Source organism: Bufo gargarizans, chromosome 3 (genome assembly GCF_014858855.1).
Source record: "Bufo gargarizans isolate SCDJY-AF-19 chromosome 3, ASM1485885v1, whole genome shotgun sequence".
Lineage (NCBI taxonomy): Eukaryota > Metazoa > Chordata > Amphibia > Anura > Bufonidae > Bufo > Bufo gargarizans.
Genome location: NC_058082.1, coordinates 342786664 through 343066115, shown reverse-complemented (window position 1 = coordinate 343066115; position 279452 = coordinate 342786664). Strand labels below are relative to the sequence as shown.

The 279452-nt window shown below is 44.2% G+C and overlaps 3 protein-coding genes across 4 annotated transcripts; 1 reads left to right on the top strand and 2 right to left on the bottom strand.

Annotated features, from left to right (window-relative positions):
- The first annotated feature begins 106024 nt into the window (after positions 1-106024).
- LOC122931915 (neural Wiskott-Aldrich syndrome protein-like) lies at positions 106025-127862 on the top strand. 2 transcript variants are annotated; one of them, XM_044285997.1, is made up of 6 exons: positions 106025-106118; positions 108388-108448; positions 108584-108697; positions 123719-123883; positions 124015-124131; positions 126730-127862. In XM_044285997.1, exons 2-6 carry the CDS (start codon positions 108402-108404, stop codon positions 126734-126736), a joined length of 450 nt encoding a protein of 149 aa, XP_044141932.1. In that variant the 5' UTR covers positions 106025-106118; positions 108388-108401; the 3' UTR covers positions 126737-127862. The 2 variants fall into 2 exon arrangements, with proteins under 2 accessions (XP_044141932.1, XP_044141931.1); XM_044285996.1 differs by having other exon boundaries at positions 124405-127862.
- A 4731-nt stretch (positions 127863-132593) lies between these two features.
- On the bottom strand, positions 132594-142844 carry MRPS10 (mitochondrial ribosomal protein S10). Its single transcript, XM_044286649.1, has 7 exons — positions 142715-142844; positions 141220-141284; positions 135299-135374; positions 133380-133516; positions 133080-133188; positions 132818-132907; positions 132594-132737 (listed from the first exon to the last, which is right to left on the bottom strand). Exons 1-7 carry the CDS (start codon positions 142775-142777, stop codon positions 132654-132656), a joined length of 624 nt encoding a protein of 207 aa, XP_044142584.1. The 5' UTR covers positions 142778-142844; the 3' UTR covers positions 132594-132653.
- A 3254-nt stretch (positions 142845-146098) lies between these two features.
- On the bottom strand, positions 146099-279238 carry TRERF1 (transcriptional regulating factor 1). The gene is made up of 17 exons (XM_044287589.1): positions 279130-279238; positions 243414-243490; positions 195809-195958; positions 191737-193306; positions 186076-186119; positions 185649-185757; positions 182883-183107; positions 180928-181294; positions 180043-180109; positions 178452-178591; positions 176035-176138; positions 174824-174899; positions 163878-163966; positions 161701-161814; positions 159510-159680; positions 159144-159352; positions 146099-153918 (listed from the first exon to the last, which is right to left on the bottom strand). Exons 4-17 carry the CDS (start codon positions 193078-193080, stop codon positions 153597-153599), a joined length of 3381 nt encoding a protein of 1126 aa, XP_044143524.1. The 5' UTR covers positions 193081-193306; positions 195809-195958; positions 243414-243490; positions 279130-279238; the 3' UTR covers positions 146099-153596.
- Positions 279239-279452: the final 214 nt, after the last annotated feature.

The following is a 279452-nucleotide window of genomic DNA, read 5'->3' as shown; positions in this document are numbered from 1 at the left end:
TTCATATATTTTAGATTCATTACACACCAACTGAAGTAGTTCAAGCCTTTTATTGTTTTAATATTGATGATTTTGGCATACAGCTCATGAAAACCCAAAATTCCTATCTAAAAAAAATTAGCATATCATGAAAAGGTTCTCTAAACGAGCTATTAACCTAATCATCTGAATCAACTAAGTAACTCTAAACACCTGCAAAAGATTCCTGAGGCTTTTAAAAACTCCCAGCCTGGTTCATTACTCAAAACCGCAATCATGGGTAAGACTGCCGACCTGACTGCTGTCCAGAAGACCATCATTGACACCCTCAAGCAAGAGGGTAAGACACAGAAAGAAATTTCTGAACGAATAGGCTGTTCCCAGAGTGCTGTATCAAGGCACCTCAGTGGGAAGTCTGTGGGAAGGAAAAAGTGTGGCAGAAAACGCTGCACAACGAGAAGAGGTGACCGGACCCTGAGGAAGATTGTGGAGAAGGACCGATTCCAGACCTTGGGGGACCTGCGGAAGCAGTGGACTGAGTCTGGAGTAGAAACATCCAGAGCCACCGTGTACAGGCGTGTGCAGGAAATGGGCTACAGGTGCCGCATTCCCCAGGTCAAGCCACTTTTGAACCAGAAACAGCGGCAGAAGCGCCTGACCTGGGCTACAGAGAAGCAGCACTGGACTGTTGCTCAGTGGTCTAAAGTACTTTTTTCAGGATGAAAGCTAATTTTGCATGTCATTCGGAAATCAAGGTGCCAGAGTCTGGAGGAAGACTGGGGAGAGGGAAATGCCAAAATGCCTGAAGTCCAGTGTCAAGTACCCACAGTCAGTGATGGTCTGGGGTGCCATGTCAGCTGCTGGTTTTGGTCCACTGTGTTTTATCAAGGGCAGGGTCAATGCAGCTAGCTATCAGGAGATTTTGGAGCACTTCATGCTTCCATCTGCTGAAAAGCTTTATGGAGATGAAGATTTCATTTTTCAGCACGACCTGGCACCTGCTCACAGTGCCAAAACCACTGGTAAATGGTTTACTGACCATGGTATTACTGTGCTCAATTGGCCTGCCAACTCTCCTGACCTGAACCCCATAGAGAATCTGTGGGATATTGGGAAGAGAAAGTTGAGAGACACAAGACCCAACACCTCCATAACACCTCAGCAGTGCCACAGGCTGATTGCCTCCATGCCACGCCGCATTGAAGCAGTCATTTCTGCAAAAGGATTCCCGACCAAGTATTGAGTGCATAACTGAACATAATTATTTGAAGGTTGACTTTTTTTGTATTAAAAACACTTTTCTTTTATTGGTCGGATGAAATATGCAAATTTTTTGAGATAGGAAATTTGGGTTTTCATGAGCTGTATGCCAAAATCATCAATATTAAAACAATAAAAGGCTTGAACTACTTCAGTTGGTGTGTAATGAATCTAAAATATATGAAAGTCTAATGTTTATCAGTACATTACAGAAAATAATGAACTTTATCACAATATGCTAATTTTTTTAGAAGGACCTGTATATGCTAAAATTTGAGAAATGGCTAGATAGGGAAATCCTGATAAACCTCTAGCAGGTGATATGGTCCAGAGCTTTTACTAGCTTATCTTGCATAACTTATAAAGAAACTTTAAATAAAATTACTGATGCACTGGTACCACACACCGGAGGTGCTGCATGCCTGAAATAGGAATATCCCTAATGTTTGCTGGAGATGCTCAGCCAACGGGGCTTCCATATATCACATATTCTGGATGTGTCCCCTGGTAATACCCTTTTGGAGGATGGTAGCTTCTGTACTGCAGGACGTTTTAGGGATTTCAGTGAGGTTGGATCCCCTTTCATACTTGTTGAATGTCCCACCTAGGGATATGGGGGGTCGCGACTCCAGGCTGCTCTTGCAGGATATTCGTTCTTTAAAATATCATACGGCTTTGTCGCAGGGGACTGTAGACAAGTTCCTACAGACTTGGTCCTGTTGGGATCTCCACCACGAAGAGCTCCGCTCATAACGAAGGAGAGGACTCCTAGCTTCTTATTTGCTCCCCCCCCCCCTTCCCTTTTTGGTTTCCCCCTTTCTTTTAGTTTCTACCCTTATCTACATAGACTATGGATCGACTCTATCAATTTTTCCTAACGGCTGTTATTATGTAATCTTATATTTTTGCAACATTACCAAAGTCATGTTGTTTGTGGAAGATTTTGCTTCATATTTTGATACTTGGAAAATGAAAAATGTTTAATAAACATAAAGTTCAAAAAAATAATAATGAAAAAGCATCTTCCTCAGGTAAGTATTAACTGTTGCTCGAGGGGAATTGTGGCTGTTTCCCTGTCCCCAAGTACTAAAAAGTCATAGTCACGACCACATGGTGCCTTGCAACAAACTTTAGAAAAATAGGAAAGCATATGCTTATGGTCCAAAGTAACAGATAGGCAGATATTCACTTTGTACAGTTGCTGCCCCTTTAGTGCTGTTCTCTTCTTACAGCAAAAAAAAGCTTCCATCACCTTGGATTAGAGAAATATGGTAAAACTGTAATTAAATCTGTTGTCCTAGAAAATTACAAGTCTAGGACAAGACACCTTTAAATATCTAAAATAAAAGATTAGCATATTTTTGTCATATGGTTAACATACGCAAAAAATGTCTACGTTAAAGGATGCCTCAGACAAATGTCATACTGTGGCATCTGTCACCATAGAGTTCCATAGTAAAATAAAAAACGTATACGTTAATGTAAACTTTCTGTACAGGATGGAAAAACAGTGTACCACGTTTTTCCATCCTGTAAAGTCCAGCAAAAAACGTATACGTTAATGTACAAATTTTTTTTAATGATGGAACTTTATGGTGACAGAGTCCACATTATGGCATCTGTCTGAGGCGTCTGTTAAGTTATACGTTTTTTGTGTACGTTAAAAGTACAACAAAAACACAGTGTGAACCCACAGTAATTCTACTGTGTTGATCGTAGTGAAATGCAAAAAACCCTATAATGCCAATTGCACTATAATATTTTTCCTGATTTCAAATATGGCAATCTGAATAAATCTCTTTATCAGTGTCCATTAGCTAGAAGTCTAGTACCAATAACGTGGTCTGATACCCGCGACCCCAGCCGATCAACTGCTTTAGAAGACAGTGCTGTCACGGACGTTCCTGCGACAGGTTGCAGGAGATCAGTGAGACTGGCAACACATGGTTTGATCTGACATGTTTTCCCCAGGTGTTGCTATTGTGGTCATTTAACCTTCTGTATTTATTGTCGTTTCTCCCACTATGCTATGCGGTTTATAGCTTCTGTTGGACTTGTGGTTAGCTTATGTTTCGTTCTTGGCTGAGTTCCTGGTGCTACCAAAGCTTCATTGAAGATAAGTGTTTCCGTTCCATTTTGTATTTTGTTTTGATATATATGTGTGTGTTGCCTTTCCCTGTTCGTCATTAGGCCTGAGGGAGACTCCTGTTCGTCCTTCCCTTTGGAGGAACAGGTAGACTCAGTCCTGACATTAGTTTAAGGGTCCCATAGGGTGAGATAGGATTCTAGGTATCCGGTGTATGAACTTGCCTACCTTTGGGGCCTGTCCATACTGGTAGTCTGTCAGGACTGGAGTTATGGTTTTCTCTAGGAGATGTCCATCTTCCTTCCCTAGTTTCCAGGCCTTATTCCGGTATCCCCTTTTCCTCCTATGCTCGGTGTGGCGTTTTCCTCCCACACATGAGCGTGACATATAAACTGCCAAAACCGTAATTTTTCTGCACTGGCCGGACAGCTGCAGGGGCTGTCTTTAGAGGTAGCTGACCTCCGCACGACCGTCTTGCAGATCCAGAGACCACAGGCTGCTGGTCCTAGTGGTGGTGGTGGTTACCAGGCCTGTCTCAAGCCTAAAGTTGCCCTCCCGGACAGATTCTCTGGGGGAAGTGATAATTTCATTTTGTTTAGGGAGGCGTACAAATTGTATTTTAGGCTACATCCACACTCATCTAGGGATGAGAATCAGAGAGCTGGTGTGGTTATTTTGTTGCTTAAGGGGGACGCTCAGTAATGGTCTTTTTCTCTGCCGACCGGATCGCAGTCTCTCCGGTCGGTGGATGAATTTTTCAAAGCTCTGGGTCTCATCTATGATGACCCGGATCGGACCTCCCTGGCCGAGACCAAGCTACGTGGCCTTCATCAGGAAGAGCGTTCTGCTGAGATCTATTGCTCTGAGTTTAGGAGATGGGCTACGGATACTGAGTGGAACGATCCGGCTTCCATAGTCAGATTTGTCAGGGATTATCAGAGAGGCTGAAGGACGCTTTGGCCTTTCATGAGAATTCTGAGTCTCTGGAAGCCTCTATGTCTCTTGCAATGTATTGCATTGATAGACGCCTGAGAGAGTGATCTAGAGGCCCTATCTAGAGGTACTATCAGATAATGTATCGTCTTCCTCTGACACTTTGGACGAAGATACTCCTGGGTTTATGTCTGGAGATGAATCCATGCAGTTAGGGGGAGCTACTCCCGGATCCACTTTTAAGCATTCTTGTCGTAGGAAGGGAGTGTGTTTTTTCTGCAGACAGAAAGGACATTTTATCGAAGTATGTCCATGCATTCAGCCTCAAAAAGAACAAAAAAGGGACGTTTAATTCCCATCTGACTCTTGGAGGGGTGGGAGGAGAGTCAGAAAATGTGCATTTGTCTTTGCCTGGTAGTACCCGATTTATCCTGTCTGCTAAGGTGGTGCTAGAGTCCAAGACTGTGGGGATTGAGGTGTTTATCGACAGTGGGGCAGGGGTGAACCTGATAGATGCTCAGTTCGTCCGTATGCACGGGTTGTCTCCAAGTGCATTAGAGAAAAACATTTCCATTTTTGATGTTGTTTCTGCACCTTTAGCTCAGAAGTGTTTATCTCAGATGGTGCATGACATCCGATTAAGAGTGGGTGACTTTCATCAAGAATTTATCTTGTGTTTTGTGTTGGAGGGTCTCCCTGCTTCATTGGTTCTGTGTTTACCATGGTTAAGCAGGCACATTCCAACCATCGATTGGCAAGTTAGACAGATTCTGGATTGGGGTGATTATTGCGTTGACAATTATCTGAATACATATTTTTCTGCTTTCACCAATAAAACATTACCCTCTTTTATAACTGATTTTGCCAATGTATTTTCTGAAAGTGAATGCCAGGATTTACCTCTGTATCGGGAATATGATTGTTCTATCAACCTTATTCCCGGAGCTAAGTTGCCCAAATCTAGGTTGTATAACCTTTCTGGACCTGAAAGAACAGCCATGAGAGAGTATATTACCGAGAGTTTGGCTAAAGGACACATGAGACCTGCCAAATCTCTAGTGGCAGCAGGGTTTTTCTTTGTTAAAAAAAAGGACGGAACTCTTAGGCCATTTCTGGATTTCCGTGAGCTCAATCTGATTACTGTCCGTGATTTTTACCTTCTTTCTTTTATTTTATTTTTTTCAAATCTTTGTTTATTAAGGCGAGACATGAATGTACAGGGTAAAACATTCAAGTTAGCGTACAATACATACACGACATTGTCACTTCCCTGTACATCATTTACCCGATACATCTTGAAAGGCAATAATACCATAAAGGACATACAAACAAACAGAAACAAATTAAAAAACTAAAATACATAATCTGGATCACAGATAAGTGTGCAAAGCAGTATCACTGCATCTGGCAGGGTGAAGCTAGATGAGCAATGTCACTAAGACAAATAGAGGTAAGGTCGGATTGTCATTATAAAGGGGCCCATTAGTTAGAACTGTCAGACCATAGCCGATGGAGAGGACTAGGTCTAGAAGAGAGTGAGAGGAAGCAAGTAATTTTTAGGTAATTTAAGGTGCGGGAGTCAACCCATTTGAAACACACCAAGTAAACCAAGGAGCCCATTGTTTGAGATATCTATCGTGAGTGAAAGTCTCCCAGCTGGATAGCTTCTCAAATCTGCATATTTCTCTAACTCTATCTATCCACTCCCCTCTAGTCGGAGATTTTGTCGAGAGCCAGTGACAAGGATTTTAGCTGCTGCTATCAAATGTGGAACCAGCGAGAATTTGGAGAGAGGGTAATCTTTAGTTGGTAGGTTCAGGAGGACTATCTTGGAAGTTAAGGGAGTGCCTATAGAGCAGATAGACTGTATGTCCTTTGACACCGTTCCCCAGAATTCTGTGATTTCCGAGCAAGTCCACCACACGTGGTAATTTGTGCCCAAATCTCTGTGGCATCTCCAGCAACATGGGGAGGCGGTGGGGTCCATTTTGTGCAGGATAGCGGGAGCTCGGTACCATTGAGTTACTAGTTTATAAGAGTTCTCCTGAATTCGGACACATCTAGAATAGCTGTGGGAATGACGGAGAATCTCCTCCTTGTCTGAAGCCATAAGAGAGACACCCATATCCTTTTCCCATTGAGAAATAAAAGAGGGTGTGTTCTCTGAGTTAGCCTCCAGGGTTTTGTTGTATATTAATGAAAGCACTTTCTTCACAGGGGAATCTGATGTCAAAAGGACGTTGCAATGACCGGCGTCACACACAGGGAGGAAAACAGGGAAAGCCCTGCCCAAGGGAGAGGGAAAGGTGGTGACCCCTAACTCACCTTGCGTCTGGCACCTGACTGCCCTGACGTCCCTAGACGGGTTCCTCACCCGTGCGGCGATCACGTGCCTAAACCCTGGCTTTCCCTGAAATGAGCCCTGGATAGTGAACGGGCCGGTGGGATCACTAGTCCGCACCACTGCACTTAGAGGGAAACACCAGGGAGAGGACAGACAAATACAAACAAACACAAACACCCAGGTGGGCGACCACAGCAGTCCACAAAGGTCCAACAGGGATCCGGAGGGTAGCGTTCTGAAACAACCATATGAGAACGCAGCAACACAGCTCCAGTGGGTCAGAGTAGATGTCCAGGCAGGAAGCTCTATCTCTGGCAACCAGAGAAGTGTGAGAGAGGAATATAAGGAGGTTTGGGAGTGCTGGACAAGGAACAGCTGAGGAGAAGGACTACGGATCCCTGAGTGAGCCAAAAGGGTTTGCAAAGCAAACCCAGAAAGCTACCATAAGGAAAACAACCCTATCTTAAATAGAGCGTGCAGCCAACCGCTGCGACTTCCTGACCCCGGGTATAACGGAGTCGGGCGTGGTTCTCGATACCCTCGTGACAGTACCCCCCTCTCTACGAGGGGCCTCCGGACACTCAGGACCAGGTCTCTCAGGATGAGAGGCATGAAAAACCCGAACTAACCTGTCGGCGTTTACCTCAGACGCAGGAACCCACATTCTTTCCTCAGGACCGTAACCTCTCCAATGCACCAGATATTGAAGAGAGCGGCGGACCCGACGAGAATTAACAATTTTGGATATCTGAAATTCTAGATTACCATCCACGACAACAGGAGGGGGTGGCAGCGGTGATGGTTCTAGAGGTGGAACGTATTTTTTGAGTAACGACTTATGAAAAACATTATGAATTTTAAAAGTCTGAGGTAACTCCAGGCGAAAAGCCACGGGGTTGATGATGGCTACAATTTTGTAAGGGCCAATAAACCTAGGACCCAGTTTCCAAGAGGGAACCTTCAATTTAATATTCCTAGTAGACAACCACACATAGTCATTCACTCCTAGGTCCGGACCTGGCGACCGTCTCTTATCAGCCATGCATTTGTATTTACCTCCCATATTTTTCAAGTTAGCTTGCACCTTCTGCCATACCGATGAAAGAGATGACGAAAAACGTTCCTCTTCGGGAACCCCAGAAGACCCCCCCTCTTTGAAAGTACAGAATTGGGGATGAAAACCATATGCACCAAGAAATGGTGACTTGCCAGTGGATTCCTGACGGCGATTATTTATGGCAAACTCAGCTAACGGTAAATATGATGACCACAACTCTTGGTTTTCAGATACAAAACATCTTAGATATGTCTCAAGGTTTTGGTTGGTACGCTCAGTCTGTCCATTCGACTGAGGATGGAAAGCTGAGGAAAAGGACAAGTGTACCCCCAAACGGGAACAAAAAGCTTTCCAAAATTTAGAAATAAACTGGGTACCCCGATCCGAAACAACATCGGAGGGGACCCCGTGAAGCTTCACGATTTCACTGACGAATACCTGAGCAAGAGTCTTAGCATTAGGTAGTGCGGGTAACGCAATGAAGTGTGCCATTTTGCTAAACCTGTCCACTACTACCAAAATAACTGTTTTACCCGCAGACAAAGGTAAGTCAGTGATAAAATCCATTGACAGATGTGTCCACGGTCTATTGGGAATGACGAGTGGTAATAGAGACCCTGCAGGACGTGTATGTGAAACTTTTGCGCGCGCACAGGTAGAACAAGAAGACACAAAATCGAATACATCCTGACGCAACCTTGGCCACCAAAAACGACGAGACAATAGCTCCAAGGTTGCTTTACTACCCGGGTGCCCAGCAAGTGCCGAATTATGATGTTCCTTTAATAATTCGAAACGTAGGTTCAACGGTACAAACAATTTCTCTGAGGGGCAAGAGACCGGGGCGTCCCCCTGGGCCTCTAGCACCTTCCCCTCCAAAACCGAGTGTACCGCAGAGACAACCACTCCTCTTTGTAGAATGGGCACCGGATCACTCACAGTACCCCCTCCAGGGAAACAACGAGATAATGCGTCTGCCTTGGTGTTCTTTGCCCCAGGACGATAGGTAATCACAAAGTTAAACCTGGTAAAAAATAGCGACCACCTAGCCTGTCTAGGGGTGAGACGCTTAGCTGATTCGAGGTACAGGAGATTTTTGTGGTCCGTAATCACAGTGACGGGGTGGACTGCCCCCTCTAAGAAGTGACGCCACTCCTCAAACGCAAGTTTAATAGCTAATAGTTCCCTATTGCCAATATCGTAGTTCTTTTCTGCTGTAGATAGTTTTTTAGAAAAGAAAGCACAAGGATGCCATTTGCCAGGAGACGGACCCTGAGACAGCACAGCCCCCACTCCCACCTCTGACGCATCGACTTCAACAATAAAAGGCTGAGAGACATCAGGGTGGACTAGTACAGGTGCTGAGGTAAACCTCTCTTTTAGAGAGGAAAAAGCAACTTTAGCGGCGTCAGACCATATAGAAAAATCAGTCCCCTTCCTAGTCATATCAGTAAGCGGTTTTACAATAAGTGAATAATCTTTAATGAATTTCCTATAGAAATTCGCGAAGCCCAAGAACCGTTGTAGTGCTTTGAGGTTCTCAGGAAGATCCCAATCTAAAATTGCCTGGACCTTCCTAGGATCCATACGGAAACCTGACGCAGATAAAAAATAACCCAGGAATTGTATCTCCTGAACGGCGAAGACACATTTTTCAATCTTAGCATATAATTCATTCGTCCGTAGGACCTGCAGTACTTGTCTGACATGCACCTCATGTGTTTTCAGATCAGACGAATAAATTAAAATATCATCTAGGTATATTACCACAAACCTGCCAATTAGATGACTAAAAATGTCATTAACAAAATGTTGGAAGACGGCAGGAGCATTGGTCAGACCGAAAGGCATAACTAGATTTTCATAATGCCCCTCAGGGGTGTTAAACGCTGTCTTCCACTCATCCCCCTCCTTAATACGAATCAGATTGTAGGCCCCCCTAAGATCAAGTTTGGAGAACCACCTAGCACCCGCAATCTGATTAAACAGGTCAGGAATGAGAGGAAGAGGGTATGGGTCTCGGATGGTTATCCGATTTAATTCGCGAAAATCTAAGCAAGGACGCAGGCCCCCATCTTTCTTTTTAACGAAGAAAAACCCTGCAGCCACGGGTGAAGAAGAGGGTCTGATGTGTCCCTTAGCCAAGCTCTCGGAGATATAATCTTTCATGGCTTGTCTCTCTGGACCCGAAAGATTATATAACCTGGTCTTGGGTAATTTTGCGCCGGGAATAAGGTTAACCGGGCAATCATAAGGACGATGAGGTGGTAACTTCTGACAACCTTTTTCAGAAAAAACATCCTCAAAATCCGAAATAAATGTAGGTAGGGTAGTTATGGAGGCGACTAAGCAATTGCTATTTAAGCAATTTTCTCTGCACTGCTCACTCCACTCCAATATCTCCCTGGCCTGCCAATCCACCACTGGATTGTGCGCTACCAACCAGGGAAGGCCCAGCACCACCGGAGTGGGAAGCCCCTCCAGAACATAACCTGAAAGCATCTCGTTATGTTGGTCCCCTACCCGAAGGTGTAAATTATGAACGATGTGGGTGAGGTTTCTCTGAGACAGGGGAGCAGAATCAATAGCGAATATGGGAATGGGTCTCTGTAACGTACAGAGAGACAAACCCAAAGAGCGGGCAAAATTGGCATCTATCAAATTTACCCCTGCTCCACTGTCTAGAAAGAAAGAAATAGTCTCCGTCTTATCACCAAAAATAATAACCGCTGGCAACACAAATTGCGATGTACGTATGGAGGAGACGTATACCCCCCGGCTGACATCCTCCACACAGCCTGGGGTTAGTAGTTTTTCCGACGGTCTTTTGTTTCTGAGGAAAGAAGGACAGACATTAATGAAATGACCCCTCTCCCCACAAAAAAAACAAACCCCACGCCTACGGCGAGCCTCAGGAGGACGGACCTGATGAGTAGTTCCTCCTAGCTGCATAGGCTCGTTTAAGTCCGTACAGACTAACTGCTGCTTGGGAGGGGTTACCAATTTCTCCGGTTCTTTCAACCTGTCCCTAAGGCGTCTCTCTATACGGATAGAGAGGGACATAACCGCATCAAAGGAAAAGGGGGTCTCATATAATGCAAGCGCATCCTTAACCCTTTCGGATAACCCAGAGCAGAACTGACTCCTGAGAGCCGGGTCGTTCCATTGGGTATCCGTAGCCCACCTACGGAATTCAGAGCAATACTCCTCTACCGGCCGCTCTCCTTGTAAGAGTCTCCGTAATCTTGATTCAGCCAGTGCTACTCGGTCAGGGTCGTCATATATGAGACCCAAGGCCCCGAAAAACTCATCCACTGACCGAAGAGCCTGGGAATCAGTAGGTAAAGAGAAAGCCCAGGACTGCGGGTCCCCCTGCAGCAGGGAAATAACAACCCCCACCCGCTGATCTTCATTACCAGAGGAGTAAGGGCGCAGTTTAAAGTATAATTTACAGGCCTCACGGAACGTCAAAAACTTGTCCCTTCCCCCAGAAAATCTGTCAGGGAGAGGGACCTTGGGTTCCGCAACAACCTGGTTACCAGTAGCAACTGCTGGGCTTGCGGTCAGTTGTAATTGCTGCTGTTGCTGGAGGACCGACGCCTTCAATTCTACCACCTCCAAAGACAGGCCACGAAATTGTTTGGACAGAGCAGCAATTTGATCCATACTGGATTCTAAGTAGGTAAAAAAAAAAATAATTTAATTTTTTTTAATTTTTTTTTACCTACACAAAATAAGGGCCAGAGATAATGTAATGACCGGCGTCACACACAGGGAGGAAAACAGGGAAAGCCCTGCCCAAGGGAGAGGGAAAGGTGGTGACCCCTAACTCACCTTGCGTCTGGCACCTGACTGCCCTGACGTCCCTAGACAGGTTCCTCACCCGTGCGGCGATCACGTGCCTAAACCCTGGCTTTCCCTGAAATGAGCCCTGGATAGTGAACGGGCCGGTGGGATCACTAGTCCGCACCACTGCACTTAGAGGGAAACACCAGGGAGAGGACAGACAAATACAAACAAACACAAACACCCAGGTGGGCGACCACAGCAGTCCACAAAGGTCCAACAGGGATCCGGAGGGTAACGTTCTGAAACAACCATATGAGAACGCAGCAACACAGCTCCAGTGGGTCAGAGTAGATGTCCAGGCAGGAAGCTCTATCTCTGGCAACCAGAGAAGTGTGAGAGAGGAATATAAGGAGGTTTGGGAGTGCTGGACAAGGAACAGCTGAGGAGAAGGACTACGGATCCCTGAGTGAGCCAAAAGGGTTTGCAAAGCAAACCCAGAAAGCTACCATAAGGAAAACAGCCCTATCTTAAATAGAGCGTGCAGCCAACCGCTGCGACTTCCTGACCCCGGGTATAACGGAGTCAGGCGTGGTTCTCGATACCCTCGTGACAGACGTCATACCAGGAGGGGAGGTAACTATGGCATGTCATATCCAAATATCGCTTGCAGAAAAAACTAAAGTGGGCATAATGTAATGTGGACCAGTTGTCCAACTTGAATGACGCCAGAAGATAATCCTCCTGTGGTACACATTTGTCTTTCAGTATGTCACCAGTAGTGTAGTTTCCTAGTCGCGACCACATGTATGTATCAGAGTAACCATTCAGCAGGTAATATGGGAGGAGTTTAATCGGCATAAAAGGTGATGGGTGTGACTGGAGATCAAACAGGCACAACAGCCTCTGCGATGCAGAAAGGACACATTGGTAGAAGGGTGAAGAGTTTGAGTAGACCCAACGATGACATTGTGTGAGTGAGGTGGTGGCCGTCTTGACCTTCCATAAGTTAGCTACTTCAGTAGGGGTGAGAACCTGTCGTGCTATTTGACATCCTAACTTGTGATTATTGGTGTTTAATATTTCTGAGTGTAGCCGAAGGAAGGAGGATAAATAGTATTATTCAAAATCAGGCAAACCGATTCCACCTTTGTGCTTCTGGCGTATCAGCATATTATGGGATATTCGAGGTCTGGTTTGTTTCCAGATAAAGGAAGAGAGAATTTTGCGCAGAGCTGTGAAGAAGTGCTCGGGTACATACACCGGGAGCGTCTGTATAGTATAGAGGATTTTAGGGAGAATATAGGTCTTTAATATGTGAACCCTACCCATCCAGGACATGAAGGGGATACGCAGATCATCTAATTGTTTTTTAACCTCTTTCAGGATAGGGGTATAAATGAGATCACAAAGTTGCGAAGGCTTAGAGGTGATATTTATTCCCAGGTATCTAATATGTGTAGAAGCTATTGAAACGGGTAGCTAGCGGCTAAGTTTGAGACGGTACTTTGGGGGAGATTAATGGCGAGAGCATTACATTTGGCAAAGTTTATTTTAAAATTGGACAAGTCCCCGAATGTCTCCAGCAAGTCAAGTAGAACTGGGAAAGCTTCAGCAGGTTTCGACAGTAGCAGGAGCATGTCGTCTGCAAATGCCGCTACTTTATGTGGCACCAGGCCAACTTGTAGTCCTGCCACTGTCTCTTCTTGCCGTATTGCCTGGATCAATGTCTCCAGGCATAGAAAGAAAAGTGAGGGGGAGAGAGGGCAGACTTGCCAAGTCCCATTAGTTATAGGGAATGAGGGGGATAGTATCCCATTTACACGTACTCTTGCATGGGGGGAGGAGTACAGGGAGAGCACCGCAGAAATGAAGGTCTGGGGAAAACCGAACCTTTTCAGGGCGGCCTGCATAAAACCCCAATCCACTCTGTCAAATGCTTTTTCAGCATCCGTACTGAGCAGAGCGAGAGGGGTTCCATATTTCAGAGCATAATCGATTGCCTGCAAAACACGGAATGTACTGTCCCTGCACTCTCTACCCCCCACAAAGCCTGTTTGCTCAGGAGACACCAATCCAGGCAACAGTGGGGCCACCCTATGAGCTAGGATTTTTGCCCATAACTTCAAATCTGCATTGAGCAGCGAAATCGGTCTATAGCTTGCCGGAGAGTCAGGGTTCTTATCAGGTTTCGGTATGACTACTATATAAGCTTCTAAATTTTGTTTCGCAGGTAGGGCTCCTGAAAGCAATGAGTTAAAATATTTAACTAGATAGGGGCCTATGGTGGGGAAGAATTTCTTATAGTAATTAACAGGTAACCCATCAGGGCCCGGACTTTTGCCCTTGGGAACAGTGGATACAATTTTGCTAACTTCCAAAGTAATTGGAGCGACTAGAGAGGTGTTGGCTTCCTCAGGTATAACCGGTAAATTGAGGCCATCCAGAAAGGTTTTTATTGATTGGGATCCGGAAGTAAGTTCCTCCTCTCGATCTCCTGGTCTAATGTTATAGAGGGATTTGTAGAATCTGGCAAAGATACCTGCTATGCCCGAGGAAGAGGTATGTTTTTTGCCTTCTTCATCAAACATTTGACTGATGAAGGAGCGTTGGATCTGTTTTTTTACTAGAATAGACATAAGCTTATTGCCCTTATCGTCATGGGCATATTGTCTGTGCCTGAGGCGTAGGTAGGCTTGAGCTGCTTTCACGCTCAGAACAGATTTTAACTCGATCCTCAGGTCAGTCAACTTGTTGAAAATTTCAGAGGTCAAAGAACTTTTGTGGGTTGCTTCTAATTCCGAAATTTTAGTAAGCAGTGAGGTGACTTGCTCCTGTCGCTTCTTTTTAAGATATGAGCTTAGTGAAATTATTTCACCTCTAATCACCGATTTATGAGCCTCCCAAACTGAAGTTGGGGAGACATCGGGAGTCTCGTTCATCCGAAAATAATCAGACAATTTCTCGCTTAAAGTTGTGACTTGTGAAGCGGAATCTAAAATCGTGGGGTTCATCCGCCAGGTCCACTCAAACCCCTCTAATTCTGGAATAGTGACTACACACACTATAGGAGCATGGTCAGAAACCGTGATCCCAAGTATGTCCGACCTACATACATTGATAAGTGATCTGTCAGGGATAAATATATAGTCCAATCTATGATAGGACTTGTGAGGGACCGAATAGAAAGTGTAATCTTTAGTATCTCCATGAGTAGATCTCCACACATCACACATCCCCATATCAAGCAATTGCTTATTTAATTTCCTCAGCAACGAAGATGGAACAACTGATCTTCCCGTCGAGGAATCTAGTGCCGGGTTCAGGGTGAGATTAATATCACCTCCCATTAGTAAAAGACCTGATGCAAACTGCGAAATGACTGTGAGCATTTTGCACAGCCACTTTGCCGTACCACTATTTGGTGCATACAAATTGCAGATTGTAATCTCTCTAGAGCCCAATTTACCTCTCAATAAAATATATCTCCCCTCCGGATCCAATATACTAGAGGCCATAACAAAAGGTAGGTTTTTATGTACACCTATACTAACTCCTCTAGAGGCTTTATCAAAACAGGCGTGATACCAAGTGGAATAGCCTGATTTGTTCATACTGGGGATGCGCCCTTTTTTGAAATGGGTCTCCTGAAGTAGCAGGATGTCTGCTGACTCCCTCCTCAGCAACTGCATAATTCGGCTCCTTTTGACAGGGTGGTTGCAACCCTTAACATTAAGGGAGGCTATTGTTAAGTTCACTGGGGCCATAGTAGTTTCTCAGGAGGTAGTCCACCTGCTAGTGACCTGCTCACCTCAAAGATGATCCAGAATAGTGTTAACACACAAGTAAACAGTGTAAACATACTGTGATAAACAATAAAAGGAACAAACCGCAGATGCACAAGGCTCCAATGGAGCTGGGGCAGATAAACAAAAGAGAGAGAAATCAAGCCTGATCCGCCCAAACTCTCCACATAGAAGCCTGCTTATGTTAGTTATAAGGAGAGTTCTCCTCTATGGTGTGCGTGAGAAGCACTTAGATAAGGCGCTGAGAACAGATCAACCTTAGTTTAGATGTTAAAGGCTAAATAACCCACCTTGTCATGTTAGATATTAGCCTTATCGCGGCTGAACAAGATAGCTAGTCAGGCAGAGTTAAATTACAGCAAGTATAAGAAGCGATCTAGGATGAACATTATCACCAATGCAACCATCTATGAAGAAACGTGTACGATGGGCAAGGAGTATTAAGGCTAACAGTACCCTCACCAATTAGCTAACACATATATACATAGAAAGTGAGAGTCCAAGCAGGTAAAAACAGACCCCTGGAACTCATTGAACTTATAAGAAGATGGATGCTGTTCACCTCCGTCCACCTCTCAGTCGTTGGAGTCAGGTTGGAAAGAGCGCTGTGGTTTGTGGGACCTTTGCCTCCTGACCGTGGACCAACCGGTCGGAATCTTGATAGCAGGTGAGTCAGGTGCTAGAGAGACCAGGAGCCACGAAGGGAGCTTAATCGGAGTTAGGCCCAGGGGTTCCCATAATTGATCCAGATCGCTTGGGGTACGGACGGTATATCCTTGCGGTGATCAGGAGGCCGAATGGAAACACCCAGCGGTAGTTGATCCCAGCTTCTCTTAGTGCCGCTGTTAAGGGCTTCATCAGCTTTCTCTTTTGTAGCGTGGCGGGCGAGATATCCTGAAACACTTGGACTTCTGCATTTCCAATAAAGATATCGGGTAGGTCCCGCGCTTTCTTCAGTAAAACCTCTGTATCTCTATAACTAAGTAGTCCACAAATGATATCTCTCGGGTTCTCCGAGGGTAAGGGTTTGGACCTGAGGGATTGGTGTACGCGCTTCACTATTATGAAAGTGGCCCGGTCAGCTCCTACCAAGAAGGTAAAGAGTTCTTTCATAGTACTGACCAAGTTTTCTTTATCGGGGGCCTCTGGATAACCTCTTATCCGTAAGTTCTTCCTACGGCTGCTATTTTCTTGGTCTTCTATCATTGCGATGGAGTCGTTAAGAGCCGTCTGACATAAGGTCAAGGATTGTCTGACCGCAACGTTGAAGGCTTGTTGATCCTCACAGTGTTGCTCCAGGGTTTCAACCCTGTCGCCAATATGGCGGATGTCAGCTTTTATGTGAGAGAGATCCGCAGCCAACGGGGCTAAGGCCCTGCACAGGGCTCTGTCTAGGTAAGCTGCAGTTAGCGGAGATTCAACATTCGCCCCTGAAGAGACAATATTATAATCGTCTTCTACCTCTGAGCCATCTAATCGGCCTCCGGCCTCCACGTCTCGTGGCTTCGCGCCTGCGCCATCTTAGGTTGCACTGTATCAGTGCGAGGTCTTGGTTTATTCAGGAATTTTTCCATAGATTTGTCCTGTTTAGCGTTTTACTCACACTGGACATCGCCGCTGCCAGATCTTTTGGCTGTATCTTCACCATAGCAGGTAGAACGTGCAAAAAACAGGCTTATTGAGAGCTTGGTGACGGGAGCTCTACACAGATGCAACCGCCATGAAGCGAGGTCAGGCTCCGCCCCTTACCTTCTTTCTTTGATTCCTGATTAGTTTAACCAGATTGTTGATGCCAAGGTGTTCTCCAAGTTGGACTTAAGGGGGAGCATATAATCTGGTCAGGATCAAGGAAGGGGATGAATGGAAGATGGCTTTTAATAACCCAGAGGGTCACTTTGAGAACCTGGTTATGCCTTTTGGGTTGACCAATGCTCCTGCGGTTTTCCAGCATTTTGTGAACTAAATTTTTCATCACCTGGTGGGGAGGTTTGTTGTCGTGTATTTGGATGACATACTAATTTATTTTCCAGACGTGGAGACTCATCAGGATCACGTTAGACAGGTGTTACAGGTCCTAAGAGATAATAAATTGTACGCACAATTAGAGAAGTGTGTTTTTGCTGTACACGAGGTGCAATTCTTGGGCTACCTGCTGTCATCTTCAGGTTTTAAAATGGATCCAGAGAAAGTCTGTGCTATTATGGACTGGGATCAACCCAAAAATCTGAAGGCTTTTATGCGGTTTTTGGGGTTCACCAACTATTACTGAAAATGTATTCAAAACAATTTGACACTGGTGAAACCCTTAACTGACATGACTAAGAAGGGGACTGTCACGATCAGTGTGGAGGAAAACTCCACACTAAACACAGGGAAGGGGAACAGTAACTGAGCCTGGAAACTAGGGAAGAAACAGGTCACCTCCTAGACAACCCTAATCCAGGCCCTAACTATCAATATAAATAGACCTTGAAGGTAGGAATATTCATATGCAGTATACCTAGGCCTTTATATCCCTATAAGACCCTGGAAAAGGTTAGGACCAGAGACAACCCATTCCTCCCCAGATGGACGAATGGAAGTCACTGTCTCAGGCCCAGATACAAACAGGGAATATAACAAACACGACACATCTGTAGAGACCGACGAGCAGGAACACCAGAGACAAATTTACACAAGCTCAGCCAAACCCAAATGAAGCTATCTACCGCATAGTCAGAAGGGTGGGGTCAGACTATAAAGGATAGAAGTGATGACCACTGAGCAACAGCTGAGAAAATGGAAGTGTTCATTAACCCTATCAACACTGAATCAAGAGAAATCAAGGAGGCTGATTCCTCCACGCTCAGCCAATCTCCTTGATTTCCTGACATCAGTCACCTGAGGGACCGTGACAGTACCCCCCCCTTCTACAGGTGACCTCCTGGCACCCAGGACCGACCTTATCAGGATGGGCTCTGTGAAAGGCCTTCACCAGACGATTCACATTAACATCGGATGCTGGAACCAACATCCTCTCCTCTGGTCCGTAACCTTTGCAGTGAACAAAATACTGGAGGGATCTACGGAGAACTCAGGAGTCCACAATCCTGCTGATTTGAAATTCCAAATTACCGTCCACCATGACAGGAGCGGAAGGCAAGGAGGACAGCTCAACAGGTTCGACACATTTCTTCAACAACGACTTATGAAATACGTTATGAATTTTCAAAGCCTGAGGAAGTTCAAGACGGAAGGCTAAAGGGTTAACAATGGCAGTGATCTTATATTGACCAACAAATCTTGGGCCCAACTTCCAAGAAGGTACCTTAAGCTTAATGTTTCTTGTGGACAGCCACACAGAATCACCCACTCTCAGGTCCATTCATACGTCTCCTGTCAGCCACACGCTTATACCTGTTGCCCATCTTTTTCAGGTTATTTTGAATTTTCTACCAAATCGAAGACAAAGAAGAGGAAAATCTTTCCTCCTCAGGAATACCGGAAGTTTGAGAACCAGAAAATGTGCCAAACTGCGGATGGAATCCATATGCCCCAAAAAATGGCGACATATCAGTGGACTCCTGTCTACGGTTATTAATGGCAAACTCAGCTAACGACAAGAATGAAGACCACTCCTCCTGGTTCTCCGAAACAAAACATCTCAAGTAAGTCTCCAGATTCTGATTCGTGCGCTCCGTCTGTCCATTCGACTGAGGATGAAAAGCCGAAGAAAAGGACAATTGTACCCCCAGTCGAGTACAAAACGCTTTCCAGAATCTGGAAACAAACTGAGTCCCCCGATCAGACACCACATCAGAAGGAATGCCATGTAGTTTCATGATGTTATTGACAAACACCTGTGCAATAGTCTTGCATTAGGTAGAGCCGGCAATGCTATAAAATGCGCCATTTTGCTAAACCGATCAACTACCACCAGGATCATGTTTTTTCCCGAAGAATTCAGTAAATCCGTGATAAAGTCCATGGACAAATGCGTCCAAGGTCTGGACAGGATGGTTAATGAAAGAAGAGATCCAGAAGTCCGAGTATGTGTCACCTTAGCAGAGCACAGGTACAACAGGCTGACACATAGTCCTCAACACATTTACGCTGCCCCAGCCACCAAAATTTGCGTCAGATGAGATCGACAGTTGATCTACTCCCAGGGTGTCCAGCCAAGACAGTACAGTGATGTTCCTCAAGTACCTTATGACGTAAGTCTGAAGGAACAAACAATTTCCCTGGAGGACAAGAGTCTGGTGCATCGTCTTGGGCCTCCCGCACCTTAGCCTCAAGATCAGGATATAGGGCAGATATGACTACCCCTTAAGACAAACTAGGACTAGGATCTTTAGAATCACCCCCCTCAGGAAAGCTGCACAACTAAGCATCCGCCTTGATGTTCTTAACCCCAGGGCGGTAGGTGACAGTGAAGTTAAATCTGGTGAAAAACAGCGACCATCTGGCCTGCCTTGGATTCAGTCATTTAGCCAATTCAAGGTAAGCCAGATTGTTTTGATCAGTAATTGCCGTAATAGGATGAATTGCTCCTTCCAACTAATGGCACCATTCTTCAAAAGCCAACTTAATGGTCAGCAATTCCCTATTACCCGCGTCATAATTTCTTTCAGTAGTCGAGAGTTTTTTTAGAGAAAAAAGCACACGGGCGCCATTTACTAGGTGAAGGACCTTGCGACAAAACTGCTCCCACCCCTACCTCGGATGCGTCAACCTCTACAATGAATGGCTGAGACACGTCTGGTTGCACCAGAATAGGGACTGAAGCAAAACATTCCTTCATAGCAGAAAAGGCATGTAATGCTGCCTCCGACCAAACAGAGAAATCGACCCCCTTCCTAGTCATGTCTGTTAAAGGTTTAACCACAGTTGAATAGTTCAAGATGAATTTACGGTAGTAGTTGGTGAATCCCAAAAACCGCATAAGCGCTTTCAGATTTTCGGGTCGATCGCATTGAGAATCTGTCTCGCCTGCCAGTCGATGGTAGGGTTATGTTTGCTTAACCATGGTAAGCCCAAAACCATCTGAGCAGGCAGACCCTCCAACACATAACACGAGACAGATTCCTGATGGAAATCACCCACTCTTAAATGGATGTCATTTACCATCTGCGACAGGCATTTTGGGGTAAGAGGTGCAGAATCAATTGCAAAGACAGAAATGCTTTTCTCTAGTGCACTAGTAATCAACCCATGAATAAGAACAAACTGTCCATCAATCAGGTTAACCCCAGCCCCACTGTTGATAAATACCTCGATTTCCACAGTTTTGGACTCTATCGCCACCTCGGCAGACAGGAGAAATCGGGTACTACAAGTAAATGACAAAAGTAAGTTTTCTTGCTCCTCACCCACATCACCAATAGTAATTTGGGGATTAAGCTTTATTCTTCTTTACACCTTGACGCTGAATGTACAGACAAATATTCAAGAAATGTCCCTTCTTTCCACAACAAAAACAGAGTCCCTTCATATGAACAGAGCTTTTACTAGCAGTCCCAGGAGTAGCTCCCCCCAACTGCATAGGCTCCTCACAAGGCGTAACTACAGGTGTCTCTTTACCATAAGTGTCAAAGGAAGCCGCCACCTTATTTGACAGTATGTCTTAAGGGGGAGGACCCTTAGATATCCCCCTCAGCATCTATCTGTCACGGACGGTGTACAGAAAACAAGACAAAGCAACATGCATATATGACTCACTGGATCCAAAGCTAAGGAGCCAAAAGGGAGACCCCTGCACAAGACCTGAGACTTTCCCTGGCTGCTCAGCCTATGCAAATATCCCAGAGGTGGATGGTTGCATATCCACGTACCTCGACTGTATAACCCCTGAACACCCTACAATAGTGAGGGGACACGACCACCGGCTCCCTACACCAGACACGGAGGGATTCAGGGTCACCTGGGATCCAGCAAACAGAAAATAACAGATAAAGTTCAGCACTTAACTTTGTAGCAGACTGCAAAACAGGACCAGCATGCACACACACTCCAGGAAGTAGTATAAGCCGCCCAGTAATGCATTATGGGGCGGAATTTAAAGGGATGCAATCAGTCCACCTACATGACAGCTGAGAGAGGCTAACGAGATGAGGAACTGAACCTCACAATAAAGAAAACTCAAGGAGGAGGTTCTGAAAGGCTTCTGTCAGAGCTTCTCAGCTGTCTGGTTGTGACAGTACCCCTCCCTCTACGAGTGGACTCCGGACACTCAGAGCCCACCTTCTCAGGATGGGACCTATGGAAAGCCCTGATGAGACGAGAGGCCTTAATGTCCGTCACTGGGACCCACATCCTCTCCTCAGGACCATAACCCTCCCAATGAACAAGGTACTGGAGAGAACCGCGGACAAGCCGAGAATCCACAATCCTAGAGACCTGAAATTCAAGATTCCCATCAACCATAATCGGAGGAGGAGGCAAAGGCGAGGGTACAATGGGTTGAACATAAGGTTTCAATAAGGACTTATGAAAAACATTATGGATCTTCCAAGTCTGAGGAAGATCAAGACGGTAGGCAACAGGATTGATGACAGACAGGATTTTGTAAGGCCCAATAAACCTAGGACCCAACTTCCAGGAGGGAACCTTCAATTTGATATTCTTGGTAGACAACCACACCAGATCACCAACATTCAGGTCCGGACCAAGCACACGTCTCTTATCTGCCACACGCTTATATCTCTCACTCATGCTCTTTAGATTATCCTGAATCTTTTGCCAAATAGATGACAAAGACGAGGAGAATCTGTCCTCATCAGGTAAACCAGAAGACCCCTCTCCCGAGAAAGTCCCAAACTGCGGATGAAACCCATATGCACCAAAAAATGGTGACTTATCAGAGGACTCCTGACGACGGTTATTTAAAGCAAACTCAGCAAGGGACAAAAAAGAACACCAATCCTCCTGATTCTCCGCCACAAAACAGCGCAGATATGTCTCCAGATTCTGATTGACGCGCTCCGTCTGGCCATTCGACTGCGGGTGGAAAGCAGAAGAGAATGACAACCGAACCCCCAAGCGAGAACAGAAGGCCTTCCAGAATCTGGAAACAAACTGCGTGCCCCTATCAGAGACTATGTCTGAAGGAATACCGTGCAATTTGACAATGTGATCAATAAATGCCTGCGCCAGCGTCTTAGCATTGGGCAAACCAGGAAAAGGGATGAAATGCACCATTTTGCTAAAACGGTCCACCACCACCAGAATCACAGTCTTCCCCGAGGAACGAGGCAGGTCCGTTATGAAGTCCATGGACAGATGTGTCCAAGGACGGGAAGGAATGGGTAAGGGAAGGAGAGGACCTGACGGCCGTGAATGAGGGACTTTGGCACGAGCGCAAGTCTCGCAGGCTGCCACAAAACCCTCAACCGACTTACGAAGCGCAGGCCACCAGAATCTCCGAGCGATGAGATCCAGTGTGGCTCTTGCCCCCGGGTGCCCAGCAAGGACCGTATCGTGGTGTTCCTTAAAAATCTTGTGTCTTAAAGCGAGAGGCACAAACAACCTCCCAGGAGGACAAAGATCAGGAGCCTCTGACTGGGCTGCCTGCACCTCTGCCTCCAATTCAGAAAAAAGAGCAGAGACCACCACACCTTCGGCCAAAATGGGACGCGGGTCTTCAAAATTCCCGCCTCCCGGAAAACAACGTGACAGGGCATCTGCCTTCACATTCTTCACCCCAGGGCGGAACGTGACAACAAAATTAAATCTTGAAAAGAACAAAGACCATCTGGCCTGTCTCGGGTTCAGACGCTTGGCTGACTCCAAGTAGGCCAGATTTTTATGGTCAGTAAATACGGTAATAGGGTGTCTGGCTCCCTCTAGCCAATGGCGCCATTCCTCAAAAGCCAACTTGATGGCCAACAATTCCCTATCTCCCACATCGTAATTTCTCTCTGCGGAGGAGAGTTTTTTCGAGAAAAAGGCACACGGTCGCCATTTGGCAGGAGAGGAACCCTGAGACAAGACCGCACCCACACCCACCTCAGAAGCATCAACCTCAACTATGAAGGGTAAAGAAATATCAGGTTGCACCAAGATGGGAGCGGAAGCAAAACTCTCCTTGATATTAGAAAAAGCCTTACGCGCCTCTACCGACCAAGAAGAAAAATCTACCCCCTTTCTGGTCATATCAGTGAGTGGTTTAACAATAGAGGAATAATTCAAAATAAACTTCCTGTAATAATTGGCAAAGCCCAAAAAACGCATCAGCGCCTTCTGATTCTCAGGAAGCTCCCACTCAAGCACAGCGCGGACCTTCTCGGGGTCCATGCGAAAACCAGAAGCGGAGAGAAGAAACCCCAGAAATTGAATTTCTGGAACCGCAAACACACATTTTTCCAGTTTCGCATATAATTTATTCTCCCGCAGAATGAGCAAGACCTGACGTAAATGTTCCTTATGAGTTTTGAAATCAGGAGAAAAAATCTAAATGTCATCCAAATACACTAATACAAATTTTCCCATCAAATGATAAAAAATGCTGTTCACGAAATGCTGAAAAACGGCTGGGGCATTCATCAAACCAAAAGGCATAACCAAATTTTCAAAATGGCCCTCAGGGGTATTGAAGGCCGTCTTCCATTCGTCTCCTTCTCTGACCCTGACCAGGTTGTATGCCCCTCTTAGATCTAATTTGGAAAAGACTTTAGCCCCAACAACCTGGTTAAACAGGTCCGGGATCAGAGGAAGCGGATAAGGGTCACGAATAGTGATACTGTTCAGCTCCCTGAAATCCAGACAAGGTCTTAAAGAACCATCTTTTTTCTTAACAAAGAAAAAACCAGCGGCAACAGGTGACTTCGAGGGTCGTATGTGTCCTTTTCTCAGACTCTCAGAGATATAAGCACGCATAGCGATCCTTTCAGGTTGGGAAAGATTGTATAAACGAGATTTAGGCAGCTTGGCGCCTGGGATGAGATTAATAGGGCAATCGTACTCCCGGTGCGGGGGCAAATCCTGAACTCCACTCTCAGAGAAGACATCCGAAAATTCAGAGAGAAAAGATGGTACAGTCTTAGTAGCAACCTCAGAAACAGATGTCGTGAGGCAATTCTCTCTGCAAAAGTCACTCCAACCATTTATTTGCCTCGCTTGCCAATCAATGGTGGGATTATGTTTAGTGAGCCAGGGTAGCCCCAACACTAGAGGAGTAGGCAAACCGCTAAGGACGAAACATGACACATCCTCAACATGAGCATCACTCACAATTAAACGGATATTGTGAACTATGCCCTTTAATGATTTCTGAGAAAGTGGAGCGGAATCAATAGCAAAAACAGGAATATCCTTTCCCAAAGTGCACACCTGGAAACCATGAGTTATTGCAAATTGATTATCAATGAGATTGACCGCTGCTCCACTATCCACAAAAATCTCACAAAAAATGCTCTTGCTCTCTAGCGCCACCCTAGCAGGCAGGACAAAACGGGAACTACAAGCAAACGGAAAACCTTCAATTTCCGCCTCAACCCTGCCAATAGTAACAGACGGAACATTTTTAAAAGATTTTTTCCTCTTTGTTTCTTTATTACTCCCAGAGAACTGCCTGAATCTCCTAGAGGGGCAGACATTTGCCAAATGATTTATACCTCCACAACAAAAACAAACCCTCCCATGCGGGCTGAATCTTCTATTGTCAGAAGCAATCAACCCCAGCTGCATGGGCTCCTGCTCAGAAGGGGCTGACAGCGACTGAGACCCCTGCGCACAGAATGGGACCGCTGCAGTGTCCTGGGACTGAGTATGACAGGAAGGAGAGATCTCTCCTCTCTCTCTAAGATGCTTGTCAATACGAACGGCCTGAGACATAGCAGAGTCTAAGGAAATAGGCCTTTCATGAAAGGAAAATGCATCTTTCAATCCCTCTGAAAGACCATGGCAAAATTGACTTCGGAGTGCAGCATCATTCCAACCAGTATCAGCTGCCCATCTCCGAAATTCTGAGCAATATATCTCTGCGGATTGTTTACCCTGGCATAATAGACGTAGTCTAGACTCAGCCAGAGCAACACGATCCGGATCATCATATATCTGACCCAGGGCTAAAAAGAATTCATCCACTGAACGGAGAGGCCGTGCCCCCTCCGGCAGCGAAAAGGCCCAGGACTGAGCGTTACCCCTGAGCAGCGATATAATGATCCCCACCCTCCGTTCCTCATCACCAGAGGAATGGGGAAGAAGGCGAAAATGGAGTTTGCAAGCCTCTCTAAAACGCACAAAATTCTCACTACCCCCGGAGAACGTATCCGGGAGCGAGATCTTAGGCTCAGAACAAACTCCATGAACGCCAGCTGAACCGGTCACTTGAAGCTGAGAAAAAGTCCTGCGGAGATCAGCTACCTCCAATGAAAGACCCTGAAGGCGTTCAGCCAAAAGTGAAACCGGATCCATGCTTGAGACGGTTTTGGCGGCTTATAATGTCACGGACGGTGTACAGAAAACAAGACAAAGCAACATGCATATATGACTCACTGGATCCAAAGCTAAGGAACCAAAAGGGAGACCCCTGCACAAGACCTGAGACTTTCCCTGGCTGCTCAGCCTATGCAAAGATCCCAGAGGTGGATGGTTGCATATCCACGTACCTCGACTGTATAACCCCTGAACACCCTACAATAGTGAGGGGACACGACCACCGGCTCCCTACACCAGACACGGAGAGAGTCAGGGTCACCTGGGATCCAGCAAACAGAAAATAACAGATAAAGTTCAGCACTTAACTTTGTAGCAGACTGCAAAACAGGACCAGCATGCACACACACTCCAGGAAGTAGTATAAGCCGCCCAGTAATGCATTATGGGGCGGAATTTAAAGGGATGCAATCAGTCCACCTACATGACAGCTGAGAGAGGCTAACGAGATGAGGAACTGAACCTCACAATAAAGAAAACTCAAGGAGGAGGTTCTGAAAGGCTTCTGTCAGAGCTTCTCAGCTGTCTGGTTGTGACACTATCCAGACAACGCGTCCTGCAGCCTCTCAGATAGACCCTGACAGAACTGGCTACGGAGAGCAGGATCATTCCACTCCGTATCCGTAGCCCATCTCTTAAATTCAGAACAATAGATTTCCACGGAGCGTTCTCCCTGCGTTAAACCGCGTAACTTGGTCTCAGCCTGAGAGATCCGATCCGGGTCATCATAAATAAGACCCAAGGCTCTAAAACATTAATCTACCGACTGGAGGGACGGTGATCCGGTCGGCAGAGAAAAAGCCCAAGATTATGCATTATCCTTAATGGGAACCTGTCATGTGGATATTTGATTATAATCTAACTAATTATATACAATCATTAACTACTAAAAAGTACCTTAGATGTATTCACTTACTGGTGTGACAGATGGTTACCTCATAATATACACACAAAGATGCTGCATGCCACATGCAAATGAGCTGATTTGAGTCCGGCGTGATGTCATTGAGTCCGGCGTATATTTAATTCAGAGCTATAGCCAATCCCCTGCCCACCTGCTGCTGATTCTTATGGAAACAAACTGTCATTCAGCAGCATGTGGGCGGGGAGAGTCAGGAGCTCATGAATATTCATGACTCATCATTATCAGCTGGAGCTTTTCAATACAAGATGTTGGCAGATTGACTGGGTCAATTAAAGAAAGTGACCCAGCATTTTGCTAAGCGAATCAGTCACTTATTTATGTTGCCCTTAGGCCTCTTTCACACTTGCGTTGTCCGGATCCGGCGTGTACTCCACTTGCCGGAATTACATGCCGGATCCGGAAAAACGCAAGTGTACTGAAAGCATTTGAAGAAATGCTTTCAGTGTTACTATTGCAGCCAGGACGCTATTAAAGTCCTGGTTGCCATAGTAGGAGCGGGGGAGCGGTATACTTACAGTCCGGCGGCTCCCGGGGCGCTCCAGAGTGACGTCAGAGCGCCCCATGCGCATGGATGACGTGCCATGCGATCACGTCATCCATGCGCCTGGGGCGCCCTGACATCACTCTGGAGCGCCCCGGGAGCCGCACGGACGATAAGTATGCTGCTCCCCCGCTCCCCGCTACACTTTACCATGGCTGCCTGGACTTTAGCGTCCTGGCAGCCATGGTAACCACTCTAAAAAAGCTAAACGTCGGATCCGGCAATGCGCCAAAACGACGTTTAGCTTAAGGCCGGATCCGGATCAATGCCTTTCAATGGGCATTTATTCCGGATCCGGCCTTGCGGCAAGTCTTCAGGATTTTTGGCCGGAGCAAAAAGCGCAGCATGCTGCGGTATTTTCTCCGGCCAAAAAAACGTTCCGTTCCGGAACTGAAGACATCCTGATGCATCCTGAACGGATTTCACTCCATTCAGAATGCATTAGGATAAAACTGATCAGGATTCTTCCGGCATAGAGCCCCGACGACGGAACTCTATGCCGGAAGACAAGAACGCAGGTGTGAAAGAGCCCTTAGTTAGGACACCATAAAACTGGTGACAGGTTCCCTTTAAGCAAAGAAATTATCATACCCACATGTTGACACTCATCCCCAGAAGAGTATGAACGCAGCTTAACCACTCCAGGACCGCCGTACGCAGGATTGCGTCCTGCCGGCGGCCCTGCTCTTCTGGGTGGACGCATATACGCGTCCTCCCGCGAGAGCCGAGATTTCCTGTGAACGCGCGCACACAGGCGCGCGCGCTCACAGGAACGGAAGGTAAGCGAGTGGATCTCCAGCATGCCAGCGGCGATCGCTCGCTGGCAGGCTGGAGATCCGAATTTTTTAACCCCTAACAGGTATATTAGACGCTGTTTTGATAACAGCGTCTAATATACCTCCTACCTGGTCCTCTGGTGGTCCCTTTTGTTAGGATCGACCACCAGAGGACACAGGTAGGTCAGTAAAGTCGCACCAAACACTACACTACCCTACACCCCCCCCCGTCACTTATTAACCCTTTATGAACCCCTGATCACCCATGATCACCCCATATAAACTCCCTGATCACCCCCCTGTCATTGATCACCCCCCTGTCAGGCTCCGTTCAGACGTCCGTATGATTTTTACGGATCCACGGATACATGGATCGGATCCGCAAAACAAATGCGGACGTCTGAATGGAGCCTTACAGGGGGGTGATCAATGACAGGCGGGTGATCACCCATATAGATTCCCTGATCACCTTCTGTCATTGATCACCCCTTGTCATTGATCACCCCCTGTAAGGCTCCATTCAGACATCCGTATGATTTTTACGGATCCATGGATACATGGATCGGATCCGCAAAACACATGCAGACGTCTGAATGGAGCCTTACAGGGGGGTGATCAATGACAGGCGGGTGATCACCCATATACACTCCCCTGATCACCCCCCTGTCATTGATCACCCCCCTGTAGGGCTCCATTCAGACGTCCGCATGTGTTTTGGTATCCATGGATCCGTAAAAATCATGCGGACGTCTGAATGGAGCCTTACAGGGGGGTGATCAATGACAGAGGGGTGATCACCCATATACACTCCCTGATCACCCCCTGTCATTGATCACCCCCCTGTAAGGCTCCATTCAGACATCCGCATGTGTTTTGCGGATCCGATCCATGTATCCATGGATCCGTAAAAATCATGCGGACGTCTGAATGGAGCCTTACAGGGGGTGATCAATGACAGAGGGGTGATCACCCATATACACTCCCTGATCACCCCCTGTCATTGATCACCCCCCTGTAAGGCTCCATTCAGACATCTGCATGTGTTTTGCGGATCCGATCCATGTATCCATGGATCCGTAAAAATCATGCGGACGTCTGAATGGAGCCTTACAGGGGGTGATCAATGACAGAGGGGTGATCACCCATATACACTCCCTGATCACCCCCTGTCATTGATCACCCCCCTGTAAGGCTCCATTCAGACATCTGCATGTGTTTTGCGGATCCGATCCATGTATCCATGGATCCGTAAAAATCATGCGGACGTCTGAATGGAGCCTTACAGGGGGTGATCAATGACAGAGGGGTGATCACCCATATACACTCCCTGATCACCCCCTGTCATTGATCACCCCCCTGTAAGGCTCCATTCAGACATCCGCATGTGTTTTGCGGATCCGATCCATGTATCCATGGATCCGTAAAAATCATGCGGACGTCTGAATGGAGCCTTACAGGGGGTGATCAATGACAGAGGGGTGATCACCCATATACACTCCCTGATCACCCCCTGTCATTGATCACCCCCCTGTAAGGCTCCATTCAGACATCTGCATGTGTTTTGCGGATCCGATCCATGTATCCATGGATCCGTAAAAATCATGCGGACGTCTGAATGGAGCCTTACAGGGGGTGATCAATGACAGAGGGGTGATCACCCATATACACTCCCTGATCACCCCCTGTCATTGATCACCCCCCTGTAAGGCTCCATTCAGACATCCGCATGTGTTTTGCGGATCCGATCCATGTATCCATGGATCCGTAAAAATCATGCGGACGTCTGAATGGAGCCTTACAGGGGGTGATCAATGACAGAGGGGTGATCACCCATATACACTCCCTGATCACCCCCTGTCATTGATCACCCCCCTGTAAGGCTCCATTCAGACGTCCGCATGTGTTTTGCGGATCCGATCCATGGATCCGTAAAAATCATACGGACGTCTGAATGGAGCCTTACCAGGGGGGTGATCAATGACAGGAGGGTGATCAGGGAGTCTATATGGGTGATCACCCCCCTGTCATTGATCACCCCCCTGTCATTGATCACCCCCCCCCCCCCCTGTAAGGCTCCATTCAGACATTTTTTTGGCCCAAGTTAGCGGAAATTTTTTGTTTGTTTTTGTTTTTGTTTTTTCTTACAAAGTCTCATATTCCACTAACTTGTGTCAAAAAATAAAATCTCACATGAACTCACCATACCCCTCACGGAATCCAAATGCGTAAACATTTTTAGACATTTATATTCCAGACTTCTTCTCACGCTTTAGGGCCCCTAAAAAGCCAGGGCAGTATAAATACCCCACATGTGACCCCATTTCGGAAAGAAGACACCCCAAGGTATTCCGTGAGGGGCATATTGAGTCCATGAAAGATTGAAATTTTTGTCCTAAGTTAGCGGAAAGGGAGACTTTGTGAGAAAAAAACAAAAAAAATCAATTTCCGCTAACTTATGCAAAAAAAATAAAAATTTCTATGAACTCGCCAGGCCCCTCATTGAATACCTTGGGGTGTCTTCTTTCCAAAGTGGGGTCACATGTGGGGTATTTATACTGCCCTGGCTTTTTAGGGGCCCGAAAGTGTGAGAAGAAGTCTGGGATCCAAATGTCTAAAAATGCCCTCCTAAAAGGAATTTGGGCACCTTTGCGCATCTAGGCTGCAAAAAAGTGTCACACATCTGGTATCGCCGTACTCAGGAGAAGCTGGGGAATGTGTTTTGGGGTGTCATTTTACATATACCCATGCTGGGTGAGAAAAATATCTTGGTCAAATGCCAACTTTGTATAAAAAAATGGGAAAAGTTATCTTTTGCCAAGATATTTCTCTCACCCAGCATGGTTATATGTGAAATGACACCCCAAAACACATTCCCCAACTTCTCCTGAGTACGGCGATACCAGATGTGTGACACTTTTTTGCAGCCAAGGTGGGCAAAGGGGCACATATTCCAAAGTGCACCTTTCGGATTTCGCAGGCCATTTTTTACACATTTTGATTGCAAAGTACTTCTCACACATTTGGGCCCCTAAATTGCCAGGGCAGTATAACTACGCCACAAGTGACCCCATTTTGGAAAGAAGACACCCCAAGGTATTCCGTGAGGGGCACGGCGAGTTCCTAGAATTTTTTATTTTTTGTCACAAGTTAGCGGAAAATGATGATTTTTCTTTTTTTTTCTTTTTTCCTTACAAAGTCTCATATTCCACTAACTTGCGACAAAAAATAAAAAATTCTAGGAACTCGCCATGCCCCTTACGGAATACCTTGGGGTGTCTTCTTTCCAAAATGGGGTCACTTGTGGCGTAGTTATACTGCCCTGGCAATTTAGGGGCCCAAATGTGTGAGAAGTACTTTGCAATCAAAATGTGTAAAAAATGGCCTGCGAAATCCGAAAGGTGCACTTTGGAATATGTGCCCCTTTGCCCACCTTGGCTGCAAAAAAGTGTGACACATCTGGTATCGCCGTACTCAGGAGAAGTTGGGGAATGTGTTTTGGGGTGTCATTTTACATATACCCATGCTGGGTGAGAAAAATATCTTGGTCAAATGCCAACTTTGTATAAAAAAATTGGAAAAGTTGTCTTTTGCCAAGATATTTCTCTCACCCAGCATGGGTATATGTAAAATGACACCCCAAAACACATTCCCCAACTTCTCCTGAGTACGGCGATACCAGATGTGTCACACTTTTTTGCATGCCAAGGTGGGCAAAGGGGCACATATTCCAAAGTGCACCTTTCGGATTTCACCGGTCATTTTTTACACATTTTGATTGCAAAGTTCTTCTCACACATTTGGGCCCCTAAATTGCCAGGGCAGTATAACTACCCCACAAGTGACCCCATTTTGGAAAGAAGACACCCCAAGGTATTCCGTGAGGGGCATGGCGAGTTCCTAGAATTTTTTATTTTTTGTCGCAAGTTAGTGGAATATGAGACTTTGTAAGAAAAAAATAAAAATAAAAATCATCATCATTTTCCGCTAACTTGTGACAAAAAATAAAAAGTTCTATGAACTCACTATGCCCATCAGCGAATACCTTAGGGTGTCTACTTTCCGAAATGGGGTCATTTGTGGGGTTTTTCTACTGTCTGGGCATTGTAGAACCTCAGGAATCATGACAGGTGCTCAGAAAGTCAGAGCTGCTTCAAAAAGCGGAAATTCACATTTTTGTACCATAGTTTGTAAACGCTATAACTTTTACCCAAACCATTTTTTTTTTTTGCCCAAACATTTTTTTTTTATCAAAGACATGTAGAACTATAAATTTAGCGAAAAATTTATATATGGATGTCGTTTTTTTTTGCAAAATTTTACAGCTGAAAGTGAAAAATGTCATTTTTTTGCAAAAAAATCGTTACATTTCGATTAATAACAAAAAAAGTAAAAATGTCAGCAGCAATAAAATACCACCCAATGAAAGCTCTATTAGTGAGAAGAAAAGGAGGTAAAATTCATTTGGGTGGTAAGTTGCATGACCGAGCGATAAACGGTGAAAGTAGTGTAGTGCAGAAGTGTAAAAAGTGCTCTGGTCATGAAGGGGGTTTCAGCTAGCGGGGCTGAAGTGGTTAAAGTACAACTTACACGATTCCCTGAACCGAATAAAACTGTGACTACTCCCAGAAAATCTGTTCGGGAGGGCAACCTTAGGTTCAGGGCAGGCCTGGTACCCACCATCGGAACCAGCCGCCTGTGGTCTCTGAATTTTTTTAGGTCAGCTACCTCCAAAGACAGTCCCTGCAGCTGTTCGACCAGTACAGACATAGGATCCATAGCTACAAAATGGCGTTAGATAATGTCACGATTACTGTAGGTTGGGGGGAAAATCCACACTGAACACAGGAGGGAAGGGGAACACCTAGACAACCCTAATCCGGGCCCTAACTATCTATCAATATGAATAGACCTTAAAGGTAGGAATATTTATATGCAGGATACCTAGGCCTTTATATCCCTATAAGGCCCTGGAAAAGGTTAGGACCAGAGACAACCCATTCCTCCCCAGATGGACGAATGGAAGTCTCTGTCTCAGGCCCAGATACAAACAACAAGGAATATAACAAATGTGACACTTAACTTTTGTAGAGACCGGCAAGCAGGAACACCAGAGACAAACTCACACCAGCTCAGCCAAACCCAAATGAAGCTGGAAGGATTCACCAAATGGAAAAGGATTTATGAAGACTAGAGGGATGGTCAAAAATCTGGCAACTAAAATTTAATGTTGATAAGTGCAAGATAATGCACCTGGGGCGTAAAAACCCAAGAGCAGAATATAAAATCAGTGATACAGTCCTAACCTCAGTATCTGAGGAAAGGGATTTAGGGGTCATTATTTCAGAAGACTTAAAGGTAGGCAGACAATGTCATAGAGCAGCAGGAAATGCTAGCAGAATGCTTGGGTGTATAGGGAGAGGAATTACCAGTAGAAAGAGGGTGGTGCTCATGACACTCTACAGAGCACTAGTGAGACCTCATTTGGAGTATTGTGCTCAGTACTGGACACCATATATCCAGAAGGATATTGATACTTTGGAGAGAGTTCAGAGAAGAACTACTAAACTAGTACATGGATTGCAGGATAAAACTTACCAGGAAGGATTAAAGGACCTTAACATGTATAGCTTGGAAGAAAGACGAGACCAGTGGCGCACCTACAGCGGGTCTGGACCCCCCCTAGAACAACCAGGCAAAATATATTTTTTTTTAATCCTTCAGTACTGCACCGCCGATCACCACAGGCGGCGCGGCCCTGGATGTAATTGCGGCTGCGGCGGTGGGCGGGGAGGCAGTAGGAGATGAGCGCTTCCATTGTGGAAGCGCTCATCTCCATATCTGTGCTGCGGCAGGGGAGGGAGAGGTGTGTCCCTCCCCTGTTCTTCTGATAGGCCGCAGGCACTAATGCCTGCAGCCTATCAGAGGCCGGCTCTGGCGGCGCGATGATGTCATCATCGCGCGGCCTGAGCCGGGCAGCACACAGCAGGGACACGGGCCGGAAGAGGCTGCATCGCATCGCTGCTGGTAAGTATCGGTGTATTTTTTTATTTATTTTTTGAGGGGGGGAGCTGGCACTATGGGGGCACTAAAGGGGAGAACTGCACTATGGGGGCACTAAAGGGGAGAACTGCACTATAGGGGCACTAAAAAAGGGGAGACCTGCACTATGGGGGCACTAAAAAAGGGGAGAACTGCACTATGGGGGCACTAAAGGGGAGAACTGCACTATGGGGCAGTAAAGGGGAGAACGGCACTATGGGGGCAGTAAAGGGGAGAACGGCACTATGGGGGGCAGTAAAGGGGAGAACGGCACTATGGGGGGCAGTAAAGAGGAGAACGGCACTATGGGGGGCAGTAAAGAGGAGAACGGCACTATGGGGGGCAGTAAAGGGGAGAACGGCACTATGGGGGGCAGTAAAGGGGAGAACGGCACTATGGGGGCACTAAAGGGGAGAACGGCACTATGGGGGGCAGTAAAGGGGAGAACGGCACTATGGGGGGCAGTAAAGGGGAGAACGGCACTATGGGGGGCAGTAAAGGGGAGAACGGCACTATGGGGGGCAGTAAAGGGGAGAACGGCACTATGGGGGGCAGTAAAGCGGAGAACGGCACTATGGGGGGCAGTAAAGGGGAGAACGGCACTATGGGGGGCACTAAAGGGGAGAACGGCACTATGGGGGCACTAAAGGGGAGAACGGCACTATGGGAGCATTATTTGGGGGGCACCATGGGGAAGAGGAGCACTATGGGGGCTCTAAAGGGGCTTTTTTTTTTACACATTATGGGGGGCACTATAGGGGAGAATGGTACTATGGGGCATCTGGTGGCACTATAGGGGCATTATTTGGGGGCACTAAGGGGAAGTGGGGGCTCTAAAGGGGCCTTTATTCTTATTGGCACATTATGGGGGCATTATTGCATCTGGTGGCACTAAGGGGGCATTTTTTTACTGGCACATTATGGTAGGCACTATGGGGGAAAGGAGCACTATTGGGGCATATGGTGGCACTTAGAAGGGGCATTTTTTACTGGCATATTATGGGCGACACTATGGGGAAGGGGAGAGGAGCACTATGAGGGCATTTACTGGTGCATTATATAGGGGTATTTTATACTGGCATACATTATGGGGACATTAGCTCAACAGCGGGTACTAAGCGGGGGTACAATAATTTTTGGGGGACATTATCTTTATACTATTAGTGTCTGGGCGCAGTTATTTTTTTAGAGCACTGTGTGCCAATAATTGCTGAAGGGGGCACTATCTGTGTGGTAGCAGTATTTCCAGGGGGACTGTTTCTGCAGTATAGTATTGGGGGCACAGCGGGCACAGTATTGGGGCACTATCTGTGTGGTAGTATTTCCAGGGGGACTGTTTCTGCAGTATAGTATTGGGGGCACAGCGGGCACAGTATTGGGGCACTATCTGTGTGGTAGTATTTCCAGGGGGACTGTTTCTGCAGTATAGTATTGGGGGCACAGCGGGCACAGTATTGGGGCACTATCTGTGTGGTAGTAGTATTTCCAGGGGGACGGTTTCTGCAGTATAGTATTGGGGGCACAGCGGGCACAGTATTGGGGGTGGCAGGAAAGGATGTTCAGAAGATGTGAAGATGATGGAAATGTGGGAAACTAATGTCTGTTTGTTAATCTCTGCAGAGATGGGAGATGGCTGAAAAATCCTCATGGCGGTCTGGTCTGAATGGAGAAGATGAGGAAAGAGAACATCTACAACAAAAGGTGACATCACTGGATGTAAGAGGTATGGGGCGCTATGTAGGAGAGGAGATGCTCCGGCTCCTCCCCTGCCATTTGCAGAAGGAGGATTCAGAGCTGGGTGAGGACAGCCAAAGGGGGCAGCAGGCAGATGGTGGGGGGAACCACAGGCCTTGAGCAGGATCTGGGGAGGGAGGAGAGCGGAGACGCTTCCTGGCTGTAGCCGGCTGTTTGTTGTATAATGTGAAGCAGGCAGTGCAGCCAGGACAGGCCCCCCCTCTCTCCGTATGATGTGTAGAGACAGGCCGCAACTATAGAATGTCAGCTGTACAGTGTTTGTTGGGAGTGGCCTATTATATGTAGGAGCTTTTAGAATCGCCAAGTAAAAGAATCAGCTCAACACGCTACACCCCCGTCCCTGCAGTTTTAAATATAAAGGGGGCTTTGAAAAATTGAATTAGCACAGCGCACTACACATGCCACATTTTTTTGCCTTTCGGACCTCCCCTAAACAAAATTCCTGGGTGGTCCCCAGGACGAGACAGAGGGGATATGTCAGAAACTTTTAAATACATAACTGGAATCAACAAGGTAAAAGAGGAGAGAATATTTAAAAGAAGAAAAACTGCTACAAGAGGATATCATTTAAAATTAGAGGGGCAAAGGTTTAAAAGTAATATCAGGAAGTATTACTTTACTGAGAGAGTAGTGGATGCATGGAATAGCCTTCCTGCAGTAGTGGTAGCTGCAAATACAGTGGAGGAGTTGAACCACTTCAGCCCCGCTAGCTGAAACCCCCTTCATGACCAGGCCACTTTTTACACTTCGGCACTACACTACTTTCATAGTTTATCGCTCGGTCATGCAACTTACCACCCAAATGAATTTTACCTCCTTTTCTTCTCACTAATAGAGCTTTCATTTGGTGGTATTTTATTGCTGCTGACATTTTTACTTTTTTTGTTATTAATCAAAATGTAACGATTTTTTTGCAAAAAAATGAAATTTTTCACTTTCAGCTGTAAAACTTTGCAAAAAAAAACGACATCCATATATAAATTTTTCGCCAAATTTATTGTTCTACATGTCTTTGATAAAAAAAAAATGTTTGGGCAAAAAAAAAATGGTTTGGGTAAAAGTTATAGCGTTTACAAACTATGGTACAAAAATGTGAATTTCCGCTTTTTGAAACAGCTCTGATTTTCTGAGCACCTGTCATGTTTCCTGAGGTTCTACAATGCCCAAACAGTAGAAAAACCCCACAAATTACCCCATTTCGGAAAGTAGACACCCTAAGGTATTCGCTGATGGGCATAGTGAGTTCATAGAACTTTTTATTTTTTGTCACAAGTTAGCGGAAAATGATGATGATTTTTTATTTTTTATTTTTTTCTTACAAAGTCTCATATTCCACTAACTTGCGACAAAAAATAAAAATTCTAGGAACTCGCCATGCCCCTCACGGAATACCTTGGGGTGTCTTCTTTCCAAAATGGGGTCACTTGTGGGGTAGTTATACTGCCCTGGCAATTTAGGGGCCCATATGTGTGAGAAGTACTTTGCAATCAAAATCTGTAAAAAAATGGCCTGCAAAATCCGAAAGGTGCACTTTGGAATATGTGCCCCTTTGCCCACCTTGGCAGCAAAAAAGTGTCACACATCTGGTATCGCCGTACTCAGGAGAAGTTGGGGAATGTGTTTTGGGGCGTAATTTTACATATACCCATGCTGGGTGAGAGAAATATCTTGGCAAAAGACAACTTTTCCCATTTTTTTATACAAAGTTGGCATTTGACCAAGATATTTATCTCACCCAGCATGGGTATATGTAAAATGACACCCCAAAACACATTCCCCAACTTCTGCTGAGTACGGCGATACCAGATGTGTCACACTTTTTTGCAGCCTAGATGCGCAAAGGTGCCCAAATTCCTTTTAGGAGGGCATTTTTTGACATTTGGATCCCAGACTTCTTCTCACACTTTAGGGCCCCTAAAAAGCCAGGGCAGTATAAATACCCCACATGTGACCCCACTTTGGAAAGAAGACACCCCAAGGTATCCAATGAGGGGCCTGGCAAGTTCATCGAAAAAAAAGTCTCACTTTCCGCTAACTTAGGACAAAAATTTCAATCTTTCATGGACTCAATATGCCCCTCAGCAAATACCTTGGGGTGTCTTCTTTCCAAAATGGGGTCAGTTGTGGGGTGTTTGTACTGCCCTGGCATTTGAGGGTCTCCGCAATCATTACATGTATGGCCAGCATTAGGAGTTTCTGCTATTCTCCTTATATTGAGCATACAGGTAATGAGATTTTTTTTTCCGTTCAGCCTCTGGGCTGAAAGAAAAAAATGAAAGGCACAGATTTCTTCATTCGCATTGATCAATGTGGATGAAAAAATCTCTGCCAAAAAAAAAAAATGGAGGGGAAAGGCGTCTGCCAGGACATAGGAGCTCCGCCCTACATCCATACCCACTTAGCTCGTATGCCCTGGCAAACCAGATTTCTCCATTCGCATCAATCGATGTGGATGAATAAATCATTGCCGGGATTTTTTTTTTTTTTTATATATATACAAAGTGTTTGCTAAAGCATAGGAACGCCGCCTCCTCCTCAGCTCGTATGCCTCGGCAAACATATCTGTTACTGCAGAGGAGAAAATCCCGTCTTGCAGCGCCGCATACACCGACTTGCGTGTAATCTGACAGCAGCGCAATGCTTCTGTCAGAATGCACATCGGTGCTGCAGCTGGTCGATCAGTTGGTCCACCTGGAAGGTAAAAAGACAAAAAAAAAAAAAAGAAAAAACCAGGCCGCAACGCAATAATTTTATTAACTTTGCAACAGAACATGTAACTTTAACTTTTTGAACTCAACATTAACGTGTTTGCTTACTGGTGTGTTTTTTTTTGTTTTTTTTTACCTTTATAGAACAAACCTCTCCTTCCCCATGGGTCAATGTGCAAAGCGCAAATCGCCCAAAGATGTGGCGAAGTGCGTTATGCACTTTGTCCCATGTGAAAGGAGACGTTTGCAGCAGCAGTGAGTGAATGGGCCCTAATAGCCCTGTGTGCCTATCCTGGTGAGATGATCCCTATGCTAATAGTGTACCTGTGAGTGGTACTTCCGGAAACACTCTCCAAAGCATAGGGCAGGGTGGTCAGGACAGTCAGGACAGAAATAGCGGGTGTCACGCCTTATTCCACTCCTGCTACAGACACAACATCTTTTTCGGGGTGACGGTTGGGTTGATGTTCCAGGAACGACATTGGGGAAATGTCGCTCGTGTAGACGGCTAACTACACTGGTGGATGGGGCCATGGAACCTCCTGGGTACAGGAGGTTCTCGATGATCTCTTCCTGAAATTTGAGGAAGGATCCAGTTCTCCCAGCCTTACTGTAGAGAACAAAACTATTGTACAGAGCCAATTGAATTAAATATACAGACACCTTCTTATACCAGCGTCTGGTTCTGCGGGAAACTAAATACGGAGACAACATCTGGTCATTGAAGTCCACCCCTCCCATGTGGAGGTTATAGTCGTGGACTGAGAGGGGCTTTTCAATGACACGGGTTGCTCGCTTAATTTGTATTGTCGTGTCTGCGTGAATGGAGGAGAGCATGTAAACGTCACGCTTGTCTCTCCATTTCACCGCGAGCAGTTCTTCGTTACACAGTGCGGCCCTCTGCCCCCTTGCAAGACGGGTGCTAACGAGCCGTTGGGGGAAGCCCGCGCGACTAGTTCGCGCGGTACCACAGGCGCCAATCCGTTCTAGAAACAAATGCCTAAAGAGGGCCACACTTGTGTAAAAATTGTCCACATAAAGATGGTACCCCTTGCCGAATAAGGGTGACACCAAGTCCCGAACTGTCTTCCCACTGCTCCCCAGGTAGTCAGGGCAACCGACCGGTTCCAGGGTCTGATCTTTTCCCTCATAGACACGAAATTTGTGGGTATAGCCTGTGGCCCTTTCACAGAGCTTATACAATTTGACCCCATACAGGGCGCGCTTGCTTGGGATGTATTGTTTGAAGCCAAGGCGCCCGGTAAAATGTATAAGGGACTCGTCTATGCAGATGTTTTGCTCTGGTGTATAAATATCTGCAAATTTCAGGTTGAAATGGTCTATGAGGGGCCAAATTTTGTGGAGCCGGTCAAAAGCAGGGTGGCCCCTGGGACGGGAGGCGGTGTTGTCACTAAAGTGCAGGAAACGCAGGATGACCTCAAATCGTGTCCTAGACATAGCAGCAGAGAACATGGGCATGTGATGAATCGGGTTCGTGGACCAATATGACCGCAATTCATGCTTTTTTGTCAGGCCCATGTTGAGGAGGAGGCCCAGAAAAGTTTTAATTTCGGAAACTTGGACTGGTTTCCACCGGAAAGGCTGGGCATAATAGCTTCCCGGGTTAGCGGTTATAAATTGTGTGGCATACCTGTTTGTTTCGGCCACAACTATGTCTAAAAGCTCCGCAGTCAAGAACAGCTCAAAAAATCCCAGGGCCGAACCGATCTGAGCTGTCTCAACCCGAACTCCAGACTGGGCGGTGAAAGGGAAAACTACAGGTGCGGCTGAAGTTGGGGACTGCCAATCAGGGTTTGCCAGCACCTCAGGGATTCTAGGGGCTCTACGGGCACGTCTTTGCGGTGGCTGCGACGGGGTCACTACTGCACGTGTCACCGTACCAGCTTCAACTGCCCTTCTGGTGCTCGCTACTTCACCAGGTTGTACGGCAGTGCTGGTACTAGGTCCAGGAAGGGCTGGGCTGCTGGTGTATGCCTCACCACGTAATCCGACAGCACCAGCCCCACTCTGCTGCTCTTGAAGCGGATCCTGCGCAACCTGCGGTCTAGCGACACGGGGCCGGGTACGCCTGGTGGTATCAGGGACCTCAGCCTCCTCGTCCGAACTTTGGGTCAGAGAGCCACTGCTTTCTACAGGTTCGTATTCTGACCCGCTGGATTCATCAGATGAGGGTTCCCACTCCTCATCCGACTGGGTCAGAAGCCTGTAGGCCTCTTCAGAGGAATACCCCCTGTTAGACATGTGGGCAACTAAATTTAGGGGTATTCCCTGAGACTACCCAAGAAAAAAAAGCAAGCCTGTCTTACAAAGGGGAGGCTAGCGAAGTACCGGAGGCCGCTGCGGTTGATAAAAAATATCAAAACTGATTTTTTTATCGCCGCAGTGCGTGTAAATTGAATGTGCAGCGATCAAAAAAAAATTTTTTTTTTGTCACTGCGGTGGGGCGGGTGTGGGCGAACGCACGTGTGGGCGAGCGATCAGGCCTGATCGGGCAAACACTGCGTTTTGGGTGGAGGGAGAACTAAACTGACACTAGTACAATTATAGATCTGACCGTGATCAGTTTTGATCACTTCCAGATACTATAAAAGTACAAATGCTGATTAGCGATACGCTAATCAGCGAATAACGGACTGCGGTGCGGTGGGCTGGGCGCTAACCGATCCCTAAACTACCTAACCAAGGGGCCTAAACTATACTGAAACCTAACGGTCAATACCAGTGAAAAAAAAAAAGTGACAGTTTGCACTGATCACTTTTTTCTTTTCACTTGTGATTGACAGGGGCGATCAAAGGGGTGATCAAAGGGTTAATTGGGGTTCAGGGGGGTGATCTGGGGCTAAGTGTGTAGTGTTGGTGTACTCACTGTGAAGCCTGCTCCTCTGCTGGATCCAACCGACGAAAAGAACCAGCAGAGGAGCAGGCAGCCATATAACAGATCATATTTACAAATATGATCTGTTATTCGGCTCTCTGATTGGATTTTTTAAAAATCAGCAACCTGCCAGCCAATGATCACGGCTGGCAGGTTGCTGACGAAATAGTCCTGAACGAAATGCCGGCGCGAACTGCGTATATGCGTGACTCTGCGCAGCGCTGCCACCTCCGGACCGCACATCTGCGTTAGGCGGTCCGGAGGTGGTTAAGCATGCATGGGATAGGCATAAGGCCATCCTTCATATAAGATAGGGCCAGGGGCTATTCATAGTATTTAGTATATTGGGCAGACTAGATGGGCCAAATGGTTCTTATCTGCCGACACATTCTATGTTTCTATGTAAGCTATCTACCATAGTCAGAAGGGTGGGGTCAGACTATAAAGGGTAGAAGTGATGACCACTGAGCAACAGCTGAGAAAAGGGAAGTGGTCATTAACCATATCAACAGTGAATCAAGAGAAATCAAGGAGGTTGTTAGATTCCCCTACTAGTGGCGTCGCTAGAGGGGGGGCAATCGCTGCCATTCCCCCAGGTGAATACTAATGAGCGCTTCCATTATGGAAGCGCTCATTAGTACCGAAGGACCAGGAAGTGGTGAACGCTCTTTAGTCACCACTTCCTGGTCCTCGGCTGTCGGCTGTGCAGGGCTGCGCACAGCGTGAGGGCGCTCTGTGACCTCACGCTGTGTGCGCCAGTTTAAAGCACAGTCGACTGAGGAGGGAGAAAATTGCAGGCGGCATCCGTCCAGGAGCAGGAGAGGTAAGTGTTTATTTTATTTTATAAAAAATGTGGCTGCTGGGGGCATAATGGGGGCTAATTGGGAAGGCATATGGGGGCTAATTGGGGAGGCATATGGGGCTAATTGGGGAGACATATGGGGGCTAATTGGGGGCTAATTGGAGGCATATGGGGCTAATTGGAGGCATATGGGGCTAATAGGAGGCATATGTGGGCTAATTGGAGGCATATGTGGGCTAATTGGAGGCATATGGGGGCTAATGATGCATAATGGGGGCTAATTAGAGACACAATGGGGGCTAATTAGACTATTAGAGGAATATGGGGGCTAATGAGGCATATGGGGGCTAATGAGGCATATGGGCGCTAATAAGAGGTATAATGGGGGCTAATTAGGCATATGGGAGCTAATTAGGCATATGGGGGCTAATAAGAGGCAAAAAAATGGGGCTAATGAGGCATAATGGCTTATAATGGGGGCTAATGAGGCATAAAGGGGGCTAATGAGGCATAATGGGGGCTAATAAGAGGAATAATGGGGGCTAATGAGGCATAAGGGCTGATATGGGGGCTGATATGAGAGGCATAATGAGGGCTAATGAGAGGCATAATGTGTCATCCACAGATGCCCCCATAACAGTGTGTCTTCCACAGATCCACCATAACAGTGCGCCTGCGCACTGACGAGAGACAGAAAGAAGGGGAAAGAATCCGCGGAAGCAAGCAGAGGACGGCACAGCAGACGACTGAATAGCTTTTTTTGTAAGTAAATTGTTTTATTATAAATGTATCCCTGCATACCGCAATTCTCTATTTTGTAATCTTATTTATATATACTTATTTAGTTTTTGCCCCCCCCCCCATTTTTGACTGTGGTATCTTTGTGCCACCCCTATATATTGTTCCTAGAGTCGCCACTGTCCCCCACGCTCAGCCAATCTCCTTGATTTTTTTACATCAGTCACCTGTGGGACCGTGACAGGGACAGATGTCTCATTGTAGTCTGATTCGGCGTTGCGAGCCTTTTCTGCAGTTAAGGAGTGCTTTGCTTCTGCCCCTATATTGGTGCAGCCGGATGGATCACAACCTTTCATTGTAAAGGTTGACGCGTCCGAAGTGGGGGTAGGAGCAGTTTTATCGCAGGGCCCGTCACATGGTAAATGGCGCCCATGTGCATTTTTCTCTAAAAAAAAACCCTCTCTGTGGCAGAGAGAAATTACAATGTGGGTAACAGAGAGTTGCTGGCCATTAAGTTGGCTTTCGAGGAGTGGCGTCATTGGTTGGAAGGGCCGATTCATCCGATCATTGTGTTCACAGATCACAAAAATATGGCTTACCTGGAGTCGGCTAAATGACTGAACCCGAGGCAGGCCAGATGGTCTTTGTTTTTCAGCAGATTCAATTTCATTGTCACTTATCGTCCTGGGGTTAGGAACGTCAAGGCATATGCCTTGTCACATTTTTCCTGGAAGTGGTGATTTTGAAAATCCGAGTCCGATACTGTCAGAAGGGGTGGTGATATCCGCTCTATACCCTGACCTAGAGGTGAAGGTGTTAGAGGCTCAGGGAGACTTGCCCCTCTGGGAAATTGATTGTTCCATCAGAATTGTGTTATAAGGTGTTTGAGGAACATCACTGTACAGTTATTTCGTGACACCCTGGGAGTAGATCCACTGCCGACCTCATCTCTCGTAGATTTTGGTGCCGGGGTTGTGTGTGTTGAAGACTATGTGTCGGCCTTTAGTATCTGTGCACACGCTAAGGTGACACGTACTCGACCTTCTGGATCTCTACTTCCGTTGCTCATCCCATCCAGACCATGGACTCACTTGTCTATGGATTTTATTACTGATCTGCCTAATTAGTCTGGAAAGACAGTTATTCTGGAGGTAGTTGATAGTTTTAGTAAAATGGTGCACTTAACCCCTTAGGGACCCATGACGTACCGAAACGGCATGGATCCCGAGTCCTTAAGGACCCATGACGTACCAGTACGTCATGGGTTGTTCCGATCACCGCTGCCTGGCGGGCGGTGATCGGAATGAGGTGCCTGCTCAAAACATTATGTAAGCCTCGCAAAGTGACCAGACCTGAACTGGTCCCTAAAAATTGGGTTTTTGAAAATTTTTGAAAAATTTCAAGATTTGCTTCTAAACTTCTAAGCCTTGTAACATCCCCAAAAAATAAAATATCACACCCAAAATGATCCAAACATGAAGTAGACTTATGGGGAATGTAAAGTAATAACTATTTTTGGAGGTATTGCTATGTATTATAGAAGTAGAGAAATTGAAACTTGGAAATTTGCAATTTTTTACACATTTTTGGTAAATTTGGTATTTATTTATAAAAATAAAATGAATTTTTTTTACTTCATTTTCTCAGTGTCATGAAGTACAATATGTGCCGAAAAAACTATCTCAGAATGGCCTGGATAAGTCGAAACGTTTTAAAGTTATCAGCACTTAAAGTGACACTGGTCAGATTTGCAAAAAATGGCAAAGTCCAGAAGGTGAAATAGGGCCGAGTCCTTAAGGGGTTAATAGCATTGCCTGGCCCACCTAATGCTAAAACACTTGCGCAAGTGTTTGTTGACAAAATTGTGAAACTTCATGGCATTCCCTCTGACGTGGTCTCGGATCGTGGGACTCAGTTTGTGTCCAGATTCTGGAAGGCGTTCTGTGGGGGTACAACTGTCTTTTTCTTCTGCTTTTCATCCTCAGACGAATGAACAGACGGAGCACTTACTTAAGATGTTTTGTTTCTGAGAACTAGGAGGAATGGGCCTCGTTTTTGTCTTTGGCAGAGTTTGCCATAAACAATCGTAGACAGAAGTCCACTGGTAAGTTACCATTTTTTGGGGCATATGGGTTTCACCCACAATTTGACACATTCTTTGGTTTGCATACTTCCGGTATCCCTGAGGAGGAAAATTCTAAATAACTTGAAGAATATGGGCAACAAGTATAAACGTGTGGCTGACAGGAAACGTGTAGGTGATTTTGTGTGGCTGTCCACAAAAAATATTAAGTTGAAGGTTCCTTCTTGGAAGTTGGGTCCAAGGTTTATTGGTCCATATAAGATCACTGCCAGTTTTAATCCTGTAGTTTTTCGTCTTGAACTTCCTCAGGCTCTCAAAATTCATATTATGTTTCACAAATCTTTGTTGAAGAGATATGTTGAACCTTTGGAGTCATCCCCTTGCCACCCGCTCCTGTCATGGTGGATGGTAGTTTGGAATTCCAGATCGCCAAGATAATTGACTCTCGAGTTCTGCGTAGATCTCTTCAGTATCTTTTTCACTGCAAGGGTTATGGACCAGAGGAGAGGATGTGGGTACTGGCATCTGACGTGAATGTCGTTTGGTGAAAACCTTTCAAAGGTCTCATCCAGATAGGGTTGGATATGGGTGCCCATAGGTTACCCGTAGAAGGGGGGGGTACTGTCACGGATGTTCCCGCAACAGGTGACGATCTGTGAGACTGGCAACACGTGGTTTGATCTGACAGGTTTTCCTTTTGGATTAAATGACTTCTGTGTTTCTGGTGCTTGCCATACCTTCTATCCCCAGGTGTTGCTATTGTGCTCATTTAACCTTCTCTATTAATTGTTGTTTCTCCCACTATGCTAGGTTAGCTTGTGTTTGGTTCTTGGCTAAGTTTCTGCTGCTACCAAAGCCTCATTGACAATAAGTGTTTCCGTTACATTTTGTTTTGATATATATGTGTGTGTTGCCTTTCCCTGTTTGTCATTAAGCTTGAGGGAGACTCCTGTTCGTCCTTCCCTTTGGAGGAACAGGTAGACTCAGTTCTGACATTAGTTCCACGGTCCTATAGGGTGATATAGGATTCTAGGTATACGGTGTATAAACTTGCCTACCTTTGGGGCCTGTTCATACTGGTAGTCTGTCAGGACTGTAGTTACGGTTTTCTCTAGGAGGTGTCCATCTTCCTTTCCTAGTTTCCAGGCTTTTTTCCGGTATCCCCTCTCCCTTCTATGCTCGGTGTGGTGTTTTCCTCCCACACACGAGCGTGACAGGCGCTCCATGAGCGCCAACGCCTTCTCGCAGCTTACCAAATATGGTGCTGAACATTGTATAGTGGCTCTTTAGGAACCCTCTTGAACTTATTCAGTGAATAAACCATCACAACTACAGATTAGCAAATCAGTTCTACATGAATAAAAAAAGTTATGATTTTTACAAACTTTACATGAATTGCTCAAAATAGCATCTGCTATTTTACATATAAGACTACGGGGAAGATGAGAAAGCGAAGATGGAGGGTCACATGACCCCAGCACGTTGGGTTTTCCCATAATTCCTAGCGGTCAGCCTCAGCCAATCATGAGGGACTATAGCTGGGATGTCAGTGGACCTGTTATAGGCAGTGTATTAAGACCCCAGGCAAGATCTGTCATGTTTTTCACTGTACATTGGAGGGATAGCATCTGTGTTAGATAGAGGAAAAATAGCTTAAACTACAGAATACAGCTAGTTCAAATGGGTTATGCCATAATTAATGCAAAAAAATTGAAAAACAGGCATCGTATAGTACATGACAATCTCTAACAAAGCCTGAACCAGCTATGTACCTCACATGGAGCCAGAGATCTCCTGATTCATTGCTCTGTTAAATTTATATCAAGCCAGCAGCTTAAGGTGAATATCCTTTCTGCTGTAGCTCAGGCGGCATGTCCTTTCAGCTCTCTCCCTATCAAAGCCCAGGAGGCAGTTGAAGGATGAAACTGAGCATGTGTGTCACCACCAGATCTTTGAGAAGTTCTGATAGACGCTCTTCAGTACCTCCTGCATGATCTTCTTTTGTTTTGCTTTCATTTTGACATCTCTCCTCCCTCTCCCAGCTGTCATCTATTAGCAGTGATTGCCTCCCTATATATCTCCTCCCATACTGCCTCACCTTGCGGTTTATACAACTTCCTGGAGTGTGCTGATGCTAGAAGCTGTTACTGCTGCATCCATAAGATAAGTCTGTTTCTTCATTTCTGTTTTCCTGTGGGCTTGATCCTAAGTGACCCTGACTCCCTCAGTATTAAGTGTAGGGAGTCGGTGGTCGTGTCCCCTCACTATTATAGGGTGTTCAGGTGTCATACAGTCGAGGAACGAGGGTATGCAATTTTCTACCATTGAGATTTTTGCATAGGCTGAGCAGTAAGGGGGAGAGCTAGGGCTGTTACAGGGCTTACCCTTTTGTTCCTTAGTTTTGGATCAAGTCAGTCGGATCTTCATTTGTGTCTTCTAGTTTTCTGTAACACCATCCGTGACATTATAAACCGCCAAAACCGTCTTAAGCATGAATCCGGTTTCAACCTTGATTGACTGCATGCAGGGTCTTTCACTGGAGGTAGCAGATCTCTGGAAAACTGTCTCTCAGTTCGAGGTGACCGTTTCTGCTTGCATTCATGGAATTTGTTCTGAGCCTAAAATCTTGCTTCGGAATATGTTCGCCGGGGGTAGTGAGAATTTTGTTTGTTTTAGAGAGGCTTGCAAACTCCATTTTCGCCTACTTCCCCATTCCTCTGGTGATGAGGAGCAGAGGGTGGGGATCATCATCTCGCTACTCAGGGATAACGATCAGTCCTGGGCCTTTTCGCTGCCGGTGGGGGTACGGCCCCTCCGTTCAGTGGATGAATTTTTTTTAGCCCTGGGTCAGATATATGATGATCCGGATCGTATTTCTCTGGCGGAATCTAAACTGCGTCTTTTATGCCAGGGTAAACAGTCCGCAGAGATATACTGTTCAGAATTTCGGAGATGGGCAGCTGATACTGATTGGAATGATGCTGCACTCCGAAGTCAATTTTGCCATGGTCTTTCAGAGGGATTGAAAGATGCATTTGCCTTTCATGAGAGACCTACCTCCTTGGATTCTGCCATGTCTCGGGCTGTTCGTATTGACAGGCGTCTTAGAGAGAGAGGAGAGATCTCTCCTTCCTGTCATACTCAGTCCAAGGACAATGGGGTGGTCTCATTCAGTGCGCAGGTGCCTCAGTCTCTCTCAATCCTCTCTGAGCAGGAGCCCATGCAGCTGGGTTTGCTTGCCTCTGACAATAGAGGATTCAGCTCTCAGAGGAGGGTTTGTTTTTGTTGTGGAGGTATAAATCATTTGGCAAATGTTTGTCCCTCTAGGAGATTCAGGCAGTTTTTTGAGAGTAATAAAGAAACAAAGAAAAAAGTCCTCTAAAAACCTTCCATCTATTACTATTGGCAAGGTTGATGCAGAAATTGAAGGTTTTCCGTTTGCTTGTAGTTCCCGTTTTGTCCTACCTGCCAGGGTGGCGCTAGAGAGCAAGAACATTCTTTGTGAGATTTTTGTAGATAGTGGAGCAGCTGTCAATCTCATTGATAATCAATTTGCTATAACACATGGTTTCCAGGTATGCACTTTGGGAAAGGATATACCTGTTTTTGCTATTGATTCCGCTCCACTTTCTCAGAAATCGTTAAAGGGCATAGTTCACAATATCCGTTTGATTGTGAGCGATACTCATGTTGAGGATGTGTCATGTTTTATCCTAAGCGGGTTGCCTACTCCTCTAGTGTTGGGGCTACCTTGGCGCACTAAACATAACCCCACCATTGATTGGCAAGCGAGGCAAATAAATGGTTGGAGTGACTTTTGCAGAGAGAATTGCCTCTCGACATCTGTTTCAGAGGTTTCTACTAAGACTATACCATCTTTTCTCTCAGAATTTTCGGATGTGTTTTCTGAGAGTGGTGTTCAGGAGCTGCCCCCCCCCTCACAGGGAGTACGATTGCCCTATTAATCTCATCCCAGGCACCCAGCTGCCTAAATCTTGTTTATACAATCTCTCCCAACCTGAAAGGGTCGCTATGCGTGCTTATATCTCTGAGAGCCTGAGAAAGGGACACATACGACCCTCGAAGTCACCTGTTGCCGCTGGTTTTTCTTTGTTAAGAAAAGAGATGGTTCTTTAAGACCATGTCTGGATTTCAGGGAGCTGAACAGTATCACAATTCGTGACCCTTATCCGCTTCCTCTGATCCCGGACCTGTTTAACCAGATTGTTGGGGCTAAAGTTTTTTCCAAGTTGGATTTAAGAGGGGCATACAACCTGGTCAGGGTCAGAGAAGGAGACGAATGGAAGACGGCATTCAATACCCCTGAGGGCCATTTTGAGAATTTGGTTATGCCTTTTGGTTTGACAAATGCTCCAGCCGTCTTTCAGCATTTTGTGAACAGCATTTAATGGGGAAATTTGTACTAATGTATCTAGATGACATTTAGATTTTTTCTCCTGATTTCAAAACTCATAAGGAGCACCTGCGTCAGGTCTTGCTCATTCTGCGGGAGAATAAATTGTACGCTAAACTGGAAAAATGTGTGTTTGCGGTTCCTCTGTTGTTAAACCACTCACTGATATGACTAGAAAGGGGGTAGATTTTTCCTCCTGGTCGGTTGAGGCGCGTAGGGCCTTTTCTAGTATCAAGGAGAGTTTTGCTTCCGCTCCCATCTTGGTACAACCTGATATTTCTCTGCCTTTCATAGTTGAGGTGGACGCTTCTGAGGTGGGTGTGGGTGCGGTCTTGTCTTAGGGTCCCTCTCCTGCCAAATGGCGACCGTGTGCCTTTTTCTCGAAGAAACTCTCCTCCGCAGAGAGTACGATGTGGGTGATAGGGAGTTGTTGGCCATTAAGTTAGCTTTTGAGGAATGGCACCATTGGCTAGAGGGAGCCAGACACCCTATTACCGTGTTTACCGACCATAAGAATCTGGCCAACTTGGAGTCAGCCAAGCGTCTGAACCCGAGACAGGCCAGATGGTCTTTGTTCTTTTCAAGGTTTAATTTTGTTGTCACGTTCCGCCCTGGGGTTAAGAATGTGAAGGCGGATGCCCTGTCACACTGTTTTCTGGGAGGGGGGAACTTTGAAGACCCGGGTCCCATTTTGGCTGAAGGGGTGGTTGTGTCGGCTATTCATCCTGAATTGGAGGCAGAGGTTCAGGCAGCCCAGGCAGAGGCTCTTGATATTTGTCCTCCTGGGAGGTTGTTTGTGCCTCTCGCTTTACGACACAAGGTTTTTAAGGAGCACCACGATACTGTCCTTGCTGGGCACCCGGGGGGTAGAGCCACAGTGGATCTCATTGCTCGGAGATTCTGGTGGCCAGCTCTTCGTAAGTCGGTTGAGGGTTGTGTGGCAGCCTGCGAGACCTGCGCTCATGCCAAAGTCCCTCATTCACGGCCATCGGGTCCTCTCCTTCCGTTACCCATTCCTTCCCGTCCTTGGACACATCTGTCCATGGATTTCATTACGGACCTGCCTCGTTCCTCGGGGAAGACCGTGATTCTGGTGGTGGTGGACCGTTTTAGCAAAATGGCGCATTTTGTTCCTTTTCCTGGCTTGCCCAATGCTAAAATGCTGGTGCAGGCATTTATTGATCACATTGTCAAACTGCATGGTATCCCTTCAGACATAGTCTGTTTGAAAACTGTAGAATATTTTTAGTGGGACAACCCCTATAAGGTCAGAGAGGATATTTCACAGTGAAGAGAATAGTCTATACTACTTAAAGGGGTTTTCCAGAAATAATTCAAAAAGTTGCATAGCTGCCTTTGACGTATAAAAGGGAGGGGCCTCACTCAGGGTCAGATTGGCGATAGATCCTACAGAGAAAGTTCCCGGTTGGCCGATGCCTTGTGGTGCTGCCCAAGCCCTCCTCATGGCCAGCAGCCGGGTACATAACGATTTAATTCTCTCCTATGCACCTGGCCAATGGCCGCAGCTGCCCTCCTGGATTCAGCTGTATAGCTGTTCTCAGAACGGTGATACAGTTGAATATTGTGGTGCAGGTGGCAGTATTTTGTGCTGAACTACGGTATTTAGTTCTCCTGGGGTAGTATATTGTTCTGCGCTATAGTATTGCTGGCCCTGTCTACTTCTGTTGTCCCTGCTTACATATGTTGGCCCTGATTAGTTGTGTTGCCCCACTGTCACGGAAGTAGTAGGGGAGAACACCAAAAGACAACAAGAAGGAAGAGAAAAGACACTAGGCCTCACCGCTAGGGAAGGAAAAGGGTCACCACCAATAAAACCCTGCTCCTGGCCCTAACTCCTATCCGTATGGGCACCTCTCGATGGTAGAGATGCCCATACACAGGAACCTAGAAAACCCTGGTGCCCCTCGGATGCCCTAATGGTAATGACAGGGCAGAGGTAACCCGCTCCTTCCCTGGTGAAGGAACCAGTGTCTCGCTGAGGCCTAATAAACAACAAATGTGGGGGGAATACAAAACACAACAAGCGGAACAGGCTGATGGATGATGGATATACAGGACTTCAACTAGAACCACACTCCAGCTCTTCCAAAAACCAAATGAAGCTATCCAGAGCAAGGAGTGATGGGTAAAATCAGACTAAATAGGGGAAGGTAAAGGTCACATGATCCACACCTGAACAGGAGGTGTGGACATACCAGCAACACACAGACAAAGTGAAACCAAAAGAGGCTGTCAGATCACTAACGTGCAGATAATCTTTCAGACCTTTACAAACCTGTCACCGGTGTGACACCTGCCTTCTGTCAATTTGACCCTACAACATGGGGCCACTTTTTTTTTTTTTTCAGGGCCACTTTAGTTTCCTAGTCCATCCCTGGCCTCACTACACACTACGCTGCGCTACATTAGATGATGACGATATGATACTGCCTGTGATATACCATCATGGCTGAACAGCCAGGAAACTCACTAATATCTGTTATGACTATTGGGTGGGACCCACTGGTCAAACCCGAGAGGGTGGATTCTCTGTGGCAGCCACTAACCCCTAGGGTGTTATTCAGCACTGTCACTGGAGACAGGGCAGAATGCAGCAAGAGAGAAACAGAACCAATACCTACAGGATTAGCTAATATAGTTGACAGCTGACTCACAGAGTCAGACAACAGGAAATGCTCCAATAGCTCAAGTTGCAGTAAGAACCGCAGTTAGTCCAATAGCAGACATGATAATGAGAAGAAAGCAGGCACCCTTATGGGAGGCCAGCATGGGATGGAGCACGGAGGACGCTTCTGGCAGGCATGTGCCTGCCACATCTGGTTGAGACAGCAGCGGGGAGAGAGGCAAAAGATGCTGGGGACATGACAGGTGAAACAGCGGGAGGTATGGCAGGAGGCCGGGGCTTAACAGGGCCTAACAGTACCCCTTTCCTTAAGCCTTCCGCTCCTCTTATTGGACCTGAGGGCAAATTTTGTGAGATCCAGAGCAGCATCAATGTCTTCAGGTTTCCAGGACCTCTCTTCAGGACTGTATCCTTTCCAGTCAACTAAATAGAATCTTTTACCTCTGACAATTTGTTTTGTCCAGAATGTCCTTGATCTCATATCCACCATCCGTGGTGACTGGAGGAGGTTTCTCAGAGGCACCTTTACAGAATGTTAAATGAAGGCTTGAGTAATAAAACATGGAAGGAGTTAGGAATGCAAAGAGATGCTGGCAGTTTGAGTTGCACATAGGGTTAATCTTCTCTGTGACAGGAAATAGACCCAGGAAGCGAGAAGCCAACTTATAAGATGGAAGTCTTAAATTAATGTTCTTAGAGAAGAGCCATACCTTGTCTCCAGGTCAGAATTGAGGAGGAGTGCTGCATCTCTTATCCGCGTTTCTCTTCATCTGACCCATGGCTTTTTGAAGAGAGTTCCTGGTATCCAACCAGATCTTGGAGAATTCTTCGATAGAAGCATCTGCGGCTGGTACCCCAGAGGAAGTGGACAATGGAAGAGGAATATTAGGGTGGCGACCATAGACAACAAAAAAAGGGAGATTTACCTGTAGCATCACAGACGTGATTATTGTGTGAAAATTCAGCCTAGGGTAGGAGGTCGACCCAGTCATCTAGATGAGCATTAGTGTAGTGCCGCAAGAATCCAGTAAGGATTTGATTGACTCGCTCTACTTGTACATTAGATTGAGGATAATAGGCTGAATTAAAATCTAATGTGACATCCAGTAGTTTGCATAATGTTTTCCAAAAACAAGAAGTGAACTCTACACCCCTATCATAAATTATGTGGAGAGGAAATCCATGTAATCTGAAGATATGGAGCAGGAACAGCTCAAACAGGTACAAAATGCCCCATTTTAGAAAAACGGTCAACTACCGCCTAGATGATCGTGCAACTTTTAGAGGGTGGAAGATCAGTGATAAAGTCCATTCCTATCTGTCGCCAAGGGACTTCAGGTAGAGGCAGAGCAAGAAGAAGACCGGCTGGTTTCAACTTAAAATACTTATTTTGGGTCCATAGGGTACAAGAGGAGACAAAGTCTTGAATATATTTGCTCATGGAGGACCACAAGTAAGGACAAGCAATTAATTTCTGAGTTCCCCGAACTCAGGATGACCAGCAATCTTAGACTATTTTCACACTCGCATTTTGGGCGGATCCGCCATGGATCTGCAAAAACGGATCCGTTACATTAATACAGCCGCATGCATCCATCATGAACGGATCAGTTTGTATTATCTGTAACATAGCCAAGACGGATCTATCATGAGTTCCATTAAAAGTCAATGGGAGACGGAAACTGATCCGTCCCCCTTGACTTACATTGTGTGCCAGAACGGATCCGTTTGGCTCAGTTTCATCAAGCGGACAGCAAAATACTGCAAACTGATGCATTCTGAGTGGATCCTTTTCCATTCAGAATGCAATAGAGCAAAACTGATCAGGTTTGGACAACTTGTGAGAGCCCATGACGGATCTCACAAACGGAAAGCCAAAATGCGAGTGTGAAAGTAGAGGCATGCCCCCATTGAAGGACCTTAATACGTTGGGCTTCAGGAAGAAAAATCTTACCCATGGGTACTTCCGATAGTTTGACAGGTGCCACCTAAATGCATCTGGAAGGATCAATTATGTTGATCGTCCTCAACATCAGAAACATCAAAGGACCTGGAAAGAGCATCAGCTTTAACCACTTCAACCCCGCTAGCTAAAACCCCCTTTATGACCAGGCCACTTTTTACACTTCTGCACTACACTACTTTCACCGTTTATCGCTCGGTCATGCAACTTACCACCCAAATGAATTTTACCTCCTTTTCTTCTCACTAATAGAGCTTTCATTTGGTGGTATTTTATTGCTGCTGACATTTTTACTTTTTTTGTTATTAATCAAAATGTAACGATTTTTTTTAAAAAAAATGACATTTTTCACTTTCAGCTGTAAAATTTTGCAAAAAAAACGACATCCATATATAAATTTTTCGCCAAATTTATTGTTCTACATGTCTTTGATAAAAAAAAAATGTTTGGGCAAAAAAAAAAAATGGTTTGGGTAAAAGTTATAGCGTTTACACACTATGGTACAAAAATGTAAATTTCCGCTTTTTGAAACAGCTCTGACTTTCTGAGCACCTGTCATGATTCCTGAGGTTCTACACTGCCCAAACAGTAGAAAAACCCCACAAATGACCCCATTTCGGAAAGTAGACACCCTAAGGTATTCGCTGATGGGCATAGTGAGTTCATAGAACTTTTTATTTTTTGTCACAAGTTAGCGGAAAATGATGATTTTTTATTTTATTTTTTTTCCTTACAAAGTCTCATATTCCACTAACTTGCGACAAAAAATAAAAAATTCTAGGAACTCGCCATGCCCCTCACGGAATACCTTGGGGTGTCTTCTTTCCAAAATGGGGTCACTTGTGGCGTAGTTATACTGCCCTGGCAATTTAGGGGCCCATATGTGTGAGAAGTAGTTTGCAATCAAAGTCTGTAAAAAATGACCGGTGAAATCCGAAAGGAGCACTTTGGAATGTGGGTCCCTTTGCCCGCCTAGGCTGCAAAAAAGTGTCACACATCTGGTATCACCGTACTCAGGAGAAGTTGGGGAATGTGTTTTGGGGTGTCATTTTACATATAACCATGCTGGGTGAGAGAAATATCTTGGCAAAAGACAACTTTTCCCATTTTTTTATGCAAAGTTGGCATTTGACCAAGATATTTTTGTCACCCAGCATGGGTATATGTAAAATGACACCCCAAAACACATTCCCCAACTTCTCCTGAGTACGGCGATACCAGATGTGTGACACTTTTTTGCATCCAAGGTGGGCAAAGGGGCACATATTCCAAAGTGCACCTTTCGGATTTTGCAGGCCATTTTTTACACATTTTGATTGCAAAGTACTTCTCACACATTTGGGCCCCTAAATTGCCAGGGCAGTATAACTACGCCACAAGTGACCCCATTTTGGAAAGAAGACACCCCAAGGTATTCCGTGAGGGGCATGGCGAGTTCCTAGAATTTTTAATTTTTTGTCACAAGTTAGCGGAAAATGATGATTTTTATATATTATTTTTTTTCCTTACAATGTCTCATATTCCACTAACTTGCGACAAAAAAAAAAAAATTCGAGGAACTCGGCATGCCCCTCACGGAATACCTTGGGGTGTCTTCTTTCCAAAATGGGGTCACTTGTGGGGTAGTTATACTGCCCTGGCAATTTAGGGGCCCATATGTGTGAGAAGTAGTTTGCAATCGAAATCTGTAAAAAATGACCGCTGAAATCCGAAAGGTGCACTTTGGAATGTGGGTCCCTTTGCCCACCTAGGCTGCAAAAAAGTGTCACACATCTGGTATTGCCGTACTCAGGAGAAGTTGGGCAATGTGTTTTGGGGTGTCATTTTACATATAACCATGCTGGGTGAGAGAAATATCTTGGCAAAAGACAACTTTTCCATTTTTTTATACAAAGTTAGCATTTGACCAAGATATTTATCTCACCCAGCATGGGTATATGTAAAATGACACCCCAAAACACATTCCCCAGCTTCTCCTGAGTACGGCGATACCAGATGTGTGACACTTTTGCGCATCTAGGCTGCAAAAGTGCCCAAATTGCTTTTAGGAGGGCATTTTTAGACATTTGGATCCCAGACTTCTTCTCACGCTTTAGGGCCCCTAAAAAGCCAGGGCAGTATAAATACCCCACATGTGACCCTACTTTGGAAAGAAGACACCCCAAGGTATTCAATGAGGGGAATGGCGAGTTCATAGAAATGTATTTTTTTGGCATAAGTTAGCGGAAATTGATTTTTTTTTGTTTTTTCTCACAAAGTCTCACTTTCTGCTAACTTAGGACAAAAAATTTAATCTTTCATGGACTCAATATGCCCCTCAGCGAATACCTTGGGGTGTCTTCTTTCCAAAATGGGGTCAGTTGTGGGGTGTTTGTACTGCCCTGGCATTTGAGGGTCCTTATATTGAGCATACAGGTAATGAGATTTTTTTTTCCGCTCAGCCTCTGGGCTAAAAGAAAAAATTGAACGGCACAGATTTCTTCATTCGCATCGATCAATGTGGATGAAAAAATCTCTGCCAAAAAAAAAAAAAAGGAGGGGAAAGGCGTCTGCCAGGACATAGGAGCTCCGCCCTACATCCATACCCACTTAGCTCGTATGCCCTGGCAAACCAGATTTCTCCATTCACATCAATCGATGTGGATGAATAAATCATTGCCGAGATTTTTTTTATATTTTTTTATATACAAAGTGTTTGCCAAAGCATAGGAACGCCGCCTCCTCCTCAGCTCGTATGCCTCGGCAAACGTATCTGTTACTGCAGAGGAGAAATCTCGTCTTGCAGCGCCGCATACACCGACTTGCGTGTAATCTGACAGAAGCGCAATGCTTCTGTCAGAATGCACATCAGTGCTGCAGCTAGTAGATCAGTTGGTCCACCTGGAAGGTAAAAAAAAAAAAAGAAAAAACCAGGCCACAACGCAATAATTTTATTAACTTTGGAACAGAATACATAAACTTTAACTTTTTGAACTAAACATTAACCTTTTTGCTTACTGGTGTTTTTTTTTTTTTTTTTTTACCTTTATAGAACAAACCTCTCCTTCCCCATGGGTCAATGTGCAAAGCGCAAATCGCCCAAAGATGTGGCGAAGTGCGTTATGCACTTTGTCCCAGGTGAAAGGAGACGTTTGCAGCAGCTGTGTTAGTGAATGGGCCCTAATAGCCCTGTGTGCCTGTCCTGGTGAGATGTGATCCCTATGCTAATAGTGTACCTGTGAGTGGTACTTCCGGAAACACTCTCCAAAGCATAGGGCAGGGTGGTCAGGACAGTCAGGACAGAAATAGCGGGTGTCACGCCTTATTCCACTCCTGCTACAGACACGACATTTTTTTCGGGGTGGCGGTCGGTTTTAGGTACCAGGAACGACACTGGGGAAATGTCGCTCGTGTAGACGGCTAACTACACTGGTGGATGGGGCCACGGAACCTCCTGGGTACAGGAGGTTCGCGATGATCTCTTCCTGAAATTTGAGGAAGGATCCAGTTCTCCCAGCCTTACTGTAGAGAACAAAACTATTATACAGAGCCAATTGAATTAAATATACAGACACCTTCTTATACCAGCGTCTGGTTCTGCGGGACACTAAATACGGAGCCAACATCTGGTCATTGAAGTCCATCCCTCCCATGAGCAAATTATAGTCGTGGACTGAGAGGGGCTTTTCAATGACACGGGTTGCTCGCTCAATTTGGATTGTCGTGTCTGCGTGAATGGAGGAGAGCATGTAAACGTCACGCTTGTCTCTCCATTTCACCGCGAGCAGTTCTTCGTTACACAGTGCGGCCCTCTGCCCCCTTGCAAGACGGGTGGTAACGAGCCGTTGAGGGAAGCCCGCGCGACTAGTTCGCGCGGTGCCACAGGCGCCAATCCGTTCTAGAAACAAATGCCTAAAGAGGGCCACACTTGTGTAAAAATTGTCCACATAAAGATGGTACCCCTTGCCGAATAAGGGTGACACCAAGTCCCAGACTGTCTTCCCACTGCTCCCCAGGTAGTCAGGGCAACCGACCGGCTCCAGGGTCTGATCTTTTCCCTCATAGATCCGAAATTTGTGGGTATAGCCTGTGGCCCTTTCACAGAGCTTATACAATTTGACCCCATACCGGGCGTGCTTGCTTGGGATGTATTGTTTGAAGCCAAGGCGCCCGGTAAAATGTATCAGGGACTCGCCTACGCAGATGTTTTGCTCAGGGGTATACAAATCTGCAAATTTCAGGTTGAAATGGTCTATGAGGGGCCGAATTTTGTGGAGCCGGTCAAAAGCAGGGTGGCCTCTGGGACGGGAGGTGCTGTTATCACTAAAGTGCAGGAAACGCAGGATGACCTCAAATCGTGTCCTGGACATAGCAGCAGAGAACATGGGCATGTGATGAATTGGGTTCGTGGACCAATATGACCGCAATTCATGCTTTTTAGTTAGACCCATGTTGAGGAGGAGGCCCAGAAAAGTTTTAATTTCGGAAACTTGGACTGGTTTCCACCGGAAAGACTGGGCATAAGAGCTTCCCGGGTTGGCGGATATAAATTGTGTGGCATACCGATTTGTTTGGCCACGACTAAGTCCAAGAGCTCCGCAGTCAAGAACAGCTCAAAAAATCCCAGGGCCGAACCGATCTGAGCTGTCTCAACCCGAACTCCAGACTGGGCAGTGAAAGGGAAAACTACAGGTGCGGCTGAAGTTGGGGACTGCTAATCAGGGTTTGCCAGCACCTCAGGGATTCTAGGGGCTCTACGGGCACGTCTTTGCGGTGGCTGCGACGGGGTCACTACTGCTCGTGCCACCGTACCAGCTTCAACTGCCCTTCTGGTGCTCGCCACTTCACCAGGTTGTACGGCAGTGCTGGTACTAGGTCCAGGAAGAGCTGGGCTGCTGGTGTATGCCTCACCACGTAATCCGACAGCACCAGCCCCACTCTGCTGCTCTTGAAGCGGATCCTGCGCAACCTGCGGTCTAGCGACACGGGGCCGGGTACGCCTGGTGCTATCAGGGACCTCAGCCTCCTCGTCCAAACTTTGGGTCAGAGAGCCACTGCTTTCTACAGGTTCGTATTCTGACCCGCTAGATTCATCAGATGAGGGTTCCCATTCCTCATCCGACTGGGTCAGAAGCCTGTAGGCCTCTTCAGAAGAATACCCCCTGTTTGACATTTGGGCAACTAAATTTAGGGGTATTCCCTGAGACTACCCAAGAAAAAAAAGCAAGCCTGTCTTACAAAGGGGAGGCTAGCGAAGTACCGGAGGCCGCTGCGGTTGATAAAAAATATCAAAACTGATTTTTTTTATCGCCGCAGTGCGTGTAAAGTGAATGTGCAGTGATCAAAAAAAAAAAAAAATTTTGTCACTGCGGTGGGGCGGGCGTGGGTGAACGCACATGTGGGCGACCGATTAGGCCTGATCGGGCAAACACTGCGTTTTGGGTGGAGGGCGAACTAAAGTGACACTAATACAATTATAGATCTGACCGTGATCAGTTTTGATCACTTCCAGATACTATAAAAGTACAAATGCTGATTAGCGATACGCTAATCAGCGAATAAGGGACTGCGGTGCGGTGGGCTGGGCGCTAACCGATCGCTAAACTACCTAACCAAGGGACCTAAACTATACCTAAAACCTAACGGTCAATACCAGTGAAAAAAAAAAAGTGACAGTTTGCACTGATCACTTTTTTTTCTTTTCACTAGTGATTGACAGGGGCAAGAAGGGGTGATCAAAGGGTTAATTGGGGTGCTGGGAGGTGATTTGGGGGCTAAGTGTGGTGTTGGTGGGTACTCACAGTGATGTGTGCTCCTCTGCTGGAACCAACCGACCAAAAGAAGGAGCAGAGGAGCACAGCAGCCATATAACCACATCATATTTACTAATATGATGTGGTATCTGGCTGCTGATTCATTTTTTTTTAAATCATCAACCTGCCAGCCAATGATCGTGGCTGGCAGGTTGATGACGAACTTGTCCCTTGAATTTTTCCGGCCCGCGATGCGCATGCGCGGGCCGGCTATACCCGAAATCTCGCGTCTCGCGAGAGGACGCACCGGCGCGTCCACCCAGAGCAGCACGACCGCCGCGAAGACGCAATCCTGCGTACGGCGGTCGTGAGCAGGTTAATGTTCTTATCTGCAGAACAGAAATGAAGCTGAAAGTTAAAGCGTGCAAAGAAAGGTGGCCATCAAGCTTGTCTGGGATTGAGCCTCTGAGCAGTCAAATTTTCATGGTCAGTGAAGACAATTACAGGATGAAGAGCTCCTTCTAATTAATAAAGCCATTCTTCAAAGGCCATTTTTATGGCTAGTAGTTCTCTGTCTACGATTGAATAGTTCCTTTTGGCAGCCACATGGTAATAACGTGCCAAAATAATTTTTTTGAGAAAGCACCACACCAGCACCACTTGTCACTCCTGTGTGGGAGGGAGACACCACACCGGATGAAGAAGGAGAGGGAACAAGACCTGAAAGCTAGGGAAGAAAGAAGGACACATCCTAGTCAAATCCCTAGTCATAGTCCTGACTGGCTATCAGTATGAACAGACCCCAAAGGTAGGTGAGTTCATATGCAGGAGTACCTAAAGTCCTAACTCACCCTATAAGACCCTGGCGATAGTGATAGGACTGAGACTACCTGTTCCTCCAGAAAGGAAGGACGAACAGGAGTCTCCCTCAGGCCTACAACAAAGGGCAGGTAAAAAACAATACACAGGTAAACCAAAACAAAATGCAAAAGGGAAAGGAAACACTTAACTTTCCAGTAGTTATGGCAGCAACAGGAGTCGAGAACCAAACAACTGCAGACCACAGATACCACTGAAGCTATAAACTGCACAGCATTGCGAGAGAAGCAACTATAAAAAAGGAAAGTTAAATGACCACAATAGCAACACCTGGAGGTTAAAGGTGTGGCCAGTATCAGAAACAACACAGACGCCTATTGATCCACAAGGAAACCTGTCAGATCAAAGAACGTGTTGCCTGTCTCACAGATCTTCTGTCACCAACTGTCGCGGGGACGTCCGTATGTCTCAGTACGTCCGTGACACCGGGGGAGGATGCGTCCACCTCCAAGAAAAATTGTCTATTGACATCAGGACAATGAAGAATGGCTGCAGAGGCAAAAGATTTCTTCAGGGTCAGAAAGGCATTTTTAGCCTCAGGAGTCAGGAGGTTTTTTAGCATTGGCACCTTCTTTGGTGAGGGCAGAGAGACGAGCGATCAGAGAGAAAAAATTAAGCATAAACTGTCAGTAATAATTAAACATAACCTATATAGTAACCCAGCAAAGCCACACAGAATTGCATAATACCTACATTGATATAGTGTATAGCCAAATTATAAATTACAGACAACCATCTCATTGGTAAAAAAGATCTCTTTATTAGATACAGATATATAACAAACATGTAAAAAGCATATACACAGGAGTCCCCACCATTTCAGTGGGACTAAAGAAGTGAAAGAGGGACAACTGGAATGAGACTAAATGTATAAAGTATATAAGGTGAGCACAAGAAAGATATCTTCCTGCTGATGACACACATATTACCTAATAAAGTGCTTAAGAGAGGAGAGACACAGGTAATTGGATCTCTACTACAGGCTGCACATGTATAAATATGAAAGTGCATCAATCATTATGAAGTCACACACAGGTATAATATAATGTTGAACCTGTGGCAGTAAAATCAGGAGGCGACCATATAGGGGAGAACCAAAAAACCTAAAACAGGCTTATCAATATATACACAGAGTGTAATCATGTCTCTCATATGAGTAATAAAGTACTTAACCCCTTCCCGACTGCAATCCGTTTATATACATGATATTTGCACATGCCCCGTGCAGCTACCATGTGTATAAACGTCAAACCAGCTCTTTAATCCAAGCGCTGCAAAGCATACAGCATACAGTCTAGTAATGCCGGCAAGGGACCAATCAGAGTGGCCCCTTGCCGACAATCGATCCGATTGGTTAGTCTGTGCAGACTAACCAATCGGATCGCGGCAGTGAAAAAATGCCGGTTTCAGGCTCTGATCTGCGCTCTGCAGATCAGAGCCTGAAATCAGGTAGTGTCCTCGTAATACCCCCCCCCCCCCCGATCTGTGCCCCCGATCTCTGCCCCTCCAAGCCCCCTTTGTGTACGCCTGCAGCACATCTGCTCCTGCGCTCATCTCCTAGAGGCAGCTGCCCTAATGGGGTCCGCCCCCTCCCCACCCCATGCATTCTCACCCGCCCCTCCTGCCCCAGCCTCCCTCAATGTTGGCGGCCATACCCCCCCTCCCCCTTTCCAGCGCTGCCCCCGATCCCCCTGCTGTGTGTGATGGCAGCGGCTCCATGGGGTTAATAGAGTTGCGGCATCCATGGGGTTGCGGCATCCATGGGGTTAATAGAGGGAGGGAGCTCCCTCTCTCAACCATCGGGGCTGCAGCGCTGTGATTGCAGCACCCGATGGTTGCCATGGCAACCGGACGCTTTGCAAAAGCGTCCGCTGTTACCACCTACAGGGCATTACAGGGCATCTAATAGTATTATACTTTGCAATGCAAGAGCATTACAAAGTATTGTACAGCCATCAGCCCCACTGGATCTTCATGATCCAAGAGGGACTTGATAAAAAAAGAAAGTGAAAATAATAAAAATGAAAAAAATAAAATATGTAAATTAAAAAAAGAAATTGCCTTTTCCTATAAAAAAATGAAAAAATAAAAATAAAACACATATTACGTGTCACCGCGTCCGTAACGACCGTCTCTATAAATATATCACATGATAGACCCCGTCCGATAAACACATTAAAAAAAAAAAAACTGTGCCAAAAAACTATTTTGGTCACCTTACATCACAAAAAGTGCAACAGCAAGCAATCAAAAAGGCTTATGACCCCCAAAATAGTACCAATCAAACCGTCACCTCATTCCGCAAAAAATGATACCCTATTTAAGAAAAACGCCCAAAAAATAAAAAAGCTATGGCTCTCAGACTATAGAGACACTAAAACATAATATTTTGGGTTTCAGAAATGCTATTATTGTGTAAAACTTAAATAAATAAGAAAAAGTATACATATTAGGTATTGCCACGTCCGTAACGATCTGCTCTATAAAAGTATCACATGACCTAACTCCTCAGATGAATGCTGTAAAAATAAATAAATGAAAACTGTTCCAAGACAGCCAATGTTTGGGTCACCTTGCCCCTATAAAGTGTAATAATGAATGATCAAAAAATCCTATGTACCCAAAAATGGTACCAATAAAAACCTCAACACTTTCTGCAAAAAACAAGCCCCTGCACAAGACGATCGGCAGAAAAATAAAATACATATGGCGTTCAGAAAACCAATCCAGCAAAATCTGCCTTCCAAAAACCGTATGGCATTCCTTTCCTTCTGCGCCCTGCCGTGTGCTCGTACAGCAGTTTACGACCACATGTGGGGTGTTTCTGTAAACCGCGGAATCAGGGTAATAAATATTGAGTTTTGTTTGGCTGTTAACCCTCAATGTGTTAAAGAATTATTTTTTTTATAAAATGGAAAATCTGCCAAAAAAGTGAAATTTTGAAATTTCATCTTCATTTTCCTTTAATTCTTGTGGAATGCCTAAAGGGTTAACAAAGTTTTTATAATCAGTTTTGAGTAACTTGAGGGGTGTAGTTTCTACAATGGGGTCATTTATGGGGGTATCCACTATGTAGGCCCCTTAAAAAGTTTAAGAATTGCTTCTAAACTTCTAAGCCTTCTAACGTCCTAAAAAAATAAAATGACATTTCCAAAATGATCCCAACATAAAGTAGACATATGGGGAATGTTAAGTAATAAATATTTTATTAGGTATGACTTTCTGTTTTAGAAGCAGAGAAATTGAAATTTGGAAAACTGTGAATTTTTCTAAATTTTGGGTAAATTTGGGATTTTTTTATAAATAAAGGTGAAATATAGTGACTCAAATATATGACTATCGTGAAGTACAATGTGTCACGAGAAAACAATCTCAGAATGGCTTGGATAAGTAAAAGTGTTCCAAAGTTATTACCACATAAAGTGACGCATGTCAGATTTGTAAATTTTGACCTGGACACTAGGGCATCAATGACCCTTGGTCATGAAAGGGTTAAGCAAGAGAAAGTGAAGGTAAACGGATCTCCACTGCAGGCTGTTCATATATGAATATAAAAAAATCGTAACACATTACAAAGTCACTCACAACTATAGAAGAGTATATTTAGACTTTTAATAGTAAAAACATAAGATAGCCATATAGGGGAGAGCCAGAGAATCCTCAAACAAGCTCACCAATGCATGAACAGAGTATAATCACATGTCCCATACCAGTGTCCCTAACTTGCCAAATGGCTTTGTCAATGCAAGGATGAGGTCCCACCGCCACACAATTAAAGAGAAGAAGCTACACTTTCCTATGTCTAAGCATTTCTGTAGCCCAGGACACAATGAAGAACACATGAAAGTTCTCATATTAAAAGGTAACTTCAAATCCCAAACAGCTAGAAGATTTTGGGATTGACACTGCTTGACACTTTGAATACTGGACTGAATTTGTCCCTGGGATTTATCACACACTACAAGATCTAAAGAGTCTTCTATAGACATAGTCGGGGCACCAGATCTCTGAGATAACATCAATTTAGAGACCATAAAACTTTCACACCCTTTATCTGTAAGATAATTAAGGACTCATTCTCAAGATCTTTGATATGTTGTTCTGTTATTTTTCAAATGTCCATTCATTCCCCCATGTCTCTGTTCTTATTGTATATATATTGCTGTTTCTTCATATATTCTTGTAGTACGCCTGATGAAGGGACTGGTGATGTCTCGAAAGCTCGCTATGAAACATCATTACTTCTATTTTTGTTAGACATTAAAAGGTATCAAACCTGCAATACTCTTATTTTGTTTCTCTTAATGAGAGCACTAAACTAGTTTTCTATTGCTTAACACGGTACCAGACTTTTTCCTTTTTCTTTTGGTTGCTTGTACTACTGATTTATGCAAAGTTGTGTGAAAAGTTAATGACCATTTAAGAACAAGGCCATAACTTAACGTTACTTTTCTAGTGACACAACCTTATGAGGGCTTATTTGTTTCTGGGACAATTATATTTTTTAATGGCACCATTTAATTTACCATATTTTGTATTGAAAAATTGAGAAAAAAAATATTTTATAGCATGAAATAAAAAAAGAAAAAATGAAAATTTTCTTTGCATTGCCATACAACAATGGGAAGGTAGAGGGGATAAACTGTCTGTAGGGAATCATGTAACATTAGTTTTACTAAGCTATGTTATATACTTAGGGAGGCAGAAGTTAGGACAGGGAGATTAGATCTGATCTTCAATTGAAACAGAATGATAGCCCTGGTGTAAAAATATCCTTTTCAGATATTATAAATGCTCATCCCTGTCCCCAAACATATTAAAGAGTCCATCATCTATAGTAAAGCCATCAGATATAATCGAATCTGGTCCAGCCCATCAGACAGGGATGAGCATTTACAATATCTGAAAAGGACATTTTTACACCAGGGCTATCATTCTGCTTCAATTGAAGATCAGATCACAAGAGCCACCAAGATCCCCAGAAGTCAACTTCTCCAACACAATAAAAAGAAACCGAACCAGCGCATACCTCTGGTTGTGACCTACAACCCTCAACTAGAGGTACTGAGAAAAACTGCCAAAAAATTACATCATGTCCTACGTAAGGATGAACGACTAAAAACAATCTTCTCAGATCCCCCCTTACTAGCTTACCGACAACCTCCAAATCTAAGAAATATTCTGATCAGATCAAGTTCAAGGTCATGCACCACAGAAAAAGGAACCCATCCCTGTAATATAAAGAGATGCAAAATCTGTTCCCATATAATGACAACAGATAAGATCCAGATGCGCCGGCCTGATGCGCATGCGCACTTCGCTCAACGAAGCCGCTGCCAGGAGTCCGCGGCGCATCAGGCTGAGCCTAGTGCGCATGCGCCGGATCTGGCAGAGGGACGGGTGGATTGAGGAGGCGGCACTGAGGTGAGGAAGGCGGCGCTGGGCACCAGACGGAGAGGGGTGCAGGCGGGCATCCTGGATTAACATAAAACCCCTTGGGCACCTTAGGTAGGTGAGTGACAGCTTATATAAACCTGTTTTTTTGGGCTGATAGAGCCACAAGCAGGTTTAATTAGGGCAGTTTAGGATTCATGTTATTAGCACCGACATGGCCATATGTTTAGCTTATAGGGCACAAATCTGATGACAGAATCCCTTTAAGATCCCTGGGACGTTCACATGCTCTACATCTAATGTTATTTATATGTATATCTTATTCTCTGCACTAAATGTCCTGTTGGAGGCCTCTACGTTGGAGAAACAGGACAGAAACCCAATGCAAGGATGAGGTCCCACCGCCACACAATTAAGGAGAAGAAGCTACACTTTCCTATGGCTAAGCATTTCTGTAGCCCAGGAAACAATCAAGAACATATGAAAGTTCTCATATTAAAAGGTAACTTCAAATCCCAAAGAGCTAGAAGAATTTAGGAATACAAATTTATAACACTGCTTGACACTTTCAATACTGGACTGAATGTGTCCCTGGGATTTATGACACACTACAAGATCTAATGAGTCTTCTATAGACATAGTCGGGGCACCAGGTCTCTGAGATAATATCAATTTAGAGACTATAAAACTTTCACACCCCTTATCTGTAAGGTAATTAAGGACTCATTCTCAAGATCTTTGATATGTTGTTCTGTTATTTTTCAAATGTCCATTCATTCCCCCATGTCTCTTTTCTTATTGTATATATATTGCTGTTTCTAAATATATTCTTGTAGTATGCCTTATGAAGGGACTGGTGATGTCTGGAAAGCTCATTATCTAACATCATTACTTCTATTTTTGCTAGCTATTAAAAGGTATCAAACCTGCAATACTCTTATTTTGTTTCTTTTAATGAGAGCACTAAACTAAGCAACTAAAAGTAACTGTTTGGGCAGCTTACCCCCTTTGCTAATTGCTTTTCTCTTTGAAATATGCTTTAAATTCATGCAGGACTATCAGCTCCACAGAATGATCATATTACATACAGTACAGACCAAAAGTTTGGACACACCTTCTCATTCAAAGAGTTTTCTTTATTTTCATGACTATGAAAATTGTAGATTCACACTGAAGGCATCAAAACTATGAATTAACACATGTGGAATTATATACATAACAAAAAAGTGTGAAACAACTGAAAATATGTCATATTCTAGGTTTTTCAAAGTAGCCACCTTTTGCTTTGATTGCTGCTTTGCACACTCTTGGCATTCTCTTGATGAGCTTCAAGAGGTAGTCACCTGAAATGGTTTTCACTTCACAGTTGTGCCCTGTCAGGTTTAATAAGTGGGATTTCTTGCCTTATAAATGGGGTTGGGACCATCAGTTGCATTGTGGAGAAGTCAGGTGGATACACAGCTGATAGTCCTACTGAATAGACTGTTAGAATTTGTATTATGGCAAGAGAAAAGCAGCTAAGTAAAGAAAAACGAGTGGCCATCATTACTTTAAGAAATTAAGGTCAGTCAGTCCGAAAAATTGGAAAAAACTTTGAAAGTGTCCCCAAGTACAGTCACAAAAACCATCAAGCGCTACAAAGAAACTGGCTCACATGCGGACCGCCCCAGGAAAGGAAGACCAAGAGTCACCTCTGCTGTGGGGATAAGTTCATCCGAGTCACCAGCCTCAGAAATCGCAGGTTAACAGCAGCTCAGATTGGAGACCAGGTCAATGCCACACAGAGTTCTAGCAGCAGACACATCTCTAGAACAACTGTTAAGAGGAGACTGTGTGAATCAGGCCTTCATGGTAGAATATCTGCTAGGAAACCACTGCTAAGGACAGGCAACAAGCAGAAGAGACTTGTTTGGGCTAAAGAACACAAGGAATGGACATTAGACCAGTGGAAATCTGTGCTTTGGTCTGATGAGTCCAAATTTGAGATCTTTGGTTCCAACCACCGTGTCTTTGTGCGACGCAGAAAAGGTGAACGGATGGACTCTACATGCCTGGTTCCCACAGTGAAGCATGGAGGAGGAGGTGTGATGGTGTGGGGGTGCTTTGCTGGTGACACTGTTGGGGATTTATTCAAAATTGAAGGCATACTGAACCAGCATGGCTACCACAGCATCTTGCAGCTGCATGCTATTTTATCCGATTTACGTTTAGTTGGACCATCATTTATTTTTCAACAGGACAATGACCCCAAACACACCTCCAGGCTGTGTAAGGGCTATTGGTGCTTCGCCAGATGACCTGGCCTCCACAGTCACCGGACCTGAACCCAATCGAGATGGTTTGGGGTGAGCTGGACCGCAGAGTGAAGGCAAAAGGGCCAACAAGTGCTAAGCATCTCTGGGAACTCCTTCAAGACTGTTGGAAGACCATTTCAGGTGACTACCTCTTGAAGCTCATGAAGAGAATGCCAACAGTGTGCAAAGCAGTAATCAAAGCAAAAGGTGGCTACTTTGAAGAACCTAGAATATTACATATTTTCAGTTGTTTCACACTTTTTTGTTATGTATATAATTCCACATGTGTTAATTCATAGTTTTGATGCCTTCAGTGTGAATCTACAATTTTCATAGTCAAGAAAATAAAGAAAACTCTTTGAATGAGAAGGGGTGTCCAAACTTTTGGTCTGTACTGTATGTCAGTACAAGTCTATGGAGAGGAGATGAGTGAGCAAGAAATCAGAGACAGGCACAGCAAAAGAGACTGTTAAAGCTAAATTGGAAGTTTATATCTCAGCTCAAGCGCTTTATTCACAGCCATACAGGTCAGTACTTCTCTGTAATGTCCTCTATAATCCTGGACCTGCCTCTGAAGGAGTGTGATAAAATTAAGAAGCAAAATGCTGTAATTAGCAGCTAGCCTCCACCCACCAGATCTGGAGAAACTACAAACTTTACTAGACATTCAGCATGCACAGGGGAAAACTGCTAAAAATTCTAGATTTTTTTTGTAAAGGTTAGTTACTCTTTAAGGGTTTAAGAGAGAAAAACTCTCTACTCCATATATGACATTCAGAATAAATATCTGTCTCAGTGTTTAATCTCTAGAAATTTAGGGGATCATGTATCAAACTGGTGGAAAGTAAAACTGGCTTAGTTGCCCATAGTAACCAATCAGATTTCACCTTTCATTTGGTCAACTAAGACAGTTTTACTTTACACCAGTTTGATAAATGACCCCCGTAGTATGTACTTTTTAGAAAGGCTTCCTGGCACTTGGCCTTGTACAATAAATCGACCATCACAACATCTTGTGGAAGAAAGTTCCATAGTCATGGTAAACCCTTCTTTCCTCTAGATGTAGAGGATGTCACAGTTACATGCCTAGGTGTAAAAAGATCACTAAAAGGACCTCTTTATTGTCTAGATATATACTTTTACATTGTAATTAGGTCGCCCTTAAGCCGTATTTTCCACACTAAACAAACTCAAGTTTCAGAACCTGTCTTGGTAATGCAGTCCACCAATTCCTTGGTCACTCTCATCTGCATGCGCTCTAGTTCGGCATTTGACACTGTACCACATAAAAGGTTAGTATATAAAATGAGAATGCTCGGACTGGGAGAAAACGTCTGTATGTGGGTAAGCAACTGGCTCAATGATAGAAAACAGAGGGTGGTTATTAACGGTACATACTCAGACTGGGTCACTGTCACTAGTGGGGTACCTCAGGGGTCAGTATTGGGCCCTATTCTCTTCAATATATTTATTAATGATCTTGTAGAAGGCTTGCACAATAAAATATAAATTTTTGCAGAGGACACTAAACGGTGTAAAGTAACACAGAAAAGGACAGTATACTGCTACAGATGGATCTGGATAGATTAGAGGCTTGGGCAGGGAAGTGGCAGTTGAGGTTTAACACTGACAAATGTAAGGTTATGCACATGGGAAGGAATAATGCAAGTCACCCGTACATACTAAATGGTAAAACACTAGGGTAACACTGACATGGAAAAGGACCTAGGAATTTTAATAAACAGCAAACTAAGCAGTAAAAACCAGTGTCAGGCAGCTGCTGCCAAGGCCAATAATATAATGGGTTGCATCAAAAGGGGCATAGATGCCCGTGATGAGAACATAGTCCTACCACTTTACAAATCACTAGTCAGACCACACATGGAGTACTGTGTACAGTTCTGGGCTCCTGTGAACAAGGCAGACATAGCAGAGCTGGAGAGGGTTCAGATGAGGGCCACTAAAGTACGGTAATAACTGGAATGGGGGGACTACAGTACTCTGAAAGATTATCAACATTAGAGTTATTCACTTTAAAAAAAAAAGACTGAGGGGAGATCTAATTACTATGTATAAATATATCAGGGGTCAGTACAGAGATCTCTCCCATCATCTATTCATCCCCAGGGCTGTGACGAGGGGACATCCTCTGCGTCTGGAGGAAAGAAGGTTTGTACACAACATAGAAAAGGATTCTTTACGGTAAGAGCAGTGAGAATATGGAACTCTCTGCCTGAGGAGGTGGTGATGGTGAGTACAATAAAGGAATTCAAGAGGGGCCTGGATGTATTTCTGGAGTGTAATAATATTACAGGCTATAGCTACTAGAGAGGGGTTGTTGATCCAGGGAGTTATTCTGATTGCCTGATTGAAGTCGGGAAGGAATTTTTTCCCCCTTAAGTGGGGAAAATTGACTTCTACCTCACATTTTTTTTTTTGCCTTCCTCTGGATCAACTTGCAGGATAACAGGCCGAACTGGATGGACAAATGTCTTTTTTCTGCCTTAAATACTATGTTACTATGTCCTTATACGAAGGAGACAAAATTATACAACGCATTCCATGTGTAGTCTGAAAAGTGATTTATACAGAGGCAAAACTATGTTCTTGTGATGAGCATCTGCGCCTCTTTTGATGCATCCCAATATTTTCCTTGGCAGCAGCTGCCTGGCACTGGTCACTAAAGTTTATTATCCACAAATATCCCCCAGTCTTTTTCAAAGGCAGCTTTTCCAGTGTTTCACTGTAAATTACATAATTGTACATTATAGTTCCTCGGCCCAAACCTGACCTTACCATTTATCCACATTGACCTTCATTTGTAATTTCTCTACCCAGATCTCCAACTTCCTCAAATGAATCTGCAATCCTCTGTTTTGATTAGTTTGCAGAATTTAGTATCATCTGCAAATTAGAACGACACCCAATTGTTTGCAAGACTGCAGAACTTAATTCACCTATAGAAGTCACTTTTCCAAGTCCTAGCCAATGGCTATGGTACTCAGAATCCCCTAGGACTTGTATAGGTCAGAAATATATAACAACCGGATCATGGCAAGAAAAAAAATATACAAAGCACATTTAAAATTGACGGACATCAAATACAGAATAATAAAATAATGGATAGATAACAGAAAACTGGGTGAGGATGGCAACAGATGAGGGAGATGGGAATCGGCAACAGAACAGATGGCAGACTGCAACGGCATACAGGTGAAGACCAATGGCTGTAGGTAAGAGGAATAAAAACTAGCAGAAACTGACCCTCAACTGCTAAGTTCAAAGAAAGAAAATCAAATCCCAAGAAAGCTGAACCCATAACAAACACAACTACGATACAGAGAACAATAAGACTGTGGAACTACATATCCCAGGATGCACTAAAGAAAAGCCAGTGAACTAAGATTCAAGACCCTCTAACAACTGCACATAGCATTTGCTATACCCGACAAAGAGGCACAGAACCTAAAAGTATTTAAAGGCAATCACCAGACTAAGCAAATTTATATCAGATTCAGGTATTAGTGAGCAATAAACAGGAGATTCCTGTTGCCTGTAACACAGATATTAAAATTCTAATCAGTATGTTCTCTACAAGGTCATTAATAAATATATTACCTAGAAGAGGACCCAATACTGACCTTTCTGGTACCCTAATGATAACTGTGACCCAGTTTGAGGCTGTACCATTAATAACTACATCCGGAATATAACCAGAAAAGGCTGTCCTCATGGCAAATTTGTTAGTGACTACAAGAGGAATAGTAAAGAATTTACTGTATGCCATTCTGGGTCTTGTATACCCTCTTAGTGCCCCACACAGTAGTTATTCCTCTTTAGTGCCCCAAACAGTAGTCATGCCTCCTTAGTGTTCCCTTCACAGTAGAATGTCCTCTTAGTGCTCCCTTCACAGTAGTCATGCCCCCTCAGTGCCCCCACAGAGTAGTCATGCCCCTTTTGTGCCCCCATACAGTAGTTTCCCCCCTTACAGTAGTGCTGCCCCTTGAGCATTAATACAATAAAAAAAAGTAATTCTCAAATAGCCCTGTTCCCCCGATGAACGAAGCACATCCCGCTCTCCCCAGCAGGTGCATTGCAGTGATGTCATGATACCTGCTGGACTGAATAGTGGAGAGCACAGGCCAGGGAATGACCCTCAGCCAGTCTGAGCTTCTGCTCAGTCCAGCGGGCGCGATGATGTCACCTCATTGCACCTGCTGGGGAGAGCTTGGCTGGGGAATGGGGCCTAGGCCCTCATGGATGACACACACAGCACTTCTGTGTCTGTCTGTCATTATAACCAGGGCCTCTTCTGCCAGTACACATATGGTAATCATTACTGTTTGTGAAGATACAGCTGTAGTTCTGTCACTGTATCCTTTCACTGAACCAATTGTTTACCCAATTACACATTCTCCCCTAGCACCAGTATTCTCATTTTATGTACCAAATTTATATACACCTGTACTCTATCAAACACATTTAAAAAGTCTAAATACACAACATCCACAGCATTACCCTCATTCAGTCTTGAACTCACCTCCTCATTGAGGTTGATCAGATTAATCTGACAGGTTATTTTAAAGGGGTTCTGCAGTTTGTTTAAACTGATGATCTATCCGCCGGAACCCACATCCTCTCCTCGGGGCCGTATCCCCTCCAGTGTACCAGGTACTGAAGGGAACCCCGAAGAACTCTAGAATCGAGAATCCTGGAGATCTCAAACTCGAAATTCCCATCGACCAGAACAGGAGGAGGGGGCAATGGCGATGGTTCCACTGGTCTCACATATTTTTTCAATAAAGATCTATGGAACACATCATGGATCCTCCAAGTCTGCGGAAGATCCAGTCGAAACGCTACTGGATTGATCAGCGCAGATATTTTGAACGGGCCAATAAATCTTGGACCCAGTTTCCAAGATGGCACTCTCAATTTAATGTTTTTAGTGGACAACCACACCAGATCACCCACACACAGGTCCGGACCAGTCACACGTCTCCTGTCAGCCATTCGCTTATATCTCTCACCCATCGTCTCCAAATTCACTTGTATCCTCCGCCAGATAGAGGATAAGGTAGAAGAAAACCTTTCCTCCTCTGGCATCCCAGAGGAACTAGTCCCAGAAAAGGTACCAAACTGAGGATGAAAACCCTATGCACCAAAAAATGGTGACTTACCCGTCTTACCTTCCTGTCTACGGTTATTCAAAGCAAACTCCGCTAAGGGCAGGAATGAGGACCAGTCCTCCTGATTCTCCACCACAAAGCACCTCAAGTAGGTCTCCAGGTTCTGATTAGTACGCTCAGTCTGTCCATTCGACTGCGGATGGAAAGCCGAAGAGAACGAAAGTTGAATGCAAAGCAGAGAGCAGAATCGCCCTCCAGAACCTGGAGACAAACTGCGTGCCCCTATCAGAAACCACATCCGAAGGAATACCATGCAATCTCACGATATTGTCAACAAAAATTTGCGCAAGAGTCTTGGCATTAGGCAGACTAGTTAACGATATAAAATGAGTCATCTTGCTAAAACGATCAACTACCACCAAAATTACTGTTTTCCCCAAGGAACTCGCCAGATCCGTAATAAAGTCCATGGACAAGTGCGTCCAAGGACGAGACGGAATAGATAAAGGAAGGAGTGAACCAGCCGGTCGAGTATGAGCAACCTTAGATCGTGCACAGGTCTCACATGCTGCCACGTAATCCTCAATGCTCCTACATAACCCTGGCCACCAGAACCTCCGAGACACAAGGTCACAGGTGGACTTACCACCAGGATGTCCGGCAAGGACAGTATCGTGATGTTCCTTGAAAACCTTGTATCGCAGTTCTTCGGGAACAAACAACCTCCCTGGGGGACAGGAACCAGGAGCCCCCTCCTGGGCTCCCAACACATCCATATCCAATTCGGGATACAGAGCAGAAACCACAACCCCATCAGCCAAAATCGGAGCAGGATCCTCTGAAGTCACCTCCCCCAGGAAAACTGTGAGACAACGCATCTGCCTTGATGTTTTTGACCGCCGGACGAAAAGTAACAACAAAATTGAACCTGGTAAAAAACAGTGACCATCTGGCCTGTCTAGGGTTCAAACGCTTGGCAGATTGCAGGTAAGCCAAATTCTTATGATCCGTATAAACAGTAACGGGGTGAGAAGCCCCCTCCAACCAGTGACGCCATTCCTCAAAGGCCAACTTTATAGCCAGCAACTCTCTATCTCCCACATCATAGTTCCTCTCGGCGACTGAGAGCTTCTTGGAAAAGAAAGCACACGGGACCCATTTGCCAGGAGAAGAACCCTGCGACAGCACCGCTCCCACCCCCACTTCTGATGCATCCACCTCCACCATGAATGGTTGAGACACATCGGGCTGCACCAGAATGGGAGCAGACGCAAAACACTCCTTAATAGTCGAAAAGGCCTGCAATGCCTCCTCTGACCAAACAGAGACATCAGTGCCCTTCTTTGTCATATCAGTCAGAGGTTTAACAATGGTGGAATAGTTTAGAATACATTTTCTATAATAGTTAGTAAACCCCAAAAACCGCATCAAAGCTTTCTGATTCTCTGGTCGGTCCCATTCCAGAACCATTTTTCCAATTTGGCATATAACTTATTCTCCTGAAGGTACGTCAAAACCTGTCTCTTCAGATCAGGAGAGTAAATTAAAATGTCATCTAAGTAAACTACCATGAACCTCCCCACCAAGTGATGAAAAATGTTATTGACGAATCGCTGAAATACCGCTGGTGCGTTCGTCAACCCAAAAGGCATAACCAGATTCTCAAAATGACCCTCTTGCGTATTGAAGGCCGTCTTCCACTCATCCCCTTCCTTGATTCTGATCAGATTGTAGGCCCCTCTCAAATCCAACTTGGAGAACACCCTGGCACCAACAATCTGATCAAAAAGGTCGGAGATCAAAGGAAGGGGATACGGATCCCGGACCGTAATACGGTTCAATTCCCGAAAATCCAAGCACGGTCTCAGTGATCCATCCTTTTTCTTGACAAAGAAAAAACCTACTGCCACCGGAGACTTAGATGGCCTAATATGACCTTTTGCCAAACTCTCGGCGATATACTTTCGCATGACCTCTCTTTCAGGTTGGGAAAGATTGTAAAGGCGAGATTTTGGCAACTTAGCTCCTGGGATGAGATTAACTGGACAATCATAGTCACGATGAGGGGGCAATTCCTGGGTCCCACCCTCCGAAAAGACATCCGCAAAGTCTGAGAGATATTGAGGTAGAACCGCAGTGGACACCCCAGAGATAGATGTGCCAAGACAATTCTCCGAACAAAATTCTCCCCAACCAATAATTTGTCTTGCTTGCCAATCAATAATTGGATTATGTTTTGTCAACCACGGTAAACCTAGGACTATAGGAGCAGGCAAATCCCTCATGACAAAACAAGATATAAACTCTACATGTGGATCACCCACCCTCAACTGAATACCATGTGCAATATGAGTGAGACTCCTTTGAGAAAGAGGTGAAGAATCTATTGCAAACACCGGAATCTCCCTTTCTAAAGTGCACGTACTTAGACCCGGATTTTGAAGAAAGAGAAAGTCAATAAGGTTTAACCCAGCACCACAGTCAATGAATACCTCCACAGAAAATCTTCTTGAGTCTAGCGCCACCATAGCTGGAAGGTGAATTACAGGGAGCTTGCATACCTGCTTGTTCCACTACTCCATTCACGCTACCAAGAGTCAAGACGTTTTTTTTTTTCTTTCATATCATCATGCGGTTTAACAAAAGGACAAGCAAAAACAAAATGATCACTTTTTCCACAGTAGTAACATAGTTTATGTAATCTCCTAAAGTTTTTCCTATCAGAACGAAAAGATATCTGACCCAACTGCATGGATTCCTCCCCTACCCCAGAGTTATAAGTAATATCACCCTGGGCAGCAGGTGAGACGAGACCACACGCAGAAGGGATCCCTTGCGCGGAGGGATCCTTACACCTCTCTCTGATACGTCTATCCAACCGTATAGCCAAAGACATGGCATTCTCTACAGTATCCGGGTACTCATGAAAAGCCAGGGCATCTTTCAACCTCTCAGATAACCCCTGACAAAACTGACTACGTAACGCAGGGTCGTTCCAACCTGACTCAGTAGCCCATCTCCTAAACTCCACACAGTAAACCTCTGCAGTATGTTCACCCTGTAATAAGTTACACAATTTGGATTCTGCCATCGAGACCCGATCTGGGTCATCGTAAATCAATCCCAGGGCTTTGAAAAATTCCTCCACCGACCGGAGGGCCAGAGAACCGGGCGGCAGAGAAAAAGCCCAGGATTGCGCGTCCCCTTTAAGCAGAGACATGATGATACCAACCCTCTGACTTTCATCACCTGACGAAAATAGGACACAGTTGAAAATACAGGTTGCATGACTCTTTAAAGCAAATAAAATCATCCGCACCCCCTGTAAATTTCTCAGGAAGAGCGACTTTAGGCTCCCCACCAATTTGACCTGCACCTGATGCCAGAACACTCTGACACTGTGTGACCGAACTACGCAGATCCGCAACCTCTAGGGATAATCCCTGCATGCGGTCAACCAGTGCATCAATTGATGCCATCACAAAACCGCTGAGTAATGGCAGTCACAGTATGGCGGATTATAATGTCACGGCGGACAGGAACTCAGATACACAAACAACCAAATACACAAGTGTCTAGGCTAGATGCTGGGGACAGGTCACCTCCTAGCACATCCCTGACTTCTCTCCCTATGCTGCTAAGCCCACTTTCAGACCTTGATGGTAGGTAAGAAGTGTCCTCATGCCTGGACTGCAAACACCCTAGAATCCCCGAGATGGTGAAAGGGGAGAAGGGGCAGAAGACACACAAATAGCCTAGACCGCAAACAACACAAACAGAGATGAAACTTATCTGAGCTGGAACAGACAATCCTTCCTTCCTGAATCCGTGACCAGAATGAATACTATAACCCGCACGGCCCTCTGGGATAGAAGGCAATTTAAGCCAATGACCCCACCCAGAGCACCTGAAGAAAGGCGGATCCAGCATGATTCCAAAACAAACAAAAAGGTTAGACACGTGCTGCCAATCTGACAGACCTCCGCACACCGTCCGAGCAGGACATGACAGTTCCGGAAATAGGCGAGCAAGTGCAGTCGGCTCTTTTGGGAACTCCTAAAGACGTTAATGGAGAGCATACCACATATGCATGATGCACTCTCCTTTGTTTTGGGAGCTCTGTTCTAGAGATAGGTGCAGGTACCAGAGGTGGATATGCCACCAAAGTTCGAGATGGGCCAACCCTTAAAATAGCACCCTCTCAGGAGTGCCGTCGCCATCAGGTGCCTGGTGTTTTACACAGCAGAACCTGCCATTAGTGTCTGTTATCAAAGACCCCATGCCATGGTCAATTACGACCGTGGCATTTGAGGGGTCATTTACCGGACGCAACATGCTCCCAATGAGCGAACACCCCTGCAACAAGATCATGATTGCTGTTCATTTGCTATGAAGTCACATTTACAGTGGTGCTTAAATGTTTTTGAACTCTTAGGAATTTTCTAGATTTCTGAATAAATTTGACCTAAAATAATCCACACTCTGGCTGTAGAATTTAATTGAATCAACTTTTAGAAAATAAAAATACACAATTTTTCGACATAATCTCCCTTCTTTTTCAATACACTTTTGTACAGATTTCGTATTTCCTCATTAAAAAAATCTTATAGACTGAGCTGGGAGCTGTCTTCATCAGCTGTACATTTTCATCCTTGTAGGGCCACATAATCCACTTTCACTTGTCTATCCAACAGAATCGGTTCAAGTGCCCATTCAATTTTGTCATCGGTCGTGGATGGGTGTCTGGTTTCTTCATGGTTGACACTTGTGCAACCTTCCTTGATCCTATCTATCCATTCATACACACTTTCTCGCTACAAAACACTATACTGTGCACAAAGTCTTTTATAAAAATTGGCACCAGACATACCTTTAGACCACAAAAGACACGCTGTTCTTCTTTTGTGCAAATCACAACTGGTGCAGCCATTGTTTCTCACACTGCAGTCCCAAATGGACTGACGTAACATATTTAAACCTGCACAGCAGTGACTAGGAAGACTATGTAAAAAAATTATGTATTTTTTTTTTCTGAAAGTTGATTGAAATGGACGGCTATTTGGCTTGGGTGTTTTCCCTTGTCATGCCACTAGGCTTGTTAAAAAGTCAGATTCCCTTACGTCCTACCAGCAGCACAGATGGGGTTAACTGCCCCTGTGGACTGGTAGGACCGGCGGAATTTTAATGAGCCCAAGAACCAATAAACGATCTTCAGCTCCCTGAAAGGGAGGAGATCACCCCCCAGCCCACCGTGTTTTTTTCTGTCCTCTGGACAGGTGGACTGGCGTGTCGCTCCCCCTCAGGGAGCTGAAGAGTGCTTAGGGGCTCTTTTTTTCCTTAAGCTAAAGCATCGCTTTTTTCCTGCTCTCAGTGCCTTTATTTTAGGCCTGATTGCGGCGATTTTTGTCGCTGGGGTACCGTCGGGGAAGGGAGTGTCCCCTCCCCTCTTCTTTCATCTCAGTATGCGGTGTCCCGTCTCTCCAACCACATGTGTGCGGCGCTATGGGCGCCGCCATCTTCCGGAAGTGACGCGCACTAGGTGCGCTACGTCACTTCCGGTTTTCCGGAGTGATGCGGTGAGGTTGTAAAACTCACCATTTCTATTAACTGTCTCCTTATAAAAGACATCCTGGGATCCAGGATTAATCTAGGGAGACATTTAGAACAAGCTGAGCCATTATAGGCTCTGTTATTTTTCTGGGCTAATTACGATCAAGGAACCGCCCAGGGGGCGGGGCTTCCTCCTTTAAAGCACCCAAGAGCCTATCAGTCAGTGCTCTGGTTGCGTCGCTTTCACAAGTTAGCTCCAGAGTTCCCTGTGCCTTGAGATATTCTTATATTGCTTGGCTTGGGGTTTGTTGTTCCTCTTTTCACAGCTCTAAATTTCTTCTAGTGCTGGTGGGCCCCCTTAAGGTCTTGTTTCTCCACCTCCAGGTATTGTAGGTGTTATGACCAGTTTTTTTCTTTCCAATTACAGACTATGGCTTCCCCTAAGGATCCGGATCAGCGGAAGGCTGGGGCCAAGAGGAAGCATTTGGCGTGTTACGACTGTAACACACCCTTAGACGACGGCTGTCCTTACTCCAGATGTGAGAATTGTCGCACGGCATCCACGGAACCCACGATGCAGGAAATGTTCCAGTGGACAAAGACATACGTGGATGATTCCATTAAGGGAGTGGTACGGCTGCTTAATGAGAGGCTACCAGGTCCCTCTCAGACTCCCATGGAGGTGGTCGCACCGGTCGATAGACCTACCCCCTGTTCTGTGGGGTCTTCTTCCGAGGAAGAAGAATTTACTTCTTGCTTTTTCCCTCCAGAAAAGACGCAGAAGTTACTCAAGTCCATCAGGTCGGGGGACCAGGATGTTGACATGGGGGAGTCTTCCGATCCCGCCGGACGGACACAGCGTGTCTTTAGAGCGGATGAGACCCTCCTCTCTGTGATGCGCACAGAGTGGAGAAAGCCTGAGAAAGGTCCAGTACTCACCAGAAAATTCAAACTCATGTACCCGATGGCTAAACCCTTGGTGGAATCATGGGGTTCCGTTCCCAAGGTGGACATGGCTATAGCCAAGTTGTCCCGGCGCACTCTAGTTCCTGCAGACAATGGGTCTAGTCTGCAGGACCCTCTAGACCGGAGGGCAGAGTGCACCCTTAGAAGGAGTTATGCGGCGGCTGCTGCCTCCGCATCAACTTCAATAGCGGCCACGGAGGTAGCCGCCTATTTACGCTCCAGGCTCAACCAAATCCAGACGGACGTGGATCAGAGCGTATCAAGAGATGACATCCTGGCAGCCTTCAAGTCAGCCAATCTGGCTATGGACTTTCTGGTCGATTCCACCCAGATGCAGTTGAAGCTGGCCGCCAAAACTATGGCCCTAGTTTCAGCTGCCCGCAGGCCACTTTGGCTGAAACCATGGATCGCTGACAACGCGTCCAAGTTCAACCTTTGTGGGCTCCCCTTCGAACTGGATAGGCTGTTCGGGTCCGAATTGGACAAGATAATGGAGGGGCTCTCCGATAAAAAGGGGAAGAGCCTCCCCCAGCAGCCCTTTCGGGGACGCCCCAGACAGGAGAAGAAACGCGAAGGTCATCCAGGGCAGCAGTCTAGGCGCAGAGATTGGGGGGGCCGTCTCGTAAATATTCGAGACGCTCCCGTAAACCCACCAGGGAGGCAAAACCCTCCTGACTATGGGCCTCCTCGAGGCTCTTGGATAAGCCCTGCTGCCCCTGCAGTGTCTCCTCTAGATTTTCCCGTACCCCTCCCCCAGATTCCCGTGGGGGGCCGTCTTACCCATTTCAAAGATTCTTGGAGCCGGTTGATTGCAGACCCCTGGGTCCAGGACATAGTTTCCGTTGGGTATCGGGTAGATCTCTTCTCTCTCCCCCCAGAGAGATTCATCGCCACAAGAAACTTCGGGTCTGCCAAACAAGTGGTCCTAGAGTTTTACATTCAGGACTATGTCTCCAAGGGAGCCCTAGAGGAGGTGCCGGCAGGGGAGAGGGGCCTAGGGATTTATTCACCAGTGTTCCTGGTTCCCAAAAAGACGGGAGATCTCCGGATGATCATCGATTTGAGATTTCTCAATCGATTTATAAGAAAAACAAGGTTTCGCATGGAAACCATAAGGTCAGTCAGCCATATCCTCAACTCTGGGGACGTCATGGCTACTCTGGACCTCAAGGATGCGTACCTTCACATCCCGATCCATTCCGCGTCCCAGAAACTCCTCAGGATCGCGGTCCAGATTTCAGGGGTTCGCAGGCACTTTCAGTTCACCGCGCTTCCCTTCGGAATCTCTTCTGCCCCCCTTATCTTCACCAAGGTGGTGGTGTCGGTGGTGGCAGCTTTGAGAATGCAAGGACTGACTATTATTCCTTATCTGGACGATTGGCTTTTCATAGCCTCTTCAGTTCCGATCCTTACCCACCATCTTCAGATCGCAATCTCCTTTCTCCTCCGCCTAGGTTGGATTGTCAACTGGCAGAAGTCGAATGTGAGCCCATCGACTTCAATCCATTATTTAGGATTCGTGGTCGACTCTGTGGTGATGTCCCTCCGGTTGACTCCAGAAAGGAGAGCACGGATCCAGGACTTGGCAAAAGTCCTTTATGTCCCTCGTCGAGTCTCTATCCGGACTCTCATGAAGATGCTGGGGCTCATGTCAGCAGCTGCGGACGCAGTCCCTTGGGCGCTATGGCACCTCCGTCCTATTCAGTCGGAGGTTTTACACCTATGGAATGGCAGCCCTGCGGGGCTAGATTCCCTGTGCTCCCTGTCCGGTCAAACCCGGAATTCCCTCAGATGGTAGTTTCGGCTGCCAGCAGGGAAGTCTATGACCCAACCAGCTTGGGTCATATTGACTACAGACGCGTCCCTTGTAGGCTGGGGCGCTCACCTGGACGGATCCCCAGTACAAGGATCCTGGTCCCCCCTGGAGCGGCGTCTTTCTTCCAATCTTCGCGAGATGCAAGCTATCCGGCTAGCCCTCCTTCACTTCGCCCCTCAGATTCGGGGCAAAGCGGTGAAAGTCCAGTCAGACAATATGACTGCGGTTCTCTATATAAACAAACAGGGAGGCACAAGGTCATTGCCCCTTCTATCAGAGATCGGGGTGATCCTTCGGTGGGCAGAGTTGAACCTTTCCCATTTATCTGCCGTTCATATTCGAGGCTCCCTCAATATGATAGCGGACCGCTTAAGTCGAGGTTTACCGACCATGGAGTGGTCTCTGCATCCGGAGATCTTCAGGCAGCTAGTTCACAGTTGGGGTATGCCAGAGGTGGATCTCATGGCAACCAGGTTCAACGCCAAGGTGCTGAGGTTCTGTTCCCTGTACAGGGAAGACAACCCCCTGGCGATAGATGCTCTGTCGATACCGTGGAGGTTCAGGCTGGCTTACATCTTCCCTCCGTTTTCCATGATACCGAGGGTATTGATGAAAATCCGTCAGGATCAGGCCTCGGTAATAGCCATCATACCGTTCTGGCCCAGGAGATCCTGGTTTACCCAGCTCATTCAGATGAGTCGGGGACAATATTGGAGACTCCCCCAGGAGCAGACCCTGGTGTCGTGGGACACTCACCTCTGCCCAGATCTGCACAGGTTCAACCTGACAGCCTGGAGGTTGATCAGTCCCTTCCCAACATAGAAGGGCTTTCCGAGTCGGTCCTGAGAACTTTGTCGCATTCCCGAGCAGAGTCTACAAAGAAGGCCTACTCCAGGATCATGAGAATCTTCGTGGCATGGTGTGATTCCAAACAGGTGGCGTCCGCAGATCCGCCCCTTCCTGCGATACTACAATTCCTTCAAGATGGATTAGACAGAGGCCTATCTCCAGCTACCTTGAAGGTACAGATTTGTGCCATCTCGGCCTGTCTCAACAGGCCACATTCTCGGGACCCACTCATCAAACGCTTCCTGAAGGGAGCTGAGAGACTAAAGCCTACTATACTGAAACCTATTCCCCAGTGGGATCTTTCAGTAGTGCTCAGGGGGCTAGCATCTCCCCCCTTCGAGCCTTTGGAGGAGGTAGATTTCAAATTTTTAACTTTAAAGATGGTCTTTCTTCTGGCTATAGCTTCAGCCAAAAGAATCTCTGAATTGCAGGCTTTCTCTGCAATTCATCCATACATCATCTTCCTACAGGATAGAGTGCTCCTGAAGTTTTTACCATACTTCAGACCTAAGGTGCCTACCTTTCAAAACATCAACCAGGTAATCTCTTTACCAGTTTTGTTTACAACCTCCTCCTCGGATACTCCAGCTAGAGACCCGCTGGATATTTCAAGATGCCTCCAGATCTATGTGGATAGATCCAGAGAGTTCAGGATAGATGAGAATCTCCTTATCCTGTTTGCCGGTAAGTCTAAAGGCCGTAAAGCGTCTAAAGCCACCATTAGTCGCTGGATCAAGGAGGCCATTAGGGAAGCCTTTGTCTCCCAATCCTTAGATCCTCCCGAGTTTGTGAGAGCCCATTCTACTAGGGCGGTCCCCACCTCGGTTGCGGAAAGAAGCCTTCTCCCCTTAGAGTTGATCTGCAAGGCGGCCTCCTGGAGCTCTGAGTCAACCTTCATCTCCCATTATAGGATAGATGCTAGGATGGCAGAGTTTTCGGCTTTTGGGCAGACTGTTCTTAGTTCTGCCAGGCATGAGGACCCTCCCTAGGGGATTCTTCTTGCTATCTCCCCATCTGTGCTGCTGGTAGGACGTAAGGGAATCGTTAATTTCTAACAATAATTTGTTTTCCCTTAGTCCTAACAGCAGCACACAAATATCCCACCCTAGATACATTATGCTTGTTAAAAACACGGTGGGCTGGGGGGTGATCTCCTCCCTTTCAGGGAGCTGAAGATCGTTTATTGGTTCTTGGGCTCATTAAAATTCCGCCGGTCCTACCAGTCCACAGGGGCAGTTAACCCCATCTGTGCTGCTGTTAGGACTAAGGGAAAACAAATTATCATTAGAAATTAACGATTATGAGTCATAGGGAGCCACTTCCACAAGGTGGCACTAATGACGGCTTGACAATGAATGGGGACAAACCGGAAGCGTTTTTTTTCCAGTATTGAGAACCTATGACGGATCTCAATACCGGAAAATGTTAACGCTAGTGGGAAAGTAGCCTTAGAGATGGATATTCTTACATTGCAAAAAGAATTTGCCTAAGGCAACATATATATTTATGTGTGCTGAACAAAGAATCCTCAAGGTGAGGACGCTTGCCAAAGATAAGTAAGCAGATCACATTTCAGCTGGAAGAGAAGGAGGGCATTGTTATAAATCCATAGTATTATATAACAGTAAAGAGGTTGTCTCATCTCAGACTTTGATAGTACTGTATATCGCTAGGATATGTAATCAAAGTCGAATAGGTCAGGGATTTATCTCTGGAACCTGCACCTATTTCCAGAACAGGCTCCCTGAAGCGAATGACAGCGCACCACGCAACCACAGCCATCCTCCATTCACTGATATGAGAGTTGCGAAAATAGTCCTATAGAGTTGAATGGACCTGTGGCCACACTATAAATTTATATGACATTTCCGAAAATTACAGAGAGTGCTTCACTTTGGGGGCCCTGTTCTAGAGATAGGAGGGGGGCCCAGAGGTGGGACTTGCACCTTCTTTGACTTTGATGGCATATCCTAGGACCCCTAATAAAACAGGATTCTTAAAGGGTTTCTGTCACCTGAAAAATTGGTATAAAGCTGGCTGACATTAGCGATGTGAAGGATGCTCGGCGGCTGCTGGCTTCCTCACTGCGCCTGCGCTGAATACTGAACGGCGCGAGATTTACAATGCAGACATGGCCGGAGGGAGGAGAGCAGCGCTGCCCTGGCCCTGTCAATCAAGAGAAGAAGGGCGTGAAAATAGGTTGGCAAACGGAGCCTATAGGAGCCCGTGCAATGCCCCCCCTGCTCCTAGAGGCTAATTAGCATATTATAAAAGTTTTTTTTCTCAATAAAGGCTTTAGGCAGTGAGATGACACTAATATAGTTATGTTCAGCTGACATTAGCACATCTCTAATGTCAGCCAGCTTAATACCCATTTTTATTTTTTTTAACAAATCTCTTTTTATTTAAGAAATCATGAAAATCAGACAAGATGCGAGTGACAATCTGATGGCATCACATTAACATCAGGCAAATATCAAGTTGCATTAACAAGATCAGATAAGGAGGGGTGATGGAAGGAGGAGAGGCAAGGGGGAGGGGTTGGAAGGTAAAGGAAGGGAAGGATAAGAAATAGGGGGGGGGGGGAACAATGTACAGAATACATATAATTTCAATAACATATGTTATCAAAGTTTACGTACAAAGATAAACAACTCAGCTTATATTATTATTATTACATAATAATGTAGTAAGGTTATGGAAAACTTTTGGCACACTCCAAGTAGGTGGGTGTTTAATGTCCTAGGAATGTTACTCACTCACTCATGGATACAATCTATCAGTGACAAATGACCAGCTACAAACTAGATGACGAGCTACAAGGTATACCCTCAGCATGCAATAAATATTAGACATCATAATCTATCAAACTTGATGAGCATGAATTCAATATCATATCTCCACCTTAAGTGGAATAAATAATGAGTCTAATGTAGAAATCTCCTACAAGGTCATTGAGTCGCGGAACACTTTCCAAGGACTCCACAGGCTTCGGAACTTCAAGTGTGTTCTGGTTGCCCAGCTAGCAAGTTCCTCCATCAGAAAAACTTGGTCAATCTTTTCGAACCAATTGCTTAATACCCATTTTTCAGGTGACAGAAACCCTTTAAAGTCCTGCATACACAGAGGGTGGGCCCTCAGAATAATTTCCTTTGGTGGGCCCAAGGGACCTCAGTCCGATGTTGGAAGGACCTAAATCAATAGAGCCGTCTCAAATAGTGGTTTAGACAGGAGTGCACCCGTCAAAAGCCCATAAAAATAGGTACACTGTGTAAAAAAAGGGCTTTTCAGGGGTTGTGATGTCATGGCAGGTTCTGTTGCCTCCAATGCAGCAATGCAGAGCAAGTGTTCCCTTGCGTGCAAGTGGATGAGGTTTTTTTTTTATTGTTTGCACTACCAGGGGTTGGAAGGGTGGCCGGAGGTTTGGCACTATAATTACTATGGGCACAACGGGGGTTAATTAGATATATTGAGGGCACTAGAGGGTCATTACTTATACTGGAGGTACAAAGTGGGCCATTACTTATACTGGAGGACACTAAGGGGGCCATTCTTTATACTGGGTGCATTATCAGGGCATTGGATGTCCAGGGGCCACTATGGGGGCATCATGTATACTCAGGGGACTGCAGGGGAGAGGATTTAAAAAAATAAATAAAAAAAAGCCTATGAAATTCATCTATTTTTAACAGCTGTTAATGGCCATTAGAAATGGATAAACGGCCAGAAAATGGATGCACACACTGATGCAAAATGGCCATAAAAAACTGAGTTTATCCACTTTTAATAGATGTTTTTTTCACTGTTGTGTGAATGTACCCTAACAGACAATAGAATTTTTTTAATACTAAAAGCCATGCTCCTAATTCTGCCCAATAATTATCTATACATGCCCAATCCTGCCAAGTGCCCTTTGTGCATTCATACAGTAAATAAGGTATCCCCCTTACTGCTGCCACACAGTAGAATATCCCTTTGGTGCCACCAGACAGTAGTGATGCTCACTTGGTGCCCCCTGAGTGCCGATTTTGGATGTGCTTTTTTTTCCACAAAATAAAAAACGAAAACCAAAAACAACATAGAATGGAAAGTATTCAGGTCACAAGGGTAAAAAATAAAATAAAATAAAAACTCACCTGTCCCTTCAGTTTCAGTTCCACTTGTGATTTCCGTTCTCCTCCGCTTCCAGCCCCCATGGGTCCAGAAATGTGATGTGCTGTCTACACGCACATAACCGCGGCCGACCTGCCTCAGTGGTGACATGTGCAGGCATAGGACGTGACTGCTGCCACCGCTGAGGCCATTGATTGGCCGATAGCAGTGATGTGCATTTAGACAGCACGTCACACTCTGTTCATTTCCGTTATGATCCGGCATTTCCGTTATTCCTGTAATGGAGCCAAACAATGGAATTCATAAGCACAAAGCCGCTTAACAGTAGAAATAATACAATAAATAAGAGACATAGACCGAGGGCACAATATTCACCGATACAAAACAAGATGCAATAGACATAACAAGCCGTACACACAAGCAGATGTCACTAGTCCTTTCACGGAGTAGTCCTTCTGTCCACTGTCCTCTTGATGGATGTCATCTTTTATTAATTGTTCTATTGTATAACAGACCATCTGCCAAGTGCCTGACAAGAAAGGTTGGATAGATGGTAAATTATTCCACAGATCTGGACATCAGATATTTAGGCTCATCGCACGTCGTATATTTTATGAATACGTTACCATGTCATGAATGAAGTCATCCTTTTATTCAGAAACTAACTTTTTACAAACAGTAAAAAGAGAAAACTGTTATTTTCAGGTGGAGCACATGGATAAAACATCTACCTCCTCCGGGCAAAACTTCTACACTAGGCTTGATCAACCTTTTATGGTCCAAGGGCCTATGACACTTCTGACATTTTGAAAGTGTACAATGACGGTCACTTATCAGACTCATGGAATCCCATTCTCCCGCTATTTACAATCCAGAAAGTACCCAGCAGCGATGTGCTGCTTGGGGATACGTGACTGCTGATGCCAGTCATTGAACCAAAAAAAGAAAAGCCTCACTATAAAACTATAAGGTAGGGCAGACGGAAAACAACCGTATAAACCTAAAAATGTTGTTATACAAACAACCAGAGAATGCCCAATGTATTAAAAATTATATATTTTATTACATCATTAATAGATCATGATTATACAAATATGAAAGATGACACAAAAAAAGTTTTGAAAAAAATCAGCAATGGACCCGGATACCGTAGTCCCCCGACTAGTGTCTCTGTAGCCCGCCAAAAAGATGGAACACATGTCAGTCGTATATATACTATGTAGTGAAGTGTTTCACAGAGAAGTGGTATATGGTATTAACCACTAAAATAATATCTGATCATCACTCCACTACATAGCCACTAGACGAGTATCTATATGTTGGATCCTCAATAATACACAAATAGCAGCAACAATAAGTGGATGTCTATCTAAAGTGCTTCAGTAAACAGGTCCCCATACATCAAGCCATCTGATATAGGCTAAAACTGAAGCTCGCCTGTGGATATCTGATGGAAGATTATGACATACCGTGTGACATGATGGAGGGCAGGAACAGCAGGCACAAGGACAGGCTGAAAACACCCCGACGCGCGTTTCGCCTCAGCTTCGTCAGGAGGTTAATGAAGTGTGGCCATAAACCCCTCTATATACCCCCCATGTAGCCTCGAGACATAAACTCATTAAATATAGCAGCTGATGCTTATCTATCGAGCGCTCCTGCTTAATGATGCACTCCGAGTGCATTGCGGAGACGCCGCATTCATCAGGAGGAGGGGTGGAACGCAAGCCATGCGTTCCAGCCCGCCTCCCAAGGAAACGTAGCGGCGTCACCAGCGTGACCCGGCGCACAGCGCATCATAGCACAGCGCTGCATCAGTCTGTTGAATGTAAGTTAGATCCAACTACACTACGTGCAGAATTATTAGGCAAATGAGTATTTTGACCACATCATCCTCTTTATGCATGTTGTCTTACTCCAAGCTGTATAGGCTCGAAAGCCTACTACCAATTAAGCATATTAGGTGATGTGCATCTCTGTAATGAGAAGGGGTGTGGTCTAATGACATCAACACCCTATATCAGGTGTGCATAATTATTAGGCAACTTCCTTTCCTTTGGCAAAATGGGTCAAAAGAAGGACTTGACAGGCTCAGAAAAGTCAAAAATAGTGAGATATCTTGCAGAGGGATGCAGCACTCTTAAAATTGCAAAGCTTCTGAAGCGTGATCATCGAACAATCAAGCGTTTCATTCAAAATAGTCAACAGGGTCGCAAGAAGCGTGTGGAAAAACCTAAGGCGCAAAATAAGTGCCCTATGAACTGAGAAAAGTCAAGCGTGCAGCTGCCAAGATGCCACTTGCCACCAGTTTGGCCATATTTCAGAGCTGCAACATCACTGGAGTGCCCAAAAGCACAAGGTGTGCAATACTCAGAGACATGGCCAAGGTAAGAAAGGCTGAAAGACGACCACCACTGAACAAGACACACAAGCTGAAACGACAAGACTGGGCCAAGAAATATCTCAAGACTGATTTTTCTAAGGTTTTATGGACTGATGAAATGAGAGTGAGTCTTGATGGGCCAGATGGCTGGATTGGTAAAGGGCAGAGAGCTCCAGTCCGACTCAGACGACAGCAAGGTGGAGGTGGAGTACTGGTTTGGGCTGGTATCATCAAAGATGAGCTTGTGGGGCCTTTTTGGGTTGAGGATGGAGTCAAGCTCAACTCCCAGTCCTACTGCCAGTTTCTGGAAGACACCTTCTTCAAGCAGTGGTACAGGAAGAAGTCTGCAAGGTAAGAAAAACATGATTTTCATGCAGGACAATGCTCCATCACACGCGTCCAAGTACTCCACAACGTGGCTGGCAAGAAAGGGTATAAAAGAAGAAAATCTAATGACATGGCCTCCTTGTTCACCTGATCTGAACCCCATTGAGAACCTGTGGTCCATCATCAAATGTGAGATTTACAAGGAGGGAAAACAGTACACCTCTCTGAACAGTGTCTGGGAGGCTGTGGTTGCTGCTGCACGCAATGTTGATGGTGAACAGATCAAAACACTGACAGAATCCATGGATGGCAGGCTTTTGAGTGTCCTTGCAAAGAAAGGTGGCTATATTGGTCACTGATTTGTTTTTGTTTTGTTATTGAATGTCAGAAATGTATATTTGTGAATGTTGAGATGTTATATTGGTTTCACTGGTAAAAATAAATAATTGAAATGGGTATATATTTGTTTTTTGTTAAGTTGCCTAATAATTATGTACAGTAATAGTCACCTGCACACACAGATATCCCCCTAAAATAGCTAAAACTAAAAACAAACTAAAAACTACTTCCAAAAATATTCAGCTTTGATATTAATGAGTTTTTTGGGTTCATTGAGAACATGGTTGTTGTTCAATAATAAAATTAATCCTCAAAAATACAACTTGCCTAATAATTCTGCACTCCCTGTATAGCAGTGTCAAAACCTCATTATCGGACCATATGATTAACATTAAAATGAAGTCTACATGGGGTTATTGGCAATATGGGGCATCAATGGAGAGCTGACTATATCTGACCGCATACAAATATAAAGAAGGAAGGGGAATAAAAACCCATCATAATAATAGAAGGATTGGATGTATATACAAGCCCATGCACATAAGATTCAAAAGAATAAATAAATGGTTAATCATAACTACGGCACAAAGTATGTCATAATCTATCCAAAATCACCAATATTCAGGCACTCTAATCACAATATATATCTTAATTATATTTCACATAGTGCTCTAATCACAAAGTGCATTATCAAAAAAAATATGTTATCGAAAAAGTACCATACATGATTATATGATCATAAATTACAGAAGAGATTTTTTACCATATCATACATGATTATATAGACATAAATGACAAAAAAGATTTTTCACAGTAGTACATGTGCAGCATAAAGACTATATGTATAGCTAAAATTCTGCATAATTAAAGTGTACAGTTCAATATTCTACATGATTGCAGAAATAATGATTATACCGTGAACATCTCATAACAATATACTCCCAATGCATATTAAAGATACCGAATTACATCTGAGAATATAAGTGCACATGTGAAGAATAATAGATACCCTACAGGATTCCAAAATGCATGGATATCGTGAAGGGTATATATTTTATACCAAAAACCTAGAACAAACTTGGGTCAATTTTTGGAGATTCAGCGGTGGCTGGGGCTGAGTCCAGTAATATAAAGGATTTGAAACTCAAGATAAAAGATCTCTTGAAAAAACGTATTAAGGTCTGGTGGAACAAGGCCTCACTTGAGCAGTACCTCCAGAAGGAAATTATCCCGTAAGATTGCAGTTATTTCCTGCATTTGAGGTGGATGATCCGTCATTTGTTGGAAAGTGGGAGGACACCCTAACCAGGTGCTCTCGCACTTTAATTGAGCTCCTGATTGGGGCAGATAGAAAATCATTAGAAATAGTAGAGAAAGAAATTGATAATATACGGGAACAGATTCAGCGGGCCGTACCCTACTAAAGGATAGGATTGTGGAACATCTAAAATCCCATGGATTGCAAGATGAAAAACAGCATGGGTTTACTTCAGGGAGATCATGTCAAACAAATCTTATAGATTTTTTTGACTGGGTGACTAAAATAATAGACGGTGGAGGTGCAGTAGACATCGCATATCTAGATTTTAGTAAGGCTTTTGACACTGTCCCACATAGAAGACTTATCAATAAACTGCAGTCATTGAGCATGGACTCCCATATTGTTGAGTGGATTAGGCAGTGGCTGAGTGACAGACAACAGAGGGTTGTAGTCAATGGAGAACATTCAAAACAAGGTCATGTTACCAGTGGGATTCCACAGGGATCTGTACTGGGACCAATTTTGTTTAATATCTTCATAAGTGATATTGCAAAAGGCCTCGATGGTAAGGTTTGTCTTTTTGCTGATGACACAAAGATATGTAACAGGGTTGATGTTCCTGGAGGGAAACGCCAAATGGAAAAGGATTTAGGAAAACTAGAAGAATGGTCAGAACTCTGGCAACTGAAATTTAATGAGGATAAGTGCAAGATAATGCACCTGGGGCGTAAAAACCCAAGGGCAGAATATAGAATATTTGACACAGTCCTGACCTCAGTATCTGAGGAAAGGGATTTAGGAGTAATTATTTCAGAAGACTTAAAGGTGGGAAGACAATGTAATAAAGCAGCACGAAATGCCAGCAGAATGCTTGGATGTATAGGGAGAGGTATAAGCAGTAGAAAGAGTGAAGTGCTTATGCCGCTGTACAGAACACTGGTGAGACCTCACTTGGAGTATTGTGCGCAGTACTGGAGGCCATATCTCCAGAAGGATATAGATACTCTAGAGAGAGTTCAGAGAAGAGCTACTAAACTAGTACATGGATTGCAGGATAAAAGTTACCAGGAAAGGTTAAAAGACCTTATTATGTATAGCTTGGAAGAAAGAAGAGACAGAGGGGATATGATAGAAACTTTTAAATACATAAAGGGAATCAACTCGGTAAAGGAGGAGAGCATATTTAAAAGAAGAAAAACTACCACAAGAGGACACAGTTTTAAATTAGAGGGGCAAAGGTTTAAAAGTAATATATGGAAGTATTACTTTACTGAGAGGGTAGTGGATGCATGGAATAGCCTTCCTGCAGAAGTGGTAGCTGCAAATACAGTGAAGGAGTTTAAGCATGCATGGGATAGGCATAAGGCTATCCTTCATATAAGATAGAGCCAGGGACTATTCATAGGATTCATATATATTGGGCAGACTAGATGGGCCAAATGGTTCTTATCTGCCGACACATTCTATGTTTCTATGTACCAGTTGAGGCCTGTGAGTCATTTGATAGTGAATTGGAGGAGGACCTTGTGAAATGGGAGAAAGAAATTCAAGGTCTTAAGGTGAAAAAATTTCAGAGAGATTTGGTAGATTTCCAGAATAACAAGGTGTATCGTTGGCACATGACAAGAAGTCGTACACGGAATACATCCCTCTCTTTATCTACATCTTCCACTAATAGCCAAGGATGGGGAGAGCATTTTTTAGAGGAGCGCCGGGCATCCGGCGAGGGTGGCGGCGAGGAAAATTGGACCTCCCGCCTAAGAACCCTATCCACAAAGCGAAAGACAAGACAGAATTACTCCCTGGGGAAACGAGCAAAGAAATATTAAAGGTAACACATTTATCAGATATTGTTCTCACACAATCTCAATTATGTGTCTTGCGGAGGGGTCTGACTTTTTCACCGACTGGAAAATTAGATTTTTTCCTGTCGGTGAAGGACTTGGAACTCTTCGCAAGAAAATTGTGTTTTAAAAAATATTTTAGTAGAGGTGGAGATCATTCTGATCTCTCCCCTCTAGAGGCACAAACTCTGAATGATCTCCAATCACTACTAGACAAACAAGAATCAGATGTGTCTAGGTTTCCCACACACTTGCACCGCCGGTCACAACATTGGCCCCCCACGACATCTTGTCCAGCAGTTGATATATTTGTAAAATTAGTCAAACAAGATCTGGAAAAATTATGTGACGTTAGATAACATAATAATCTAAGCAAGGAGTTACGGTTTGCTTTGAAAGAACTGAAGAATATGAAAAATATTATTATAAAACCTGCGGACAAGGGGCGAAATGTTGTGATCTGGCCGGTGCGAATGTATGAAAAGGAGGCGTTCCGGCAATTGGGAGATGTGTCCTGCTATCAGAAACTCAACTCCAATCCCATGATACAATATATATAAAAGCAAGTTGGATGGGATCCTTAGGTATGCATATGAGCATGGTATTATCTGTATGAAAATGTGGGAGGGCTTGATAACGGAGTTTCCGGTACTTCCCAAATTTTATTTAATTCCTAAAGTACATAAGGATCCGAAAACACCACCAGGGAGACCCATAGTATCTGGGATTGGGAGTCTGTGCGAAACTGTCTGTCGCTTTGTGTATTTCTACCTACAAAAATGTGTAGAGACCTTGCCTTCTTTCGTACGTGACACCACCGATGTCCTTAAGAGACTTGGTGGGATACATCTGGACAGTGATATGGTTCTGGTCACGTGCAACATCGAGTCCCTGTATACATCTATCTGTCACGACCACGGACTACGGGCGGCGCAATTCTTTTTGAACACAACTAATTTGGATAGCGATCTGATTGATCTAATCATGACACTACTAGAATTCGCATTGAAACACAATGCGTTTACTTTTAAGGATCGCTATTTCCTACAGCTCCGGGGAACAGCGATGGGGGCGACTTGTGCGCCCTCATACGCTAATTTGTTCCTGGGGCTGTGGGAAAGAGAGATTGTCATGAATTTGGAGGGTCGTGACGCCGTGGTCTCGTGGTCGAGATATATAGATGATGTGCTGTTTAACTGGCAAGGCTCGACGTCGCACCTGGAAGGGTTCTTACGTGACCTGAACTCCAATGACCAGAACATCAAACTTACATGGATCTATAGTGGGGAACGTGTTGATTTCCTGGATCTTGCGATCACTGTGGAGAGTAATGGCCTCTTAGGATTTGACATACATAGGAAGCCTACGGCGACCAATTCATTACTGTTCCCCTCTTCCTCGCATCATCCACAGGTCTCCCGCGCCATACCCATCAGCCAATTCTGTAGGGCTAGGCGGATATGTTCCAGTGAAGTTAGTTTTGAGCGGGAAGCAGAAGACCTATCCAGGAGATTCCGGGAGAGGGGTTACAGTAAAAAAGTGATCAAAAAGGGCTACATTAGGGCCAAGAATTCATCTAGGGAGAGCCTTTTAAATCATTCCCCCCCCCCGCAAGAAAGAAAAAGAGCATAGGTTCCCCAGGTTTATTACCAATTTTAATGCCCAATGGAGACAATTGCAGGACATTCTCCAAAGGCATTAGCAGGTCCTTCGTACGAGCCACTATGTAGCCCCGAATAAAGGTGGAATGTTTGGGGACAAAGGCCCACAGTGGGGATTCTTTCCCTGTGGGGACTGCACCGCATGTAAATACGTGACAAGATCAGAGAAATTCACCAATACAAACAGGGAGAAGAAGTACAAAATTGTGCACCATATCTCCTGTAAAATAGAGGCAGTGGTTTACTATGCTGAATGCCCTTGTGGCCTGATTTACATTGGAATGACCACAAGGGCACTTAAGACGAGAGTTTTGGAGCACATCCGTAATATCAAGGCGGCGGCCCAGATCACCGAGTGCGACAAACTCAGGAAATTAAAACCAGTGGCAAAACATTTTAGGGAGGCTCATAACTGCAATCCTAGAGGCATCTCATTTAAAGGGATAGATCGTGTACGACTGGGAATCAGGGGGGGGGGGGCAACATAAAACGTTGTCTCCTCCAAAAGGAAACAAAGTGGATGGTTCTGCTCAATACTGTGACTCCTCATGGACTGAATGAGGCCTTGAGTTTCAAATCCTTTATTTAGTTTAGTATATTTACTGAATTTCTCAGTGATTTTAACAGTTTTTTTTATTTATCTAGTTTTTGTGCGTCCATATCTAATGGTGACTGGAGAGCTGTGAGGAGAAGGATGACCTTTTCACATGTTGCGAATATGGTGATGGAAACTAAACAGAATGGGAATATGAAGACAGACCATCATCCATACATCGGAATGGATGTCTATATATAGGACCTGCACTGAATATACTTAAGATCACTTGTGTATTGCTGGCTTAGTGATATGGCCTAGCATGTGTGTTGAGGTGATGATATTTAGGTCCGACTGTATTAGTCATTTCTCTGGATTACTATTCGTGCCACTTTATTGTGGGGTATTATATATGGTTATTGTTTTTTGTCACTTTCAAGCACTTAGCACTTTAGATATGGTGGTGGTATACCTGACTGCGCTGGGTCAATTTGTCGTTGCCCATGCGCACTCGGGTATATCACCACCAATTATGGATTATGGCAATTCGAGTGAGATATTATTATGAATAATTGCCCATATTTGTTATAGGTTTTTGGTATAAAATATATACCCTTCACAATATCCATGCATTTTGGAATCCTGTGGGGTATCTATTATTCTTCACATGTGCACTAATATTCTCAGATGTAATTAGGTATCTTTAATATGCATTGGGAGTATATTGTTATGAGATGTTCACGGTATAATCATTATTTCTGCAATCATGTAGAATATTGAACTGTACACTTTAATTATGCAGAATTTTAGCTATACATATAGTCTTTATGCTGCACATGTACTACTGTAAAAAATATTTTTAGTAATTTATGTCTATATAATCATGTATGATATGGTAAAAAATCTCTTGTGTAATCTATGATCATATAATCATGTATGGTACTTTTTCGATAACATATTTTTTTTGATAATGCACTTTGTGATTAGAGCACTATGTGAAATCTAATTAAGATATATATTGTGATTAGAGTGCCTGAATATTGGTGATTTTGGATAGATTATGACATACTTTGTGCCGTAGTTATGATTAACCATTTATTTATTCTTTTGAATCTTATGTGCATGGGCTTGTATATACATCCAATCCTTCTATTATTATGATGGGTTTTTATTCCCCTTCCTTCTTTATATTTGTATGCGGTCAGATATAGTCAGCTCTCCATTGATGCCCCATATTGCCAATAACCCCATGTAGACTTCATTTTAATGTTAATCATATGGTCCGATAATGAGGTTTTGAAACTGCTATAGTCGGATCTAACTTACATTCAACAGACTGATGCAGGGCTGTGCTATGATGCGCTGTGCGCCGGGTCACGTGGTGACGCCGCTACGTTTCCTTGGGAGGCGGGCTAGAACGCATGGCTTGTGTTCCACCCCTCCACCTGATGAATGCGGCGTCTCCGCGATGCACTCGATAGATAAGCATCAGCTGCTATATTTAATGAGTTTATGTCTCGAGGCTACATGGGGGTATATAGAGGGGTTTATGGCCACACTTCATTAACCTCCTGACGAAGCTGAGGCGAAACGCGCCTATCCTTGTGCCTGCTGTTCCTGCCCTCCATCATGTCACACGGTATGTCATAATCTTCCATCAGATATCCACAGACGAGCTTCAGTTTTAGCCTATATCAGATGGCTTGATGTATGGGGACCTGTTTACTGAAGCACTTTAGATAGACATCCACTTATTGTTGCTGCTATTTGTGTATTATTGAGGATCCAACATATAGATACTCGTCTAGTGGCTATTTAGTGGAGTGATGATCAGATATTATTTTAGTGGTTAATACCATATACCACTTCTCTGTGAAACTACATAGTATGTATACGACTGACATGTGTTCCATCTTTTTGGCGGGCTACAGAGACACTGGCCGGGGGACTACGGTATCCGGGTCTGTTGCTGATTTTTTCAAAACTTTTTTTGTGTCATCTTTCATATTTGTATAATCATGATCTATTAATGATGTAATAAAATATATATTTTTGAATACATTGGGCATTCTCTGGTTGTTTGATGCCAGTCATTGCCCATTCGAAAGTTGACATGCGGGGAACGGGAAGTGCGTTGAAGACTGCCCAGGAGCTGGAGTGGAGCAGGTGAGTATAGATCTCTTTAAAATTACCTCTGGGTGGGTGTGAGGGGTTATTAAAAAAAAAAGTCCTGGACAATCTCTTTAAAGTTTACATACATTTTGAAAAACTTTTGAGATGTCATAGCAACAAAGGTTTTGTCATTTTGGAATCACCTAATAATCCAGATTTTATGGAGATGCTGACATCATTTGAAGTCTTTTGGAGTATATCAAAGATTTTTATCAGTGGAGGTCTGAGGGCCTAGACCCCACTGATCACTTGAACGAGGAGACAGAAGATGTTCACATAGAGCTCACAGACTGATAGCATATGTTAGCACTTCTTTATCCTCGTTCTAGTGATCGGTGGGGGTCTCTGCACTCAGACCTCCACCGATCAAAAGTTTTGATATACTTCCAAAAGGCTTCAAATGACATCAGCATCTCCATAAAATCTGGTTTATTAGGTTATTCCAAAATGACAAAACCTTTTGATATGTTACTATGACATCCCCACGCTAGTATTTATCTCTGTACTACAGTAACTGGGAAGCTGAGCCTCTGGCTGGGGAGCACTGGTGTAGAGTACCGAGAAACTTCCTGATGTTAGTCCACAGGGGAACAGAGATGACACATCTACATTAAAAGGGATATCATTCATTTAAAAAAAATAACAAAAAAATAAATCATATTCATCTGACCTATCCCCTGCTGCTTCTGTTGCAATGCTTACCAGGTCTCCCACCACTTTCTGCTCCTGATCCCTATGGATGTGGATTTCCAATGCGGATTCCACTCTTTGTGATGTACAGGGCACAAGGCTTAGCATTGCCAATAAGTCTTCATACCACTGAGCATTTCCAGTAAGTCTCCGTACAGAACTGGTCTCTTTAAGGATAGCCAGTCAAGGGAAGACTGGCTATAGACCATACAGGGAGTTTTCCAAGTGGGCCCTTGGGCCCCCCTTACTGCCGCTGGCCAAGGACATGGAACTAAGGTAACTATAGGGGTCCTTATTAGAGGAAGTCCAGGAAGCATGCTGAAGGTAGGGCTGGCTTGGTGTTGTCACTCACATCTCACCTCCTGAGCCACCCCTCGCTCCATATCCACATTAGAGAGAATTGGAGGAGGACAGAACATGGAGGTTATTAATGGCCACCACAGAGGGAAAGCTACTGGGAAGGTATTTGATTCTTTGGGATGGTATTCTGTGCTGCACTATGGTTTTACAGACCCTGCCGACATGTATTGGCCCCATCTTACTTGTGTTGCCCCACCTTTTGTCAATTTGGACCCACCTACAACGATGGGGCCACTTTTGAGTTGTTGTTTTTTCCAGTCTGCCCCTGGAGCCAGTACCCTACCTAAGCTACTGTACAGGGTAAAATTCAAGGCAAAGCCACAGAAAAATCTACCACTTCTGTGCGACCATGCTGCTTTAAGCCATACCTCCCAACCGTCCCAGATCCGGAGGGACAGTCCCAGATTTCAGTGGCTGTTCCGCAGTCCCCGTACGGGTGTATGTCCCGTTCACCGGTAGTTGTCCCTGGTTCCATAGGATGCAGAGACAGTTGCCTGTAATGATGAAGCAGAGAGAGGTCCATTGGCTCCCTGCTCCATCATATCTCCCCCCTGCCAGCGCTCCACACTGCAGGTCTGGGCAGGGGGCGGGCCAGCCGGGAGCTGCATCTATCATCCTGCTGCTGCTGGGGAACGAGGTAAGTATGTGGATTATTTAATAGTAGCCATGATTTTCATCTGATTCACCTTTGTCAGTGTACATGCAAAATAAGTTCTCACTTAAACCCTCTGCTTGTCAGATAGCGGATTGCTTAAAAGCCAGCAGATGGCAGAGAACCTCTAGCAGTCCACCAGTGTTTACAACGTTACACGCTTCCATAAGGACAGGGTTCATAAGGAATTGTGAATCGCCCGTGCATTACATACATGAACCATATACATATTTGTGTCTCTGTAGCCACGACGAACAGGCATGTGGTCTTAGTGTGGTGGTGGGAGGCCAGGGAAGGGAGATATACATATCTCCCCACAGAAACTAAATAACGGTACCATGCTTGGACTCTACTTGTAGCTGGAACCCAGGTGGGTCTGTTGGTTCCAGAACCATCTCCTTGTGACCTTCTGGTCTGAAGCTATGAACTCTAAAGGGTTTTGTGGGTCATTGAGCTGCCAGGATCAGCAGGGAGGGGGGGGACCCTTCCCAGAGGTGGGAAGAGGAGGTGCCAGCTACAGTTTAAAAGGCTTGTGCCAGCAAGAGGGCAGGTCTTTCTCTTAAGGAGGGTCACATCGTGCCATGTGTTTAGAGGGACCTGCAACCAGCTGACATCACTGCCCTCCATGTGACTACAGCAAAGGACTAATCATAACCCAGAGGAACATTCATCTACCCGGTAACTGACTTGTACTCTGTGTAATCCTGTTTGTACCCTATTACCTGTTTTTCTAACCTCAGACCACAAACCTCTTAATTGTATGTATACTAATGCCAGAAGCCTGACTAATAAAACTGGGGAACTGGAATTAGTGATGTGTGAGGAGGACTATGACATAGTGGGAATAACTGAGACATGGCTGGATGATAGCTATGACAGGGCGGTTAATGTACAGGGTTACAGTCTGTTTAGAAAGGATCGTCAAAGCCGGAGAGGGGGACGGGTCTGCCTTTATGTAAAGTCCTGTCTAAAGCCCACAGTCCGAGAAGATATAAGTGAGGGACATGAACATGTGGAGTCACTGTGGGTAGAAATACATGGAGGCCAAAATAATAATAAATTACTTATAGGAGTTTATTATAAACCACCTAATATACCAGAGTCCACAGAAAATCTACTACTAAACAAGATAGACGAGGCAGCAAATCATAATGAGGTGGTTATTATGGGGGACTTCAACTACCCAGATATAGACTGGGAAACTAAAAGCTGTACATCTCATAAAGGAAACAGGTTCTTGGCAATAACCAAAGACAATTACCTTTCCCAACTGGTTCAGGACCCGACTAGAGGGACGGCCATACTGGACTTAGTATTAACCAATAGGCCTGACAGAACAACAGATGTGCAGGTTGGGGGACACCTGGGAAATAGTGACCATAAAGTAACAACCTTCCAATTATCCTTCAAACAAGCATTTCTACAGGGAGAAACAAAAATAGCAAACTTCAAAAAAGCTAAATTTAGCCAACTAAGAGAGGCCATAGGCCTAACTAACTGGGACAAAGTCCTCAAAAATAAAGATACCGCCACAAAATGGGATATTTTTAATAGCATCCTAAAATCTAATTGTGAGAGGTACATACCTTATAGGAATAAAGGGTTAAGGAAAAAGAAGAAACCAATGTGAATAAATAGAACTGTAAAGAAAGCAATAAATGACAAAAATAAAGCATTTAAATCACTAAAACAGGAGGGTAGCGAGGAAGCACTGAAAAACTATAAGGAAAAAAATTGAATATTTAAAAAACAAATAAAAGCCGCCAAACTAGAGACCGAGAGATTAATTGCCAAGGAGAGCAAAACTAACCCTAAAATGTTCTTCAATTATATAAATGGTAAAAAGTATAAATCTGAAGGTGTCGGCCCTTTAAAGAGTAATGAGGGGGGAGTTGCAGAGAGCGACAAGGAGAAAGCAAAGCTGTTAAATCTTTTTTTCTCCAATGTATTCACTGAGGAAAATAAACTGTCAGATGACATGCCGAATGTAAAAGTAAATTCCCCATTAAAAGTGTCCTGTCTGACCCAGGAAGAAGGACAATAGCAACTTAAAAATATTAAAATAGACAAATCGCCACGGCCAGATGGCATACACCCCCGTATCCTAAGAGAATTAAGTAATGTCATAGCCAGACCCTTATTTCTGATATTTACAGACTCTATACTGACAGGGAGTGTCCCACAGGATTGGCGCATGGCAAATGTGGTGCCAATATTTAAAAAGGGTCCAAAAACAGACCCCGGAAATTATAGGCCGGTAAGTTTACCATCTGTCATGGGTAAACTGTTTGAAGGCTTTCTGAGAGATGCTATCTTGGAGGACCTCAATGAAAATAAGAAAATAACATCATATCAGCATGGCTTCGTGAGGGATCGGTCATGTCAAACTAATTTAATCAGTTTCTATGAGGAGGTAAGTTCTAGACTTGACAGCGGCGAATCAATGGATGTCATATTATCATTTGAAACTGTACTGCATAAAAGGTTAGTATATAAAATGAGAATGCTCGGACTGGGAGAAAACGTCTGTATGAGGGTAAGTAACTGGCTCAGTGATAGAAAACAGAGGGTGGTTATTAACGGTACACACTCAGATTGGGTCACTGTCACTAGTGGGGTACCTCAGGGGTCAGTATTGGGCCCTATTCTCTTCAATATATTTATTAATGATCTTGCAGAAGGCTTGCACAGTAAAATATCAATTTTTGCAGATGACACTAAACTGTGTAAAGTCATTAACACTGAAGAAGACAATATATTGCTACAGATGGATCTGAATAGATTGCGCCCCTCCAGCTGCCCTTCAAAACTACAACTCCCAACATGCCCGAACAGCCTACAGGTATCAGACTATAGCAGGGCATTGTGGGAGTTGTAGTTTTACAACAGCTGGAGGGCCGTAGTTTGAGGATGCCTGGATTAGAGTCTTGGGCAGAGAAGTGGCAGATGAAGTTTAACACTGACAAATGTAAGGTTATGCACATGGGAAGGAATAATGCAAGTCACCCGTACACACTAAATGGTAAAACACTTGGTAACACTGACATGGAAAAGGACCTAGGAATTCTAATAAACAGCAAACTAAGCTGCAAAAACCAGTGTCAGGCAGCTGCTGCCAAGGCCAATAAGATAATGGGGTGCATCAAAAGGGGCATAGATGCCGTGATGAGAACATAGTCCTACAACTTTACAAATCACTAGTCAGACCACACATGGAGTACTGTGTACAGTTCTGGGCTCCTGTGAACAAGGCAGACATAGCAGAGCTGGAGAGGGTTCAGAGGAGGGCAACTAAAGTAATAACTGGAATGGGGCAACTACAGTACCCTGAAACATTATCAACATTAGGGTTACCGTATTTATCGCCCTATAAGACAAAAGGTTTTTGGGGAGGAAAATAAGAAAAAAATATTTTTTAACCAAAAGGTGTGCTGTGTGTTTGGTGGGTTTGGAACTAATGGTGATATGTGGATGGCACTATTACTGGGGATCTGTGGATGACTGACACTGTTATGGGAGGATCTGTGGATGACGGACACTGTTATGGGGGGGATCTGTGGATGACGGACACTGTTATGGGGGGATCTGTGAATGACGGACACTGTTATGGGGGAACTGTGGATGACGGACACTGTTATGGGGGGGATCTGTGGCTTGCACTGTTACAGGGGATCTGTGGCTTGCACTGTTACAGGGGGGGATCTGTGGCTGGCACTGTTACAGGGGGGGATCTGTGGCTGGCACTGTTACAGGGGGGATCTGTGGCTGGCCCTGTTACAGGGCGGGATCTGTGGATGGCACTGTTACAGGGGGGGATCTGTGGCTGGCACTGTTACAGGGGGGGATCTGTGGCTGGCACTGTTACAGGGGGGGATCTGTGGCTGGCACTGTTACAGGGGGGGATCTGTGGCTGGCACTGTTACAGGGGGGGATCTGTGGCTGGCACTGTTACAGGGGGGATCTGTGGCTGGCCCTGTTACAGGGGGGGATCTGTGGATGGCACTGTTACAGGGGGGGATCTGTGGATGGCACTGTTACAGGGGGGGATCTGTGGATGGCACTGTTACAGGGGGGATCTGTGGCTGGCACTGTTACAGGGGGGGATCTGTGGATGGCACTGTTACAGGGGGGGATCTGTGGATGGCACTGTTACAGGTGGGATCTGTGGATGGCACTGTTACAGGGGGGGGGGGGATCTGTGGATGGCACTGTTACAGGGGGGGATCTGTGGATGGCACTGTTATATATGTGCCATCCACAGACCCCCCAGCCCATAACAGTGCCATCCACAGACCCCCCAGCCCATAACAGTGCCATCCACAGACCCCCCAGCCCATAACTGTGCCATCCACAGATCCCCCCCCGCCGTTGCTCTAGTATACAAATATAAGATGTCATATTCAATTAATAGTTATTAAACATGCCCCCCTCACTCCTATTACTACCTTACATCCTAATCGCTTCTGTAGAATTCAGGCAGGCAGGCCGGTGGTCGGCGCGTCTCTCACTGACGTCACTTGCCTGCGCCGCCTGCTTCATTCATAAAGTAGGCGGCGCAGGCACGTGACAAGAGTTACGCTGCCGCCCGCCCGGCCTGCCTGAATTCTACAGAAGCGATTAGGATGTAAGGTAGTAATAGGAGTGAGGGGGGCATGTTTAATAACTATTAATTGAATATGACATCTTATATTAGTATACCGGAGCGGCGGGGCTATACTACACTGACTGCACCGCCCCGCCGCTATTGCCAGCCCCCAGATCCTCCTCCCAGTCCCTCCCTGAGTCCCCGCTCGCTCCTACATCGCAGCTTGCAATGTAAAACTGCAAGCATTCCCCCTATAAGACGCAGGGGCATTTCTCCCCATTTTGGGGGAAGAAAAAGTGCGTCTTATGGGGTGAAAAATACGGTATTCACTGTAGAAAAAAGACGACTGAGGGGAGATCTAATTACTATGTATAAATATATCAGGGGTCAGTACAGAGATCTCTCCCATCATCTATTTATCCCCAGGACGGTGACTGTGACGAGGGGACATCCTCTGCGTCTGGAGGAAAGAAGGTTTGTACACAAACATAGAAGAGGATTCTTTACGGTAAGAGCAGTGAGACTATGGAACTCTCTGCCTGAGGAGGTGGTGATGGTGAGCACAATAAAGGAGCACAAGAGGGGCCTGGATGTATTTCTGGAGTGTAATAATATTACAGGCTATAGCTACTAGAGAGGGGTCGTTGATCCAGGGACTTATTGCCTGATTGGAGTCAGGAAGGAATTTTTCCCTCCTTAGGCTCCATTCACACGTCCGCAACGTGTTTTGCGTATGCACGGAGCCGCGGATCCGCAAAACACGGAAAGCGGCAATGTGCGTTCCGCATTTTGCGGACCGCACATTGCTGGCACTAATAGAATATGCCTGTTCTTGTCCGCAATTGTGGACAAGAATAGGACATGTTCTATTTTTTTGCGGAACCGAAGTGCGGACCCAGAAGTGCGGATCCGCAATTCCGTGTCCGGGCAGCACATCGTGCTGTCCCATAGGAATGAATGGGTCCGCAATTCCGTGACGTGTGATTGCCGACGTGTGAATGGAGCCTTAAGTGGGGAAAATTGGCTTCTACCTTACAGTTTTTTTTTTGCCTTCCTCTGGATCAACTTGCAGGATAACAGGCCGAACTGGATGGACAAATGTCTTTTTTCGGCCTTATGTACTATGTTACTATGTAGCGAGCCCTTAAGGCGATTAAATATATAATTTAATCTTGTGCTGTTCTGGTATCTCGATCACGAATCCCCGCGTCCATGTTTCGGCCTAACAATACGCTACCGCGGGTTGGTTTCTCACCCTATATAATCCCGTTAGCGGACCGGGCTTATATCAAACGAGAAGCTGATGGCAGATTTCCCGGGCTGAGGAAGCGCTGTTTCACTGGGGCAGTGACCAGGCTCCCTCAGCTTGTTGCCTCACTGTGCCCGTGTGGACAGGAGTTGTCGGTGTAAACTGTGCTAAGCTGACCTTACCCGCTCCTCTGGGCGGGCGTAACATCACGTCTTGGTAACCAGTGACTATACCGTTTCTTGTGAGCTCGACGTAGTTGCCGTCAAGCGGGCACGAGGTGTGGTATCCCTCACACTGGGCATAATCTGTAAAGGAGCACAATTTGGGCATAACTACTGTGTGGTGGCATAAAGAGGGAATAATTACTGTGTGGGGGCATTCAGGGGACTGGGTGGGATTAGGTGTTTAGTTTTGTTTTGAGCGGAGTTAGAGGTATGGCCTAGTGCTTAAGGCTACTTTCACACTAGCGGCACGGACCTCCGGCAGGCTGTTCCGTCGGGTGAACAGCCTGCCGGATCCGTCCTGCCGCCAGTGACCGTGTGCCTCCGGACTGCTGCTCCGTCCCCATTGACTATAATGGCGGCGGGAGCGGTGTTCCGGCAAGGCACGGTGAGAGGCTGCCGGAATAAATGTTGGACATGTCGTAGTTTTATTCCGGCAGCCTCTCGCTGTGCCTCCGCCCCCATTATAGTCAATGGGGACGGTGCAGCACTCCGGAGGCACACGGTCACTAGCGGCAGGATGGATCCGGCAGGCTGTTCACCTGACGGAACAGCCGGCCGGAGGTCCGTGCCGCTAGTGTGAAAGTAGCCTTAGGCTTCTGCGTGGCCATGCAACAACTCCTGTGACATCATCTTCCTAATGAACATAAATTACAATGGGAAGTTATTCCTCACACGATTTTTTGGGGGAATGTATAATAATTAAGTAAAAAAAAAAAAAACATACAGTAGATATGAATATTATTAAGGTGAACACTAAATATTAATCGTTAACAGATATATGATTAGATGTCATGAATGATTTTCAATTAATATCTACACTTTGATCAAATTGTCATGATGAGGGAGAGAACCCGCGAACGCTGCTGAGGGGGAAAAAAAAACACTTTCCCTTTAAGAAAACGTACGAAACAACGCAAACATGGCGCCCTACAGGCTTCACGCTCCTCCCCTTTGCTGAACAGATGTTTCCCGACCTCCCGCTGGGCCCGGAGCAGGTCAGCCAATGAGCGACTCGGAATCTTTCCTCTTCTCAACCAATCAGCGAAGAGCAGGTCCACAGTCGTCACTGGGCGGTCTCCCTGACAAGAATTCTGCGCCATTTTGGCTTCGTTCTTTGCGAGGAGGTTGAACGGCCGGGGGGCTTATTCTCTGAGCTGTAGCCGGTAAGTGTCACTCCGGTTTTCGTTATTTTCAGGCATATTCCCGGATGTAAACGGCAGGACCCGTTATGGAAGACCCGCGGCTCTGGCAGCGGTTGTAGGCGGCCGTGTACTGCAAATGAATGGAGCTCTGAGGGGTGGAAGCATCTTTGTTAGGCACATCCTATGTGTTGCTGTCAGGGTGCATGTCTCCTCCTACTGGGCCTTCTACACCATGCAATACCTCATGTGTACATGACAGCAGTGGGAATGTGCTCTACTGATGGGACTACAAGTCCCAGCAGTCAGTGCAGAAGTCGTGGTGATTTTCTGCAATATCTTATGTTGTGTGATGGTGGGAGCCCCTGCAATGTACCCAGGTGCACTATAGCTGTACGATATGGCGGCATCGTGTTAGGTGGAGCGGGCGCCCCTTCTGGATCCTCCCCGGCCTCCTCCATAATGAGACTGCATTCAAACTACAGTGAAAAAAAATGGATACAAAAATACGATATGTTTTTTAAAAACCAGAACTTGAGCATGCGATGATTACACTGCCTGTCCCATAGACTGTGGGCAATTCACTACGTTCCTATGTGTGGTAGCCTCGGATTCTTCAGAGCAGGGATCAGCAACCTCCGGCACTCCAGCTGTTGTCAAACTACGACTCCCAGCATGCTCCATTAACTTCTCTGGGAGTCCTGAGAACAGCCAAGGAGCTGTGCATGCTGGGAGTTGTAGTTTCACCACAGCTGGAGTGCCGAAGGTTGCTGATCCCTGCTTTAGAGGGACTGAGGCTACCACAGCGAGTGAAGGGCTTCCCCGATCTCAGTGCTGGGAGGGAAGCCGTTTGGGCACCAGTAGCAGCTCAGTGCTCCGCGGGAAAAGCCATCGTGGGGTCACCGTTGACCAAGGCATCTGTGAGGATAAATGTGATCTTCAAAAAACCCGACTTCTGTCATACATGCAGGGAAGGGGTTAAATGAGCCCCACTCCTCTCCTTTTGCATTTGATTGACGGCTCCCCGCAGGCAGGCGGTACGTTTTTAAGTTTCTATGTCTCTGTTCATGACAGATTGATTTGACGTAGGAACTGGCAAAAAAATATAGCATAAAAATACAGCCCCTCTGCCAACTTCTTTGCTGTAGGAGCGGGTTACAGGGGTCCCCCGGAAGGGAAAGTAGTTCCACCATAAGTGACCTGCCCAGGAAACATGCAGATAGATCTCCCGGGCCGACCGCAGCTCCCCTCAACTGAACTGAGCGTTTATGATACGGTCAGCTCATATCTGAACTTAAAGGGGTCCTCTCAATTCAGGAAATAGATTGTATTATGAAGAGAGAGTCAATACAAGGCACTTACGAATGTATTGTGATTGTCCGTATTGCCTCCTTTGCTGGCTGGATTCATTTTTCCATCACATTATAAGCAGCTTGTTTCCGTGGTTACGACCACCCTGCAATTCATCAGTGGTGGTCATACTTGCACACTATAGGAAAATCCAGCCAGCAAAGGAGGCAATATGGACAATCACAATGCATTAGTAAGTACCTTGTATTAACTTCCTCTACATGATAAAGGCCATCTGCTGAAGTGACACAAGCCCTTTAAAGTTCTTCTGTTATTTCTCCCAGAAATATATGAACTGGACATTACCATGATCCTTGTGAATAGGGTGTATCCCTGTGATACTGCGCTGTCATGGCTGATATTGTTAGACTTTGCAGATACACCTCCTATTGACCAGGGGAATGGATTTATGTGCAGATTCCTGTTGCTTTAAAGGGGTTGTGTGAGATGATAAAATCAAGACATTGTGAGAAGAGGACAAAAGCACCAGTAGTCATGTGAGATTCCCCCTACTGCTACGACCATGACCTACCCCTCTGCCCACATGATAGCAGGAAAGAAGCACAAGACTGCAGAGGCCAGTGATTGGCTACAGAGGTTGCTTGGGTAGACGCACATGTCATCAGCGCAGCCAAGTAAACCTAGACTGATGGGGAGCATCAGTGCAGATGCTTTGGAGGTCCCCCACCGGTCTTTGTTTACAAGCTCCCAGAGGAGAGGTGAAGTGCCATACTGGCATGTGACTTCTATGCCCAGTCAGTGGCCTCTGCGGTCACCTGCCAGATTGCTGGCAGCTTATAAACAGGAGCCGCCGTACTGGCAGGGGATTGATAAGGAGAGTATTTTTTTCCCCATTTATTTTATAACATTTGCGGTTTGGTTTGATATGTGTCCGGAGAGGACCATTGTATATTTTAACCTACCAATATGTTTTGTATTTTAGAAACTGACCCGAAGATGCCAATGGACCGGTTCGAGCTCGGCTACGAGCCCAGGAAATTTAGGTACAGTCTCTGCTGAAGAATGTGATTAAAGGGGTTATCCAATCCCTATAATGACCCCACCAATGCCCGGGCCCCTCCTCCATAGTTTAACTTGGTTTGCCCCAGTTTTTACGTATTTTTATATATTTTTCACAGGGGCCGAGGAAATCGGGGCAGGGGGAACTTCATTGGTAGAGGCATGAAGGTTCAAGCGTCATTTGGAAGAGACAAGTTTGTGAATAAACCAATGAATGGCATTGTACCAATGAGGTAATATTATTTACCAGCCTCTCAGTAAGTGTTGATTCTGCACCTTAGAGCAGCATGCAGGCTTCGTTCACACGGGCAAAAGCTTCCGCTGATTCAGTGGACAACGGTGTTTTCCACTGTGTAATCCACATCAAAACAATATAAACATCTTCCCATTGTCGTCACTTGAAAAAGAAAAACCTTTACTATAGCTGATTTGAAACACTTGAGAAGTGACATGTTACTACTTTGAAGCAGATTTGATGGCAGTTTTCCATTGAAGTCAATAGGAAAGGGGTAAAATAGGAGAAAGAGAATAGGAGACGTATTTGGCGTAGTTTCCTACACCAAATAAGATTTTGTTACCGAGTGAACATAGCCTTAACCCCTTCCCGACCTATGACGTGTATACTCGTCATGGAGCACTGCTACTTAGTGCTCCATGACGAGTATAAACGTCATGGCATTAAACTGTCACCATGTCTGCAGACATGGTGACAGCGCTGAGTGCCGGCTGTTACACACAGCCAGGCACCCAGGGTCAATGCGATCGCTTCAAACCGCAGGTCAATTCAGACCTGCGGTTTGCAGCGCTTTATGTAGTTTCTGACCGCGGGGGATCAGAAACTTTAAAATTTCCAAAATAAAGTTTTTTTACCCCCCCCGAATGATATTATGGCGGTGGGAGATGCAGGGGGGGTGCTGCGGGAGGCGGGCGGTGCGGCAGGCGGGATCGCGATCCCCCGCTCGCCTCCCCTTCAATAATCGTTGGTGGTTAGTGGTTATACCAGGGTGTCAGCACATTGCTGACACTCTGGTATAAACGGCTGACATCGTTGATGCGGTGTCAGCCGTTTAACCCTTTCCGTACGGACCGCTGTATGGAAAAGGTTAACAGCGCAGGGAGCTCCCTCCCTCTCCGATCGGGGGGCTGCTGTGCCTTTGCAGCCCCCCGATGGGAGAGGGAGACAGCCCCCCCGACACCCCAGTCCTCACCCTTCCCCGTCTGCGCAGTTGTGACAGACGGGGAAGGTTCTCATGGCAACAGGATTCCTTCTCAGGCGTCCTGCTGTCCATGGTGCTGAACAGATCTGTGCTGAAGGCATAGATCTGTTCAGACAAACTGTAAGTAAAATACAGTACTGTATAGTATATTGTACTGTACTGTATTATACAGACATCAGACCCACTGGATCTTCAAGAACCAAGTGGGTCTGGGTCAAAAAAATGTAAAAAGTGAAAAAAGTAAAAGATAAAAAAAAAAACATTTATCACTGAATAAAAATGTAAAAATTAAAATACACTACACATATTAGGTATCGCCGCGTCCGTAACGACCTGATCTATAAAACAATCATGTTACTTTCCCCGCACGGTGAACGCCATAAAAATAAAAAAATAAAAGCTATGAGGAAATAGAAATTTTGCCCACCTTACTTCCCAAAAAAGATAATAAAAGTGATCAAAAAAGTCGCATGTACGCCAAAATAGTGCCAATCAAACCGTCACCTCATCCCGCAAAAAATGAGCCCCTACATGAGACAATCGCCTAAAAACTGAAAAAACTATGGCTTTCAGACTATGGAGACACCCAAAAAATTTTTTTTTCTTTGTTTCAAAAATGATATTATTGTATAAAACCTAGATAAATTAAAAAAAGGTAGACATATTAGGTATTGCCACGTCCGTAAGAACCTGCTCTATAAAAATACCACATGACCTAACCCCTCAGGTGAACACTGTAAAAAAAAAAAAAAAAAACTGTGTCAAAAAAGCAATTTTTTTTGTTACCTTACATCACAAAAAGTGTAATAGCAAGCGATCAAAAAGTCATATGCACCCCAAAATAGTACCAATCTAACCGTCATCTCATCCCGCAAAAATGATACCCAACCTGAGACAATCGCCTAAAAACTGAAAAAACTATGGCTCTCAGATTATGGAGACACTAAAACATGATTATTTTTTTTGTTTCAAAAATGATAATATTGTGTAAAACCTAGATAAATTAAAAAAAGGTAGACATATTAGGTATTGCCACGTCCGTAGGAACCTGCTCTATAACAATAGCACATGAACGTTGCAAATAATAAAAAATAAAAACAGTGCCAAAACAGCTATTTTTTGGGAAATTTTCCATTTTAATCCATTTTTTCCCGTAACAAAGCAAGGGTTAACAGCCAAATAAAACTCAATATTTATTGGCCTGATTCTGTAGTTTATATAAATGCCCCATATTTGGTCGTAAACTGCTGTATGGCCACACAGCAGGGTACAGAAGGAAAGGAGCGCCATATGGTTTTTGGAAGGCAGTTTTTGCTGGACTGATGCACCCCTAGAGTAGAAACTCCAAAAAGTGACCCCATTTTGGAAACTACACCCCTCAAGGTATTCAAAACAGATTTTACAAACTTTAACCCTTTAACCCCTTAGTGACCAAGCCTGTTTGGGCCTTAATGACCAAGCCAAATTTTGGAAATCTGACATGTGTCATTTTAGCTTAGAATAACTTTGTAACGGTTTTGCACATCAAAGTAATTCTGACATTGTTTTCTCGTCACATATTGTACTTTACTTAGGTGGTAAAATTCTACCGATAAAATATGCGTATCCTTATTAAAAAAGTGAAATTTTATGAAAATTTGTAAAAAACTGCACATTTTCCTATTTTCAACTGCAATATTTCATATACATACATAAATACTATTCAATATTTTTTTATCAGAAATTTATTTCCACATCTTTACTTTATTTTGGCTGCACTCACAAAAATTTTTACTTTTTATTTTTTTTATTTAGGAGACTTTACATTTTAACATAAATGTAAAAATTTTTTAAGTACATATTTTTTCCTGAAACAAGCCAAGTTTGCAGAGGTTTATAAGTGTCAGAATAATAGAAACCCCCCAAAAGTGAACCCATTTTAAAAACTAGGCCCCTTAACGTATTTATCTATGGGTGTAATGAGTTTTTTGACCCACTAGTTTTTTGTAGAAATTAATGCTAAGAAGGTGAAAAAAAATGTAATTTTCATTTTTTACACAAAAGTGTCAATTTAAAGACAGATTTTTTTCTACAGAGCACATGAAAATGAAGATGTACACTCCAAAATGTATCACCCCATTTCTCCTGTCTTCAGAAATACCCCCATTGTGGCCCTAATCTTATGTCTTGACAAACGGCAGGGCCCAAACATAAAGGAACACCCAGTTGTTTTCAGAACACAAAATTTGCTTGAAAATGGTTTAGGCCCCATTGCACACTTGTAATGGCGTTGAGCTGCCAAAACAATAGAAAACCCCCACAATGGACCCCATTTTGAAAACTAGACCCCCTAAGGTATTCATCTAGGGGTGTAGTGAGCATTTAGACCCCCTAGTTTTTTGTTGAAATTAATGCTAAGAAGGTGAAAAAAAATAAAAATAGCTCCACGAACCATCCCAAAGGGATCCCTCCCTCCCTGGAAAGCCCACAAACTAAACAGAAAATGACAATAAATTGAATTCCTGACCCCCCCCCCCCCCCCCCCTGTTCTTTTTGGTATTAAATAAAATTAATAATTTGCAACCGTATGGTACGTTTCAAAGCAGGGGTAATTACAGAGCCCTGGTTGTGATGGGCAGCTGGGGCAGTAAATCCGGGTGTCCCTCCTCCTTCCATGTTTGCTACACACCCGGCATCTTTTCTGTGGATACGTTTTGCTGGTAGTGGCAGGGACGGGGTGAGGGAAATGGCGTTCTAAAAGCCTTCGAACGTCCTCCGATTCGAAGGCTTGCCTAGGTGCGGGGGACTCAAACAGGAGACTCTCAATCACCTTCTCCTGGTACTCGAGGAAGTTAAGGTTTCCCTGGGACTTTTTGAATAAAATAAAACTATTATAGGTAGCAATCTGGATGAGGTAGATTGCTACCTTTTTATACCAGGCCCTGTTTTTTCGCTTCACCAGGTAGGGGTGAAGCGCTTGGTCCGAGAGGTCTACACCTCCCATAAATTTATTGTAGTCTGTCACACAGACCGGTTTGTGCTTGTCCGCCGTAGCCCCCCTCTCCCTAACTGTCACTGTGGTGTCTGCATGCAAGGTGGTCAGCATGTAGACATCCTTCCTGTCCTTCCACTTCACGGCAAGCAGCTGGTCACTTGCGAGGGCGAAGGATGTTCCTTTCTCCAAACGTTTGGAGACCAGCGGTTGTGGGTATCCAACTCTATTTTTGCGGACTGTCCCACAAGCCCCTGTGTTTGCAGCATGGAGGGATTTATAAAGGGGTATACTAGTGTAAAAATTATCGGTGTACACGTGGTACCCTTTGTGCAGGAATGGTGCCAATAAATCCCACACAATTTTTCCCGATGTGCCAATATTTTCGGGGCAGCCTGGGGGGTTAAGTTGGGAGTCTCTGCCCTCATAAATAGACAGGCCACAGGTGTAGCCGGTTGTGCTCTCGCACACCTTATACAACTTTACCCCATATCTGGCACGCTTGGAAGGAATATATTGACGGAAGGAAAGGCGGCCTTTAAAACTAAAAAGGGACTCGTCAACTGATAATTTTTTCTCAGGGGTATATAATTTCAAAAATAAATCTGTAAGGAGGGAAATAAGGGGTCTCAATTTATTTAGGCGGTCGAAGGCTGGGTCAGTTCTGGGGGGGACTTGGGAATTGTCTGAAAAATGCATGAACCGCATTATGACTTCATAGCGGTTACGGGACATAACTGCTGCAAACACAGGGGTTGAGTGGACAGTACTCGCAGCCCAATAGGATCGGACAGAGGGTTTTTTTTACAATGCCCATGTCCAGGGTAAGCCCCAAAAATTTTTTATTTCAGGGACACTTGTGGGGGTCCACCGTCTTACATAAATAGACGTGGGCTTTTGTACAGCAAACTGTGTGGCGTACAAATTAGTTTGCTGCACAATTAACTCCAGGACTTTATCATCTACAAATAAATGAAAAAAATCATAAGGGGTAAAATTGCCGACATCCACATTAATTTGGGGAGTGGGTAAAAATTGGGGTACTTGGGGGGAAAATGAAGTGGCAGGAACCCACGTAGCAGAAGGGACGGGACCGCTGGGTGGAGAATGAGGGGAGGTGGTGACTTCTACCACCATAGGGCTATGGGGTCTGGGGATGGAATCAGAGTCCCCGCTATCTGAAAATATTTCCGCCTCTGAAGCGGTGCCAGATTCAGAGTGGTCAGAGCAGAGAAATTCGTATGCCTGCTCCGCACTTAATCTCCGAGCCATTTTTTTTTTTTCTGTACAGCTCAGAAAAATTCAAATAACTGACCGTCCCTAAAAATGACTGACACCCACCGACTGACGGAGTGACACCCACCGACTGACGGAGTGACACCCACCGACTGACGGAGTGACACCCACCGACTGACGGAGTGACACCCACCGACTGACGGAGTGACACCCACCGACTGACGGAGTGACACCCACCGACTGACGGAGTGACACCCACCGACTGACGGAGTGACACCCACCGACTGACGGAGTGACACCCACCGACTGACGGAGTGACACCCACCGACTGACGGAGTGACACCCACGACTGACGGAGTGACACCCACCGACTGACGGAGTGACACCCACCGACTGACGGAGTGACACCCACCGACTCACTGACTGACACCCACTGACCGCCAGTAACAGACGAACAGGGTCCCTAATAAAGATAAATGACTGTAACTAATAGACGTCTAATGACGGACGCCTAATCACGGACATCCACTGACCGCCAGTTACTGACGGACAGTTTATAATTTGATTTTTTTTCTTTTTTTTTTCACAGTATGTAATCACAGAGCCAGGACAGAAGTCTGATCTCTCTCTCCTCACAGAACAACTGCGCTGAGGGGAGAGAGAAGCACAGCCCCTGTCCTGGCCATGTTTTGTAAATATAATGGATGTGATCTCCATGATAGGTTTATCATGGAGACCACATGATCAGGGACCATTATTATTGGTCCCTGATGGTTACTGTGCTGAAGGCAGATCTTCAGCACAGTAACCAGTGCGCATGTCTGTGCCATTTTTTTTTTTTTTATTAGATGGGGGGGGGGGGGGGGGGCCCTAATAACTTTATTAAAATATATCTAAGGACCCTATTGCCCCGATCGGGGTGCTGGGGGACCCGATCGGGGTGCTGGGGACCCGATCGGGGCATAACTTGAACTTGAGAGAGACCTTACAGTAAGCGGCGGCGGCCGGCTTTCAGTCTGCGCATGCGCCGGCCGCCGCCGCCATCTTCCTTGAGGGTAAGGGGGGTGGGGGGGGTGAGGATCGGGACCCAGCTTAGGGATAGAAGTGCTGGGGGACCCGATCCTAGCACCGGAGACTTTCTCCCTCCTCTCTCACATGAGAGGAGGGAGAAAGTTTTAGTTCAGGCTTCATTTTCGGTGATCGCCGTGATAAAGTGTATCACGGCGATCACGTGATCAGAGACCGCTTGTCACGGTCTCTGATCACTGCCCCGAGCCCTCAGCTACCTCCGGTAGCTGCGGGCACGGAGCTACTACGCTTGATTTTAGCGTTAACTCGGGCTGAAGTGCCGCCGTAAAAAGGCGGCGCTCCAGCCCAAGGCCCCTTAGTGACCGCCGTAAAAACACGTATGGGTGGTCACTAAGGGGTTAAGTGTTCCACAAGAGTTAGTGGCAAATGGAGATGAAATTTCAGAATTTCTATTTTTTGTTACTTTGCCTCACAAAAAGTGTAATATAGAGCAACCAAAAATCATATATACCCTAAAATAGTACCAACAAAACTGCCACCTTATCCCATAGTTTCCAAAATGGGGTCACTCTTTTGGAGTTTCTAACCTAGGGGTGCATCAGGGGGGCTTCAAATGGGACATAGTGCCCAAAAAAACTGTCTAGCAAAATCTGCCTTCCAAAAACCGTATGGCATCCCTTTCCTTCTGCGCCCTGCCGTGTGCCCGTACAGCAGTTTGCGACCACATATGGGGTGTTTCTGTAAACTACAGAATCAGGGCCATAAATAATGAGTTTTGTTTGGCTGTTAACCTTTGCTTTGTAACTGGAAAAAAAAATAGTAAAATGGAAAATTTGCCCAAAAATTTAAATTCTGAAATTTCATCTCTATTTGCCAATAACTCTTGTGGAACACCTAAAGGGTTAACAAAGTTTGAATACCTTGAGGTTTTGAATACCTTGAGGGGTGTAGTTTCTTAGATGGGGTCACTTTTATGGAGTTTCTACTCTAGGGGTGCATCAGGGGGGCTTCAAATGGGACATGGTGTCAAAAAAACAGTCCAGCAAAACCTGCCTTCCAAAAACCATACTGCGCACCTTTCACTCTACGCCCTGCTGTGTGTCCGTACAGTAGTTTACGGCCACATATGGGGTGTTTCTGTAAACGGCAGAGTCAGGGCAATAAAGATACAGTCTTGTTTGGCTGTTAACCCTTGCTTTGTTAGTGGAAAAAATGGGTTAACCACCTCCGGACCGCCTAACGCACATGTGCGTTCCGGAGGTGGCAGGCTGGCGCACAGTCACGCATATATGCGTCATCTCGCGATACGCGAGATTTCCTGTGAACGCGCGCACACAGGCGCGCGCGCTCACAGGAACGGAAGGTAAGCGAGTGGATCTCCAGCATGCCAGCGGCGATCCGAATTTTTTAACCCCTAACAGGTATATTAGACGCTGTTTTCATAACAGCGTCTAATATACCTCCTACCTGGTCCTCTGGTGGTCCCTTTTGTTAGGATCGACCACCAGAGGACTCAGGTAGGTCAGTACAGTCGCACCAAACACCACACTACACTACACCCCCCCCCCCCCCCCGTCACTTATTAACCCCTTATAAACCCCTGATCACCCATGATCACCCCATATAAACTCCCTGATCACCCCCCTGTCATTGATCACCCCCCTCCGTTCAGACGTCCGTATGATTTTTACGGATCCACGGATACATGGATCGGATCCGCAAAACGCATACGGACGTCTAAATGGAGCCTTACAGGGGGGTGATCAATGACAGGCGGGTGATCACCCATATACACTCCCTGATCACCCCCTGTCATTGATCACCCCCCTGTCATTGATCACCCCCCTGTAAGGCTCCATTCAGACGTCCGCATGATTTTTATGGATACATGGATCGGATCCGCAAAACACATGCGGACGTCTGAATGGAGCCTTACAGGGGGTGATCAATGACAGGCGGGTGATCACCCATATACACTCCCTGATCACCCCCCTGTAAGGCTCCATTCAGACGTCCGCATGTCTTTTGTGGATCCGATCCATGTATCCATGGATCTGTAAAAAATCATGCGGATGTCTGAATGGAGCCTTACAGGGGGGGTGATCAGTGACAGGGGGGTGATCACCCTGATCACCCCCTGTCATTGATCACCCCCCTGTAAGGCTCCATTCAGACGTCCGCATGTCTTTTGTGGATCCGATCCATGGATCCGTAAAAAATCATGCGGATGTCTGAATGGAGCCTTACAGGGGGGGTGATCAGTGACAGGGGGGTGATCACCCTGATCACCCCCTGTCATTGATAACCCCCCTGTAAGGCTCCATTCAGACGTCCGCATGTCTTTTGTGGATCCGATCCATGTATCCATGGATCCGTAAAAAATCATGCGGATGTCTGAATGGAGCCTTACAGGGGGGGTGATCAGTGACAGGGGGGTGATCACCCCCTGTCATTGATAACCCCCCTGTAAGGCTCCATTCAGACGTCCGCATGTCTTTTGTGGATCCGATCCATGTATCCATGGATCCGTAAAAAATCATGCGGATGTCTGAATGGAGCCTTACAGGGGGGGTGATCAGTGACAGGGGGGTGATCACCCTGATCACCCCCTGTCATTGATCACCCCCCTGTAAGGCTCCATTCAGACGTCCGCATGATTTTTATGGATACATGGATCGGATCCGCAAAACACATGCGGACGTCTGAATGGAGCCTTACAGGGGGTGATCAATGACAGGCGGGTGATCACCCATATACACTCCCTGATCACCCCCCTGTAAGGCTCCATTCAGACGTCCGCATGTCTTTTGTGGATCCGATCCATGTATCCATGGATCTGTAAAAAATCATGCGGATGTCTGAATGGAGCCTTACAGGGGGGGTGATCAGTGACAGGGGGGTGATCACCCTGATCACCCCCTGTCATTGATAACCCCCCTGTAAGGCTCCATTCAGACGTCCGCATGTCTTTTGTGGATCCGATCCATGTATCCATGGATCCGTAAAAAATCATGCGGATGTCTGAATGGAGCCTTACAGGGGGGGTGATCAGTGACAGGGGGGTGATCACCCTGATCACCCCCTGTCATTGATAACCCCCCTGTAAGGCTCCATTCAGACGTCCGCATGTCTTTTGTGGATCCGATCCATGTATCCATGGATCCGTAAAAAATCATGCGGATGTCTGAATGGAGCCTTACAGGGGGGGTGATCAGTGACAGGGGGGTGATCACCCTGATCACCCCCTGTCATTGATAACCCCCCTGTAAGGCTCCATTCAGACGTCCGCATGTGTTTTGCGGATCCGATCCATGGATCCGTAAAAATTATACGGACGTCTGAATGGAGCCTTACCAGGGGCGTGATCAATGACAGGGGGGTGATCCGGGAGTCTATATGGGTGATCACCCCCCCTGTCATTGATCACCCCCCCCTGTAAGGCTCCATTCAGACATTTTTTTTGGCACAAGTTAGCGGAAATTTTTTGTTTGTTTTTGTTTTTGTTTTTTCTTAGTAAGTCTCATATTCTACTAACTTGTGTCAAAAAATAAAATCTCACATGAACTCACCATACCCCTCACGGAATCCAAATGCGTAAACATTTTTAGACATTTATATTCCAGACTTCTTCTCACGCTTTAGGGCCCCTAAAAAGCCAGGGCAGTATAAATACCCCACATGTGACCCCATTTCGGAAAGAAGACACCCCAAGGTATTCCGTGAGGGGCATATTGAGTCCATGAAAGATTGAAATTTTTGTCCTAAGTTAGCGGAAAGTGAGACTTTGTGAGAAAAAAACCAAAAAAATCAATTTCCGCTAACTTATGCAAAAAATAAAAAATTTCTAGGAACTCGCCAGGCCCCTCATTGAATACCTTGGGGTGTCTTCTTTCCAAAGTGGGGTCACATGTGGGGTATTTATACTGCCCTGGCTTTTTAGGGGCCCGAAAGTGTGAGAAGAAGTCTGGGATCCAAATGTCTAAAAATGCCCTCCTAAAAGGAATTTGGGCACCTTTGCGCATCTAGGCTGCAAAAAAGTGTCACACATCTGGTATCGCCGTACTCAGGAGAAGTTGGGGAATGTGTTTTGGGGTGTCATTTTACATATACCCATGCTGGGTGAGAAAAATATCTTGGTCAAATGCCAACTTTGTATAAAAAAATAGAAAAAGTTGTCTTTTGCCAAGATATTTCTCTCACCCAGCATGGGTATATGTAAAATGACACCCCAAAACACATTCCCCAACTTCTCCTGAGTACGGCGATACCAGATGTGTCACACTTTTTTGCTGCCAAGGTGGGCAAAGGGGCGCATATTCCAAAGTGCACCTTTCGGATTTCACCGGCCATTTTTTACAGATTTTGATTGCAAGGTACTTCTTACACATTTGGGCCCCTAAATTGCCAGGGCAGTATAACTACCCCACAAGTGACCCCATTTTGGAAAGAAGACACCCCAAGGTATTCCGTGAGGGGCACGGCGAGTTCCTAGAATTTTTTATTTTTTGTCACAAGTTAGCGGAAAATGATGATTTTTCTTTTTTTTTCTTTTTTCCTTACAAAGTCTCATATTCCACTAACTTGCGACAAAAAAAAAAAAATTCTAGGAACGCGCCATGCCCCTCACAGAATACCTTGGGGTGTCTTCTTTCCAAAATGGGGTCACTTGTGGCGTAGTTATACTGCCCTGGCAATTTAGGGGCCCAAATGTGTGAGAAGAACTTTGCAATCAAAATGTGTAAAAAATGGCCTGCAAAATCTGAAAGGTGCACTTTGGAATATGCGCCCCTTTGCCCACCTTGGCAGCAAAAAAGTGTGACACATCTGGTATCGCCGTACTCAGGAGAAGTTGGGGAATGTGTTTTAGGGTGTCATTTTACATATACCCATGCTGGATGAGAGAAATATCTTGGCAAAAGACAACTTTTCCCATTTTTTTATACAAAGTTGGCATTTGACCAAGATATTTTTCTCACCCAGCATGGGTATATGTAAAATGACACCCCAAAGCACATTCCCCAACTTCTCCTGAGTACGGCGATACCAGATGTGTGACACTTTTTTGCTGCCAAGGTGGGCAAAGGGGCACATATTCCAAAGTGCACCTTTTGGATTTCACCGGTCATTTTTTACACATTTTGATTGCAAAGTTCTTCTCACACATTTGGGCCCCTAAATTGCCAGGGCAGTATAACTACGCCACAAGTGACCCCATTTTGGAAAGAAGACACCCCAAGGTATTCCGTGAGGGGCATGGCGAGTTCCTAGAATTTTTTATTTTTTGTTGCAAGTTAGTGGAATATGAGACTTTGTAAGAAAAAAAGAAAAAATCATCATCATTTTCCGCTAACTTGTGACAAAAAATAAAAAGTTCTATGAACTCACTATGCCCATCAGCGAATACCTTAGGGTGTCTACTTTCCGAAATGGGGTCATTTGTGGGGGTTTTCTACTGTTTGGGCATTGTAGAACCTCAGGAATCATGACAGGTGCTCAGAAAGTCAGAGCTGTTTCAAAAAGCGGAAATTCACATTTTTGTACCATAGTTTGTAAATGCTATAACTTTTAACCAAACCATTTTTTTTTTGCCCAAACATTTTTTTTTTTATCAGACATGTAGAACAATAAATTTGGCGAAAAATTTATATATGGATTTCGTTTTTTTTGCAAAATTTTACAGCTAAAAGTGAAAAATTTCATTTTTTTGCAAAAAAATCGTTACATTTTGATTAATAACAAAAAAAGGAAAAATGTCAGCAGCAATAAAATACCACCAAATGAAAGCTCCATTAGTGAGAAGAAAAGGAGGTAAAATTCATTTGGGTGGTAAGTTGCATGACCGAGCAATAAACGGTGAAAGGAGTGTAGTGCCGAAGTGTAAAAAAAGCTCTGGTCATGAAGGGGGTTTCACCTAGCGGGGCTGAAGTGGTTAAAATGGAAAATTAGGCAAAAAAATGAAATTCTCAAATTTCATCCCAATTTGCCAATAACTCTTGTGCAACACCTAAAGGGTTAACTGAGTTTGTAAAATCAGTTTTGAATACCTTGAGGGGTGTAGTTTATAGAATGGGGTCATTTTTGGGTGGTTTCAATTATGTAAGCCTCACAAAGTGACTTCAGACCTGAACTGGTCCTTAAAAAATGGGTTTTGGAAATTTTCAGAAAATTTTTGGGGGTATTACTATGTATTACAGGAGTAGAGAAACTGAAACTTTTAAATTTGCTAATTTTTCCAAATTTTGGGTAAATTAGGTATTTTTTGGTGCAAAAAAAATATTTTTTTTGACTTCATTTTACCAGTGTCATGAAGTACAATATGGGACGAAAAAACAATCTCAGAACGGCCTGGATAAGTAAAAGCGTTTTAAAGTTATTCACACATAAACTGACACTGGTCAGATTTGCAAAAAATAGCCTGGTCCTTAAGGTGAAAAATGGCTTGGTCCTGAAAGGGTTAAAGGGGTTGCCCGAGCACTGCCATCTACTCATTGTTTACCTGCTCTCCGTCACAACCGCAGCAATGAGCAGGTGTAATTACATCTCGGCCATCCCATTCACTTCTATGGATGGCCCTGTAATACTCACTTGAACAGGCAGGAGCCGTCCCATAGAAGTGAATAGGATGGCTGCGAAGTACTTATACCTGCTCATCCCTTCGATTGCAACAGTAAGCAGATAAACACGCACGAGCGCTGCTTTCTCTTCAAACAGGTGATCGGGGGTGGTGGTAGTCGGACCCCCGTCGATCTGATATTAATGACCATTCCTGAGGATAGGTCATTAATATAAGTGAAGGCTACATTCACAAAACAGTAAAAAAACGTCTGTTTAAAAAAATTACTGTTTATCTATTTTTAACTAAGTTTTTTTCACTGATGCCTTTCTGAGAAACAGATGTTAACGGTCCCATAATTGTGTGGGGGCTGTCGGTCAGTGGAAACGGAAAGATAGAACATAACATCCGTTATTCACTAGCCGTAAAAAAATAAAATAAAAATGCATTGTGAATGACCATTGTTCTTAAAACTGACGTGTGACCAAAAAAAAGTCGTAAAGTCGAAAAGAGTCGTAACTTTTTTATTTTTCTGTTCACATGGCTGTATGAGGGCTTGTTTTTTGTGGGACAAGTTGTACATTCTGATGACGCTGAACCTGGACATACCCACAATTTCACCCAGGCAGCCCCCCGTTATGAGCATTGGAGCATTTCATGCTCCGATGCTCTCCTTTGTCCTGCGCAATTCAGGCATGGAGTTCCGGTGACATACCGGGCTTTCCAAAACTGCCAGGGCAGCGCTAAAGACTGCCCATCAGCGCCGGTGAACACTGCTGGGTGGAAGCCTCTACCCAGCAGTGTGTTATAAGCAAAAAAAAAAAAAACATTGCCCTGTGTGATACATTGCAGGGCAAGGGAGAGGGCATCAGAGCATTGAATACTCCAATGCTAACATCATGGGGCCTGCCGGGGTGAAAATGTGGGTATGTCTGGGTTAAACTCTGAACCCGGACAACCTCTTTAATATTGCATACAATGTAGAGGGAAACTTGAAAAAAATTCCAATTATGGTGGAATTGGGGGGGGGGGGGGGCAACTAAATCCACCATTGTTTTGGGGCATTTCGGTTCTGTTTATACAGTGTTCCCCAATGTGGTAAAAGTCACCTTTTAACTCTACTCGGCTATCTCTGGTGCTTTCATAAAAATGAATGGAGCAGCGGCCCGTGGCGGAGCTCCACAGGGTATGGGGCCCCCGTTTTCGTGACCAGTGCAGGTCCCAGCTGTAGGAACCCCACCCATCTAATAGTTATTAACTTTTCCTAAATGGAATACCCCTCAATTTTCGTAGGACGATTTGTATTTTGTATTGATAACATTTTCAAGTGTGTGAATTTTTGATCACTTTTTATGAGATGAGATGAAGAGACCGAAAAAAAGTGAATCAGCCTTTTTTCCATTACAGCATTCAGGGTACGGGGTAAATGTGTGTGTGTGTATATATTTTATTAATCAAACAATATTTTCCATACAAATACATATCCAAATCATTATTACTTTATTAGTTTTTAACCCAACCTCATAATACCCTCCCTACCCTCTGCGGTGCGTGGGATAAATGTATATTTGAATAATTGTAGCATTTTGGGATGTGACAATGCAAATTATTTTTTATTTTTATAGACTACAATGATTTAAGGCTAGTTTCATATCTGGCAGGCTCTTCCAGCAGGGAACAGCCTGCCGGATCTCTCTGCATTCCAGCATTGCCGACAGCTTTGCCATCCGGCCCCATTAACTATAAAACTAGCCTAATATTGCATCCTATGGAAGACTCGGTGCACTCCTATCAAGCCCTAGGCCCGATAGGAACTTCACTGTAGCAGGCTTTGGAGCCTTCATAAGGCCCAAGGCTGCCATAGCAAGAGAAAGGCACCCTTGATCTCAGCACTGGGAACAAAAGACCACTCAGGTGCCGTGGTTGCAATTGACCACAGCATCTGATGGGTTAAGTGTCCTGCTCAGCTCCTGTGCGGGTGCCAATCTTTAAAGCCCCAACTTGCGCTGAACATGTACAGCGCAAGTCCTTAAGAGGTTAATTGTGGAGTCTATGCGTAAATCCTGAGAATCAGTTGGCCGGCAGTGCATGTGAACAGGATATTTTAGGTCTTCTCTCATACCAGAAAAAATCCATACTGGATAATAAACATGCCACAGATTGTAAATCCACAACATGGACTCTTGGAGAATGCTAAATGTGTCTTTATGTGTGCACGCCTTATACTCTGTGTTCATGTGTTTTCTAGACGTGGTATTGGGAGAATGCATCCGTACATGGACCCTCGAGGACGTGGAGGTATGAGAGGACGACCTCCAGGATTTATGCCACCACCACCACTTCCTCCAAGGGAAATGGGAGAACCCTTTCCACCACCACTCCCTCCACCACCACCTCCCCTCGCTCCTCTAAGGTTTTTTTCTTTGCATAATTCAATGTATTAACCTTATCTTTATGGCTAATAATGGGCAGTAATGAAGTTTATAATGTGTGTGTTTTTAGTTTTTTATTATTATTACTATTATTTTTTTTTTTTACGTGAAGGCGTGGACACCCACCACCACCTGGACTGATGGGGTTTAGAGGCATGCCACCTCCTCCCCGTGGTAGAGGTATGTTGCCGCCACCACCACCAAGAGGAAACTTTTCTCAACTAAGAGGGTAAGACCACTTAATATTTGTTCCCATATTAAAGTTTTATTACCATATTATATAAATTAAGAAGCTACTAAGGATATATTGGCCTTTATTGTAGAGGCGTAGCTTTAGATTAAAAACCGTCTAGGTGCCATGTTACTCCTGCATGCAGTACTTTATATAGTTATGTATATATAAATAGTATACACATTTTTTTTAATCATTAGCTTTATTTTTTTTTATATTTAAACCAGTTTCCCATATAGCAAACACTTGTGATTTTATCCTTCCACACAGCTTTCCCAATGGACGCGGTGCTGCAGCACATCCTCCGCCACCTGGCCGGGGCCAGAGATGGCCCGGACCGCCAGGTGGCAGACGCTTTTAAAGAGACACACTGTTTACAATCCATAGCAGTTTTTATGTGGCCGGAGAGTGAAATTTTTTTGGTCCTTTTATTGCCAAATGAGTTGTTTTTTTTTTTTGTCTTTTTTTTTTTTAGTTTGAGTTTGAGTTTTGAAAGGAATGTTTTCCAGCAGCCCTCATGCATTTAGCGGCATATAAAAAAAAAAAAAAAAAAATGCCAGACCGCATCACATAAGACAAATGATCTTTCTCTTTGGACATTTTATCAAACACGTATTCCGTAATAAAACGCGTGGACATTTGGCTGTTGCACAGCGGGAAAGAACTTACAAGATGGGTCAAGCGTTAACCTTAATTATAATTCTAAGTATCGGACTTGTGTGCAACGTCCTCAGTGTTTTACCTGTGTATTATAAGCACTCTATACCAATCTAGCAGAATCTGCTGTCGTACATATTTGTAACGCTAAGTGTTAAAGTTTTGGGGAGGGGAGAAAATTGTGAACACTAAGAAGCAGAAATGTTGTGTAGTAGAATACAAAAGCCGACCTCCTAGTAACCTATAGGAACGCTTGACCTGCTGTGAAGGCTGCGTACTTGGCATAATTGTAATCTGTACCATTTTCAAGTGGCTACGTAATGCACCTGTTTATTTCTCTGCATTACTTGCAACATTTGAAGAAGCAAAAATTTGTAAAAACAATCCATTTAACATTAAGATTTGTATGCTTTTGTAAAACTTTAACAAGACTGTATTCTGCATCTAAAGGTGTTTTATAATGTGAGCAAAATCTATCATTTAACAAGTATTACTGTTCATAAATGTAATTCACTTTAGCATTACTGTAAAAATGGAGCTACAACGGCATATTGTACGCACTGAATTGGGGAGCCCCCCCCCCCCTTCCCTCTACTATTCTGCTGAGGGCTGAATTGAAACAAAAAGGGGGTGATTCATCCTGAGGCACTGTAATATTCCCAAGCCAACGTGCAAAACATTGAGCACCTTAGTTTATAAATATCCTTGAATCGGTTTCTTGCTCACACACAAGGAAACTGTTGTATTATTATTTTTTTTTTTAATATTTTAACAGAATTGTTGCATTTCTTTAGTTCTGAAGTTAAGCTATGGTTTACATTGTAACACTAAGCTAAATGTATACTCCTGCCTCGACAGTATTTATTCTAAATGTTTAATACATTTTCTTTTTCGTGTCTCAATTTTTTTTTTCCCCCATCGAAATACAAATGTACAATATTAGCAAGGCTTAGTTTTTTGCTGATGGAAGGTGTGTCTATAAAGCGTGTTGCAAATTTGTCTCCTACACCGCTAAAAGGAAAAAAAAAAAAGATTTGACCGCATACCTATCCATATATACAAGCACCTCCTTGGCTGTGCAAGCATATATGAAGATGTGGTATGTCTCACTTATTCTAGACATATAGCCAGAATGATATGACACAAGGGATTACTTAAACCTCGCAGTTTACCCCAGACTTTGCAGAAGCAGCTGATGTCAAGAGAATGTAGTTATATTCATGGAGAAAACATCAAACAAATGTCCATCTATTCAATACAATTGCAGTAAAACAGAGCTCCAGTGAATGGAAGGCGGTGCAGCAGCGCTGCTCAGATAGATCTACACCTTCAGCTTGCCTCGGGTCTGCGCTGCAGCATGCAGAGTACGGATCCTTTATTCTTTCTATGGATCCGTACCTGGCATGCTGTAAATGTAGAGCAGTGCAGCTCACTCTGATAAGTGCGGCTGCACCTTACGTGCTTTGCGTGAAGGTTCATATACCTTTTAATCCGTACAAAAAAACGTTGGAACTAAAACTGACCTGGTGTGAAAAAGTAGACTTTCATTTTAGGATTGCTGTCAAATAGGCTGCATGTGAAGAGTGATTCAGCTTATGAAGGGGATGCCAGGCTGCAGTGATGATGTGTAGAACAGAGAAGTTTGTACAATGACAAGACAAGGGGGAAGATTCAGCAAAAATATTGCAAAGTAAAGCTGTTGCCCATAGGAGCCAGTCAGATTCCATCTTGGGGCTTTTGGAAATTGAAAGCATCAACTGGATCCTGATGGACAACTGCTCTGCTTTTCTTTTTTTTTTTTTTTTATAAATCCCCCTATATGCTTGAGAATGGGTTTTCCATTATATTATAGTCACACCGGTGTGCAAATATATAAGACCATATCTAAATAATGTTACTGAACTGAAAGAATGATGCTATTGTTGTCGTCCTTTGAAGCACATAGAAGATGGCACGCAGACCATTGAAGATCGAGCCTTTTTTAAGGTGAGAGTGATTCTGATTTGTTTTCTTCTGTGTCCTCGTCCTCTGGTGTTTCTTTAGCAGGTAAGGTTTCAAGTGCAAAGCCATGCTGCCATCTGGAAATCACGCTGCCTCTCTAAGCTGCTGCCTTGTGTGCTCATAGCTTAGGGAAAACCTTCACTTCTTAAAATAGGAATAACCTTTATGTTAAAGTCCCTTTTAAAATTCTGTGCAGTCAGATTGACCGGGTCACAGTAAAATTTCTCTATAGCTCAACATCTTGAGGTGCTGGACGAATAGAGGCACAAACTAGACTGTTTAAAGGGGTCAGCCACAAAAAGATATTTGAGTTATCCTTAGGATAGGTTATCAGTAGGGATGAGTGAAAGATTGGGTACCACCTGTAACCGAAACAGAGTTCGGTAAAAGTTTTTTTGCAGTAGAAATTAATTTCTGAAGTTATTACCCGAAGTCTCGCAAGACTTTGCGAAGTAATAACTTTGGCTCATCGGAGCCAATACATTCTAATGCTGTACGGAGTGAGCTCCGTACAGTATTCAAACAAAGTTTTGTGTGAATCGACTTCGGATGTTTCATCCAAAGTCTTTTCGCTCATCCCTAGTTATCAGAATTATATCTGCGGGACCTCCGCCAATCAGCTGTTAAAGAGTCCTTGAGCGCTGCAGCCCCTTCCTAGGCCAGTGACATTACTGTGCATTGGTCACATGGCCTATTTGCAGCTCAAACCTATTCAAGTCAATGGGGCTGAGCTGCAGTACCAAGCACTGCCTCTATAAGGTGTACGGCGCTGCCCTCAAAATGGTGCAGGGAGCCTGCATTGCTGACCGGAGCTTCAGCATGTTTCCTCTCCCACCAGGACAGTTGTGCAAGCCTCTATATGGACACTATAGGTGGTCAATGTTATTGCAGTTTACACTAACTTACTACTGGACAAAGATGTTGGGGTTCACATACATGGCTATAGCCAGCAATGGTTAAACAAGTACAATACTCTAAGAAAATGGACATTAAGAACTTCAGACAGTAATTTCTATAAGGCTACATGCACACGACTGTATGTGTTTTGCGGTCCGCAAAAAAAAAATGACATCCATATGCAATCTGCTTTTTTTTTTTTTTGCGGATCTATTGTAACCATGCCTAAAACTGACAAGAATAGGACATGTTCTATTTATTTATTTTTGCGGGGCTATGGAACGGACATACTGATGCGGACATTGAAATGAATGGGTCCACGCCCTTTCCACAAAAAAAAACGGACACGGAAACAATTTGTGTGCATGTAGCCTAAAGCGAATGTATGGCTTAAATTTTCACCATTTTAACTAACAGTATTGCACCACAGAAGATTGAAAACACATTCCAAACATACCCCTGCGTACTTTTGGGGTCATTTATCAAACTGGCGTAAAGTAGAACTGGCTTAGTTGCCTATAGCAACCAATCTGATTCCACCTTTCATTTTCCAAAGGGGCTGTCAATAATGAAAGGTGGAATCAGATTGGTTGCTATGGGCAACTAAGCCAGTTCTACTTTACGCCAGTTTGATAAATGACCCCATTTGTGTCTTTATTCCATGTCCTGAAAAAGTTAATTTAGGCCCCTTTCACACAAGCGAGTTTTCCGCACGGGTGCAATGCGTGACGTAAACGCATAGCACCCGCACTGAATCCTGACCCATTCATTTCAATGGGTCTGTGTACATGAGCGTTGTTTTTCACGCATCAGTTCTGCGTTGTGTGAAAATCGCAGCATGTTCTATATTCTGCGTTTTTCACCCCATAGAAGTGAATGGGGCTGCGTGAAAAACGCATTGCATCCGCAAGCAAGTGCGATGCGTTTTTCAATGATGGTTGCTAAAGCGCATTGCACCCGCACGGAAAAAAATGAACGCAATTGCAGACAAAACTGACTGAACTTGTTTGCAAAATGGTGCGAGTTTCACTGAACACATCCGGACCTAATCCGTCACGCTCGTGTGAAAGAGGCCTTATGCTGCTGAAAAATAGCTCCCAAGTCCCCATCAGCAAACCAAACTTAAGATGGGCTGCTTTAGCTGCTCATATCTTGGGATTGGTAGCAGTAGAGATGTTCTTGCTTGAAAGGTGGCATTCCAAGCTTTAAAAAAAATAAAATAAATTGGAATCGTGGCATTACATCCACTACACTGGGAGATATAGCTGTTAAAAATTGAGTTGGCAAAGAAAGCAGTGACACATGCTTTTACTTTCCGCTGCATTCACTGCCATCCTAATTTCTAACAGTGATATCTTCCGATGTAATCAATATAATGCTGTGATTCTGGTATTTGTAACTATTATGCTTCAGTACTTAGGGACATTTCCATATCTTGTTTTAGATTTATGAATGTAAAGTAAATGGAGAATGCTTGAAAACTACTCCAGCTCATCACTAACTCCTAGGAGACCCTTAAAGGGGTTCTCCAGGAATTAAGAAAATACATAAAATAATATTTATTATAAATAAATTCATTCCCAAATACCTTTCATTAGTTATAAATGCTCGTTTTCACTGGGGAGCAATGATTAGGATGGAGAGGACAGGCTATGGTAATGGAAGCCACATCCCCACCTCTTCTCTGTACCTCATGGGATCCACTCCTACAGAGATTCAGCTGAAGATCATCAGAGAGGAGGATGAGGCAGCTCTTTAGCTCAGTGATGTGAAGTAACTTGTCCTCCTGTGTGATTTTAACAGGTTTTGTATGTACTAATAGGACGGCGGACATTTTATTTCTCCTAATCATTGCTCCCTAGACAAAATAAGCCATTATAACTAATGAAAGGTATTTGGGAATATATTTATAATTAAAGTAATATTTAGGTATTTTCATTTTCTTCGTTTCCAGAGAGCCCCTTTAAACATTTTCTATCTTCCGCAAGATTCATTTTATTACATACCTTCATTTATCAATGTCACTGCGGTAGTACCTCTTAGGTTAGAGCAGGGTCTCCCTGTGGCCGTTTGTGGGGAAAAAAATTCTGTGTCTTGTATTTTATCTACTGAAATTTCTGTTCTTTTTAGGTTTAGGACTAAATTGGGTGGTGTGATTAGTGCTTGGCAGCTATCTCTGTGTGTATACATTCAGGGACCTCTAAGTATAGACAGGGCAGAGGTTTATGTGGATAACATACAGAATCGTATATCATTCTGCTTAGCTCTCCCTGTTCTATAACATGTTTAGTGCATGTACTATTAGGATTGTGAGAGACTGAATATAATTTAAAGGGCATCTGGGGTGGGTTTAAAATAAAATCAAGCACTTCAGCGCTCACCTCAGACTGTCCTGTTCCAGCACTGCCTCTCCTGTGATGATATGCTCCATCTAATCTATCTCTACACACACAACTGCTGCCAGCCGATCTGGGCACATGTTGTTCGAGCAGACATTGCTGCCAAGCATCTATAAGGCATGTCATCCCTCCCTCTCCACTCTAAATTTTAGTCTCAGACAATCCCTTTTTGTGTGTTTTTAATAGGGAGAGGAGAAAAGCCCACTTCTCAGAACAAAGTATTGGACGTGTTAGAATTCAACCCTTATTTCCTTTGACATGTGGGGGAAGGTCAGGGCACCTGCACACACAGTAGATGGTCCTTTGATACAGTCACAATGGCGAGGTATGGCTGACTTTCTCATATTATGGCCATCTGTAGGGTAGGCACAAGCTCCCCTTTTCAGGATCAGCAGTAATGATTTTGTATGGACATGCAGCCCACAAATACTTCAGGTACCAATCGACAAATACGGTATGTTTATTTCAGCTCTACTTATGAGAGGATTGCAGAGGTAGGCAGCAGCCTTTTATCACTAAAATAGCCCAATGACATCGCTTGGTCTGGAGCTAATTGAAGGAAAAGTTCTTAGAATAGGTCCCGTTTGTTTCTGAAATTTCAGTTTATAAATTGTTTTGTCTTTCAACAAGAAGAATTTTTCAATATAAAGTAAACCTTTTGTTTTGGGCAGATCTCAAACTATTATAAGACAATACACACTGCATATCTTATTAAAGGGGTTCTCCAGGAATTTAGAAAATACTTAAATATTACTTCATTGTAAATATATTCCCATATACCTTTCATTAATTTATAATGGGTCATTTTGTTTAGGGAGCAATCATTAAGAAAAACAAAATGGCCACCGTCCTATTAATACACACAAAACCTGTCCTAATCACACAGCAGGACGAGTTATTTCCGAGCACTGAGGTAAAGAGCTGCCTCATCCTCCTCTCCTACTTGTCAGGGGCTATGATTAGAGAATTTCATGTTATGAAATTCGTTCGGTGGTAAAAGCATAATTGCGTTATGGATTTCGTTACCACTGACCATAACGCAATTCTATGATGGAATGCCTTTAGAGGCATTCCGTCATAATAGAAGTCTATGGGCTGCAAAACTGAGTCCTCTCCTGCATAACAGAATGAAATTATGCAGGGCAGACAGACAGCTTTTTAGCCAGACTAATTTCTACGTTTTTCTTTACAGACCAATTTATATGTAGGTTCTCCCCCCCACATAATAAAGCATTGGGTAGGGGGAAAATATATTTTTTTTATCTTCCTTTTTTTCCCCCAATCCCATTAGGGACTTGCAGTTATGACACCATGATCCCTGAAATACACTGCAATTTCGGTACTGTAGTGTAGATCAGGCTGCCTATTAGATCCAGCCTAAATGGCAGACGCAGAGATCATTGTTAGGACCACAGCTGCCATGACAACCCTGAAAAAATAAGACTGGTAAGGCTACTTTCACACTAGCGTTCGGCTGTCCGCTCGTGAGCTCCGTTTGAAGGGGCTCACGAGCGGACCCGAACGCTTCCGTCCAGCCCTGATGCAGTCTGAATGGATGCGGATCCGCTCAGACTGCATCAGTCTGGCGCCGTTCAGCCTCCGCTCCGCTCGCCTCCGCACGGACAGGCGGACAGCTGAACGCTGCTTGCAGCGTTCGGGTGTCCGCCTGGCCGTGCGGATCCGTCCAGACTTACAATGTAAGTCAATAGGGACGGATCCGTTTGAAGATGCCACAATATGGCTCAATCTTCAAGCGGATCCGTCCCCCATTGACTTTACATTGAAAGTCTGAACGGATCCGCTCAGGCTGCTTTCACACTTAGAAAATTTTCTAAGTTATTAATGCAGACGGATCCGTACTGAACGGAGCCTCCGTCTGCATTAATATGATCGGATCCGTTCAGAACGGATCCGATCGAACGCTAGTGTGAAAGTAGCCTAAGCAGTACCTGATGTATTACAGTACTTGACCTGTGCATCATTTATGAAAAGGGGAACAGAGAGATTATAAAAGTCCATTTAAGTTGGAAGCACCTTGATCTAAGTGTTCAATTCTCGTCCAGTTAAATCTCTTCCCCTTTTCGCAACTAATGTATTCAGAGCATTAGTGACAGCAGATTATACTGTTTTCACAGACTCATTGGCGCTGCTTCCCCGGAACATGAGAAGCCTCACTGCAAGTTTATGTGCAGCCTTGTTCCTGCAATGCAGAGGTATCTATCCATGGTACTGACCATTTCATATGATTAAGACGTATATGTGCAATGTAAGCGACACCAAGTGATGTATGGAAAGGTATTTGAGATTTGCAGATGTCCCTATTCTGCGCTGGAGGGTATACGACGCATTTACTTGAGCTTTTCTAGGTTTACCATGTGAGTCTATTGTAAAATGCAGTTATTAATAAGATGACATTAAGCTAGGATTGGCCCAAATTAAGCAACAGTTACATGCCGTCTACTGTAGAGATTAGCGCTGTATGCAAAGAGGACGCAGCAAGCCATATGATACACAACATATTTTATTACAACAGGTTTACTATAGGCTCAGAAGGGCAATGACAATTCAAGCACGCTCCGTCTGCTCCACGCTCTCCAGTTTGTCCCATATTGGCTGTTTTAGATGTTCTGGTAACTTCTCAAGTGTAGTCTGAAAGCAGAATAAAATGTTCTGGTTAATTTTCCCCCCCAGAAGTGTCTACACGGATAACACTAGGTTCCGTTTCATACCTTTATGATCTCTAAGGCCACACCTTCAGGGAGATTGCGCTGGATGTATTCTAAGTAAACGTTAGCAGTGCTTCCGGTCAGGTGTTTTAACTGTAGAGAAAGTTTAGGAAACGAATGTCCAGGTATTATACATAAGACGATGAATGGCAAGATTCCTTTAAGAGATTAGGACTTCAGTTATAAACGAACAGCAGCTCCTGGAACGATGTTATATAACCACAGTCCCAGCTCCTCAAGTCTAGAGTCTATTATACAGTCTTACCTCAAAGCATCTGTAATGTGTCCTCATCTCATACTGCACCCTGTGCTTCTTAAAAATGTGTATTGATTTTAAGAGGGTGAAACGTTCAATCTTCCTCTTTGGCTCATGCCTAAAAAGGAGAAACACAGTGTAAAGGCAAAGATGAGTACGTGTAGTCATTTGGCCGGCATGTAATACTACATTTCCCCATTAGAGGCCACTGCAGGGAAAAAATGTGGTCGGCTGCAGCTTCCACTGGCAAAATCGGCTAATATGTATAAAGTGATCTATCCCAGCATGAAGTGACCCCCAAATACTTACACTTCCAGAGACAGGCCAAGCTCCTTAGCTGCCAGGACTGTGAAGTATTCGTAACTATCCAGCACAGATTTGTCATGGCCCTTTGCTAACACTTCTATCTTCTTGTACAGGACGTCTGGCTCATCAGTAGTACATATCTGTATTAATGAAAATAAATAAATTGAAAACCACTTTTGTTGTGTCCTCGTGATTATTTTTCTCTTCACCGCACAGTATAACTAACTATCCCCCTCCTCCATGAATGGAAATGAAAACCATTCTGTTCCAATTAAGTGTTTATGAAGTCTGTTTATTTTACGCACTTATATAGCGATACTATATTCCCCAGCGCTTTGGGCTCACAATTAGAGTTGAGCGAACCTGCCTTTTGGCAGGTTCGGCTTTTAAGTGAATTACGTTATGGATTCCGTTATCACGGAATCCATAACGTAATTCAATTCCTGCATGCCGCATAATACAACTCTCGGAGCTGGCCATATACTTATATTATGCGGCAATTACATGATGGATTCTGTAATCCACTTAAAACCCGAACTCGCAACTCTACTTACAATCTAAGTTCCCTATCAGTATGTCTTTTGAGTGTGGGAGGAAACTGGAGTACCTGGAGGAAACCCAGGCAAGCACGGAGAGAACATACAAACTCCATGCAGAACAGGAAAGAACATACTCCAAGGTCGGGGGGGATTCAAAAAAGAGAAGTCATACCTGTACTTAATCATCTTTTTTATGAGACACTCCTGATTTTGGTTTAAAAAACTGCATTAAAAAAAAAACTTGAAGCCTCAGGGTTCGGCTATATTTTGAGCATGGTTGCGTGATTTACATGTGTGACCATGCCCATGCATTGCCAGATGTAAACAGTCTGAGGGCTGGAACAGACATACTGGAGCCAGCACTGAGGACTGGGGAACAGGTAAGTATGAATCTTCTATTTACGGAGGCAAGCTGCGGGCAGATAAAGTCTTTATTCCCACAGAACCCGAATGGGATTCAACTGCAATACTAGGCACAGCCATTATGCAGTTTACAGTGCTGTCCCTGGTATAGTATCAAGAGACCCCAGTGCTCCTCTGAGGCTTATTGACAGGGGAGCAACACCCCTGCCAATGAGATACTGATTACCTATCCGAATATTTCATTTCTGGCAAAACGCCTTTAATTCCAGAAAATGTCTTTCCCAACACCTTTTAAATAGATAGAGATATAGATATATATATATATATAGATATATAGATATAGATATATATAGATATATATATATATATATATATATATCACACACACAAGGGTGAATCAAAAATTATTCACACTCTGGCGGTAGAATTTATTTAAATCAACATTCACAAAAGACAAATACATAATCTTTCGACAGTCTCCCCAGTCACTGCGGTGCAGGTTTAAACATCTTACGTCAGTTCTTATGTGACTGCGGTGCAAAAAACAATGGCTGCCCCACTTGTGATTTGCGTGCAGCGATTGTTTTTTGTGGTCTGAGGTTGTGTCTGGTGCAGACGTTGACCGAAGACTTTGTGTACAATATGGAGAAAGTGTTTATGAATGAATAGAGAAGTTCAAGTGTCAGCCATGGCATCCTTCCACGACTGCTGAAAACAATGAACGTGCGCGTGAACCGAGTCTGTTGGATAGATGAGTGACAGTGGATTACGTGGCCCTACAAGGATGAAGACGTGAAGACAGCGGTGCATTCATGGCTTGCAGCTCAGCATTTTTTTAATGAGGCAAAAAGAAAGCTTGTTAACAGATGCACAAAGTGTACTGAAAAGCAGAGATTATGTTGAAAAATTAAGTATTTGTCTTTTCTGAAAGTTCATTAAAATAAATTCTACAGTTAGAGTGCGGATAATTTTTGACTTGCACTCGTATAGCAATTCCTAAATTATCATTGTGAAACTTACCAGCTTCTGCACTCTGGACTGTATGTCATTTGGAGGAGTCCCTGGCATCGCAGTAGATGCAGCATGGCTGCTAGTTCTAAAATAACAGAAACCAGTCAAGGACACTTCAGTCAGACAGTGGCATTCATGTTTAAGGTTATACTTTTATCTGCAATCAAGTGTTTCTGTTGTCGGCCATTGCAGGTTGAGAAGAGGCTAGTAATTATTACTTGTTAAGTATTCTTCTAAGTGACTGAGAAAATCCAGAAAAATCCCTGCCTCAGAATCACTACCTTATCTCCTATATCTTCAGTTCTGACCCTCCAGAAACACATACATGTGTGAGACTGATAGGAGTGGATATTTATGCCTATGTATGGGGTACATGAGGATAAGCAGCTCTTCAAAGCGGTGTATACTGGGGCCACTAATAAAATACAAATCCTGCTATGTACTCATGAACTGCCCTGTCATCTGTATGAAGGAATACTCCCTCTGGTTATATGTAGGTTCACACTGCAGAAACCGCCGCACTGGGTTTTCATGCGGCCTGCTGTGAGCAAGCTGCGGCTTTACCAGGGGTCCGCACCAACAATTGGCCTTTACATTCATGGCACGGTCTTATACACTGCAAGGCAGAAACTTTCAGCTTCATGCACTGCGGTGTGGCCTCCCATTGAAAACAATGGGAGGCGGTTTTAGTGTAGATTTGGCCTGGTTTTCAGCACCGAATCTGTGCTGAAACCCACAACCAAAATCGAAATATACCCTATACTTTTGTGTATACACCTGATGATGCAATGTCGTCGGCTCCCATGTTCCCCTGCACTCATATAGTCGGAACATCAGCAGCACTAGCATAATGCTCCCTTTTGGCTCGAACCCGTCATCCCCAGCCTGTACCGCCCACTGCTACAGAGAACTCCCCATCAACGTCCTTATGCTTGCACGGCGCATGCGCCCAGTGCAAGTTTGGATTGGTCTATTCTTCCACCAATCAGCAGCTCTTCAGTGCGGGCCTGTAGGGAAAGAATAGCTGAATAGTGCGCAGATAGATGGAGCTGGGTGTTGTAGGCAGGAGGTGCCGTGGACGGTGATCTAGCCGGGGAAGGAGGCGATTTTACAATGCTGGCAAAAAAAAGCTGATTATGCTAGGGCGCTAGAGGATATCAGAGGAACCGGAAACAAGTGTTGGTTGCAATCAGACATGGAAAGCGCTCACATATACAGTTACTGTGCTAAAATCATGAAAAAACGGTATGCTATAACATCTATACCGGATATGTAGTTGAATTTTATTTAATTTTTTTCTTGGATAACCCCTTTAAGTGGAACAATACAATTAGTTGTGAAGAAAGACCTAGTAATGGCTCCTAACCTATGGGTGAGACTCCTGTCCAAATGGTAGCCATACACTAGATATTCTGGGTGTGCAAAAAGCCAGTTATATCTGTAAAGAATAAATCAAGGCAACTGGACGTACTGTAGATTTCTTGAAAACGTATTCACTCGTTCTTCCAACGAGCTTTCTCAATTCTGAGTGATTGTACAAAAATTCTGGGAATAAATATGTAACTGAATCCACATCTGGTAATTATACCCAGCATGGCGTCAAAGGTGTTGATTCCATTATTCTGAAAGGAGCGCTCTGTATGCGCGATTGTACCGGCGTTTGCAATCGCGCATACAGAGACAAGCGAACGCCCATTGTCGCGCGTTCCCGAAAGTCTATGTACGGGAGCGCGCGACAAGACGCCCCAAAGAAGGTCATGTACGCGCTGTAAAACGCTCAACGAGGAGAAACCAATGCTTCCCTATGGGAATGGTTCTCACCTGGGCGTTTTACAGCGCGTACGATCGCGCTGTAAAACGCTCAGGTGTGAACCCAGCCTAAATGAACGGGTACGACAGACCCATTTCACAGTTGAAGCCTTGAAACAAACTATCAGTCACCTGGAAGAGGACCTGATTTTGCAGCTACCCGCTGAAATGTGGAGGAAAGTAGCAGATTTCACAGTACATGCACAGCTAGCTCAGCACACTAAGAGCAAGGAGAGGCAGAAGAACAAGTTCTGCATTTTGTTATCCCGAACTGCAAACAGCCATACCAGTGAGGAACTGACATGGAGGCGAAAGGAGGAAACAAGGACAGTGCAAAACAAAGAGAAATGGGTGCAGAATCTTTCAGACCGGGTTCTCACCCAGCCTGAGATGGATGTCCTTGCGAAAGGGTTGAATTTCGCAATCACACCAAGATCCATACCAATAGTTGATATTATTTCAGCCACTGAAGCCTCAATCCACAGCAACAAAGTACCCCAGGGTGAGGCTGAACAACTTCGCCTTAAAGTGTCTGCAGCTCTGGCCAGTGCCAAACCACCTCCTTCAAACTTGACTAGAGAAGAAAAGAAGGCGGTTACATCCCTGAAGAAAGACACAAACATCACCATCCTGCCTGCGGATAAAGGAAGATGCACAGTTGTACTTAATACGTCTGACTACGATGCCAAGGTGACCACACTCCTGGATGATAACAACACATATGAGGCCCTAAGACGAGACCCAACCAGTGGCTACAAGAAGAAGGTTATAGAACTACTACAACAACTAGAAAAGGACAAAATCATTGATCGGGCCATGTATCATCGCCTCTACCCTGGGGAAGCCCCTCCATGTATTTATGGACTTCCTAAGATACATAAGGACGGGACCCCTCTCAGGCCAATTGTCAGCAGCATCAACTCTGTGACCTAGAATGTGGCCAAATACTTAGCCAGAATCCTAGCGCCCTTGGTTGGAAACACACAACATCACATACAGAACTCTCAAGATTTCACCACCAAAATCCAGAACTTGGTATTGGGCACAGAAGAAACAATGGTCTCCTATGATGTTACATCCCTCTTCACCTGCATACCCACTACAGAGGCAATTGAAACAGTCAGGAAACAGTTGCTATTAGACAACACCTTAGGATGCAGAACAGAACTTAGCCCAGACCAAGTGTGTGCCTTACTGGACCTTTGTCTGAGTACCACCTATTTCAAGTATAAGGACAAGTTCTACAAGCAAAAACATGGCTGTGCTATGGGATCGCCAGTCTCGCCTATTGTAGCGAACCTGTATATGGAGGAAGTAGAAAGGAAAGCCCTGACCACTTTCAAGGGAATTACACCGAGTCATTGGTTCAGATATGTGGATGACACTTGGGTTAAAATTCATAAACAAGAGTTACAGGCTTTCACCGACCACATCAACTCAGTGGATCATAACATCAATTTCACAAGGGAAGATATGCAGAACAACAAACTAGCGTTTCTGGACTGTCTTATAACAGTGGAAGAGGGAAGGAAGCTGGGAATAGAGGTCTATCGAAAACCAACACACACAGACCAGTACCTGCTATTTGATTCCCACCATCCTCTAGAGCAGTGTTTCCCAACCAGTGTGCCTCCAGCTGTTGCAAAACTACAACTCCCAGCATGCCCAGACAGCCTTTGGCTGTGCGGGCATGGTGGGAGTTGTAGTTTTGCAACAGCTGGAGGCACACTGGTTGGGAAACACTGCTCTAGACCACAAACTGGGAGTCATCCAGACTCTACACCACCGGGCAGAGAAAATCCCCACCAGCACAGAGGCCAAGGCGAAGGAACTCAAACACCTCAGAGGGGCACTTAAAACTTGTGGGTATCCAGTTTGGGCCTTTGTCAAAACAGAAGGAAGGAGAAGAAAGACCACCAAGACTACCAGTGAGGGCGAGAAGCATGACAGACGCAAGAATATGGTTATTCCATATGTAGCTGGGGTGTCTGAGAAACTCAAAAGGATTTTTAATAAACATCACATTTCTGTTTGCTTTAAACCCAGCAACACACTGAGGCAACAACTGGTTCACCCCAAAGACCCAACGCCTAAACACAAGATGGACAACATTGTGTACGCAGTCCATTGCAATGAGGAATGCTCAGAACTGTATATCGGTGAAACAAAACAACAACTACATCAGTGTATGGCCCAGCATAGAAGAGCCAAAACCTCTGGTCAAGATTCAGCCGTGTACTTACATCTAAAAGGAACAGGTCACACCTTTGAAGACAGTCAAGTACGTGTTTTGGATAAGGAGGCCGATTGGTACAAACGAGGCGTGAAGGAGGCCATCTACGTAAAAATGGAGAAGCCAAGCTTGAATAGAGGTGGGGGGGTTAGACATCTATTGTCTGCCACATACAATGCTGTCTTGACACCTTTTTCTGGGAAGTCTTTATCACCTACTGACTCCAATTAGGATAATGGAATCAACACCTTTGACCCAATGCTGGGTATAATTACCAGATGTGGATTCAGTTACATATTTATTCCCAGAATTTTTGTACAATCACTCAGAATTGAGAAAGCTCGTTGGAAGAACGAGTGAAACGTTTTCAAGAAATCTACAGTACGTCCAGTTGCCTTGATTTATTCTTTACAGATATACCATGACCTGGATAAATGAGAACCTTCACAGACAAAAAGCCAGTTAGATCATTTTCTGGTCATCAGTGCATTTTGTGACACAAAAAAAAACAAAAAAAAAACAATGATAGATCACAAGCTAAGGGTGGATGCACACGGTGCAAAATTTGTGTGCAGAAACTCTAAAATCTGCACCAAAACTGCACAAATCCACACTATTGTTTTTTTTTAGCAGTTTTTATGCGGGTTTTCCACAGATCTCACCCTTCCTTTGAAAAGAGTGAAATCCGAACAAGAAAAATGCAACAACTGATATGCAGTAGATTTCACAATCCACAGCAGGTCTACAGGTGAAACTCGAAAAATTAGAATATCGTCCAAAGTTCATTTATTTCAGTAATGCAACTTAAAAGGTGAAACTAACATATGAGACTCAGTACATGCAAAGCGAGATATTTCAAGCCTTTGTTATAATTTGGAGGATTATGGCTTACAGCTTATGAAAACCCCCAAATCACCATCTCAGACCCCTTTGCTCAGGGGGTATGGATTAATTAGCTGACTAGAGTGCGACACTTTGAGCCTAGAATATTGAACCTTTTCAGAAAATTCTAATTTTAAGCTGCATTAATGCAATTCCTTTTAATTTGCATTACTGAAATAAATGGACTTTTGCAAGATATTCTAATTTTTCGATAATAAAAAAACAAAGCAAAGTGTACGTGAGATTTGTCTAGTCTCATACACTTTGCTGGTGCTGTATTACACTGCAGTTTTTTGGTGTGGAAAATGGAACACATGATCCGCATCCTGAGGGGGCATTCACACTACCATATCCGTTTGCCCACGTGTTTGACACATTTTTCCCTTCTGCAGGTACCGCACTATGTAATGAATGGACAAAAAGAGGGCATGTTCTAGCTTTTTTGTGGGGCCGTGGAATGGACATATGGATGCATACCGTCTGCATCTTTTGAGGTCCGATTAAAATGAATGGGTCCTTATCCGATTTTTGGATCAGTCGTATGAATGGACCGTAATGCCTCATTCACACGTCAGTGATTTCCATCTGATTGACAGCCAAAACCAGGATTGGAGCCTCCACAGACCTTAAGTATAAGGGAAAGATCTGCTCCTGTTCTGTGTTTAGAGCCGCACCTGGTTTTGGCTCAAAATCACTGACGTGTGAATGAGGCCTAAGGAAGATATCTGTGTTGTTAAAGTTAATCTATGGTGATGGATATTTTTGGTCGGTGACAGGTTCTGTCGTTCATGCCAAAGGACAAATCTGCGTCCCATCAATAGAAGCTGAGACCAGGCCACAGATCACGTCAGAGATCAATCACCAATTTGTCATGTAAACGTATGGCACTGCCGTCCAAAACAAACTTTGTACAGACCAATTGAGAAGAAAACGTCCACCTGAAATCCCATGTGTGACCCAGCTCAATGTTCACCCTTGTGCCCAGGGGCCTCACTACTGTGCTTACCTTACATGTCTGTAGCCCTGGGTAGCAGCACAGGCACAAGAGGGAAGCTGCCTTGTTTTGAGCACCTAGGACAGAAGAAGAAATAAAATATGGTCAGTGTTCTTTGGTTGTTGACCTTGCACTCCAGCATAAATGGTTCAGCCAAAGAAAGTGAACCACCAACCCAGCCTCTCCGAACATTATATTCTGGAGTAACAGACAAGATTAGCGATCTCTATACAGAAGACCAGACCATATCCTCCTGACCCGGGGGGGAGCGGGGGCTCTCTCGGAGTTGGGGGGGGGGGGCGGGGGCCTCTCTCGGAGTTGGGGAGGGGGAGCGGGGGCCTCTCTCGGAGTTGGGGAGGGGGAGCGGGGGCCTCTCTCGGAGTTGGGGAGGGGGAGCGGGGGCCTCTCTCGGAGTTGGGGAGGGGGAGCGGGGGCCTCTCTCGGAGTTGGGGAGGGGGAGCGGGGGCTCTCTCGGAGTTGGGGGGGGGGAGCGGGGGCTCTCTCGGAGTTGGGGGGGGGGGAGCGGGGGCTCTCTCGGAGTTGGGGGGGGGGGGAGCGGGGGCTCTCTCGGAGTTGGGGGGGGAGCGGGGGCTCTCTCGGAGTTGGGGGGGGGGGAGCGAGGGCTCTCTCGGAGTTGGGGGGGGGAGCGAGGGCTCTCTCGGAGTTGGGGGGGGGAGCGAGGGCTCTCTCGGAGTTGGGGGGGGGAGCGAGGGCTCTCTCGGAGTTGGGGGGGGGAGCGAGGGCTCTCTCGGAGTTGGGGGGGGGAGCGAGGGCTCTCTCGGATTTGGGGGGGGGAGCGAGGGCTCTCTCGGAGTTGGGGGGGGGAGCGGGGGCTCTCTCGGAGTTGGGGGGGGGAGCGGGGGCTCTCTCGGAGTTGGGGGGGGGGGAGCGGGGGCTCTCTCAGAGTTGGGGGGGGGAGCGGGGGCTCTCTCAGAGTTGGGGGGGGGAGCGGGGGCTCTCTCGGAGTTGGGGGGGGGGGGAGCGGGGGCTCTCTCGGAGTTGGGGGGGGGCGGGGGCTCTCTCGGAGTTGGGGGGGGGGGGGAGAGGGGGCTCTCTCGGAGTTGGGGGGAGTAGGACTCACAGGTGTTCTCCATGATGGGGGTGGGAAACAGAGTTGATACCACAGACACTGTTCAGCACTGAGCAGACACTGCAGAGCTACTGTACCCTTCATGCAGGTGCATTAGACAACCTGTACCGGTAACATGACCGTTTCCAGAAACAGCACCACTCTGAATGCCACGAAGCTGCAATACCAGACAGCAACCTAAGCAATTCACAATGGCTGTCCATTACTGACACTGAGCGTCCCATCTGCGGCAGGTCACTATTATCTGAACACAGCAGCTGGTCCTAGCGGTAAAGTGTAAAAAAAAGCGATACACTATCGGGGTCCTGACACGCCACTCTATCGCAGTTGCAAAGGGCACGCTGCTACTTGTGGTACTACAATGATCCCTGGCTGCAGCGAGCCCCTCGGCTAGCCCGCTGTAACATCCATGATTACCTGACAGCGCGACGCAGCCCACACACTGCGGGAGAGAAGGGCAAATCCTCTACAGGCGCTCATATTTTTCTGACAGGCAGCGATGCCGTCACTTCCGGCGCATCTTTATGACGTTTTGACATGCGGTATTAAGGGCGGAAAAAGGAAGTGTAGCGTCAGATTCACAGAGAGGCTTACCGGGCGGAAATTGTGAGCGGCCATTTTTTATTTGGGCACCGTGACTTTTCCCTGGCACCGCTTATTTTGTTAAACTTTTAATGTGTTTGTATCGGTGTCACTAATATCTAAATTATTTTTTTTACTAATTTATCAGTGATTTTACTTGTAAATTGTGTTCGGTAATTAATTCAAGGCATTTCCAGGCAGGGGCTATTCATACATACTGCAGTTAGGCGTTAATACAAAAAAATAATAAAAAATAATGGTGTAAATAAAAACTGGAAGATTTTTTTTTTTTGGTTCTTCTTTCTGTGCAGTCTGACATCTATAATTTCGTGTTTCATGCAGGTAAAGTTTGAAATGTTGTTTCTTGCACAAAAAAATTCTCATTTTCGTAGTGGATGGCATTTTGGGGTACATACATATAATTTTGTGTTTACATTTTATTATGGGGGAAATTCAGCAATCACCATGAGTAATATTATATATACCGCTATGTATGTGCTATGTAATATTTTATGCAGGTAATTCTTTAAAGTTTCCTTTTTTGCAATATGGTTGTACATTTTATTTTTTGTAACTTTTTTGGGGAGTTTTAAATGATATTTCGCAGTGTAGCTGTCAATCATAACCACTATTCTGTTCCATTAACAGCTCATGCAACGACCTCAAACTGCAGATCCACAAAATACAGATGCAGTCTGTGTGCCGTCCACATTTTTTTTTTTGTGTGGACCCATTGACTTCAGTGGGTCTGTGGTCCATATTTTGCAGACTTATTGTGGAAAGCACACAGATGATCCATGTGCTTTCGAAATCCGTATGTCCGTTCCGTGAAGGGATAGAACATGTCCTATACTTGGCCACAAAATGCAGACCCCGGACTCATTGAAGTCAGTGGGTCTGCAAAAAAAAAATACCAGATCCAACATGGACGGTATCCGCATTTTATAGATCTCCATTTTGCCAACCACAATTGCAGGTCTCTCTCTCTCTCTATAATCTATGTGTGGAAGCCCTACAATAGGTGGTGGAGAGGAGCTGGGACTGGAGCAGCAGATGAGGATTGGTGAGGTGAGCATTATTGGTTTATACATTTTATCCATTCTGACCCTGTTTTTTAAAATTATTTCCCCGATATACCACTTTAAGGCTCAATTCACACGTCCGCAATTTGCATATTCTATAGTGGCGGCAATGTGCAGTCCGCAAAATGTGGAACACACATTGCCGCTGTCAGTGTTTTGCGGCTCCGTGGATCCGCAAAACACATTGCGGACGTGTGAATGGAGCCTGAGTACTTACCTGCTCGCAGTACCTTCTGTAGCTCACAATCAGGTGAATGCAAATTATTTGTGACTTTCGGGAGCTGCCAATTGCAGATCAAACGTCAGATTTGGATATTTTTTTAAAAGGTGTCATTTTGAAGTCTTTGTATCCCCTCCTCCCTAAAGTTTTCTCTTAAAAGGGTTGGTCCAAAATAATAAAAAAATTTAGAAGTAGCCCTAAAATGGTTTAAAGGGTTTCTACCACCAGATTTTCACCTGTTTAAGCTGATCTGCTAGTGTCTGCTGTACCTAACCATGGTCATGTATTACCTTTTGTCTGGAGCGGTTAAGCTTAAAAACATAGTTTTATTGATATGCAAATGAGCCTCTAGGTGCTATGGGGGCGTCTTTTCAGCACCTAGAGGCTCAGTTTATTCACCATTTCTGCCGCCCAGCGCGTCCCTCCAGCCCACCCCTCTCCTCTAGATTGACAGCCTACTTCTCTACATCTCGGCTGAATTCTTGCGCCTGCGCCGTGTGCTTCTGTATTAGGCGCAGGCACTGTCGGACCGCTCCCTGTGCTGTAATCGGCGCAGGCAAGATGCCGGCGCAGGGAGCGGTCCGACAGTCACTGCGCTTAATACATAAGCACATGGCGCAGGCGCGAGAATTCGGCCGAGATGGAGAGAAGTAGGCTGTCAATCTAGAGGAGAGGGGCAAGCTGGAGGGACGCACTGGGTGGCAGAAATAGTGAGTAGACGGAGCCTCTAGGTGCTGAAAAGACGCCCCCATAGCACCTAGAGGCTCATTTGCATATCAATAAAACTATGTTTTCAAACTTAACCGCTCCAGACAAAGGTAATACATGAACATGGTTAGGTACAGCAGACACTAGCAGATCGCTAGAGTCAGACAGCTAAATAGGTGAAAATCTGGTTTCGCCATCGCCGCTAAGGACAGCGATTGGCTGCAGAGGTTCGTGCTGTATACAAGCAGGTCACCGTAAACAGCAGCAGGAGAATCTGACCAGAACCACAGAGAACGGTGATGGAGAAAGGGTGCGAACAATTTATTATTATTTTTTTAGACCATTTTAGGGCTTGTCCAAGATTTTGAATGATCTTGCACAACCCCTTTAGGGCTGGGTTCATATTGGCGCTATCAATGTCCATCATTCTGCTCTGTTATAGTAGCAGAACAACAAAAATAACCTACATGGAAAAAATCCAGCACAAAACTGAACCGAACAGTGCAGAACCAACGTAACTGACTATAATGGTGTCTCTTCCCTTTCCGTTTTGGGATCTCGCTCTTTTAGTGGGGGAAAAAAAAAATTGGTCCTGCATGGAGGATTTTTATTGGGCCGCTGATTTTGACAGTCCCTGTGTTGAGCAAATCGAAGTGGACTTTGATCCGAATTTTTGGATAAATTTGATTCATCGTAAAGCAGAATTTCCTTGTGCCTTGTGGTAACCAATCGATTTAACCTGAAATAGTGTAAAAAAAAACCCCCATAATTCATCAATTTCTTTTCTTGCTTGAAGATCTCGCACAAAATCTCGTAAGATGTCACCACGGGCCGTGCGAGATTTCGCACCAGATTTTCAAATCAAGATGGTGGTGGCCGTCCCGTCACAAGCAAATGGATGAGGTAAGTATGATTTTTTTTTATTTTACACTGTCTTATCTCAATCATAGCTGATCGTGGCATCTGAGGGGTACAATGACAGTGAACGGCGCAATCGCTGATGCCAGTCATTGAACCCACTACTTACAAACAAATGTGCTTCGTGAGAAAGTAATTCATCACAAAGCGATTTTTTTATTTTATTTTTTTAATTCGTCAAAGCAGCCGAATAGAATTTTTTAATACTTCGCTCATCACTAGAAGTCCCCTAATGGAGCCGCCAACCCAGATAAAATGATACATGTGTAACAATTACACAACGAAACCAAATACCACCTGAATAAAACTCAATTTTATTGTGAAAATAGGTACAAACCCAACAACAAATACTGCCCCCTTGTGGCGAAGAACGGTAATAAGGCAACAGTTTGTACAAAGTCGCACAGTGGATATGGGCAGAATTTCATCTTTAAATGTACAGTAAAAAAAAAAACTATAACTGTTTTCTATTAGTAATTCACAAATCATCAGCAGCAGCGATAGAAAGGCACAGGGATATGAGAAGGGGAAGCACTGTCAGCCCATGAGAGAACTGTACATATGGCTATCATCTCTGCTTTATACAATTTACAGTCAAAAGCCTAAAAAATATTTACATCTTCTTACTGAAAAATCTAACAGTTAAATATTCTCATAAAACATGTTATAAAACACATAGTAACATCCTATAATTCAGTATATATATTTACATAGCTGTTTTTCCCTCCCCCAGAAACAGCTCCACACCTGTCCACGCCCTGTGTCTGGTAGTGCAGGTCGGCTCCATTGATGCGAATAGGCTTGAGCTGCAATACCACATACAACCCGTAGAAGGTGTGGCGCTGTTTCTTGAAGAAAGCAGCCATGCTTTTCTAAACATTTTCTGTACAACCCCTTTAATGGCTGCAAAGATTGAACGTTACACAGGGGGGACAATACAGTATGACTGGTGGGCCCGAGGCAAGTCGCTAACACTAACCGCAATCTTAAAATTCTTATTGGTGAAGAGTCTGCAGTGTTAATAAACAGATTGTACAGGATTAAAAAAAATCATGGCTGCTTACTTCTAGACATAGCACCACACCGGTCCACAGGTTGTGTCAGGTACTGCAGCTCAGCTCAACTGAAGTCGATGGCGCCAAGCTACAATAGCACACACAGTCCGTAGACAGGTGCAGCGGTATTTTCGAAAGAACCCAGCCATGATTTTCTAATCCTGGACATAAATCCTTTTGGCTGGTTTTGCCCATGGGAGACTTTTATTAAGGCCTCATGCAAACAAACATATTTTCCATTACGCCCCAAGACAGCACCTGTGAGAGACCCTCCCGCTTCCGGACAGGAACTTCCCAGATCTTTAAAAGGGTCCTCTGTACTCCACTGCTCAGTTTCTTCCTGTTTCCTGTCCGTAGGACAGGGGGATGGTTCTTTCCCAGGTCTATTAGGGGGCTGCAGGACCTCTAGGGTAATTACCTTAGGCCTAGGAGAGGTACCTGACGACGCAAGTCTCCACTAGGAGCTGCTGTAAAACCCGGTCGTTCCCTCTTCATTATGCCATGGGGGGGGGGATCCCTGGTGGCCACCTCGTACCCTTCGGTCTGCGAAGTTCGGTGAAGAGGGGGGAGGAGTCGTCCTCTACTCGTAGTTAACGGCAGGCCTGTCCTAGGCGCACAGGAAGTAACACGTGCGTTTCACCTGAAAAGGAAGGGCCAAGAAATTTGAAGAGGGGACGCCAGCCAGCATGGAAGGAAGCAGCAGCAGGCTTTGACCAGACAGCAAGATCTTCCTTCCATACCCCTTGAACGCACGCTAAATGCAGGAAGGAGGGGAGATGCAACAGCGCACTAAAAGACAGGAGCTACACTCCGAATCCAGCATGATACTTCTGGGGGTAAGAGGGGTTATGCCTGCTATCATCTTTTTAGGAGATTATTTTTTCCTTTTGGTAACTGATTATGGGCTATGTGTTAATGCAGGTTAAGAAGGCCCCCAAAAAAGCTACGCAGAAGATTAAAGCCAGAGAATGTGGAATTTGCAAAAGAAAATTGAGCCCATCTTACCCCAAAGCTTGTTGTCAACCCTGTCTGGAAAAATTGGTAACGGAATAATCCCCATCCTTACTCCAGAATATTCAGGATTTAGTCAAAATGGAGGTTCGTTCCTCTGTGAACAATTTAAAAAGTCACTTCCAGGCTCGGGTCAGCATTGGATGACATACTGGACAAGGCGTCGGATAGAAAAAAGGGATTTCCAGTACCAGCTTTTCCCAAACAAAGCAAGCCATTTTGGGGTGGAGAGAAACAAAAGGGGCTTTGGGGACCAAAAGAAAGCTAGTGATTGGAGAAGTAGCAAATCAAAGGGTTTGTTGTTCAAATCCAAACTTCAAACCCCAAATGTGTCTCAGCAATGAAGCCAGGCCTCAGGTGGGCGGTCGTCTTTCTTTATTTTCTCAAGCCTGGCAAAATATCACAAGTGCCTGGATAAAAATTATAAAGGAAGGTTACCATCTAGATTTCAAAAAGCTTCCACCAAAAAGATTAAAAATCGCTGCTAATTAAAACTCACCAAAGCAAGCAGCATTGATAGAAGTAAAAAAATCTACTGACCAAGTGGGTACTAATACTGGTTCCCATGGAAGAAATAGGGAAAGGATTTTAGTCGACTCTCTTCCTTGTCCCCAAACCCAACGGGACTTATCAGATGATAAAAAATCTAAAGGAGCTCAATCAGTATTTAACATGCCAAAAATTTTGAATAGAATCAATATCAACAGTTCTTCACCTATTCCCCAACTGCGTGATGGCCTCTATAGACATAAAAGACACCTACTACCATGTACCCATACATCCTTCATCTCAAAAATTTCTCAGGGTTGCAGTACGGATGGGGAATAGATAGCTCATCTACAATTCAGAGCGCTCCCCTTTGGATCATCACAAGCGCCAAGAGTGTTTACGAAACTAATGGCAGAGGGGTTGGCACAAGTAAGGAGATCGGACATTATCATAATTGCTTATCTAGACGACCTCCTTATGGTAGGTCAGTCCCCAAATGTTCTGGCAAGCCAAATTAAGATAGTGTTGAGGATTCTGACAAAACTAAGTCGGCTCATAATTTGGGACAAGTCATGTCTAACACCAGTTTACTGCTGCATTTTTCTACGAATTCAACTAGATTAATTAGCCCAAAAATCCTTTCTTCTAGTAGAAAAGAGACTGGCATTACAACAGAGGATGAGGGAATTCAGCAAAACCAGAATATCTACGCTGAGAGAGGGTATGTCCATTTTAGGTCTAATGACGGCATGTATACTGGCGGTGAAATGGGCCCAGTTCAGGTCCAGAATACTGCAGTCATACATCCTTTCGCATTGGGACAAGGGAATGTTAACACTAGACTGCAAATGTGTAATCCCCAGGTCAGTAAAGGATTCCCTTTTGTGGTGGATGAAGGAGCTGAACTTGATTCAAGGAGTAGAATGGGTGAAAGAAGATCTATTGATAATTACAACAGCGCGACAGTGGTGGCCTATATCAACAGACAAGGGGGGACAAGATCTCCTCAGCTACTGAATCTAGTGTCCTTAATTTTCCAACTAATGGAGGGGAAGGTTCCATCTCTCTCAGCAGTACACCTGAAAGGCTCAGAGAACTGTGAATCAGACTTTCTGAGCAGACAAGTTCAGTCAAGGAAACTGGTGTCTAAACCAAGATATCTCTTATCAGATAGAAGCTCTGTGGGGGTCCCCAACAATAGACCTTTTTGAATCCAGAGAAAACGGGAAATGCCTAAAAAAAATTCTCTCAGTTTGTCAGATCAGTCCCTGGGGAGAGATGCCCTGTCTCAACATTGGGGCAGAGATCTGGTTTATGCTTTTCCCCCTCTCTGCCTATTACCCAGGGTAATTCAGAAGAAGATCAGGAGGGAGGAAGCAACGGTGATATTAATAGCTCCATTCTGGCCAAAAAGAGTATGGTTTGCCTGGTTAAGGAGGCTCTCTCTTTCGGATCCCTGGATGGAGGACTTGCTGTATCAGGGCCCTCTATATCATCCAGAAGTAAAGAAGTTACACTTAACGGCCTGGATTTTGAGAGGGAGTTCTTTAAGGCCAGGAGTCTGTCAGAACAAATGGTAGAAACTCTACTAGCTAGTAGAAAGGAGGTTACCTCTAACATTTATTTGAGGGTTTGGAAGACCTTTGTTCAATTTGCTGGGTCAGGCCTAGATCTGGTTTTGCCACCAAATATTCCATTCATTTTAGATTTTCTACAGGAGGATCTTAACAAAAATTTAAACCTAGCAAAGTCCAGATTTCTGCCCTCAGTGCGCTATTTGACTTCAGGTTGGCTACCCATCCCTGGATCAAGAGGTTTATTAAAGAGTCATCCAGGTTATTCCCTTTTGTTAAGTTTTGTTAAGGTCAAGACAGCTCCCCGGGATTTTAATATAGTACTTTCTAGGTTAACAAAAAGTCCATTTGAGCCCATATATTCTATTTCCTTGAGAATGTTGTCTTACAAGTCTGCATTTCTGATGGCTGTTACATCTGCTAGACGAGTGGGGGAGCTTTCCGCCTCTCGACCTTATACCTTGGTACTGGAAGATAGGATAGTGTTTAAACCAGAACCTGCTTTTCTGCCAAAGGTTGTCTCGGATTTTCATAGATCCCAGGAAATTGTTCTCCCCTCTTTTTGTCAAAATCCCAAAAGTGAAGACGAGGAGACATTTCATACACTTGATGTGAGGAGATGTGTCTGTAGATACCTCTCAACTTTTTGTTCAGTTCTAGGGTCCAAACAGAGGGTTAAAAGTTACAAGTCGCACTTTAGCCAGATGGATTATGAAGACAATAGGCTTAGCTTATTCTCTGGCAGGTCTCCAGGTTCCTACGGGATTCTCAGCCCATTCTACAAGAGCAGTGGCATCATCTTGGGTAGAGAAGGGGTGTGCCACCATTGACCAAATTTGTAGAGCTATGACCTGGAACTCTCAGACCACGTTTTACAAACATTACAGATTGGTCTTATTGTCTGCTCAGGAACAGTCCTTTGGGAGAAAGTCCCACCCTAAAATTATCTAGTCTAATCTCTCACAGGTGCTGTCATGGGGCGTAATGAAAATACATTGATTACTCTTACTGGTAATCTGTTTTCCATGAGCCCATGACAGCACCTACATTATTCCCCTCTCCCCCAAAAATAAAATAAAAATTACACATTTAGTTTCATAGAAGTTATCTTAAAGAGGAGGTATGCTGAATGGCATATATTTAAGATATTTATGTATGAGGTGTTAAGTTTCACAGGTGTTTTGAAGGTCCTAGGAATCTTGTCACAAACTGAGCAGTGGAGTACAGAGGACCCTTTTAAAGATCTGGGAAGTTCCTGTTTCCTGTCCGGAAGAGTGAGGATCTCTCACAGGTGTTGTCATAGGCTCATGGAAAACGGATTACCGGTAAGAGTAATCAATGTATTTTTGTCCACGTCCGATCTGCGTTTTTTGCAGATCGGATGCGGACCCATTCAATGGGGCCGCAAAAGATGCGGATCGCACACAGTGTGCTGTCCACCTCTGTATGTCCGTTCTGTCCGCGTTACAGACAAGGATAGAATTGTTCTATTATAGGTCGTATAAGTAGAAAAAGTGGAGCGCACGTGGACGGTATCTGTGTTTTGCAGATCCACAATTTGAGGACCGCAAAACAGGCTACGGTCCTGTGCATGAGCCCTAAGACGGGTGTTTTGTAAGCCAGTCTTAACTTGTGTCACAGATGCCCCACAATTATGAAGAGGCGCATGCTCCCTAATAACTGGGGGAATATTGGGCCATCTGTGCACCAAAACTGAAATCTACAGCAGCAAGGGGAGTTTTTTTATTTATTTTTTATTATTGTAAATTTTATACAGGTCGTTTTTCAGAGGTTTTTCCCTTAGGTGTCTGCGTGTATAAAATTAACAATAAAAAAGCCATAAAAAATATGGTAACACCAGGTGAAGCAGAGATCTGATTGGCTACGGTGGCGGTTGCCCCATTTTCTCTCTGCGCTACTTAAGGCCTAGTATATTCATTTTCTTTCATCCTGGTGTACGCTCGAGGCCCCATGTGAGGAAGGTTGCACTTTAGAAAAACTTTTTAAGAGATCAGTCTGATAATAAAAAAATAAAACATTTTAAAACACATTAATTAAAATAGAATCCTGTTTCAAACACTCATTTAGTACATCACGACATCCACCCTAAACAAAACAAAGAATGAGGACACCATCTTGTTTCTAAGGATGGTTAAACAAAATGGCGCAAAAGTCAGGGATCTGGGAGGAGCCCTAAAGCGAGACTTAGAATGACTGACGTACCGTAATGGGGGAGAAGCTGCCGATAGTATCCAATCGGATCACAGGTTGAGAACTGCAATCTGGGGGGTTACCACAGGCAACATCACCACCATTCCTGGGCACAGCTCTTCTGGTATATCATCGAAGATGTCCTTATCTGAATAACGGGGTCCAGGAGCTAACTGCTTGGGTTCATATTGCTGGTAGCCCCCATTAGTAGGGGGAGACAAACAAGGGGCTCCAACCCAATGGATAGCCGTTGTGTCCTTCATTTAAAATGGACATCCCTATGATCCTCCAGTACTACAGTTCCCATCATCACATTGGGTTTGGTGGATGGAGAGTATTCGGTATAGTAGTCGTGTATAGCTTCTAGAAGAATATTCCTTATATGTAAACATGTCGTTCCCTTTGGTTCCTGCCTGTAATATTTTTCATCGTTCATTGACGTTATAGCCCCATGACACTTCCCTCCTGTGCTCTGGGTTTTTCCAGACTTGTCATAGGGACGCTGTAAGAATCCAGATTGTCATTTACACCAATCTCCACATCTTCAATGGCAGCTTTGTGTGGATAATTACTGGAATGGTGTGGATTTGGATCCACGCAATGTCCCTTTGATAAAGAAAAACCAGCAGAGAAGACTTCTCATGAGAACACTTGATTTTCCATATTTTTATCCCAAAATAACCATGGAGATCACAGGCTCGTGTATTTACCAGAATGAATGAACCTTGTTGGGGTCTGAATAGGTAACTGCTACACTGCACAACGGTCTGACCACAAAATGGTGGCCACCATGGTCACGGTTTTGCCTGAGCAATGAATGTAAACAGCCTTAGAGGGGTATTCCTATCTCAGGCATTGATATATCTCTCGGATATGCAATCAATGTCAGACAGGTGCAGGTCCTACCTCTGTGACCCACTTCTAGCTCCAGAACGGGGCCCCACTACGTGAAGGTGAGCACTCCCATAGCACGCTCTCCATTTACTGCTATTGGAATTCCAAAACAACTGGCTATTTGCAGCACTCCCATAGCTGTGAATAGAGAGGTGGCTGTGATTGTGCGGTGCGCTCTCCTTTCACTGCAATGGGACTTCTGGAAATAGCCGAGCAAGCTCACTCCGGTATTTTCAGAATTCCCATAGTAGTGAATGGAGAGCAAGCTATGAATGGGCTCTCCTTCACTTTGGGGTCCCATTCCTAGAGGGGAGAACCGCTTCTATCTGACACTGGTGGCATATTCTAGCGATGCGTCATTAATGTCTGAGATGCGCCAAGCCCTTTAATAACGGCAAAAAAATTCGAATTCAGTAAAGCTTCACATCGTACTTTGTGTCATAGCGAGTTGGTGGCTACAGGGCATATAATGCTCAGCCAACAAAATGAACCCCCAACTATAACTCAATGTATCTATTCCGTGCAGGAAATGGATGCAGGGATCCACGTTGGTGGCTACAAGTCCCCATCCTGCAGTAGATCCACATCCTCATCATCCAAGATCAGATCGGGGTGCATGACCTCTGTCTCTTTTAGGACGTCTTCTAAATCCTGGGCCACATCGTCATCAAACTCTTCTTTTAAGCTTTTAATCAGGCTGAAGGGATCAAACGGCATGATATTGTCCGTGGGCAAAGTAGTCCTTACTATAGTCCTTGCAATGGTGTCGGCCATTTCCGCTGCCACCGCCGCCTTCTGTGCCTTCTGCCTTTGCTGCTCCTCCTGCTGCCTGTGAGTCTTCATGTGCGCGTTACGACTCTTGATCTTGTAGAAGACCCTAGGACCACAGATGGTAGGTATAGTTATACACAGGTTGTATTGCCTGTGCCTGTCAGTATGCATCTACACCAGAGGAGTAACTTGATGCCTCTGGGCCCTACAGCAAAAGGGCCCCCAAATATTACATATCATTTATAATACTGGTCTCCTTATACATGCCTCCTTAGATTGATTGCAACCGATGTATCCAGGGCCGGACTGCGACTAAGATGCTTTTCGGTTTGGTCCCGGCTGTACTCCTTATAGTTACAGTTGCAAGAAAAAGTATGTGAACCCTTTGGAATGATATGGATTCCTGCACAAATTGGTCATAAAATGTGATCGGATTTTCATCTAAGTCACAATAATAGACAATCACAGTCGGCTTAAACTAATAACACACAAATAATTAAATGTTACCATGTTTTTATTGAGCACACCATGTAAACATTCACAGTGCAGGTGGAAAAAGTATGTGAACCCCTAGACTAATGACATCTCCAAGAGCTAATTGGAGTGAGGTGTCAGCCAACTGGAGTCCAATCAATGAGATGAGATTGGAGGTGTTGGTTACAGCTGCCCTGCCCTATAAAAAAAACACACCAGTTCTGGGTTTGCTTTTCACAAGAAGCATTGCCTGATGTGAATGATGCCTCGCACAAAAGAACTCTCCGAAGACCTACGATTAAAGGGCTTCTGTCACCCCCCCAAAAGTAATTTTTCATTTTTGGGCTAATTAAAATCCTTATAGTGCGATTATTCAATATATAGTGGTCTTACATGTTTCTGTGGTTTAGTTTCTTTAAAAACTGCACTTTTATAATATGTTAATTACCTGGCTACCAGCAAGTAGGGCAGGTTACTTGCTGGTAGCCGCCGCATCCTCCTTTAAAAAAAACGCCCCCTCCTCCTGTTGATTGACAGGGCCAGCGAGCGCTCTCCTCCTAAGGCTGGCCCTGTCTGCGCTCCAAATCTCGCGCCTGCGCCGTACCGGTCTTCAGTCGGCGCAGGCGCACTGAGAGGAAGACCTCGCTCGGCCGCTCCTTCCTCAGTGCGCCTGCGCCGATGACGTCACATCTACACCCGGCGCAGGCGCACTGAGGAAGGAGCGGCCGAGCAAGCATCCTCCTCTCAGTGCGCCTGCGCCGACTGAAGACCGGTACGGCGCAGGCGCGAGATTTGGAACGCAGACAGGGCCAGCCGAAGGAGCAGAGCGCTCACTGGCCCTGTCAATCAACAGGAGCAGGGGGCGTTTTTTTTTTAAAGGAGGATGCGGCGGCTACCAGCAAGCAACCGCCCTACTTGCTGGTAGCCAGGTAATTAACATATTATAAAAGTGACGTTTTTAAAGAAACTAAACCACAGAAAAATGTAAGAGCACTATATATTTAAAATCCTTATAGTGCGATTATTCATTAGCCCAAAAATGAAAAATTACTTTTGGGGGGTGACAGAAGCCCTTTAAGAATTGTTGACTTGCATAAAGCTGGAAAGGGTTATAAAAGTATCTCCAAAAGTCTTGCTGTTCATCAGTCCACGGTAAGACAAATTGTCTATAAATGGGAGGATACCACAGAGGAAGCCACTGCTGTCCAAAAAAAACATTGCTGCACGTTTACAGTTTGCACAAGAGCACCTGGATGTTCCACAGCAGTACTGGCAAATATTCTGTGGACAGATGAAACCAAAGTTGAGTTGTTTGGAAGAAACACACAACACTATGTGTGGAGAAAAAGAGGCACAGCACACCAACATAAAAACCTCATCCCAACTGTGAAGTATGGTGGTGGGGGCATCATGGTTTGGGGCTGCTTTGCTGCGTCAGGGCCTGGACGGATTGCTATCATCAAAGGAAAAATGAATTCCCAAGTTTATGAAGACATTTTGCAGAAGAACTTAAGGCCATCTGTCCACCAGCTGAAGCTCAACAGAAGATGGGTGTTGCAACAGGACAACGACCCAAAGCATAGAAGTAAGTCAACAACCGAATGGCTTAAACAGAAGAAAATACGCCTTCTGGAGTGGCCCAGTCAGAGTCCTGACCTCAACCCGATTGAGATGCTGTGGCATGACCTCAAGAAAGCGATTCACACCAGACATCCCAAGAATATTGCTGAACTGAAAAAGTTCTGTAAAGAGGAATGGTCAAGAATTACTCCTGACCGTTGTGCACGTCTGATCTGCAACTACAGGTAACGTTTGGTTGAAGTTATTGCTGCCAAAGGAGGTTCAACCAGTTATTAAATCCAAGGGTTCACATACTTTTTCCACCTGCACTGTGAATGTTTACATGGTGTGTTCAATAAGAACATGGTAACATGTAATTCTTTGTGTGTCATTAGTTTAAGCAGACTGTGATTGTCTATTGTTGTGACTTAGATGAAGATCAGATCACATTTTATGACCAATTTGTGCAGAAATCCATATCATTCCAAAGGGTTCACATACTTTTCCTTGCAACTGTATGTCCCTGGATATCTTATAATTAATTATTTGCCTAAAACTATAACATACAATCATCTGAGTACCTGAGTAACAAGGGAGGGCTTGCAACTGAGGAATGTTTCTTTAATCAGAACGTACAAGGAATAATTTCTCTGTCTGGGACCATTTATGTTACAGCCATGCACTGTATGGAGTATCTGATACGATGCACTTTCCTGTGACTTGGGGGGCACAATTGGGAAGATGTGGGTAGTAAATTAAAAATAAAACAAGTGAGCAGGCAGCAACAGCGAGCACTGGTGTTTCGGGTTTTGGAATACCAGGCCTAAACAGTGACACCTACAGGCCACATTAGAGAACAGCTCATGTTATTCTCTGTAAAGGCTCTTTCACACGAGCGAATGCCATTCGGGTAATATGCTGCGTGAAAGAGTGCCAAGCCCTGTTCCGGATAAAATTGTCACTGTGATTAGGTAAAAAGTAAAAAGGTCAGAGAGAGGCAAAGAGCATTATCAATTATGTGTCAGTGTCTCTGCTGTCCATAACGGGGCTTGGCACTCTTTCAAGCAGCGGATTCCACGCACGGGTTCCGCTCGTGTGAAAGAGCCCTAAGGGTTCAGCTACACCGCGGCAAGTGTTGCGTGACAAAAAGGGTACAGCGAGACGGCAACACTTGTTGCGCAACTTCTCGTCGCAGAACAGTCAAACAACTTTTTTCGTAATGATAGTCAATGGCGTTGCAATGTGACATGCTGCAACAGTCGCAAAAAAAATCCAACTTGGATGGATTTTTACAACTCGCGTCATAGCAAGCATGTCACATTGCGACAACATTGACCATCATTACAAATGTCACGCGACTTTTCAGCGTCTCCGTGTAGCCGGACCCCAAGACTGGATTCACCTGCTGTGTTTTTTTCTCAGCGTTTTTAGTTGTCAAAAATACTACAGATGTTATTTTAAAGTCTATAGCGAACTAATGAAAAGCCTGCGTGCACAGCATTTTAGTAGAAATTTTTTCAGTATGCTCTGGGAATAGACTTTTTTCTCCTGTTCCCCCCCAACAAGCGCCTATATAGGACCTAGAAAAATGCACGTAAAAAATGCCACCAAGAAAACTTAACTCAAGGAGGCCTAACATAGCTAACATCTGAATTCACAGTATGATTGGTAAGTTCTTGTATTTTTGGGTGGCTTTTTTTAATTTATAAATTTTTATCATGCATTTTTCTAGTCCTATGGAAAATTCATGAAAAAAGGCCAGACCAAGAGCATGCTGCATTTTGACATTTTTTTTTTAAAAACTACTCCCCCCCCCCCCAAAAAAAGGGTATACAAAAAGTGAAACAAAAAAAACAGCACAAAAATGCAGTTTGTAGTGTGTTTAACATTTTCCTATTGACTTAGGCGTCTTACAGACGAGCGTATAAATACCGGGAAACACTCCCCTTGTGCGAGCGGTATATTCCTGCCTGAACGCTGCTCCTGTGAAGTCAACTCCCAGCATTATAATGATTTATGATGTGATGAATTCCAGTCTCACCACCGGTCTACTGAACTGTTAGGCCCCTTTCACACGGGCGAGATATCCGCACGGGTGCAATGCGTGAAAATCGCAGCATGCTCTATTTTGTGCGTCTTTCACGCAACACAGGCCCCATAGAAGTGAATGGGGCGGCGTGAAAATCGCAAGCATCCGCAAGCAAGTGCGGATGCGGTGCGATTTTTACGCACGGTTGCTAGGAGACTATCGGGATGGGGGCCCGAACATTATTATTTTCCCTTATAACATGGTTATAAGGGAAAATAATAGCATTCTTAATACAGAATGCATAGTACAATAGCGCTGGAGGGGTTAAAAAAAAATTAAAAATTTAACTCGCCTCAATCCACTTGTTCGCGCAGCCCGGCTTGTCTTCTGTCTTCATCTTTGCTGTGCAGTAGGAATAGGACCTTTTGATGACATCACTGCGCTCATCACATGGTCCGTCACATGATCCATCACCACAGTGATAATTCATGTGATGGACCATGTGATGAGCGCAGTGATGTCATCAAAAGGTCCTATTCCTACTGCACAGCAAAGATGAAGACAGAAGAGAAGCTGGGCTGCGCAAACAAGTGGATTAGGTGGATTTTTTTAACCCCTCCAGCTCTATTGTATTATGCATTCTATATTAAGAATGCTATTATTTTCCCTTATAACCATGTTATAAAGGAAAATAATACAATCTACACAACACCAAACCCAAACCTGAACTTCTTTGAAGAAGTTCGGGTAGCAAACATGCCGATTTTTTTCACGTGCATGCAAAAACGCATTAAAATGTTTTGCACTTGCGCGGAAAAATCGTGCATTTTCCTGCGACGCAGCTGCATGTTATCCGGCCCAAAAACATGATGCCCGTGTAAAAGAGGCCTTATAACGTAATGCGGTGACTATAGTTTGGTAGATCGGAGAAGAGATTGAAATTCACATCATCATAAATTATAATGCTGCACGTTCACTTCAAAAGGAGCAGTGTTCAGAGTGGGAAATACCATTCACAAGTGGAGAAAGCTTCCTGGAATGAATACGCTCGCCTGAAACTACTTTTACAGCGAATATCGGGCCGCAGCAATAAAAATAAAAAAAAATAAAAAAAAAGAAGAAAGGGAACCTCCTAGAAATAAAAAAAAAAAAGCGTCCAAAAGGCGACCACCTAGAAATCAACATCATGGATACAGCCTTGACGCTGGCGCATAGCGGCAGCAATTTACTCTGGCGCCCTGACATGGCAAGAATGAGCTGCTACTTACTTGCCGCAGAGTTTACATGGGAATACGGATGTAGCGTCGGTCTCCCCGCTAGTGGTGCTGTGCGCCGGGGAGCTCTTCACAGAACAGTATTCACTCTGAGTCCCTGATTTGGATCTTCCAGTACTTGTAGCTGTAAACACCTTGGCGGTGGTAGCTGTTCCTCCGTGAATACGGGCATGGCCGTTCAGAGCCTGCCTGGAGCAGAATATCTGTAAACCAAAAGGACAGGATATAATATGACAGGGAGAAAACTGCGCTCAGTGTAACATAGTATCACGAGAATCTGTCGGAAATAAAGAAACCCTCTTTTCAGGATGGTAGCACGTCCCTGCGCTGTATGCCTGCCACTAATGACTGTGCACTTACAGCTCCGCAGTTTCCCATTTCACACACAAAGTTGGCGGCTGGAGGGCCAGTGTGTGCAGGTACAGAATGGTCGTTCACTGCTGGATGTAGTAGTTCCGGAGTTTTCTGCACTGGTTGATAGGCTGCATGGTTCTTCTTGGGTTCATCTCCATCCTCCTCATCCACACTGGTCTAAGCAAAGGAAATGATATTTGTCAGTGCAATACATGTGATAAATCGAGGCCTAATCACTAGTCTTGTGTGCAGAGGGCGTTACATAACGGGATTATCCAGGAATACCATCCTGGCCGCTCTGACACTAGGCATGGTGAGGCACCACTGCATCCTGGGAGGTACAGTTACCAAAGCAAATGTCAGATACCTAGCGAGCGTAGCATGCAAGGGTCCTATTCTAATTAATACTAACTGGTCAGACGATTGCCCTGGCCGGCAGTGGTAGATCGGGAGAAAGACTATGCCTGGATAATACCCTTTAGGGCTGGTTCACAGAAGTGGTGTGTGGATTTCTGCACCAAAATCCACACGGAAACCAACCCCCGTTGTTTTCAATGGGAATCTGCTCTGCCAACCATACGACCGCAGGGATCATTTCTGAGCAGATTTCCAAAGAAAGGACATGGACCTTTATGGGGTGGTTTCTGCAGAGAGGTTGTTCACTTGCAGATTAGCGCCACTGAATGAGGAGGATCCACAAATTGTGGCAGAAATCCATGGGTCGCTCATGGATTCTGTGGTAGATTTTTCTGATGGAAAAATCCAGTGCGACTATAACCTCGATGGGACAGAAGAGAAAAACCCACCAGTGTTTGATGGCGGAGTTTATGTTGTAGTGTACTGTTGGGCTTCATGTTACATATTTGGAAATAGCCCTGTTCACATTTTGGGGGATGTTTATCCCTGCAAGATGCATGGATAGTTTGTGCCAAATAGATCAAAATTACATAGGTGGCTTTAATTGTCACTATTGCCTCCCAAAAACATTTTGATTGATAGGGGTCCAGGTACTGAGACCACTAGTGATCGCTGGAATGAAGGGGCAGAAGTGCGTAACTAAGGAGCTTAGATGGACCTGATCAGCCTTGGGCTACATTCACACAACAGTGAAAAATCGCTGTCATGCGGTCATTCTTAGAACCAATTGAGGTAAATGGAGCTATTCACATGACGGTTTTTTTTTAAGTGCACCTGTCTATTCGCCGTAAAAAATGGGTACTACCTTTTAGGAGTTAAAATAAAAATAATTTTCATTTTAAAAGAACTGCCTCTGCCCGTGCAAGTGGATAAGGTTTATTTTTTTAACCCCTAAAAGGCATTTTTTCACTAGTGTACCCATTTCTAAGGGCCATTAGACGGGTGCACTCCTGTCTAATGGCCGTAATTAAGTAATAAAAAAAATCCTGCACATTATTAATGCTGGGGGCCACTCAGGGGGGACCTTATTACTGCCGTTAAAAACGGATGCAAAACGGACAAAAAATGGATGCAAAATTTTTTTTTTTTTACTGTAGTGTGAATGTAGCTTTAGGCTAGGTCTACACGACGGCATTTTGTCGCGCAACAATTTTTATAACGATAGTCTATGGTGTCGAATGCTGTGACTGCGATGCGACAGTTGCGAAAAAATCCATCTCAAATGGATTTTTTTGCGACTGTCACATCGCAGTATGCGACACCATAGACTATCATTATTAATATTGTTGCGTGACAAATGTTGCAGTGTAGTTGTGTAGACCTAGCCTTAGGGTATGTTCAGATGTAACGGACGTGATGCAGCCAGAACCACAGGGCACAAAACACATGCATTTTTACTGCTGACTGATGTGGTCTCATCACTTTAATGAGTTTTACCTGTGTTTGCTGCTTAACCTGCGGCACTTGGAGGTAAAATCTGAGGTTTCAGATCACCCAAACAGAAAAAACGGCACTACAGGGGCTACAAACAAAGCGGGTGCACAGAGCCTGTACCTCATGGAGGCCATGTGGACTGGACTATATAGAGATGAATGGTTATGAGCTTCTGTACAGGCGTTAGGCCCCTTCATTCCAGCAGGCAGTGGGGTCTTAGAACCTGAATGCATTTTCATTTGCTGGTACAACCACAACTCCCATCCAGATATCCCACCATATTCATGTGACCCCCTCCTCAATATGAAATATCACACCCCGGGCCGTCCTAGGACAATACCCTCACCGTATCATCCTCATGCAGTTCAATGAGACGTGACCTCTGCCTGCGGCCCATGTGCAGGATCTTCTTCCAGGTGTAATAATATTCGACGCACTGCGACACCGTCTTTGTCTTTATCTAGAAAACAACGGCAACGCGGCTTCATTAAGATCTTGTTTTATCTGTCCATGCATGGAGGTCACACAGGCTCACCAGTACGTGCTATAATTATAAATGTCTGCTACTAAATCACAGAAATGTAATAAAATGTGTATCTCCAGAAGGCCAGTTTCACAGATACAGCAGGGTGGTCCTGTCGGGAACAGCCTGGTGGATCCTTCACTGCCATATTGCCACCTGGCCCCATTAACTATAATGGGGTCCAGCGGAGATCTAGCCAAAACCCAGCAAATATGCAGAGAATCGGCTGGGCAAAATGGTTTGTGTCTGGCCGATTCCCAGTATACCATGTCGGAACAGCCTGCCGGCAGTGTGAAACGGGGCTGACGGGTGTGCAAATGCTCATACAAAACCAGTCGCATAAGAATAATTGGGATAGCCAGGACCGCATGGTAGTAAAAACCCCAAGCATATCCACCGGCCCCTCCTAAGGAAGTTGCCATAGATGTTGGCAATATACGTGGGGTTCGTTGTCATTGATACTTATTTCGGGTAGAGTTATGGTGGCCCTATTCACTTTATGACCATGCTGCTAATTATATTTAGTGTTAGGAGTCATTTCCTGATATCATTTTCTGTGCGGCCAGAAGTAGCAGCATAATGCCGTCATCCGAGGATCGTGTGTACTCCCTTTCCTTAAAGGGCATCTGTCAGCAAGTTTGTACCTACAACCATGGCTGACCTGTTACATGTGCGATTGGCCGCCGAAGGCATCTGTGTTGGTCCCATGTTCATTTGTGCCCGCAGTGCTGAGAAAGATGATGTTTTACTATATGCAAATGAGCCTCTAGGAGCAATGGGGGCGTTACCATTACTCCTAGAGGCTCCGCCCTCTCTACAACTGCCGCACCGTCTGCACTTTGACAGGGTCAGAGATTGAAACCATTATCACACTTCACCCTGTCAGCTGCAGGCGCGGCAGCTGGAGAGAAAGCAGAGCCTCTAGGTGTAATGGTAACGCCCCCATTGCTCCTAGAGCCTCATTTGCATATATGAAAACATCATCTTTCTCAGCAATGCGGGCACATATGAACATGGGACCAACGACAGATGCCTTCAGCTGCCAAGCTGCACATGTAACAGCTCAGCCAGGTGTCATAGGTACAAATCTGCTGACAGATGCCCTTTAAACAGTGCTCCTTGTAGATGCCACAAGTCCCGTCTTGTGAGGTCAGCCATGGAGCAGTCTGCTATAGACAAGCTATAACGTTTCCATCAGTTGCTGCTGTCTGTCCTACGTGACATCAGAACATTTGTTCTTGGCTTGTGTCGGGAGGAAATGAGACTGATGGCCATCTCTGCCCCGGGGGTGAACCCAACACTTATCACAGCACTTTCTCCTTGTGACGGTCGGGCGAGGAGCTGTCGTCTCTCCATACATGCTTTGGTATCTAATGTCCTATCATCGTCGTGCACTCTGCACATACCGCCAACCGTCTGTTTCTATTCTACAGTATACCGCAACCATTTTATGTTTTAAATTATGATTTAAGAATAATAATAATTTCTGACATGAAATGTTCATGAAACTGTATATAAGTGATTCTCCCCCCCCTTCCCCAAACTCTGGATTATCAGTATTTCTGGCCGATCACATATCATATGCTGCATTAAAGGGGTTGTCATAAAAAAATCTACAGGAATGGTCTTAAAATAATAAAAGAACGTATATTCACCTACCCTCTTATCCCCCTGGACCGGCTTTGTTTGTTTGGCTGCAGCAATGTCGCGCCCATATACCTCTCCATACCACTGCAGCCAATCACTGTGCCGTATACCGCTGAGGCCAGTGATGGCTGCAGCAGTGTTTGGGATGTCATTGCTGCAGCCAATAAGATGACGTCATGGATGCAGCATCGGGGAGGATTGGAGGCAGGTGCAGTTGGCGAGTACGTGTCCTTTTATTATTTTATGACTATTCCTGCCTGTCAGAGGTTGTATTTATTTTTTATCTCAGACAACCCCTTTAATGGATTTTTACCATATTCTCTACTGTCCATATGACAACAGGAGGAATTTACCATCTTCTGGACATGGAATAAATCCTTATTGCAGGTGTTTATTGCTTTGTTAAAACTCTTCTTCTCGTTGGTGGTCCAGTAATCGGATCCTGGAAAAAGGAATATAAATAGAGTTTCAGTTGGAGGCTGGAAAAACGGTAGCGACATCCCTCTACCACCCGATGACTTTGGGGGGAAGGGGGATTGGTTGGTGTCAGATTGGAAAACATGCACATGTTTTTTTTGGACTTGACAGGTGAAACATATAAATAATGTGTTTTAAGCAGTCTAAAGACACCTTAACGTCCTTGCCTGCAAGCATGCTGGGAGTTGTAGTTAGCAGCAGCCTGAGAGCCACAGATCAGAGGCTACTCCTGCATCCTCTCTCTGCTTTGGTAATGGAGATATCTGGCAGCTACACACCCCTCCTCCCTCCATAGACGGAATGTGTTCTTCTGAGCCAACCATATATATTAGGGTCCATTCACGCGACCGTAAGCCGTCCGTGCCCGTACTGCAAACCGCGGTTCAGCAATATACAGGCACCAGCCCTGTGCACTCCGTATCCTGGATGCGGACCCATTCCCTTAAATGGGTCCGCAATATACGGAGCAGTGTGGAGTGGAGGCACTACGCAGCGCTTCCAGTGGGATTTCAGTCGACGGCAAAAGAAATGGTTCTATTTTTTAGCAGTGCGGAATGAATCGTGTGGATCACAAACCCATTCAAGTGAATGGTTCCGCATCCACAAACGGGGGCCACAATGCCGGTGCCCATGCATAGTCACAGGGCGCACATGTTCGTGTGCATGAGCTGGATAACTTTTGTTAGTTATTTTATGTCTATGGCCGGCTGACATAGGTGGTAGGCACTATTTTTTTCTATCCAACAGCCCTAAAGTTGAAAACATGCATGGCTACATCTTGCATCCAGAGCATTTTTGGTTATATACACAGTATATACAGTCAAGTCCCCCCATTATTCTGACCCCCTCCTACTCTCAACATCAGCAGTGTGTAGCAGTGAGTATATAAGGTGTTCTGAGCTGGCTTGGTGGGTATATGAGGTGTTCTGAGCTGGCTCGGTGGGTATATAAGGTGTGCTAAGATGGCTCGGTGGGTATATAAGGTGAGCTGAGCTGGCTCGGTGGGTATATAAGGTGAGCTGAGCTGGCTCGGTGGGTATATAAGGTGTGCTATAGGTTGTCTGCACACATATCCTACTGTCATGGGTAATAGGGGATATTTATCAGAGTTGCAAAAAGGGTTGATAATTGGCTTTCGGGCCAAGGGCGGACGTATTTCGGACACTGAGCAGTGTGAACAGGTCACATGCTTCTGGAGTGAAAGTGTACGGGGAGTGGACAAATTGCACCATTGTAAATAAGTGACATGAAAACTTCGGAGCACCACGTGCCACTGATGTGAGAGGTGAACGTCGGCTACGAAGGTGCATGAGGGTGGACTGATGCTACAGTGGAGCAGCTCACCGCCAGAATGAACCAGGGGGCACCAGACATGTGTCTAAGACAACCATTCAGAGAACCCAACTGCATATGGGGCTCCGGAGCAGACGGACGGACACTGCACCTCTGCTAACGAAGCTGCATCAGCGGAAAAGGCTTCAATTTACATGTCTGTGTCCGAACTGGACCTCCACTGATTGGTAAAGGGTTGTCTTCTCCGATGAGTGACATTTTCTACTTCATCAGGACGTTGGCATGTCAGGTGAGAAACATCAGAGAACAGACACCCTGCAGCCATTGCTGGAAGAACACAAGCTGGTGACGGATGGGATTTTCCAGCAAGACAATGAGACATGTCACACGGCTAGAAATGTCCGGCATTGGTCGGAAGAGCATGACCAAGACTTCAGATACTACCCTGGCCCCTAATTCCCCAGACTTGAACAGAATTAAGCATCTGTGGGACCACCTCGAATGGTCGTGTTTGCTCTATTGATCCCCCTCCAGCAGCTGTGGGATGCAGTCAGCATGGCTCCAGATACCTGGGACAACCTACCAGGACCTTACGGAGTCACTCCCAGCCCGTCTAGCCGCTGTCCGTGCTACACACAGCGGTTACTCTGGATATTAGCTGGTGGTCAGAATAATGGGACTCGACCATGTAGTACATAAACTCTAGTACTTCATATGACATCTGCAGAACTTTCACCAGTCTCTAGGCACTGGAAACCATAAACAAGTTGCTGATGATGGATCTATTATTTTTATTGTATGTGTCTGTTTAGTACTTTCAGCATATAATGTTTCCATATTGTGAACGGGCTGTGGGTCTGATAGCCAGCACTTCACCACATTAATAACGCCTGTTATTAACAGTAACATGACCAATGTAATAAATACTGTACATTCAATATTCATAGTCATCAAATACTGCGTTAATGACCTTGACTTGGATGTAATGTACAACCTATGGTTAAAAAATAAAAATAAAAAAATCCATAATATAATTTGTCGGTAGCAGTGGCCTGCTTGTTGGTGGTTTCCATATTTGTAGATACCAAAGAGTAAAAAAAAACATGAGTGAAAGCCCATTTTTGCAGAGTCTGGAATGGCGTTGTTTCCTTCTGTGTTCTTCCATCCAATATAGTGTATGATAAAGCACTAATGACTATCTCCATCGAGATAGTCTTCTGTTACCTCCTTTGTGCGAATGGATCTACTGTCGCACAGATAATGAGAGGTCTTATTGTGGAGGGTCGTATCACGCAGGATCAGTAAGACCTGGTCACAGGGTGATAAGTAAGTAATACGTAGATTGTGCTCCTCGGTGTCAGTGTGCGGTCAGGGTGAGGCTCTGCACATAGTCCGAGCTGGTTTCGCTCTAGCATTGTTCTTCATGTCATTTTGACATATATTTTGTAAAAAAAAAAAATTTATGGATACTAACTCATTTTTATGGAGGAGAGCAAACCGATGCCAAAATCCAGGATGCACTTTCAGTCCAAATCCAAAAAATGCAATGTGTGGCTTTGTTGTGGTTTGTAATAACTAAACCTGCTTCAAAAGCTGATGTGAACGGATAGAATTGTCTGTAGTATAGAAAAACATAGCTGCGGTTTTGTGTCCAGTCATAGAAACTGAAAAAACTAACAACAAAAAAAAACGGATCTGGTACTGAAAACAATAAAAGTCAATGGGTGGCAGATCAGTTTTTTTAGGCTCCTAAAAAAAAAAAAAAAAAAAAAATCTGCCACTCATTGACTTTCAGTGTATTTAGTGATTGATCCGTTTTTTCCGTTTTGATTTCACACAACCGCATCCTAACGGAAAGGGTGAATCCTGATGTGCAAGATCAAAACTGATCCGTTTAATTCCGGTATTGAGATCTGCTGCCGGATCTCAAAACCGGATTTAAAAAAGCAAGTGTTAAAGTAGCCTTACTTACTCCCCCGTAGCCTGCATCTCCTCCGGTCCTGCGCACTGGATGATGTTCGTCCATATTCTGGTGTCCAGCTTGTTTTCGTCATGTGCGCTGCTTCAGCATCACTGCTGAAACCAGTCATTGGCTGCACCAGCGCAGGCGAAAATGTCTCTCGGAAAAAAAAAACAAGCTGGAGACCAGAAGATGGATGAGCGGGAGCCAGCGCGCCGGACTGGAACGACAGAGAGCAGATAAGTGTGAATCTTTAAAAAGGTGATGCAGGCTACAGGGCGCAAGTAAGAAAAATCTGAAAATTGCCTATTGATTAAATCAGGATTTTATTTTACACATTTTTTGTTGTAATTTTAGTTTTACATTTTCCACATCACTATATTTAGAACAAAATATCTAAAATCATGCAGTTATAGCACTGGCCACTAGTCCTAAAAATAAGTTGAGACTTCCGGTTCTTTACAGGTAACTTTTTAGTAGCCATTGCATTATCAGTACAGGCAGAATTACAATGACAGATATCACCTCTGTATAGATAACACAGGATCCACTGTGATACCTCCCTCCTGACCTCTGCACAGGTCACAGAGCACGCTTAGAAAACTCCACCATAGAAGTCAATGAGGTCCGTCCTCTCTATTGTGTCAACGCCCCATGTGGCTGCGCTACAAAGAACAGGATAGGAAGTCTTGACGTGTTTTAAGCCTAGTGGCCAGTGTGAGAATTGCATGATTTTAGGATTATTTTTTAAATACAGATAATGACATAAAATGTAAAAAAAATAAGTCACCAAAAATTCTAAATAAAATGTTTAACATAAAAACTTGATTCAAACAATAGGTCATTTTCATGTTCCTCTTAAAAGGTACACTACCATGAAGGTACTTCCATCCATACTTGTCTACTCTGTGATGAGAATGTTTACCAGCATCTTTTTGGCTGTTCAGTTCTGACGACTTAGTGAAAATAAATTTAGGTGTTGGGCGTCTCAGGCTCTGCTTGAGTTAAACATTTTAATATGATTTATGTACCATAATTATTATATATTTTTTTTAAATAAAATGTTACACTTGGATGCAAAATTGCATGAAGGAGCTGATTAGTGTAAAATATTGTGTGACATTGACACAAGGTGGCAGGTTTCAGAAAATACAGTATGATTATGTAATAAAACTTTTAACCTTTATTTCAGGTACTATTTCTATACTGTAGGTCATTAACCACCTCAGCCCCCCTAGCTTAAACCCCCTTAATGACCAGACCACTTTTTACAATTCTGCACTACACTACTTTCACGGTTTATTGCTCGGTCATACAACTTACCACCCAAATGAATTTTACCTCCTTTTCTTCTCACTAATAGAGCTTTCATTTGGTGGTATTTAATTGCTGCTGACATTTTTACTTTTTTTGATATTAATCAAAATTGACCGAAATTTTTGCAAAAAAACTCATTTTTCATTTTCTGTTGTAAAAATTTTCAATTAAAACTACATTTCTATATACATTTTTCTCTAAATTTATTGTTCTACAGGTCTTTGATAAAAAAAAAATGCAATAAGTGTATATTTATTGGTTTGGGTAAAAGTTATAGCGTTTACAAACTATGGTGCAAAAATGTGAATTTACGCACTTTGACTTTCTGACACCTGTCATGTTTCCTGAGGTTCTACAATGCCCAGACAGTAGAAACACACCACAAATGATCCCATTTCGGAAAGTAGACACCCTAAGGTATTCGCTGATGGGCATAGTGAGTTCATGGAAGTTTTTATTTTTTGTCACAAGTTAGCAGAAAATGATTATTATTATTATTATTTTTTTTTCTTACAAAGTCTCATATTCCACTAACTTGTGACAATTTTTTTTATTTTTTTTACATGTACTCACCATACCCCTCATGGAATACCTTGGGGTGTTTTCTTTCCAAAATGGGGTCACTTGTGGGGTATTTATACTGCCCGGGCATTTTAGGGGCCCTAAAGCGTGAGAAGTAGTTTGGAATCCAAATGCGTAAAAATGCCCTGTGAAATCCTGAAAGTACTCATTGGAATCGCTGTACTCAGGAGAAGTAGGGCAATGTATTTTGGGGTGTATTTTTACATATACCCATGCTGGGTGAGAGAAATATCTCTGTAAATTGACAACTTTGTATACATTTTTTTTTTTTTTAAGTTGTCATTTACAGAGATATTTCTCACACACAGTATGGGTATATGTAGAAATACACCCCAAAACACATTGCCCTACTTCTCCTGAGTACGGCGATACCACATGTGTGACACCTTTTTGCAGCCTAGGTGCGCAAAGGGGCCCAAATTCCAATGAGTACCTTTTAGGAGGGCATTTTTAGGCATTTGGATTCCAGACTTCTCACACTTTAGGGCCCCTAAAATGCCTGGGCAGTATAAATACCCCACATGTGACCCCATTTTGGAAAGAAGACACCCCAAGGTATTCCGTGAGGGGCATGGCGAGTTCCTAGAATATATTTTTTTTGGCACAAGTTAGCGGAAAATGATTTTGTAAGAGAAAAAAAGCCAAAAACAAACATTTTCCGCTAACTTGTGCCAAAAAAAAAATAATATTCTAGGAACTTGCCATGCCCCTCACGGAATACCTTGGGGTGTCTTCTTTCCAAAATGGGGTCAATTATGGGGTATTTATACTGCCCTGGCATTTTAGGGGCCCTAAAGCGTGAGAAGAAGTCTGGAATATAAATGACTAAAAATGTTTACGCATTTGAATTCCGTGAGGGGTATGGTGAGTTCATGTGAGATTTTATTTTTTGTCACAAGTTTGTGGAATATGAGACTTTGTAAGAAAAAAAACCCAAAAAATAATTTCGGCAAACTTGTGCCAAAAAAATAATTTCCGCTAACTTGTGCCGCCAAAAAATAAAAATAAATATATCTTCTATGAACTCGCCATGCCCCTCAAAAGTGATCTTTATAGCGTCGCAGCGATTTTACGGTGTTTTTGCAGTGATCAGAAAAAATAAAATTCTGTCACTGCGGTGGGGCGGACTGACCCAAGTGTGCGCACAAGATCAGGCCTGATCGGGCGAACATTGAGTTTTTTGTAGAGCCTATAGAACATGTCCTATTCTTGTCCGCAATTGCGGAAAAGAAAAGGTATTTTCTATATAGTTCTGGCAATGTGCGGATCCGCAAAATGCGGAAAGCACATTGCCAGTGTCCGTGTTTTGCAGATCCGCGGTGTCTGTGTTTTGCGGTGAACCGCAAAACACATACGGACGTCTGAATGGAGCCTTACAGGGGGGTGATCAGGGGTTAATAAGTGACAGGGGGGGGGGGGTGTAGTGTAGTGTGGTGCTACTTATTACAGAGCTACCTGTGTCCTCTGGTGGTCGATCCACGCAAAAGGGACCACCAGAGGACCAGGTAGCAGGTATATCAGACGCTGTTAACAAAACAGCGTCTGATATACCTTTCAGGGGTTAAAAAAATTGCGTCTACAGCCTGCCAGCGAATGATTGGTTTACCTTCGGTTCCTGTGAACACGCGCTCCTGTGTGCGCGCGTTCACAGGAAATCTCGCCTCTCGCGAGAGGACGCATCGGCGCGTCCAGGAGGAACAACAGGGCCTCTGCCAGGACGCAATCCTGCGTGCGGCGGTCCTGAGAAGGTTAAAGGTCATAGTCAGCAGATCTTGTACCTATGACACCTGGCTGAGCTGTTACATGTGCAGCTTGGCAGCTGAAGGCATCTGTGTTGGTCCCATGTTCATATGTGCCCGCAGTGCTGAGAAAAATGAAGTTTCATCATATGCAAATGAGCCTCTAGGAGCAACGGGGGCATTTCTATTACACCTTAGGGGCTCTGCTCTCTCTGCACTTTGATTGACAGGACCAGGCAGCGTAAACATCATCACACCTTCCTGGCCCTGTCAATCAAGGTGGAGAGGGCACGGCAGTTGCAGAGAGAGCAGAGCCTCTATGTGTAACGGTAACGCCCCCGTTGCTCCTAGAGGCTCATTTGCATATATTAAAGCTTCATTTTTCTCAGCAATGCGGGCACATATGAACATGGGACCAACACAGATGCTTCAGCTGCCAAGCTGCACATGTAACAGGTCAGCCAGTGTCATAGGTACAAATCTGCTGCCAGATGGACTTTAATTGTTAAAAATGTGTCCATAAATTCCTGCAGCTAAATGAACGATCCATACAAAACTGAAAGAGTTATGTTTAGTGCAGGGGCTGGAGGGGGTGGAGCATGACTCATGGATTCTCTTTTTAATCTTTTATGCTCCACCCCCTCAAAAATAACACAGTGTACCATTGATGCTTGGAGAATTCCACACAGTGTGTCCTGGAAACACTGCTGTTAAGTGCAATACATAATGTATATATATAAAATGCAAACACTATGCCTGAGCAGCAGCACAACACTAATATAAATGGATCTTACTGTACAGGGAGACTTGGTGAGATCATTATATGGCAGCTATGACTTGCACATAGAAGGCTTGATTGTGGCTTTCTATCACTATTATATCAGACAGCCAGTGCCATTCTGACTGACCTCAAACGTATGACTAAACAATCACATTTCAACCACGCAGCTGCCACCGAACACCACAAGTAACCTTCAAAGTCAGCATTTCCAGAGGAATATCACGTAAGAACCACAGAAAAGCAGAAGGCAAGTAAATGGGTTTTTAGATAGTCCTGGCAAACTAGTGACGCACCCCCATTCCTGAATCTTCCACACTTGGGTTTCATAAATTTGTGTGGTTTCGGGAAACTGTATGCAAAGCACCCAGGAAATGCCTACAATGCCAACTCTGGGGTAAATACTGTATGTAAAAACACCCACCGATCTTTACAAATGCTTGCGTTCAAGGACTGTTGGCAACTATGAAATCAATCTCACATACTTAAAGGGGCTCTCCGGGAATTAAGAAAATGAAGATACTTAAATACTACTTTATTATAAATGTATTCCCAAATACCTTTCATTAGTTATAATGGCTCGTTTTGGCTGAGGAGCAATCATTAGGAGATATAAAATGGCTGCCATCCTATTAGTGCACACAAAACCTGTCCTGATCACACAGCAGGACAAGTTACTTCACAACACTGAGCTAAAGAGCTGCCTCATCCTCCTCTCTGCTCTACTTGTCAAGGATTATGGTTCTGAATACAGATGATAAGAACTTCAGCTGAATCTCTGTAGGAATGGAGTTAACGAGGAGACATGAAGTACAGAGAGGACGGACAGGACAGACTGTGGTAATGGAGACTGCATACAAGAGCTGCAACTCATCAGCCACATCTTCACCTCCTCATGAACTCCATTCCTACAGAGATTCAGCTGAAGATCTTATTATCTATATTCAGGATCATAATCCCTGACAAGCAGAGCAGAGAGGATGAGGCAGCTCTTTAGCTCAGTGTTGTGAAGTAACTTGTCCTCCTGTGTGATTAAGACGGGTTTTGTGTGTACTAATAGGACAAGACGAACTAATGAATGGAATGTGGGAATATATTTATATTTAAGTAATATTTGAGTATTTTCAGTAATTTTATTATCCCAATTCCCGAAGAACCCCTTTAAAGGGGTCGTCTTGTGAAACATATTCTACATTAGATCTGAATACTTTTCTAATTGCATTCAATTCAAATTTTAGTATAGCCACTGAGTTATGTATTTATAACATGTATTTGCATAGCGCCATCTGCTGCTAATTTCTCTGTCCCCCTCAGTAGCATAGCTAAGGTGGTCGCACATGCTCAATCCCATCCTTCAAATGCCACCTGCTTTATCTTATGTTAGAAGCTGTGACAAGGAGACAGCTACAGAAGAAAGGACAAGCCCCCTGAGCTGTGATGGGTAGAGAGCTGCAGCGGAAAGGACATGGCCCCTGAGAAAGGACACAACCCTGAGCTGAGATAGAGAGAGATGCTGCGGAAATGACATTCCCTCTGAGAAAAGATACACCTCTTGAGCTGTGATAGGGAAAAATCTTCAGAAGAAAGGAAACCCCCCTGAGCTGCAGCAGAAAGCCCTCACCCCCATGAGACAGAACACAATCCTTGAGAAAGGACATACCCCCTGAGCTCCCAATCAGAAGAGAATCGAGCAAAGCAATTGGAGCAATAAATGTGGAGATATCTGGATCCATGTAAGGTACAGGGCTGGTTCTAGCTTTGTTAGAAAGAGAGTCTCATCTACTATATGATTTCTGATATTCACATTTTCCATCAATCACAGGATAACCCCTCTGATAGAGTTGGGTTGGCCCACTAGAACAGCAGAGGCTGCTCCGCTGGGTCCAGGCTCCTGCACAATAATGGTCTCTAAAGGTCCTGCAGAAGACAACCCTATTTGGAGGGGAGTCACAAATAACCTATTATCTATTGAAGAGATGTCCTGTGTATACAAGGATACAACAGCAAACATTACATGAATCTAATAAATAGTGGGCATGCACATCTTCTGTACAGATGGCAGTTGGGCCCTAAGAGTCATCTAGGAACCCTGGGGTGACACTGCACATGGGTATTAAATTCTCCCATTTATTTCTTGTATTTATGATCTCTAATCAGGGTAAAATGTCAGAAACCTGAAACTTACCGATATCTGATCGGCACAACTAATGTATTCAATGTATACATTAGATGCCCTATTTTTCTGCTTCTCCTCATCAACATTCCCCATTAAAGGGAACCGGTCATCAACTTTATGCTGATCTCACTGAGGGCAGCATAAAGTAGTGACAGAAATGCTGATGTCAGCGGTGTGTCACTCAGGAGCTAAAAGTAAGTGGTTGCCGAGAACCGGCATCATAATCATTGCAGCCCAGGCCTGGAAAAGAGTCACATCTAGCTGAGAAGAGTCCTGGTTATACATAATCTCCTGCTCTCTCGCCCATCTGCTGATGATTGGCAGTTCTCTCCTAGAGACAAAGGGAGAAAAATAGGTAGAAGACAGTCAGTCATCAGCAGGTGGCAGGAGAGCAGGAATCCATGAATGACCATGACTCTTCTCAGGTGGCCGTGACTCTTTTCCAGGCCCAGTCTGCAATGATTGTGATGTTGGTTCTCGGCAACCGCTTACTTTTAACTTATAAATGACAGACCGCTGAAATCCACTCACCTGTCTCTACTTTATTCTGCCGTTAGTATGGGCAGCATAGAGTTGATGACAGGTTCCCTTTAACAAGAGGCATAGTACTGACCAGTTATCAATGTATTCATATTTTTCTAGGAGGAATAACAAAGGAACTAGCCAAGATAGGGTTCTAAGGAAAGATGCTTCAGAGTTGCTAGAGTATTTGGTCTGCATCCAGGTAACATCTTTTCAAATGCCCTTTTACACTTTACTCATCTCCTGTATCTCAGATGAGGCAAAAAGCTTCATACAAAATATAAGAAGTCACAGGAATAACACCCCTTATAATCTAATCCCAAATAATTTCCAAAATTATTATATATATATATATATATATATATATATATATATATATATATATATAGCCTCTAGCTATGAGAATCAGTTTGTGGCCGGACGTGTCAGCCACACAGCCTATTGGACAGTGTTACCTGCATAGTGGTAACTTGCCAGTGGATGGGTTTTCAGCCTTGGTGCATTTCTTAAAAGCAGCATCTCCAATGCAGTCTGTAATTTAGAATAAAATAACAGCAATTATACAAAACTATACCAAATCTCTATATAAACAAAAGGGGTTATTTCAGATTAGAACAAAATCTGAGCTGAAATACCAGGCACTGCCCCTGGACAAGAGTGGCGCTGTTTCTGGATAAAAACATAACTTTTTTTCATTTATAATTTATACAACCCCTTCAAGGGCATTTTTCATATGTACAACTCTGCTGACTTTTCCTTTCTATGTGCATCCTGAGCAGTAATGCACACTACAGCTTAAAGAGAACGCATCACTAATTAAAACCGGAGAGAGATTTTTTTCCTGATCTAGTTATATTTTCTAATTGTACATTTTTTTTTTTTCCATTTAATTTTCCTGTAAAGCATTCCAAGATATGCTTTACAGCAGCCACATGGACCATAGACACAATAGTCGGGAGATGTTCAATGATATTATGGGAAAGCGTAGTGGGCATGCTCTGTGACCTGTGCAGAGATCACTGTACAGGGAGGGGGAGTATATAAGCTGTGATATCACTTATTGTGAAAGGTGGATCCTGTATTAGCTATATATTGGCACTGATTATGTGTGATGATAATGAGATGACTGCCGAGATGTGATCTCAACAGAACAGCTCAGTGATCAGAGTGAAAACTCTAAGATTTGAGGATTAATTGTTAATATAAATAGTGACAGAAATTTTTAAAAATCATCTGATTATAAGGGCAGCCATCCTGCCTGTGTTGTTGTTAAAAGCTTTCCGAGATATGCTTTACCGCAGCCACATGGACCATAGACGCAATAGTCGGGAGATGTTCAATGACTAATATGGGAAAGAGTAGTGGGCATGCTCTGTGACCAGTGAGGAGATCAGTGTGCAGGGAAGGGGAGTAGATAAGCTGTGATCTCACCTATCCTATGTTATCTATATATTGGCATTGATGATGTGTGATGACAATGAGATGACTGCTGAGATGTGATCTCTACAGTAGTGTTAGACTTTTATGAGGCTCAGTGATCAGAGTGAAAATTTTAAGATTTCAGGATTACTGAAATAGTGACATAGAAAAAAAATAAAATAAATCTGCAATCTCCAATATGTCTGCCCCCTAAAAGGAAAAGAATAAATCATAAAAATATTCTCACCATTATGTTTCCATTGGCTTCAAAGAGAGAATGCAGAGCGTATTCCATGTTGGTTCCTCCTCCTGGTAGTACGCTGGAACACGACATGCTCAGGAACACCTCCACTGTGGTCAAAACAGAAAGAGCATTACTATAAGGGGGGAGTCATTGGACCGAACCTGAACATCTCATTACCAAGGCTTCTTTTACAGGGGTGGAGTCTCAGTCCCTAACTAGTGCCCATACAGTTCACTGTCGCTCATTTATCTCCTTTGACAAAGGAAATGGGGGCGACCCTTCTCGGCCGGTGATTGGCTGAGCGGACAGTCCAAGCCATTTCCGGTGTAATGAGCCCTGGATGTGTAAGTCTAGAGCAGCAGGGATCGCAGCAGCTTGGGAATAGCATCACAGGAGGATCGGTGAGGTGAGTAATGATTATTTATTTCTGACTCATTCTGCTCCATTTAAAAAATATATATAATTATTCCCATGGAAAACTCTATTCATGTCCTCATAAAAGACGCCAATAGCCAGTAGACTAGCGTTTGCTAGTCGGACATGTTGACATGGGGCAACGGTTGGAAAAGAACACTCCCACTGACCAGGGATGAGGACAAAGAGGGATATGAGGCCTACAGGGTGACTGGTCATGGGAGTGGTGGAAGATAGACGCTGGCCTGAATATGTCCAGTATGAGCAAAGGCCCCGCTGCTGGGACTCCCAGCAATCAGCTGTAATCTCTCAGGGGAACTTGCCAGCAAGTGTCTCATTTCCCTGCAGCATCACCACTGGACAAATTATGTATTACACAGTTCCCACTGAAATCAATGGGCTGTTTATATAATGCTGAGTCCTCCAGGATGAGACACTCTTTGTAGCTGGTCTGAAATATGGGTCTTGAATGAGGAACCGTGTCTATTAACTCTTTATTACCTAACAAAGGATATGCAAATGTGTGTTTTTTTTAAGCAGTCAAGGCTCCTACATAAATAAAGCTTAATCATTAGAATAGCATATACTTTATTTTCTGCGTTTCATTTGTTTGCCATTTTCGTTTGCTGTCAATGAATATTTAGAAGCAGAAACACTGCCCTCATTGCTGACATAGTCAGATGACTTGTTACAGTGTACCAGTCTAGGCAGCCCACTGGGATATAAATGCAGCAGTGCAACTTTCTCTTTCTACTCCAGATATCACCGAAACTAACACCATTGTAACATGCTGCAGTGTGAGAAAGTCTGGAGTAGGGCGGGTCTTCAGTAATGTAGTGAATGTTTCAATTCGCTGTTGGCAAGCAGAGATCTTAAAATTGGTGAGGAAACACAAAGTATATTAGAAAACTATGTAACCCTTTCCATACACGGTGACTTAAGGGCAGGGTGCTGAATCACCTTAAAAAGACCAGTCCTGTACGGAGACTTATTGGCAATGCTCCATGGGAAATTAGGTATCCCCAAAGAAAGAGAGCCATCTCACCAGCGCCACCTATTGGAGTGTATTTCCTATAAGTCAAGATCTGACTTTCTATCAAGCACTGGAATATGACAAAAGTCTTGTTGGAAGATCTTGACTCAGAGAATACACTTCCAATAGGAGGCACTGGCAAGACGGTTCTCTTTCTTGGGAAATACCTCTTTGCTCAAACACCGTGACCAAGTTTTATTGACTGCACCACCTTGTAATACTCAGTCACCACGTACACAATTATGGCAGAGAATGCATGTGTTTTCAATGGAGAGAGAGGGAAGTAAGCAGTTGCCGGACACCTCCATTGGCAGCTTAAATGGGTTGTCCAGTTTCGGAGGTGAACCCGGACATATCCCGATTTTCACCCCGCCAGCCCCCCTGACTTGAGCATCGGAGCAGTTAATATTCCAATGCTCTCCTTTGCCCTGCGCTAAATCACGGAGGGCAAAGACATTTTCTGGAGTTCCTGTGACGTACCGGCTCTCCATAGGACTGCCAGGCGGAGGCTTCCGCCGAGCAGTGAAGCCCGGTGACATTACCGGCACTGATGGGCGGGCTTCAGCGCTGCGCTAGCTAAAGCCCGCCCATCAGAGCCAGCGACAGTCACTGAACACACTGCCGGTCGGAAGCCTCCGCCCGGCAGTGTGTTATTGTAAATAAAATAGCCCTTGCCCTGCGAGATCCAGCGCAGGGCAATGGAGAGCATCGGAGAATTTCCCTAACATCAGGGGGGACTGCCTGGGTGAAATTATGGGAATGTCCGTGATCAGCTCTGAACCCGGACAACCCCTTTAACTCTCTGAGAACAGAAGGAGCAGACATGTTGAAAACCAGCATTCTTCTTTTCCCCTGACATCTACACATTTGGCCAATGCTAGGCGTATTCGTCTGATAATAATCTAATGTGTATGGTCAGCTTACTGCAGGGGCTGCCCCGAGAACGGCGCACACGTCAGCACTCCCAGCCTACCTCTGTGTTGCGATTCTTCACTCTCTAGGTCCGGCCACGGTTTCCACACCAAGGTCGCTTTGTGCGTATCTTTCTCAAGCAATGAGCGGTGCTGAAGATCTGGGATCTTGGCCTGGAATCTTGATCCAATATTGATTTTCCTTTAAATACAATAACGTTTTTCTGAGTCGTTAAGAAACCGATCATCAGACCCGAGCAGCCATCCCATTAATGTTCATATACTTGGGATGGGGGATTTATCATTGCCGTGAGGGAAAAGTCGCAAATTTTGGAACACACTATTGTTGGAGAAGTAGGCGAGATCAGCGGACCATGTGATGAATGCAGTGACGTCACCAAAAGGTCCTTTTCCTCCCAGGTTCTCAAAGAAGAAGAAAGAAGGACAAGCCGGGCTGCGCGAACAAGTGGATGAGGCGAGTTTAATATTTAATTTTTATTTTTTTAACCCCTCCATCCCTAATTTACTTAGCATTCTGTATTAAGAATGCTATTATTTTTTCTTATAACCATGTTATAAGAGAAAATAATAAAGATCGGGTCCCCTTCCCGATAGTCTCCTAGCAACCATGCGTGAAAATCGCACCGCATCCGCACCGCAGCCCAATTCACTTCTATGGGGCCTGCATTGCGTAAAAAACGCACAATATAGAGCATGCTGCGATTTTCACCAATAATGTGTGAAAATCACTGCTCATGTGCACAACCCCATTGGAGTGAATGGGTCCGGATTTAGTGCGGGTGCAATGCGTTCACCTCACGCACTGCACCCGCACGGAATTCTCGCCCGTGTGAAAGGGGCCTTAGGCTTTGTTCACACATCATTGTTTTATGGACGTGTGCTGTCTGTGTTCTCCATGGACAGTACACACACCCATTCATTCACACATCCTTGCTCTACTGCGGTCCGTGGGTCCATGGTTTATCACAGAAGCATGCTCTATTTTGTCAGCGTTTACAGTTCATGCCCACTACAGTCAGTCTATGGGTATGTGCAAAACACATACCCAAAACGGCCGCAATCCGTGTTTTGTCCGTTTCACAATAGGAGAATATTTTTTTTTTTTTTCAGCTGTGCAGTGTCAGTGGAACATGGAAGACACACAGAGAGAAAAAATGGACACATGGCCCAAACACAGATCCTTCAGAGAAATCTTCACAGATAAATCACTAACCATCTTATCACGGATTTCATTATGGACACGGTTGTGTGAATAAGGCCCTAGCTATATGAGAACTTGAATTTTGCAGGACAAGTTGTAGTTTTTTGTTTTTTTAGGAACTATTTTGGGGTACAGAAAGATTTAAAAAAATTGAATTTTATTATTTTATGCGATTTATTTTGATAGCGTTCACTGTGTGGTATAAATAACTTGATTCTGTAGGTCACTCTGATTATGATTTTTCAAAACTTGTATATTGTTTTATATTTTTTCTCTACTATACTGCTGGCTGGAGTTTGTGAGGCATATTTATCTTCATTTTGTTGACATCAGGCTCTCTCTGGGTTGTAGTCAGTGCTGAAGATACCCAGAACATGCTGTGAACTAACTGAGGACATAAAAATGTATAAAATATATCTACTATTTCTTACGGTTCAACATCAACAGTTTGTTCTCCAGGTCCCGGCGTTACTGTAGCAGTGGTCCCATCAATGCAGTCTGAGGAACAAATATTACATAAAGTTGTCACTTATTACTGAGATCCAGTATGTTGTCGACCCTGTCCTACAACATGGAAGTCAATAGATCCACTTAGCCATGGTTTTGCATGGAAACATAATTGACTGCAGGTCAATTTCACCAATAGATTTTTCCTATATTTTAAAAAATCGTATCCATTTTGCTGGTACTGTAATACGATGCGGAAAATCAGCAGTGTATCTGCCATGTGTGAACATACCCTATAAGGGTAAGGTCATACATGCAGTGAATATGTAGGAAAATCCATGTGTTTTACACAAAGATTTAGCTGCGGATTGTGCCATGGATTTAACCCTTGCCACATTGAAGGTAGTGAAAGTGTGTGTGTGTGGGAAATCAAGGACGGAATGAGAATGCTGCCGATTTGGAAACCCACAGCATTGCTTGAATACCTGTATAAAAGTCTAAAGCACAATCCTCAAATCTGCAAAGTCTAAATTTACCCTTAGAGGGACTTTTTGTTAGAAGTGTTCCTCTATGGTAGGTTAATATGGCACCTCCAGCAATCGTGGGAGAACCTGGATGTGTTCATTTTTCCTACAGTGCCACCACAGGTGAAATGAGGCATTACTCAATTCTCATTAAAACCAATGTGTGTCTGCATAATAATTTGGCGTTCTGCGTCCTTCACAGCAATACACTGTTCTTTGCTTGATGAATTCTAAATGGAGGATTCTCTCATATTACTCTAAATCCCATAATAGTGTCATTGAATATATGTCTTCTAAACCAGACAACCCCTTTAAGTACATTCTTAATTGAAGTGTAATACTTACTATATCGGCAGAGCAGCACTCTTGGAGTGGGAGTCAACGGGGTGAGCGGAAGATGAGCATTGTGTGCTGATGTGATGACGCTACTGAAAAGTCCGGATCCTTGGCGCACAGGGCTAAGCATAGGCGGTGGAGTGTAGGTGGGTGGCTCCTGAGTTCTCAGAAGCAAGGCATCCGCAATGAGGTGAGGGGAGCGGAGCTGGCTTTGGTACAATGTTGCCCCAGAATGAGATAGATTTGCACCGAGGAAAGGAGGAGGGATGAACAGAGGTTCAGGTCTGTGGCGATATTTCCGCCTTTCTTGCTGAGGTTTGGTTCCCTGTGCTTTGACCAATTTCGTACTGGGTTCTTGAAGTTTTCTGATCATTTCCTAAATGTAAATGTATAAGAATCACAGGCTTATACTCTGGAACCGTGCATAGCGCATTTTCCATCACAGTAGTCTGAAGAGTGCCATGTGGTTTTCCTGTGATAACCAAGAAGACTAGACAATGACATGGTTTACTTGGTTTATGTACAGAGATAAATAGGCAGAAGCTGCTGGTGGCTCCGATGGGTCCGACTAAGGCCTCATGCACACGACAGTGCAGTTTTTTGCGGTCCACAAAACACGGAAGGCGCCCGTGTCGCCTTCTGCAATTTGCGGAACAGAACGGGCGCCGGCAATATAAATGCCTATTCTTGTCCGCAAAGCGGGGACCCGCACCTGTATCGAGAATGGAGCCCCGCAAGTGAAGGAAGGCGCACTGCGCATGCGCAGCCGCCCTCTATTCATTTTGTATGGGGCCGGCGAAAATAGCCGAGCACTGGCTCGGTTATTTCCGTCGGCCCCATAGAAATGAATGGGAGTGGGGGCCGTGCATGTGCGGTACGTTCCCATTCACTTCTATAGGGAGCCGGCTTGGTGGTGGCCGGACCGGAGTGCTCCAGCCACCACTTTGCGGGGCTCCGTTCTCTATATAGGTGCGGGTCCCAGCGATGGCACCCACACCTAAAACACAATGGGGGCATATCCTAGCGATATGCCCCCATTGTCAATGATAAGACAACCCCTTTAACAGCACTAAAGATGGATTCAGCTTGAGATGTGGCGCTTCAGATGGTTTACTTACTTTACAAACAGGGCATACAAACATAACTCTAATAAAGCCTCAGAGCACCCATTCAGCTAGGAAGCCGCCCATCACTCCCTCCAATGTAAAGGTTTCACCAGGAAACTGTTCTGACTTCTATGGCTATGTTACTTTTACTACTTATATACTCTTCCTCTTACTACACTCTCAATCTTTAAAGTTTTTTAGGAGTTTTTGTATCTACTGTTATTTCCACGTCAAAGGGCCTGAAGTACAACATGTCCAGGGGTGGACTGGTCGTTGACCCTACAAGGAAATGTCCTGGTGGGCCGATGCCTAGCGGCCCACCCAAACTCTACTCATGGCTGCCAGCAGGATACATAATGATCTCATGCTCTCAGTCGTTATTAATGCTAGGATTATCAGGCACTTATGCACTTGGCCAGCAGCCATAGATACCCATCTGTATTCAGGATGGTAGTACAGTTAAATACTGCAGCGTGGGTGGCAGTATTTTTTCGCTGCACTGTGGTATTTGTTCTGTTGGGGCGGTATTTTGTGCTGCACTACGGTATTGCTGGTCCCATCTACTTGTGTTGGCTCACCGTCTGTCAATTTGGACCCGCGTACAGCATTGGGCATCAGAACATCCGTAATAATTTGGACAAATCGCACAGACACAAGGACAAATATCATGAACACACATGGATTAGTTGCTGCTGGAGGCCAAATAGAATTGATTTTATAACTTTCTGCAGAATTTCCAGCAGAAGAATCCAAATTGTATCTTTGTTTCTAGATATTTAGATGATGATTTTAGACCAACCATCAGCAACGTGAGATAAATACGACAAGACATGGAAGCAAAGAAAGACGAGCACTCACAGAAGACGTGCGGGAGCTGTCCGCCTTTGGGGAGGATGTTGGGGAGCAAGTCATCCTGGTTAAGATGGGCATTTCGTCATCGGACATACTGTTCGCTGGCTGATCAGCTCTGCAGCTGAGCTGAGCATTGGCATCAGGTGGCGTAAGCTTTACAGGTACAGACACAGGCATGACGATGGGCGTGAGGTTTTCCGCCTCGCTAGTCTGTGACTTCTGGCCTTCGTCCTGCACAGATAAGTACACACGTTCAACCTCAAACAGCCACAACGCTGACAAGGCACATGCAGAAAACGCTAGCAAGTCTTCAGAGTATGAAAAAAACCCCCAGAAGAATTATAATGTACAGGATGAGGAACCAAAGAACGTGGAGATGGTGTTGGGCTTCTTTCACCCCACAGGAGTCAATAGAACCCCCCTAGTTCTACTGAACAAATATATAGCAAGACCGAGCCCTACAGCACTGTAGGTTTGGTTCAGTAGAACCACGCAGGCCTGGGTGCTACATCCAGGCTATGCACAGTTAAACATGGGTCATGTACATACATCTTGTTACACATCTCTCCAGGGTCTCATGTAGTTCTATTCGTCTGTATGGTTTTTATCTGGGTTTTGAGCTCTACTGCTATTCCGTTGTTCTGAGATGCTCATCAACATTGCTATGTCTACTCCATCAGACCTCTCACTCCCTACCTGGAGATAAAGGGGGTCATTCACAAGGACCATTGTTTTACCCCGGTCTGATTCCTCCCTGTGCTGACAAAAAATGCCCATCATTTATAAACGAAGCTTTCGCTTTGTCATAAATTAGGCTACTTTCACATTCAGTTTTTGCTGGATCCGGCAGGGTTCAGCAAAAACGCTTCCGTTACTGATAATACAACCATCTGCATCCGTTATGAACGGATCCGGTTGTATGATCTTTAACGTAGCCAAGACGGATCCGTCATGAACTCCATTTAAAGTCAGTGGAGGACGGATCCGTTTTCTATTGTGTCCCCATTGACTTGCATTGTGGTCATGACGGATCCGTTTTGCTCCGCATCCCAGGACGGAAAAGAAACGGGAACATTCTGCGGTTTGCTCTCCGGTATGAGAACGGAACGGAATACATTTTGCAGCATTGCATTCTGTTCAGTTCAGTTTTGTCCCCATTGACAATAAATGACGGATCTCAATATTAAAAAATATTAACGCTAGTGTGAAAGTAACCTTAGGTGCACCTTCAGCAGACTGTGCTCCTGATGTAAAAACTACTTCACCCTCTGACTGGAGTAGTTTTTCGCCAACATTTAGGCCTGTTTCCGAATGTAAATATTATTAAGTTTTTGGAGATTGATCTTGGTTTCCATCATGTCCCACCACTCCCAAGAATTCGTATTGCATAGGGAATGCAAGCAGTTACTAAAACAGACAAGAGAGGTCCTCTACTATCACTTGTGCAACAGTAACGCCATCCTTCTGCAGAAAGGTGCAGAACACATCTGAATGAGGAGAGTTCATGCCAAACTGCCTTTGTATCTGCTATTTTTATGTCCCAGATGAGTGGAGACAAGAGACTGATCACATTTCTATTGACTGGTTAGGCAGGGTACTGGCTCTTCTTAAAGAGACCCACTGTGTATGGAGACTTAGTGGCAATGCTTCATGGGAAAATAATATGCAAATAGATAGCTCCCAGGGATAGAGAACCATCCCACTAGAGCCACCTTTGGAAGTGGCAAACTATGAGTCAAAGTCTGTTTTTTTAACAAGCCTTGGAACATGACAAGGGAAAATAGCTAAGTCAAATATCCATCCGCTATCAGCTGTTTTAGGGGTGCTTGCCCCTCATCGGTACGGAGCAAGATTCTGGCTACCATGCCTTGGATGCAACTTAGGTAGGGTAATGATTCTATGGTTCTTCATAACGAGACCAGCAGTGTATGGAGAATTAGTGGCAGTGATCCATGTTATGGAGACTTATTGGCTGGTCTCTTCAAGGACAGCAAGTACCCTGCCTAAGCTGTCTCCAAGGCGTCGCACCCAGCCAGACAGAATCCTGCTCCGTACTGATGAGAGGCAAGCACCCCAAAAGAGCTGTTTGCAGATGGACAATTGGCTTGGATATTTTCTCTTGTCACGTCCGAAGGCTTGTTAAAAATTCAGAGTCTGACTCATAGGGAGACACTTCCACAAGGTGGCGCTGACGAGATGGCTCTCTTTCCCTGGGAGATACCTTTGTGCATACTATTCACCGGTTAAAAAGGTTTTGCAAAAAAAATAAAGTTTCTATGCTGAAAGGAAATGGTATTAAATAAGGAGCGTCGGGGGTCCTGGCACTGATCTGGGTCATCGCCATGCACGCTCTACAACACCTATTTATTTCATTGGCAAATGATCATGCATGCACAACCCTTGTCTACCCTAAAACTAACAGGCGTCACCCCCCACCTATGAGCGTTATATATTTATCGCTGCAGAGATCGATCGTCGGCTTCAAATATTCTATGAAGAACAGGATAGAAACTTGAATCTTTTTCTTCATTGCAACATTTAGAGCACGGACTGGCTATACAGGAATAGCAAGATACCTTACTGGATGCTTCTGAGCAGAGCTATGTATTTGCAAACAGTAAGCAAAGCACAGGACAAGCAAGCACCAAAAGTAACTCGTCTCATCTCACCTAATGCCAGGGGGTGCAGTTACAAAGTAATACGAGTGAGCTGTCCGATCCACCAGCACTACAGGCGGTAGAAGTAAAGACCACATAGACAACATAGCTGTACCTGTTTGGGGACTGTTCGCACCCCACCATGTGACCTCAAGTGTCCGTTCAGGGCTGGAAGGCTCTTGAATTCCTTGAAGCATACTGAGCACTGTGAGCCGGCTTTTCGACTCGTCCAGGAATAACTTGCTGGTTTATGTTCCAAAGTGATAAGAACAAAAATGTTTAATGTTTACATGGCTGCTTGCATTTTACAACGTATGCAAAAACGGCACTTGAAATCTGGTTATTCCTAACTACAATACTGCTGTTCCTACATGCACTATTATAGATGAGCCTTGTCATACAGTAGCATCTGAGCCCTGGTGTTTCTGAGGGGGCCCAAAGCGCCTTATCCACACAAGACACCAATATTATAGCATTTATGTTGTTTGCTATGTGCGGTCATAGAGCAACCACACATTGAGTGCTCGTGCGTCTGAATTTACCTGTTGTCTGGAGAGACAGTCCCGACTTTCCCATCCGACACATGCTACAAGAAAGTAAAAAACATTCTTACATGTTTATGGCATAATAGTGCAAAATGCAACAATGTATTAAAGGGGTTATCCCATGATTAATGTAAAAATAAAAATCGGACATCATATAGTACATGACAACCTCTTTCTAACAAAGCCAGAACCAGCCCTGTACCTCACATGGATCCAGAGATCTCCCCATTCATTGCTCTGCTAGATTTATATTAAAGCTGGCAACTTAGGGGGCATGTCCTATATACGGCAGCTGAAGGATGGAACTGAGCATGTACTTCCATCTCAGTGAGCAGGACAGAGAAATTAGAAAAAAAGCAAACAGCAGGTGGCGCTGTACAGATAGATTTCAGTGAATAACTCAGTGGCTATAATAATTTTTTAATTACATGCAATTACAAAAGTATTCCGATCTAGGTGCTGGTTTTAAAATGTAGGAATATTTTTTTCATGGGACAACCCCTTTAAAAGTAATAAATCCTCATTTTGCAATTCACATGTGACTGTTTCTACCGGACAAGCCCACCGCCGTCAGTGAGAACTGTGCTATACTTTAATTAGGTACCTGATCCTCCATGCCCGCCAGACCCCAATGACTATTATGGGAAACGGAGAGTCAAAAATTTCTGCACGCAAAGTTTTTGATCCGGCTGAATGCCAGCATTTTTGCTGGGGAGCGAATGGATCCCCGTCGGTTCCCATTATAGTCAATGTGATCTGGTGGGCACACAGCACTATCCGGCTATGCCGGATCCAGAGAATTCCAGCAGGTTGTTCTCTGGCGGGACAGCCTGCCAGATTGCTGTGCCAGATCTATGAAAGTAGCCTAAGACTTGGAATAAATTTAGAACTATTACACATCGAGGGTTACACCCTTATGGCGAAATCCGAAGCTTCCAAAATTGTTCCGTGTGTAGATTAATGGTGTGGTTTAAATCCTTTGCCCAAATTAAAGATGAATTTGGTCTACAGCAAACCTCATTTTACCAGTTCTTACAATTATGACACACCTTGAGTAGAGATGGCCCTGCTACATTTACTTCTAAGGCCTCATGTACAGGAACGTATATGCTCTCTGTGTCCGTTCTGTTTTTTTTGTTTTTTTTAAAGAACCAGCCAGCTGTTCCGTTCCTCAAAAAAAAAAACAGATTGCAAGCGGACGTCATCCGTATTTTCTGCGGATCTGTGCGTTTCTGCAGACCGCAAAGTACATGGTCGTGTGCATGAGACCTTATGCTGTGATGTAACAGGTTTTGGAAGATGGCACCGAGGGGTTTCTCTCTCTTGTGTAGACACTAATGCTGGGTTTACACAGCTAGGTGTTCAGCCGAATATCGGGAGCGAACGTTGCTATGAACCCTCGTTCCCGATAATCTGCCTGTCAAAAGGGGCAACCGAAATGCTCGGTCATCGGGTGAAACAATCATTAATACAGACACCTAAATTATCATTTCTGGGCAGCTGATTGTGTTGGCTAAAAAGCGATCTGCTGCCCAGAAACAATGCAGCTGTATGAGGAGGAGCGATTGAAGGAACCATCGCTCGTCCTCATACAGTGGAGGTGATTGCTGCATGTAAATGCAGCACTTCACCTCCACTGAACCAGCAGCCAATTGTCGGCAAGGAACATTTCTTTCCCAATAATTGGCTGCGGATCGGAGCGTGTAAATGCAGCAGCACTCTCTGATTCACTCCAGCCTTCCTTATGCATCAAATTGGGATTCAGAGAGATCCCTCCTGCCCTTGATGTGAATTTGCTCCAGCTAAATCTTCTACATATAGTTTGGGAATGTATGTGATTGGGGGACTTATTGGATAGACGTTTTGGGAGTTGTTCAAAATGTATTTGGCATATCTATCCCATTGGATCCTACGATATGTATAGTAGGTATTTTGAGGGATTTAGTGACATGACTACCTTGGGTATTCAGAGGATCTTATCCTAGGTACAGAAGCTAATCGCCCGCTATTGGATTTAACCTAACCTTTCCACCAACTGCGAATTCATTAATCGAATGAACACTTTCATTCAATTCGAAAGGAGAATCTATTTGAAAAGGAAGTGAATTTATAAATTTGAGGCCCTATGGAATAGATGCCCCGGGTTTACCTAAGTTTTACTGGTTATGAGATGTAGACCACCATAAAAGTATTGTTTTCTTTATTCCCCTATGCAGGATGCTATTTCTATGAAGATGTTACACAGTGGAGTCCTATTTTTATGACCAGCAGCTAATATCCAGAGTACTGTGCAGCATAGACAGCAGCTAGAGGGGCTGGGAGTGACTAAATAAGGTCCTGGTAGGTTGTCGAAGGTCTGGAGCCATGTTGACTGCAGTGCATCCACAGTTGCTGAAGGGGGTGTGGGATCCATAGAGTGAAAATGACGATCGAGGTGGTCCCACAGATACTCAATTGGGTATAAGTCTGGGGAATTAGGGGCCAGGGCGGTACTTGGAAGTCTTGGTCATGCTCTTCCAACCAATGTTGGACATTTCTAGTCGTGTGACGTGTATTGTCTTGCTGAATGATCCGATCCGCCCCAGGGAAGAAAATCAGCATTTATGGGTATATGTGATCTGCAAGAACAGATTCATACCCAAATCGGTGAAGTGTGCCTTCCACATGGATGAGTGGCCCAGAGAATGCCAAGAAAGCATCCCCAAACCATAACGCTGCCAGAACCAGCTTGTGTTCTCCAGCAATGGCTGCAGGGTGTTTGTTCTCCGATGTTTCTCGTCTGACACATCCATCCATTTGAACAAGCAGAGAATGTGACTCATTGGGGAAGACAACCCTTTGCCAATCAGCGGAGGTCCAATTGCGATACTGCTGTGTAAATTGTAGCTTTTCTGCCAATGCAACTTGTTTAGCAGAGGTGCAGTGACCGTCCATTGGCTTTGGAGCCCTATAGGCGATAGGGTTCACTGAACCGTTCTGTTAGACACACGTCTGGTAGCATCGTGGTTTATTTTGAAGGTGAGCCACCCTCACACACCTTCATAGCTGATGTTGACCTCTCGACATCAATGGCACGAGGTGCTTCCACAGTTTCCACGTTGCTTATTCACAATGGAGCCATTTTTCCACTCACCATACACTTTCACCACAGCAGCACGAGAACAGTTCACAAACTACTAAGTTGTAGAAATACCGCCACCCTTGCCCCAAAAGCCAACAATCATCCCTTTTTGCAACTCTGATAAGTCGCTCTTTTTACCCATGACTGCAATGGGGGATGTGTGTGCAGACAGCCTATCACACACCTTACATACCCACCAAGTCGTCATGCTGCTGACGTCGGAAGTAGAAAGTAGTCATAAAAATGTGACTCAACTGTGTATATTCAGTTTGTCAATGTATCGGTTATAGAAATAAATGATATTTATTACTTATATGTATATACTGCCTGGTTATGTCATTATGTCTTATTATGCTGGAAGTGTATTATTTATACCTTGATTACATTGGATTGCGTATACATGCTTTGGTCTTCAGACCACGTATCCGACTGATTTCTGAAGACATTAAACAAAACTGTCTCTCCGTGTGGAGAGAGCTTCCATGATTTCTCCATATATATCTGATTAAAAAAAATACTTTACTTCTCCTGTGGAGGCACTGCAGGAAAGAGGAAGACTTGTTGCCAGGTTTCCCTGCAGATTACAGCTCAGGCAAATGGAGACTGGTGGGAGAACGTTTCAAGACTGGTGTTTCTTACGCCAGTCTCGATAGCAAACTCTGCTGATGGACGATGCGTTAGAATTATTAAGAGGTAATAATTTGTCGAGAGTCATGATGCTAGCTAGGGAGCTGGTGTAGATTTCTGGTTTGAGGTGCACCAGTTTTCTGGCACACATTTTGTTAAATTAGTTGGACTGCGGATATCCCACAAACCCGCTGCCTCCTCCGGTAAAAGTGTAGAGAGGAAGTTGCAACTTTTGATCCAAAAAATTGTGCCTTTCGTACACCAGAAAACTGGCATACACAGAGATGATACATTCCCTCCTATATGTTCAGCTTACCTTTACGAGAATGTCCTAAAAAAAGGGACTGTCCAAAGCAGACAGCCCCTATAATTAGAGGATATCATAATATAAATTGTGTAGCTTAATGCATTCCTCATGTAACAACAGTTCTGGAGCATCTATTCTTATGGCTCTATGTTGTGCCAGTCCTTTATTATTTCTACTAGAAGTTATGAATAAAATCGCTAGCAGTCTGCAGTAAGGGTACAAAGGGGCGGTAACCAGCTGGGGGGTGTACTGCTGCCATTTTTAGACTGTGCAGGTACACCCCCCCAACTGGTTACCTCCCCTTTGTACCCTTACTGCAGACTGCTAGCAATTCATACATAACTTCTAGTAGAAATAATAAAGGAATGATACAACATAGAGCAATAAGAAGAGATGCTCCATAATTGCTACTACATGGGGAATGCATGAAGTTATTAAAACTGGCATGTCAGAAGTAGTGAAAGGTCATCTTTAAAGGGGTTCTGCAGTTTGTTTTAACTAATGATCTATCCTCTGGATAGATCATCAGCATCTAATCGGCGGGGGTCAGACACCCCCTGATCAGCTGTTTGAGAAAGCAGTGGCGCCGCGGCCTTCTCACTGTTTCCCTCAGGCCCAGGGCAGTCACGACTAGTATCAACTGGTCTGGGCGGGGCTAAGCTCCATTTAAGCGGAGCGCCGCTTCCTTCTCAAACAGCTGATTGGCGGGGGTCCCGGGTGTCGGACCTCCGCCGATCAGATGCTGATGATCTATCTAGAGGATAGATCATCAGTTAAAACAAACTGCAAAACCCCTTTAAAGAGAGTCTGTCACCACATTTTAGCATGTTAGACCGTTAAAATAGGGTTATGTGATCCACCCAGAACATAAAAACGGTACCTTTGTTGTAGAAAACGGACTTTTCTTTTTGCCGAAAATGAACTTATAAGATTATGTTCTGAGCCCTCTCAAGTGCCCAGGGCGGTCTCTCAATCCTCGGAGCCCCAGGCAGGCACCTCCTAAACGGCTCATAACCCCGCCCTCCGTGCGCCTCTGCCCGCCCGTTTACAACCCCCCCTGTCCTTTTCCACTGCGGCTGTGCGGTCCAAATCGTAGCGGGCGCATGCGCAATGCGATGCCCGCTCCTGGCAGGGCATCGCAATACCTACTGCGCATGCGCCCGCTACGATTTGGACCGCACAGCAGCAGTGGAAAAGGACAGGGGAGGGGAGTAAACGGGCGGGCAGAGGCGCACGGAGGGCGGGGTTATGAGCCGTTTAGGAGGTGCTGCCTTGGGCTCCGAGGATTGAGAGACCGCCCTGGGCACTTGAGAGGGCTCAGAACATAATCTTATAAGTTCATTTTCGGCAAAAAGAAAAGTCCGTTTTCTACAACAAAGGTACCGTTTTTATGTTCTGGGTGGATCACATAACCCTATTTTAAAGGTCTAACATGCTAAAGTGTGGTGACAGACTCCCTTTAAGTAATATATAAATGAACAACATTCACATCATCTAATGCTGAAGTATAGGGGGAAATAATGGCTGGTTTGCAATCAAAACGATAACTAGGAAGACAGTAATCTAGTAATGAGATTGTACTGTTAAGAGATCGGTACCCTACCTGGGGCCATCCCGGGCTTGGAGAATGACGTGCTCCTTGATTACTTAGCAAGTAGGAGTTATCCTGCGTTAAAGCATGTCGTTGAGGGGCACCATCCGCTATTATTCCCATACTGTCCTGGCTGTAGTCATTTAGGTTGTCTGTATTTGATAGCCCCACAGATCTCCTCATAAGAACCGGAGGTTGAACTTCATTTTTATATGGCTTTTGAGCACTGTTATCCTGATGAAGGGTCAGTTGCGGGGCTACACGATGTTTATACGAATTTCTGACTGGTTGTGCGTTCTGAAACATGTACTGCGGCACTGCACCTAGCTGAATCAGATGCATGTCGTGGGACTGATTTTGGGCATACTGCTCGGCTTTGGAATTGCTGTACGGTGGTTGCTGATGTTGAAGCTGCACATGATGGTGATGGGATTGCAGTACGTTGTGATGCATTTCTTGCCCTGCTGACTGCACTTGGTAGTACTCAGACAGCTGACCAGAGAACGGACCCTGCTGCTGTATTCCCTGGTGTAAGAGTCGATGCTGTTCTGGCTGTTGATGCTGCACATAATACCGGGTCTGTTGCAAGCCCTGTCCGTGTTGTGCTAGAACCTGATTTGACTGCCCCTGCTGCCCATACTGCTGCATTGAAGGCTCGGGCGGCATCTGAGTGGCATGCGGGAAGTAATCATAGTAAAATGACTGTGATTGCTGCACGGGCTGTAGAGGAGGCTTCTGCTGTTGGTTGGATAGGCTTGGATGCATCTGCTGAGAGACCTGAGGATACCTATCCATAGTGGTAGCTTGCTGCTCGCCCATTGGTTTGACTGACAGCAGCTGCCTGAGAGCACTGTCACAGTCCGCCAGCGACTGTTCAGGTAAACCCTGAGCCATGGCATGGATTCTTAAGTTCTGCCTAGCAAACACCTGCGTGAAAGAATCCAACTTATGTAATGCTCTGCTGGTCATTTTCGGATGATTATCCAGTTCGGGATAGTAAGACATCTGGTAGGCGCCAGATGTGGGATCGTTTTGTACCTGTGAATTCCATTGTAAGCTTTGGTCATAGCAATTAATATTATTGCCTCCCTGAGTGTGGTTACCTACATTCGACCAATGTAAAGTTCTAGATGCATCGACCTGTCCGGTATTTTTAGCTCCAGGATTTAATGTGATCTCTCTGGAATCTTGGGACAAGTGAGGAGAGGATGAAGAGGACTCGGAGGCGTTCAAGTCCAGAGAGTCGTAACTGTGGTTGAGCAGCTGGCTGTTTGCCTGATGCTGCATTTGTTGATAGTACAAACTATCGCTACTGTTGGAGACGAGCTGTGTCTTGTACATCTGCTGGTCTTCCATAGTGACTGGCGTAACCAGATCTGGTTGGAGCAGTGCCCATGTAGGATAATGTCCCTGAGAGATGAGAAGAAATAAAGTGTGCAGTTAAGCATTGAGCGTGCCCATTTATTTGGAAGAAGCTTTTCTTCTAGTTATAACGGCTTAAGCTCTCCGAAGGAAAAGGCTTAGATTCTTCAGAAGGAGACCATAGGGGACAAGGCAACAATTCTGTAGAAGAGCCATCCATCTGCAAAAAAACAAGAACATTTGTTCATTATTTTACTATAAATCAGCAGATACATCCTTGGTACAAGGTGGCAATCATTTCTAAAAACTGAAGTATTAATACTTACAGCAAGGTCACCAACCTCTGAGACAGAGCTTTTACTTTGAATGGCTAAAGATTTGTCCAGTTACCAAGGTCAAACCAGGGTTCCTTGAGGAAATTACTCTCGGGGCCTAACCCCCAAAGCATATTATGTTTTGATTCAAAGAAACAGACCCTAATGACAATTTATTGTCTCCAAAAGTATTTTTTTTTCTGGACCTTAGGGGCCCACTATGGGGCCCACAAGAGGATCCTGTGGTACTCTGGTGGGCCAGTCTAACGCTGCCAGTTACCCTAGCCAAAATTCTGAGTTGATAGAAGGGGTTCCACTATTCGCGTGTGGAGAGCGGTTACAAAGCCCCTCTCACTCTGGAGGACATATCCGGTATTACTTTACACAGACAACCCCCCGATGTAAATGGGCACTGTTTAATACCTACCTTCCCCTGTTGTGCTGACACTGCAGAGTAATTAAAAGACTTACGGCAAGGTTACCCCACAGATTACAGCTGGTCGCTGGGGGCCTCTGCAGGGGGACACTTTGGGATGTATTGGTTGTCAAAGTAGGAATTGTATAAGCAGAGAACTAATTAAAAGTTACCCAGCAGATTTAAGGTTTAAGCTAGTTTTTGTATTGGTCTAGTGCATCTAATACAAGCAACTCTGCAAATAGTCCTAATGAAGTATTTCCTATCAATTGTGCCTTTAGATTCTGTTATGTGTCTCCATGGTAACAGACTACAATCAAGGACTGTGTAGTCTGATCCTGCAGTCATACTCTGCAGTCCCCTTCTTCACATGGTATGTTGGCAAGAAGTAGGTGACACATGGATGACGATATTGCAAAAGATACATTTGTAGCTGAATAAATGGACTACACAGTGTTTTCTAATGTTTTCAATCACTGTGAACTTGCATAGCACCGTGGTACTTAAGTGGTACCTGTCACCAGTGACCTCACAATCACGCTGTTTGCATAGACACATAGCTGTAGTTCATAATGATTAAAACCTCATTTTTCTTTTGTTGATCCGAGACTCTGTTCCCAAGTTAAATACTTTTTCTAAACATGCAAATTAGGCCTTTGGTGCAATGAGGGCATCACCATTGCTCTTGTCGCACCCAAACTCCACTCTTTTCTGTAGACAGCTCCAACCAGTGGCAAAGCAGCCAGGAAGGGACTGACCACAGAAAGCAGTGGAGCTTGCGTGCCACATAATACACTCTCATTGCACCAAAGGCCTAATCTGCATATTAAGAAAAAGTATTATAACTTGGGAACAGAGTTTCAGATCAACAATAGAGAAACAGCATTTTAATCCGGTAAACCACAGCTATGTGTCTATGCAATCAGTTTGATAGGGAGTTCGCTGGTGACAGATTCCCTTTAAGTCCAAGGTCATCCCCATGTTTTGGCAGGTTCATACTGAATACAGCAGAGCTTGCTAAGTGGGTGGATGTCCATGTGACTGCAGGATCAGACTACACAGTAGTTGTCTGTAGTCTGTTACTATGGAACTATATAACTAGTTCTGTATAGAAACTTAGACAAAAACATATTTTTAATATTTGCTTAATTTTAAGGTGTACAGGAGCATTAAAATCTGTGAGAATTATCTTTAGTATTTCAAGGATGTCCACAAACATTAAATATGTCACTTGCATCTCAACAATTTTCATGTAATCTGCCGACAGTATAGGCTTAGCATACCTTCACTCAGGTGAAAATGAAAAGTCAAACAAGCAGACTATTCTGCTTCGCTATCTCTCTGTAGCACACCCACAGAAGCAGCACCATGATGGACATTATACAGCAGTGTTGAGCGGTGTAGCTGTGAATCCTGCACTGGAGTGCAGGCAAAAGTGCACTTACTAGAAGCAGAAGCAGTGTCTGTGTCTGTCTCTCTCCTCTCATCTCTATAGACTCCTATGGGAAGCTGCAACCCTTTCACTCAGGGAAGCTGATAATCTGTCTCTTATCTGCCTCACTGAGAATGGATTTTAACCAATAATTGACAGGAGGGGGGACTGGTGGTAGAGGAGCTTGAGAACTGGAGAAAAGGGCATTTCAGGAGGCCCCTATCTGTTAGGGCGTCTACCTTGATCTATATGAAGTATTTGTGAGGAAATGGCTTAAGGGGCAGTTTCAAGATGTGAGAAAGGCAAAAGTGGGATGTTGCACTAAGCAATTGTACAATACAAACGGTACCTGGATGATGTAAAACTGATGAATGAGTTTTGCAACCGGTAAAAAACTTGCTCTTAAACCAAAGTCTATATACCAACTTGTTAAGTCAAAAGTAATATCGGCATCAAATATCATACATACATGCAGTCATTCCAGTTTTTAGCTTTATATCAGGAAGTATTTCATTAAACACACAAACCTCGCACATGATGTGAGTGTAACACGCAGCGTACCTTCTCTCTGTCGGTAACCGTCCACTTCCTGTCGTCACACAGAATGTAATGAGATGAACTGTTCAAGCGCTTTTCTAAACAGAAGTTACAGTCTGGATCATATTTCAGATCTTCCTCCCTTTCACACAAATGGTATGTAATGCATAAGATCTAAAAGGTGACAAAATAGAACAAATCGTTAATTAGGGAACAGAAAAAAAGAAAATTTGCAATTGATTTCAGTAAAAAATAAAAATAATAATTCTGTTCTACATGATTTTTCTGTACAAGAGCTCACGGCAAATACCTTTTTTACTTCTTATTGGAATTTTCTACCTATTATGCCCAAGGTGGATTAAATATTTTAAATTCTTCGAGATCTTACAGGGGAAATCAGGTTATATAAAGTTACCCCCTATCCACAGCAGTCCTACCAGTGGGACCCCCACCGATCACCAAAAAATGGGGCCTACCCTGTGTGGCCCCCCCCCTGAAATGAACAGAGTGGCTGGTCGGACATGTGTGTTGCTGCTTCATTCATTTTTATGAGAGTTCCCAGCGGTAGGACCCCCATGTAACTAATAGTTATCACCTGGGATACCTTTACATAACCATAATACCCCTTTAACATTAAAAACAGAATTCGAAGGTCAGTAAATATATTTTTTCTTTTGGTTTAAAAATGGGTAATGACCCTTTGCTGCCAACCTCAAGTAGTTCCAATGCCGGATCTCTGCTGTGTATCCAGTCTAGCAACTGTACATCCTGCTCCCAGATCCAGCGATGACCTTGTCTCTCTGGTGCAGTCCTCTGGACCTAGCTATGGCTCTTCTACGCTACTCGATCTTCTGCCTAGCAGATTGTGGCCCGTGCATATTCTGCCCATTGTTCCCTGTGATCTTGAATTCAACCTCATCCTGAACCTCAGCTTAGTTCTTAGATTTCACTCCTGCCTGACCCTCTAGACTGTTCAGGTGCCACCTAGAGTTGAACTCCTGGCTCTCCCCATCGTCTCTGCTCCTCACTATGATCCTCTCTTGTCCTCAGGCTTGATGCATCCTGTGACGCTCTCCTGTTGACAACTCTTTGCCCCATTCTTGACTACTCTACTTTTCCCATCTGTGCTATCGCACTAATTCTCCTCATCGATAACTTTTTGGAGGAGACTCAACTAGGGGTGGGCGATATAAACGATGTAATCGTCATAAATTCAGGCAAAAATATAGATTTTAGCTATATCGCGATAGATGACCACTGAGCGGTAGTGAATTGAAGAAGCTTCTCACTCACCGCTCCGTGGCCTCCCGACTGCACCGCTCTGTACTGGCCAGGGCCTAGCGTGCACACATCATTAGCGTGCTGGCTAACGCTGTGTGTAAAGTCAGGTCCCTCCCAGTGCATGCTGGGAAGAAGACGCGGTCCGTCTTCTGCGGACTCCACCAGCCAGCCGCACACACTGCAGGAAAGGTAAGTATATTAGCAGAGGCTCGAATTTACTGGGGGTGGGGTGGGAGAGTGGATGGCTATGGCATGGGGCTGATGGCACTGGCTGGGGGACATGGTGATGGTGGCAATGGCATGGGGCTGATGGTGCTGGCTGTGGGACATGGATGAGATGGCAATGGCATAGGGCTGATTGGCCTGGATGGGGGACATGGATGAGATGGCAATGGCATGGGGCTGATTGGCCTGGATGGGGGACATGGATGATGATGATGGCTATGGCATGGGGCTGATGGTGCTGGCTGTGGGACATGGATGATATGGCAATGGCATGGGGCTGATTGGCCTGGATGGGGGACATGGATGATGATGATGATGACTATAGCATGGGGCTGAAGGCGCTGGCTGGCGGACACTTCATCTTTACATTGTTTGGAAAAAGATCTGTTACACAGTACACATCTTAAAAATGTATTGAACAGTTTTGTAATTTGTAAACATACAGAAGAAAATAATATATTGCGGTATATCGTTATATCGCACATGATTCAAATTATTTTGCGATATAGATTTTAGGCCATATTGCCCAGCCCTAGACTCAAACAATCAATGGCCAGAGACGTGACCGACCTCACCATACTATATGGGGGCGAATTACTATGTGGGGGCAGAGTGCGGGAAAATTACTATATGGTGTAAGTGTGGGGGACATTGCTATTGGGGAGACACTGTAGGAGAGATTCTATAACAGGGACATATTATGGGACATTATTTTTGGGGACACTATTCAGGCATTATTACCTGGAGCACAATATAGGGTGTTATTATTACTGGGGGCACTCTAGGGGACATTATAACTGCTGTGGACACTAAAGGGACATTAGGGGTAATTTATCAAACTGGTGTAAAGTAGAACTGGCTTAGTTGCCCATAGCAACCAATCATATTACACCTTTCATTTTTGACAGCTTGTATAAAAGGTGGAATCTGATTGGTCACTACGGGCAACTAAGCCAGTTCTACTTAACACCAGTTTGATAAATGATCCCAATTATGTCTACTGGGGTCACTATTTTTTCAGCCGTATAGTACCTGGGACATTGGGCAGCACAGTGTTGGGAGTGGCAGCAGGATGGGGAGGTTGATGGGAAAATTGAGAAATCGAACGTGTAAAAAAAAAAAACTCTGTAGAGACGTTATGCGGCTGAAAGAATTAGTTTTGGCGGTCTGGGTCAAACGGAGGAGAAGAAGAAAGAGAAAATTTGACCGCAGAGGTCACCGGATGCAAGAGGTATGTGGTGCTGTATTCTGCTATACGTAGTGCTCGCTCACTACTGTGACCTGCGTCTCATCATCTCCTCCAAATCTTTTTTTATTACAATAATATGTATTTTAGATTTGGCGACTAAAAATTTAATTTGGCTCCTACATTTTTCAGTTTAGAAGCCAATGGCTCCTGGGTATTATTTTTAGTGTGGAGCACGGTCTAAGGTGAAACAATACCAGAGAAGCAGGAGGAGCACGCTGCAGCAGCTTCTCTTCTTCAGCGTGTGTGGGATCATATGCTGTGAGAGGGGAGGTAGAGCAGCATGGCAGAGACATCTTCTTCTTCATTTTTTAATTGATTTTTAAAATGTCAATGGAGTAAGCTGTCAATGGAGTAAGTATGATTTATTTTTATTTTTTATGTGCGTGTGAGATGACGGGTACTCGGAGACTGATCCATACTGTAATCTTGGTCCCCTCAGCAATATTAAAGATATTTTACAATTTTAAAAGGAGTCCGTCATCTCTCTACAGCACTATTAACAACAGTAATACATGAGTAGTCCTGGGATGGCTAATTAATATCTTGATCCCCCTTCCCCATTGTAATACATTAAGAAGACTCATGAACTCTGACCCTTTGCTGTTGGCCCCGCCCATTTCCTCATCTGCTACTGTAGCTTTCAAAACAATTCTAATGTAACATCTACTAGTGCGATTACATCAGTAGTCATGGTAACGATGGCGCCATAAGACCTACCACTTTTCCGCTAGTGATTACATTTAATGTGTTATGGGCTAAAAGCATTTTAAAAGTCAGTTTTTGCTAAAAAATAAAAAAAATTAACCATTTGGCTTCTGCAGCCTGTATGTATTACAATATATAGCAAGCTGCATTTACAGTTAATTCTGTTGGAGGATCTCATTCTGCAGCTCCTCTCTCTGTGCTCCTGAACGTTCATAAAGCTGACATGCCTTTTGATTTAAAGGGGTTGTCCAGGATTAGAGAATTAAAACATGAAAAGCTTTCTTCCAAGAACAGCATCACCCCTGTCCATGGGTTGTGTCTGGTATTGCAGCTCAATGGGGCAGTGCTACAATTTCAAACACAACCTATGGACAGGGGTAGTGCAGTTTTTGGAAAAAAGCAGCCATGTTTTTCTATGCCTGGACCTGTAACCAATCCCGACATGTCTGTTTCTGTAACTACTTGCACTTCCCATGTAATAATTCTGAAGCATCTATTCTTATAGCTCTAGGTTGTGCCATTCCTTTATTATTCCTTCTAGCAGTTATAAATGAATTACTGGCAGTGTACAATGAAGGTACAGATGGGGAGGGGGGGGTCCCTTTACAGTCTGAAACTATCCAATCAGTGCAGGGACACAACCTTGACTGGTAACACCCAACTGGACCTTCATGGCAAACTGCTAGCAATTCGATTATAACTCCTAGCAGGAATAATAAAGAAATGGCACACTATCGAATCATAAGAATAGATGCTCCAGAATTGGCAATACATGGGAAATACAAGGAATTACTAAAACAAACATGGTCAGGAGCGGTGACAGGTCGTCGTCCTCTTTAAAGGGGTTATCCAAAAGCCACCCACAATGCCCGAGCCCCACATACAGAGAATACTCACCTGGTTCCCGACAGTGACCTGCCCCCTTTCCTCACATGCGGCACGAGGGGAGCAGGTTGGGACGCGGCCTGCTATTGGCTGCACCCCCCGTCGATGGATGTTGTGATCTGCATGCCAGGGAGATGCAGAGACGGCTGTGGAAGTATCTGGGAGGACACAGGCGTCGGGACCAGGTAACTATTTTCTGTATGAGGGGCCCGGGCATTGTGGGTGGGTTTTCCAGGTTTGGATAACCCCTTTAAATGTATTTCATTTGGTTATAAAGAAGTAATTTACATTTTCAATTAGGAGGGCATAGAGAGGGGCAGCCGTGTGAGCCGTCAGAGCTCTGAATGGTATCCAGCGGCTGGTACTGTAGTGTAAAACAGAAAGGCTGCAGAAGGCAGACTGTCCAACATTTGACTTAGAAAAAAATTCTGATCCAAAGCTGTCCATGGCCTTTAAGGTTATATTAAGATATAAAACCTTGAGTAACCCCATGCAAATTATTTCTTCAGATTGTTAACCCAGGAAGCTCTTAACCGCAGAATGTGTCAATCATACCGACCATTATAAAGAACAGAAGGAAGCAAAATAGAGGATACTATGAACAGACATGGGGACAGATTTACTAAACCTGTATAGTCTTCAGCCAGTGTATACCAGACAGATGTATGACAGCGGCTGATGCTGGGTGATAAATCTGCTGCACCTTTACACTGTCTCGCCTAACTTTACACCACCCATCGTGTCAGAAGGCTTCCTTTACGCCAAGCACTGCTACAGTACATCCTAAACCATCAAATTTTCCCCTTGGCTACTTCCCTTTCCTCCTAAATTATAGAAGTCGGACACAGTGGGTGAGCCCAGGTGTGACTTTTTTTTTTTAATTACAATTTATTTTGAATTAAAATTTCTTCCGCTTAGGCTAGTTTCACACTAGCTCTAAATGAACTGGTAGAGGAAAAAAATAAAAAAAATTAACTGGTAGAGGAACAGCCTGCCAGAGTTAATTGCATCTGGCATAGCCAGAAGGGGTCGGGGCTCCGCCAGGCACCATTGACTTATGATGGGACTTGGCCTGTTTCTGGCATTAGGGTCGAGATTCCTCCAGACAAATAAAGGGGGGTCATTTTTGATGGGAAGTATGCCACTTTGTGATGTATTTTTGTTGCAGATTTGTTCGCAAAGAGGGTTTGCGGTCCAATCTGCAACTTTTCCCCACTCACTCCACTTTTCTGAGGTAGCGGGAAAAGGGGACGTGGGCGGGGAAGAGGGCCTGCCATCCTATTTTCTACGCCAGTTTATTGTGTGGAAAATTGTGTTAAACTACTTCAGCAAGGGATCTGGCGTAGTTTAACCCATTTTGAGAGGCCTGTGTATAAATAGCCGGTCTTAAAAAATGACCCCAAAGGTTGTTTTCTGTCTGAATACAGGCACTAATGCCAGAAACAGGCCGCATCCCCATCGGGTCCCATAATAGTCAAAGAATTCCCGTGGGGAAAGGTAGTATCCGACAATGCCAGATACAATAAACTCCAGAAGGCTGTTCCTCTACCGGATCATATTAATTCATCTGAGATCTGGGTCATTGAACTGTGCATGGGAGTGATAGACGCACACATAATCAGAAACTGGGTAGGGCAGGGGAGACCATTTTTAAGTTTTGCTATGAGGCCTTACAAGATCTGTCTGATGAGTCAAAAAAGATCTAAATGTGGTGCAAAGCATGTATGCCATTATTACTGTATCGATGGGGCACTCTGTTTGGCACTATATTTCTGGGGCTACCTACAGTTATAGGGTGCCTAAGCTAAAACTGGAGGAAAAGCAGAATGAGGCTACTCTAAAACTGTACTCTAAAACTTAACCTTTAAAAAATATACATAAAGTGTCAAAATAACAAAAGTTATGTTGAATCATCCCAAAAAAAGAATCTGAGAAATTTCATGCAAAGCAAATAGCAAAACACAAAGAGGGGTCACATATCGAGGGGAGACATATCGAATTAACCATCATATTAGTTTGTGGAGATTACTGCACAAAAAAAATTATAATAATGCAACACTATGCTGTACTTATCAAACAAACGGTACGAGTAACGAGTAGACCACTTTCACAGAGTCAGGGATTTGGTCAGTGATTTCTATCAGCGATTGCGAGCCAAAACCAGGAATAGAGGCTACACGTATAATGGAAATATTTTTCACCTGTTCTGTGTTTCTGACTCGCGCTTGGTTTTTGGCTCACAATCAATGATGGAAATCAAACACTGACCAAACACTGTGTGAAAACAACCTTACTGTGGACTCGCCACCCCTAGTCAGAAGCTCAGTTGAAGCATGGAGAGCCGCCTCCTCTTCAAACAGCTGATCGTCTGGGGTGCCGGGTGTCGAACACCCACAGATCAGATATTGATGATCTATCTTAAGGATAGGTCATCAATATAATACCACCTGCACAACCCCTATAACCAGCTTCATCAGTGGGCAACAAAGCTAGGACTAAATCCATCAGTAAATGTGCATGGTCAAGTGTAAAATGACTAGTGGCGTGCACCAATTGGATCTGACTAACGGGGGAATTTGCAGGGGCATCAAAATAAGCACTTTGTGTAAAGAGAGTGGACACATGCTGGAAAATCAAGGAGCCAAAGACATCTGAGTGGCAAACTCTACAGAGACGAAACAAGGTTAGTAGAAGTCTTCATGTTGGTTTGGGTCAGATGGAGAGGAGAAGGTAAAGGGAATGACTCCAATTACAGAAGACGTCATATCTACGTCAAAATCTTTCCTACTAGTTTATCTAAAAATTGTCAACCGTCTAGCTTTAGGACAATCCCATATTGTAACCCTAGTGTGAATGTGGTCATTTATAAAACTAGAAAGTCTTCTAGTTAAACAGAAATCTAGGAGTGCAATATGTAAATTTTATGGCCTCAAAAAAGATCTCAATGTTAATTCTAGATTTCCTGTTGAGGTATAGTTCAGTGTTTCCTGTCACACGTAACTCAAATTTATTCAAGCAATATAATGAAGATATCAGTGCCCGAAATATACATTGATATATACGCACACAAATAGAAATGAAGTACATCACACCAGGGAAGATTTACCAATGTGACAACTGAAGATAGACCATATTCAAGATAGACTGGCCACTGTGACACATTACTGCCCTGGCCTTGGGTTACAATGTAGTGAACAAGATTTTATGAAAACTCATTCACAAAGTGAGGCTAAAAACCATTTAATGTTTGGACTATTTTTTTTTTTATTACCTATTTAGGGTGTTTTTTGCCATCTTTTGCCTCTAAAGAAATCAATAAGCAGCATCACAGTATTTAAATCATCACTATCACCACCCATCAAATATCCACTAAGACCCAACTGCCCACCCCACACAGATGAAGTCTATTAGTGGACTGTTGCCTGAAGCTGAAGCACATTACCTTCTTCTCGAGACTGTCTCAGGCAGAGGTCGCACTACATTTTTTTCAGAAGAGTAAAAATACTTCTCTTAATTTTAAGGAGTATTTTTAGCCGAGGAGGAGTACAAATTTTGCGGTAATTTATATATATATATATATATATATATATATATATATAATACATAACGTTATGAGGCTGACATTTCTGCAGGGAACCATTGCTAGTCTCCCATGCAGAAATAAATGTAGACAATTTTACATTTATCCAACATCATACACTGCGCCCACCTGCCGCTGCCATACACGGCGCCCACCTGCCGCTGCCATACACGGCGCCCACCTGCCGCTGCCATACACGGCGCCCACCTGCCGCTGCCATACACGGCGCCCACCTGAGGCTGCCATACACGGCGCCCACCTGAGGCTGCCATACACGGCGCCCACCTGAGGCTGCCATACACGGCGCCCACCTGAGGCTGCCATACACGGCGCCCACCTGAGGCTGCCATACACGGCGCCCACCTGAGGCTGCCATACACGGCGCCCACCTGAGGCTGCCATACACGGCGCCCACCTGAGGCTGCCATACACGGCGCCCACCTGAGGCTGCCATACACGGCGCCCACCTGAGGCTGCCATACACGGCGCCCACCTGAGGCTGCCATACACGGCGCCCACCTGAGGCTGCCATACACGGCGCCCACCTGAGGCTGCCATACACGGCGCCCACCTGAGGCTGCCATACACGGCGCCCACCTGAGGCTGCTATACACATTACATACATTGCTCTACCACATGCACACTACACATATAGTTTACTATATACACATTGCACACACACAGATCTACTACATGTCCATTACACAGATAGAACTACACACAAAAAACTGTACAATAGACTGGATACAGTGACATAGCCCTGCTTTATACACACCTTCCATACATAAAGTACCTCTGCATTCTCCACCAGCACAGTCCTACAGGGAGCCTGTGTTCTCCTAACTCCTCCCACACACTTGGCTGATCACATGACTGTGACATCACCACAGGTCCTGTAACCACAATGTAGTGCTTAGTCCAGACTCTGGAGCTGCTCCTGGTGAGAGAGATGTCCGTGAGGGGTGGGGCTTCTCAGGAGATGGGTGGGGCTTCATGCATGCCGGACCTGGCGGCTTCTGATACAATGCTCCTGACTAGAAAAGACCATGCGTAAAAATACGCATGAGTCTTTTTCCATGGAGTAAAATGGCCTTAACAGGTGTCTGACGCTTGTTCAGGCGTTATTGCGACCTCTGGTCTCAGGTAAAAAGTTAATTTATGCCCCATACCAAACCAGGACAACCATCAGGCTTAGGCTACTTTCACACTAGCGTTCGATCGGATCCGTTCTGAACGGATCCGATCATAATAATGCAGACGGAGGCTCCGTTCAGTACGGATCCGTCTGCATTATTTTAGCATATAACAGCTAAGTGTGAAAATAGCCTCGTACGGATCCGTCCAGACTTTCAATGTAAAGTCAATGGGGGACGGATCCGCCTGAAGATTGAGCCATATTGTGGCATCTTCAAACGGATCCGTCCCCATTGACTTACATTGTAAGTCTGGACGGATCCGCACGCCTCCGCACGGCCAGGCGGACACCCGAACGCTGCAAGCAGCGTTCAGCTGTCCGCCTGTCCGTGCGGAGGCGAGCGGAGCGGAGGCTGAACGCCGCCAGACTGATGCAGTCTGAGCGGATCCGCTCCATTCAGACTGCATCAGGGCTGGACGGCTGCGTTCGGGTCCGCTCGTGAGCCCCTTCAAACGGAGCTCACGAGCGGACCGACGAACGCTAGTGTGAAAGTAGCCTAAGACAGTAAAGTAGAAGGGCCAAGTAAGGGCTCTGATGTGTTTACCTGCCATCATTGAACTAGATCTGTGATGGCTAACCCCCGGCACTCCAGCTGTGCTAAAACTACGACTCCCAAGACATACACTTGCTTGGCTGTTCTCAGAACTCCACAGAAATGAGTGGAGCATGCTGGGAGTAGTGGTTTCACCACAGCTGGAGTCTTGGAGGTTAGCCATCACTGAACTAGATGATAAAATTATTCCACCCTTCATCCACCACCAGGAGGAGCTCCTTACACACAGATCCATGCAGTTGTTATTACATGACATGAGCTCCCCCTAGTGGTGGGTGCAGGCAGTCCGAAATGTTATCATTTACAAAGGCATTTGCATTCACGCTATTTTGCTTGGTGCAACAGTTTTCTGCCATTTATTTGTTCTGTAATGCCATGCTATATTTAATAAAGACTGTGCCCTGTTGGGTAACAGCACAGCAGGGCACCCCTAACATTTTATTGTATGGGGCCTAGAAATTTCTGATGATGGTCCTATATCAAATTTCAGCTTTTGTTTTAAAAAACTGCACTGGAGAGAAGAAACTGCAACATGGGCAACATGTCCACTTTTTGTCTGAGAAGGTTTTACTACATGACGCCAGTACAGCACTTTGCAAAAAAACTATTAAGTGGAATGAAGGTAAAAACGTCTGTGGGGTCTCATTCACTGATAACAGAGTCCTCACCCACAACCTCAATAGACTCTTTAGCAAAAGAGTGTATTGGCTGTGTTGAAGGGGTCAAAGGGGTATCCCACGAATAAAAATAAAAAAATTTATAAAAAAATATCTGGAATAACGCACACCATTATTTTAACTATATCAAAGCAAGATATCCAGTGTCATTTTCATCCATTTTAGATATTTTATTCACTCCTCACCCCTCACGCAGCTCTGGTCTCTTCACTTTCTGTAGGTGGGCAGCAGCTGGTGACATGAGACAGTCAAAGCAGCTGCATCTCACAGGAGTGCATTGTATCCAGTTCTTGTTAGTCCCTCACATATAGCCCCAGAGATACATATGGTATGTAACGTCCCCACAATTTCTTTTTTCCCTGTCTGGAGAGAGATATAGCTATATATTTCTATGAATGGCTGAAAGGTATCAGGGCCACTCTACTATGAGATCACTATGCCAGTACTGAGAACAGGGAAGCTACTGAGCATTTGTCCACTTTTGAATGCAGGAGAAGGTGGACCAGAAGGAGAAACAGCAGAGGGTGCATCCAGAGAGCAAAATGTAATCTATGTTATAAAAAAATATATATATTATTGCCGATATATTGTGCTAATACTTTAATTGAAATGCCCTTTTCGTTACATAGTAATACTTTTCATGGGGTAACTGATTTAAAGGGGTTTTCAGAGATGCAGCACTACTACGAGCACCGGTGCCTTCTCCAACAGCTGATCAACGCAGGTCCCGGGGGTCGGACCCCCCACCGATCAGATATTAATGACCTGTCCAGTTCAAAAATCTCGGAAAACCCCTTTAAGATACACGATTATTTTATGCGGTTGCCAAAATGTCTCCTTTTAAAGTGCTATTTATTTCAGCTAGATTATCAGGGAAATGATCTCCCTCTGTATGAATTGGCTCAGCCCGAGCTCTAGGCTGGCAGCACAAAAGTCACCACACCTCTGTAATTCCACACAACAAACACTTTATAGGATCTGAAACGAGTACACAGTCCTCCTGCTGACAGTGTCAGTTAGGGTAAACCCGTCATCCAGTGCCCATAGAACATTGCATTCTCGTGTCTCCTCTGTGCACCTGTCTTATATAAATGATGAGACTGTTAGAAGACATTTTTGTAGACATGTTGTAGTCCAGGCATGCTCAACCTGTGGCCCTTCAGCTGTTGCAAAACTAAAACTCCCAGCATGCTTGAACAGCCTACAGCCATCAGCCTACAGCAGGGCATTGTGGGAGTTGTAGTTTTACAACAGCTGGAGGGCCGCAAGTTGAGCATGCCTGTTGTAGTCAATCAGTCTCTCCACAATGGCTTACCAACATCCATGGCTGATGAGAAGTCTTCCCCTTCTTAGGCACTCTATGCAAAATGATGCCCAACCCAATTGTCTGTCCACCCCAGCCTCTTGGAACTGAAACAGATTGTATGGCCACCCTAAGCCTGTATTCACACATGCACTATTTGGTTCAGTTTTTGATGCAGGTTTTTAGCCACAGTCAGAAGTGGGTCCAAAAGGAGTCACAGAAATGTATATTTTATTTTTTGTATCTACTGTGCCAATAACTACATGTGTGGAAAAAAAAAAAACTCTTACTAATTCTAGAGTACCTTTTAGCAGGCTCAACCCTATTTAATCAGGCATACTGTCTGGTAGGGCAGAATTTATTGAACTGGTCAATCCTGTCTATTTCTGTATGCCACAAAACATTCACTTCCACTTCCTCTTTTAATTTCCTGCGCCTCTCCCTCCGACTTACAAATGTTATTTTTCCTGCAGATAAATGTATGCGATCCTGAAATCTGTTCTAGAGAAGACACACGGTGGAAAATGTATAAGTCCCCCTGAAGTAAGAAAAGTTGTACGTTTTCGCGCAAGCCCCCTTTTCATGTAGAAATTTGGGGGGGGGGGGGGTTCCGGCACAAGGACCTCCAGAAGATGCATCAAAATTGTATTATTATTATTATTTTTTTATAAAAGGTGCCAGACTTAAGGGAGTTATCCCATGATTGATCATATAGTACATGACAACGTCTAAGAAAGCTAGAACCAGCCGTGTACCTCACATGGATCCAGAGATCTCCACATTCATTGCTCCAATTGCTATGCTTAGCGAGGAGTCTACTTTCTAAGGGGATGTGTCCTTTCTGCTGCAGTTGAAGGATGGAGCTGAGCATGTGCTTCCATCTCAGTGAGCAGGACAGAGAAATCGGAAAAAGAGCAAACAGCAGGTGGCGCTATACAAATATATCTTATTTAATAACTCATTGCTTATGCTAAATGTTTAATTAAATGCAATTACAAAAGTATTCAGATTTTAGTGCTGGTTTGAAAAATGTATACTATTTTCTATATTACATTCCTATGAAGCCAAAATAAACATAATACTGTCTTTAGATGTTGAGCAATAGGTTGTTCAGTAGTAATTATCAAGCCACACCCCTTCTACTTCCTTACCTAACCCCTATCATAAGGCAAGATTCAACTGAAGACCATAAGAATCCATAGCAAAACTTAGAAAAAAAATGTAGCATTTAAAACTGGATATACCGGCATTTATTAATAACGGAGCATTTATAGAGAGAAGATGGCAAAACTTGTGCCCAATTTATAAAAACATCACTATTTTTAAATCACTGGGCTCAGCGTTCTTGTGATTGGCTGCAGCGGTTACATAGGTATAGGAGCACATCATCGCTGCAGCCAACAGCCTGGGAATAAATGGGTAAGGAATGCTTCTTCTTCCCCCTTAGGTATTGTTAAATCTCCAACTCAGACAACCCATTTGAATTTGAATTTCCACCTTCAAAGGGTGTCAGTAGTTAAAGGGTTTGTCCAGGTTCAGAGCTGAACCCGGATATATCCCCATTTTCATTCAGACAGCCCCACTGACACGAGCACTGGAGTATTTCATGCTCCGATGGTCGCCTTTGCCCTGTGCTGAATAGCGCAGTGCAAAGGCATTTTATGGAGATCTGGTGACGTACCGGGCTCTCCATAGAGTAAGCAGTGAGCCTGGTGACATCACTGGCAATGATGGGTGTAAAATGGCTAGGGCAGCGCTAAAGCCCGCCCATCAGTGCTGTTGATGTCACCGGCAAGAGGCGTCCGCTAAGCAGTGTGAAAACATAAAAAGCCCTTGCCCAGCACAATACAGCGCAGGGCAAGAGAGAGAAACGGAGCACTAAATACTAAACTGCTGACAGCACTAGGTAATGGCTGGGGAGAACAGGACAACATATATATACACCTATTGTGGGGCTTTTATTATCAGCAGAAGTGTGAATAGGAAGTTTTATTCCACCAGATTTTACTCTTGCAAGTACCCGGTAGACAGAGCTTCACTGTGAGGTCCTCTCTGCTTCACAGCCACCAGCATCTTCTTTGAGTAACAACTGTAGCATTCAACCAGAAGACCACTACATCTGTCACAGAGTGGGGGGAAGCTGTACAGCAGCTCAATATGGAGAGCACTATATAGTGAAGCTCCACCTACTGGACATTTACAAGAGCAGAATCTGGCAGAATAAAATGTCATATTCACACTACTCCTGAGGATAAAAGCTCCACAAAAGGTATGTTTTCCCTGCTCTCCCTATCCGCTACCAATACTACATTTGTCTGGCCAAACAAGGCTTGCTGGAAACCAGACTCACAGGTCAGACAATCACAATAATCGCTGGGAGTTTCAGAAATAACATTCAGCATGATAAACTTCACCGGGTTGGGTTTGGTACAGAGCGGAGCCAAACATTCATTTGTACCAATTAATTGTTTAATCAATGGGGCTCCTGGTTCTAATGATATGATCCCTACGACACCGGATAACTTACCAATGTTCAGCTTTGTCACAAGGTAAGCCTTAGGCTAAATGCGAACGATCAGGATTGCGCACCAATTTTCTGTGTGGATTTGCGTGCTGAAAATCCGCACAGTAGGTCATGTACATTATATTCTATGACCATTTTAAATTCTTATGCACACGATGCAGATTTTTTCCTACCATGCAGATTTAAAATCTGCTGCATGTCAATTTATTTTAATTTTTCCTCCCCGTATTTTATCTATTCACTTCAATGGGGACAGTAAAATCTGCATGTGGAAAATCTGCACCAAATCCGCATGTAATTCCGCACCAATTGATGCAGATTGACCGCATGGATTTCCCTGCGAATCTGCAGATTTCAGTGCGGATTGTCCACACATAAATCCTGAACGTGTGCATTTACCCTTAGGGCGCATTCACACGATCGTAGTGTTTTGTGTTCCGCAAAACACCGATACCGGCCTGTGTGCGTTCCGCAATTTGCAGACCGCACATGGCCGGCACTATGATAGAAAATGCCTATTCTTGCGGACAAGAATAGTACATGCTCTATCTTTTATGCGGGGCAGCAGAACGTAACTACAGATGCGGACAGCATCTTTTGCGGCCCCATTGAAATGAATGGGTCCGCAATTGCGGAACGGATATGAAACCATTCGTACAGTCGTGTGAATGAGCCCTTATGATGAAGGTTGATCCCTGATTGGTTGCGATAGGACAACGAGGCTTCTTTCGCTGGGAAGGTTTTGATCCATGGGGCGCATTGGATGAGAGACTGTAATAATGCAAATGTAGACATAAGGGTTGGGTTTAATGAATCATAATGGGATTAATTTATTCTGAAATGGCCTATTTTCCCAGAGGTAAAGCGTGTCCTAGATAAACGCGTTCTCTAGATGGAAATCAGATCCGTGTACTTACATGTTTACCTCTACGCCATAATTAAATTCTATACACTTTGCTTTTGTTTTGAACTACATTAGTCCTGGAAAGTGACAAAATACTAACTTTTTAGACGTTTTACTGTCTTTATTGATCGAAAACCCATGAAGTCCCATATATGAAGCTGCTTTATCCAATACAAAGCACGAAGATGGAATAGTTGGCAAATACTTTCCCTTTTCTTGGGATCCAGAATTTTTTTTTCAGCCTAAGGGCTCATGCATACGACCGTATGTATATGGTAATATGGACAATCACTATACATTAGTAAGTACCTTGTATTAACTTTCTCAACATGATAAATGCCATTTGCGAAAGTTCCCTCGTCGTCAGCACTCAAAGTAGGAAAATAAAATAGTGATTTGGACTCCATACCTAGAGTACTACTCGTGTATTACTGTAGATGATCGGGGCTTCCCTTTAAACAAGCAGAAGAAGAAGAAGAAGCGGCAGAGTGCGATTAATAAAATAGGTCAGTAAGATAGGGAAACATGGACTGAAAAAAGGAAGTGAGGAAAACAAATAGAAAGGGGCTATACCATAAATCTCTAAGTAGAATACATTACATAGAGTCCATACTGTGCTTGGTGCAGATCCACAAGATGTCTCGTGATGAGACAATCCCTCCAATCTGACAGCCACGGCAGCAATCGGCTGATCACTGATTGTCCCTTGGGATGATGGCACCTGCTGCTCATTTCCCCTGCAGTCATTCAGATAAATGGTCGTTCATAAAACACATGACCAGCTTTCTGTCAAAGGGGGGGTCCGAACAAAAGACCCTCTATTTTGTTCATGAGGGGCTGTGCTCAGTCATCCTTAAAGGATCTCAAAACGCTTCCATTTTGTCCCCATTCATTGCCAATGGGGACAAAACTAAACTGAACTGAACAAAACGGAATACACCAGGATGCATTCCGTTCCATTTGGTTGCGTCCCCATCGCGGATATAATAATGCTGCAAGCAGCGTTTTTCTGTCCGCGATGTGGTGCGGATAAGACGGATCTGCCCTGACACACAATGCAAGTCAATAGGGACGGATCAGTTTTCTCTGACACAATAGAAAACGGAACCGTCTCCCATTGACTTTCAAAGGAGTTCATGACGGATCAGTCTTGGCTATGTTAAAGATAATACAACCGATTCTGTTCATAACGGATGCAGATGGCTGTATTATCAGAACAGAAGCATTTTTGCTGAACCCTGCCGGATCCTGACAAAACGCTGGTGTGAAAGTAGCCTTACTAATGTATTGCGATTCTCCATATTGCTTCCTTTGCTGGCTTGATTCATTTTTCCATCACATTATAAGCAGCTTGTTGCCATGGTTACAACCACCCTGCAATCCATCAGCAGTGGCCATGCTTCTCTGGTGTCTGAGACCGTGGGAGGGCACCTAGGCTGGCGCTTTTTCTGTAGTGTGCAAGCACGGCCACCACTGATGAATTGCAGGGTGGTCATAACAAGGGTTGTTTTGGGTATCTAATTTTTGATACCCAATCGATACTTTTGTCTGGTATCGACCTCGATACCGGGAGTTGCCTTTTTTCGATACTAGGCTTCACTATTGCGCAAACTAGTATCAGAGAACATGGAGCGCGCTGCTCTCAGCGCGCTCCATGTTCTCCTCAGCAGCACAGGGGAGAAGAAAGCACTCTCTCCCTCCCCACTGTGCCACTGCCACCAATGAGGAAAGGCACTGCGCCACCAATGAGATGAGGCACTGCGCCACCAATGAAAGTAAACGTTTAATACAAATCCAGGAGGCAGGTGCTGGCGGGGAGCTGCGATCAGCAGCAGTTAACCCCTCAGGTGCCGCACCAGCTTCCTGTATTAAATATTAATCATTGGTGGCGCAGTGCGCCCTCCTCCCCAGTATTAAAATCATTGGTGGCAGTGGCCACAGGGTCCCCTCCCCTCCTCCTCATTGGTGGTGCAGTGGCAGTTGTGATCGGAGCCCCAGCAGTGTAATCCTGGGGCTCCGATCGGTTACCATGGCAGCCAGGACACTACTGAAGCCCTGGCTGCCATGGTAATCTCCCTGCTGCTGTGTGCACAAAGCACAGAGCAGCAGGGAGAGTGTGAAGTCCTATTCACCCTAATAGAGCTCTATTAGGGTGAATAGCCCCTAAGGGGGAAATGGTTATTAAATAAAAAGTAAAAAAAAATAAAATAAAATAAAAACACACCAAAATATTAAGTATAAATCACCCCCTTTCCCAATTTTACATAAAAATATATAAACAATAAATAAACATATCACATATTGCCACATCCAAAAAGTCCAATCTATTAAAATATTTAAAAAAAATGTCCTATGCAGTGAACGCCATAACAGAAAAAAAAATAAAAAATGCACAATTCACCATTTTTTTTTTAGTCCCCTTGTCCCCTCAAACAACAGGATCGGACTGTTCTATTGCGGGCCGGACTTTTTATAAAATACGGAATGCACGCGGCTTTTTTTGGCGTTTTTTTTTTCTCTCGCGTGGTATCGAATATCGCAATACTTTTTTAAGGTATCGAAACCGAATCTAAATTTTGGTATCGAAACAACCCTAGTCATAACCATGGAAACAAACAGTGTATAATGTGATGAAAAATGAATCCAGCCAGCAAAGGAAGCAATATGGATAACAATACATTAGTAAGTGCCTTGTAGGTGTGCCTTCTATCCCAGTGCTAAAGCTAGCCTTTTAACTGAGGCTAGCTTTAGCACTGGGATAGAAGGCACACCTGCTAAAACGTTGCAACCCTGCAATCATAAAAATTCCTTCTAGAAATGAATTAACTTGCCTCATGGATGATGCTTCCCTAATCACATCATTTTGTAGGTTTTTTTAATTAATCCTTTTGAGAGTATTGTTATTATTGCTGCAATTTTTAGTTATCCTTTATGCACACAAACTATCATCAGGCCGCTAATAATCAGGGAACAAAAGGAAATCACTACCTCCCCTCAGGGTCCAATCCCTTGTTGTAAAGCACAATGCTCCTTAGAGACACTTACTGATGATAAATAAACCAGAGAATATAGAATTCCATAAATCTTATACAAACCCAGATGAGACTACAATACAAAAAAAAGGAGTAACCTATAGGTTTTTATGTTAACACCAATGTACACAAAGCTAGCAAGTTATCTCTGCTTTCGAGAGATTATAGAACTGGCGAGCTGCCAGCTGTATAGTCAGGCCTCTTCAAGAAATATCACCTACGTTTTGGTGCCTGGTCATCCTCTGACACGTGTTCAAAATAATTTAAAGGTACAGGACACAATTTAATGACTGCTACTGTAGTCATATGCATTTATAAAATCAGATTTATGGTGACCTTTATTCTGTCAATACATTCTAGAAACTAGTCTGTAAAGGTTATCATACTTCCAGGTCATGGGTGAAATTTCAGGATGAACCTAAACTGCACTCTAACCTTTAGAGGTGAACTTAATGTGACCTTCTCTAAACTTCTGTATGCACATGTCCAACTGTTCAGTGCTTCACTACTTTTTGCACAACTTGCTGTTCTTAAACAAGGAGCTCAACGGCAAAATTCACAACAGGTGTGTGATCCATGGATCGCCGAAAAAATTTCCTGGTTTAATTAGAATTGGTATTTAAACAGTCCTCCTCATCATGCTGTTCACATTTTGGACATCATGAGACCAAGATGACACCTAACAATTGATCAACTGTACCTCGCCATTGCGAAGCTTCAAGCAGGATGTTCTCAGACGGAAGTGGCTGCTGAGCTTAGAGTGTCACAGAGTGTCATCAGCAGGTTGTATCAGAGATACAGTGAGACTGGAAATGTCACAGAAAGGCATAGAAGTGGACGACCTTTGGCCATCAGCTGAGTCGCCGTGTAGAGGCTCATAACCCTGTACCCCAGAACCTCAATGACCTGAGGGCCGCCCTTCAAGAAGAGTGGGATGCCATGCCTCAGAAGACAATAAGCCGACTTGTGAACAGCAGGAGAGGTCGTTATTGAGACACTGACACTTTTGTGGGGGTATACCCAGCACTGGTGTCAGCTTTTGTTTCAATAAATTGTTTGAGATTATGAAATCCCCGATTCTGCTTCTACTTAAATGCCCTATTTTCATGATATAATATCATTGTACGTTTTCCATAAATGTCACCTGACAGTCAAATATCCCTAACCCTACTATATTTAAAGTCTGGGCGCCAGCGTCATAAACCCTTGATCATGGGTGCATCAATAAAAGATAAAAAAATCCACGCAACTCCTGTAGATATGGTGAAACAACAAGTGTCCTTTATTCACACATGACACAGCGACGTTTCAGTCCTGTCACGGCGACGTTTCAGTCCTGTCACGGAACCCTTCTCAAGCCAGGTTTTTTTTTCCATTGGTAATCAGTTATGCTATTCCATATAGAGGTTGCCAATAAAAAACATATTTATTGGTTATCCTGGGAGCCTACTGGTTGTGTATGTCCCTGAATGCCTACACAATGGCACATGATGAAGACTTCTGTTGAAAATATACGTCAGGACATTCCTCCACCGTATACCTCAGTGTGAATATAACAAGACTGACCTCTCAATTGGGTTTCAACAGAAATCAATATAACAGCACTGTGGCTCAGTGGTTAGCACTGGTGTCTTGCAGCGCTGGGGTCAAATCCGACCAAGAACAACATCTGCAAGGAGTTTGTATGTTCTCCCCGTGTTTCCTCCAAAGACATACTGATAGGGAACTTAGTGAGCCCCACTGGGGACAGAGCGATGATAATGTCTGTAAAGCGCTGCAGAATATAACAGTGCTATAAAAGTGCATAAAATAAATAAATCCTGAGGTATAAATGATTATTTTCTTCACGTGCATCTACCCACACTCTAGTTTCTGCACTGATACCAAGTACAAAATGGTGGCCTCCTGTGCAAGTGAAATATGAACAGGTTTCAATTTTGCATTCAAATTCATTTAGAAACTTGACAAAATGAGGTGGCAACGGCATGTCAGGTCCAAGTAAAAAAATAAATAAATAGCACCATAAAAAGGAGAATACGGTTTAGTCTATGTTTACTGCATGGTGTTAAATCCCGCCCAAAAAATTTTTTTAATAAAATAATTAAAACTTATTATAGATGATTTTCCCTACTTTAGGAAAATACTAATTCCCAGCCCCAAAAAGGCAAATGACATTTAAAAAAAATCTGGTTTTATTAGAATCATATGTATTTTTGCATTTATTTTTATTTTTTTTATACGAGTAGCCATATAAAAAAAAATCCTGATATATTTTACTTCTTACACTAGCCACTGGAGCAATAGGCTGACAATTCCTGGTTTCTGCAGCTCACTTGTCAGCTTTGTTGTATAGACTGGAAACGGGTAAACAGAGTCACCTCATTATCATTACAGGGTGTCGGATTTAGGCTACATGCACACGAACTGTTGTTTGTTTCCATGTCCGTTCAGTTTTTTTTTTTTGCGAATAGGATGCGGAGTTTGCGGACCCATTCATTTCAATGGGTCCGCAAAAAATGCTAATTCTGTCCGCATCAGTATGTCCATTCCGTAGCCCCGCAAAAAAAGTAAAAATAGAACATGTCCTATTCTTGTCCATTTTTGGCACCGTTACAATGGATCCGAAAAAAAAAAAAAAATCCGCAATTTGTGGACCGCAATACACATACGGTCGTATGTATGTAGCCTTAGTGTGAAACTAGCCTTATTGCCAATTTGCTCCTGAACGAGACAACGCTACATCTCCAGACTTTTATGGTCGCATCTATCTATGGCTGTTGCCAGAACTTAAAGTGCATCTGCCACCGGCGACCTCCCTATCCAACTGTGCATAGACACATCACTGTGCTTTACCCAGATTAAAACACTGTTTTTCTTTTGTTGATCTGAGGCTCAGTTCCCGAGTTATGATACTTTTTCTTAATATGCAAATGAGGCCTTTGGTGCAATGAGGGCATCACCATCGCTCTTATTGTACCCAAGCTCCTCTCCTTTCTGTGGCCAGCCCCTCTTTCACTGCTCATCCACTGTCTGGCCCTGTCAATCAAAGCAGCGAGAGAGAGGCCTGCCACAGAAATGAGGGGAACTTGAGTGCAATGTTGACGCCTATATTGCACCATAAGCCTAATTTTAATATTAAGAAAAAGTATCAGAACTCTGGAACGGAGCCTCGGATCAACAAAAGAAAAAGAGCATTTAAAATAGGATGAACTACAGCTGTGTGTCTGTGCAAAGGCCTGGATAGGGAGGTTGCTGGTGAGAGATTCCCTTTAAAAGGGGTATATCAACCAGAAACATTCAACACCTATCCACTGGATTGGTAATAAAAGCTAGCATGGCAGAGGTCCACCACAGGGACACAGCTAGGAGAAGTTTTAATGGAGTGGTAGTCAAGCCTGTGCCCTGCCACTCCATTCAAAGTCTATGCTCTGACAGAAACAACTAACGGCTGAAAACGCCTTTAAATGGATATCGAAAGGATAAGGAAAACATGTCTGATTTCTTCCATAAACGGAACCACATTTGCCCAAGAGTTGTGTCTGGTGCTGCAGCTCAGCTACATAGGGAAAAGGGTTGAGATGTAATACCGCACACAACTTGTGAACAGGTACGTCTGTTTTTGAATGAAAGCAACCATGCGTTTCTAACCTTTGGCAACTGCTTTAAAGGGGTTGTCGCATAAAAAATATTCTACAGTTTTCAAACCAGTATCTGGATCTGAATACTTTTGTATTTGCATGTAATGAAAAATTTAGCATAGCCACTGAGTTATTCAATAAAATGTATTTGTATAGCGCCACCTGCTGTTTGTTTTGTTCAAATTTTTTTGTCATGCTGACTGAGATGGTCGCACATGCTCAGTTTCATCCTTCAACTGCCTCCTGAGGGAGAGCATGTGGACACGCCCCCTGAGCTGTGATAGGGAGAGCTAAGACACGCCCCGTTTGCTGCAGCAGAAAAGACCCTCCCCTTCAGCTGCCAGCTTGATATAAATCCTGTAGAGCAATTTATGGGGAGATCTCTGGACCCATGTGAGGTACAGGGCTGGTTCTAGCTTTGGTAGAATGAGATTGTCATGTACTATATGATGTCTGGTTTCCTATGTTTACATTAGCATTGGGAGAACCCCTTTATGGTCCTGGATGCAATTGCAGGAAGACATGGCTGACACAGAGATGAAGCTTGAATTACATCTGGTTACACGAAGACTTCTTTAGACTATAATAGTAAATTTGCACAGTCTCCCCCACCCCCTTTCTTTTTGCACATGCCTAAAGATATTCCTATGGATTTTGCTGTAGCAGCCGTTGCCCTGTGCTACATACGGCTAGTGTATAGGCCCAGTGTGAATACAGTCACAGATGCTGCCCCATACGTATGCACTGGCAGGACCATGATGGAGATTTTCCAGGACTGCAGCATGAGATGGTGGCTGTTCCACCAGACAGTAAATACTAATGGCATTCTGCGCCGTGAACCGGGATAATCAAGTTCACGCTCAAAGGCAACATGCCGACCAGCTTTTCCAGTTTAGCTCACGCTTATGAAATCCTCACTCTGGTTAGAAAATACACATAATATCTGATATAGAAAAACCTTCCGTCCTAAGAGAACATTGCCCTCCATTCTTCAGAGAAGCCCCCCACCAGTGAGGCCAACAATGCATCCTAAAATGTTCACTATAGTGGAATTGGAATGGTTGCTATGGACTAAGCCAGTTTTTCCTTTACACCAGATTTGATATATCCCACGCCCCCCCCAACCTAGGAGAGAGTGTTGTGAGCATGCTCTGTGACATTTGCAGAGGTCACACTGTGGTGAAGGACAAGCTGAGCTGCCCCCCAAATCCTGACCTAGGTCTCTCACCCAGAAACAGCAGTCTGCAGATGAGATGCGGGCTTATTTATTATCTAAGTTATGTCTCAAGGCATAGTTAAAGTGTTGAACATTGTCTTATAGGATAGCTGCCTTACATCTGGTGGCATCAGAGGCAGAGCTTGGTAAGAGCTCATTTGCATAAATTTCTTCCCTATACATCTCCTCACGCCGATTAAGGCGCTCTCCATAAGGAGAGACAGTGCCCCCCAAATCCTGACCTAGGCCTCTCACCCAGTTAAGCCACTGCTCTCAGCTCTGTACTGATGAGGGGGCAATCACCCTGAAACAGCTGTCTGCAGATGAGATGCTGGCTTATCTATTATCCAAGGTCTATTTAAACGGCTTGAACACTGACTTATAGGACAGCTGCCTTACATCTGGTGGCATTCGAGACAGAGTTTGTTAAGAGCTCATTTGGATCCCTTCTTCCCAGAATTCGAGAAGATCATGTATGGCCTATAAGTCCCCTTACACCAATTAAGGGACTCTACATAGGGAGATACAGTATTCCCCAAATCACAATCTTTATATAATCATCCAAACTCTCCAATGCCCATCTATCCTGAATTCAGCAACCAGGCTCATCGCTCTATCATGGAAGGATCTACTGGGTGCCAGTCACTGGGCGCCCACTCGCTTTAGAACGCAATTTACAGACAATTTACAGATATTAATCTCACCCACAAAGCTCTGCACAATGCAGCACGCCCTAAATCTCCTCTCTCACCTCTATCTACCGCACCAATGTCAAACATCATTCTGCACCAGATCCAGGGTGCAGTACAAAGATTGTCATCCCGTCTTTCCCTGTCCCCACTGGGGCTCCCAAATCTGAAATTCAAACTAACCTATCAGTATGTTTTCTGGAGCAGGACAGAAAACTCAGGCAAACAAGGGGAGAAGATATGAACTCCATGCAGATGTTGATTCTGGTCGGAGTCAAATCCTGGCGCATTATGTGCACTACCTTACGTGACATAAAAGATGGCTGGACCATTGCACCAAACAAGCTATCAATTTTACCTACTGCATCATCCTCATCTGAATTGCTAATTCTTCTCATTCTAAATTTTCTTTAAGGGGTTGTCCTATGAAAACTATTGAACATTTTTGCAAACCAGTGCCTGGATCTGAATACTTTTGTAATTGCATGTAATTAAACATTTAGTATACCCACAGAGTTATATAGTGTAGTCCTGTGGTATCTACCTTCAGCTTAATAAGTGACTAGCTGAAGGACCCGGCTTCGCTCGGGTATATTTACTCTATTTCATTTAATGTTTGTGTGTGTCGTTAAAAGATATCAACACTATCCATTATAACAGTGACCTCTAAAGCACCCCGCCCCCTTAACAGTAGTGACCTCCACAGCCCCCCACCCCTTAACATTGACGCCCCCCACAGTGCCCCATACCTCCACAGCAGCCCACCCCCTTAACTTTGACCTTTGCAGCAGCCTTCCCCTTTAACAGTGAGTTTCACAGCGTACCACCCCTTGACAGTGACCTCCACAGGGACCCTGCCCCCTTAACAGTGGCCTTTACAGCAATCTGCCCCATAACACTGACCTCCATAGCGGACCACCCCTTTAACTATGACCTCCATAGCAGCCTGCCCCTAGGGTGGCCAGAGGTCCAGTTTTAGGCCGGACAGTCCGACTTTCAGACTTCCTGTCCTCCGTCTGGCACAGGGCCTGGATGGACACAAGGATGTCCTTTTGAACAGCTCACTCTCAGACAGCAGCACAGTGCTGTCTGAGTGTGAGCTGCAGGAAGAAATTCACCGTCCATCCCACCCCTGCAGCTGACAGAAGTTGATTTTTAACTTCATTTTTTCAACCCCTGTCGGCTGAGGAGTGGGCGTGGCCTAACTGGTTTGGGGGGGGAGTGTCCTTTTGAACAGCTCACTCTATGACATCAGCACTGTGCTGTCTGAGTGTGAGCTGCAGGGAGGAAGTCACCCTCCCTCCCACCTCTGCAGCTGACAGAAGTTGATTTTTACCTTCATGTTTTCAATCCCTGTCGGCTGGGAGTGGGAGAGGGCGTGGCCTAACCGGATCAGAGGCGTGGCTTAGCGGGACCTGGGGGCAGGGTTTTAAGTCCGTCTTTTGAGGGTGGCCTGAATGGCCACCCTACCTGCCCCCTGAACGGTGACCTCCACAGCACTCTGCTCCCTTAACAGTGTCATCCAAAGCGCCATGCCCCTTTAAAGCTGATCTGCCGTAGTGAAGAAAAATGGCTGGGTTGTTAGGGAAACCTGGTGTAAAACTGTGTACGCGGAGACTGGAGGACCTGCAAGCTGCTATTGGCTGATAAGTGACATGTGACCGTGCATATGGCAGTTGGGATATGAAGAGAAAGACCTGCCGGCTTCTATTAGCTAATGTAGGTCATGTGATGTGCCATATTTGCATTTTTGGGGACTATCTCAAGAACGGTACGTGCTAGAGAGCGGAGACCCGGTCTAAAACCTTCCCGGACACCTGATGTGCCCGTGTGCCAAATTTCGTGATTGTAAATGGAACGGTGCGGATTCCTTTAGCGGACATACACTCAGCTTTATATATTAGATGTGTCTGTGATCTGCTCATTGATGGTTATCATCTTTCTGCAGACACTGCCCTAGTGTACGCAGCACAAACTGAAAAGTAATCTACACAGTACCGATTAAAGGCTAAGCGGTCAGTGTAAAACCTGCAATATAAAAGAAAAAAAATTACAAGGTCAATTTAAAAAACATTACCAAATATCTCCAACCTACAGGTGAAACTCGAAAAATTATAATATCGTGCAAAAGTCCATTTATTTCAGTAATGCAAATTTAGGCTACTTTCACACTTGCGTTCAGAGCGGATCCGTCTGCATTATATTGTAAAAAATTTCTAAGTGTGAAAGTAGCCTCAGACGGATCCGTCCAGACTTTACATTGAAAGTCAATGGGGGACGGATCAGTTTGAAAATTGAGCCATAGTGTGTCATATTCAAACGGATCCGTCCCCATTGACTTACATTGTAAGTCTGGACGGATCCGCTTGCCTCCGCACGGCCAGGCGGACACCCGAACGCTGCAAGCATGCGTTCAGGTGTCCGCCTGCTGAGCGGAGCGGAGGCTGAACGGTGCCAGACTGATGCATTCTGAGCGGATCCGCGTCCACTCAGAATGCATTAGGGCCCGCTTGTGAGCCCCTTCAAACGGAGCTCACAAGCGGACACCCGAACGCTAGTGTGAAAGTAGCCTAAAAGGAATTGCATTAAAGGGGTTCTACAGTTTGTTTTAACTGATGATCTATCCTCTGGATAGATCATAAGCATCTAATCTGCGGGGGTCCGACACCCGGGACCCCCACCGATCAGCTGTTTGAAAAGGCAGCGGCGCTCCAGCAGCGCCGCGGCCTTCTCACTGCTTACCGCTGGCCCAGTGACATCACGTCTAGTATCAACTGGCCTGGGCGCGGCTAAGCTCTGTTCACTTGAATGGAGCTTAGCCGCGCCCAGGCCAGTTGATACTAGTCGTGACGTCACTGGGCCAAGCTGTAAGCAGTGAGAAAGCCGCGGCGCTGCTGGAGCGCCGCTGCCTTCTTAAACAGCTGATTGGCGGGGGTCCCGGATGTCGGACCCCCGCCGATCAGATGCTGATGATCTATCCAGAGGATAGATCATTAGTTAAAACAAACTGTAGAACCCCTTTAATGCAGCTTAAAATTAAAATATGTCTGAAAAGGTTCAATATTCTAGTCTCAAAGTGTCACACTCTAGTCATCTAATTAAGTCTACTTTCACACTTGCGTTTTGGCTTTCCGTTTGTGAGATCCGTTCAGGGCTCTCACAAGCGGTCCAAAACGGATCAGTTTGGTCCCAATGCATTCTGAATAGAAAAGGATCCGCTCAGAATGCATCAGTTTGCCTCCGTTCCATCTCCATTCCGCTCTGGAGATGGACACCAAAACGGTTTGGTTTTGGTTTGGTGTCCGTCTGTGGTTTGGTGTCCGTCTGACGAAACTGAGCCAAACGGATCAGTTCTGACACACAATGAATTTCAATGGTGTTCAAGACAGATCCGTCTTGGCTATGTTAAAGATAATACAAACGTCTGCATCCGTTCAGAACGGATCCGTCTGTGCAGATCCATGACGGATCCGCTCCAAACGGGAGTGTGAAAGTAGCGTAATCCATAGCCCCTGAGCAAAGGGTACCTAAAAATTGTGACTTTGGGGTTTTTATAAGCTGTAAGCCATAATCATCCAAATTATAACAAATAAAGGCTTGGAATATCTCGCTTTGCAGGTAATGAGTCTCATATATTAGTTTCACCTTTTAAGTTGCATTACTGAAATAAATGAACTTTGCACGATATTCAAATTTTTTGAGTTTCACCTGTGTATAATTATAATATATAATAAATATATATATATCTATTATTATAAAAAAATATTATAATTAAACCTTTAATTAAATAATAGGTAACCTTCTTACAATAGATTCCCATTAGAAGGGCTTGCTAAACAATTTATGGTGTTATCTGAAGTCTGAAAGATCTCCCCCCCAATGCCCGGGCCACTTGAATGGCAACTACTGAGGCTCGTTCCCATCATGGCCTGCTATTGGCTGCTCTCCTCCGTTTTAAACCGCGTGATGGAGAGGATCCTGAGCGACGCGGGTGCTGGGGAGCAGGTAAGTATAATATATATGGGGGCCTGGGCATTGGGGAAGATCTTTTAGAGCTTATTCCAGGCAGAATAATTTCTATAGGTGGGGGTACAACCACTGGGACCTACACGGATCATGAGAACCGGGACTCCATGTGCTCAGTTTGAATGGAGCAATGGTTGCGCATGCACATGACAGCTGCATTCAAAGTCTATGCTGGAAAAAACTGAGCGCTGAACTCTGTTGAGGTGAGTAGAGCGACAGTGTGCAGATTTATTCATGCAGGGACCCCAATTTCCGTTATTGGTGAGGGTCACAGTGGTCAGAACCATAGCAATCCAGCAGTAGAACCCAATTCAGTGGACAGGAGGCATCTTGTTCTAACCAGAATATCACTTAGAATTTTTGTAAAAATAAAATAAACGAAAGACTTCCCAGAAATCCCCTTGAAGGAGTCTGTCTGGTAACACAGCCACTATCTGTTTCAATTTAGAAGTGGAAAAAGAAAAAGAAAAATATCAACAAAAAGTAGTGGAGGCGAAATTACCGTAAAAAAGTGCTGAATGAGCAAATCTTCTGAGTAAGGTTCTCAGATTAACTCACTAACGAGGAGTTTCACAACTAGCACTAAACTTTCATTATGAAAAACGCTGTAACTTGGAATATTTCTCTCTTCAGGTTACACAACATCTGCCAGTGATACCTTCAATTACTGTAATACTGAGTGGTGGTGATGTGAAGAGACCTCCTCACCTTTAGCCACAGTTACTGGTGGCCCAGGCCAGGTAAACACCACCTTTGCATGCGGGGGCATCCCATAAAAAAATCTGAAGCATGGAATGTGTGTGCAAAGTTGCCAATCAAACAGCGGTGTTTAATGGTTTGGCGTTTGTTCACACACAAGAAAGTCCATAAACAATAAAAGTCACCTCTTTATCTGGGTGTTAATTCACACACTGTTAGCAGTTCAGCCTCATCAAGTCCATAGGCGGCCTGTCCGCCTTTAGAGGGGCCCGAGTCCTCCAAATCCCAGCACAGCCCTTAGTTCACAGCACACAGACTCCTGAGCTCCACTGTCAGAGGGAAGTAAATCCACCCACCTGGCAGTGCTGGCTGGTTTTTATGCCTGGCAAAACCCGGCCTGGAACATGGGGAGTAGTCACCCACCCAGCACTTTGACTACTCCCAGTAAGACCCGTCCCGGAGCAGCTATGACAGCCATGCTAACTCTCAAAGTGTCAATTAGCAATAGCTGCTGCTGACACATAAAATACCGGCTGTTATTTTACCGAGGCCAGGAACCTCGTTGACACATACCTTCCATTCATGATGATTCCAGGTTCCTTCTTACAATACATATTAGATAAATGTTGGCCAAAACCAAGGATTTAAAGGCTATGGACACCTTTGAAGGCAATTTTTAATTACAGTATTACACTCATTTTGGACTTTTTAGTTTTTCTTCTACAGCTTTCACTTTCAGTGCATTTGCAGACTAGCGGGCTCTCAGATTTAGGCCTTATGCACACAAACGTATGCCAGCCGGGCCCGTGCTGCAGACAGCAAATTGCAGTCCGCATTGAATGTGCACCGACCATAGGGCCACCATATACGGAGGCAGGACCCATTGACTTGAATGGAGTTCGCGATCTGCATCTGACGGTACGCACTGCAAAAAAGTTGTGCATGCTCTACTTTTTTACGGTGTGGAGGCATGGACAGAAACCCCATGGAAGCACCTCCGTTCCACACCAACCTTCAGGATTACGGACCCATTTACGGCCATGTGCATGAGGGAACTGTTCTGATGGCTTAATCTACAGCCCTTATCTTTGAATTCCTGACAGAACATAAGCACGAGCAGCTCCCTGATGGCTTCAGTGTAAGGCCTCATGCACAAGGCCGTTGCTAGGCCGTATTGCGGCCCGCAAACATCTGGTCCGGAATACACCGGCACCGGCCGTGTGTACCCCGCATCAAAGATGCAGGCCCGCAATCTGGAAGGTTAGTGCAGAGTGCTTCCGTGTGGTTTCTGTCAGGGCCTCCGCACCGCAAAAAAGAAGTGCATGCATTACTTTTTTGCGGTGCGGACCGTCGGATAGGGTTCGCTGACCCAATTCAAGTTCCGGCACACGTTTGTTTTCATGAGGCCTAAAGTTGAGAGGCCACTAGTCTGCAAAAGCACTGAAAGTGAAAGCTGTAGAAGAAAAACTAAAAGATTTGGAGTCCAAAATGAGTGGAATACTGTAATTAATAATTGCCCTCAAAGGTGTCCATAGCCTTTAAATCCTTGGTTTTGGCCAACATTTATCTAATATGTATGGTGACCTTAAAGGGTTTCTGTCAGCAGGAAAATTGTTATTAACCTGGCTGACATTAGTGATGTACTAATGTCACCTGAACATAACTATATTACTGCAATCTCACTGCGTGCCGCCGTTATTGAGAAAAAAATAACTTTTATAATATGCAAATTAGCCATTAGGAGCAGGGGGGGCGTTGCTCCTACTCCTAGAGGTTCCTTCTGTTCTCCCAACTCTGGCCGCGCCCTGCTACACTTGATTGACAGGGCCAGGCAGTGCTTGTCTCCTCTTCCCGGCCCTGTCTGCCGTGGAAATCTCACGCCTGCGCCGTCCCGTTTAGTATGCACCGAATACTGAACGGGACGGCGCAGGCGTGAGATTTCCACGGCAGACAGGGCCGGGAAGAGGAGACAAGCACTGCCTGGCCCTGTCAATCAAGTGTAGCAGGGCGCGGCCAGAGTTGGGAGAACAGAAGGAACCTCTAGGAGTAGGAGCAACGCCCCCCCCTGCTCCTAATGGCTAATTTGCATATTATAAAAGTTATTTTTTTCTCAATAACGGCGGCACGCAGTGAGATTGCAGTAATATAGTTATGTTCAGGTGACATTAGTACATCACTAATGTCAGCCAGGTTAATAACAATTTTCCTGCTGACAGAAACCCTTTAAAATCTGGATCTACACAGCGGTTTTGCTCTCGTATCCACCTGAATATCTCATCTGACAATGTTTCCTGCTGTGTTGTGCTAATACTAGTCTCAATCAAGTCAATAACGATCAAATAAAAAAAATGATGCCCAAAGTAAGCACGGTGCAATAATAATAATAATCCTAATACATGCACCTAAAAGGTGTCTACAGGCTTTAAGTAGGATCAGCTAGTTATCTGATGAGCAAATCTTGGTATATGTCGGCGACAATAAGAATGGGCCATGTTGGATTTTAACATGCCTGATCTTTCGCTCCTGTAGGAGATAAGCTGTCAGTGGTATCGCTCTCTCCCCAGTGAAAAGCAGGCTCAGATGAGCATGTTAATGGGCGATTCGGGAAGACTAGCTCTTGGCTTCAATCCACAGCCATTTACGGAGTATGAGTAACCTAACTCTATGACTTCCACATACAGTATGGTAAGCCTGAAATGTGTTTCTATCATTTTTATGAAATTATACAAACAGGGTTTCCTCAGAATATGAACTTTTTTTTATTCCTATAAACGAGGAACACTTTTTTCTTATCAATTCCAGAGAACTAATGTATAAGTTCTTATCTATGCATGGCATTTTTGTATGAGATTACACTATGAGATACATTTAAGTAGGGGTTACCTCAAAGGCAAAAACATTTTTTTAGCTGCCCATAAGTAATATTACACAGAAATGCATACTATTTCTCTGTATAATTTGCTATCCTGCTACATTTTCACCAGTAAAGATAAGAATTCCGCACAAATGTACACTTATCGTAAACATGCATAATACAAGGCATAGACTAGAAGGAAAGAACTTTAATTACACTTTGTGGACCCTTCATCTGCTCCTCAGAGGTCAAGATGCCCCAATCTCATGCAGTTGATATATCCTAAAGACAAACCATTAATAGGAGGTCCTGAGAGTCCCAAGTAATAGGCCGGCTGCAAGCCCCCGTGCACAGAGCACCACCGATATCTTCCTGCACTTTCAAGAGATAATTAGGCTGGGTCTACAAGGAAATCTTGGCTGTGACACCCATAGTGCGACCAAGGGGTTGCTGCATAGCAGTTCAGCCTTTGAACCAAATGGGGTCAAATCGTGACATGCAACTTGCTGCTACCATGACCCCAGAAATGTAAAAAAAAATCCAGCAGTCTTGAATTATTTTTTTTATTCTGGAGTTGGAGTAGCTTGCGAGTAGAGCTGCGACACCATTCAGTTCAATGACTGCGTTGCCACACAACAGTCCTTCGTCGGACATCGCTACATAGCTCCAGCCTTAAAGTCAAATATTACGGAGGCATTCCTTGCTTTTTTAGCCCCATACAGGCCTGAGAGGCAGCATTTGAGACTACAGAACTGGATATCTTTAGAATCTGATTTCTGTTGAAGACCTTTCTGACTTGACTTGGTTTCTGGGACTTTCTGGGAGGCAGAGAGGCTACTGCACCAAAATTCCATGGGAAAACCGGCAGTGTGAACGGGCCCTAAGTCGACCATGTCTGTGAGTGCAACGATAAAGAATACAATGTAATTAAAACTACCTGACGCTTGCATGTGCAGTACGGGGCTGCTGAGGTCAGTGACTGGTTGCACCTGTCACGTGGGTGTATGGTGACATCATCGCTGCAGCAAAGTAAACAAAGTCTGGCAGGGACCTCAGGGATGGACAGAGCCGTAGAGGTGGGGGATTTAACAGGATATGTTAAGATGCAGATGTTTTCGGCAGTCCAGTGCCAAATCTGCATATTACGTGCATTTTGTTATGTTGCTCCTTGTGCTAAAATAAAATAAAAATTCAAATTCCCCCCCCCCCCCCCCAAATCATACTGTCAATACCCCATAATGAAAAAGTTAAAACAGAATTATGTATTATTAGCAAATATTTTTTATAATACATTTCGTGTGGACAGTATTCAGACCTTTATTGCTCTGGGCCTTCCATTTTTCTTGATCATCTTTGAGATGTCTCTACACCTTGATTAGAGTTCAGATGTGGTGTTGATTGGACACGATTTGGAAACACAGCCCTGTCTATATAATGTCTCACAGCTGACAATGCATATCAGAGCAAAAACCAAGCCATGAAGAGAAAAGAACTGCCTGTAGAGATCAGAGACAGGATTGGGTGGAAGAATAGAAGTTCCCAAGAGTAAACCTGATCCAGAGTGCTCTCGACCTCAGACAGCCAAAGGCTCACCTTCGAACAAGACATTGACTAAGCACAGTCAAGACAACATAAGAGTGTCTGTCTTAGGGACAACTCTGTGAAAGTCCTTGAATGGCCCAGCCAGAGCCCTGACTTGAACCCAATCGAACATCTCTGGAGAGACCTGAAAATGGCTGTCCACCAATGGACCCCATCCAACCTGACAGAGCTTGAGAGGATCTGCAGAGAAGAATGGCAGAAAATCCCCAAATTCAGGTGTGCAAACCTTCATCATCCCCAAGACTGGAAGCTGTAATCACTGCCAAAGGGGCTTCAACTCAAAGTCCTGAGTAAAGGCTCTGAATACTTATGTCAATGAAAGATTTTAGTTTTTTCTTTTCTATAAATTAGCAAAGATTTTTTAACATTCTGTTTTAACTTTTTCATTATAGGGGACTGAGTGCAGATTGAAGGGGGTGAAAACCTTATTTAAAAAAATAAAAAATTTGCACAAGGCTGCAACATAACAAAATGTGAAAAGGTCTAAAAATGAAGTGCACTCTAATAAAACATAATCCTGTCTCTGAGCTCTACAGGAAGTTCTTTCCTACTCACGGCTTGGTTTTTTGTCCGATATGTATTGTCAGCTGTGAGACCTTATATAGTAAGGGCTGTGTCTTCCCAAATCATGTCCAACAGAGAAATGGGAGGCCCCCAAAACTAAATGAGGATGGTTGCACCCAAGACGGATGACTCTAAGGCTGTTAGAAATTGACAGCTGGAGACTAGGACCCAGTTTTAACCCCTTAACAGTCACATTAAAATAGTAAAAACCCTCCAGAAAAATGTAGCTTTTTAAAATGTACATTTTTAAATGTGTGTCTGCAGTAAATCTGGTTGGCACAAAACTCAGGGGACACGATTGCATTTTTAACCCCTTAGTGACAAAAATTTTTGCCTTAAGGACCAATAATATTTCCGCCCTTTGTGTTCCAGCAGTCATAACGTTTAAATTTTTTCTTCTAAATTCTTTTTATATTTTGCAGGATTAGTTGTAGGTTCTTTAGATACCCTTTTTGGTTTTTGTTAGGTAAGGAAAATATAAAAAACAGCCATTTCAACATTATTTTGTGGAATGTATTTATGGTGTTCACTGTGTGGTAAAAAAAATAACATAATTTTATTATGTGGGTCACTACACTGATGATAATGTCACATTTCTACAAAATTTTACTATTTTTCCTTTCCTCCTGCAGCCGCTCCCTCATTCTCCTCCAGACTGAACAGGAGGAAGGGCAGCTGCTTTAACTGCCTATATCTCTGGTTTGGTAGAAGCTAGAGATATTGTTTGAAGGCGGGCATTCCAAGCTTTCAAACAATACCAGAATGACAGCAATATCTTCATTACATGGGAAGATATCGGGATGCAGTGAATACAGTGAAAGTGAAAGTAAAAGGTTTTACCTGACTCGATTTCTAACAGTGATATCTCCTCTTTAATGTCTGGAAAGCTTGGAATGCCAGCTTTAAAACCATGCTTCTAGCTGCTACCATTCAATAGATATCAGCAGCTAAAGCAGCCCCCCTTCCCTTCCACTACTGCCTGAGCTCAGCTCCAGCAGAACAGTTAAGTACTTTTCCCACAGCCGGAGCTGAGCTCGGGCAGAACAGGTAGGTGTTTAAAGGTAATCCAGACATCCAAAAATCCTAATAGATCTCAGCAGGGCAGCAGGTGTCACCACTGCTAGATCTGGTCCAGCACACAGGTGGGTAGGTGTGAAATTCACATCTCTTGGGTTTTGCTGTTGTCTACAGCAGATATTTATGTCGTGTCATGTGCTCACTAAGCCATTTCCCTTGTCATTTGTGACTTTTTGCATTATTAGCTTACTTCCTGCTCACAAAGGATAAGAAACCCTGACACGGAAAGTTATTTTCTAATTTGCTTTTCTTAATGAAAATGAAAAGACTTCTACAGAGGACACAATCTACAAATACTGATATGTGGGGAAAGGTCTGAATTTGGCAAATAAATTGGTATCCTGATCTTTTTCAGTGAGACGTGTCAGCTGATAAGATAACTGGAGGGGTGGCTGTACCGGCTGTGAGGCGCAGTACAATTTCCTGACTGCAGGGGGTGAGCAATTTGTCACATTAGGCTAGGGCTACAGGGCAGCATGTGCTGTGCGACAGCTCGGCTACGAAGTTACGTGCAACCTGTGACCAAAAATCCAACAGGGTTGGATTTTTTGCGACTGACATGTCTCGGTCGTGAAATCATTAGATGCAATACCAGGCGGCCACATTCATGTTGTGCAACACATTTGCTATGTAGAACTGGCCTTTAAAGGGTTTCTACCACTTGCTTCTGACACATTTGGTTTTCAGACACTAGCGATCCGCTAGTGTCTGATGTACCATACAAGCTAATTATTATATTAATCCGTTCGGCCGTTTGGTTAAAAAAAGGACTTTTATATTTATGCAAATGAGCCTCTAGGTCAGTGATGGCGAACCTATGGCACGGGTGCCAGAGGCAGCACTCAGAGCCCTCTCTGTGGGCACCCGCACCTTGGAAAAAGTCGATGGCGTACCAATATGCGTTAGACTTTTCCTGACATTCATCAGCACAGGGCGCACTATGAACAGCACAGGCAGCACACTGAATGTAGGCTATTAAGCTATTATTGCTAAATGATAAAGTACACAGAAGATATACTATATTGGTATTCAGGTTAAATTGCTGTGTTGGCACTTTGCGATAAATAAGTGGGTATTTGGTTGCAGTTTGGGCACTCGGTCTCTAAAAGGTTCCCCATCACTGCTCTAGGTGCTATGCGGGCGTTTTTCCAGCACCTAGAGGCTCCGTCTACCTTGCTAAACTGCCGCCCAGCTCCTCGCTCCAGCACGCCCATCTTCAACTCAAATCGATCCTCCCCCTGCTTCTGCCTTCCGAAATCTCGCGCCTGCGCCGTTCCTCGCGGCATTCGGAGGCATTCGGCGCAGGCGCAGTCAATGTCTGACCGCTCCGTGCTCAGACATTTCCACTGCGCCTGCGCCGATGACGTCATCGGCGCAGGCGCAGTGGAAATGTCTGAGCACGGAGCGGTCAGACATTGACTGCGCCTGCGCCGAATGCCGCGACGAACGGCGCAGGCGCGAGATTTCGGAAGGCAGAAGCAGGGGGAGGATCGATTTGAGTTGAAGATGGGCGTGCTGGAGCGAGGAGCTGGGCGGCAGTTTAGCAAGGTAGACGGAGCCTCTAGGTGCTGGAAAAACGCCCGCATAGCACCTAGAGGCTCATTTGCATAAATATAAAAGTCCTTTTTTTAACCAAACGGCCGAACGGATTAATATAATAATTAGCTTGTATGGTACATCAGACACTAGCGGATCGCTAGTGTCTGAAAACCAAATGTGTCAGAAGCAAGTGGTAGAAACCCTTTAAAGGGAGTCTGTGACCTACGGTAAGCCTACCCCTAGCTCCGGATAAGTAATTTGTATGTCAATATGCAACCTGCTAACCAGAGGACTCCTGCGCATGCACACATAATAGAGAGGAGTCCAGGAGAAGTCCTCTCTATGTGGTGGAGGAATGAGGATGAGTATCGACATACAAATTACTGATCTAGACTCAGTCTGCATATCAAAAATAGACCCCCTGGTTCTGGAAGCCTTACCATTTTCAACAGACGGGATCTGATACCATCAAAAAGAACTGCAGTATGCACCTTTACCGGGTTTGCAGATTTTCTCTGTAGGGAAAGGTAATGGGCATGCTTTCTGATTTCAAACATATTGTACCTGATCAGAGCAGTTGCCTCTGTGCAGCTAATGCCAATTTAAAGGGGTTATCCAGTATCTACAACAGCTCCCCCCCCCCATGTGCTGGGTCCCTCTGTGGGAATATACTTACCTGGCTCCCTGTGGCGCTCCTGGTCCTGCACCGCTGCTTTTCCCTTTAAACGGATGAAAACATTCGAGGGGGGGAGACCAATGAATCTTTTAATGCATGTGTCTTTACAGAGGAAGAGGTTCTAAGTCAGCTGTCTGACAATCTTCTGGAGTCGTCCCAGAAGATTGGAAATTAGCAATTGTTGTGCCCATTCACAAGAAAGGTAGAAGGGAGGAATCAGGCAACTATAGGCCAGTAAGCCTGACATCAATAGTGGGGAAATTAATGGAAACTATCTTTAAGGAGAGGATTGTGGAACATCTAAAATCCCATGGATTGAAAGATGAAAAACAGCATGGGTTTACTTAAGGGAGATCACGTCAAACTAATCTTATTGATTTTTTTTTATTGGGTGATGTGGTGAAACCAACCTCGCCACTGGGTTTTGGAGGGGCCTGGCTACCAGCCTCTTGCCTCAGGAATATGGCCCATACTAACTTTAAAGGAGAAGACAGACCGGCCGCACAGCTTAAATCTGTCTTTGTAATTGTATGTTATGTGAGGGTACCCAGATAGCTAATTTTATTGTATTAGTGTAGTCTGAGTGCCATTCACCTAATAATATGCACTCAGACTTGAGCTATCTGGGGATATGTTAAATGTCTGTGTTTACTGTAAGGGTTGTGACATTGTGTGTTTAAATGGTGATTTCTGTCCTGTTGTCCCCACTTGTGTATTGGCGATTTCCCTTTGTCCTGAGAGATAATTGAATTACTCCTCGGGTGTCTCCAGGGCAGAGAGGAGGAAACCATGATGCATTGTGGGGATGTATTGTGTCGGTGTATCCTGAATTGCTGCATATCTGTCCTGTGTCACAGTCTTCCATCTGGTCTAGGGGAGTGTCCACCAGATGGGGACCTGCATAAATACGGGCGGGTACCCCTCAATAAAGAGTGCCTGTTTTATCCTTCATCATGTTGAGGCTGGGGTTTGGATAACTGATCAACACTGGGGGATTGCTATACGCTGAAGATTTGCTATACTCCCCTGGCATAACTACTAGCTCTTGTAAGAGCTGTTCCTGCTCTCTGGCTGTAGGAGAGGTTCACCCACTGGAGCCTTGTCGTAGGTCCAGGGTGGGTAGGAGACGGTGAGGCCTCAACCAAGCTTCGGCGGTTCGTGGGGTCTGCAGCGCTTTCGGTGTTAAAGTTGAGTGCTTGGAGTCCTCGGGAAGCACTAGGAGCATCATTCGACGGAGGTACCCGGTCGGGGTGCTAGGAGATCCGTTACAGGTGACTAAAATAATAGATGGCGGAGGTGCAGTAGACATCGCTTATCTGGACTTTAGTAAGGCTTTTGATACTGTCCCACATAGAAGGCTCATCAATAAATTGCAGTCTTTGTGCTTGGACTCCCATACTGTTGAATGGATTAGGCAGTGGCTGAGGGACAGACAACAGAGTGTTGTAGTCAATTGAGTATATTCAGACCATGGTCTTGTTACCAGTGGGGTACCTCAGGGATCTGTTCTGGGACCCATATTGCTTAATATCTTTATCAGAGAAATCGATGGTAAGGTGTGTCTTTTTGCTGATGACACAAAGATTTGTAACAGGGGTGATGTTCCTGGAGGGATACACCAAATGGAAAAGGACTTAGGAAAACTAGAGGAATGGTCAAAAATCTGGCAACTAAAATTTAATGTTGATAAGTGCAAGATAATGCACCTGGGACGTAAAAACCCAAGAGCAGAATATAAAATCAGTGATACAGTCCTAACCTCAGTATCTGAGGAAAGGGATTTAGGGATCATTATTTCAGAAGACTTAAAGGTAGGCAGACAATGTCACAGAGCAGCAGGAAATGCTAGCAGAATGCTTGGGTGTATAGGGAGAGGCATTAACAGTAGAAAGAGTGAGACCTCATTTGGAGTATTGTGCTCAGTACTGGAGACTTTGGAGAGAGTTCAGAGAAGAGCTACTAAACTGGTACATGGATTGCAGGATAAAACTTACCAGCAAAGGTTAAAGGACCTGAACACGTATAGCTTGGAAGAAAGACGAGACAGAGGGGATATGATAGAAAAGGGAATCAACAAGGTAAAAGAGAGAATATTTAAAAGAAGAAAAACTGCTACAAGAGGACATAGTTTTAAATTAGAGGGGCAAAGGTTTAAAAGTAATATCAGGAAGTATTACTTTACTGAGAGAGTAGTGGATGCATGGAATAGCCTTCCTGCAGAAGTGGTAGCTGCAAATACAGTGGAGGAGTTTAAGCATGCATGGGATAGGCATAAGGCCATCCTTCATATAAGATAGGGCCAGAGGCTATTCATAGTATTCAGTATATTGGGCAGACTAGATGGGCCAAATGGTTCTTATCTGCCGACACATTCTATGTTTTCATCCGTGTACAGGGAGAAGAAGCAGCAGCGGCGGTGCGGGGACCAGGAGCGGCGCAAGAAGCGGGGAGCTGGGTAAGTATATTCCCACGGAGAGGCCCAGCACATCGGGGGACTGTTGTAGATACTGAATAACCTCTTTAAAAAAAATCATACACTTCCCCTGTTATTCCTCCTAGAAATGTAGGAATAAATTGACAACAGGGACAGAGGCAAACACACGATTTTGAAATGTAAAGGGCCTGTTCTAAAGAAAAACTTTTGAAAATTTAGAAATGTTTTTATGAATTCCGTTGAGGATTCCCTATGATTGCCGGCAACAAGGTTGACTAAGGTTATTAGGTCTAAAGTACATACAGATCAAAATGGCGTGTTGCCAAATAAATCTACATCTGATAATACTGGGAGGTTTTTTTTCCCCCTTTTATGAACATGCAGACCAGCCCATCCAACCCACAGAAAAAAAAATAAACAAAAAAAAATTTTTGTTTTAAAGTGTAACTGTCATAAATTTTTTTCTTTTTTTTGTAATGTGTAGGGGAAGTGACAAGGATAGTTTTTCTAATATACTTTATTAAGTGAATTTATACATTTGTATGAAAAAAAATGCTCCTGAAGTGTCCCTTTCTCTCAAAATGAGAGTTGCTAAGGAATATCCATTTTTCACATTGCAACGCAGCACAGCACTGATAAGTGTAGACGCTGGGCTCCCTGCTGAACTTACCGTTCCCTCATATAGAACTGACAATACGCGTAGACCGTGGAAGCGCTTATTAGTACCAAAGGACCAGGAAGTGGTGAATGCAGCCTGATCTGAGGCTGATCTGTGGCATGGGTGGGTGGGTGGGGGGGGGGGGGGGGGGTCGGTCTCATCCGATGCATGGGTAGGTCTCATCCGAGGCATGGGTAGGTCTCATCCGAGGCATGGGTAGGTCTCATCCGAGGCATGGGTAGGTCTCATCCGAGGCATGGGTAGGTCTCATCCGAGGCATGGGTAGGTCTTATCCGAGGCATGGGGGGGGGGGGGGGGTCGGTCTCATCTGAGGCATGGGGGGGGGGGGGGGTCTCATCTGAGGCATGGGGGGGGCTCATCTGACGCATGGGGGGGGGGCTCATCTGACGCATGGGGGGGGCTCATCTGACGCATGGGGGGTGCTCATCTGACGCATGGGGGGTCTCATCTGAGGCATATGGGGGGTCTCATCTGAGGTCTGAATGGGGGATCTTATTTATATTGGGGCTCTTATCCGAGTTCTGATTGGGGGTTATTCACATTGGGGTCTAATCTGAGGTCTTATTAACACTGGGGGTATGATCTGAGGTCTAACTGAGGGTCTGAATGGGGCTGTGAGCTGAGGTCTGATTAACATTGGGGGTCTGATTGCTGGTCTGACCTGAGGTCTAATGAAAAATATATTTTTCTTACTGTCCTCCTCTAAAACCTAGATGCGCCTTATGGACCGGTGCGTCTTATAGGGCGAAAAATACGGTATATAAATGTAGTACATATATTTGTACGGTTCCTCTCCACTTATTGGGAAGAGGAGCGTGATGAGGGTGGGGACAGTGGGTCCGACACATTTATCTTGGTTTTACAAAAGACTGAAATCTACGCCAGCTTCGCGCCATAAATTAGGCACATCCTCCAGGCATAACCTCCAGCGTAAAACTCCAGTCTATGATAAATTCTCCCCAGTGAGTATTGTGGGAAGGTGGAGAGAAAAACAACTGTATAAAGTCTCCCTAGATTGTCCTAAACAGTAAGCACGTTTAGGGTAGCAAAACTTTCATTTTAATTTCCTGGTGCTCTAGGATATCAAAGGTGAATTTTTACATTCCGTGGTGGTCTACAGAAATGAAGGGGTCAATGGTAAATTCTGGTTGCTTCTGGTCATCCTAGGCAATGGGGACCTTGGAAAATTGCTCAGTTTCCTCTCCCCCTATTAATTATAAAGGAAAGCCGAGAAAACCGCCACTCTCTTTATGGCTACTCTTTGGGCTTCCTCTGAGGTTGTAGCCCCCCCCCCCCCGATATCTAGACGACCACTCTGGCTCTACAAGGACCCTTGCAGACCTGCAAGTGATGGCAGCATGATTTTGGGGGGGTCACAACAGTTAGTACCCCCCGATCAGACATTGGTGACATGTCCTAACTATCTGATGCCAATATCTGTGAAGAGACAACTCCTTAAAATTAATTCACAACGGCTCAATCGATTTTCAATAAGCACCAAAAAATAAGAGATTGTTCTCTGAGAATGAATGAAAATGGCCACCAGAAACCTGTACTAAATGTGAGCAGGACTGGTTGTCTCTGCTTGGAGAGCTGCCTAGGGGGTGAGGGGCAAGTGCTCACAACACTGCCCTACAATAGATGGTAATGATGTGATACTGCCTATGATATGCCATAATGGCTGAGCAGCCTGACAGGAAAGCTCACCAATATGTAGTATATACAAGTGCCAGAGCACAGTGTAGTCAGATCCCACCCCTCATCCCCCTGGGCAGCTCTGCAAGTGGAGGCAACCAGTCCTACTCCATCCTAGGACAGGTTGCTGGTGGCCATAATAAATCATTTATGGAGAACCCTTTTAAAGGGGAAGTGCAGGATTTTTATATTGATGACCTATGCTCAACATAGCCCATCAATTTCTTATAGGAGCGGTCTGACACCCCACTGATCAGCTGTCCCAAAGTAGCTCCAGTGTGGGAAGTAGGAGGCGGAATTACTCTGTCCATTGTGTAGTGGACAGACATGGTCACAGCAGAGCGGCACCCACTCACTTCAATGGTAGTAATCGCTACACAATGGATAGAGCCGTGTAGTAGTGCGCCAGTTACTTTTGGAACAGCTAAATCGGCAGCTGTGCAGGGTGTTGGACCCCCCCAATCAGATATTGATGGTCTAAAAAAAATAAATAAAATAATAGAATAGATATCTCTCTCTCTCTCTCTCTATCTATATATCTATCTGGACAACCCCTGTAAATTAAAACAAAAAGTGGGAGGTTCTCTTTAACCCCTTCATGACTGGGCGATGTTGTCAGTTTTTAGTTTTTGGTTTTTTACTCTCTCCCAAAGTCATAACTTTTTTATTTTTCTGTTCACATAGCTGTATAAGTTTTTTGGGGTTTTTTTCGGGACAAGATGCCCTTTCTCATGGCAGTATTGACGATTGCATACAAAGTGGTGAAGAAGGGGGGGGGGAATTATAAATGGGGTGAAATTGGAAAAAAAAAATATATATATATTCCAGAACACTTTTTGGGGGTTTTGTTTTTACTGTGTTCCCTATATCATATCATAGTTACTTTCATTCTCCAGGCAAGTACGAATGCGTCAATACCACATATGTATATTTTTTTTATTGCATTTCTATACAGAAAAAAAAACTAAGAAAAAAAACTTGAAAATAATATTTTCTCTCCTTTAGTCTTTAGTAACTTTTTTGTATTTATGTGTGCAAAGCTGTGTGAAGACACTTTTTAGTGATAACATTTTGGGGCGTGTACGGCTTTTTGATCACTTTTATGATTGGGCATTTTAGAACGCCGGGATACCTATGATGTGTATTTTTTTCCGTTTTGGGGAAAGGGGGGGTGATTTTTTTGATAAATAATTTTTTTTTTTACACTTATTTTTATAGTTCCCATAACTGTAACAAGCAATCATTGGATTGCTTTTCTTATAGACTACAAAGCATTAGCATTGAAGTCTATGAGGATTTTACTGTGTTTCCATGGAGCCCTGCTACAGGCAGGAACGCCATAGAAATTAGTAAGCAGCCAGCCTCCTTTCGCACAGGAGTACAGGGGCTGCTGCATGCACATTCCAGCTCTCCAGATCGCCTCCGGGGAGAGCCGGAGCACACCCGTAAGTCGCGCGCTTCCGGGTTTTCAGCACTCAGATGCCGTGGTCAGGATTAACCATGGCATCTGAAGTGTTAAATGTCTGTGATCGGCAAGTACCGTCGGTCGTTGACATTAGCTACAGGTGCCTGAGCGGAGCGGGCAGCCAACTTTAAAGTCCTGACCACTAACTGTATATAGCCGTATTGTTGACGCGAAGGGTTTAAGATAAAATTCCCCATTTTAGTGCGTGAAGCTTCTGCAGGTCTTCATAGTTTCCTAACAGTTTTATATTTTAAAATAAATATATGTAAAATCAATATATACCCGAGTACAATACTTCCCCGTGAGCCTATCATTCATAGTATTATCATTCACTTAGAAGTACAGTATAATTTTCAGTTTCATCACAGGGTGTGTAGAAATCTGACACCTGGACTGAGGCTTCCGTTAGATATTAAAGGGGTTCTCCGGGAATATATAAATAGCACGGGGAATATATAAATAGCACTTAAACCACTGAGCACTATTCTTATTTTTTTTATGTGGTCAGTTTGCCCGTCTTCATCCTTGTTTTTCATTCACCAATTTTCTATGTTACCTTTCTACGCAAATGCAGGGGTGGACTGGCCACAGGCCCTACAGGAAAATTTCCTGGTGGGCAGGTGCCTAGGGGCCCCTGGAGCCCTTCTCAAGGCTACCAGCCGGGTACATAATGATCTGATCCTCTAAGCATTAAATAATTCTGAGAGCCTAAGATACATATGCACCTGACCAATACCGCAGGAGCCCTCCTGACCTCAACTGTATCACCATCCCCAAGACTGGGATACAGTTGAATACTGTGATAAAGACAGCAGTATATAGTGCTGCACTTTGCTATTTGGTATTTTTTGCTGCCTACTTCTGTTGTCTCTACCTACTTGAGAGTTGCCCCACCTTCTGTCAATTTGGACCAGTCTACAACATAGGATAACTTGCAGTTTTTTTTTCAAGGGAGTTCCCGGTCGGCCCATACCCAAATGGAATAAAAGTCCACTAAAGGAGTTGTATGAAGCTGCCCGATCACAGGTCTGGCTTCTCTACCGCTAGTAGTCAGTTGTTGTTACCAAGAAAGCTGCTTCTGGCTACACAGCGCCGCACGCATGAGGAAATGTAGAATTACATGGCAGCCACCCAACGCTGGATGTGCACGTCCACCAGGTTCTCCGTTCTGGCTCATAGAGTGGTGGCATGCAAGCAGGGTCTGTCTTTATGACACAACCTCTATAATACTGCCCCCAGTGGTTTGGATATCTTGCTAATAAAGAATGGATGATAAGTATTTCTAGTGCTTCTTCTGTTAGTGGCATTGGCCTATCTCAATTATTTCTATCTATACTTTTCAGGGATTGTCCACTTTGAACGCGTCCACTTTGAACGCTCCCACTTTGAACATTAGAAGGGTCGCCTGACTATAAGATGATGACAGATTGCACCAGGGATTGCGCCGGGTCCTCCAGAGTGAGAGACACTCTTTGCAGTCACGTCTGCTTTTGAACAGGAGACCCTCCTATTAAAATAGGAAATTCCATTAAAGGGTATTTGAAAATGTGTTTTTCAAACCACATCTGCACCTGGGGCAGTCTACATTGCGTATTCTTGTCTGGCTCTATAAATCTATGGATCTGGTCCCAAGCAAGCAAGATTATCAGAAGATTACCAGAATTTGATTCAATCATATAAAATCTAAAGTACTAGGATGAGGAAAGTCTAAAGTCCTCTAAGGTTCATATGTTGAGACACACAGCCGGTTAGGAGTCCACTGATTACACAGTCTCTTTCAATGTACAAGCAGTTTATAGAAACTAGTATTTTGGTTCCTTAAATTTAGTCTTCACAATTCTTCTACATAGACCTACTTTCTGTTTCTTACTTTCTAATCCACAAAACTCTGTACCGTTAGTGTGGGTCCACCTACCAATCATGAGAGCGGGGGCCCCATACACCAAAATGAATGGCTCAGCTAGCTGACCATGCGCTCTATAGGACTGCTGGAGACAGCCAACTACAGTGCCACATTTATTTCTGGCAGTCCCATAAAGACAAGCCACTCCATTTATTTCAGGGTACAGGGTTTATGTTCTTGTGATCGGTGAGGGTCCCAGCAGTTATCCCCTGTCCGGTGGATAGGGGATAACTTTTATAACCGGAATACCCCTTTAAGATATCTTTATATCTATCCTGAAACAGAGCTCTGATTTCCCTGTATAAATGTAGCATAGACAAAGACAAATTTCTGTGCACTTGCAGCTACCACTAGGGGGAGCACTGCATACTGTTTTATACATGTAATGTTAAAGGGAACCGGTCACCTAAAAAACGCCTCTTAAACCACCAGCATTACGTTCCTAAAGATCCTTTTCGTCCTCCATCCAGATGCACCAAAATCTTGAAAAACGAACTTAAATCCCCTGCACGCACTATGTAACAGCAGAGTTTGAAGTCAAGGGGGCAGCGGCCTCCTCGCTTCAAGTCAAGATAACCACGCCCCCTTTCCCTGCCCCTTCGCTTCTGATTGACAGCCAATAGCTTTCGTCTGTTCAGCTAAGCCGGACGAGTGTGCGTCAGACGTTCACGTACGCGGCTGTCAGAGGTGAAGGGGCAGGGAAAGGGGGCGTGGTTATCCTGACTTGAATCGAGGAGGCCGCTGCCCCCTTGACTTCAAACTCTACAGTTATGAATGATCAAATATCTATCTTTCTTTTAAGTTTCGATTTATGTTTTATTACTTTTAATGAATACAAACACATTTTGTTAAATATTTATTATCGAGGGGGGAAAATGGTGGTGGGACTTATAAAGTGAATACTAGTCAGTGCTTCCATTTTGGAAGCGCTCACTATTATGCATTAGGTGCAGGGAGCGGGTAAAGCGCTGTCGGTACTCACCCTCCCTTGTCTTCTTCTCTGGCCTGTGCAGGTTCTGACCACGTACAGTGTCAGGACGTAGTGCATGCATTATGACCTACCGTTGCAAATCAGTCATGTGACAGTGCAGCGCAGGCCGGAGAAGACAAGGGTGCGTGACTGGAGAAGCGATCGCCGGACCTGGAGAGGAGCGGTGGAGCAGGAGAGGTAAGTAAAGTTCTTTATTTTATCTGAAATGGAAGTTTGATAGGGGTCTGACATGGAGTTCTCATAGGGTCCTGGCATGGAAGTCTCTGATCTAAGGTGTGACATGGAATTCTCATAGGGTCCTGGCATTGAAGTCTGATGGGGGTCTGACATGGAGTTCTCATAGGGTCCTGGCATGGAAGTCTGATCTAAGGTCTGATGGGGGTCTGACATGGAGTCCTCATAGGGTCCTGGCATGGAAGTCTGATCTAAGGTCTGATGGGGGTCTGACATGGAGTTCTCATAGGGTCCTGGCATGGAAGTCTCTGATCTAAGGTGTGACATGGAATTATCATAGGGTCCTGGCATGGAAGTCTGATTTAAGGTCTGATGGGGGTCTGACATGGAGGTCTGATGCGAGTTCTTGATATGGGGGACTGATGAAAAAAAAAATTTTTTCTCATCTTCCTCCTCTAAAACCTGGGGTGTGTCTTATCAGGTGCGCCTTATAATGTGAAAAAAATGGTAATACTTTTAATTTTTGGTCCTTTTTTTTATGTTACCCATGTCTTCCAGTAAATTGATGCCAGTGAAAAAACAAAAATATATAATTATAGCTGCTCTCCCCCCTGCAGGTGAATGCTAGCTCACAGTGCCCTACTTCTATGGCAGTGAATGCTTATTTTGCGGCTCAATGTATATTACTGCTAAAATAGGGGACAGGGTCAATCTAATAGGCTCATTGTCAGATGCTGGCCTGAGTCTGGCTCACTGTGTGGTTTGTGGCTGCAAAGGGATGCTACAACTGGTAAAATAATTAAAGGGGTTTCCCAACCCTCAGGAAAGGTCGTCAGTATTTGATTGGTGGCAGTGCGGTGAGCACCACGGCCTTCTCGCAGTTTACCCCAAGGTAGTGACGTCCCATCACTCACATGGCCTAAGCGCTGCTCAGTCCTATTCACAGAAACGATACAATACGGCACTGTGCTTGGTAGGCGCCGCAGCCTCCTCAAACAGCTAATCAGCGATGATCCTGGTTGTCAGAATACTCACGGATCAGATACTGATCCCCTATACTGAGGTGTATAAAACAGTCGGAAAACCCCTTTAAAAAAACGTAATCTTTGACATATTGCATATAAATGCTTGATATGATACATTATGTATTTCCCTTCACAATTTTGCCCCATAATAGATTAATAAATAACTCCCTATGGGCGATAGGAGAAAGTTAATTATTAACTGCAGAAGAGTTGGAATTTATGACAGTGTTGCTGAGGAGCTAATCATTACGGTATAAAATATCATATGACTCCATTTTCAAGGCAATTATTTTTTATTTTTTTTACTGTGTTTGCCATATAACAATTATGCCTTAGGTCTGTGATAGCGAACCTCCGGCACTCCAGCTGTGGTAAAACTACAACTCCCAAGATGCACACTTTGCTTGGCTATTCTCAGAACTCCATAGAAATGAATGGAGCATTCTGGGAGTCGTAGTTTCACCACAGCTGGAGTGCCGAAGGGTAGCCATCACTGCCCTAGGTAATTCAAAGTAAAACAGAAGATGTTCATACAAAGATTATTTTTCATGATGTCATAAATATAGATACCTGTATACGGCTGCATTTGTTCCACTAGTAACCATAAAAACTCCAGCAAACTTCCATAGTGAAGGCTTTTTTAGATTCTGTAAGGAATAAAAGATACAAAAACAATGGTTGTCAGCAATATTATGCAAAATCAGCACGAAGATATCGGAATAATATACGAGGTGAGAAGAAGTTTTAGAACGTTACACTTCACATTTACTAAGGGCAACCAAATATGCATTTTAGGGATGAGCAAACCGGACGTTTTCAGATTCGGACAATGGAGGAATTTAGAACGGAATTTATGACAGAAGGCAAAACGGAAGCCATTTAGGAGCAATTCCGTCATAATAGAAGTCTATGGGCAGCATAACAGATCCGTCTGGACGGAAAACAAAGTCCTGTCCTTCATAACGGAAACCAGATGGATCCGTTATGCGGCCCACAGACTTCTATTATGGCAGAATGCCTCTTAAATGCTTCCGTTTTGCCTTGAGTCATAGAATTCTGGTATACTCCATGCTAACAGAATCCATAGCGGAATTCCTCCACCGCCGGAACACCGAACCCAAAAACGTTTGGTTCGCTCCTCCCTAGTGGCAATCAAAAGGCATGGAGGAAAAATATCTACAGTCGTGGCCAAAAGTTTTGAGAATTACACAAATATTAGTTTTCACAAAGTTTGCTGCTAAACTGCTTTTAGATCTTTGTTTCAGTAGTTTCTGTGATGTAGTGAAATAGAATTACTCGCACTTCATACGTTTCAAAGGCTTTTATCAACAATTACATGACATTTATGCAAAGAGTCAGTATTTGCAGTGTTGGCCCTTCTTTTTCAGGACCTCTGCAATTCGACTGGGCATCCTCTCAATCAACTTCTGGGCCAATTCCTGACTGATAGCAACCCATTCTTTCATAATCACTTCTTGGAGTTTGTCAGAATTAGTGGGTTTTTGTTTGTCCACCCGCCTCGAGGATTGACCACAAGTTCTCAATGGGATTAAGATCTGGGGAGTTTCCAGGCCATGGACCCAAAATGTCAACGTTTTGGTCCCCGAGCCACTTAGTTATCACTTTTGCCTTATGGCACGGTGCTCCATCATGCTGGAAAATGCATTGTTGTTGGATTGTTGGAAGAAGTTGCTGTTGGAGGGTGTTTTGGTACCATTCTTTATTCATGGCTGTGTTTTTGGGCAAAATTGTGAGTGAGCCCACTCCCTTGGATGAGAAGCAACCCCACACATGAATGGTCTCAGGATGCTTTACTGTTGGCATGACACAGGACTGATGGTAGCGCTCACCTTTTCTTCTCCGGACAAGCCTTTTTCCTGATGCCCCAAACAATCGGAAAGAGGCTTCATCTGAGAATATAACTTTGCCCCAGTCCTCAGCAGTCCATTCACCATATTTTCTGCAGAAGATCAATCTGTCCCGGATGTATTTTTTGGAGAGAAGTGGCTTCTTTGCTGCCCTTCTTGACACCAGGCCATCTTCCAAAAGTCTTCGCCTCACTGTGCGTGCAGATGCGCTCACACCTGCCTGCTGCCATTCCTGAGCAAGCTCTGCACTGGTGGCACTCAGATCCCGCAGCTGAATCCTCTTTAGGAGACGATCCTGGCGCTTGTTGGACTTTCTTGGACGCCCTGAAGCCTTCTTAACAAGAATTGAACCTCTTTCCTTGAAGTTCTTGATGATCCTATAAATTGTTGATTGAGGTGCAATCTTAGTAGCCACAATATCCTTGCCTGTGAAGCCATTTTTATGCAACGCAATGATGGCTGCACGCGTTTCTTTGCAGGTCACCATGGTTAACAATGGAAGAACAATGATTTCAAGCATCACCCTCCTTTAACAGGTCAAGTCTGCCATTTTAACCCAATCAGCCTGACATAATGATCTCCAGCCTTGTGCTCGTCAACATTCTCACCTGAGTTAACAAGACGATTACTGAAATGATCTCAGCAGGTCCTTTAATGACAGCAATGAAATGCAGTGGAAAGGTTTTTTTGGGATTAAGTTAATTTTCATGGCAAAGAAGGACTATGCAATTCATCTGATCACTCTTCATAACATTCTGGAGTATATGCAAATTGCTATTATAAAAACTTAAGCAGCAACTTTTCCCATTTCCAATATTTATGTAATTCTCAAAACTTTTGTCCATGACTGTACTTTGTACAAAATGTAGAGTAAGAAAAAAAAAAATCCAGACAATATAAACCTAAAATGAGAAAATAAATCATATATGGAGATAGATAGATAATATGGAATAGATAGACAGGAGATTGATAGATAATACAGAATAAATGGATAATGAGATAGATATGATTGAAAAAAGATAGAAAGTTAAACTATATTCTATCATAATTACTAACTCAACATAAGACAGCAACACAATTACAATTTTGAAAAATGTAATTTTCTTTTCAATTCCTGTTTTTAATTTCCTGTTTTAAGCTAATACGGTATATCCATAGCAACCGCATTCTGTGTTTTTCTACATTCATGTCTAGTTGTGGTCCTAAAAGATACATAGAAAAGTAGAAATACAGTAATACAATATAAATAAAAATTCCAAAAAGAGATTTTGACAGAAACAAGAACATACAAAACTGCCATAAAGTAATAACGTGTAACTAAAAGTAACAGGATGCATATACACTGCCTGTCCCAAAAAAAAAAAAAAAAAAGTCGCCACCTAGATTTAACTAAGCAAATAGTGATGAGCCTCCTGTTGGATAATTACTGCATGGGCAATTATCTTTCAGCTGGCAATAAGTTATTTAACCCTAACTGGTGCAATGAGTTGCTTCTCATTTCTTAAACAACCATGTTGAAAGACACATCTCGTGGTCGTGGAAAAGATGTTAGTCTGTTTGAGAAGGGTCAAATCATTGGCAGCATCAAGCAGAGAAAACATCTAAGGAGATTGCAGAAACTACTAAAATTGGGTTAAGAACTGTCCAACGCATCATTAGAAACTGGAAGGATAGTGGGGACCCATCGTATTCCAGGAAGAAATGTGGCAGTTTATGTAGAAATGGATAAAAACATTGTAGATGAGTTATACTTTTAGGCTATTCAAAGCCATGAGTTCTTGCTACAATAGACGGATGGATAGACAGATAACTGAATTTAGGACGATTCATCAACAAAATAAATAGTAAATTGCGTAAGTCATGGAGCTGGTAAATCTGTTTGCTTAAATAATCATAATTTCTATTTCTACATGAAATAATCTAAGATTTGCTAAACCAATTGGTTAATATATAGTCACAGGTAAACGCTGCACCTGCTTTCACGATTACTCTTTTTTTTTTTTTTCTACAAAGGCCAAACTGGTCTGAAATGAGACTTTTTGACATCAGAAGTTACACACGTGGCTTATATGATCTTAAGGCCTCACGCAGACGACCGCGCCGGATCCACAAAAAACAGAAGCCGCCTGTGTGCCTTATGCAATTTGCAGAACGGGCGGCCCACTGTAGACATGCCTATTCTTGTCCGCAAAACGAACATGCTATATTTTTTTGGCGGGGTCTCGGAACGGAGCAACGGATGCGGACAGCACACGGAGTGCTGTCCGCATCTTCTGCGGTCCCATTGAAGTGAAAGGGTCGGCATCCGAGCCTCAAAAACTGCGGTTCGGATGCGGACCATAACTACGGTCGTGTGCATGAGGCTTAAAAATACGTTTTTTGGAGGCAGATTTTTCCACATATGTTTTAGCCAAAAGTGCATTAGAAAGGAATCTGGAATATAAAGTAAGGACTTCTACTTCTCCCTCCAGCAGGAAGATCTACATCAAAACCCTCTGTGTAAACCTACCCTTAGTAGTAATCCTTAGGAGACAACACACAATACAAGGAATGTTCTCCAGCTTATGTTTTTGCCAGATTTGGAGTTTCCTAATGTACTGAAGAATTATACATTTTCTTTTTCGGCTATATTTCACACAATAGAAATAATTAATCACCTGATAATCTAAACCAAGGTAGAAAAATTTAATTGAGATGAGGGTAGCATTCATTTTTTTTTTGCACCCCAGCCTGTGGAGAAGTCCATACTCACTTGCTCCCCACTGACTCCCTTCACTGGACTTCAGGTCCCCATTGGTCAACTTCCGCACACAGACAGTCATCTGCACCGCTGCAGCCAATCACTAGCCTCAGTTGTGACGTGGGGACGGGGAAGACAGTCAAGGAGCTGCGAAGACGGAGGGGAGTATAGATTCTTCACAGGTACTTCTGGCGGGGAAGGGGGGTGGAGGCAAATAAGGGGATGCACTGATACTGGTGTCCTAACTTAGTTATTTTCATTTCACCAGGAGAATTTGAGGTACAAATGTTACATTGCATACAGTCACTAAAATCAATGGGCTTGGATGTCCTACATTGACACCAATGGTCCTCCAGAGTGGGAGCTGTCTCTCTAGTCAATATGGGGGGCAGAAGTCCTCCATTAAAAGCTCCATATTTCCAATAAGAGGCCAGACACCTTCTAAAGTAAATCGATAGGCCCTCAAGGTCTCAAGGTCTGCTCCTTGACGGAAAAAGTGACCATTTAATGGTTAAAACTGGTGAGTCACACATCAGTCCTGTTATCTATCAGGACACATGTCATATAAGGACAACAGGAAGATGAGGAAAGCTTCTCAGGCTACTTTTACACTCGAGTTTGGTGCGGATCCATCATGGATCTGCACAGACGGATCCGTTCAGATAATACAACCGTCTGCATCCGTTCAGAACGGATCCGTCTTGAACATATAGTTATATAATAAGGCCTTACTATATTGAGAATAGTGTTTTTTTTTTCTAGAACCTGTTACTGCTTTATTCAGAGACACATACATGATTATGAAGAAACCAGTAATATTTATTAGCTTTCTAAAAAACATTATTCTCAATATAATAAGGACAGACTTTACTAATGGGATAAATGTGGAAGAAAAAAAAACCTGAAGTAAAGTCTCTACTAAGATTCCAACCTGGGATCTTCACTAAGGATGAGCGAGTCGACTTCGGATGAAACATCCAAAGTCGATTCGCATAAAATTCGTTCTAATACTGTACGGAACTCCTGCTCCGTACAGTATTAGAACGAAAATGTATTGGCTCCGATGAGCTGAAGTTATTGCTTTGCGAAGTCTCGCAAGACTTCGGGTAATAACTTCATAAATTAATTTGTACTGTAAAAAAAAACTATTTCCGAACTCTGGTTCGGTTTCACCACTTCGGGAAATATTTATTTTTTACAGTACAAGTTAATTTATGAAGCTATTGCACAAAGTCTCGTGAGAGGGGAGCGTTATACATCACAGGGGGTGTAATGGAGCAGTGGGTACCAGGTGAATGTGATTTTAATAGGTATCACATGCTCCAGAGGATAGTTAACGGGGGCAAAATCCAGGTAAAACCCATTTAAGGGCCAATTGTTATGACAGTGCCTGGGCCCATTGGAAAACACTTTGGTGGACCAGTCTGCTGATTGTTAACATATTGGTCAGACAGATTTCTGGGCGCCTTTTATTAAATTCCCCATGTAATATCAATTCAAGGGTGCTGTATTGTTCTGTGTTCTAATGTTATTACTCCTGAAAATGTATGAAATGACAACTAAACAATATCACCCACCATGCCAGTAGGGCGAGTCTCTACATGGACGCCCTCATTACTGACTGGAGAGTGTTGGAGTGTGCAAGGATACACCTTGTTGACAAATGGCAATGGTAAAACACCCAGTCAATTCATTCATACAATTCCATGAGGAATAACAAAGGAATGGTATATTGTTGAGTTCTAAGTAAAGATGCCCAGAACTGATGTTTTATGGGGAAACAAAATGTTTCCAAAAGTACACAGGTCAAGAGAGCGGAGAGATCCTCTTTAAAAGGGACTTTAAGTTGATAATCTGTCAATGGGCTGAGCTTCAGGCCCAGACACAGCCATACGGACGTATCTGACTGTCGCTGCGTGGTCTACTGTCATAAGGGATGTGGCAGTCCAGTGACCTCCGCTTCAACATTGTTCTGCTGGGTCAGGCTCCCACTGATCACACACTGATGGGCTAAGGACAGTCCATCAATATTACATCCTGGAAAACTACTTTAAATGTGCCTAGTGATGAATCATATACAGTGTAAGTGTGTGACGTACAACTTATGAGAAAACACACTTTACATGGCAAAGCTGAAGACACCGTAGTAGAAACCCAACGGGAACCATAAAGCTTCAGTGTCTTCCTGTGGTTTACAGAATGAAAATGTTCTTACTGTCATTTTGTCAGAGGAAGCATGAAAACCTCTAAAGAAACATGCAGCAGGAGATATATATATATATATATATATATATATATATACACACACACACACACACATATATATACATACACACATACATTTTTGGGCACCCCTGGTCAAAATTGCTGTTCCTGTCAACAGTTAAGCAAAATTGAAGATGATAAAATGATTTCCAAAAATGCATACGTTAAAGACGGAACCCACTTTTATATTTAAAAACATTTTAACCCCTTCCCGACACATGACGTACTATTACGTCATGGAAGCCACTGCGTTCCCGCAATTTGACGTAATAGTACATCATAGTGATCGGGCGGGCACCGGAGCGGTGCTCACCCGATCACTGCAGCGGTCCAGCAGTCCGTGGTAGCTGGGCCCCTGCTGCATCCGCCAGCATCGCTGTAAATTCCGATGCCGGAGGATTAACCCCTTCTATGCCACAGTCCGCGACATAGAAGGGGTTTGTGTCGAGTGAGGGAGCGCATCGAGTCCCCGCGCTGCTGTGGCGTGGACTCGATCTGTCAGAAGGCAGCCCGATGCCTTCAACGGCATTGGGACCTGCCTTCTACGGGAGCCAAGGAGATACAGCCTCAGGCCCGGTCTCCTAGGCAACCTGTTTGTGTACTACTCACTATAGCTCTCAGAACATGGAGACACTAAGACAAGTTAAATACATTAAAAAAAATTACATATTCGGTATCGCCACGTCCGTAACAACCAGTTATATAAAAATATGACATGATCTAACCCCTCAGGTGAACACCGTAAAAAAATAAAAATTTAAAAATAAAAAGGTGTAAAAAAAGCAATTTTGGTCTCCGAACATAACAAAAATTTCAACAGCAAGATAACCGGTCAAAAAATAAAAAAGCTATGGCTCTCAGACTATGGAGACAGCAAAACATTACTTGGGTTTCAAAAATGGTCACCTTGCCCCATAAAGTGTCCATAATGAATGATCAAAAAAAAAAAAATCATATGTACTCAAAAATGGTACCAATAAAAAACGTCAACTCTTCCTGCAAAAAACGAGCCCCTGCACGATCGGCAAAAAAATATAAAAAAAATAGGGTGTTCAGAAAATTGAGACACAAAAACATAATTTTTTCCCCAAAAAAATGCTTTATTATGTAAAAACAAACAAAGAAAGTAGACATATTTGATATAATTGCGTCCAGTAACAACCTGCACTATAAAAATAGCACATTATCAAACTGTGCCAAAACATACATTTTTTGGTTACCTTGCATCACAAAAAATGTAATATAGAGCAATTTAAAATCATATGTACCCCATAATAGTTACCAATAAAACTGGCACCTTATCCCGTAGTCTCCAAAATATGGTCACTTTTTTGAGTTTCTACTGTAGGGGTGCATCAGGGGGGCTTCAAATGGGACATGGCATCTAAAAACCAATTCAGCTAAATCTGCCTTAAAAACAAACATACGGTGTTCCTTTCCTTCTGCGCCCTGCCGTGTAGCCATACTGCAGTTTACGACCACATGTAGGGTGTTTCTGTAAACAGCAGAATTAGGGAAATAAATATTGAGTTTTGTTTGGCTATCAACCCTTGCTTTGTTACTGAAAAAGAATGGATTAAAATTTAAAATCTGCAAAAAAAAGTAACATTCTGAAATCTCATCTCCATTTTCCATTAATTCTTGTGGAACACCTAAAGGGGTAACAAAGTTTGTAAAATCAGTTTTGAATACCTTGAGGGGTGTAGTTTCTAAAATAGGGTCATTTTTAGGTGGTTTCTATTATTTAAGCACCACAAAGTGACTTTAGACTTGAACTGGTCCTTAAAAAGTGGGTTTTGGTTTCTGAAAAATTTCAAGCTTTGCTTCTAAACTTATATGCCTTCTAACGTCCCCAAATAATAAAATGTAAATTTCCAAAATGATCCAAAACATGAACTAGACATATGGGAAATGTAAAGTATAACTATTATATGAGGTATCACTATCTATTCTAAAGATAGAGAAATAAAAATTTAGAAAATTGGGGAATCTTTCAAAATTTTGGGTACATTTGGAATTTTTTCACGAATAAAGGTGAAATATATTGACTCAAATTTATGACTATCATGAAGTACAGTGTATCACAAGAAAGCTATTATTATGTGTTCCAAAGCTATTACCACATAAAGTGACATGTCAGATTTGCAAAAAATGGCCTGGGCATAAGGGCGAAAACTGGCCGGGTAGAAGGGGTTAAGCAATATCAGTGTATTATTTGGGTTATGTAAAATTTTAGAGTAAAAAAAGGAAAGTCAGTACCTTGCAAAAGCATGGGAACGCAAGGAGATGTGAGCGCTCAGATAACTTTGACTGAGGTCTCAGACCTTAAATGCCTGTTAGGGTTAAGGCTTGTTCACAAGCATGGTTAGGAAAAGCCAGGTGTTGCAAATTTCATAGCTTACCCAGACTCATCTAAACCTTGTTCCAAAAAAAATGGCAGTCACGGGTTCTAAGCAGTTGACTAAAACTCCGTAAATGAAAACAGTTGAGGCCCACAAAGCAGGAGAAGTGTATAAGACCATCGCTAAATGTTTTCAGGTTGCCATTTCCTCAGTTTGAAATGTACTTAAGAAATGGCAGTTAACAGGAACAGTGGAGGTCAAGAGAAGGTCTGGAAGATCTAGAAAGGCAAATCAGAACCCTGCTTGACTGGAAAAGACCTTTAGGAAGATTTAGCAGACTCTGGAGTTGTGGTACATTGTCCTATTGTCCTGCGACACCTGCACAAATATGCCCTTAATGGAAGAGTCATCAGGAGAAAATCTCTCCTGTGTCCACACCACAAAATTCAGCATCAGATGTTTGCCAAAGGACATCTAAACAAGCCTGATGCATTTTGGAAATAAGTTCTGTGGACCAATGAGGTTAAAATAGAACTCTTTGGCCACAATAAGCAAAAGGTATGTTTGGAGAAAAAAAAAAAGGCACAGAAATTCAGGAAAAGAACACCTCCTCAACAATTAAGCACAAGGGTGGATCAAGCATGCTTTGGGGTTGTGTTGCAGCCAGTGGCACGAGGAACATTTTAATGGATACAATGAAATTCCAGCAAATTCTGTAAGCAAATATAACACCAACGGTAAAAAAGCTGAAGTTGAAAAGAGAATGGCTTCTACAAATGGATAATGATCCTAAACACACCTCAAAATCTACAATAGACTACCTAAAAAAGGCGCAAGCTGAAAGTTTTACCAAGGCCCTGACATTTCCCTGATCTTAACATCATTGAAAATCTGTGGATAGATCTCAAAAGAGCAGTAAATGCAAGACGGCCCAGGAATCTCAGAACTGGAAGACTTTTGAAAGGATAAATAGATGAAAAACCCTCAAACAAGAATTGAAAGACTCTTGACTGTGATTCTTGCCAAAGGGGGTACTACTAGGTACTAACCATGCAGGGTGCCCAAAGTTTTGCTTCAGGCCCTTTTCCTTTTTTTGTTAATTTGAATATGTAAAAGATGAAAATAAAAAAGAATTTGTCATCTTTAACTTTATGCCTTTTGAAAATAATTTAATCTTCAACTTGCTTAACTGTTCACAGTAACAGTAATTTTGACCAGGGGTGCCTACACTTTTCCATGCCACTGCATATATAGCTTTATATATACACTGCAGCTCGAAAGTGTAGATTATCCAATTGAAACTCGACAGGGTTGCGATCCCATAGTTGAGCTGGCCAACCCATTACAGACATAATTCCAGCAGATTAGTGCCCTCTGCTGTTTCTCCTGCACTCAGTGGTGGACCGACATGCTCAGTATCTTCCCAGCTCCCTTTCTCCTCTCAGAGCCAGCGTACTGATCTCAGTGAAGCAGGCCAACATATTTTATGTAATTATCTCTAGTTCTAAGCTCATATTAATATATAGCTACAGTATATCTCTCTCTCTAGACGGGGGAAAGGAAATTGGGGGAAGGGCATTACATACCGCAGTGCTATTTAATAGTGGAATAGCCAGGGTTGTGAGTGCTACACTATTTCCTATGCAGGGGAGGGAGGAGTTAATAAGAACCGATTGCAATGCACTCCTGGGAGATGCAGGTGCATGACTGTTACATGCTGCCCACCCACAGAAAGTGAAGAGACCAGAGCAGCAGAGGGGAGAGTTACCCTCCAGAATTGTATTGATGCAGTTAACCCTAGATATTTTAATTTTTTAATTTGTGGGATAACCCTTTTAATGGCAGAGCCCACAATACAGAGTTCTAGAATTAAACAGATTGGGCTGTCATGTCTAGTCCTTAGAACTGAATGGAGCAGTAACGGGCATGCGTAACCATTGCTCCATTCACTTCCTGGTCTCATAATTGGCGGTTGGACCCTCACCAATCAAATACTTATCCTCTACCCAGTTGATAATAGATTAGTAGTTATGGTAGGACAACCCCTTTAACTAGTATATTCGGAAATTGCATTGTGGGTAATATTATGATATTGGGTGGGAGGAAGAGTGACATGTGAATAGATAAAATGGTGGGGGCTAACGCTGGGTTCAGACCTGAGCGTACTGAACGTACGCTCTGTATGCGCGATTGTACGGACGTTTGCAATCGCGCATACAGAGACAAGCGAACGCCCATTGTCGCGCGTTTAAGCTGAAGTCTATGTACGGTGACGCGCGACAAGACGCCCCAAAGAAGCTCCTGTACTTTTTGGGGCGTCGGGCGTTTTACAGCGCTGTAAAACGCTCAGGTGAGAACCATTCCCATAGGGAATCATTGGTTCTTGCCTGTTGAGCGTTTTACAGCGCGTAGGGACGCGCTGTAAAACGCTCAGGCCTGAACCCAGCCTAAGAGTGGGAGCGGAGTGACAGGCTGGACCGACATGGCAGAGGAGTGTGTCTGTGATGATCAGACAGAGGATGTTGTTAGCGTAATGTTAAGTGGAAGAAGACCACTTTAGCTCAGGGGGTGTGCCTTTTCTGTTGCAGCTCAGGAGAGGTGTCCTTTCTGCTGCAGCTCTCTCTCTGTAACGGATACAGCTCCTAACAGAAGATACAGCTGGTGGTAGTTGAAGATTTAAAATGTAACTGTCATTCTTTCATTTGTGTAATGTGTAGGTGCAGCGATGCTGAACATTTTTGTAATATACTTTAATTACTGAAATCATACATTTCTATTAGAAAAATAGCTCTAAAGTCACCCATTTTGAGCCTTAGTAACGCTCCTCTGTCTTCTGTTTACATAACTCTGGAGACTTGCTGAACACTGACTGTTAGGTAAACAGAAGATAGAGGAGCGTTGCTAAGGCTCAAAATGGGCCACTAATAGAAATGTACGATTTCAGTAATTAAAGTATATTACAAAAAATGGTCAGTATCACTGCCCCTACACCTTACACAAATAAAATAAAAAATTTATGACAGTTACACTTTAAACTGAGAGCGTGTGACCACCTCAGTGAGGTGGACAAGAGACAAGAAAATGAAAGAAAAGTAGGTGGTGCTATCTAGATACATTTCATTGAATAGCTCAGTGACTATACTACATTTTTAATTACATGCAATTACAATTACAAAAGTATTCTGATCCAGATGTTGGTTTGAAAAATGTAGAATATTTCTGGTGACACAACCCCTTTAATGGGCGTGTATTTACAATCAATGGCTGCAGAGCTTACGGAATGGCTTTGTGAGTAAAAGAAGAACAATGTGTCACACAAGTATGAGGGTGCAATTCTGCAGTTATTCATTAAAAGGTAATAGTAATAGAGTTAGGGCTTGTTCACACGAACTTGCCGTATTTGGCGGTCTGCAAATTGCAGATTAGCAAAACACGGATGCCGCCCGTGTGCCTTCCGCAATTTGAGGAACGGAAGGCCCTCTATAGAAATGCCTATTCTTGTCCGCAAAACGGACAAGAATAGGACCAGACTCATAATTTTTGCGGGGCCATGGAACAGAGCAACGGATGCGGAGAGCACATGGAGTGCCGTCCACATATTTTGCCACCCCATTGAAGTGAATGGGTGCGCACCCGACCCGCAAAAAATGCAGCTTGGATGCGGAACCAAACCACGGTCGTGTGAATGAGCCCTTAATAAAAGGTCAAAACCTTCTGTGTATTAGTGAGAAAAGTGCTATAATCTAAAATTAATGATTAGCCATCTCTGGTTTCATCAGAAGCACCAGGAAACCATCTTATCAGCTTTTACCTCCTTAAAGTTGCAGGATACACCCCCTTCCACACAAAAAAAAAAAAAAAAAAAAAAAATGGTTGAAAGTACTAAGACTCGCAGGAGAGCGGATGACGCCGTAATGAGCGTGATAATGGTTGTAACCTATATTTCCCAGAAATATGTATGTAAAAATCTAACTATAAACCATACAACGGGAGAGATTATATTGGAATTTTTTTAGGCACGGACAAGCCCCTTTTTGGGATTCCACTACCTTTCCATGATGCATCACCTCCCCTCCCCCAGAGCACATGCGGGTACCAAGGCTTTACCTAAAGATGCAGCAGTAGAAAGAAGCTTTAGACGCTACTCGTGAAATTTGCCAGTTTTCTGGGAGTCCGGGAGGTCTCCCCTTTTTCTGGGACAGTTGGCAAGCACACCATCAACACGGCTGGTTTTCTTGGTCCCCTAGAAGGAAAAGATTTTGGCTCTGGATAAAGAACCAGACACCTCTGTGGATTTCTATATCCTGCCATAGTGTCACGTTCCACCGGCTCACCTTTCTCTACACATGCTGGCTCGTGGATTCTTAAAGGGCCAACGTGCATTAAGGCTCCTTCACTGCAGCCAATGGCCAGTCATCCCAGGCTTCCTAAGGGCCCTTCCTCCAACACCCAGTAGCTAAGCAATAGGTTTCTGCAATCTACAGAGGTGTGGTTTTTGAAGTCTTGCTTGGCATTAACCTGACTTTTGATTTCTCACTTTATCAGTTGGCTGCTGCCTACCTTTACCTCTGTCCGACTCTGGTTTACAAGCCAACTTTTACGGCCTCGGCTTGTCTGTCTACATTTCCTGTCTGCTGCTTTGGTACTATGAATGGGTCCCTTCTGTCCACACTGCTAACCGAGAATACTCTAGTGGTAGTGACCAGAAAGTTCCCGATGTCCCCATCACCATGCGGGATTAAAGGCTATGCAAAACCTTCGGAGGCAGTTTTTGTTTATGATGGCATTTTACTCATTTTTGGCTAATAAAACATTTTCAATTGGCCTTTTTTAAAAAATATTGAGCCATTCTGTCACTAAGGGTTAACCGTTTTTCTAACTGTGTGACTGGTACTTTCACATTGTGCTGGTCATCTAATAAACCTTCTCTCTAAACTACTGACAGGTTATAAACACTTATTTAAGCCACATTCTTATCAGTAAGATAAGAACTGAGCTATAATGTGTGTTTATAATGTCAGAGAGCAGAGATAAGGAGTCTGTCAGCTCCCCAACTGACGGAAAAGAGAGCAAATCCACAGGCTGATACTACAGCATCTCAGCTATGTACACAAAAAAGTACTCCATATTTTTTTTAAATAAAGACCAATAAAAAAAAATAATGAAATGATTTTTAGATCAAAATAAGTACAAGGCAATAATAAAAAATTATTGCCCCCAAAGGTGAACATAGTGTCACGAACCAGCGGGTGTGAACCCACTGTGCCACCTCCTCTAAGGGCGTTGTCTAAGTATTCCCCTTGATTCTTCACAGTACCCCTGTTGGTGGGGATAGACTTTCCCAAGGGGAACACCAGGTCGCTACCTCTTGAGGAAAGAAGGCACACGAGGCAGCTGGTCCAGGCAGAAAAGGAGATACCTGGGTAGGTACCAGAAGTACAAGAGTAGTCAGGCAGGCATGGTCGTTACCAGGAGCAACAGCGCAGGACCGAAGGATGAGGCAGAGGCATCGTCAGACAGGCAAAAGGTCAGGGCAGGTGGCACAGGAACAGGTCAGGCAATCAATGTCGGCAACATGAGAGTCAAGGCAAGCCTGCAGGGATCAAACGAATAGCAGAATCCAGGAACAAAGTATAAGTCAGGAGCACACGAGTGTATCAGGAACTTAGCACACACAAGGACCTTGACAATGAGGCATCTGGGAAGGGGGCTGAGCCACTTAAAGGGAACCTGTCACCAGGATTTTGTGTATAGGGTTGAGGACATGGGTTGCTAGATGGCCGCTAGCACATCCGCAATATCCAGTCCCCATAGCTCTGTGTGCTTTTATTGTGTAAAAAAAAAACGATTTGATACATATGCAAATTAACCTGAGGTGAGTCCTGTAGGTGAGATGAGTCAGGGACAGGACTCCTCTCAGGTTAATTTGCATATGTATCAAATCGTGTTTTTTACACAATAAAAGCACACAGAGCTATGGGGACTGGATATTGCGGATGTGCTAGTGGCCATCTAGCAACCCATGTCCTCAGCTCTATACACAAAATCCCGGTGACAGGTTCCCTTTAAGTACATGCAAGAGAGCCTGGGTTGGTCAGCGAGGTCACATGACCCAACCCATGCAGCCCAGGGAGTGATGCGCGCCGCCCCTAGGGCAGTGTAACACAAAACCAGCTGCAAGCATGCTGTGGCCAGGGCTGAGTGGAACCTGTGGAGCAGAATCCTCAGCACCACAGCACATACAGCGACAGAGCCCAGGACTGCAGCGGTGGATAACCACTGAGCACGGCGCCCAGGACCACGGCGGTAAGCGGGAGAACAGCGGCGTGCAGCAGCCGCTGTTACATATAGGCTTTAAAGGGGTTTTACCATTACATACAATGGGGGCCTATCGCACCTACAAGAACGGAGCGGGGAAATGAATGGAGGGCGCACTGCACATGCGCAGCCGCCCTACATTCATTTCAATGGAGTTGCCGAAAACAGCCGAGCACTGGCTCGGCTATTTTCATCTGCCCCAAAGAAATGAATGGGAGCATTGGCAGTGCGTGCGCGGTGAGCTCCCATTCACTTGTATGGGAGCAGTGAGAAGCAGCACTTAGTGGTGGACGGACTCCTGGAAACCCGGAATCCTCCAGCCATAGCTCTCCCTGCTCCGTTCTCCTTGTAGGTGCGGGTCACAGAGAAGGGACACGCACCTATCAGACAATGGGGGCATATTCTAGCGATATGCCCCCATTGTATGTGATGGGAATACCCCTTTAAGGACGCAGATGGCACAACTCCTTAGTCTCTCTGGTTTAGCTGCGAGCCAAATCTCTAGCACACCTCATTACAAGTGTGGAACTTTTTATGACATGCCTAAAAAAATTAAAATTAAATTAAAAAAATTGCAAAACAGAAGACCCCTATAGAGCTACCATATACCGACTGTGTATGGGCACCATTTTGTCACGGTTTGCTGTAGCATTGCACCTATTCAAGTCAACGGGAGCAACACTGCAGTAACAAGACACATACTGTGAAGCGCTGTCAATCCGATGCCGCAACAAGATGATTGGTAGCCGGGGTGGAGGAGTTGGAAAACCAGCCAATCTTATACTGATGCAACCAACGAATACTTTTCCCATATATGTATATGCGATCTAATATCACAATAGACAGAACCAATAACAAAGAATAAAAGGATCAAAGTTTAAGCAAACAATAATGTCACCACACAATATATACTCAAATAATCACAATTTTTATTAAATACATTTCTTGAGTATATATTGTGTGGTGACATTGTTTGCTTAAACTTTGATCCATATATTCTTTGTTATTGGTTCAATCTTATACTGATGACCTGTCCTAAGGATAAGTCATCAATAATGGAGTCCTAGAAATCCCCTTTTGATGTAAGGCCTCCTATCTGCCATAGTAACCCATTAACGCAGTGGCATTGACTGAGTAACGGAGGGAGACCCCCTTCATTAACATATGCAAAAAAGACAAATGGGACATTGACGTTACACCTGGAGGCTCCGCTCTCTCTGCAACTGCCACGCCTTCTGCACTTTGATTGACAGGGCCAGGTGTGGTGATGTTTACAATGTCTGGCCATGTCAATGTGCAGAGGACGCAGCAGTTGCAGAGAAAGCAGAACCTCTAGGTGTAACAGCAACGCCCCCGTTGCTCCTAGAGCCTCATTTGCATATATGAAAACCTCATCTTTCTCAGCACTGCGGGCACATATGAACATGGGACCAACACAGATGTCCTCAGCTGCCAAGTGCACATGTAACAGGTCAGCCAGTGTCATAGGTGCAAATCTGCTGACAGATGCCCTTTAACCCTCTATTTTCTCCAATAAGCAAAGATTCTTTAGGGAAGGATTGTGGCTTTTATTAGCCAAAACAGAAAGGATTTGCGGCATTTGCAGGTTCTGGCGCATGGTTTGCTGCACATACATCTAGTGCTGGCACCTTTAACCTCAAGCAGTCACCTGCGCAGATCAGACGCTGGATGTGGTTATGTTACTGCACGCTGGTCCTAGGACGGTGGGATGATCATAGTCATCGCTGAAGAGACACCCGTGTCATCTAAGTGACTACAAGTGAACGTGGGTGGGTGTGAGAGTGTGAGGTGGAACTTCTAAAAACGTGCAATTACCTGGCTTCCCGCTATCACGGAGGAATACAGAGGCTCAAAACACATTTAAAAAATTCTACATGAGTCCCCATGACTAAGGACCACAGCTTATCTACAGTGTATGTCGGTGATACTCTAAAACCCAATTGCATCAGGCGGCAGTTCTGATCCCTCATGCTTTACACTGCAGACCTGCTTATTCAGAAGCTGCTCAAAAGAAACCAAAACATCACTGTGAAAGAGATGATCAGGTGACTGTCAAACATATACGAGACAACCTGCATCTTATTAAGAGGGAGCTTGAGATCCCTTTTCAAAGTGTCCTAAAATACAGTAAAAAAAAGACAGACTACGGACACATTCGGTGCAATTTTTTTTATATGATTGCATTTTACTCAATAGTCATTTTTTCAATAGGTCTTTGTTAAACACCAGTATATTTGCAGGCGGTAAGTGTATTTTCTTTGAATCCCATCATCTGACAGATCATGTGTAGCTCTTATCTCTGGACCTCATTATACATCAATTCTTATCAAACTGATATAAACATAGCTTAAAGTGTTTATGAGGTCAGGAGATCAGAGACAAGAGCTACACATGAGCCGTCAGATGGCCGGATTCAAAGAAAACAGAAACTGACAGCCTGCAAATAGATTTTTAACTCTTGTATCTCAGAAACGGATTAACATTTTTAATAAAAACCAACAAAAAAAAATTATTGTTAGCCCAAAATAAGTGAAAAATTCAGGACATTGAAAAGTTAAAATCACCCCTCTTTCCCCAAAATCTAAATACGAAAACAATAAAAAAAAAAAATTACACATCACTGGCATCTCCGGGTGCAAAAACGCCCGTACTATTAAAATATAATATTTATTCCATGTGGTAATAGCGTAATGGGAAAAAAATCTAAAATGGCCAATTCGCCATTTTTGTCACTTCACCTTCCAAAAAAAAACGTAATAAAAAAAGTGATCAAAAAGTCACATTTCAAAATTGTACCGCTGAAAAGTACAGATCGCCCCGCAAAAAATTTGTCCTCATACAGCAATGAACATATAACTAAAAAAGGTTTTAGGGGTCAGAATTTGAAAATGAAAAGAAAATTAGTATTTTTTTTCAAGGTCAACACAAGAAAAACTATAATGGTATCGTTGTAAGTCAATTTTACCGCAAATAAATTCTGTAACAAAAAAATAAAAAATAAATGCCAGAACGACATCATATGCAATATTAAATAGTAGAAAGCACAAGCACAACTTGTCCCGCAATAAAAAAAAAAGCCCTCTTAAGACCACGTGAACGGAAAAAAAATAAAAATATATGTATGGCTCTGGAAAGACGGGGAGCGAAAAACAAAAACAGAAAATCGCAAGGTCCTCTAAGCCATTTTTCTTTATTGCTCCAATGATTCCAAAATAAAAAACAGATTAGGGCACTTTCACACTTGTGTTTTTCTTTTCCGGCATAGAGTTCCGTCCTAGGGGCTCTATACCGGAAAAGAACTGATCAGTTTTATCCTAAGGCATTCTGAATGGAGAGCAATCCGTTCAGGATGTCTTCAGTTCAGTCTTTTTGACTTTTCAGGACGGAGATAATACTGCAGCATGCTACGGTTTTATCTCCGTCCAAAATTCCGGAACACTTTTTTCCATAGGAATGTATTAGTGCCGGATCCGTCCTGCGCAGACCGAAAAAAAGGTGAAAGAAATAAAACGCCGGATCCTTTTTTGAGGATTCCTTTACTTCTAGCGTCTCCTGGTCTTGACAGCTGTCACTTTGCCAAAAACTATGCTCTTCTTATATCGCAGAACTCAGCTACTCCGTTTCCCATTGATATACTGTATGGGAAGTAGTTTTAGGTTAAAGGATTTTTTTCCACCACAGTCTTTTAAGGTATATTGACTTGGCATGCCATAGAATCCTTATCCTTGAGCTGCCGAGATTTACCCCCCACCAGCCCCATCCCTGGACAGGTGACTGCACATTACAGTAAAAGGGAGCTGCGTACACAACCACACACACAACTAAGGCTGGGTTCACATTGCGTTTTTCCCCATCCATTTAATGTATACAAAAAATGGATCCGTTTACATCCATTTCACCATAGAGTTCCATAAAAAAAATATATATAAATTTATACGTTAAACGGATGCCTCAGACTACATACAGTGATCGGCTTAGGTTTTTTTCTGGATCCGTCATGGATCAGCAAAAACGCTTTGGTCATGATTATACAACTGTCTGCATCCATTCTGAACGGATCCAGTTGTATTATCTCTAAAATAGCCGTTTTCTTTTGTGTCCGAGAAAACGGATCCGCCTCCATTGAGTGTCATGATGGATCCGTCTTGCTCCGCACCACATCGCGGACAGAAAAACGCTGTTTGCAGCATTATTCTGTCCGCGAATGGGACGCAGCCAAACAGAAAGGAAAGCACCAAGGTGCACTCTGTTTCGTTCAGTTTTGTCCAAATTGATAATGAAAGGGGACAAAATGGAAGCATTTTCCCCCCACTATTGGCGGATGACTGATCGCAATAGAGGAAAGGGAAAGCGCAGATGTAAAAGTAGCCACATCTGTTCACCAGAGTTCAAGTTTTTTTTTTTTTTTTTTTTAACAATGGAACTCTATGGTGAACAGATACCACTGTATGGCATCAGTCTGAGGCATCCGTTTAACGTATACGTTTTTTGTAAATGTTAGAAGGATGGGAAAAAACGCGATGTGAACCCAGCCTAACTGTATCTATTTTCCATCCAGACAGCTACAAACATTACTCGCCTATGGACGAGCATCTGCATTTCAATTTTAAATGGCTGTGGTTCCACTTTTACATATCTTGTGTTAAAACAGCACCCACAGAGGTTGGGGGTTTCTCACATGTAAGGGTTTTTTTTAGGGATTTTTTTTAATACATTAAAATGTACAGTATGTTTGCTTTTCGTCCATAATAGAGGCACTGCAATAACCATGAGAGTCACGATGCAGGAGGCACAGAAATCCAGCAACCTCTTTGGATTAGTTTTTTTGGATCAGGTATATTCAGCTTTTTATGTATGTGTAATATATTATATATTAGCAAAAATGCAGCACTCCAAAAAAAAAAAAAGTAAAAAATAAAAAAAAAAAAGGAAGAAAATGCTTTTATTCACCCATGTGGATACGCAACGTTTCGGCTCAACACTAGAGCCAAAACTAGAAAGGCTCTAGTCTTGAGCCAAAACGTCGCGTACCCACATGGGTGAATAAAAGCATTTTCTTATTTATTTTTTTACTGATTCTTGGAGTGTTGCCTTTTTGCTACTTTGTGTATTAAGCAATAGTCTAGTCCCTTTGGGCATGCATCCTTTTTTGTTATAGTTGGATGTAGTGCTGCCAGATTTTTGCTATATATCATTTCTTTTTTATCTCTGTAAATACATCATTTTATATTATATACTTAATGTATGTAAAGTGCTGCGTAATATAGCAGCACATATACAGTACAGACCAAAAGTTTGGACACACCTTCTCATTCAAAGAGTTTTCTTTATTTTCATGACTATGAAAATTGTAGATTCACACTGAAGGCATCAAAACTATGAATTAACACATGTGGAATTATATACATAACAAAAAAGTGTGAAACAACTGAAAATATGTCATATTCTAGGTTCTTCAAAGTAGCCACCTTTTGCTTTGATTACTGCTTTGCACACTCTTGGCATTCTCTTGATGAGCTTCCAGAGGTAGTCACCTGAAATGGTTTTCACTTCACAGGTGTGCCCTGTCAGGTTTAATAAGTGGGATTTCTTGCCTTATAGATGGGGTTGGGACCATCAGTGGCGTTGAGGAGAAGTCAGGTGGATACACGGCTGATAGTCCTACTGAATAGACTGAATTTGTATTTTGGCAAGAAAAAAGCAGCTAAGTAAAGAAAAACGAGTGGCACTGGCCATCATTACTTTAAGAAATGAAGGTCAGTCAGTCAGCCGAAAAATTGGGAAAACTTTGAAAGTAAGGGCTATTTGACCATGAAGATGAGTGATGGGGTGCTGCGCCAGATGACCTTGCCTCCACAGTCACCGGACCTGAACCCAATAGAGATGGTTTGGGGTGAGCTGGACCGCAGAGTGAAGGCAAAAGGGCCAAGAAGTGCTAAGCATCTCTGGGAACTCCTTCAAGACTGTTGGAAGACCATTTCAGGTGACTACCTCTTGAAGCTCACCAAGAGAATGCCAAGAGTGTGCAAAGTAGTAATCAAAGCAAAAGGTGGCTACTTTGAAGAACCTAGAATATGACATATTCTCAGTTGTTTCACACTTTTTTGTTAGGTATATAATTCCCACATGTGTTAATTCATAGTTTTAATGCCTTCAGTGTGAATCTACAATTTTCATAGTCATGAGAATAAAGAAAACTCTTTGAATGAGAAGGTGTGTCCAGACTTTTGGGTGGACGTCACTGGAAGACGTGGTCCCGTTTTAATTTTTTTTGCAGGAAGATTTGTACTTTTTTTGGCACTATTTAATGTTCCAAATAATGTTAGTCAAAAAATGTATTGTGGGTTCTTCATTTTTACGGAGGTAAAGGTGATACGACGACCTTGTTCGGTGGGTCAGTAGGATTACAGAGATACAAAATGTATACAGTTTTCCCACTTTTGTTTTGTGTCGCCATATTCTGACAACCGTAACTTTTTTTTTTCCAGTCAATGGTGCATTTTCTGATGCAGTTTTTCAATTTGAGCGCTGTGGATCTGGTTGTGGCTAAGCTCTGCTGAATGGAGCTAAACCGAAAGTGGACATCTACCGCGACTTCCATCCAGACCCTGCGCCAAGAAAGGATGCAACCTTTATTGGAGTGGTTGTGGCTTTGAACCACTGGCTGGACAAAACCTATGCCAAAATTCTCGTATCAAAAGACACCATGTAAATGGGGCTTCACACAGCAGGAGCTCGCCACGTATACCCCTGGCACACCTGGGGCATACAGTTACATTCAGGTAAGTGAAGGGGTTAAGCTAATTTTTTTTTTATGGGGATTTAATTTTTTACCATAATTACACATATACGATTTGCTTTTTACAAGTTTTTAGAGTATTTGTTATTGTCTTCTGGTTATATTAATGTACAGTATAACATGACCTCTCTAGGGAGATTGGGCCAGGTATAGGGATCACACCTATACAATTGTATGCTCTTCTCAGCTGAGGGCAGGACTAGAACAGGTTTCCAGACTGTTCTCGTTCACTGACAGCATACAGTTCTTGCAAATGGTGAGGAATCGAAACACAAAGCGTATGAGAAAATTGTAGAACGTTTCATTTATAGGGCAATTTTGCATAAAACTAGGACACTCCCTTGAAAGGTTCAAAGTAATTTTGGAGTATTTTTTCATTCTTGCTTTCCGTCAACCATAACTTTTTTTATGTCTTCGTAGCCTTTATTATTTTTTTGTGAGAGTGGTGTAGATATTTTAGGCATTAGGATGGAAGATGATGTTTAACAGATTCCATTATCAGCCAGGCTGCTTCTTCGTCACCCAACAACCCGACTCCTGTTTTTAAGCTGGCCTTACACATAAGGTTGGATTCACATTATGTTTTCGTCTTACATTTAATGTATGTGTTTGGGGGGGGGGGGGGAAGATACAAAAAGCATATTACACTACGTTTTTCCACCCTACAGCCCAATAAAAAAAAACGTATACACTAACTTTTTTTCTTCTTTATTATTTTTTTTTTTTTTACAATGGAACTCTATGGTGACATTTGCCACTGTATGCATCCTTTTAATGTATACTTTTTTTTATACTTTAAACAGAAGACAAAAACGTGACGTGAACCCGGCCCTAGATGTATATTGGCTAATCCCACCAATTTCAGAGGGACTGGCCAACTATTTAACCACTTTAGGACATCCCCCACGGAACCAGATGTCCGCCGCGGGCGCCATAGCCTCTGAGTTTCTGCTGTTTTACACAACAGAGGCCTGGGTCTGCAAAAGTGACCATGCAATCTGTGCAGTGAAAATGCCAGAGCCACATGCTCCTGCGCCGGTAAAAGCTTCCCCTGCCTGAGATCGGGGAAGCTTTTACATTGCAGTGATAGGCATCGGAGCCTCCAGCAGGCTCCGGACTATCATTGTTACATTCCAACACAGGCCTGCAGGTGGTAGCACCTCATTGGAATGTATTGAATGCTGTATTCTGTAATGAATGAATCTAATCTAATAGTTGTTTGTTATAGTCATTTAGGGTGATAAAAACAAAAAATAATATATATATACAGACGTGGACAAAATTGTTGGTACCCTTTGGTCAATGAAAGAAAAAGTCACAATGGTCACAGAAATAACTTTAATCTGACAAAAGTAATAATAAATTAAAATTCTATAAATGTTAACCAATGAAAGTCAGACATTGTTTTTCAACCATGCTTCAACAGAATTATGTAAAAAAATAAACTCATGAAACAGGCATGGACAAAAATGATGGTACCCCTAACTTAATATTTTGTTGCGCAACCTTTTGAGGCAATCACTGCAATCAAACGCTTCCTGTAACTGTCAATGAGACATCTGCACCTCTCAGCAGGTATTTTGGCCCACTCCTCATGAGCAAACTGCTCCAGTTGTGTCCGGTTTGAAGGGTGCCTTTTCCAGACTGCATGTTTCAGCTCCTTCCAAAGATGCTCAATAGGATTGAGGTCAGGGCTCATAGAAGGCCACTTTAGAATAGTCCAATTTTTTCCTCTTAGCCATTCTTGGGTGTTTTTAGCGGTGTGTTTTGGGTCATTGTCCTGTTGCAAGACCCATGACCTGCGACTGAGACCAAGCTTTCTGACACTGGCTAGTACATTTCTCTCTAGAATTCCTTGATAGTCTTGAGATTTCATTGTACCCTGCACAGATTCAAGACACCCTGTGCCAGACGCAGCAAAGCAGCCCCAGAACATAACAGAGCCTCCTCCATGTTTCACAGTAGGGACAGTGTTCTTTTCTTGATATGCTTCATTTTTTCGTCTGTGAACATACAGCTGATGTGCCTTGGCAAAAACTTCGATTTTTGTCTCATCTGTCCACAGGACATTCTCCCAGAAGCTTTGTGGCTTGTCAACATGTAGTTTGGCATATTCCAGTCTTGCTTTTTTATGATTCGTTTTCAACAATGGTGTCCTCCTTGGTCGTCTCCCATGTAGTCCACTTTGGCTCAAACAACGACGGATGGTGCGATCTGACACTGATGTTCCTTGAGCATGAAGTTCACCTTGAATCTCTTTAGAAGTCTTTCTAGGCTCTTTTGTTACCATTCGGATTATCCGTCTCTTAGATTTGTCATCAATTTTCCTCCTGCGGCCACGTCCAGGGAGGTTGGCTACAGTCCCATGGATCTTAAACTTATGAATAATATGTGCAACTGTACTCACAGGAACATCTAGTTGCTTGGAGATGGTCTTATAGCCTTTACCTTTAACATGCTTGTCTATAATTTTCTTTCTGATCTCTTGAGACAGCTCTTTCCTTTGCTTCCTCTGGTCCATGTCGAGTGTGGTACACACCATATCACCAAACAACACAGTGATTACCTGGAGCCATATATATAGGCCCAATGGCTGATTACAAGGTTGTAGACACCTGTGATGCTAATTAGTGGACACACCTTGAATTAACATGTCCCTTTGGTCACATTATGTTCTGTGTTTTCTAGGGGTACCATCATTTTTGTCCATGCCTGTTTCATGAGTTTATTTTTTTACATAATTCTGTTGAAGCATGGTTGAAAAACAATGTCTGACTTTCATTGGTTAACATTTATAGAATTTTAATTTATTATTACTTTTGTCAGATTAAAGTTATTTCTGTGACCATTGTGACTTTTTCTTTCATTGACCAAAGGGTACCAACAATTTTGTCCACGTCTGTATATATATATATATATATATACACATATATACACACACACCTTCAAATCACCCCCTTTCCCTAAAATTAAAATGAATAAGCAATAATAAAAATAAAAAAAACACATCATAGGCATTGCGGTGTCTGAAAAATATTTATTCCATATGGCAAATGACGTAACAGAATATATATATTTTTTTTTAAATGGCCAGTTCGCCATTGAATAAAAAGTTATCAAAAAGTCCTACAGACCGCAAATTGGCATCAATGAAAAGTACAGATCGCCCTGCAAAAAATAAGCTCTGGCACATCTCCATACACATAAAAATAAAAAAAGTTATGGATACTGTAGAGGAAGCTCACCGGTTCTTCTGGAGCCCAGCCTACTGACCACCTCTCAGTATAAGGCCTCCTGCACTTAACGTCCCGCAAAACGTGGTTCCGTTGTTCCGTGATCCGTGCCCGTTTTTTCTTCCGTGGGTCTTCCGTGATTTTTGGAGGATCCACGGACATGAAAAATGAAAAAAAAAAAAAATCTAAGTCAAGTTTGCCATTGAAATGATAGGTAAAAACGGACACGGATCACGGACGCGGATGACAATCTTGTGTGCATCCGTGATTTTTCACGGACCCATTGACTTGAATGGGTCCGTGAAAAAAAAAATAGGACAGGTATTTTTTTCACGGCCAGGAAAACACGGATCACGGATGCGGCTGCCAAACGGTGCATTCTCCGATTTTTCCACGGACCCATTGAAAGTCAATGGGTCCGCGAAAAAAAACGGCCACGGATGCACACAACGGTCATGTGCATGAGGCCTAACCAAAAATAATAACAAACAATAATGGCTGGCTCACAGTGATTTGCATATAATTTCACTATTTAATATCACAATACATAAAAATAATACACCTATATAAAAACTAAAAACATAATTCAAAAAACACAATTCATATCAACCATTTCATGAACCAAGTCCCTTTAAATGCAGAGCTCACGCATATACTTCAATATATATATATAAAAAATGACTAATCTAGCAAACTGTGACTGTAGCTAAATAACAACTAAACAACTAAAATTACTAATCACACGTCCGGAGTGAAGAAACCAATAAGGAAATTGTGTTTTAGATCATAATTTTTTTTATATATTGAGCTCCGCATTTAAAGGGACTTGGTTCATGAAATGGTTGATATGAATTATGTTTTTAGTTTTATATAGGTGTATTTTTTTATGTATTGTGATATTAAATAGTTAAATTATATGCAAATTGCTGTGAGCCAGCCATTATTGTTTATTATTATTTTTGGGATCAGAATATGGCAATAGGAAGAAAAAAAAAGAAAAGTTCCCAAAATATATATTTTTCAGTATTAAAACACAAGAAAAACTATATAAATGTGTTATCGCTGTCATCGTACTGACCCAGAGAATGAATGTAACAGGTCAGTTTAGGCTACTTTCACACTTGCGTTCAGAACGGATCCGTTTGTATTTCACGGTAATGCAAACGGATCCGTTTTGACTTTACATTGAAAGTCCATGGGGGACGGATCCGTTTGAAAATTGAGCCATATAGTGTCAAATTCAAACGGATCCGTCCCCATTGACTTCCATTGTAAGTCTGGACGGATCCGTTTGCCTCCGCACGGCCAGGCGGACACGAAAACGCTGCAAGCAGCGTTCGGGTGTCCGCCTGCTGAGCGGAGCGGGGGCTGAACGGTGCCAGACTGATGCATTCTGAGCGGATCCGCATCTACTCAGAATGCATTAGGGCTGGACGGATCCGTTCAGGGCCACTTGTGAGAGCCTTTAAACGGATCTCACAAGCGGAGCCCCGAACGCAAGTGTGAAAGTAGCCTTAACCGCACAGAAAATGCAGTAAAAACAAAACCGATAAAACTGGCAGAATTGAGTTTTTTATTTTCCAATTCCACTTTTTTCCAGCTTCCCACTATATCATTTGAAAAATCAAATGGCGCCATTAGTAAGCACAACCTGTCTCGCAAAAAACAAGCCCTCATATGTGAATGGAAAAATAAAAACATTATGGCTCTGGGAAGGTTGAGAGTAAAAAAAATAAAAATACAAAAAAAGGAATCCTTTTGTTCTAGAGCAGATCGGTTGCAGCCAGGGGTGCCTGGCAGCGAATTACTCCCCTCTCCCCATTCAGAACACATGCATACTCAATCGCCCCGAGTGTGCATGTGCATAAGGGCGCACTCACACGTAGATTTGCAGATTTTTTTTGGTGTGAATTATGGTGCGGATTTTGTTGTGGCTTTTCTATATGAAAGCCTCACCATTTAATTCCATGGAAAAAACTGATCCCATGCAGATTTTGTTGCAGATTTTTCAATTTCCCATTGAATTGAACAGAGATTCTCATACAGAAAATGCACAGCACATTATTTACACGGAACACAATGGAGGGATCGATAGTTTTCAGTCAAACGGACGTATACGCCAGCCTTAACGATGTTAGGTATGGTCACCCAGGGAACTTCCAGATCTACCAGTAAGGGCTGGGGGGAGAGGGGTGTAAAGTTCATTAAGACACAAGATGCACAGAACAGGAAGTATACAGAACATAAACTCTACCTTTACTTTCAAATACACTTTACAAGTGCACAGAACGGACAGCAATAAACCTGCTATATAAAGATACAGAGCAGCCATGGTGCACATAGGAAAGGGGGGCCTTTAAGAAAATAAAACAATAAATAAATAATAATAAAAATAAAAAAACACATTCTTAACTGCTGTCTGTTTAAGTACATACTTTTATTCCCCGACAAGTCCGGAGCATATTTTCTTAGAACTCTGTGTTATGACGTGCCTCTGTTACTCCTCTTGAATAATTATGAATAAACTGACCACCGGGCAGTAACCCTCGTCAGAAGGGTCTGCCCCTGCACCGTCAGCATTGATCAGATCATGTCTGACCGTACAGGGGCACGACCCCAACTGGTAACAGCCAGTCGTCAATTCATTCATACATTTCTAGAAGGAATAATACAGGAACGCTTCAGAATTGTTATTTCATGAAGTATTTAGTACAGCAGACAGGTCAGGAGAGATGACAGACCTTCTTTAAAACCTATATACATCGTAGGAACACAGGGAATGCAAGGACTGGGCTCAGGAGCAGAACACTTAGGCTGGGTTCAGACCTGAGCGTTTTACAGCGCGTTCCTACGCGCTGTAAAACGCACAACAGGCAAGAACCAATGCTTCCCTATGGGAATGGTTCTCACCTGGGCGTTTTACAGCGCGTACGATCGCGCTGTAAAACGCCCGACGCCCCAAGAAGTACAGGAGCTTCTTTGGGGCGTCTTGTCGCGCGTTCCCGTACATAGACTTCCGGGAACGCGCGACAATGGGCGTTCGCATACTACTGGAGCCGCGTATGTGAGACGCCGGAGAATCGCGCATACACAGCGCTCAGGTCAGGACGCTCATGTCTGAATCCAGCCTTAGGCCCCTTTCACACGGGCGAGTTTTCCGTGCGGGTGCGATCCGTGCGGCGAACGTATGGCACCCGCACTAAATCCTGACCCATTCATTTCTATGGGGCTGTGCACATGAGCGTTGTTTTTCACGCATCACTTGTGCGTTCAGTTGAAATCGCAGCATGCTCTATATTGTCCGATTTCAACGTGACGCAGGCCCTATAGAAGTGAATGGGGTGTGTGAAAATCGGATGGCATCCGCAAGCAAGTACGGATGCCGTGCGATTTGCACGCACGGTTGCTAGGAGACGATCGGGATGGAGACCCAATCATTATTATTTTCCCTTATAACATGGTTATAAGGGAAAATAATAGCATTCTGAATACAGAACGCATAGTAAACCAGCGCTAGAGGGGTTAAAAAAAAATAAAAAAAAATTTAACTCACCTTAGTCCACTTGATCGCGAAGCCCGGCATCTCCTTGTGTCTCTTCTACGCTGAGCGGCTGAACAGGACCTGGGGTGAGCTGCTCCATTAAATATCGGTTAAGGACCTTCGATGACGTCACTCCGGTCATCACATGGTCTTTTACCATGGTGAATCACCATGGTAAAAGATCATGTGACGTACCATGTGATGACCGGAGTGACGTCATCGAAGGTCCTTAACCTGTATTTAATGCAGCAGCTCACCCCAGGTCCTGTTCAGCCGCTCAGCGCAGAGGAGACACAAGGAGATGCCAGCTTCGCGATCAAGTGGACTAAGGTGAGTTAAATTTTTTTTTATTTTTTTTTAACCCATCTAGCGCTGGTTTACTATGCATTCTGTATTCAGAATGCTATTATTTTCCCTTATAACCATGTTATAAGGGAAAATAATAATGATCGGGTCTCCATCCTGATCGTCTCCTAGCAACCGTGCGTGCAAATCGCACGGCATCCGTACTTGCTTGCGGATGCCATCCGATTTTCACACACCCGATTCATTTCTATGGGGCCTGCGTCACGTCAAAATCGGACAATATAGAGCATGCTGCGATTTCAACTGAACGCACAAGTGATGCGTTAAAAACAACGCTCATGTGCACAGCCCCATAGAAATGAATGGGTCAGGATTTAGTGCGGGTGCCATACGTTCGCCGCACGGATCGCACCCGCACGGAAAACTCGCCCGTGTGAAAGGGGCCTTACACTAGGGATCGACCGATTATCGGATCTACCGATATTATCGGCCGATATTCAGGATTTTGAACGCTATCGGTATCGGCATTTATTTTGCCGATATTCCGATAGCGTATGGGGAACACAGATCGCGCTGCTGACAGCGCTCTCCGTGTTCCCCTTAGCAGCAGCACAGGGGAGAAGGAAGCAGCGTCTCCTCCCCCTGTGCTGCTGCTGCTGCTGCCGCCAATGTAAGGACAGGGAACAGGAGGAGGGGAGGAGCTATGGCCACTGCTCCACCAATGAAGATTAATCTATCATTCATTCATATACAGGAGGCGGGAGCTGCAGAATCACATAGCCGGCTCCCGGCCTCTATGAGCTGTAGCTGCGATCTGCGGTAGTTAACCCCTCAGGTGCCGCGGATCGCAGCTATTGCTCATAGAGGTCGGGAGCCGGCTATGTGATTCTGCAGCCAGCTCCCGCCTCCTGTATATTAATAAATGATAGATTATTCTTCATTGGTGGCGCAGTGCGCCCCCCCAACCCCAGTATTAGACATTGGTGGCGCAGTGCGCCCCCCCCCCCCCTGCTCCTCCGATCGGAGCCCCAGCAGTGTAATGCTGGGGCTCCGATCGGTTACCATGGCAGTCAGGGTGCTATTGAAGCCCTGGCTGCCATGATAAGCTCCATGCTGCTGTGTGCACAAAGCACAGAGCAGCAGGGACAGTGTGAGCTCCTATTCACCCTGATAGATCTCTATCAGGGTGAATAGGACAAGGGTTCTAGTCCCTAAGGGGGCTAAAAGTTAGTAAAAAAAAAAAAAAAAGTTACAAAAAAAATAAAACACCAAAATATTAAGTATAAATGAAAAAAAAGATTTACAAAAAAATACACATTAACAATAAACATTAATTTTCAGCAGATTTGTGGGAATTTTTATTTTTTTTTCAAAAATGAAAATTCCCAGAATATCGGTATAAATTATCGGCTATCGGCCTGAAAGTTCACAAATTATCGGTATCTGCCCTAAAAAATCAATATCGGTCGATCCCTAACTTACACCCAATCTGTTTAACACCGGAGATGCTGCCATCAATAGCGGTCTGACCAGTAAGGCCCCATATGCATGCAGCCATATTTTTGTTCCGCATTTGATCCACTGTGGACCTATTCAATTCAATGGGGCTGCAAAAGACGCGTACAGCACACCGTGCACTTCCACGTCCGTCTGTCCGTTACATCGGCCCGCAAAAATTCACTTTCACATAGAAGTGAATGGGGCTTGTGTGAAAAATCGGAAGGCATCCGGATGTAAAGTGTTTTTCACTGATGTACACTGTTAGGGCTCACGCACACAAAAGTATTTTCTTTCCGTGTCCGTTACGTTGTTTTTTTTGCGGACTGTATGCGGAACCATTAATTTCAATGGGTCCACAAAAAAAAAAGGAAGTTACTCCGTGTGCATTCCGTTTCTTTATTTCCGTTCCGCCAAAAAATAGAACATGTCTTATTATTGTCCCCACATTATGGACAAGGATAGGACTGTTCTATTAGGGGCCAGCTGTTCCGTTCCGCAAAATACGGAATGCACACAGATTTTTTTTGTGGAATGTTGCAAATACATACAGTCGTGTGCATGAGCCCTTAAAGAGGTTATCTGAAGTCTAACAGATCCCCACCCAATGCCCAGGTCACCGTCACAGCCTGCTATTGGCTGCACCATTCTAAAACACCCCCCCTCGGCGTCAAGGAGATGCAGTGGCGGCTGTGCAGGGACCTGGAGCGACGTGGGTGAGTATCATGTATACGAGGTGCCCGGACATTGCGCAGGGGTGAATCTTTTAGACTTTGGATAAACTCTTTAATCGTCAGTTCTTCACAAGAGTCAAAACACATGAAATCCGGATAGAATCCGGACAGAGAAAACGCGCACACTGAACGCAATCGCACAGAAAACTGGTAGCACTTGGGTGCAAAACCATCAGTTATTTCCTAAATAGATCCAGACACAATCCGTATCGCTGGAGTGAAAGGAGCCTTATATGCCTGAGCTATTAAGAGATTGGTGAATACCATTAAAAAAAAAAAACTAGTGCCAGAATTTCCTCTTTTTTTTTGTGACTTTGCCGCCCCCAAAAAAATCATACATCCTCCAAGATAGTATGGATACAAACGACAGCTCTCCATGCACACAGATCTGTCATAGAAAAAATAAATTACTGACATCAAATAAGTCTAAGGCCTACTTCACACGAATGTTTTTTTTGCGAGTGTATGGGCCGTTTTTTTGTGTTCTGTATACGGAACCATTCATTTCAACGGTTCCGCAAAAAAACGGAATGTACTCCGTATGCATTCCGTTTCCGTATTTCCGTTAAAAGATAGAACATGTCCTATTATTGCCTGCAAATCACGTTCCGTGGCTCCATTCAAGTCAATGGGTCTGCAAAAAAAACAGAACACATACGGAAATGCATCCGTATGTCTTCTGTATCCGTTCCGTTTTTTCTGAGCCATCTATTGAAATTGTTATGTCCAGCCCAATTTTTTCTATGTAATTACTGTATACTCTACATGGCATAAGGAAAAACGGAACAGAAACAAAAAACGGATCCGTGAAAAACGGACCGCAAAACACTGAAAAAGCCATACGGTCGTGTGAACTAGGCCTAAAAGATCCCCACATCAATGACATCAACTTGAATGGGTCCGTGATCCATCCGCACCGCAAAACAAATAGAACATGGATTGCGTGAATGGGTGAGCACACGGTCGGGTCAATTCTGGCTTGGTCATGCTATTCACCACGGGTCGTCATGGATGTGGCAGTAACTATTACATCATTCTTTTTTTTTGCAGAAATAGAACTATGTGAAATATTATTTTTGCATTTTTTAATTAGCAGTTTTATTTTATAAACACTGTATTAGACTTTTATAAATAAAGATTATTATTTTTAAATACCACTAACATATTCCGCTGTGCTTATTTAAAGGGGTCGCGACAAGTTTTGAAGCAATCCCCTGTCCACAGGATAGGGGATAACTAACTGATTGGTGGGGGTCTGACCAGTGGGTCCACCACCGGTTCCAAGAATGGGGTCCTGTTCTCCCATCCAAATGAGCGGCAGGCCGAGCATGCACCCTGCCGCTCTATTCATTCTCTATGGGACTGCCGGAGATAGCAGAGTACAGCTCTTGGCTGTTTCCGGTGGTTCCATAGAGAATGAATGCACAGCAACGGGGTGAATGCTCGGCCTGCCGCTCCATCAGGACGGGACCCCTGCTCTCAGGATCCATTGGGGGTTCCAGTGGTCAGAAGCCCCACTAATCAGTTAGTTATCCTCTATCCTATGCATAGGGGATAACCTGAAGACGTGGCACAACCCCTTATATTTCCACTAGGGCAATTGACCACGCCATCATGCTTAGATAAAACTCAGCGATACTTCTGCTACTTACACCGACAGGCACCCTATTAGGTCCCGCAGACCTGGTGACCATTGTTGTGGGGCAGCTATTGGTTTACTGAGAGAGGTCGCTCCTCCTGTAAAACCATTTAGATGCTGTGCTCAATATGGACTGCAGCGTCTGAGGGGTTAATTCCGTTCCCAGCTGCTGAACCAGATTGTCAGCTATATGTTAAGGCAGACACTGACGGCGCATAACGCGGTCACAGCTCCTGAGCCTGTGCTGCAATGGTATGGCCCAGTGCGGGAACTATCCGCTCCATATGCTGCACTATTTCGGCACTGTGTGGAAAGGGGTTAACGCTACATAATAACCCTAAATCCACTCTACAGTCCCCATAGTTACAATTTGCTTCATAATATATAATACTGTATATACTCCAAAAACAGAAAATAGTTCAATGACTAAATAGGAGCAGCAGTAGACACGGTGTGCCGCTATATAGTGCCTCTAGACAGGTCCATATTACGGGCAAATTATTCTCTACACCTTCGGCACTCCGGCTGCTGTGAAACTACATCTCCCAGCATGCAAACACACTTGGCTGTTCGTCTGACTCCCATAGTCAGTGAATGGAGCATGCTGGGAGTTGTAGTTTCAAGAACAGCTGGAGTTGCTAATGCCTGATCTAGAAACAATGCTTCTAGGGGAGAATCCAACTAAACAAGCCGTTTTTTTCCTCTAAGAATCTGGCATAAAAAAAAATGATGTATGAATCTGAAGGGTTACAGGGGCACAAAATGGCCGCATGGGTGCTTTATTAGGGATCTGAAAAACTTGGCACTTCTACGGAGCCGCAATACACCTGTGTGCATGGGGCCCTTAACCAAAACTTAAGAGTGGGTCCATGACCAAATAAAAAATACCGCCATGTCCTGTTGACAGGTCACTGGCTGGACTTGTTACTTACTTTGCAACTTCACGAATGTGAAATTGTTATCATAGAATCTATATCCTGATCAATAATTGTAATCATTTGCACAGTTATCAGCAGCACACATACGGCGCCATTGGTCTCCGTTGCAGATGGCGATAAAAATACGAGACCAATATTTTGTCTGGTAAAATACAGTGTTTTCTGATGGAAATCCAACAGATCTCGCTATAATCAATGGGGTCCGTCGGAAGAGGTCGATATCGCCATTTGGCGGCTCTGACGCTTCGTTATCTCTGTAGCACAGCAGCATAAAGTTTCTGCAAGAAATGGGAGGCATAAAGACATACAGAAGATGCCATATTACGGTATGTCTGGGCACAACTGAAAGGTTGTATGGAACCACAATATGGTTGAGCCCTAATGCAGTATATAAGGGGGTCATATTCCGGCGTCGGAGATGCCGCCGTACTACGAGTGAAAACTATGTTGGTAAGCGTTTTGGCACGGTTCGCGCGACAATTTTTATAATGGTAGTCTATGGTGTTGCAATGCGACATGCTGCTACTGTGATGCGACAGTCACAGAAATATCCATCTCGAATTGATTTTTTGCGACTGTTGCGTCGCAGTGCGACATCATAGACTAACATTATAAAAATTGTTGCGCGACAAACGTCGCCGTGTAGACCGAGCCTAATAATCTGCAAAACTGTCCAGCCATTAAGGGTCCATTCATTGTGATTTTGCAGATGCGGGGTGCTGCGCCTTTATTGGCTTTTGTCGAGTTTTATTTTTATTTTTCTTTATTTTTTTTTTGGGGGGGGGGGGGGGTTTAGTCACACATTTTACTTGTATTTTTCAGATTTTTTCCCTATGGAGAAATCTATGGGAAAATGGACGAACAACCTCACACCCAGACAACGCTGCCAAGTGAAAAAAAAATATGCCATGGGAGCACAAAACCGAAACATTCCTAAAAAAAAATAAAAAATTGGCGTTTGTAGGACCTTTGATAATTTCCTATTGGCCAACAAGTAACATCGGGTTGTGAAAGGTTTTCTGGTCCCAAAAATACAGCGCTATTTTGGTTAAAATAAAATAAAAAAAATAAATACACAGTGTAAAACCTCCCTTAGGTCTCATGCACAGGACCGTATGTGTTTTGCGTTCCCGGCCGTGCTCATGCTTCCGTTTTTTGAAACTCCTTTAGAAATGTCCTATTCTTGTCCGCAAAAAGAACAGGAACAGGGCCGTCAGAACAGTATGCTAGCCGTATTTTTCGCGGCCCCACTGAAATAAATAGATCTGCATCTGACTTGCAAAAAAAAAAAAAAATGCCGTCACCTCGGCCTTCGCCTTTCAATACTGGGCGATATTTTCTAAAAATACTGCCTATACCCCTCGCTATACCATTTATTTTTTACATCGGCGACAAATGTAACTGCAGGCAGCGAACATCCGCGCAATTTCTAATAGAGAGAAAAATAAAAATGCGCAAACAAGTCCCAACACGATTCCCGTTAGAAATCCATAGGTCTGTTTATGTCGAGAGACATTTAAAAGGACGACCGATTTTTTTCCAAAAATTTTATTTAAAAAAAAATACATATATCTATACAAATTATACCCATCTATCCACACAAAATCCACGACACGCTCTATACGCCTCTACCTACAACCTGAAATTCCCCTACAGCACATCCCAGAAAAGTTTTCCCCACCCCCACCTAGTCAAGAAAATAAAAAAGACTTCCCCATGAACCAGATTGAGGCAGGCACCCCCCTCCGATTTCCATATGTCACTTCTGACAGCAACATAGCCTCATGGACTCTGCCCACTTCGTCCCATTACAAATAGAGTGCGAGCCCCCTGGACAAGCGCCCCCTCCCTTCACACAGCTGAAACGTGACCCCCCTGTGACTGTTCTGCCCTCGGGTCGGTCCCTGTGCAGCCTGCGGCACCTGTCATGCAACCGTGCGCTGCAAAGGGTTAACCCCGAGGCACCGCAGCACAGGCGGGGGAGACGGAAGGCGAATGCAAATGACTGCGAAATAAAATAATATAGAGAAATAACCGGGATCTACCTGCATGGGGCGGAGTGGTAGGAGCTAGGACTGCCAGGTGTCCATGTGCAGGGCTCCGCGGGCACTGCCAGTCCTGGCCATGCACCCTTCTCCCTTTCTGGCAAGCAAGCTCGAAAGCAAAGCCAGTTCCTGAAGTTGGATGTAAGGCGGGCGGTGATTGGTGCGTGCAGGGCCCGCTCCTCATTGGTCACTGTGCCCGGCCCCGGGATTGGCCCGCTCTGACTCCCCCTGCCGGCGGCTGTCAGTAGGTGATCACGTGGCCTCCTGATTGGCTCGCTGCATTATCTCTCTTGTCACTTTCCTCTACTTTGTATGTGACAGCA

What these genes read in the sequence shown, in the direction of transcription:
- LOC122931915 (XM_044285996.1), top strand. Translation starts at nt 108,402, where the DNA reads ATGCCAATGGACCGGTTCGAGCTCGGCTACGAGCCCAGGAAATTTAG. An exon ending in AATGGCATTGTACCAATGAG is followed by an intron (nt 108,698 to 123,718) that starts GTAATATTATTT and finishes TGTGTTTTCTAG; the next exon opens with ACGTGGTATTGGGAGAATGC. An exon ending in CCTCCCCTCGCTCCTCTAAG is followed by an intron (nt 123,884 to 124,014) that starts GTTTTTTTCTTT and finishes TTTTACGTGAAG; the next exon opens with GCGTGGACACCCACCACCAC.
- MRPS10 (XM_044286649.1), bottom strand. Translation starts at nt 142,777, where the DNA reads ATGAGCGCCTGTAGAGGATTTGCCCTTCTCTCCCGCAGTGTGTGGGCT. An exon ending in CAGGGCTACAGACATGTAAG is followed by an intron (nt 135,375 to 141,219) that starts GTAAGCACAGTA and finishes CTGTTATTTTAG; the next exon opens with AACTAGCAGCCATGCTGCAT. An exon ending in AGTCCAGAGTGCAGAAGCTG is followed by an intron (nt 133,517 to 135,298) that starts GTAAGTTTCACA and finishes TCATTAATACAG; the next exon opens with ATATGTACTACTGATGAGCC.
- TRERF1 (XM_044287589.1), bottom strand. Translation starts at nt 193,080, where the DNA reads ATGGAAGACCAGCAGATGTACAAGACACAGCTCGTCTCCAACAGTAGC. An exon ending in GGCAAGTTACCACTATGCAG is followed by an intron (nt 163,967 to 174,823) that starts GTAACACTGTCC and finishes TCCTTTTTCCAG; the next exon opens with GATCCGATTACTGGACCACC. An exon ending in CCATGTAAACTCTGCGGCAA is followed by an intron (nt 153,919 to 159,143) that starts GTAAGTAGCAGC and finishes CTGTGGTCCTAG; the next exon opens with GGTCTTCTACAAGATCAAGA.